The sequence below is a fragment of the Rhinopithecus roxellana genome, chromosome 1 (assembly GCF_007565055.1).
Source record: "Rhinopithecus roxellana isolate Shanxi Qingling chromosome 1, ASM756505v1, whole genome shotgun sequence".
NCBI classification, from domain to species: Eukaryota; Metazoa; Chordata; class Mammalia; order Primates; family Cercopithecidae; genus Rhinopithecus; species Rhinopithecus roxellana.
In genome coordinates, this window is record NC_044549.1 from 132,203,007 (window position 1) to 132,484,745 (window position 281,739).

The 281,739-nt window shown below is 38.4% G+C and overlaps 2 protein-coding genes and 2 pseudogenes across 6 annotated transcripts; 2 read left to right on the top strand and 2 right to left on the bottom strand.

The window, feature by feature from the left end:
- Positions 1 to 384: 384 nt before the first annotated feature.
- On the top strand, positions 385 to 45,155 carry DCUN1D1 (defective in cullin neddylation 1 domain containing 1). 3 transcript variants are annotated; one of them, XM_030931641.1, is made up of 7 exons: positions 385 to 592; positions 15,989 to 16,205; positions 18,336 to 18,504; positions 21,360 to 21,490; positions 36,023 to 36,105; positions 36,324 to 36,420; positions 38,455 to 45,155. In XM_030931641.1, the coding sequence occupies exons 1-7, from the start codon at positions 590 to 592 to the stop codon at positions 38,532 to 38,534; spliced, it is 780 nt and encodes a 259-aa protein (XP_030787501.1). In that variant the 5' UTR covers positions 385 to 589; the 3' UTR covers positions 38,535 to 45,155. The 3 variants fall into 3 exon arrangements, with proteins under 3 accessions (XP_030787501.1, XP_010364532.1, XP_010364533.1); XM_010366230.2 differs by lacking the exon at positions 385 to 592 and adding an exon at positions 914 to 1,003; XM_010366231.2 differs by lacking the exon at positions 385 to 592 and adding an exon at positions 10,099 to 10,413.
- On the top strand, positions 26,336 to 27,614 carry LOC104664653 (annotated as a pseudogene).
- Positions 45,156 to 62,869: 17,714 nt separating the features above from the next.
- ATP11B (ATPase phospholipid transporting 11B (putative)) lies at positions 62,870 to 197,667 on the bottom strand. Of its 3 annotated transcripts, none has more exons than XM_030931667.1 (30): positions 197,380 to 197,667; positions 172,002 to 172,118; positions 159,825 to 159,914; positions 157,884 to 157,964; positions 153,144 to 153,251; positions 152,816 to 152,944; positions 152,128 to 152,231; positions 147,115 to 147,162; positions 143,723 to 143,787; positions 140,729 to 140,810; positions 131,239 to 131,389; positions 129,925 to 130,122; positions 123,548 to 123,790; positions 122,862 to 123,037; positions 121,851 to 121,919; positions 120,150 to 120,223; positions 119,963 to 120,066; positions 116,751 to 116,932; positions 115,286 to 115,489; positions 109,676 to 109,829; positions 108,346 to 108,448; positions 105,165 to 105,310; positions 104,045 to 104,104; positions 102,347 to 102,474; positions 100,527 to 100,665; positions 89,860 to 89,925; positions 89,219 to 89,322; positions 87,855 to 88,020; positions 71,861 to 71,994; positions 62,870 to 64,049 (listed from the first exon to the last, which is right to left on the bottom strand). In XM_030931667.1, exons 1-30 carry the CDS (start codon positions 197,404 to 197,406, stop codon positions 63,998 to 64,000), a joined length of 3,504 nt encoding a protein of 1,167 aa, XP_030787527.1. In that variant the 5' UTR covers positions 197,407 to 197,667; the 3' UTR covers positions 62,870 to 63,997. The 3 variants fall into 3 exon arrangements, with proteins under 3 accessions (XP_030787527.1, XP_030787522.1, XP_030787534.1); XM_030931662.1 differs by lacking the exon at positions 62,870 to 64,049 and adding an exon at positions 64,205 to 67,794; XM_030931674.1 differs by lacking the exons at positions 62,870 to 64,049; positions 172,002 to 172,118; positions 197,380 to 197,667 and adding exons at positions 64,205 to 67,794; positions 144,655 to 144,734 and having other exon boundaries at positions 159,825 to 159,906.
- On the bottom strand, positions 79,181 to 81,415 carry LOC115897729 (annotated as a pseudogene).
- Positions 197,668 to 281,739: the final 84,072 nt, after the last annotated feature.

Consider the following 281,739-nt stretch of genomic DNA (forward strand, 5'->3'; position numbering starts at 1 on the left):
GATGTAAGTCTGATACTGAGATTGCGGGGAAAAAAAGAAAACACGGGGCGGGGGTAGGTGTTTCCACTCTCTTCTCTCTTTTTTTGGTACTGATGGGGAGGGGAGGTCTGGGATGGATGAAGCTCCTTAACCATCCGTTTCAGCCGCCCCCAGCTGCTCAACTTATCGGCCGCCGTTCGTCCCCGCTTCCAGCCCGCGTAGACCCGGCCGTGACCGTCCGGAAGGAACCGCGTAGGAAACGGAGGTGGGGTGTCCCCCGGCGCCCCCACTAGAGACCGCCCGGCGCGGCAGGAGGATGTCGGCGCGCGGAGGGCTTGCGTCGCCCGCCCCTCCCCCGCCGCGCCCCCCGCCCCCGCTCCCGCCCCGGGGGACCCCCGCGCCCGGGGGAAGCCCCGCGCGGGGCGCCCTCCGCCCGCCTCCATCCCTCCGCCTCCCCGAGGCCCGGGGCTGCCTCCTCGGGCCGCGCCGGGCCGCCCCGCACTGCGCATGAGCGGGAGCCCGGCAAGCCCGTGAGAGGAGCCGCCGCCGCCGCCGCCGTCCATTCGCTGCGGAGCCGGAGGAGGAGGGGAGAGGCCTGGAGGACACCAACATGGTGAGGCACTGCGGCCGCCCGCCCGCCCTGCCGGCTGGGGGCCGGCGCTGCCGCGCACCCCCGCCCCGGCCGCCCTCCGCCCCGCGGTGACCCTGCAGCCCCGAGCCTCGGCCCGCGGCCTCCGTCCCGCTCCTAGGCGGGGGCTCTCCTGCCTGCCTCTCCCTTCCTCCTTCGCCCCTTCCCGCCCGGGCGCCGCCGCTACGCGAGAGCCGAGGAGGCGGAGCGGAGCCGGGCCTAGTCGGGAGCCCCGGGGAGTTTGGGGCGCGGGGAGCGGCCCCGGTGCCCCTCGTCGGGGCCCGGCACGGGTGGGGGAGGCGTTGGGGCGGGGGGAGGGGATGGGGCAACGGCCCTGCCCCTGCCCCTCTGCCGGCTCCATTGTGTCTGGCCGGGGACTGGGGTCTGGGGTTCCGGGTGAGTAGCCTCCCCCCGCCCCGAAGCCGGGGCTTCCCTCTTCGCCCGGCCGGGGAGAAGGAAAGACTTTCCCGGCGCGCCTCTCCCTCCTCCGCTCCCGGCTCCAGTACCCCGCAAGTCTCCCAGGCAGTTTTGCTTGGGGCGGGGTATCAGCCCTTTTCCTTTCTCCATCACCTCTCGAGGCGTCCCATGCTTTTGGAGAAGGAGAGTTTCCTCGGCCAGTTGGTGGAGGTTATATTTACCTCTCTACTGAAAACATGGGAGACTGCTGAGCTTGGGGGAGGGGGTACGGAAGTGCAACCTGTTCTCATTTCATAAAATTAGGGAACACAGACTAGCGAGCGCCCTGTCGAGCACCTATTTTATTTGCTTGAGGGTGGGAGGAGTAATTGCTTTATTATAGTAGTTAAGGGCCATTTGTGATTTTTTTTTTTTTTTTTTAAACAGTTTGTCAAGTTACTCTCCTTTTTTGTTTGAAAAAAAAAAAAAAAAAAAAAGAAAGTCCTTGGCTTGCAGACCCTTGTGGTCGAGTTGTTTACTTTGGTAATTAAGTACCTGACTCTGCTGGACGCTCTTCGTGTTTCAGAAGCGCTGTTTGGCATTGTACAGTCTGAGCGTGAGTTGAATTCCGTGCAGGTTACTGTATGAATAGTAAAAATGATATTGTCCTTTTGCTCATGGGGAACATAAAGGCCTCTTTGAGGAGGGTGTGTGTGTGCGCGCCTGTGTTAAGGGAATGCCCCAGTGGCTTTGTTTTTAGTTGGTCTTATTTTTGCTGAACGACACTTCTAGTCCCATCCTCCAGCTTGGCAGTATTTTGTTGTCATGTATGGATATATGGTTTAGTCTGTCACATATTTAACATTTATGTTCAGTGGCAAGTTGTATAGGAATTTAGAGTTTGAATTTGTAAGAAAACTTTCCTGTAAAGTGCAGGTTAATGTATGGATTAGTATTACAGTGTTCAGAGATCCACCAGGCAGTCTAAACAGTTTCTAGTTTCTTAAGTATTTACATGGTCGTAGGCATTACTCCTGAAGTTTTCAGACTCTTAGCATTTAGATGAGTATAGTAAGCTCGAAGTAATGACATTAATTCCCTGGGAAGCACTCAGGCACAGCTGAAATGTGTGCTCTTCAGGATGGTTCCAGATCCGTATCATCCCCTAGAATCTGGAGTCATCACCTGTTCAGGAATTCAGGATTCAAGTGGTTCATACGAGAGTTCAGCTTGTAAGCTTCTATTCTTTTGGTTAATATTAAAATTAGCTACTTTTGAAACTTAGCTATAACCCATGTAATTCTACCATTGGTGACAAGATATTAAAAACATATCCTGTGGCTGAACTCAGTTTATGTCATGAGAATTGTGATATTCTCTGGTTTAGAAACTCACCATGGGGGCAGGGCACGGTGGCTCATGCCTGTAATCCCAGCACCCTGGGTCACCAAAGCAGGAGAATTGCTTGAGAGCCTAGGAGTTTGAGACCAGCCTGGGCAGCATAGTGAGACTCCATCCCAAGGGGAAAAAAAGTGAAATTACCCAAGCATACTGGTGCTAGCCTGTGCTTGCAGCTACTCCAGAGGATGAGGTGGGAGGATTACTTGAGCTGGGAGGTTGAGGCTGCTGTGAGCCCTGCCACTGCACCTCTCCAGCCTGGCTAACAGACCTTGTCTCTTAAAAAATATAATAAGAAAGGAAAGAGACTCACCGCTGGCCCTAATAGAAGTTAGGCAGTAAGAATTTTATAGTTAAGAAGTTGTTTCGTTATAAACTTATCTTACATATAATTGTTTCTTTATACAGTTTTGGGGCTGTGAGTTTTTTGGTGTCTGTAGCTGCAGCCCATTTCTAGAGTACATGTTATTGTCAGTTCTAGAGCAAACTTAAATGATGGGATATTTGAAATATTTTGTGTAAGTAAAAAAGTTGTTCTGTTAACTTATTCCTTCCCCCCTGAAAATGACTCCCAAACTAGATAATATTCTGTGACTTTGGAACTTTTTTTTTTTTGAGATGGAGTTTTTGCTCTCTTGCCCAGGCTGGAGTGCAATGGTGCAATCTTGGCTCACTGCAACCTGCGCCTCCTGGGTTCAAGCGATTCTCCAGCCTAAGCCTCCCAAGTAGCTGGGATTGCAGGCGTCCGCCAACATACCTGGTTGATTTTTGTATTTTTAGTAGAGACGAGGTTTCACTATGTTAACCAGGCTGGTCTCGAACTCTTGACTTCAGGTGAGCCACCTGCCTCGGCCTCCCAAAGTGCTAGGATTACAGGTGTGAGCCACCGTGCCCAGCCTGGAACATATTTTTAAAAAGTGTTCAAAACGTGTGGGTTGTTTTATTTATAAGATGGCAGGATTGGACTGGATGATTTCTAAAGTTTCATCCAGCATAGACATTTTGTGATTCTAGTGGTTTTCTAGACTCGTAGCATCATAGAATTTTTAGATCTGACATAGACTCAGAGATCATCTAATTTACTCCTCCCTGTTTTTACACAAGAAGAAATTGAAGATCAAGGAGGTTTTGAGGTTCAAGTTTGCAGGATTGTTGGTTGCAGAACTGAAACTTATTTTCTCCTGGTCTACCATTTCCCCCAGTATTTGTGGTACATATAAATCTGTTTACTCATGAAATCCAGAAAATTACATTTGAAATTAAATCATATCGATCACTTAGAGGAAACCACGTGTTATTAATGAATATGTTAAGTAACAAAATTCATATTAATGGGTGATCAGTGATGTTAATGCCTATGTTTTCAATGGCTTTAAAAATATATGAACTTTGAAATTTAAGATTATGTTGTCAACAAATAGTAGAATTTGTAAATTCAAATGGGTGTAGATCTATTCAAAGTTGTCTTTTCATAACTTGTTGCACATTCTTTGCATATCTACAAGTAAATTAAAGGAGAATATCAATTCTTTTCAATGATTGTTATACATCTGTGTGCCAGACACAGTGTTAGACACTGGAGGGATGTATGTATCACAGAAGAGACAAAAATTCTCACTCTGGTGAGGGTTACCTTTTAGTAGGGAGACATAAATAATAAACATGGTATATAGTTTTCTTCTTTACTATGTTAGAAGGTGTTAAGTGCTGTGGGAGAAAACGGTGTTAGGGAAGGGCATTGGGGGTTCTAGGGCATTGATGGAAGTAGGGTTGCTAAGTATCTGTATCACCAGTGAGACCATTTTTTTTTTTTTTTTTTGAGGCGGAGTCTCGCTCTGTCGCCCGGACTGGAGTGCAGTGGCCAGATCTCAGCTCACTGCAAGCTCCGCCTCCCGGGTTTACGCCATTCTCCTGCCTCAGCCTCCCGAGTAGCTGGGACTACAGGCGCCCGCCACCTCGCCCGGCTAGTTTTTGTATTTTTAGTAGAGACGGAGTTTCACCGCGTTAGCCAGGATGGTCTCGATCTCCTGACCTCGTGATCCGCCCATCTCGGCCTCCCAAAGTGCTGGGATTACAGGCTTGAGCCACCGCGCCCGGCCCCCAGTGAGACCATTTTGAACAGACTAGGGAATGAGGAAATAAACCATGCAGAAATATGGTAGAAGTCTTGAGGAACAGTGAGACCAGTGTGGCTGGAGCAGTATGTGTGTGTGTGTACGTGTGTACATGTGTATATACGGGGGATCATTGGAGCAGATAAGGCCTAGTTGATAAGGAGTGGGGATAGGCATGGGTCGGCACTGTAAGGATATTGGGCTTTTATCCTAGAGAGATGGAAAGCCATTGAAGGATTCTGAGTGGTATGATATACCTTGTTTTTTTTGTTCTGTAGTGTGCTGTGACAGTATTACAGATAATTATTTTTTAAAGCAGTTTTTTCAAAAGACCCTTACTTCAGTTTTCTTTACCATGCAGCTTCTATGTACAGAGTTTTGAATTCTGTTTAAGATGACTGTCTAATGTTCAATAAAAAATAATGGATTATCAAGTATACCTGGCCACACTAGGGTTAATAAAAACACAACAAAACCTCTTTGATAGATTGTCGAATATGTTCTAGTGGTTTGTATTTCATTCAGTGACTATATGCAGAAAACTGGGCCTTTGGGGACAAAGAAAGGAAATTAACGTTTGTTGAGAAGATACAGTCTGCTAGTCAGACAATTTACAGTTGTCATTAATCTCCCCTCCCACTTCTGAAATAGGCAATATTACTACCTTTTTTTTTTTTTTAAATTTATTTAGCATATCAGGAATGAAGGCTTAGCATTCTAAATGATTTGATGCTAGTATGTGGCAGAGCAGGGGTTAGAACCCTGGTCTCTGGCCCTGACCCTCACCTACTCCCATTTTTCTGTTTTTTTTTTTTTTTTTTTTTTTTTTTTTAAACCCAGCAAGCACTCTTTTAGTGTAGATGTGGAATCTTTGTTTAGTTTTACTCTGGTTTCTTCCTTGTCAATGCTGAATAATAGTGACCTAGTTGTTTCCATATACAATCAAATGATTTGATGTAAACATTAAGTAATTGAAAAATTATAACTTTGTTGGTGCGTGTAGTAAGAAAGTTGGAGGTACAATTAATTCTGTGTTAATTTTTGGCTGGGCACAGTGGCTCACGCCTGTATCCCAGCACTTTGGGTGGCCGAGGCCGGCAGATCACGAGGTCAGGAGATCGAGACCATCCTGGCTAACATGGTCAAACTCCATCTCTACTAAAAATACAAAAAATTAACTGGGTGTGGTGGTGGGCACCTGTAGTCCCAGCTACTTGGGAGGCTGAGGCAGGAGAATGGCGTGAACCCGGGAGATGGAGCTTGCAGTGAGCCGAGATCATGCCACTGCATTCCAGCCTGGGCAACAGAGCTAGACTGTTTCAAAAACAAAAACAAAACAAAACAAAAAAAATTCTGTGTTAATTAAAAGAAAAATTTTTTAAAAGAACAGGTCATTTGGGTCAAGTGGCTGCTTTGTGCTCTTATAGATTGGGTCAGGCATAAGGAAAATCTGGGAGAAAACTTTTGAATTTCAGTATTGAGTTCAAGTTATGGTAGTGTTTGCCATGAAATTTGATGAAAAGAAATAGTTCCAAATAGGATTCAGTTGCTTTGTGGACAGAAAAAAGCTCTTGACTAATTTATGTAGCCACTTTAGGTGTGCACCCACCCCCACAAGAAAAAGCAAAACAGAAGGAAAAAACAGTCACTGAAATAGTCTTTTATTATTTTATTGAATTTGTTTTATATAAGTAGTACCTAGTCACTGAGAGTGATTAGGCTGCCTGTCTGTATTATAAAATTTTAAGGGATTTAGTTTTTTTTTTTTTTTTTAAATCTATCGTACTTATGAATCACTCAACAAAGAGATAAGTTGATGAAGTACACAGCCCATTCCCTTATTAGAGTAGGGTATTTTCGTTTTAATAAACGTGTGGAGTGTTTATTCAGAGGATTCTAATACTTCCTGATTTAGGATTTGAGAAAATATCAAATACTAGAATTAGAAGATTTTATTTTTCAAAGATCATTTATTCTCACTAAGAAACAAATATAGTATGTTAGATCTTAACTATGGAATTTTATAAATCTCATTTAATTTTTCATTTTTTTGGTGTTTTTTTTTTCTTTTTGCCTCAGTAATCTTTTATTAAGTTGAGATTACTTTAGAAAACAATGTTAATGGAGAGGGGAAAGTAAATTTAAATTAGCTACTTGGATTTCTTGTTAGAAGTTCAAGCAGTAAGTTTGAGAGAATCAATCGAGATGATGACTAATGCAAGTATTTTAAGATGGTTATTTCTTATTTATCATCAGAAATTAGCAAAAATAACTTCTTTGTTTGTTTTTGAGACAGGTTCTCACTCTGTGTTGTGCAGGCTGGAGTGCAGTGGCACGATCTCGGCTCACTGCAACCTCTGCCTCCTGGGTTCAAGCGATTCTCCTGCCTCAGTCTCCCGAGTAGCTGGGATTACAGACATGTGCCACCATGCCTGGCTAATTTTTGTATTTTAGTAGAGACAGGGTTTCACCATGTTGGCCAGGCTGGTCTCAAACTCCTGACCTTAAGTGATCTGCCCCCCTTAGCCTCCCAAAAGAGTATACCTCTTGAAAGGCCAGGCGCGGCTGGCCTTTTGACTAGTAATTTTAACTAGTAATTCTGAGGGGTGGAGAAAAAATCTTTTAAATTTTCATTAGTTGCCTACTTTTTAAAAACCTGTGAAGAAAAGTATACAAAAGTCTACAATAATCTATTTGAATCTTACAGATATACTTCTGAATATTTTCTTTTGAGCTGGAATTTCGCTCTTGTCACCCAGGCTGGAGTGCAATGGTGCAATCTCAGCTCACTGCAACCTCTGCCTCCAGGGTTCAAGTGATTCTCCAACCTCAGCCTCCCGAGTAGCTGGGATTACAGGCACGTGCCACCATGCCCAGCTAATTTTTGTATCTTTAGTAGAGACGGGGTTTTACCATGTTGGTCAGGATGGTCTCAATCTCTTGACCTCATGATCCACCCGCCTCGGCCTCCCAAAATGCTGGGATTATAGGCGTGAGCCACCATGCCCGGTCACTTCTGAGTTTCTGAAAGGTAGATTGCCATAATGTATCATCATGCACAATAATTACATAGTATGTATATCATTCCTATGGACTTAGTAGTACAGTAGTACCCTCTTGTCTGTGATTTCACTTTGCTTGATTTCAGTTACCCGCAATCAACTGGTGATCTGAAAATATTAATGAAAAGTTCCAGAAATAAATAATTGATAAGTTTTAAATTGTGCGTTGTTCTCAGTAGCATGATGAAATCTCATTGTTGCAGTCGTTGGTCATCCCTTTCTTCGTCCATCTTATTCATGCTGTATTCACTGCCTGCTGTTAGTCACTTAGTAGCTCTCTTAGTTATCAGATCAAAAAAAAAAAAAGACAAAACCCAGAGTGCATATATAGGGTTCTATACTATCTGTGTTTTCAGGCATCCACTGAAGTCTTGGAACGTTTCTCCCTCCCCCACGTGGATAAGAGGGGACTAATGTAATACAGAGCCTCTTTTTTTTTTGAGATGGAGTTTTGCTCTTTTTGCCTAGACTGGAGTACAATAGTGTGATCTTGGCTCACCACAAACTCCGCCTCCTGGATTCAAGCAATTTTCCTGCCTCAGCCTCCCAAGTAGCTGGGATTACAGGCATGTGCCACCATGCCCGGCTAATTTTGTGTTCTTAGTAGAGATAGGGTTTCTACATGTTGGTCAGACTGGTCTCAAACTACCAACCTCAGGTGAACCACCCCCTACTTGGCCTCCCAAAGTGCTGGGATTACAGGCGTGAGCCACTGGGTGTTGCACTGTTGTTCAGGCTGGAGTTAGTGATGTGATCATGGCTCACTACAGCCTCAACTTTCTGTGCTCAAGTGACCCTCCTACCTCAACCTCCTGAGTAGCTGGAACTACAGTTGTGCACCACCAGATATTGCTATGTTGCCCAGGCTGGTCTTGAACTCTGGGCTCAAGCAGTCCTCCTGCCTGGACCTCCCAAAGTGCTGGGATTACAGGCGTGAGCTGCCTTGCCCAGCCTCAGCACCTCTTAAAAAGGAGTTAATTTCAAGAGTTATTCAAACTGCAGGAAATTTAAGGATGAATTTTTTTTTTTTTTTTTTTTTTTGAGGCGGAGTCTCGCTCTGCCGCCCAGGCTGGAGTGCTGTGGCCGGATCTCAGCTCACTGCAAGCTCCGCCTCCCGGGTTTACGCCATTCTCCTGCCTCAGCCTCCCGAGTAGCTGGGACTACAGGCGCCCGCCACCTCGCCCGGCTAACTTTTTTGTATTTTTTAGTAGAGACGGGGTTTCACCGTGTTAGCCAGGATGGTCTCGATCTCCTGACCTCGTGATCCGCCCGTCTCGGCCTCCCAAAGTGCTGGGATTACAGGCTTGAGCCACCGCGCCCGGCCTGGATGAATGAATAAGTAATTGTTATCCATAAGCAATTATTTGAAACTTCAGATTTGAGTACTATGAGGGTTTTGTTCGTTTTGTTTAGTATTTGAAATTGTACACATTTCCATATATTTTCTGGCCATAACCTATATAAGTATTTGTATTTTCTCTGAGTTTTAAGCCTTCTCTTTGGAAAAGGGAACCCTGACTTCGAGTGCCCTGTGATTTTTTTTGTTTTCAACCTCTGTACATTTAAAGCTATAGATTATAACCATCTGTTTTTAAAATAGACTGTGACAGAACTATAAACACATTTTTCTTTCTGTTGTATTGCTTGTCTTAAAAATAACTTATCCTCTTCCTTTTCTCCTTCTTACCCCCAACCAAAAAAAAAAAAAAAAACCCTAAATAGAAGCTCAATCCCCAAATTATCTTTTTAGTTAGGTTGTGAGAGAATGCTTAATGGGGAATTTTTAGTTGGAATGCAAATCGTTCACATTTGACTACTTTTCCGTTAAAATAGGTGAAGAAATATTGCTCACAGTTCTCCTCCCTCCAACAGTCAGTGGTTGCACTTTTGCCCTTTTGATTTTCTTTTCACTTGAAGGCAGTATATAGTAAATGGCAAGACTGCACGCCTTGAAACTGGGCAGCAGGGCTGCATTTCTGGCTCTGCTACTTTTTGAATAAGTAGGTAAATTATGCTGGAAGTTTGGTTCCTCACTGGTAAAATGGAATCATCTTCCAGGATTAATAAGCACCTAGCGCAGTGCCTGGCACACAGTAGAAGCTCAAATGTTAGCTGCTAGTTTTATTATAGTTATTGTTTACCATTTAAATTTTTTTTGTGGAGTATTTTTTTTTTTCTCTTTTTTTTAAGATAGGGTCACATGCCTTCTCTTGTCCAGGCTGGAGTGCAGTGGCGCCATCATAGCTCACTGCAGCCTCTATCTCCTGGGCTCAAGTGATCCTCCCACCACAGCCTCCCAAGTAGCTAGGACTCCAGGAATGCACCACCATGCCTGGCTATTTTTTTGTTGTTGCTAATTTTAATACAGACGAGGTCTTGCTATGCTGCCCAGGCTGGTCTTGAACTTTTGAGCTCAAGTGTTTCTCTTGCCTTGGCCTCCCAAAGTGCCGGGAGTACAAGCCGTGAGCCCACCACACCTGTTCATCTTTCTTCCTCTGTGAACTTATGTGGAGTCCTTACCATGTGCTAGTTACAGTTCTAAGAGTTTAACCTGAATTGATTCATATAACCTCAACACTCTGTTTACAGATGAAGAAGTTGAAGCACAGAAAGATTAATTTTCCCAAAGTGATACGGCAATTAAGTGGCACTGGTAGAGTTAAAATCCCGACAGTCTGGTTTGAAAGTCTGCACTCTTCTCTGGCGAATCATATTATATTGCCTCTCTGTACAGGTGGAAGGAAAGAGATGGAGCTACTCCTACCTAGATTCCTATGCTGACCTTCCTGGAGTAGAACTTTGGTTTCTAGGTGAAAGTCTGCTCTAGGAGTTGTAGGTAGGCTCATTGGTTGAATTGATTTTTTCCTGCACTTTTGACTTCGGACCTATAGTCTATTGGAAGGCCTTTTGTGAGTGAGTAGTTTTGGATATTGGTAACGTTTTCCTGTGTTGCTGAATACCATGTGTTATATATGGAAAGTATGATCTTCTAAAGTTAAAACTAGCTCTTTAAATTTCAGATGAAGTTAAATTGTCAATATGATAATTACATAATAGCATACAGAGCTTTTTTTTTTTTTTTTTTTTTTTGAGACGGAGTCTGGCTGTGTCGCCCAGGCTGGAGTGCAGTGGCCGGATCTCAGCTCACTGCAAGCTCCGCCTCCTGGGCTTACGCCATTCTCCTGCCTCAGCCTCCCGACTAGCTGGGACTACAGGCGCCCGCCACCTCGCCCAGCTAGTTTTTTGTATTTTTTAGTAGAGACGGGGTTTCACCATGTTAGCCAGGACGGTCTTGATCTCCTGACCTCGTGATCCGCCCGTCTCGGCCTCCCAAAGTGCTGGGATTACAGGCTTGAGCCACCGTGCCCGGCCGCATACAGAGCTTTTAGTGAGAATTATGGGTGATCATAAAAGTGTTTTGATTTTGAAAGCATTAACTTTGGTGAGATAGGTTCATCAAATCCTGAGTTAACAAAAATTGAGTTAGAAAATTAATTCCTCTAAGGAAAGATATAAAGGCCTAAGTGTCTGTTTCTGGAGTTCAGGCAGAAATATAAACTTAAGGATGAGAAGATAAAAATTCAAGACAATAGAAATAAAATGGATATTAATTTTTTCCTGTAAAAATATCACTTATTAAAATTATTTCTATTTTGAAATTGTTAGGACTTAGTTGACTAGAAAGTCATTTTCATGTTTATTGTTTTTCCTTGGGGAAATACTTTTAATAGGAAGACTTTTTAAACTTTATTAATACTTTTTCTTCAGATAAGCTGTTATTTTAAATGTGATTCTTAAATTTGTTTTCTTTTCTTTTCTTTTTTTTTGAGATAAGATTTCGTTCTGTCACCCAGGCTGTAGTGCAGTGGTGCTGTCTTAGCTCACTGCAGCCATGAACTCTTGGGCTCAAGTGATCCTCATCTTCGCACCTCAGCCTCCCATGTAGCTAGGACTACAGGTGTGCACTACAACAACCAGTTAATTAAAAAACTTTTTTTGTAACGATGGTCTCATTGTGTTACCCAGGCCAGACTAGTGTTGAACTCCTGGCCTCAAATAGTCCTACTGCCTCCGCCTCCCAAAGTGCTGGATTACAGACGTGAGTTACTGCACCTGGCTGATTCTCTAATTCTTGAATTTCTTAAGGAAAAACAAATGCAAATATGCTAAATTTAAGAATAAAACAATATGTGTTGATAACTTGGCATGTTATATTTTGGAAAGATGAGCAAATAAATTCATTTTACTCTTCAGATTATAACAGTATTTCTAATTTTGGTAATCTTTGATACCATTGTAATTAGCTTTCTGTTACAAGAGATAGCATTTCTCCTCCTTGCCAGAGTTAAAAAGCAAAATATATTTTGTTTTATGCATTTTACATCCTTTCCACTATTGTGTTTCTTTGAAAACTTCATAATATCTAGGTAGTTTTAACATTGGAATACTGAAGATTGTATTGCCTGATCTTATTTAATGATTAGTTTATTCCCTTTAAATAAGTATTTAAATAAATGGCATATATTACATTTGAGTGCTGAATCATTGTAGCTGTCACATGATTTTGCTCTTGGGAAGTTCCCCACTGTGTTTGTAGTAGAAACAGAGAAAAAATCCATCTGTTTTTTCTTCCACCTCAATTTTCTATCCACCCTCTCATCCCCTATAAAATAATTCTTCTCTGGTTAGTCACCTTTTTCTCTTCCTTATGTTGATAAAAATTTAAACCTTTGGTGCCATACTGTCAACATCAGAACACTGCCTGGTACGTCTGTGTGGCTTAGGAAAAGGGGATGGGAGTGTTACAGCTCCCCTGAATTGGTCTGGTATACTCCAGCTTTATTCTAGGATAGCCTTTGAGACTACAGAATTGAATTCCCTTAGTAGGGAATCGGGTGTTACAATGTATTCTAGGAGCAGAGAGCTGACAAAGAAATGGTAAGAGTGCCTTATGAGTAAAAGAAGTGGAGGGTACTTATCAGACTTTATAGGAATGGGATTGTCAATATCACTTGGCTTAGCTGGAGTCCATACTGTCAGTTCTTGGCCTAGTGTAACTAAGTAGCCTTTATGGTGTTGGAAATGGGTAGGTGCACCCTGTTTCTTCAGATATATTGATATTGCCCTGTATAGTGGAAATTTATACCAAACCAGTTAAAATAGTTTACATTTGGCCTGGCCGGTGGCTCATGCCTGTAATCCCAGCACTTTGGGAGGCTGAGATGGTTGGATCACCTGATGTCAGCAGTTCAAGACCAGCCTAGGCAACATGGCAAAACCCTGTCTCTACTAAAAATACAAAAATTAGCTGGGCGCGGCAGTGCGTGCCTGTAATCCTAGCTACTCAGGAGGCTGAGGCAGGAGAATCGCTTGAGCCTGGGAAGTGGAGGTTGCAGTGAGCCGAGATCATACCACTGCACTCCAGCCTGGCGACAGAGTGAGACACCGTCTCAGGAAAAAAAAAAGTTTACATTTATATATATGTGTGTGTGTGTTTGTGTGTGTATATATATAAAATTTATTACATAAACATTTTTCAGATAAGATATGACATGGAATTAATTCGTTTGTATTATTTTGTTTTTAGTTTGTGTGGGTAAGACAGTTTTTTATCTTTGTTTCCCTGGTCTTCTATTATCCTGCTTTTTGATAGGAATAGAATAGTAGAATGACTGGTTCTTTTTGGCTTGTAGAAATGACTTAAGCTATGATTTTTCCTTCCTCCCTTCAACAAAGGTGATTGACCCTGCAGGGAACAGAGCACTGGATTTAAAACTATATGATAAAACCCCAACTAAATCTGATTGTTTTGCCACCTCCAACTTTTAGGAGGATGGGGGAAAAGTTACGCCAATAAGTTGTATCAGGTTTAATTAAAAAGTAATTGCCAGGCCAGGCACAGTGGCTCACTCCTGTGGTCCCAGCACTTTGGGAGGCTGAGGCAGGTGGATTGCTTGAGCCCAGGCGTTTGAGACCAGCCTGGGCAACATAGCGAGACCCAGTCTCTAAAAAAAACAAAAAAACCTACGTATTTTCCGGGATATGGCCTGTGGTTGGCATACTTGCAGGTTAATCTCCAACACTTCCTGCACCGTTATACGGTGGTCACTGACGATCACAGTGATCCTTTGGTACTTTACCTTCTTTCTCAGAGGAGGATTAAAACATATGTTAGGGTACTCTATCACTCAAAGGAGAAAGGTGTACTAAGTTTTAAAATAATTTTCAGTAACAAAAGTTGGAATCAAAATGATTCCCTTGTTAACCTTCATTTAAGCAAAATTAAATTAGGACAGTTATCTTCCTTGGCATTTGATTTCATTGTGAGTTTGTTGTCATTGAACAGTAAATCTCAAGGAGGAGATAGTTTTCCAAAGGGAAGAATCCTAGACACTTGAGGGATGTGTTTTGCAATGGGATATGACTTATCTGATGTCCAGATGTTGATGTTGTAGAGTTATTAGTGAAGTAGCAGAAGAGTAGTGAATTTATAGTTTCTCAATTTTATTGGAGTACAGAGGTTGAGATTTTAATCTGTAATCTTAACAGTAACATATTTGCAAAGAGAGGAGTGTGACTGACAGATCAGATTCTAGAGCATAGACATTTTTCATTTTGCAAGAAATAGGGAGATAGGGTTAGTTTTCATATTTGATTTTGTATAGTGTTGTTTTTACTGTGATTGGTAGAAATATGTTGTAAAATCTCAAAAGCTTTATAAATATGTATAGCAAGCAGTGTGATTTATGGAAAGATTACTCAGATTCATGAGACCTCTTTGTTCTTGTCTCATTTCTACTAATAACAACCTGAGTGATATTTTTGAACAAATGCCTTAACCTTCTGGTTAGGGTTCTCTGATCTGTCTAATCTGGAAGTTGATGTTTACGATCTGTCTGTTTGGGCCAGATGAGAGAATCTGGGGCTCTCAAATGTGTTGCTTAAACCACAGAAAAAAAGTATATATACACATACATATATACACACACACATACATACATACATATATATACATACATACATATATATACACACACACACATATTTTTTTTTTTTGAGATGAAGTCTCGCTCTTGTCTTCTAGGCTGGAGTGTGATGGTGTCATCTCAGCTCACTGCAACCTCTGCCTCCTGGTTTCAAGCATTTCTCCTGCCTCAGCCTCCCGAATAGCTGGGATTATGGGCACCTGCCACCATGCCCAGCTAATTTTTGTATTTTTAGTAGAGACGGAGTTTCACCACGTTGGCCAGGCTGGTCTCGAACTCCTGACCTCAGGTGAACCGCCTGCCTGGGCCTCCCAAAGTGCTGGGATTACAGGCATGGGCCACTGCGCCCAGCCAACCACAGAATATTATGTCTATTCATGAGTATCCTACTCAAGTTTTCGCTCTTCATTTACAATAGTAGCTCAGGAAGAACCCAAGTATTTTGCTAGAAGATGGTATTGGAGCTTGGGAGGAAGAAGAGTAACAGTGATGGGGCTGCAGTTGCTTGGAGGCTGGCTTGGGTGAGAGGGAAGGGAGAACATGGTCTTTGATACTGGGAGAGAGTACCCTGCCTTCTTTTCCTGTGGGTTTAGGTCAGATGAGAAATGAATCCTTGTCAGTGTGCAGCAAGTGAGAAGAGGTGATTATCTCTTCATCTCTTCCCCTCTCTGAGAAGAGGTAGAAGGGCTGTTTGGAGAGACCAAGGGTCTCTGCTAGGCTCTGGGTAAGGGAATGACGTGATTCTTCCAGGGGAGAAAGAAAAAAAAATTATTTCGGTAGGAAGGATGCTTCTCCTGATTTGAGTGAAAATATGAGGAAATTTTGTTGATAATTTTCTTGGTTTCTGAATACAACTAGGAGAAATGTCAAATCCTTCTATTTTATTGCTTCCTCCTATTTGATAAAAACAGCAAGAAAACAAGGTAGGTGGTGTTGGGGAGGGAGGATCCCTGCCCCCTAGCCCCATATCCTTTATAGTGGATATTAGGACTGCAGTAAACACCTGTTAATCTCATGGTTCCCCAGGAACATTTGCTCACTGGTCAGATCATGTCACCTGCTTCCCCACCACTACTTGTGCATCCATCTCAGAGCACTGTGCTTGTCCAGGTTTGGAAAGTAGCACCGCTTCCCTTCTGCAGCCTTTCTGTACGCTCTCAGGGCCCACTGTAGGAGAAACGCTGGGTGGTTGAGCTTCCTTTGCTTCTGTCCTATTTCTCTTCCAAAACTGTACCATATTTTTTGTTTCATATTTTTTAAAAGTTAGTCTTTCTGATTAATAATAGATCAAAAATAAATAAAGTTAAACTGTTTTAATGTTTTATGAGGAAAAAGTATTACTAAGAACGTTTTGTCAGCCATATAGAAATATTTAGTCTTATGTGATTTTACATGGAGTTTCAGTTTATTTTCTGGTTTCAATAGAACAAGTTGAAATCATCGCAGAAGGATAAAGTTCGTCAGTTTATGATCTTCACACAATCTAGTGAAAAAACAGCAGTAAGTTGTCTATCTCAAAATGACTGGAAGTTAGATGTTGCAACAGATAATTTTTTCCAAAATCCTGAACTTTATATACGAGAGAGTGTAAAAGGATCATTGGACAGGAAGAAGTTAGAACAACTGTACAATAGATACAAAGGTGAGTGCTTGCTTGTGACTTTAAATAAATTTTGGACCAGATTTTCCAAGGTGATGGGCTTGTGAGAAATCAAATACTATATATAACATAAATTGGGTGGATGTGTCCAATAGAGGTCTGTAGATCTTAGGGTTATTTCTTTTTTTTTTTTTTTTTTTTTTTTTGAGACGGAGTCTCGCTGTGTTACCCAGGTTGGAGTGCAGTGGCGCGATCTTGGCTCACTGCAAGCTCCGCCTCCCAGGTTCACGCCATTCTCCTGCCTCAGCCTCCAAGTAGCTGGGACTACAGGCGCGCACCACCACGCCCGGCTAATTTTTTGTATTTTTAGTAGAGATGGGGTTTCACCGTGTTAGCCAGGATGGTCTCGATCTCCTGACCTCGTGATCCGCCCGCCTCGGCCTCCCAAAGTGCTGGGATTACAGGCTTGAGCCACCGCGCCCGGCCGATCTTAGGGTTATTTCAAGAACTCTGAGGAGAAATTATTTTCTTTGCACTAAAATTTCTTCTTGGCCTCTTTATTTTCCTGCCCTCCTTTTTTTTCCTCCCCCATCGTCCAAGTTGAGCATGGGGATGGGGAACTGTTTTTTCTCCCCTCATCTGTATAAAACTCAGCTGAACCAGTCTTTAAGAAAACCTGCATGCTAAATCTTTAAAGAATTGTAAAGTAATGCATAGTTTTTAAAAAGTTCAACTGCATAATAGATGAATAAGAAAAGGTTAATAGTTTGTCTTTTCCTTATTCATTCTCCTGAGTAACCAGTGGTGTGGATCCTTCCGTATCTTTTATGTTTATGCAGAAATACATTTACAGAATTTCAAAGTTTTTCTGAATATGGGATATTTTATGCATAACTTGTGCTCTAAAGTCAAATGATGTGTATGTTTTTTAATTGCTGGAGATATTGCCAGATTAAGAAAAGTGTTAGCAAGGCCGGGCGTGGTGGCTCACACCTGTAATCCCAGCACTTTGGGAGGCCGAGGCGGGCCGATCACAAGGTCAGGAGTTCGAGACCAGCCTGTCCAATATGGTAAAACCCCATCTCTACTAAAAATACAAAAATTAGCTGGGCGTGGTGGCATGTGCCTGTAGTCCCAGCTACTCGGGAGGCTGAGGCAGAAGAATCGCTTGAACCTGGGAGGCAGAGGTTACAGTGAGCTGAAATCATGCCACTGCACTCCAGCCTGGGGTGACAGAGTAAGACTCTGTCTCAAAAATAAAAAAAAAAAAAGTGCTAGCAAATCATATTGGATAGCAGTCTATGAGTGCCTCTTTCTCTTTGTTTTTGTTATTTAAAATTTTTGCCTCTTTGATAAGTATTGATTTTTTTCTTTAAACAACAGATATTCACATTGTTGAGATTAGGGTTGAATTGCATAGTTTAGTTTACAGTTTTTCTGATACTCTTAAGAAGTGGTTGTTGTGGGAAAGTGAACTTTGTTCTAAGAAAAGAAGAATTTCGGCCGGGCGCGGTGGCTCAAGCCTGTAATCCCAGCACTTTGGGAGGCCGAGACGGGCGGATCACAAGGTCAGGAGATCGAGACCATCCTGGCTAACCCGGTGAAACCCCGTCTCTACTAAAAAATACAAAAAACTAGCTGGGCGACGTAGCGGGCGCCTGTAGTCCCAGCTACTCGGGAGGCTGAGGCAGGAGAATGGCGTAAACCCGGGAGACGGAGCTTGCAGTGAGCTGAGATCCGGCCACTGCACTCCAGCCTGGGCGACAGAGCCAGACTCCGTCTCAAAAAAAGAAAAAAAAAAAAAAAGAAGAATTTCTGTTCAGAATGCCTACCTAGGCAAAATATGGATATATTGAGTTAGAATCCCATGTCCCTATATAAGAATGTCTGATTTTCTGAATGTGTATAAGTATGGGACATATTTCACATGAATAAATGAGACTTTAAAAAATCATGTCTCATCTGCATGTATCTCTTTTATACACTTTAAGAATGCTGTTAGAGAGGAGAATGGCTTTAAATAATGGGAAAGTGTATGTTAGAGTAATACTGTTTCATGCCTTCCATATATTGTGGTCATTTAAAAAATGACATATAAAGCATTATCTTTTTCAGTTTTAGTAATGTAGCATAATATGACACTACTTTAATATTGCATTATTATTTTTAAAGACCCTCAGGATGAGAATAAAATTGGAATAGATGGCATACAGCAGTTCTGTGATGACCTGGCACTCGATCCAGCCAGCATTAGTGTGTTGATTATTGCATGGAAGTTCAGAGCAGCAACACAGTGCGAGTTCTCCAAACAGGAGTTCATGGATGGCATGACAGAATTAGGGTGAGTATATAATTACAAAAGGAAATTAGATATGTTACTGTGGAACTGAATTATGTCATGAATTTTTTAGTGTAAATTTAAAGATTTGCTGGCCTACAAACATTGGTATAAACAGAAATGGGTTAACTTGCTAGTTTCCATGTTACACAGTTTTCTGGGTTTGTCAAGTTATTTGTGTAGTTAGTACAGCCTATTCTATTTGGATATATTCTTATCATTTGCTTCTAAGGCAGGTTCATTAGTATTAAAATTATGCATATTTACCACGGAAGAGTGAAATGACCAAGTTTTAAAGTTATTTCCTAATGTGAGACTGTGAACCCTGCATTTATAAAATCCTAGAATTTAAAAACTGGAAGATGCCTTAGAAGTTACTACTTGTTTCACTTACACTTTGACAGGTGATTAGCTGAATGTCTTTGGGTAAATTGATTGAAAAGTCATGGGTAGAGGTTTTACCTATGACCTCTAGTTGTCCATATTTAATGAGGTTGCAGACAGAAGTAATCAGTCTGTTGGTAGGTAACAAGTTGCCCTTTCTATTTTTAGAGGGCCACTATTAAATGATAATAGCTAACATTTATTAAACATTATTTTATTTCAGTTAACTGTGCTAAGTATTTCACCTACCTCTTCACAGCAACTTTTTGAGAATAGTGTTTCTGTCCCCATTTTAGAGATGAAGAAATTGAGGTACAGAGAAATTATAGAATTAGGTAGTATTAGAGTCATGATTTGAGCCTGATTGACATTGCAATCAGTCAGGGTCCAGTCAAGACACAAAAACCACACCAGGGGCCAGGTGCGGTGGCTCATTCCTGTAGTCTCAGCACTTTGGGAGGCCAAGGCAGGTGGATCACCTTAAGTCAGTAGTTGGAGACCAGCCTGACCAACATGGAGAAACCCTGTCTCTACTTAAAATACAAAATTAGCCAGGCATGGTGGCACATGCCTGTAATCCCAGCTACTTGGGAGGCTGAGGTAGGAGAATCGCTTGAACCCGGGAGGTGGAGGTTGTGGTGAGCCAAGATCATGCCACTGCACTCCAGCCTGGGCAGCAAGAGCGATACTCCATCTCAAAAAAACAAAAAAACAAAACAAAAACAAAAAACAAAAAAAGACCACACCTGTAATTTTAACAGGGAAAATTTAAAGACTTGCTTTACTCTATCAAATAGATAAAAGGATAAAAGGAAACTCCAAGGCATAACGGGTAGCAGGTGCAGCAAGCTGCTACCACCTCTGGGAAGTCAGGGAAGGGCACAGACAAGGAAGAAATTTAGAAGCTTAGGAGATCCCCACAAGGCTGAGATTCAGACCTGGGGGTTGAAGGGAGAGGGTGTGGCCACCTGTGATGCTGGTGAAAAAGCTGCCTAGAGGCCACTTGCTGCAGGCTGTGAGATTGCTACCACTGGTGGATATTGCTGGGACCTTCCCACACACTAAAACCCTTGCCCTCTGGAGAAAACAAACTGGGATCAGAAAAGTTCCTTCTTCCTCTTCCAGCCTTTCCTTGGCTCTTGGTAGAGCCTAACACTGAGCCAGCTGGCAAGAAAAATGAAGTCTCACAGTTTGTAGTCCAATATCGCAAAGTAGGGCAAAGAAGGGTAGGTTTAAAGCTGAGAGGCAGAAAATTAACTGGCCTGGACACTATGTCCTTCAGCCAAAGCCAGGCCCATCCTGAACTTGCTGGGATTTTCTATGCTAGGACAGGTTTCATCAGAACTTAAGGAAGCAATGTTTTTAAAAATTTGAAACTGAATTCGTATAATATGTAATGAACTTTCAAATCAAAATTTTAATTTACAAACTAATGATCTGGAAGGTGTTACAAAGAATGTAGAAGGAAAATAAAAGCAAAAAATGATTAGAAGGAAAAAAATGGATTTGTTTGTGGAATCTATAAGAAATAGGGTATTTCAGCCGGGCGCGGTGGCTCAAGCCTGTAATCCCAGCACTTTGGGAGGCCGAGACGGGCGGATCACGAGGTCAGGAGATCGAGACCATCCTGGCTAACACGGTGAAACCCCGTCTCTACTAAAAAATACAAAAAACTAGCCGGGCGAGGTGGCGGGCGCCTGTAGTCCCAGCTACCCGGAGGCTGAGGCAGGAGAATGGCATAAACCCGGGAGGTGGAGCTTGCAGTGAGCTGAGATCCGGCCACTGCACTCCAGCCCGGGGGACAGAGCAAGACTCCGTCTCAAAAAAAAAAAAAAAAAAAAAGAAATAGGGTATTTCTACCATAAGGCTGTACTAGGAAACTAAAGGCTTGATACTTAGAGCTTTTCAAACTCTTTGAAAGTTGAATGTTTTGCACATACAGAAAAAGCTTAATATTAATTTGAGGTAATTCAGTTGGAGGTGGTCGGGGGTTTACCTGTTTACTACTATACTTTGTATATGACAAGAAGCAAGTTTTCAAAAGGAATGTTTCCTCATAAGCAAGAGACCATACTTTTAGTTAATTTAGATAGTAAACACGATTAAGTACTGTGTCAGTAGTGTCTAATACAGTTTACAATGATTGTTATGCTGATTACTATACATTCTTATTTATCCACTGAAGCTGACTTCTACTAGTGAAAGTGTTGATAGCTTAATGAATTATGTAATTAAAACGAATAGCCCGTTTCTTTTAAAAGTAATTATTTAGAATGTTTAATCACTCTAGACCTCTTCCCGCAGCTAACCTCCATGCATGTTTGTATTTATGTAATATAAAAAGATTGAATTCCAATTATTTGATTTTTAAAAAAGTAGTTCTAGGAAATAAATGTAAGCCCTCATGGGAATAAATAAGTTATTAATTTATAGTGAAAAAGTTAATCTTTTATAAACTTAATTTTACAATGTAGATGTGACAGCATAGAAAAACTAAAGGCCCAGATACCCAAGATGGAACAAGAATTGAAAGAACCAGGACGATTTAAGGATTTTTACCAGTTTACTTTTAATTTTGCAAAGAATCCAGGACAAAAAGGATTAGGTAAGAATTTTTAAAAATTATATTTGGTGTTTTAGATATATTCAAATACATTGACAGTGTCATTTTTGTAATAGAAAGTTGTGTGTTTTGAGCATAAAGTCATGAAAATACCAATTATTGAAAAGTAATTAGAAACAGGAAACTTTTAATCAGAGAATACCATACACGTTGAATAATAAGTTTACCCTGGGTACTACATGTGAACCACTGATTTTTGTTTTATGAAAACTACAGTCAGTATAGAAGATAGTTGTTAAAATTCCACTGACATTTATTTATTTATGCATTCATTCATTTACTCATTTTTTTCATTCATGATCCTGAAGATATTTTAGGATCTTAGAACCTGTAGAAATAGCACTATAAGATTTGAGTCATAGAATGCCAGATAAATTTATTCTTTTTTGTTATGATTTATTTGAAAACTGTAAGGATGAAAAAGGAAATGCTTATCATTCATAATCTTATCCAGAAATAGTCACTGTAAAAGTTTAGATCAATCCATTTGTATTTGTACATTTGCTTTTGGGATAGCTAAGGGATATGAGAGTAAAAGATACAATTTGCAAATTACCTAAAAAGATTAGATAGTGCTAGTAGATAATTACAAAATAATAAAAGTGTATAAGAGTTTTAGAGGGAGAAATGAGTAAAAGCAGGAGTGGTTGGGAAATGCTTCCTGGACAAGGTGGGATATGAACTAAAAGGTTTGGTATTTGGCTGGACAAGGGAAGATAAAAGATGTTCCAGTGAGAAGATAGTTATGAATGAAGGTCTAAAATTTTAGCAATAAGCTTGGCTTTGCACAAGAGAGAAGTTGTTGGTTTGATTTTAGTGGGAATGCTTGTTTGGAGATTAAATTGGTGAGACACAAGAAAGCTAAATAACCACAGGCTTCTTTTGAAATCAGAAAGGGTTTTGTTTCTGTGTTTTTTGGAGACAGAAAGGTTTAAATTGGAATTTGTGGTAAATGGGGACCCAGTGAAGATTTTGGTGATGGTGATAACTTCCATTTAATGTGAGCTTTTAGTATGCCTGGCACTGTGCTAAGTACTGTACTTTACATATACTACTTGTCTTGTATGTAAGTCCATTTCATGTTGCTGTAACAGAATACCTGAGACTGGGTAACGTATAAAGAGGTTTGTTTAGCTCATGATTCTGCAGGCTAAGAGTGGGGCATGGCCCTGGCTTCTGCAGAGGACTTTTATGCTGCATCATCATACGGCAGACAAGGTCAAAGGGGAAGTGGACTCCTGTGAAGAGAGAGACCAAACAGGAGGAGAAGGCTCACTTTATAATAACACACTCCAGGAACTAATCTGTTCCCTCTGGCAAAAAAAGGAGAATAGCACCAAGCCATTCATGAGGGACCCACCCCCATGAGTCAAACATTGCCCACCAGACCCCACCTTACAGCACCACCACACTGGGGATAAAATTTCAGGATGAGTTTTGGTGGGAACAAACCAACCATATCCAAACCATAGCATTGCCTCATTTAATGTTACCAATTTTTTGAGTTATTCATCCTTTCAGTAATTTACCACCTGCTATGTGCCCTGCCAAATACATAGTAATAAAGTGCTAGCCGTTTATTATCCTTAATTTGAAGATGAGGAAATTTAGGCATAGAAAGGTTGAGTAACTTGCCCAGTGAAGGTAAGTGAGGTCTTTTTTTTTCGGTTTTTGAAGATACAGTAGTAGTTGGAGAGGCTAATAATTAGGGCCTTTTGCACTAATTCCTCTTTATTTTTTAAATTAGCAGGGGGAAAGTATTGAGAAACAGATTATATTAACAGAGATTAGACTGAGGAAGTGACGAAAAGGTAGAGAGGATGGGATAAATGTATAACCTTTGTAATGTAGTATGGCCCCACGAGTTACTAAACATGACTGAATTGATGAAAGATTCATAACATATTTGTAAAGCGAAATTCTCAGTGATAAAGCCTTCTTGCCAGCTTGATTGTTCAATATAAATTGAATTTTATTCTTAAAGGAAAAATCCTCAATTTGCGGGCAAAATAAGCCAGGATACCTACAATTAGTTTCTCTGTCTGGGGCCATCAGTTAACTGGGATGTTTTTTTTTTTTTTTTTTTTTTTTTTTTTTTTTTTTTTTTTTGTATTCTTTAGTAGAGACGGGGTTTCACCGTATTAGCCAGGGTGGTCTCGATCTCCTGACCTCGTGATCCGCCCATCTCGGCCTCCCAAAGTGCTGGGATTACAGGCTTGAGCCACCGCGCCCGGCCAACTGGGATGTTTTTTCTATTTTTCCCTTTCCTTTCCACAAATAATAATCTGTTAAAGTCTTTGAATTTACATGTATGTATAAAATCATTATTTTGTCATATTTAGAAATGTAGCACAATATTTTAATAAGATTAAATACAATTTGAATGTCAAATGTTGATTTAAAGGGACATAACCTATTTCTTAGTTATATCTCTACCCTTTACTGGAGCACAAAATAAATAGTGTTTTGGGTGAATATATACTTTTGATACTGAATCTTAGTTTTTATTATATGTGGTAAAAATTGAGCAAAATTAAAATTTTATAAGTAATGGATATATTAATATGATAAATTAGAATTTTAGATTACAGGAAAAATTATGTGAAAGCATTATATTTAAGAATTATGTATGTTTATTCTGTTACCTAATAAGTATTGTGCTTAAGAAAAAAATGTAATATTTAAAGGATGTAGAGTTTTTGTTTTGTAAGATGAGCATTCTGAAGATCGATGGCACAGGAATGTGAATGTACTTTACACCGAACTGCACACTTCAAGAAGGTTCAGATGATAAACTTTATGTTACATGTATTTAATTACAATGAAAATATTATTTAAGACCCTCCCAAACCATACAGTGTACAATACAAAGAATGAACTCTAATGTAGAATGTGAACTTTAGTCAATAATAATGTATTCATATTGATTCATCAGTTATAAAAAATATACCACACTAAAGCAAGATGTTAAAAATAGTAGGAACTGACTGGGGAAGAGGGTATATGGAAATCTCTACTTTCTGCTCAACTTTTCATAAACCTAAAACTAAAAAAGTCTATTAATTAAAAAAAAGAAAGAAACATGTAGTAAGAGACAAATCCTAGTTTTTTTTGGTTTGTTTTGCTTTGGTGTTAGGTATCAGGAAATGTAATGACTTGCTTATTTGCAGAGTGTAATTAAAAAGGAAACAGTTTTTTTTTAACAGCCTTTCTAAGGGTTCACAGTGCTCTTACATTACAAGAGTTGGCAGAGAGGAATTAGAAGATCATAGGAGACGAGGTAAGGCCCAAAACAAATTGGCAGAGAGTGAGTGACAACACTGTGGTTTGTTTATAAATAGCTGCGCTAATTAAAATGAGAACTGGTGTTTTCCATTTTTTTTTTTTTTTTTTTTTTTTTTTTTTTAATGCTGGGTCTTGCTCTGTTGCCCAGGCTAGAGTGCAGTGGCGCGATCATGGCTTACTGCAGGCTTGACTTCCTGGGCTCAAGTGATCCTCCTGCCTCAGCCTCCCAAGTAGCTGGAACTATATAGGCAAGCACCCACCATGCCAGGCTAATTTTTTAATTTCTTGTGGAACTGAAGACTTGCTGTATTGCCCAGGCTAGTTATTTTTTCACTTTTTATAACTTTATTTCTTGTGATACCAGGATACGGTGCTTCCTCTGTTGCCATCTGCTTTAGTAATCTGACTTAAACATTAAAAAAAAAATTTTTTTTAGATACAGGATCCTGGCTCTCCTGCCTAGGTTGGACTGTAGTGCCACGATCGTAGCTCACTTCAGTCTCAAACTCCTAGGCTCAAGTGATCCTCCTGCCTCTGCCTCCGGAGTAGCCAATACTACAGGTGTGTGCCACCACGCCTGGCTAATTTTTAAACTTTTTGTAGAGATAAGGACTCACAGTGTTGCCTAGGCTGGCCTCAACCTCCTGGCCTCAAGTGATTACCCTGCCTTGGCCTCCCAAAATCTTGGGATTACAGACATGAGCTGCCACACCCAGCCTGCTGTTTTCTGATAATTGCCTGAATCTTAAATTTGAAAGGGATTTCGTTAAGTCCTCTATAAAATTTAGCCCACCCAAAGTAGGATCCTTACCTGATGCTCATTCAGCTTCTCCTTTTGCACATGCAGGGACTGGACACACATGGTTTTAGGAAGTCGTCCATTCCTATCACAGAATATCCTTACTTGTTATTACACAGTTCTTCCTTATTAAGCTAACGTCTTTGTCTTTATTACTTCTACCGTTGCTCTTACTTGTGCCCCAGTGCAACACAGACAAAGGCTAAAATTAAAGATCCACTCTCAGTTACCTTTTGTTTTTTTTCCAGGCCAGCATTCCGGTTATTTTAACTATTCTTACAGGAGACGTTTGTTATTCCCACTACTATCACCCCAAACACATTTCCAATTTCTTTCAAAATAGAGCCCATAAAGTCCAACATCGTATTTCAAAAGGAGTCTAAGTAATATATAACACCGTGGATCTGTTATTTTTTGTGAGACTATTCATTATGTTAATTTAATCAAAGATTGTATATGTTCTTTAGCAGCCATATCATTTTTAGGGCCATACTGAACTTTTATTAGGCTAAAGTCTGTGAGTCACTTTCTTGTAGGTTGTGGTTCAGCTGGAATCTTACACCTCTACAATTGATTTAAATGATTTGAACATTATTCGTTAAACATTTAGTTTAATATTTAGGAATAATTTTATAGTGTTTTAAAGAGCATGATCATCTATATAATCCCATTTGGTTCTCATAACAACCCCTTTGAGCTAAGTAAAAGCATATTATCTTCTCCATCATATAGATGAGGAAACTCATAGCCAGAGAGACTGACTTGTTAATAAGGTCACCTAACTGGAGAGTGGTTGGACTGGCACTGAGACTAGATCTCAGAACTTAGGACTCCACATTCTGTGTTTTGTTGTTGGTATTATATTGTATTAGCTGTAGATATTTCTAAGTATATTAAGACATTGTGGCTTTTGCCTGCTCCCAGTAAGGGGCAATTGTGGTTTCGGTGATGAGCTCCCAGAAAAGCAACGTGCCTCATTCCAGGCCTCAGAAGCACCGCAATATATTTAGCTTCAAAAATGACAAGTTCAACTAGGCACGGTGGCTCATGCCTGTAATCCTAGCACTTTGGAGGCTGAGGCGGGTGGATCACTTGAGGTCAGGAGTTCGAGACCAGCCTTACCAACATGGTGAACCCCTATCTCTACTAAAAGTACAAAAATTAGCCAGGCATGGTGGTGCCTGCCTGTAATCCCAGCTACCCAGGGGGCTGAGGCAGGAGAATGGCTTGAACCTGGGAGTCAGAGGTTGCAGTGAGCTGAGATCGTGCCACTGCACTTCAGCCTGGGCGACACAGCAAGACTCTGCCTCAAAAAAAAAAAAAAAAAAAGTTTGATAAGAGTGTTCAGACCAAGAAAAATAATGCAAAACTTCATGATGCGGCCGGGCGCAGTGACTCACGTCTGTAATCCCAGCACTTTGGGAGGCCAAGGCGGGTGGATCTCCTGAAGTCAGGAGTTGAAGACCAGCCTGACCAACATGGTGAAACCCTGTCTCTACTAAAAATACAAAAATTAGCCGGGCATGGTGGTGGGTGCCTGTAATCCCAGCTACTTGGGAGGCTGAGGCAGGAGAATCACTTGAACCTGGGAGGTGGAGGTTGCAGTGAGCCAAGATCGCGCCACTGCACTCCAGCCTGGGTGAGAGAGTGAGACTCCGTCTCAAAATAAATAAATAAAGAAATAAAAACAAAAACCTCCTGATGGAGTATGTCAGCACTATAAAACTAAAGAAGTTCTTGAGTGGTGTGTAAAATATAGCAAATACAAACCATTATCAAACCTAAAAAACATGTTAAATGTTTATAGAAGACAGTGGAGGATTCTTATCTCATAACTTGTAGATCATGTGCCTGTGAACTTGAAGTTTGCGCAAAATGTGGAAAGAAGACATTGCTATTCTGTTCCATAAAGAACCAGGAAAAACAGAAAATATTGAAAATAGAATCTAAGTTCCAACCATAGAAGTGAAGAAAGTGATGATGATTTAGATTTTGATATTGGTTTAGAAAACACAGGAGGAGACTGTCAAGTGAATTAATATCACTGTATTAAAAGTCAGTTTAGGCCAGGCGCGGTGGCTGAAGCCTGTAATCCCAGCACTTTGGGAGGCCGAGACGGGCGGATCATGAGGTCAGGAGATCGAGACCATCCTGGCTACCATGGTGAAACCCCGTCTCTACTAAAAAATACAAAAAACTAGCCGGGCGAGGTGGCGGGCACCTGTAGTCCCAGCTACTCGGGAGGCTGAGGCAGGAGAATGGCATAAACCCGGGAGGCGGAGCTTGCAGTGAGCTGAGATCCGGCCACTGCACTCCAGCCTGGGTGACAGAGCAAGACTCCGTCTCGAAAAAAAAAAAAAAAAAAAAAAAAAAGTCAGTTTAAATTAGCGCACGCCTGTCATCCCACTACTCAGAAGGCTGAGGCAGGAGAATCGCTTGAACCCGGGAGGCAGAGGTTGCAGTGAGCCGAGAGCGCACCATTGCACTCCATTCGGGGCAACAGAGCAAGACTCAGTCTCAAAAAAAAAGAAAGGTAAATTTAAGAATGTGAAATTCTGACCAGCTTCTGACTATTTCACAAAAGATACTGTGAAATCCTAATGACGAAATCAGAAAAAGCTATAGAAAAATAGATTTTAGGCATGAACAATATAAATCGTGTATGATGTATTACCTGATACTAAACTAAACCAGATTCAGAATTGATGGTTGTATAAGAAAAGAACCACCTCATGTAAAAATAAGATGACATTATTATATTGCTAGCCTCAAAAATTGGTCCTCAGTAAGTGCCCTTTGGTAAATGATCTCAAGTAAATGACTCATAGCAAAAGCCTCATTACTTATGTTTGCATGTTACAGAGCAGAAGCAGCATTCTCAAATAATGTTTAACAAGTATATAGCGATTTTTATTTGTATTTTTTTTTTTTTTTTTTTTTTGAGACGGAGTCTTGCTCTGTCACCCAGGCTGGATGGAGTGCAGTGGCCGGATCTCAGCTCACTGCAAGCTCCGCCTCCCGGGTTCACGCCATTCTCCTGCCTCAGCCTCCCGAGTAGCTGGGACTACAGGCACCCGCCACCTCGCCCAGCTAGTTTTTTGTATTTTTAGTAGAGACAGGGTTTCACGGTGTTAGCCAGGATGGTCTCGATCTCCTGACCTCGTGATCCGCCCGTCTTGGCCTCCCAAAGTGCTGGGATTACAGGCTTGAGCCACCACGCCCGGCCTTATTTGTATTTTTATATACCTCATCACATTGCTTTTACCTTTTTCCTTGTGAAATGTGCATACAGAAAAAAATGCATAGAATTTATATAGATAATAAATATAAGGAACAGCTAATGCATTAAACAGCCAGGTGAAGGAACTACCAACATCAGAAGATCCCAGTGAGACTCTCTCAGCAAAAGCTCATCTTTCTTCCCAGAGTTGGAAATTATTCTGAATTTTGATAATTAGAGGGACTTAATTCCTTTGCTACCCATGTTTGTGTTCCTAAACAATTTAAATTAGCTTTGTCTAGTTTTTTAACTCTTGCCTCTTTTTGTTCTGAAAAATATCAATTGAAAATATCAGTCAAAAAAGGTAGCAAAATAGTTCAGTGAACTTTTGCATATTCTTCACCTGGATTCCCAATTGTTAACATTTTACCACGTTTTCTTTATATCTCAATGGATGGATGTACACACATATTTTATTTGCTGAACCATTTGAAATTGTTGAAGCACTGGTTTTGAACTTTGTGTGAACAGACTTATACTATATATGTTATATCTCTTTTTTCATTGTTATAAAATTTGTTGAAATTGATTAAAAAAAGACATTGTAAATAGGATTTTAAATCACCATTCCATCCTCTCTAGTGAGCTGGCAACATTTTGTTTCTTTTAGGGACTGTGATTGGGTCTAGTCTCAATTCATTTCCATGTTCATCCTGCATTCAGCTGATGATCTGCTGTGAAATCTCACATTATTATTGTTGATTCTCTTTGAAAGAATAACATGGGGAGTATCTCTGTTTGCATTTTACATTTTACTGTAAGGACTTAAGGATTTATTCTGCAAGGATCTCAATTTTAGGCAATAGCTTGTTATTAGGACTTGCTTATTTCTTTTTCTGTATATTTTCCTTCCATTTATTTTAACTGCTGTTGCTTCTTGTTACCTTATCACTGACTTTGTTGTCTTTTCCAATACTGCTTCAGAATGTAATATAATAATTCTAAATGATTTAAAATAATGGTAATAGTAAGAACTGATAGGTTATTTACCAGATACTGTTATAAATGCTTTGTATGTATTAACTCATTTAGCCTTAGAACAACCCAGTAATGATAGGTACTATTGTTATCTTCATTTTAAACTGAAAGAGAAGTCAGCCCGGTTGCCCAAGGTCACTTAACTGGTTGTAGACTAGGGCTTTGAGAGACGAAAACTCATACTCTAAACTACTATGTTGAACCACCTCTCTCTAGCTAAGCTGCTCTCTTCATCTCTTAGAAACTTCTTTCTAAGGGCTTCTTTTCCTATACCTGTGAAATTAACATTTTATCCTTGTTTAATCTTATGTATTTCAGCTCTTAGTTATAACTTACTAACCTTTTTGAGTTAAAGTCTTCCTTTTTTATTCAAAAACACTTGACTGCTTACACTGAGAGCGTGGAGTCAAAGCATTTTTAGTCTGTCTGGGGTAGTTTGCAATACCTTCAAAAAGGGTATAGTTTTTGAACCTTGAAGAATAATGCACGTTTTCAAGACCAAAGGAAAAAAGCCATTTCAGGTTGAGGGGTCAGCATGTTCACTTGCTCAGAGGTGAAAGAACATTCCACCTTTGAGGAACTGCAAGTGAGTTCATTTGACTAGAAGTGCAAATTTTATCTAAAGGTAATTGGAAATCATTGAAGAATTTTAACATGGAAGTAACACCAGATTCATGCCTGAAAGGTCCATCTCAAAGCACTGTGGTCCTTTGAAAGGAGTGAAAGCTGGACTAGAAGAGAGATTGGTTATGGAGCTATCCCAGTGATTTAGTTAGAAATGAGGAATATCCTAACATAGGCCTTCCCAGTGGGGATGGAGAAGAGATAGATTTAAAAGGTACTTTGGTTGGTTGTATATGATGAGGAAGGAAGGAGCCTTTCTCAGGGATTATCAACACTTTCAGGAGACATCTGGGGAACCTGTGGGGTTTTTGTCATAATGACCTAAGGTTTCTACTGGCCATGGGAAGGGGGTGCAGGGTGTTGGGGATGGGGTTGGTGCTAATGAGAAGTGTTTCATTGAGAAATACTGTAGTGGGTGGTGACATTGAGAGAGAGAAGGAAGAGCAGGTCTGTAGAGGTAAGACAGAGTTCCGTTTGAGCCCTGCTGAGTTGAAGTTGTTCGCGGATACCAAGTTGAAGATCTCTTCAGGCAGTTAGATATCTGAGTCTAGAATATAGAGATAGGTTTCAGATTTAGGAGCTGTTAGGGGTGGTTGAATGTATAACATGAAAAATGATACAGGTTTGAAAATCTGAGGGAGATTAGAAAAGTGGTTATTGTTGACACACATTGTTAAAAAACACCAACATTTAATGGATGAATGGAGGAAGAGGAGCCCCCAGAAAAGAAAATGAGAAGCCTAGATTGAATGGAGGAAAATCAGTAGAGTGCTTATCTTTGAAGCTGAAGGAAGTGACAGTTCTATCAGGAGGTATGCTCAGTTCTCTAAGATATGGCAGAGAGGACGTAAGAGTATTCATTTAGTAACCAGAGGGTCTGATGACCCTTCAGAGTTTTAATTTCATTGGGGTGGATGACAGGTTAGACATTGGTTAACAGGATTAGAACGTGTGGGAAATGGGGAAACAGGGCAATGAATGTAGACTATAAGAAATTCCCTTCTTTTGACCAGGCACAGTGGCTCACACCTGTAATCCCAGCACTTTGAGAGGCCGAGGTGGGTGGATCACCTGAGGTCAGAAGTTCGAGACCATCCTGACCAACATGGAGAAATCCTGTCTTTACTAAAAATAAAAAATTAACTGGGCATGGTGGTGCATGCCTGTAATCCCAGCTACTTGGGAGGCTGAGGCAGGAGTATCACTTAAATCCGGGAGGCAGAGGTTGCAGTGAGCAGAGATCATGCCACTGTACTCCAGCCTGGGCAACAAGAGTGAAACTCCATCTCAAAAAAAAACAAAAAAAAAACAAAAAAATTCCCTTCTTTTACAACCTGAACTTTCTTTGTTTTGTGTGTGTGTGTTTTTTGGAGACAGGGTCTCTCTGTCGCCCAGGCTGGAGTGCAGTGGCACAATCATGACCTACTGCATCCTCAACCTGCTGGGCTCCGTCGATCCTCCTGCCTCAGCCTCTCGAGTAGCTAGGACTGCAGGCATGTACCACCATGCTCGGCTGGTTTTTTTGATTTTTAGTAGAGACCAAGTCTCACTATGTTCAGGGTTACAACCTGAACTTTTACTTTTGTCAGATTCTTATTTTGGTATATCAGCTTGACATATCGGCATTTAGAGGTGCCACATGGTTAGTACTTATTTGAGTATTTCATCGTCATCCTTATTTTATACAAATTAGTTGAAAAGGAAAAAAATACACTAGCAGTACGCTTAGTTCTCATAAATTTAAAGCATTTAAAGTGAAGTGAATTAAGCACACTAATAACAGCAAATATTTAGTCTCAACTGAACATTTTTGGCACTTAAGCCAGACAATTTTACATTGAGTTGGTAAAGAACAGAATTAAACAACCTGGAAGGAATATTGGCTCTACAGATTTTACGGATTGCAAAGATTAACAGGGAAGTGCCATTAGAAATAGGTGTTACGTATTTTTTTTTTTCTTTTGAGATGTAGTTTTGTTCTTGTCACCCAGGCTAGAGTGCAATGGGGCCATCTCGGCTCACTGCAACCTTTGCCTCCTGGGTTCAAGTGATTCTCCTGTCTCAGCCTCCCGAGTAGCTGGGATTACAAGTGCCCACCATAATGCCGGCCAATTTTTTTGCATTTTTAGTAGAGACGGGGTTTCGCCATGTTGGCCAGGCTGGTCTCGAGCTCCTGACCTCAGATAATTCGCCCACCTCTGCCTCCCAAAGTGCTGGGATTACATCTGTGAGCCACTGCGCCCAGCCGGTATTACGCATGTTTTAGTTCTCTTAAAACATGGGTGTCAGAATTTGATTTTCAAACAAATTATGTATTATGTAGGAGATTCTGAGTGCTGTTTCAATATTACCTGTGAAGGGAAGGAGAAAAAGGGTATAGCCAGTAAATGTGATAAGAGATCCAAGAGAGCTACAGAGCAATACCCTGTCTCAACTAATAATAACAATAATAAATAAATAAACCTATTTTGGTTGACCAAAAAAAAAAGATCCAAGAAAGATTTTTAAAAGATAAGTGATAACTTGGCCAAGTGCGGTGGCTCACGCCTGTAATCCCAGCACTTTGGTAGACCGAGGTGGGCAGATCACAAGGTTGGGAGATCGAGACCATACTGGCCAACATAGTGAAACTCCATCTCTACTAAAAATACAAAAATTAGCAGGGCGTGGTAGTGCGTGCCTGTAATCCTAGCTACTCAGGAGGCTGAAGCAGAATCGCTTGAACCAGGGAGTTGGAGGTTGCAGTGAACCGAGATCGCACCACAGCACTCCAGCCTGGCGACACAGTGAGACTCCATTTCAAAAAAAAAAAAAAAGAAAAAGTGATAACTTGAGCATGTTTCTGTTTCTTGATGGAGTTCAAAATACCAGAGAACAAGGTAAAGTTGGAGATGTAGAGAAGAGGGGAAAGTGAATCAACAGACAAGATTCCTTGAAGAGGCAGGATGGTATTGGATTTAGAATAGAGGTGTAAGGGGCTTATCCTTGGATAGAAGAAAGGATAGTTTCTTCTGTTGAGTTTGAAGGAAGATGATGATGGATTTGAAGGTAAGTACGTTTGTATGTGAAACCGTAGGAAGTTTGTCCACTTAACAGTTTCTGAATGCCTACTGTGTATTTCAGTCTGTTAGTTGAGGAATATGTAGTCTCCATCATTGAAGAAAGTTAAGGGTCAATCTTGCAGGTTTCCAGCTACTGTGTGTGTATGTGGGGGTGGGGGGTAGATATTGTTTTTTATGTTGTGTTGTCTGTTTTTAAGAGACCTCACCTGTCACCCAGGCTGGAGTGCAGTGGCATGATCATAGCTTACTGCAGCCTTGATCTCCTGGGCTCAAAGGATTCTCCTGCTTCAGCTTCCTAGAGTAGCTGGGAATACAGGCATATACCACCACGAGCAGCTAATTTTTAAATTTTTTCTAGAGATGGGGTCTTGCTATGTTGCCCAGGCTGGTCTTAAACTCCTGACCTCAAAAGCAGTCTTCTCTCTTCAGCTTCCCAGAGTGATGAGATTATAGGCACGTGCCACTGCATGCAGCCTATAATTGATTTCTTACAAATCATCCATTTTTGACAGCGAATTAGCATAAGTTTTCTCTTTTTTGTTTGTTTTTGAGACGGAGTCTTGTTCTGTCACCCAGGCTGGAGTGCAGTGGTGTGATCTTGGCTCACTGCAACCTCCACCTCCCAGGTTCAAGAAATTCTTCTATCTCAGCCTCCCAAGTAGTTGGGATTACAGACGCCTGCTACCACACCCAGCTAATTTTTTTGTATTTTTAGTAGAGACAGGGTTTCACCATGTTGGCCAGGCCTGTTTTGAACTCCTGACCTCAAGTAATCTGCCTGCCTCAGCCTCCCAAAGTGTTAGGATTACAGGTGAGAGTCACTGTGCCTGGCCTGCTCTTTGTTCTTTTTTTTTCTTTTGAGACGGAGTTTTGCTTTTCTTGCCCAGACTGGAGTGGAGTGGTGTGATCTTGGCTCAGTGCAACCTCCACCTTACGGTTTCAAGCGATTCTATTGCCTCAGCCTCGCGAGTAGCTGGGATTACAGGCGCCCGCCACTATGCCCAGCTATTTTTGTATTTTTAGTAGAGATGGGGTTTCATGATGTTGGCCAGGCTGGTCTTCAACTCCTTACCTTGTGATCTGCCTGACTCGGCCTCCCAAAGTGCTGGGATTACAGGTGTGAGCCACTGTGCCCGGCTCTTTGTTGCTTTTAAAATTGGGGCAACACTTGCCCCAATTTTTGTCTGTCTTAATCTCTCATGATTTCTCAATTGTAAAGAATGATTTTGGCCAGGTGCGGTGGCTCACGCCTGTAATCCCAGCACTTTGGGAGGCCGAAGCGGGCGGATCACGAGATCAGGAGATTGAGACCATCCTGGCTAACACGGTGAAACCCTGTCTCTACTAAAAATACAAAAAATTAGCCAGGCGCGGTGTCAGGCGCCTGTAGTCCCAGCTACTCGGGAGGCTGAGGCGGGAGAATGGCGTGAACCCGGGAGGGGGAGCTTGCAGTGAGCTGAGATCGCGCCACTGCACTGCAGCCTGGGCGACAGAGCGACTCCGACTTAGAAAAAAAAAATGGTTTTAAGATGTCATCTATCAATAAAAGGACTTTTAAGTTACTTAGGATGTAATTTTTCTTGTGCTGAAGGAGTAAATTCAGTCATAAAAACCAGATACTTTCTTAACTACTGTGGTTCCTTGAAAGAGATCATAGTTCTCTGTCGTGTGATAAGTGTAGTTCTCTGTCGTGTGATCAGTGTAGTTAGTCCTTTGTCATGCGGCATTATTGCCTTCTCTACCCTTCTCTGCTCCATGCCCAATTAAAAAAAGTCATTTATATTGTCTTTGGCAAACTTTAAGAAATTCTTAGTTTCTTATTAATTTTAAGTTTTAGATCGGTATTTTTAATGGTCTCTTTGTGGTCAGGATCAGTCAGTAAACAATTTAGAGCATAAGGTTACTTAGGATTGAGGAGCAGTCCTTCACATTCCAGCCTGTAGGTGTACCTCAGGGATTCTCAACTGGGTTGCCCCTCAGGTGGTCTTTGGCAATATATGGAGACATTTTTGATTGTCACCAGTGGGGGATTGAGTGAAGCTGCTACTGGCAGCTAGTGAGTGGAGGTCAGAGAGATTGCTAAGTTTCCTACAGTACACAGGACAGCACCCCTACAGCAGATAATTATCTGGCCTAAAATGTTGGAAGTGCCCAGGTTGAGAAATCCTGGTGTACAGTAACTAATATTTGAACACTTTTGTGAGCTACTATGTTTAACTGCATTATCTAATTTAAAACACAGAATTCCCCTGTGAGATAAGTGGTATCACTTTTTGTCCTAAAGGCCCTGGTCATTTTTGAAGGAGGAGGATACAAACTTTGGACTCATTTGTATAGGAAATTTTTAATACAAAACTATTCAGGATACAAGTTTTTTATTTTTAGACTTTCTTTGGTCTTACCTATTTTTTTTTTTTTTGTTTGTGATTTTTGCAGGGACAAATATTTATAGCATTTAAATACATAATTCTTTTTTAATATTTCAGATCTAGAAATGGCCATTGCCTACTGGAACTTAGTGCTTAATGGAAGATTTAAATTCTTAGACTTATGGAATAAATTTTTGTTGGTAAGTTCACATTTTGTGCATTTCTCTCTATTTTCTCTAAAATTCTGCTATGTTTAAAGATAAATTAACATAATGTATTGAATATAGAATGCGAAATTTGATTACCAGAATTTTGTTAACACAGTTGTTTTGCATTCTTGTATTTAAAATTTTCCAAACTGTTTTTGTCCAGCTCATTTTAGTGATACAAATGTATTTTGTTTTTGTTTTTTAAATAGGAACATCATAAACGATCAATACCAAAAGACACTTGGAATCTTCTTTTAGACTTCAGTACAATGATTGCAGATGACATGTCTAATTATGATGAAGAAGGTAATGAAATTTTTTTCCACACCAATTTTTTTTGACCTTTTTATCATACACCCCTGAACTTCTTCAGTACTTTTGTTTTTCTCGGAGTTGAAATTCCCTCCTCTGAGCTTTTGTTATGATTTTGTTTTTGACATAGAGTCTCACTCTGTTGTCCAGGGTGGGTGCACTGGTGCAAGCATGGCTTATTGCAAGTCTTCAAACTCCTGGGCTTAGCAGTCCTCCTGCCTCAGCCTCCCAAGTAGCTAGGACTACAGGCATGTGCTGCAATGCCTGACTAATTTCTTAATGTTTTATAGAAGTAGGGGTCTTACTGTCTTGTACTCCTGGCCTCAAGCAGTCCTCCTGCCTTGTCCTCCCAAAGTGTTGGGATTATAGGCATGAGCCACTGTGCCCAGCTCCAAGCTTTTTTTAATGCTCTTCTGAATGTATGAAATACCTTCATACATTTACCAATCTATATTCTTCTGTCCTTCGATTCCAACTCAGCATTCATGTCTTCCAGAAAAGCATGAGTAATTTTTATCCGTTTTAGGTTTTCAGTTTACTTTAGGAACCTTTTTACTTGATGTACTTTTGTACCTATTTGTATCTCTTTTTTATCTGTTAGTCTTCTGTGTAAGCTTGATTGTAAACTCCTTAAGTTCAGTGACTTTTTTTTTTTTTTTTGAGATGGAGTCTCGCTCTGTTGCCCAGGCTGGAGTGCAGTGGCGCAGTGTCGGCTCACTGCAACCTGTGGCTTCTGGGTTCAAGCGATTCTCCTGCCTCAGCTTCCCAAGTAGCTGGGATTACAGGTGCCTGCCGCTACGCCCAGCTAATTTTTTGTATTTTTAGTAGAGACAGGGTTTCACCATGTTGGCCAGGCTGGTGTCAAACTCCTGACCTTGTTGTCCACCCACCGCGGTCTTCCAAAGTGCTGGGATTACAGGCATGAGCCACTGTGCCCGGCCTATTTTTTTTTTGAAACTTACTTCAACTGCCTAATACAGTACTGTTGGCATTCAGTAAACAGTCACTGAATACTTTTCTGCTATTTCTTCATAAATGTATAAAGATGGTGCTACCATCCACTACTAGGATGTGGACTTGTATTTTTCTATATGTGGCAGTGATTTACATTGATTTCTTCATACATATTTCCCTAGTCCACTTGAGAACTGGCAGGATGCAGGATGGAGATATTTTTTGAAAAACCCCCTGTGATCTTGGTGTCTTTAAAAGTGTCCTGAAATCATTAAGGCTAATCAGGGATGATGTTATTTCTTTTCTTCATTTTCATTGTCGTTTATAATCTTCCCTCCAAAGTGAGAAATGTGTAATCATGCGTATACCTAATAATTGTGTCTTCTGTTAGGTTTTACACAAAAATGGAGAGCTTTCTGAGTTGGAGATGGGCATGTGAATGTGTGGAGGCATGCATATATTGAATTTTACGCCTTTTAGTAATGTATTAACATGAAATAGGATGGAATTTGACACTTCCTGTTAATTTCCTTTATGAGATGGCCACAGAATGCTTGAAAACTTGTTTCTCCTCCTATGCCTTCAGCACTGGCAGCATGCTATCATATCATAGCCCCTCCTTAGGCTGCCAGTTTTTTTTTTTTTTTTTTTAGAGGATGTCTCGCTTTGTTGCCCAGGCTGGAGTGCAGTGGCGCGATCTTGGCTCACTGCAAGCTCCGCCTCCCGGGTTCACGCCATTCTCCTGCCTCAGGCTGCCCGTTTTGACCAAATTACTTCCATTGCCTGACTGCAGTGGCCTTCAGAAAACTGTATTATTGATTAGTTACCAGACAAGTTATTTTTATCACTCAAGGAACAACCAAATGTTGGGAGTAATCACAAGGAATACAAGGAATATTTGGGGTAAAAACTCCAAAAAGTTTGAGTTTTGAAAGACTTAATCAGTGGGAATAGATAAGAATGATATACTTTAACACTTACGAGGAAGTCTTAAAAAAAGGATTCTGCTGAAATATTAGTCTTATTTCTTCTTTTTTTCCCTTCTCTTTCTTTCATATTTTTTCTTTTTTCCAGGAGCATGGCCTGTTCTTATTGATGACTTTGTGGAATTTGCACGCCCTCAAATTGCTGGGACAAAAAGTACAACAGTGTAGCACTAAAGGAACCTTCTAGAATGTACATAGTCTGTACAATAAATACAACAGAAAATTGCACAGTCAATTTCTGCTGGCTGGACTGAACTGAAGATCAATCCTCACAATTCAGACTGAGGGTTGAGACAAAACTTTAAGGATACATCTTGGACCATACCGTATTTCATTCTTCTAATGGTGGTTTGGGCTTGTCTTCTAGTCTGGGCCGCTCTAAACATTTATAATTCCAACATTGTGGATTTCATCTTATATCTGTGGACCATCCTAGTTTATTCTCCCATAAGTCTTAGAAGCTTTATGGTGATTATTTTGAGGTTTTCATTCTCGCATAAAGCACAATGCTGTCTTCATCAGAAAACAGTTGGCATAAGAATTAAACATATGAACATCACAAAACAATTTATAAAAACTTCTTAAATATACGCTTTGGGCTAGTTGCAAAGACTATGCTAATAGCACTTCCAATGAGAGTGATATATTTAAGTGTACTGGATCTGGAATGGTGTTTTGGTTTGGGGGGAATTTTTTTTTTCCTGGCAAATCACATGTGTTGTTGATGTGAGTATCTGATGAAAAAACAATGTCAGAATAACCAACATGAAAATTTTTTAGGATAACTTGGTGCCTACCTGAAAAATGTATTGTGTTTTAGACTCTTGATTTCAAAAGGTTCCACAGAACTTGTCTGCGCTTACCTTACCCATGTTTATATATAGCTGTCCTACAGGGAGCTTTTATTTAGAAAATGTCTGCATAATGTTAGATTCTTCTCCTGTCTACATTATGCACTACATAATTGGACTTCATTATGCTTTTGAAATGCTTATCTGCCTGTCACATAAGTTAAACTATTTAATTTGTTTTGAATGTTTTGGATTGCTACACAATACAATATTCTAAATTTAGGCATGAGGGTTTTTTTGTTTTGTTTTTACTTTTTTTTTGTCATCGCACTATGGAACACAAATGAAATTCTCTTAATTTATAAGAATATAGTTGCAGTTAAATTTTGAAAATGGTTGTAATGAGCCATGAAGTTCAATCTTTATAATATAGGTACTGCTCTTTCAGACAAATAGTCCATTTTCGATGACTTATTATTTTGTTGAAATTGCTTTAACTGCTAATCACTGTGGTTGCCAAATACTTACTTCAGGAGCGAAGATTTTCAAACAAGCATTCACGATGCAAAATACCAATCTGGCTTCTAGTCTCTCTACTGTTTTTGTTTCACTCAGATTAGCTCAGTTTTCTCATCAAAGCAGAATGCTATCTTGTATGTATTTTTTTCATTACAAGACCCATGAGCTGCTTTTATGCTGAAAATGGTCATTTCCCTGTTCCCTTACTGACATGTGAAGAAGGGTTTCTTGCTTTGTTAAACATTTCCGTAAGGTAGGCTAGAAATGTAAACTTCAAATGTCAGATGATTATGGTCTTTTGATAGGAATACATTCTGCTTGGGATATACATCCAGGCACTCTCTAAGGTTCTAGGGTTGATATTAACCAAGGAATGTACTTCAGAATAGCAGTACATTTTATGCAAATATGGAAATTATTTTAAGAAACAATGACATATCAAAACTGCTTTTTATTTACATGATTTGGAAATAGACTAGAAAGCTTTCCCTATAAACATATTAATATTCTAATCATAACTTTAATTCAAGAGTGCAGTTTTACCAAAAGAAAAATTTGAAATCTCTATTCAGGCTACTGTAATTGGTTATTAAAGGAAAAAGGAAAAAGAAGAATCCTGCTGCTTTCAGTATTTCCTGATTTCATTTTTTGTAAATATAAAGAACTTCAATTATGAAAAATTTTTAAAAGATATATATATATCTATATATATCTATATATATGTACCGTTTTGTTTCCTGTCTTGAAGATTTTGAGTTATGGTTATTGGTTTCACATTGATTAATTCACATATGCTGTGTTTTGAATGAGATCCCATTAGCTTTTTTTTTTTTCCCCAATATAAAGTGTTTTCTTTAAAAGTCTGATATTGGTTTGTGGCCTAGTGCCTTGGATTTTACATATTTTTCTTTTTAAATGCAAAACCTTTTCAACAAAATAGTGTTTGTCATCAGGTTGGTACTAAACATTTATAATTACTGTGTAATTATAAACAAAAATACATAAAGCTTTGAATATAATTATGTAGCATAAAAGTTAAGGTTGTTCACTATGATGGCATCTTAGAATTAAAACTTTTACTAGGGCTGAAAAGAGAAGACTGATTTAATGTGTTGTGATTATTCTGAAGATAAATGTCTGGTTACAGGGAATATTTTGTACTAAAAAATGATGACACATATGGCTGTGTGTGTTTGAGTCTGTGTCTGCGAGAGAACCAGAGAGAGAGAGAGAGAGAGAGATTGACAGAGGAAGGGAGAGAGACACACACACCCCTTGAATTGCTTTAACTCCTAAGCGTTTCAGTCCTCATTTCGGTAAACTCCCCATGCTGATTCTTTGTTTTAAACTGAACCGTAGGTACAGTTTCCTTTTTTGCCAAATGTCAAAACAGGTACACATTTTAAAATGTAATGCTTTTTAAATAGAAAAATGTATAAAATTAGAAGTGCCCACATATAAAAAATACTTGAGATGAAGATTATCTTTAGTGAATATCATCTGCATATCTCTGTAAGTTCGATTGTGTTTCTTACAGACCCTGTCATATTACCAACAGAGGCAATAAAAGCTTCAGTGAAATTGCCATGACTAAATCTTTTCACATATTTCAGTGTATTTTTTTTATAGATTTAAAATATCCCTGAAAACTTTTCCAGGAAGAATAATTATTCATGGAAAGAGCATTGTAATGGCATGTTTTGGGGAGAAAAGACATGTCAAGTCTTGTTTACTACATTTAAAATGTTTACAACTATACTGGGCTGCTTTATTAACAATACTGTACTTGTGTAATATGGCATTATAAGTACATGTCCTTCCTTAGACTTTTAAAAGTTTTAGTGAGAGAAAGTAAATTTACTCAACAAAATAACATGAGAAATCTTTTACATAATATCTTTACTGGGGAATTCTTATTTAAGCAAGGTACACTATTTTTTCCTCAGACTTGAATGAAGTGTCTATTTTTTATTTGATGATAAGTGAGTAGTAGTAGCTAACTTAATGTACACTTTGCTTAGGTTTTTAAACATGTTACTATTAAGACTACGTATTGTAAACCTTCTGTAATTTTCACATAATGAATGACAGGAGAAAGTTAAACCTAATCGAAGGAGTTTTGGAATAAAAAGAAAGTGGTGCTGGGGAAATTTACCATGGTTCACAAAGTATGCCTTTGTAAAACTGAATCAACTTTTAGCAAGAATTAATTTATGTAGTTCTAAATGTTAAATTGTGTATATTTAACAGAAAATACTTATCTGGCACCTCAGTAGTTTTCTTTAAATGTTACCTTTTAACAATATGATTTATATTGAATACTTAGATGTTTTCATAAGATTTTATCAAATTTGATAATGTAATGATAAAATGTTTTTTAAATGTGAACTATTTAACATATAAATGAGGACACAAAACCTGAATTGTGATTTCTACATAATGTGATAATTAGGGTTCAAATTATGGCTCATCATTTAATTGATTATAAATGAGTATATTTCTGAACTCTTTATTGCCTCCATTTTTACAATCATAGCAATAATTTCTATTTTTATTTCATAGAACTGTGGTGAAGTTATTTATCATGACACCTTTATCTTTGATTTCTGAGGGAAAGGGGTGTGTATTTTGTAGTTAAGATAAATGAGAAAATTTCTAATAGTACAAATGCCCTTTTCCAGGTTTATCTTTGCTAATTTGTTGCCATTTTTCTTAAATATTTGCTTTATTTGTACCTGATTTCTGGAGGCAAAATAGTGCTATTTTTTCAAACTCATAATACAGTTACATAAATGATTTTATCAGAGCATTCTTGCTATCTCATTTTCTTTCCTACCTGTTAGTAAGTAGCATTTCTTGCTCACCAACTCATTTATTTGACAACTTTCCAGTAGGTTCAATGTTTCCTATTAATGTGTTTTTTTTATTTTCCTTTGGTTAATTTTTAAAAATCTGTCACAAATAAGGAAGTTATGATGAAAGATGCACAGCCTTTGTAGTTGGTGGAATTCTTAATAAGTAATGTCTTTATGGAGTTTCAAAGGGAAATTATTTAAAGGGAATCATGTTATAGTTGTCCATTTTTTAAATTGAGATTTGAAGTGTTTTTAAGTATAGCCCCAGTTTCTGTTTACTTACAAGTGCTTCATGATTGTTTTCAGTTTAAGTTTTTGCCATTGTGCTGTGCAGAAATCATAATGTAGTTTGTAATACTTTCGAGCATTGGTCTTGAAGCTGTAACTTGGGGTTGCTGTCCTTCATGAGGTAGGGCCACAGCAGGCAGGCCCCTTCCCACTTCCTTTGTGGTGTTCTACTTTTATCCGTTGTAGGCTGTTAGTGTTTCATATTTGATTTGGTTTGGGGAAAAATAGTTTAAAAAAATTTTTTTTTTAATGATTGGCTTTAGAGGGACTGTTACTTCTTTGGCATTTCTGTCAGAGGAGTGGAAAGAAATGGAGTCTGACTGAAAATCATGCCAGCTTAGTCACTGAAGGCAGCACTGCTTTGAAAAGAAGAATTTTGAACCCACGTCGTAAAAGCAAAACCTGATTGGAAACAGTGAAGTATTTGAAACTTAGGGGCAGCATGTAAGTGGCTTAATGAGGAACATATTCCTTTTATATTGAAAAAGTATATATGCAAATGCATGTTCATATGAATATTATAATTTTATTTCAGGTTACGAAATATTCTGAGAAAACCTTATATCTGATGGAAAACTTGGGCAATATCCAATACCAAGCAAGAGATTTTTACAAAAAAAAATACCATAGGGCACAAGGTTGGGGGAAGACAAATTAATGAAATGGCTAAGGGACAATGCTAATTCAATCGTTAGCAGTGATTTTTCACATGACTTATAACTAAAAGCAATATTTAATCAGTAAGATTTAGAGATGGGTGTACTTGGAATCCTTTGAAAGTAGTGTGTTTAGTTTTCAAGCAAATGCTAATATTCTTAATCCTAATAGTATATTAGACTTTGTTGTGTTGAATATATCAAATGAATGAGCTATGAGCCAGAGCTTTAAAATAGTGATTTCTAAGACTTTGTTACAATGGTACTTAAAAAATTGCTTTGTATAACTTACGCACTGTAAAATTCACCAATTGTAGATGTACAATTAATTGGTTTTAGTAAACTTAGGAATTGTACAATCCAGTTTTAGAACATTTCCATCAGCCCCCAAAATTTACTCATGCTGCTCTGCAGTTAAGTCACTCCTACCTCCAGCCCCAGGCAGCCACACTGATCTGCTTTCTGTACAGATTTACCCTTTCTGGAAATTTCACAGAGTTAGAATCAGGCAGTTAGTCTTTTATATCTGGCATCTTTCACTTAGCATGTTTTTGAGGTTCATCCATGTTGTAGCTTATACTTGCGTGTAGTTCCTTTAGTTGCTGATTTAGTGTTCACTGTTTGGATATACAACATTTTGTTTATCCATTCACCAGTTGATAGACATTTGACTGGCCTACAATTAGTTTTTTTTTAAATTGTGAATAACAATGCTTTGAAGATTCATAAATATGTCTTTGTGTGGACATGTTTTCATCTCAGATTCCTAGTTTTGGAATTGTCAGGTTGTGTGGTAAATTTATATTTAACGTTTTAAAAAACAGCTAAACTTTTTCCAAACTGACTGTACTTTTAGAACTATTCCTGCCACGGTGCATGCGGGCTGCAGTGTCTCCACATCCTTGCCAGTACTTGTTGTTGTCTTTCTGATGACAGCCATTCTGGTGGGTATATATTTTACGTGTGTAAGTTACACCTAGGCATCCCAACTCATGTATCGATTGGATGTGCAATTTGAGTGAGTTTCAAGTGGCCTGAGGGATTGCTGTAAAATTAGTTACTGTAGACACGTACTCTCTTGAAGGTAGTATTTTCTGTAGTCAGTGAGGGTAGTAATAATACTTCCGATGGGGGTTCCAGTCCCTCAGTGATGTCTGGTGAGAAGAAATGTGTCAGCGAAGAGTGTGCTGATGACTGGTGCTTTCGCTCTGTTATTGTTTGTACCATGGTTGATACAGCTGCTCGACTAGCCTGTGACTGGTGGTGGTAATTAAATTTTGTACACATTACTGTGTGCAGATAGTTACTGTCTTAATATTAAGTTTCCCAGATATTTTACTTTTGAGATAACAGAATTAATGACTCTCTGAATTTATAAAAATGTAGTTGATACCATTTAGTTGCTGCCAGCCGCCTGTGTTCTTATACATAGGAGACATTGGAGTGAGTGCTTTTTTAAAATTTTAATGGGGTATGTAAGATACATGTAAAAGGACACCTGTGTAATGAACTCATTTTAACATGATCAGTTCATTCTTGATTTATCTAAATGCCATTCATCTTTGAACCCCTATTTATTTTGAAGCAAATCCCAGATAGCGAATCATTTCATTTGTAAATATTTCAATATGTATGTCTAAAAGATAAGGACTGTTAAATAAAACCACAATTCTGTTATTAGACTTAACTGTTAATAGTTTGTTAGTGTTAATAACCAGCAGTGTTCAAGTTGTGCCTTTTTTTTTCTTCCGATTCAAGTCAGGATTCGAATATTTCTACATTGCATAGATCTCAAATGTCCTACCCAATGGATCCCCACACTCTCCACTCTTTGGCTTCAAATTCATTTATTTGAAAAAACAATGATTGCTTTAGCACTTTAAATTTCTATGCAATTTTCAAATTTAAGGTGAAATTTTGATGTACTTAATAAAAAATATATTCTTTTTTTTTTTTTTTTGAGACAGAGTCTCGCTCTGTCACCCAGCCTGGAGTGCAGTGGCGGGATCTCAGCTCACTGCAAGCTCCGCCTCCTGGGTTTACGCCATTCTCCTGCCTCAGCCTCCCGAGTAGCTGGGACTACAGGGGCCTGCCACCTCGCCCGGCTAGTTTTTTGTATTTTTTTAGTAGAGACCGGGTTTCACCATGTTAGCCAGGATGGTCTCGATCTCCTGACCTCGTGATCCGCCCGTCTCGGCCTCCCAAAGTGCTGGGATTACAGGCTTGAGCCACCGCGCCTGGTCTATAAAAAATATATTCTAACTTGAATATATTTTTAAAGTTAATGTAGTATATAAGAAGTTGTTATATCAACAGATTTTCCTTTAACTTAAAAATACACTGTGACTTGTATCCAGAACTCCTGCAACTTAATGAAAAAACAACCCAATTTATAATTGAGCCAAGGATTTGAATGGACATTTATCCAAAGAAGATATACAAACGGCCACTAAGGTTGTGAAAAGATGCTTAATATCAGTAGCCATTAGGGAAATGTAAATCAAAACCACAATGAGATAACACTTCATGCCCACTAGGATTGCTTTAATCAGAAACATAAACAGTAACAAGTGTTGCTGAGGATGTGGAGCCACTGGAACATCTGTAAGTTGCTGACAGGACTGCAAACTGGTGCAGCTGCTTTGAGAAACAGTTTGGCCATTCCTCATTTAATAGTTAAACACAGAGGATATGACCAGCAAATCTCCTAGATATATACTCAAGAGGATTGGAAACATGTTCATATAAAAATTTGTGTGTATTTACAGCATTATTCGTAATTATTAAAAATTGTAAACAACCCAAATGTCCATTAACTCATGACTGGATAAGTGCAATCTTAATAGTCATTCAGTGGAATAATACTTGGCAGTAAAAGGAATGAGGGAAGTACTGATACATGCTGCAACGTGCATGAATTTCGAAAACATTATGCTCAGTTAAAGAAGCCAGTCACAAAAGTACACACATTGTACTAATCCATTTGTATGACATGTCCAGAATAGGCAAATCTATAGAGAAAAAGATTAGCGGTTGCCAGGGGCTAGGGTTGGAGGTGAAGAATACAAAGTGAGAACTAATAGATACAAATTTCTTTTTGGAATGATGAAAATGTTCTAGAATTAGATAGTGGTGATGATTGCACTACTTTGTGAATATACTAAAAATTTTAGGCTTTAAGACAGTCTTACGGCATATGAATTTACATATCCATAGTGATTTTAAAAAATATAAGCATGCATATCTAAAGACAGTACAATGGAACTTCATAATACATTCTTTGAAAGCATCAGGATAATACATAGTTCCCCATTTTATCTGACTTTGGAGAGAGAACTGATTACACATAGGATTGTTGCATTTCTATTTCATACACATGTAGCTGTACATTTTCCCTCTTCAAAATTTCCTGCTTTAAAAACAGGAAACCCTGCACCTTCTAATAATTTTTGATGAGTGGAACTTGGTAAAAACCTGAAATAGAAAATCCAGCTAATAACACTGAAGATAAAAGTATACTACTACTTCTGTCGTATCTGGAAGGAGTGTGTAGGGAATATATTTTCAGTGGTTTTTGAAAGTAGTTTAAAGCCTAGCAGACCGTAACTTTGCAATGTTTTCTTACTAGCAGGAGTGTGTGAAGGGGCTGCTCTGCATAGCATTCATGTCTGAGAGATTGACTGCCCAGCCCACGCTCAGCTGGATACAGGCAGTTTTTGGGCCTCCTTGTGCCTCTACTAAGCCGCAAGGGAGAATAGGTTGGTAGTTTCTGTGGACTATCCTTATCGGGGGGAAATAATGACATGAAGTATTGATACCCTACCTAGTTGACAGAAGAATTTGGGAAGTCTGAATTCAGGTAGAATAGAATTGTTTCCTTTGGTTTTTCACTTTGAACACTCCCTAGCCTACTTTCTTCCCTTAACTTTTAATAGTGCTATGACTTTATTCAAGGGAGGATGTGTTCTTTAGACCAACCCTATCATAGCTGGAATAAATCTATATAACTCTCTTCCCCTGGATTTAAGTAGCTGGATCAGGTTTCCTAGCTGTAGCCAGTTCCTTGTTCATTAACTTGCTTGAGCTGATGAGCTGTGGGTTTTTCTAGAGGGAAGTAACCCTTGATATTTATATCTGTAAAAAAAAAATAATAATAAATTTGAGATGTTGTTAAATGATCTAATTGGCTTTTATTTGCAATTTATGAATTGGGCATCATCTTATCTAAAAATCTGCACTGGGCATGGAAGAACAGTCAGTTTTTATAAGGTATCGAGCAGGAACAAGGAAACAGCATAATACAAAATGCAGTTGGTTAACATTAGGTTACTTCAGGTTACTTTCCTTGTAAGGGTAAAATAGAGGAGACTTTCTCATCATGCAGGCTAAAACTGGCCTGTTTAGAGATTTGGCTGTTCTCTCTTTCTCCTGATTTATCAGAAGCTCAGATAAACAACTTAGTGTTGGTTTGGTGGCCTGGAACTTTCGCACGAGTGACTTAGTTTTGGTTTGGTCTGTTGATAGTGCAGGAGCTTAGTCCAAATCCATGGCCTCCTGTAGGTTTCATTTAACGGTTATAGAACTTGAAGTGTGTTCCATTGTATAAGTGAAAGTTAATGTTGACATTCATTTCAGGAAAGATTTTATATTTATCTCTAGACGGAGAGTGACTGAGGAAGTGGTTACTTTAAAATGTTTCCTAAAAGCTAATTTATGCATCATTGCCATCTCCTCTCAGAGAGTCTGTTTGGTTTGTACATTTACTTCAGAGTGAGAGATCCCAGTAAATTTGTGTAACTGCTTTGGAGAATGTCTTCCTCTTTAACCAGGCCTAGGAAGAGTCTGTCCACTGGTCTAAAGACACCGGTGCCAGGATGTGCCTTTGAAGGCAAGTTCCCAAAGTTGCTTGGGAAGGAATTGAAGTTCTAAATCCAAATAATCAGTTTAGCTATTAAAGCTCCGATATGCAGGATCTTCTCTGATGACTGTTTAATCTTTTCTGGTAGAGGCTTATCTCTTCAGAGATCGCAACCTATTTCCCATTGCCAATTGCATGTTTAAGTAGTAATTGGTTCAGCATGATATCCCCATTTTGATGAGCACTTTGATTGTGTTCAGTTTGAAGAAGTCATCTGTAAAATGACAATCCACCAAAAAGATGGGTCCCTTTTGAAACTGTTAGCCTGTGACTAGAACAGGCTGGCTTCTGTGCCTATTAGCTGTGGTTAGCAGGATCCCGTGTTTCTGTTACCTGCCAGCCTTCCTCCTGATGGGGAGGTAGGACATATCAGTGCTTTATGGATAACTTTATTCAAAGTATTTTGAGATAGCAGAGGACCTGGTCTGTTTGCTTCAATTGCTGTGTTAGTAAAAAACACCAATCTTGATATTGAGAGATCCTTGAGGATATTAATTCAAGTGTTATCTTAGAATATGTCTTCTTTTTATTGGATTATAAAAAATTGAAAAATATATTCTGGATTAAATCTTAGATATTTATTTTGTATTTACATTTTCCTGGTTGGTGGCTTCTCTTTTCATTTTATTCATGGTGTTTTTTTTGAGACAGGCTCTTGCTTGTCTCTCAGGCAGGAGTGCAGTGGTGAAGTCATGGCTCACTGCAGCCTCGACCTCCTAGGCTTAAGTGATTTTCCTGTCTCAGCCTCCTAGTAGGTGGGACTACAGGCTTATGCCACCACACATAGACAATTCGTAAGTTCATAGAGATGGGGTCTCACTGTGTTGGCCATACTGGTTTCGAATTGCTAGGCTGTAGCCATCCTCTTGCCTTCATCCCCCAAAGTGCTGGGAGTCCAAGTGCGAGCCACTGAGCCTGTCCTGATTTTCTCTTTGAGTTTATATTTATGGGTCTTCAATTTAGGTTTCTTGTTTGATTCGAGTGAATTTATACGTGTGATATGTGAAGTAAGGGTCTAGGTTCTTCCTTTTTTATTTTTTTACAAGAAGATACCCAATTTTTCCAATACCTTCCATTAAAAAGACTCTCCTTTCCCCACTTAATTATCTTGGTACCTTTGTCAGAATCAATTGCCCGTGTGTGTAGGTTTATTTCTGGGCTCCCTTCTTTTCCATGGATTTCTAGGTCAAGTCTTAAACCTGTGGCAACTGCCTTGGCTACTGGAGCTTTCTGTTTTCACATCAGTGCTTTCAGTTCTCCAACTTTGTGGTTTTATGAAATTTTTGATCACTTTAGGTCCTTGATATTTGCATTTGATTATCATTATTATTATTATTTTTTTTTTTGAGACAGTCTTACTCTGTCACCCAGGCTGGAGTGCAATAGTGTGATCTTGGCTCCCTGCAACCTCTGCTTCCTGGATTCAAGTGATTCTCCCACCTCAGCCTCCTGAGTAGCTAGGACTACAGATACCCACCACCACACCCAGCTAGTTTTTGTGCTTTTAGTAGAAATGGGTTTTTTTCATGTTGGTCAGGCTGGTCTTGAACTGCTGGCCTCAAGTGATCTGTCTGCCTCAGCCTCCCAAAGTGTTGGGATTACAGGTGTGAGTCACCACACCAGACCTCTACATACAAACTCTAGTATCACTTTTTCCTAGAAAACAACAAAAACCCAAAAACTTTTTTAAAAAGTCCTGCTGGGAATTTGATGGAGATTGTAACCACTGTTGAATGGTTCTCATCCAAGAGCAAATTTGCCCCAAAGGGACATTTGGCAATGTCTGGAGACATTTTTTATTACAACTAGAGTAAGGTGGTGCTACTGGCATCTAGTGGGGCCGAGGATATTGCTAAACATTTTTTTTTTTTTTTTTTGAGATGGAGTTTCGCTCTGTCGCCCAGGCTGGAGCGCAGTGGCGTGATCTTGGCTCACCGCAAGCTCCGCCTCCCGGGTTCACGCCATTCTCCTGCCTCAGCCTCCCGAGTAGCTGGGACTACAGGCGCCCGCCACCACTGCCGGCTAATTTTTTTGTATTTTTAGTAGAGACGGGGTTTCACCGTGTTAGCCAGGATGGTCTCGATCTCCCGATCTTGTGATCTGCCCGTCTCGGCCTCCCAAAGTGCTGGGATTACAGGCTTGAGCCACCGCGCCCGGCCATGCTAAACATTTTATAATGCATAGGATGGCTCCATATAACAAAGAGTTTTCCTAAGTGCCAATAATGCCAAGGTTTAGAAACCTTACATTAAATCTGTAGATTAATTTGAGGGGAATTGCCATTTTAAGAATATTGAGTCCTCCAATCCAGAAACATAGGATGTCATTTATTTAAATGTTTAATTTTCCTAAGCAGTTTTATGATTTTCTGTTTGCAGGTATTGTACTTTGGTTTAATTTATTTTTTTAAGTGTTTTTTTCTTTTTCTTTTTTTTGAGATTGAGTCTCGCTCTGTCACCCAGGCTGGAGTACAGTGGCGTGATCTCAGCTCACTGCAACCTCCAGCTCCCCTGGTTCAAGCGATTCTCCTGCCTCAGCCTCCTGAGTAGCTGGGATTACAGGGATGCGCCACCATGCCCAGCTAAGTTTTGTATTTTTAGTAGAGATGGGGTTTCACCATGTTGGCCAGGATGGTCTTGATCTTCTGATACCATGATCTGCCTGCCTCGGCCTCCCAGAGTGCTGAAATTATGAGTGTGAGCCACCGCACCTGGCCTTAAGTATTCTTTTTGATGCTGTTGCAAATTTGTTTTTTTAGTTTTATGTTTTGTTTCGTTTCTAGTATACATAACTAAAGTAGATTTTCATATATTGATCTTGGATCCTGGGACTGTGCTAAACACTTTTATTAGTTCTAATATTTGTTTGATTTCTTAAGATTTACTATGTACAAGATTATATCATCTGTAAATAGACAGTTTAATTCTTCATTTGTAAACAACGTGCCTTTAGTTATTTTTTATTGTCTTATTGCATTGGCTAGTACAATGTTGAATAGAAGTGGTGAAGATGTCACTTTTGCCTTTTTTCCATTGTTAGGAGGAAAACATTAAGTTTTTCCATTATTAAGTATAGTATTAGTTGTACATTCTCTTTTAAGCCTTTGTTGAGGATTTTTATCATGAATGGGTGTTGAATTTTTGTCACATGCTATTTTTTTATCACATGCTATTTGTGTATTGAGATCATCATGTGGTTTTTTGTTCTTTATTAATATGTTATATCACTTTGATTTTTGGATGTTAAACCAACCCTGCATTCCTGGGGCAAACAGCACTTGATCATGATATATAATCCTTTTTATATGCTGCTGAATTGGGTTTGCTAATATTTTTCATTGAGGTATAATTCACATAACATAAAATTCACCCCTTTATAGTGTACAATTCAGTGGTTCTTAGTATTTTTACAAGATTGTGCAATGCTCAGTACTATCTAATTCCAGAATTTTTTTTTTTTTTTTTTTGAGGCGGAGTCTCGCTCTGTCGCCCGGGCTGGAGTGCAGTGGCCTGATCTCGGCTCACTGCAAGCTCCGCCTCCTGGGTTCACGCCATTCTCCTGCCTCAGCCTCCCGAGTAGCTGGGACTACAGGCGCCCGCCACCTCGCCCGGCTAGTTTTTTGTGTTTTTTAGTAGAGACGGGGTTTCACCGTGTTAGCCAGGATGGTCTCGATCTCCTGACCTCGTGATCCGCCCGTCTCGGCCTCCCAAAGTGCTGGGATTACAGGCTTGAGCCACCGCGCCCGGCCAAGATTGTGCAATGCTCAGTACTATCTAATTCCAGAATATTTTTATCACCCCACAAAGAAACTCTGTACCCGTTAGCTGTCACTCCTCATTATCCCCTCCCTCTAGTCCCTGACAGACACTAAAATACTTTCTGTCTCTATAGATTTGCCTATCTTGGATATTTCACATAAATGCAATCATTCAATATGTGGCCTCTTGTAACTGGCTTCTTTCACTTAGCATGATATTTTCAAGGTTTATGGGTATTGTAGGATATATCAGTATTTATTCCTTTTTGTGACTGAATAATGTTATTGTATGGATATATGTTTTGTTTATATATTCATCAGTTGATGGACACTTGGGTTTCCTTTTTGTTTTTTGAGACAGAGTTTCTCTCTGTTACTCAGGCTGGAGTGCAGTGGCACCATCTCTGCTTACTGCAACCTCCACCTCCTGGGTTCAAGTGATTCCCCTGCCTCAGCCCCCCGAGTAGCTGGGATTATGGGTGCCCACCACCATGCCAGGCTGATTTTTGTATTTTTAGTAGAGACAGTGTTTTACCACGTTGGCTAGTCTGGTCTCAAACTCCTGACCTCAGATGATCCACCCGACTCGGCCTCCCAAAGTGCTGGGATTACAGGAACTACTGCGCCTGGCCAGGTTTGCATTTTTTTTTTTTACTGTAATATTGAGTAATGGTGCTGTGCACATTCATGTACAAGTAAGTATTTGCTTGTACATTTTCACTTCTTTTAGGTATATGCCTAGGATTGGAAGTGCTGAGTCATATCGTAATTCTGTGTTTAACTTTTAAATGAGGAACGGCCAAACTATTTTCCAAAGCAGTTGTACCAGTTTACATTCCTACCTGTAGAGTACGAGGGTTCTAATTTCTCCACATCCTCAGCAACACTTGTTATTGCCTCTCTTTTTGATTAAAGCAATCTTAGTGGGTATGAAGTAATACCTTATTGTGATTTTGATAAGCATTTCCCAAATGTTGAGCAGCTTTTCTTTTTCTTTCCTTTTTTTTTTTTTTGAGTCTTGCTCTGTCACCCAGGCCGGAGTACAGTGGTGCGCTCTCAGCTCACTGCAACCTCTGCCTCCCAGGTTCAAGTGATTCTTCTGCCTCAGCCTCCCAAGTAGCTGGGACTACAGGCGCCTCCCACCACACCCAGCTAATTTTTTGTATTTTTAGTAGAGACGGGGTTTCACCCTGTTAGCCAGGATGGTCTCTGTCTCCTGACCTCATGATCCACCCACCTCGGCCTCCCAAAGTGCTGGGATTACAGGCATGAGCCACTGCGCCCGGCTGAGCATCTTTTCATGTCCTTATTGGCCATTTGTATATCTTCTCTGGAGAAATGTCCTATTCAAATCTTATGTCCATTAAATATATTTTTTTTTCTTTTTTGAGACGAAGGTTTGCTCTTGTTGCCCAGGCTGGAGTGCAATGGTATGATCTTGGCTCACTGCAACCTCCGCCTTCTGGGTTCAAGCGATTCTCGTGCCTCAGCCTCCCAAGTAGCTGGGATTACAGGCATGCACCACCATGCCCCGCTAATTTTTTGTGTTTTTAGTAGAGAGGGGGTTTCTCCATGTTGGTCAGGTTGATCTCGAACTCCCGACCTCAGGTTATCCGTCCACCTTGGCCTCCCGAAGTGCTGGGATTACAGGTGTGAGCCACCTCGCCCAGCCTAAATATTTTTTTGACTGTGGTAAAAAGCATAACATTTACCAACTTAACCATTTTTAAGTGTACAGTCAGTAGTGTTGAGTATACTCACATTGTTATACAACAGATATCCAGAATTATTTCATCCTCCAAAACTGAAACTCTATTCCCATTAAACAATTCCTTATTTTTCCCTGCCCCTGACTCCAGGTAACCACAAATCTGCATTATTTTTCTATAAATTTGACTACTTTAGATGCCTCACATAAGTAGAATCATATAGTACTTGTCTTTTTGTGACTGGCTGACTTCACTTAGCGTAATGTCCTCAAAATTCATTCATGTCGATGCATGTGATAGGATTTCGTTCACTTTTATGATTGAATAATATTCCATTATAGGTATGTACCACATTGTGTGTATTCATTTATCCTTTGATGGACATTGAGTTGCTTTCATCTCTTGCCTATTATGAATAGTGCTTCTATGAACATGAGTGTGCAAATATCACTTTGATACCCTGTTTTTAACTCTTCTGGCATATATCCAGAAGTGGGATTGCTGGATCATACGGTATTTCTGTGTTTCATTTGTTAAGGAACTGCCATACTGTTTTTCATAGTGGCTTCACCATTTTAGTCCTGCCAATAGTGCACAAGGGTTTCAATTTCTCCACATCCTGTCGAACACTTGTTGTTTTCTGTTTTTGTTTGCTTGTTTTGACGGTAGCCATCCTAATGGGTATGAGGTGATATCTCATTGTAACTTTGATTTTCATTTCTCTGATTATTAGTGATGTTGAGCATTTTTCATATACTTGTTGGCCATTTGCATATCATTTTTGGAGAAATGTCAAGTCCTTTGCCCCTTAAAAAAATTTAGGTTATTTGATATTTTTATTGTTGTTGAGTTGTAGGCATTCTTTACATATTCTGGATATTAACCCCTTGTATATGATTTATAAATACATTTTCCTATTCCATAGATTGCCTTTCAATCTGTTGATTGTGTTCATTGATGCACAAAAGTTTTTGAGTTTGATATAGACCCATTGTCTATCTTTGCTTTTGTTGCCTGTGCTTATGGTGTCATATCCAATAAATTACTGCCAAGTCCAATGTCATAAAGCTTTCCTCTTATGTTTTGTTTTGTTTTCTTTCCTTTTTTTTTTTTTTTTTTTTGAGAAGAGTCTTGCTCTGTTGCCCAGGCTGGAATGCAGTGGTGTGATCTCAGCTCACTGCAACCTCCACCTTCCAGGTTCAGGCGATTCTCCTGCCTCAGCCTCCCGAGCAGCTGGGATTATAGGCTACAGGTGTGTGCCACCACTCCCAGCTAATTTTTGTATTTTTAGTAGAGACAGGGTTTCATCACATTGACCAGGCTGGTCTCGAACTCCTGGCCTCAAATGATCTGACTGCCTCATCTCTTATGTTTTCTTACAGGAGTTTTATAGTTTTTAGTCTTATTTTTAGGTCTTTGATCCATTTTGAGTTAATTTTTGTATATGGTATAAAGTAAGGAACTAACTTTATCTTTTCTTCTGGATTTTCATTTTTCCTGACACTGATTTGTTGAAAAACCTGTCCTTTCCCTACTCAGTGGTTTTGGCACCCTTGTCAAAGACCATTTGAACAGATACATGAGAGCTTATTTCTGGTCTTTTTCTAGTCCATTGGTCTATATGTTTATCTTCATGTCAGTACCACACTGTTTTGATTAATATAACTTTGTTGTAGTATGTTTTGAAGTCAGAAATTGTGAATCTTCCACGTTTTTTTTTGTTTGTTTGTTTTTTTTTTGTTTTTTTTTTGTTTTTTTTTTGAGACGGAGTCTTGCTCTGCCGCCCAGGCTGGAGTGCAGTGGCCAGCTCTCAGCTCACTGCAAGCTCCGCCTCCCGGGTTCCCGCCATTCTCCTGTCTCAGCCTCCCGAGTAGCTGGGACTACAGGCGCCCGCCTCGTCGCCCGGCTAGTTTTTTGTATTTTTTAGTAGAGACGGGGTTTCACCGTATTAGCCAGGATGGTCTCGATCTCCTGACCTCATGATCCGCCCGTCTTGGCCTCCCAAAGCGCTGGGATTACAGGCTTGAGCCACCGCGCCCGGCCTGTTTTGTTTTTTTGAGACAGAGTCTCACTCTGTTGCCCAGGCCACAGTGTAGTGGTGCGATCTCAGCTCACTGCAACCTCTGCCTCCTGGGTTCAGGTGATTCTCCTGCCTCAGCCTCCTGAGTAGCTGGGATTACAGGTGTGTGCCATCACTCCTGGCTAATTTTTTTTGTATTTTTAGTAGAGACAGGGTTTCACCATGTTCCAGGCTGGTCTAGTACTCCTGACCTCAGGTGATCCACCAACCTCGGCCTCCCAAAGTGCTGGGATTACAGGTGTGAGCCACTGTGCCCAACCTGTTCTCTCTTTTTTTAAAAAATTATTTTGGCTATACAGGATCCCTTGATACTCCATATGAATTTTAGGATGGATTTTTCTATTCTTATAATAAATGCTATTGGCATATTCATAGAGATTGCATTGAGTCTATAGATTGCTTGGGATAGTATTGACATCTTAACAATACAAAGTCTTCCAGTCTTGAACACAGAATATCTTTTCATGCATTTGTCATCTTAAATTCCTTTTAGCAATGTCTTTTCCTTGGTTAGGTTTATTCCTAGGGTTTTTGTTGTTGTTTATTGAGGCTATTGTAAATTGCTTTCTTAATTTTCTTTTTGGATTGTTCATTGTTAATGTATACAAATGCAAACAATTTTGGTGTGTGAATTTTGTATCTTGTAACTTTGTTGAACTTAACAGTTCAAACTGTGTGTGTGTGTGGATTATTTAGGGTTTCCTAACATAAGATCATGTCATCTGCAAGTAGAGATAATTTTATTTCTTCCTTTCCAATTTGAATGACTTTATCTGGTTTTCTTGCCTAATTCCTCTGATTAGGACTTCAGTACTGTGTCGAATAGAAGTGGTGAAAACTGGTATCCTTGTCTTGTTTCTGATCTTAGAGGAAAAGCTTTCTGTCTTTGACCAATGTGTATGATGTGATGGGTTTGTCATATAGCACCTTTATTATCTTGATGTACTTTCCCTCTATTCTTAGCTTGTTGAGTGTTTTAATCATGAAAGGGTGTTGAATCGTGTCAAATGTTTTTTTCTGCATCAGTTGAGGTGATCATGTGCCCAGGTGATCAGGTAGGGCCTCACCGAGACATCTGAATAAGTACCTAAAAAAATGAGGTAGTAAGCCATGCATGTATCTGGGAAGGCTTTCTAGGCAGAGAAAATAGAAACTGTAAGGGCTCTGAGTTGGCAACAAGCCTGGCGTGTTTAAGGAATATCAAGGAGGCTGTCAGGCTGGGGAAGGGGGAGGGGGTAAGGAGAACAAGATATGAGGTCAGAGATAATAGGTAGCAAATTGTCATTCTGTTAATGTGGTATATTTTGATGATTGAGTTTTCTGTATTGAACCATTCTTTCATTCCAGGAATAACTTGGTCGTGATGTATAATTTGCTACTATTTTGTTGAGAATGTTTGCACCAATATTCATCAGGGATATTGGCCTGTATTTTTCTTGTCTTATAGTCTCTTTGGCTTTGTTTGGTATTAGAGTAATGCTGTCTTCACAGAATGAGTTTGGAAGTGTTGCTTTTTCTTCAATGTTTTTGAGAGTTTGAAGATGACTGGTGTTAATTTTTAAATGTTTGGTAGAATTCTCCAGGGAAGTCATCTTGTTCCTGGGCTTTTCTTTGTTGGGAGGTTTTATGCCCATTTAAAAAAATTTTTTTTTTTTTTTTTTTTTTTTTTTGAGACAGTCTCACGCCCATCACCCAGGCAGGAGTGCAGTGGCGTGATACGGCTCATTGCAGCCTTGACCTCCTACACTCAAGCAGTCCTCTTGCCTCATTTTTTCGTAGAGACAGAGTCTCACTATGTTGCCAAGGCTGATCTCAAACTCCTCGGCTCAAGTGATCCTCCCACCTCAGTCTCCCAAATTGCTGGGATGACAGGTGTGAGCCACCATGCCCAGCCTAATTTGGTTATCTTGTATTGTTGACTTGTAAGAGTTCTTTATATATTCTAGATATTAGACCTTTATCAGGTATGTGACTTACAAATATTTTCTACTAGTCTGTGGATTGTCTTTTTACTTTCTTAATAGTGTCTTATGGCACAAAAGTTTAATTTTTTTTTTTTTTTTTGAGACGGAATCTTGCTCTGTCACCCAGGCTGGAGTGCAGTGGCCTGATCTCAGCTCACTGCAAGCTCCGCCTCCCGGGTTCACGCCATTCTCCTGCCTCAGCCTCCCGAGTAGCTGGGACTACAGGCGCCCGCCACCTTGCCCGGCTAGTTTTTTGTATTTTTAGTAGAGACGGGGTTTCACCGGGTTAGCCAGGATGATCTTGATCTCCTGACCTCGTGATCCGCCCGTCTCGGCCTCCCAAAGTGCTGGGATTACAGGCTTGAGCCACCGCGCCCGGCCAATTTTTTTCTTTTTTTTTTTTTTTTTGAGACAGAGTATTGCTCTGTTGCCCAGGCTGGAGTACAGTGGCGTGATCTCAGCCCACTGCAACCTCTGCCTCCCGGGTTCAAGTGATTCTTCTGCCTCAGCCTCCCGAGTAGCTGGGACTACAGGCACGTATCACCACACCCGGCTAATGTTTTTCTTTGTATTTTTAGTAGAGACGGAGTTTCACCGTGTTAGCCAGGATGATCTCAATCTCCTGACCTCATGATCCGCCCACCTTGGCTTCCCGAAGTGCTGGGATTACAGGTGTGAGCCACCATGCCCAGCCACGTTTAATTTTTATTAAGTTCAATTTTATCTTTTTTTTTCTCTTATTACTTGCACTTCAGGTATCACACCATTGCCTAATCCAATGTCAGAAGATTTTTACTTATGTGTCCAAGAGTTTTATAGTTTCAGATTATCATTTGGTATTTGATTTGTTTAGGTTAATTTCTGTATAACGCCTGAGGTGGGAATCCAAATTAATTCTTTTACCTGTGGATATCCAGTTGTCCCTGCACCATTTGTTGACAAGACAGTTCTCTCCCCATTGAATGTCTTGGCACCCTTGCTAGAAATCAGTTGCCTATAAATGTATGGATTTATTTTTGGATTCTCAATTTTAATGTCTATGTCCTTCCTTATGTCAGAACCACACAGTCTTGATTACTATAACTTTGTAGTAAAATTTTAGAATCAAGAAGTGTGTCTTCCAACGTTGTTCTTTTTCAAGATTGTTTTGGTTTCTCTCTGAGTCTCTTGCACTTCCATATAAGTAATAAGATCTGCATGTCAATTTTTGCAAAAGAAGCCAGCTGGTTTTTGATAGGGTTTGTGTTGAAATTGTAGATCAGTTTTGGAACCACTCATACATTTTGCCTCACTATGTCATGTGTCCATATAATGTTCTTGATTTCTAGTGCCATCACCTTCATTTGAATTCCTTGATGTTTGCAGTGGCTTTTTATCTCTATGGATTTTGTCTGCTTCTCTTCCAACCACTTGTTCTCACTCTTGTCAGGATGATTTAGCTAAAAGGCTTAAGATCCTCTGGTAACTCCCCATGGCTTTCAGAAATGATTCACTAACTTATTCAAATAAATGTCTCTTAAGTCCTTAATGTGCCAGGCATTATTCTGGGAATACAGCAGTGAACGAAACAATAATAGTTACCCTCATGGAGCTTACATTCTAGTGTTGGGGATGTAATAAACAAAATCAGTCAAGTATACAGTGTGATATGTAGTGCTGCAGAGGGAAAATGAAGCAGGGAAGGGGTAAGGAGATGATGCAGTTTTAAAGAGGGTGATCAGGTAGGGCCTCACCGAGACATCTGAATAAGTACCTAAAAAAATGAGGTAGTAAGCCATGCATATATCTGGGAAGGCTTTGTAGGCAGAGAAAATAGAAACTGTAAGGGCTCTGAGTTGGCAACAAGCCTGGCGTGTTTAAGGAATATCAAGGAGGCTGTCAGGCTGGGGAAGGGGAGGGGGTAAGGAGAACAAGACGCGAGGTCAGAGATAACAGGTAGCAAATTGTATATGGCCTTGTAGGCTATTATTAGTGCTGTGGCTTTTACAGTGAGGTGGGAAGTCATTGGAGGGGTAGCAAGTCCTGACTAGTTTTAATAAAATTACTTTAGCTGATGTGTTGACAAAAATCCTGTTGTGTCGGGGGGTAGAGTGGAGGTAAGATCAAAGTCGGGGATCAGTTGTGGTAGGCAGCCTCTAAAATGCCCCCAGTGGTCCCTGCCTTCTGGGATTCACACTCTTGTGTAATCTCTTCCCCTTGAGTATGGTCTGGACTTAGTGACTTGCTTCTAATGAGTAGAATATGGCAAAGTGATGAGACATCACTTCTGAGATTAGGTTATAAATAGCTTCCATCTTGCATGCCCTCTCTTGCTCACTTGGTTGGAAGCCAGCTGCCATTTTGTAAGCTGCCTTTTTGAGAGGTCCGTGAGGGAAGGAACTGAGAGTAGTCTCTGGCCAACAGCCAGTAAGAAACTGAAAGTCCTTAGTACAGCAACCCATAAAGAACTAAATCATACAATCACATTAATGAGCTTGGCTGCAGGTGATAGGTGATACTGCGGCTCTGACAGTTTGACTGCCGCCTTGTGAAAGACCTTGAGGGTTGGGTACCCAGATAATCTGCACCCATATCCTGGATCCATAGAAACACGAATAAGTCTATTGTTTTGTGATGCAAAATTTTGGGGAATTTTTTTATGCAGCAATACAGAACTAATACGTCAGTTAAAGAGTTAATGCAATTATCCTGAGATGATGGTGACTTAGACCAGGGTGATAACCAGGTTGACAAAAACTCTAAATATTAATGTATTTGAACTCTGGATATATTTTAAAGGTAGGTCTAACTATTTTCTGAGGAAGTAAATATAAATGGGGGAGGGGGGTTGCGGTGGTGGTGGTCATAGTGTAGTAAGAAACATCACAACCAAGTGGGATTTATTTTAAGGATGCAAAGTTGGTTTAACATTCGAAAATCAACCAAGGTAGGCTGGGTGTGGTGGCTCATGCCTGTAATCCCAGCACTCTGGGAGGCTGAGGTGGGAGGATTCCTTAAGCTCAGGAGTTGTAGATCAGCCTGGGCAACATAGTGATACTCTTGTCTCTACAAAAAAATTTAAAAATCGGCTGGGTGTGGTGATGTGTTCCTGTAATCCTAGCTACTTGGGAGGCTGAAGTGGGAGGACTGCTTGAGGCCAGGAGTTCCAGGCTGCAGTGGAACCGCAAGTGTGCCACTGCACTCCAGCCTAGGCAACAGGGGGTGACTCTGTCTCTTAAACAAAAAACCATAATCAGCCAAGGTAATTCACTGTATTATCAAACTAAAAAAATTAAAACACATCATCTCAGTAAATGGAAAAAAAGCATTTTTCAAAATTCAACACCTATTCATGGTTTTAACCATGCCTATATAACACTGTACCAGTGTTATAGCACACTGTACTAGCTAGTGTACAGGGCAGCAACAAGTTATTATAGGCATAAAGATTGGAAAGAAAAAATTAAACCTTTTAGTTCTCAGATGACGTGACTGTATATGGGAAAACCCAAAGGATTCTATACAAAAGAATCATTTGAATGTGAATATAAAGTGAATATGGCAAGGTTGTTGTAGGTTAACAAAGTTTAATTTGTCCAGGATCATATCCTTATTTTTTTAACTTTTTTTTTTTTTTTTTTGTGAGACAGAGTCTCGCTCTGTCACCCAGGTTGGAGTGCAGTGGTGTGATCTTGGCTCACTGCAATCTTTGTCTCCTGGGTTCAAGTGATTCTCCTGCCTCAGCCTCCCGAGTAGCTGGGATTATAGGCATGCACCAACATGCTCAGCTAATTTTGTGTTTTTAGTAGAGACGGGGTTTCACCATGTTGGCCAGGGTGGTTTTGATCTCTTGACCTTGTGATCTGCCCGCCTCACCCTCCCAAAGCACTGGGATTACAGGTGTGAGCCACCACACCCTGCCCCTTATTTCATATTTTATTTCTGTGTTCTAGTAAGGCTAATAGGAAAATAAATTTGAAAATGATTCCCCTTAACGTAGCATAAAAAATCATAAAAAATTAGGACTTTAACAAGAGTAATTGCCAGATATCTACACTAAAGACTACCAGACATCGCTGAGAGAAATGAAAGAAGACCTAAATAAATGGATATATCATGTTCATGGATTGGAGGACTCAAGATGTCTGTTCTTTCCAAACTGATGTATAGATTCAGAAAAATACAAATGAAAACCACATCAGATTTTTTTTTTTTTTGAAAAGTCAATTCATTTTAAACAGAGGCACCATACCAATTCAATGGAGAAGGAGAATATTGTAAAGAAATGGGGTTAAACCAGATAACCTTGTCAGGGGTGGGGGAAGTTGCAGGGAAGGACAATCCTCATTCCTTGCCGCCTTGCATCATACTCAAATGAATTTGAGATATCTTTGACCTAAACATAAAAGAAGTTAAGACTAATGCTTTCAGAAGAAAACATGGGAAAATTTCTTCACGACCTTGGGGCTGACAGAGTTTTTAGAAGTCATGAAAAGCACCTAACTATAAAAGGGAAAAAAATCGTATTTCATCAAAATACAACGCTTCTGCTCCCCAGAGTGACAACTAAGAAAATAAATAGGCAAGCCACAAACTGGGGGGAAAATGCTAGCAATACATACATAAGACAAAGGACTTATATTCTTACCTTAAAGATTCCTACCATTCAGTAACAAGAAAAGTAGCCTAATGAAAAAATGGCCAGACTTGAACAGACATTTTGAAAAAATCATAAATCACCAGTGAGCATATGAAGAGGATTAAACATCATCATGCAAATAACCACACTGAGATACTTTATTAGAATGGCTAAAATTAAAAAGACACCACCAAATGTTGGCAACTGGAACTCATAGTTGCTGGTGGGAGTGTAAAATAGTACATATAGCCACTGGAAAATTTTTTGATAGTTTCTTATAAACCTACCCTATGACCCTGCAATTCTACTCCTAGTTATTTCACAAAAGAAGTGAAAACGTAAGTCCACAAAGAATGTTCATAATAACTTTATTTAACAATAGCCCCAAACTGTAAAAAAACACATGTCCATAAAGAGGAGAAAGGACAACTTGTGGTACATTCATGCAATGAAACACTACTGAGTAGCAGAAAGAAAACCATGCGTCCTGGCACAACATAGATGAGTCTCTCAGACACGCTGAGCAACAACGCCAGACACAAAAGTGACACACTGTGTATTGTCATTTACATAAAATTCAAGATTAGGCAAAACTATGACAACAGGAATCAGAAAATGGTTGCTGGGACAGGACCAAGAGGGGAATAAATTCACTGCAAAAGGCACAAGGGAACCTTGAGGAATGACTGAAGGATTTTTAACCTGGTTTGGGGTAAGGGTTACATGGGTGTAGAGATTTATCAAAAGTGAGTAACTATAATCCTAAAATATATACATTTTACTGTGTACAAATTATATCTGAACACAAACCATTTTACCTTAAATTAGTATTTAAAAATTGGTCACAGGGCTAGGGCTGTTCATAGGTGTGGTGACTTATCTCCATTTACAATAGGCTTTCCTTTGAGTCAGTTAGCTCTTCAATATAAAACTTGAATTTTTGAATTCACTAATTTTCCAGTGAAATGCTTCTTTTTTGTCCTAAATTTCTTGTTCATTATTCATCATGTTCTACTTGTATATTAGAAGTTAAAGACAGTAGTCGTCCTAAAAATAGTCCAAACACTCCTTTTTAAATATAAAAACAGATGCCTAAACTGATTGATTTGTCTAGGATCATATTCTTATTACATCTCAAAAATACATTACATTACATAAATCATGCATTGTCATCCTTTGCAAATACTAACAGCTGGGCAAAGACAACAGCTTAACTTTTTAAGCAGATGTAGATTAGACAATTGTCTGTTCTAACTGGCAACCGAGGAAGCAGTGAAAATAACTGGGTGTCAGGAAACGGGAATATTTTATAGGGAAGTATACATTCTATCATCAGTTATATTTTTTTAAAAAGCACATATTTTCTATGAACCAGGGCATTTCCAAATTCACAAGTGCTCTTTGCTGGCTTTTCAGGAATGATGCAATTTCTAGTCTAGTTGAGGTATGCTGGTCTTTACAGCTGGCGCATTCTTATCAGAGTCTTTTCCAGGAGTTGTACTGATGATCTATAAAAGCTGGGTAAGAACTACATTTTAAAAAACTGCAGTCAGTGAAAGGCATAAATGATATCCCTGTCCTCTAATGAAGGGTAAATACAGTAAAATTTAACTTGAAACAAGTTTGGCAGTGAAGGTTGTGATAAAGAGAGAGGCTTTATAAAATGCTTAAATAAAAGAACACTTTTAATTATATAGGAAAATTTTTATTTGATAAATATAACTTCATAAACTTTAAAAAATTACTGAGAGCTGTACAATAATATACTACATTTACTGACGATGCAGAGAATTTTTAAAGGATTACATTAGACAGCCACAGTGTCTCAGGTCCAAAATTTTAAACTAAAAGTATTGCTACAATATTTCCAGATACTCATTCTTCATAAAAATCTAACAATTACCATTATTACAAATGTATCATTAGTTATGATCTATTTTTTGTAGGAACAACATTCAAGTTATTTCACATAAAACAGCACTTTATTAATGTTTTATTTATATGAAAATAGGTAACTCCTAGAAATAGAATGTAAGTGGGAACCAAAATCAATAAAACATGTTTTACAGAACTCTTTGGTGTGCTATTTTTATTAATACCTGCCCAATATCATACCCCAAACCGATCTTTACAGGAAAAACACCAACATGGAAGATTCTCCCTTTTCCTACAGCCTTCACGAGATTTTCAGAGTAGGATATTTTAAAAACTTTTGGCTCTTAACTGTCAATTTTCTAGTGGCCTTGACTCCTGCTTCTCAGGAGTCTCCAGCTCTCAGGTAAGTTCAATCTCACAATCTTCTGCGGCAGAAACGGCCTCAGTCCTGGCACTAACCGTAGGGCAGAATGCAAGTGTTCCCTAAGGCTGATTTGCCTCTGTGTAGTCTCCTGTTCAGGACACTGCCAGGGCGGGGCTCAGCTCTGGAAGCCTTTGTATATCATGAGCTTTAGACCCAAGAAAGGATGGTTAGAAAATTCAGACCATAGATTCTCCCCTTTTCTCAACTCAACAGCAGGTCTTTGTAGCTGTAGTTCTCCCTGGCCCCGTACTTTGCTCTGTCCAGGGTGAGCCTATGCCTGCTAAAGCTGAGGCAGGGTGCTGAGTCACTTAAAGCCTTAGCTGAAGGGCAATTTTGGAAACTGACTTGGTGCTTGCCACTATCTTCAGGCTTACAGCCCTCAGACAAGGCAAAGGGAGGCAAATCGATTTGAGACCACTGATTAACTAGCAATAACATATTCAGCATTTTGCTCTGCTTCTGGCAGATAAGGGTTATTTATCAACATCATACTTTCCAAAGAATTTTAAAGAAATATGCAAAGGGGACACTTTCCTTGTGATTACTGGTTACGTAGTAAGAGTTTTACAAGATGAATATAGCACTAGAAAACTACTGAAAGCTTGTAGACTGCATTGTTACTTTCTTAAATAGAAAACTCTTCTTAAAATCAAGATAATTTTGCTTTAAAAACAGAGTGGATTTGGAGTAACAGTTTAGGATGAGCACACTAGTGGATGCCATTTACTTTTTTTTTAAAAAAATAAAGTTCTCTTAACTAACTTCAAATGGTGAGTACAGAAAATTACATCAATCACACTTTAAGCACCATTCTAGGCGAGCTGACCTCCTGTCTTGCTGCAGTTGGTCATAGGCTACTTTATGACTTTGGAGTCTTTGTCTAGTGTCAGTACTCAGTTTATTTGATGGCAAATAAACACTGTCATGTAAATGTAATGCAGGCCTATTGAATGTCATTTTGTTATATGTATGTTTTATAAAAGACTTTATAAGCAAATTTCCATATCCTCCACTAAAGTACTCTACTGAGTATATCTGCAGTATTCCTTTTCTGGAACATGAATTAGTGAATGCAGACACTGTACGGTGTATTATTCTTTTAAAGTATTTCCAGAATAACAGATCTTCCTAAATCCAGCTATGGAATATCTTAAGTTAAAGAAGGACTGTTTTTGAAAATTAATATTTAGCTTAATAACTTAATATCCTAACATCACTGGAACAGACAAATGTTACATTAGCAAGAAAATAGTTTACAAGCAAACAAAGATAAAGTCTTAATTTTTGTCTCAACCATTCTTTCCCCTGCCAGCCCAATTCTAGAAGCCTTATATTCATGAAATGGGAAGGAAGCTTAGGGCTGCACAATAAATCTCCATAAAAGAATGACATTTTCATGGGAAAACTTGGTAAAACTGCATTTAACCATTTTCTTAATATGTATACAATCATTATTTGCTTAGAGCTTGGTAGTAATTCTTAAACTAATAATCACTTCTAAATCTTAAGACAACATTTCAACAAAACAAAAACAAATGACAATACAGAACTACTTGATAAATTCAGGATGGAAGTTAGGTTTTGAAGTGCAATGAGTTAATTACAGTAACATCTACCCGATTAATCATTCTTAGCATTGTAATTTATTGCTAACGTTACCTGATACAAGTTTAGCATTTTAGACTTTAACAATTTACATTCCATAGCCACACCTGAAAATATGCCTTGCACTGGGACACTGGCAGAACCCACTGTATTGTGGTAGTGTGCTATAACTTAGATAACATAACCTGAAAATAAGATTATTAACTGAAACCCTTTATTCTAAAATCTAGCTTACAAGGGGAAGAGCAATTCTAAGCTGGCCGCAGAAAGAGGCTCTTCTCTTTTTATTGATTTAATTACCCATACTATCTGATTTGTATAATTAAACATATTTGCAATATTTAAATACTGTCCAAACTTTTTATTGATATAGTTAAACTTTACAACGATGCCATGAAATACTATACACAGAGCCTTCGGGTAAAGAGAAAAAAAGCAAATTTAAATGTGTTAACCAGATTAAAGCATGCAAAAGATCCAATGATAAAGACATTAAATTAATAATATGTTAATGGTATCTAATTTACCCACTATAGGGTCTTCATACTCTGTCACAAAAATATTAGTAAACATCAATTTGAAGTTCGGTGAACAGACCTGATTCCTGATTTGTATATCTGATACACCCTTGCATTTATATGGCTAACTTTACAGGCTATGTTACAGTACAGTTAGAGGAATTGGTATCCATACTGCAGTAAATAATGGTTGGAAATGATTCTCCTAATTTGCTCTGTGAACTCAGAATGCACTAATGAATTAACAACACAGGTCACTGAGGGACCAAAATTCCTCAGTATTCACATTAACTTTTCCCATGAAAAGTTTCAATATAACTCTAATAAAAAAATAGAGTTCTCAAGGCAAACTTTCAGCATAATTTACAGAGGCAGATTTAAATAGAAGAGTCAATAATCAGGCTAATACTAAAAAATACACATTACTAAGATTTATCTCTTTTTTCTACATTTATATTAAAATATAATGGCCTCAGCAACAGACTGAAATGCCATTAGGAGTCCCATAAGCACAAGGGACAGGCCAGACAAAGAGATGAAAAATGTCTCTTTATTCTCCAATTTTAACATGTTCAGATTCAAATTAAGGGTGTTAGGAGGGGCTTGTATTAATGCTTTCTGTTTGTCTGCCATTGTAACTCAGAGTGGGTGTGAACTGTTACAAAGATTTCGGAAATTAATTTCAGAGCTAGTGTGGCCATTAACAGGGTGATCACACTGAATTTTAGGAAAGGAGGTGAAATGGCTCCCACAAAGCACTACAGCCCCTTTAACAAGTAGATGAGTCCATTGTGGAGAGAGTCAAGATGCTCCTGTCGTTGGTATAGAAAGGATCCGATGCACTCCATGATCTAAAGTAACAATAAGAGAAAAGTTTGGCTCACCAGGACCTATGTTTTAATTGAGAAAAAAATTTACTCTAAAACTTAGGACCCAAATGCAATCACTGATTGATTCATTTAAATGCTAAAGAGAGGTTCTTCATACTAGTATTGAATGCCCAAACTTTCTATTTATATTATATAAAAACTTGGGAAAAATAATGCTCTAGTCATTATATAAAAATATTAGCCAAAATTCAAACATTCATTAGCATTAAAACAGTTTCTATATGTAGTAAAGCATGAGATGCTTTTTAAAGTCTTAACAATTCAATAAGAAGTATGTTATTAAGAGTTATGCACATTCAGTTTTACTGAAAAGTTCAGTTTACAAAAACAAACCCAAATCCCACTTACCAAAGGCTTTGGAATGAAACAGTAGTATGTTCCTATTATTGATCATTTCATTTCAGCTATAAATCCTATTCTAAAGACTTCAGCACAATTAGCTTGAATGTAGTGAATGATGTATTCAAAAGGCATCAAAGACACCTGGAGGTCACTAGTGTTTTCACTTAACTAAGAACAAACAATCCTCTACTGGTCTGGAAAAGTTAACTGGTGTCTGAATGATAAGGCCCTAAAGCAATTCATTACATAATACTTTATGTGCAGCTGTAAACTTAAATTAGCTTGAATTAATTTAAGCTAAAATAACTCAAGACCAAAAGTAGCCTGCCATGCTTAAAATAGACTAACCTAGTTCAAGGACAATGTTAGGACTGCCAAGTGAAAGGTTGCTTTTCTTACTAGACTAAACACATTTAACAATAAATACATTTTATGTAACTTTTTCCAGGGTTCCCACCTTCCCTAAACAGAGATGTTACAGGAAGAGACGAGCATTAAAAATGGCTCCAATTCACCTTTGTCAAATATTTTCTTTTTCCCAGAGATGCTAAGTTTGTATGTAGCTCAACTTTAATTCGACTAGTTTCTAGAAAAGCTGGAACAGTATCTACCTTAGGTTAGGGAAGGACTAGTTCACTACTGTCTGCCTAGCATCTAGAACTGTGTCTGACATATATTAGGCACCCAGTGTTTGCAGAATAAATGAATAAAACGAGAAGATGAAAATTTCTTTAACCAGTAAGTATTTACAGGGGAAAAGTATGCTTTTAACTATAACTTTTAACTATAACATCTATCAATATCCCAGTTATCTGGAGTCAGATGTTCAATTCCAAACTGCCATACTTTATATTAGTTTTTCTTCTTTCCACATTGCTTACACCCAAGAATCTTATTAGATAACATCTCCTTCATTTTTAATTTTTTTTCAAAGCACACATTGTGCATTCATATGTTAAATATAATTTTTGACAGAACATTAAACACTTGAACTACGTATTACTTACTTTCTATTTAGAAGATAGTTTTGATTAGGATAAAGTAACTTAACTGTTAGTAATATACGAACAGAAAATCTTTTATTGCTAAAATCCAGCTCTTTAGGGTGCAACATGGCATATCCTTTATATAGCACCATGATGCTCCCTTTGAAACTAAGCTTGCAATATGGGATACTTCACTGACAACACCAATTAATAAAATGTAAGTCGATTTTTGTGCCTGGATGGTAAAAATGTAATCACCAAAGAAATCTGTCATATAAAAAACACTGGTGGTATTTCTCAAGCGATGCCCATTACTCTTGAGTTTAATATGTTAATGGAACACACAGCCAAGGGCTTCCACATCTCGTAATGGCAGTCTCAGCCTTGCCTACCTCTTAGACATGAAATAGAAATGTAGAATAGATGCTGCTCTAAAGTCGCAATGGAAATGCCCAACACATTTCACAAATACAATTATATGTAAAAAACAAAACCAGAACTCTACGTATCAAAATGACTTTGAAAGTTTAAATATAATGTTAATGCATCTACGGCAATTTTCACATAGCCCTTGAAAAGCACCAGGTAGCTTGGTGTTATTATATGACTTATCCCCTAGAAAAGAATGAACAGGTCTGAAAAGACTTTCTAGATTATTCACATGAGAAAAAAGCTAAGAAAATAATAGTAACCAATAATATAACCTGTGATGTTGGAGAAAACTGGAAGGGCATTTATAGTCTGTCAAATATTATATTAATTACTAAGTTAAACATTTTATTAGGAGAATAAAAAATTCAGACAAAAAGAATGTGGCACAATTTTAAGTGAAAAGAAGTATAGATGATAATAGCTACATGTCAAAGTAAATTCAGTAACTCCTGGGGCAGGTTCCAAAGAGGTAATGCCACATCAAAATGGCTACGTAAAGAATAAAGGGGGTATATTACCTACATAATTGATATCAAGAAAATTTTTATAATTTCTATATAGTAGAAAAAATTTGGGGCTCATTTAAAATTAATTCTAGTTTAAAAAAATCATTAACAAAACCATATATTGTCATTAAAGAGAAATTTTCATTGAAACAGAAGTTGAAAAAATTCTGTAGAGGTTCTATTGTATCTTAGTCTAACTCCTATCTTCATTCTGTGCAATGAAGCTGTGTTATTAGGTAAAATAATATTATAAATCAAGCTCTTTTAGAACTTCCTTTGGGAAACTTGCTGGCCTAGGTACATGACAGAGCCACATTTTATAATACAATTATGTGAATCATAACAAAGTCCCAGAGTTTAAGTGCTCATCCTTCTACATGAAATGAAATTACTACAAAATGATATCACAGCATTATGGAAATATTTCAGATCACATGTTATAATCAAGTCAGAATAAATGGGGATTGAAACCACAGACATATGTTAACATAAGAATGCTATTTATAAATTCAATCGTAACATAAAGGCATGGCTAAGCTAAAGCTAAAGTGAGGAACTAATAAGTTCACCAGTAAAAGTTACCTGAATTTTATAATAGATGAATGATATCATACTCATTTTTTTAAAAAACAAATAATAAAAATCAAAGCTAACCAAATAATAAAAATCCCTTTTCCAGTAGATAGGAGTAGTGCCTTCTTCACTCTTTATAACCTGTTCCTGGGGTAATTTCCAACCTTTTCCAAGCCCTGGCACATGTAGAAAGTGCTAATATTCATGTAGCACATTTGGGACAATGGGAAACAACGTCTCTCCCTGCCCATTTGTACCCTCCATGCATACCGTGTACTGCTGCACTGATTTTGAGAATATGGTATCATTCACCTAAAGAACACCAAGGGTGGAAAAAGCGCTTTCTACCCCCTAACATCCTCTAAATAGTGATATAACTCTTGGAGACATGTATGAATAAATAAATTAATTGCACGTTTCAATGAATTTTAAATGGTATTTACCAAAAGGTGGTATTTTTTGTTGTTGTTGTTATGGTGCACAACAGCAGGCATGGTGATAAATCTCATTCAAGAAATAGATTTAGAAGGGGACAAAAATGCTAAGATTCTTTTACTCCAAATTTAAAGAGCCTGTTCTAACTCATACACTTTTAATTAGACAATAACTACCAAGCAAAATAAACTTAAAAATCACGACTCATTTCAAAACTTCATTACAGACATAAGAAGATGTAGGGGAGCAGAAATACAGCCTTTTGTGTTTATAAATACCTCAAAGCCTCAAATAATCAACTGGAAAATATACATACAGAGTAAGAAAATGAAAGCCTTTGACTTCACTGTTATGTTGAGATTATTTTGTAAAGACAAAAAGCAAAAAAAATTTAAAAAATAATAAAAAGGAAATAGTATATGTATAATTTAAAAAAGAAAGTTATACAAACCATGAAAGAGTACCATATACACACTCCTACTCAGCACATTTTAGAAAGACTATGAGACAAAATGTTTTGTTCATTAGATGAAGTCTCTTCAAAGGTGCTTTCTCTTCCTTTGTGAGTGAAAAAGCCCTTACCCCAAAGCCACAAAGTGAAATCTACCACCAAGGAATGCTAATAAATAGCAGACTTCCTGCTTCAGTTGGTAAAACCAGCTGCTGATTTATTAGGTATCTAGAGCTGCAGATTCATCCTGTTCCAGATAGGATACTCATTTGCAGCAAAGGCTACTTAGAGATATTTCACACCTGCTGATGTGGGTCGGACTACATCTTCCTATAACTCGTTCCAGCATTCTTCCAACAGATGTGCATGCTGCTTCTCCTTCCGGGAAACAGCACATGGAGTCCAAGAACTTGATACCTGCATTTGTTTCAGTAAGCTGCAGAGGCGAAGCAGAAAACATTAGTTATTTAAAGATCTGGACTTCTAAAAAGCATTAGAAAATTACAACAAGCACTTTCAAATCAAAGGTAATATATATAAACTAACATGTTTTTCTATAATATGGGAAACATATGAAAGGCTTTGATTTACTAGAGTATAACCATCCAAAATTATTTTAAAACCTTGTATTAGAGGTCTAGTATTAGAGGTCTAGTAAAATAATTACATAAATTAAGAAGCTGGATATTATTTAAATCTACTTTTAATGTTTTATTTTAATCATTTATTACGGTCAAAATGATTTCCATCAACCACTCAGGAATGTAATGAATTCCAATTCTGCATGGAGTTTTTCTTTAGGTAAAATGCTCCTGCAATTTCAATGAAAAATGTCTAACAACCGAGATAAGTGGAGTATGAACTATCTTGAAGACTGGGAAATAACAATCAGGCAGGGCCTCGCCCCAATCTTCAATAACAACAACAATGGCAGCAAACACTTTACGTATGCTTTACTATGTGCCAGGTTCTAAGCACTCTACAGATAGCCACTCCATACTTATCTTTGAAAAAAGCATCATTTATCATAAATTGCTAAAAACTTTTAAGTGGCAATCATCCCATCATCAGCTCATCCTGCTTTTTAACAGTTAGCTGACAGCACATAGATTACAATTTATTAAACAAGTGAATAAGTAGTACTATCAAGATTTGAAACTGAATTACTTTCTGAAAATATGCAAGATTTATGTTGATTCAGGCATAAATAGCCCAGCAATATAATTTTATTCCACACTACTAACAATTTTAACTGAGCAAAAATGAGGGGGAAAGATGGTATGACCACGTAAATCGATGAATCCCAACCCTGGTATTGTTTGTCAAGGATGCTCCAAAATTTTTCAAGGGCTGTTGTTTTTTAAAAAAAAACACCTTATTTCAATTCACTGTCTTTTACATATATAACATCCTGCATAACACATCTTTTGAGGATAGAGGAGAATAAATACAGGGTTGCACTTCCACAAAGGTTGGGAGTCACCACGTGCTGGGTGCAGGCATTGGCAACAGAGGATGTTTGTGGAGATGCTCACAATGAACAGAAGAGACAGACATGGTGGAACAGAAACCTGGCATTCTGAACGTAAGCAACTGCTGACGTCCTGCAAGATGCATGCTCAGAAGATTCGACACCACCCAGTGTGAAACAACGTGGTTCTTATCTGGCAACTGCCTGATGACAGTGCCCTAGGATCAGCTAAGCACTGAGAAAGAGCTAAACTTTGTTCATTACAATACTCTTGGTTTAGAATTGTGTAGGGCACTGTTTCTTAAACTGTTTTGTGAGCTATTTACATACATTTCATGAAAAAAAAAAAAAAGGCTGTGTTCAATTAAATTTGGGAAACACTAATTTAACAAAGTTCTAAACAGACTTTTAAAGTAGAGGACTGTCAAGTCAGGATACATGGTCATCTCCATGGGGGAAGCCTGAGATATTGTAATTCTCCCACTCATTTTCTTAGTGGGAGAAACCATACACTTCCACCCTCCCAACCAGGAAACACTAAGCAACACCAGGAGGATCATTCATATTCAGAGGAATAGTTTAGGAAATGCTGGTTTAGGTAACAGGATTTCATGAGTTTTCCAATGTCCTCTTTGGGTCACCGGACTCCAGTTTCCCCAATCTCAAATTTACCCCTTGTAGCAACCCAGACTCCAGGGCTCCTACATGCTCAAAGGATAAAGCCCCACACCCCATGAATCCTTGAAGGCCTTTTCCAGCCTGACCCCAGGCTGCCTTTCCTGCTCTGCTTCCCAATGCTCTGGTGCAGTATCCACTCCAGCCAACCAGGCAGTGTTCCTTGCCCGTGGGCATGTGTCGGGGCCTGCCATCAATCAGGGTCAGAATGCTGACCCCTACACCAGGGTTCAGCTTAAACCCCACCGTCTCCATCTAACTTCCCTCACCTCTCCAACTATGAGTCATCTCTTTTTCTGATTCTATTTCACTGCTTATTTGTATCACTTAATTGGCACAAGCACTTAAACTTCTATTCATTGAGCAAGGTACTGCGCCAGTTTCCACAGGGGATAGTAACCCTGTTCTCAATCAGGTGAGCTAAAAGTAAGGAAGAAGGTGGGAGAGAGGACAAGTCAGGAAGACATACCAACAGCAGTTACATTAGTGGAGTGCTCACCACGTATGCCCCAGTGACTATGTAAGTAAGATGCTTCTCACGGATTGTCTCACTGAAAACTTCAATAGCCCTTAGGAATAGGCATCATGATCACCCCCAGTTTAAAGAGGAGGAAACAGTTAAGAATTTGTTCAAGGTCACCCACTTAATCTGGGGTTTGAGTCTTTGTTTCTTTGCTTTCAGAGCCCAAACCCCTTTACCATGTCACTATTCTGCCTTATGATTGTAAGAGGCAGACTACTCAGAAAATAGGAGGGAAAGCTCAAACCCAGTTGCTGTTAGTGGTACTGGTGGGAGGGCATGAAGATTTGATGAAAAAGGTGGCATTTAAAATACATCTTAAAGGACTCGGGGGGCATTTCAATACAGCAGGAGATGGCGGAGAAGAGATATTCTAGGCTGAGGGAGGAGAAAGAGTGGCTATGTGTGGGCAGCAGTGTGGTATGTATTCAGCACAAGCTTAGCCTAAGTGTAAGGGAGTGGTACTGTCCCCTTGCGAAAAGACCAGTTGTGACTCAAAGTGTGGTCCATGGATCAATGCTAATCCATAAACACTATTACTGGTCCATGAAGAAATAAGCATTTCTAATCTGTGAGAATAAGAGCTTAGAAATTTTTACAGCAGTTGGACAAAGTATGTTTATAACTATTAAATTCAGTAATTTAAAAATTGGGGCTTATTTTATATATCTTTTAGATTTCATTTTCCTGTAATTCATTTTTTATTGTATTTGTAAAAGCATTGGCTCAAGATAAACTGGAAATTAAAACAAGAAAATAACAAACTCGTCCTTTACTACATTTACTTGGGGAGAACTAAACCAGAAACTCAAAAGAGCAAGGATCTTGTCTGACACTTTTTAGTTTAACAACATGTGCTGTGCTCAAAGCTGGTGCTCAACCAAACTGAGGAGAAATTCATCGAGATGACACCCAGAAGGTAGCCAGCACTTGAGTATCCATATATACGCAAGACACGGCCTTGGTCTGGATCTGACCTTACGTAATCATCTTGCTTTGCATTCATCACCTTTCACTTTATTTTTATTATTTTTAGAGACAGGGTCTTGCTCTGTCATCCAGGCTGGAGTGCAGTAGCACAACCGATCATAGCTCACTGCAGTCTCAACCTCCTGGGCTCAAGCAATCCTTCCACCTCAGCCTCCTGGGTGGCTACTACAGGTGTGCGTCATCATGTCAGGCTAATTTTTAATTTTAGTAGAGACAGGGTCTTACTATACTGCCCAGGCTGGTCTCAAACTCCTGGCCTCCAGTGGTCCTCCCACTTCAGCCCCTCAAAGTGCTGGCATTACAGGTGTGAGCTACTGAGCCTGGCCATCCTTCGCTTTAAAACTGAAGGACAGTTATTAAAATATAGACATCCCAACAGAGAAGGTAAACATCTTGAAATGTCAAAAATTTTAAGAAATGACTTCTTCGGATCACTTTTTGAACTTGTATATGTGTATATATAGTTTGTATGTATATGTTTCCTTTTTTCTCTAAAAAAAAAAGAACTCAGCTGCCTGTTTTTTTGTTTTTTTTTTTGTTTTTTTTGAGACCGAGTCTCACTCTGTTGCCCAGGCTGGAGTGCAGTGGTGCAATCTCGGTTCACTGCAACCTCCGCCTCCTGGGTTCAAGCAATTCTCATGCCTCAGCCTCCTGAGTAGCTGGGACTACAGGCGCCCGCCACCACGCCCAGCTAATTTTTTGTATTTTAGTAGAGATGAGGTTTCACCATGTTGTCCAGGCTGGTCTCAATCTTCTGAGCTCAGACAATCCACCCACCTCAGCCTCCCAAAGTGCTAGGATTACAAGCATGAGCCACTGTGGCCAGCCTCAGCTGCTGTTAAAATGCTGAATGTTGGCTGTGTTTCTGTAAAGCTATCTATAGAAAATGCTATACTGTTCTCCAGCAAACCTCTAAGCTCTACTACTTTCCCATATATATATCTTTGATCTCAATATTCAGGAACTGACAGCTCAGCCAGAGTACCTGTACAGCCATAGTTGCCAGTATAAGTGGGCAAGGGAGAATGGAGTTGACCATTTAGAGCTCATTTCATTCGAAGTAAGGAGAGGAAATCATTACATTTTTTGGGAGACCACTTATAAATAATAAAAAAGAAAAAAAAGCATAGTAATGGGAGTGAGACCCTACCTGGTGGTATCAAGAGGTAACTTTTCATTTACTAGAAGTTGTGACTGGTAAGCCTCACTTTCCACCACACTTGCTCCCAGGAATGACCACATAATTTAGTGCTAGAAAGGCTGTCAAGCAAAACAACTATGCCTATTCAACATGACTATGCACAGATAATAAAAATGCTCATCTTCACAGAAATTGCCCTTTGAAATAAATTCTGGTTCACTGCTTTTATTTCCATTATTTTCATGTCAATGACAATAAACAGATATTTCTTATTGCTTATACAAAATATTTTCCTGAAACCTTACAACCTTCCTTAAATCTTATAAATTTTAGAAAAATATCTTACATTTCTAACATTTTTTAGTCACACCTATGACATTCTATCAAATCAAATAAAGGTTTTTGTTTTTTGAAGTTTAGATAATAACTGTCAAACAATTAACTATGCTAGATCTTTTGCCCTGAAAGGTGTTTTATATACTATATAATCAAAGTGAGCACCTTGCATGGCCTTAAAGGAGTTATTTGGAAAGAAGCTTTCAACTCTAATTATAAAAACAAAATGAAAAAAGAGGAGGTTTGTGTTTAAGGAAATGTTTTTCTTTTTAATGTAAAATCAAGTCATCAAATATTACATTTTCAAATCTGATTAAGAATCATAAAATCTCTAAAACAAGTAATAAGCTTCATCTCATAATTCAGAATTGTGATGGAGATAGCCATGAAGTGATGAAATCTGGGTAACTGGTATATCTTACTCAAGGCCTGTTTCTCCAAAACATTCTTCAAGCTCATATTCACTCTTCTAAACTCCCTTTCCTCTCTCCTTCCCTCTAAGTAAAATAAACAACTTAGAAAGATGGTTATAAAATACTTCCATACTGTCTTTTAGGAATTTCTTGAGAAGGAGATTTCTGTATGTATTACCTAAATTTAAGTATGAAAATAAGAATATGGGCCAGGCACAGTGGCTCACATCTGTAATCCCAGAACTATGGGAGGCAAGGAAGGTGAATCACTTGAGGCCAGGAGTTCGAGACCAGCCTGGCCAACAAGGCGAAACCCTGTCTCTACTAAATATACAAAAATTAGCTGCATGTGTAGTCCCAGCTAGTCTGTCAGCTGAGGCAGGAGAACTGCTTGAACTCAGGAGGTTGAGGTTGCAGTGAGCTGAGATGATGCCTCTGCACTCCAGCCTGGGCAACAGAGTGAGACTCTATCTCAAAAAAGAAAAGAAAAATATGATGAGAATTATACGATTTGGTAAATTTATTTTGATAATCTGGCTTATTCCTAGTTTGAAAGAGGACTAAGGGCCTTCTGTTTTAATGATATACTCACTCTACTGGTTACATAAATAACAACATATGACCAGGAATTTGTAGTTTAGGTGAGGAAGAAATTAATACCTGTGAAAAATGATAAAATCCCCAAACTTAATGTAGAGGGTAAATTAACATCACAGGGTGTAAGAGATAATTCACTTATCATTCCTTTGCAAAAGTCACCGTAATAAGGCTTCCGTTATTTAATGGGAACATTCTAAGAACCCAATTCTCAACTGTATTGTACATTTAATGGACATATTAAAGCAAAGCAGTATCAGATCCACATCGTATGAAATATCCACTAGAACTCGAATGTGTGGGGAACTTTTATCACAGAGGACACAATCTTATAGTTTTGGTATTATCAGGTCTGAAGTAGATAATCTGCTTTGTAGACTGTCCAGGGCATAACATAAATCCTAGGCAGCAGAAAGCTCTTCACATGAACTTTCTTTGGAGCTCAATCAGAGCATATTAAAAAAAACTAAACATCTTTCTACAGCAAGGCACAATGCAAGAGAAATATACTGTAAATATCATATGAAGGATACCAAAACAAATAAAAATCCGAATTCTTCTGAATATCTTTTCAACTGATATTTAATAACAGAGTTGATTAATTTTTCATGTAGGGCAATCCATTAATCTAATTTAAAAACTGTATCTTATAGAATAGTTCAGATTCTTTAAATTATTCTACCTGTTCCAAGGTCTGATTTATAGTGTTGTTAAAAGATTTACAATTTTCAAGTGGCTTTGTTACAAAATTTCATCACTGCTTATCCCAACAGCACTTTCTTGACTAGTAATGACAATAAATAAAATAGCAATTAGTCCAAATAATACAATTATTAGTGGCAGGAAATTTTATCCTCCATAATTACTACCAATCAAAATATTCTGCATATCCCAATTAGGTCTAGAAATGTTGTCAGGGTTATTCCTCAAGAGAAGAGAAAATCAAGCTCTCATCAGTTATTTCTTTTTTTTTTTTGAGATGGAATCTCATTCTGTCGCCCAGGCTGGAGTGCAGTGGCGCAATCTCAGCTCACTGCAAGCTCCGCCTCCCAGGTTCATGCCATTCTCCTGCCTCAGCCTCCCAAGTAGCTGGGACTACAGGCGTCCACCACAACATCCAGCTAATGATTTGTGTTTTTAGTAGAGATGGGGTTTCACGTGTCCGCCAGGATGGTCTCAATCTCCTGACCTCATGATCCACCTACCTCAGCCCCCAAAGTGCTGGGATTACAGGCATGAGCCACCACGCCCGGCCTTTTTAAAACAATTTTTATTAAAAAGATACAACTATGAAAATTTATGAGCCAGGTGTGGTGGTTCACACCTATATCCCAGCACTTTGGGAGGCTGAGGCAGGTAGATCGCATGAGCCCAGGGGTTTGAGACCAGTGTGGGCAACATGGCGAGACCCAATACAAAAAACTAGCTGGGCATGGTGGGATGCACCTGTAGTCCCAGCTACAGGAGAAAGGTCTGGGGTGGGAGGACCACTTGAGCCCAGGAGGTTGAGGCTGCAGTGAGCCATGATCGTGCCACTGCACTCTAGCCTAGGCGATGAAATGAGACCCTGTTTCAAAAGATTTATGAAAAGAATGGAAAGTTTGTTGAATATCAGTCAGCAGAAAATTTCTCAGTACTAAGTCTAAGCACCCTACTCTTTGATCATTCAACTTAAAAGGTGACTTAGATAAGTAATTCAGTATCTAACTACATTAAGACGGGTAAATGATACACAACTACAACTTTAAGGGGGAAAATGATTTCAGAGAAAGCAGAAATAGCAAGACATTTTCAAAAGGAGAAGTGAAAAGGAGTATTTTCTTGAATGTAAGACAATAGGTTGTGAGAATATCTTCACAGCTTAGAATGTGAGGTGAAGTCTGATTTATCTTTGGAACTCTAAAGAGAGATTGGCAAAATTTTCAGGGATGGACATATGAAAAATGAGATCACAAAAAAGGAAAACAATGAAACCAAAACAACATATGAGGAACAGTGAAGGAATTAGTAACGAAATGGAAATGTCAGGTCAGGTGTCCCATGACATGCCCCCCAAACATGAGAACTTAGCGGATGAGTCCCCGGGAAGTTCCAGCGCAGTACTACCTAGTGCACGCAACAACTGTCCTGCTGGCTGCAAGCCTCAGCTAGCAGGTGCCTACTGTCCTCCCCTCTGTGCTGGCTTTCAGCAAATTCATATGCTGAGCTGACTGAACCCTTATCTTCTTCCATCTGGAAGGACAGAAAAGCAACAAGTCTCGTATTACAGAATGATACTCTTCACCATATAGAGGTTTAAAATCAAAGCAACGAATTGGCGTCCACAATCTGAGGCACAAAAGAAATGTTCAAAGAACAGCACATTTACTGTCACAAAAGAGGGCTAACGGGAACTTTTTAAAAAAAATGTATATTTTAATAAGTATAAAGTGTATAAACAATTACGTAAGCTTGTGGAGAAGCTGACCAAGATACATAAATTAGGAAATACAAGTGTCCATCTAAATTTTCTATATTTCATTTTTTTCATAGTATTTATTAAAGGTGTTTAATATACAGTTTCTCATCTGTCATTTTGGAAGTCCTTCTGATGACAAACAGCAGCCACCATGGTTATTCAGGACCTCCACATTGGATAAATTCAATTTCTTCTTGAGACACAAGTTTCCTTCTGTATTTCTAAGCTCATGTTTTTATTATTTCTGCAGTATCTGGTGGACCCTGATACATCAGCAAATCTGGTGATTTACTTCCCTTAGAATGTTGTGAAATTACAGAAGAGTGAGATGGTAGCCCTGCTGATCTCAAAGCTTCCAATACATTGGGTTTAGGATTGTCTCGTCTGTCAGGAAACCTTATTAATGGAGTGTGTGGTTTGACTACCTGAACGACCCTACTGGCAGACGCCATCTTGCTGCCCATCATGACCCCCAAGAAGGGGCAGTTTCCCTAATGGGAACTTCTTAAGGGGAACATAAGCACACAAAATAAAGCCATGATTTTCCAGTGCACAAAGCTCTAACTAAATATATATTATAACTAAGTTAAAACCAAATTTCTTTCAATAAAATTCAGTTTCTTCTATTAAATTCATTTGCCACCAAGATTTAGGGTTCTTATTGCAAAGGTATGTCCAATTTCTCATCTTTCCTGCTTCCCTTCTCAGAAGACTTCTCTACTCTAACTGGACTTCATGGCCTTAGAAATGTTGAGCATGTGTGCAAAGCGCTTCACCTGATCTATTTGTTAACAAAATAAATTTAATCCTCAATTTGAAACAGATTTTTAATGAGGGTCAATAATTTACACACATTTCAGTTCTTTTTCTGTATTTGTATTAGAGACCTTCTAAGGAAGTTTAAAGTGTGTCTACAGCCATCCTTATTTTAAACTTATTAAATTACAATAAAATGTCCTTAATGAATAAAAAACAATTTTGCCTTATCTCTATGTATTTTCCCAGGATTAAGACTGACCAATACTTATTTCTATGAAAGATGCAATGCTGAATTTCTGATATAAACAAAAGATTATCAGAATTTTTTGGTTTCAAGCGTATAGTAAGTTTATGTGAAGGTATCTTAATAGCTTTGCCTATAATACAGGGGAAGAGTGGAAGGGAAAACACTCAAAATGAGTTTTGTTTATTCAAAAGAAAATTGTTAATAGTTTTGTATTTTTTTTTTTTTAAAGAAGTAGTCCCACTCTGTTGTCCAGGCTGGAGTGAACTGGCATGATCTTGGCTCACTGCAACCTCCATCTCCTGGCTTCAAGCGATTCTCTTGTCTCAGCCTCTCGAGTAGCTGGGATTACAGTTGTCTGCCACCACGCCCAGCTAATTTTTGTATTTTTAGTAGAGATGGGGTTTCACCATGTTGACCAGGATGGCCTCGAACTCTTGACCTTAAGGGATCCACCCACCTTGGCCTCCCAAAGTGCTGGGATTACAGGCGTGAGCCACCGCCTGGCCTTAATTGTCCTTAAGAAGTACTAACTTGATTAAAGATGAAAAAGCTCTTAAAGATATCTGATATCCATACAGTTTTCCTCTCTGTCACAGGAGTAAACAGTTACGCTACTATGGATCACACCCATGGAATACTGCTCAATGCAGTTTAAAAAACCGAGGCATTCAAAATTCAGAGGCTGCATCAGCAGAAAGATGTATATGGGCACTTACTCTCCATGCAGCTATGAACAAATGCCCACCTAGTGGTCACTCACTGCTCAATCTGAGTAACTGTTTCTCTGCCTGGCTTTTAGTTGAGCACAGTATTTCTTCTTTTTGTTCTTCTATGATGCTGACGGTAAATAAGCAGACCACAGTATGTAAAATGATCATGTGACAGGTGAAGAACCTGGAGGCCCAGAGGTTAAGTGACTTGGTTAGGACCCACTGGGAGTAGCACCAGCTGCAGCAGCAGCATTCAGGCCTGCCGCTCTCTGAACAGCATTCTTTCCCACTTGTTACACCACCTGATTGGAGAGTGGCTTGCAGAAAGACCATCTCATCCATATCCTGTTCTCATTGTGACCTTTCACAGATCAATGTTCAGCTTACTGTTTTATCAGAGTATTACAGAATCAGTGATTTCCTTGATTTATGATTTCCTTTCTCCATTATTCTTAAATCTAGCTTTGCTAAAAAAATGTGGTTTGATTTAAGCCAGTATGATATGTGAAAATATGATTTCACAAAAATATGATTATTCACAATATAAAAGTTATCTTTATATGACAAAAAACAGTTGGCCAGAGTGTGCTTTTAAATAATGAGCTTTCCTGCTTTAGAGTTAAATAATTAGATGCTAAAAAATGTGATAGAAAGCCACTGTTTTTAAAGTCACCTACTGATAAAATTGTGATACACATATTTGGCTGAGCCAAAAGTGAAGGTAAATTTTTGTTTTAATTTATTTCTCATTTTAAATATAAAATTTAGTTGACTACCACTTAAACACCCATTTGTATACTCATCTGTAATTATTACACCATTATAATTTGAAATAGAATATTTTTTAAAGTTGAAGTTAATAATAACCTGAAAGGTTTAATAAATCTTTAAATGGCTCAATATTATGAACTTATAGAGTTTTATAAAAGGTTATTTAAGTGGTGCTGTGTAAAAGCCATTCATTTGATCAGAAAAACACAGAAAGATTAGACACCTTGAGAATAAAAAAGAATTTAAAATTCAAATGAACATAGAGAAAGATTAGAAACCTTGAGAATAAAAAAGAATTTTAAAAAATACGTGATTAAAAATCTGTAAGAAACCAATAGAGCAAGAAATGGAAAAGTGCCAATTTCTAAAAAGAAAAATAAGTTATATTACTTTTCCCCTTCAAACCATACTTAATACATAGTTTTAGTATCTTAATATAAAAAGTCCTAGAATTTAAGCTTTCATCCCTTTCTATCAAAAGACATCTCTATACTATTATTTTTTGTACAAACTGACAGAATGCATCTGTCTGTGGAGATAAAGATAAGACATACACACACATTGTTCAATTTATAGATGCACTAAATAGTAGCCAGGATATGAAATGCTTCAGCAGCCATTACAGTATACAAACATAAATATGCACATGTATTTACAATACAAATTAAGGCAAGATTAAAAAATGGGCAACTCTCACTTCCAAATATGTAGCTTTAATTACTCAACATGCAGGAGCATTTATAAATATGAATAACATGACAAGCAGAAGCATTAGAGTTGTACTAGAAAAGATAGTTAAGGTGTACAAATATATTAACAAGGTATAGATCTCTGTTCTGTGATCACGCTGAATTTTTACCTGAATTTTCTTCTCAAAGAAGAAATGGATTTTTTTTTTTTTAGGTTTTAACGTATATGTTAATAAAGGTCAAATTAGCCAGAGACAGGGCCATGCTAACAAAAATGCCCCACTCTTTATTCATGCCTCTGCCCATCTTTTGATATTGTTTAATTGACCTTTAGCATGCAGAAGAGTTAATGAGGTTCTACTCCTCCTACTCTACCTAAGTTTGCTCAGCTGATTCCTTGCCCTCGACAATGGCTGCAGTGCGATGAACTCGTCACTTAAAGCAACTGTGTTGGAGTACATCTATAAGTGGACAGAAAAGGGATGGACACACAACAAGTCAGTGAGCTGTATTCATCACCTAAGAGAGACACAGGACACGCTTTATAAATACATCTGTTCCTACAGGAGGAATAAATATCATACGTGATACACATACATGACTAACATTTGTAGGGCTGTTGGCTGTGCCATCAAAAGAATTTATTATTCACTCTTAACACCACATTGTTATTTTGGAGAAAAACAAGGCTCAGAAAACATGCTGACAGCTCTTCCTTTGATACGATTTTTCTTGCTACTTTTGGTAAACAATGAAGTAGCTGACAGTTTTCTAGCCATTTCTCCATCATTTGAAATCAGGAATGATATAAAGCTAAAATAATGATTACTGACCATAACAAAGGAATAATGTTACATATAGGATTTCAATGACCATATACTGTTTCAGAAAAAAAAAAAAAAAGGAAAGGAAAAAATACACCAACCCCAGCAGGCTAGAAGATCCCTGAGTAGAAGCAGAGATTTCCTTCTTGGATTAGACCACCTAGAACATCCAGTTAAGTCATTTAGAAGTAAATTTAGTGAGCCAAGAAGGAAGACTATACTAGCTTTTACACATAGATAAAATGATTGCTCCACTTTACATTCCATTTTTAATCAAATAGACTAAATCAATTTTAGCTTTATAGTGAAAGAACCAGAATATATATAAGCACTTTTAATTTTTAACTTGTCTAACGGCCTACCTTAAGGTAGTCCAAATATTTCCTATGTATTCCTTTAAAAAGAGGCTACTGGAAAGGTAACAAGAACTAGTATTATCACCTTTTATATTATTAAAAAACCTCTATGAACACGTGTAAGTTTGCAAATGCTCTGCCTAAAGTAGAATTTCTAAGGATACATATAAATAAATCTGATTACAGGTTGAGGATCTCCAATCTGAAAATCTAAAATCTGAAACTTTCTGAGTGCAGACATGATGCTCAAAGAAAATGCTAATTGAAGCATTTCAGATTTTGTATTAAGGATGCTGAATCAATAAGTATAATGCAAGTACTCTTTAAACAATCTGAAATCTGAAACAAGCATTTTGGATAAAGGATACTGAACCTATATTTACTCTTATAAAGAATTAAGTATATTTTTTTTGTGAGACGGAGTCTCACTTTGTCGCCTAAGGTGGAGTGCAGTGGCGCAATCTTGGCTCACTGCAACCTCTGCCTCCCAGATTCAAGCGATTCTTGTGTCTTAGCCTCCTGAGTAGCTGGGACTACAGGAGTGTGCTACCATGCCTGGCTAATTTATGTTTTTAAATTTTTATTTATTATTTTTTGAGACGGAGTCTCACTCTGTTGCCCAGGCTGGAGTGCAGTGGCGCCATCTCAGCTCACTGCAACCTCCACCTCCCAGGTTCAAACGATTCTCCTCCCAAGTAGCTGGGACTACAGGCACCTGCCGCCACATCCGGCTAATTTTTATGTATTTTTAGTAGAGACTGTGTTTCACCATGTTGGCCAGGATGGTCTCCATCTCCTGACCTCGTGATCCACCTGCCTTGGCCTCCCAAAGTGCTGGGATTACAAGCATGAGCCACCGTGCCCGGCCTATTGTTTTAATTTTTAGTAGAGACCTAGGCTTTCGCCATGTTGGCCAGGCTGGTCTCAAATTCCTGAGCTCAAGCCATCCACCTGCCTAGGCCTCCCAAAGTGCTGGAATTACAGGTGTGAGCCACTGCACCCAGCCTCAAGAATTAAGTCTTTAAAACAATGCCATCCATATATTTTGGTGAAATATAACTATATTTAGGTCAAAACAGGGAGACAAATTATTCTCCATAAAGATCTAGAGTAAGTATAATGAACAAAGCCTTAAAAATAGTACTCTATTATTGTAAATTTTTTTTCCAGAGGATTAGGAATAGTAAGCTAGGCAAACCTTCTGATATATGTTTATTTTATTTTATTTTATTTATTTATTTATTTTTTGAGACGGAGTCTCGCTCTGTCGCCCAGGCTGGAGTGCTGTGGCCGGATCTCAGCTCACTGCAAGCTCCGCCTCCCGGGTTCACGCCATTCTCCTGTCTCAGCCTCCCGGGTAGCTGGGACTACAGGCGCCGCCACGTCGCCCGGCTAGTTTTTTGTAGTTTTTAGTAGAGACGGGGTTTCACCGTGTTAGCCAGGATGGTCTCGATCTCCTGACCTCGTGATCCGCCCGTCTCGGCCTCCCAAAGTGCTGGGATTACAGGCTTGAGCCACCGCGCCCGGCCGATATATGTTTAAGTAATATGTTGCAGAGTAGAAAAGTCTGTCCACACTGATATAAATATATATGCATGGACAGATAGAGGAATCAGATTATGCAAATTTTTTAGCCCCATTTGGAGATCAGTATAACAGAGTAACATTCTCATCTTCATTTTACTTATAATGATAACTGTTTTACTGAGGATCAACTATATACAGGCTCAGTGTGAGGCACTTCATACTCATTATCTCTAACAACCGTGTAAAGTAGTAATTATTTATCTGATTTTATAGAGAAGGAAACTGAGGCTTATGAAGTGCTTGATCAAGGACATACATATGAACTGTTGAAACAGTATCTGAATTCAAGTTTGTCAGGCTTCACAAGCCTATGCTGTCTCAATGGTGTGAATGTGTATACTGGCTAGGATTTGGTTATTGAAGCAAACAAATGCTAAAGAAATGTTGTGGACATGACCAACTGAAATTAAAACTAATGCACTGGTCAGGAAGCCTAACTTACATCACTAAATGTTTAGGAAGTAGTTTTTCTATTTGTAGGATGAATATACAACTAAATTTCCAAAATTCATCTGGCATGTTACAAGCGTGTTTAAAAAATCTCAACCTGGGAAGAACTAAATGATTAATAAACTCAGGGCATAAAAGTTGGCTAGAATATATTTTTGAGAGTATTTATCCAATACTACAATATAGTTAAAAGGACAAATTGAGAGATTTCTAGCTCAGGTACTACTCAAATATATAAAAGAGGCACATTCAACTAAATAGCTACAATTTTTGAGCATCTAATATGTATTTGGAAATTTTTTCATTTAATCTTCACTAGAAACGTAATAAAAAAGATATTTCTATCATAATTTTACCAATGAAGAAACTGAGATTTAAAGTCACAGAGATACCAAATGGAAGACCTGGGATTTGAACTGAGATCTATCAGGCCCCCAAGATTCTTAAGCACTACGTAACATACTGCTAATATTTGCTATAGTTTAATATTTATTAATACATGTTTAGTGAGATAATATGTTTTTAAAAATTCTATTCTGTACAAATTATTGAGGTTAAAGACCTCATTTCATACTTTTTTGATGAAAATAATATGATCAGAAAAAATATTACTCAGCCAGGTGCAGTAGCTCACGCCTGTAATCCCAGCGCTTTGGGAGGCCGAGGCAGGAGGATCATGAGGTCAGGAGATCGAGACCAGTCTAGCCAAAATGGTGAAACCCCGTCTCTACTAAAAATACAAAAAATAGCCGTGTGTAGAGGCAAGTGCCTGTAATCCCAGCTACTCATGAGGCTGAGGCAGGAGAAGTGCTTGAACCCAGAAGGCGGAGGTTGCAGTGATCCAAGATCGTGCCACTACACTCCAGGCTGGGTGAGAGCAAGACTCCGTTTCGGAAAAAAAAAAAAAGAAAAATTCCTCAAATTATTATGTGTCTAAAGACATGGCTATAGATCTTCATTATATATATATGATAGAATGTTGTGATATTACATAGTAATAAATAATAAAATAAATAAAAATATTTACTATTATCTGGATATAACTTGATAGTTTCATATCTAAAAACATCAAGTTTTATTAACACAATGTAATTAAAAAATAATTTATCAGTAGTCATAAAATTAATAGAAATAGTAAGAAATAACTTTAAAAATATCACATTGAACAATGTTTATGTTACAAAATACTTGAAACAGGAATGGCTAATTTCCTATTTTCTGACATAAGCAAATTATGACAGCTATTCATCATTAAAGATCCCTAACTAAAAAGATAATGAATTTATTATAAAAAGTGGTTACCTGTGCCTTTTCAGTACTTGTAGGGTAGAGGTGTCGGTCAAATACCTTCTTTACGATATCAAGAAATAGACATGTAACAACCATGAGGATTATGGCAAACCAAGCAGAACCACTTGACAGGAGCTGAATAAACACAAAGTACATATTCTGGGAGCCCAAAAATGGCCTGCAAAGAAAGACAATGGGCTTAATAAAAGTGGAAACTGAAAGACTTAAATCAGGACATCATATAAAGACACTACAGTTGAACATAACAAGTACTCCAAGAAAATGTTCAAAACTGAAATTGGTATAATTTAATTAACTGAACAACTAACAAAACAAGATAAGCTTTAATTGTTAAAAATAAAACAACTATAGTTTTTATTAGGAAAATGGCAAGCAGTTGACCAGATAACCCTATCTTAGTGGTAGCGTATCAGAAGAATAATGTACTAATACAGACTTAAGGGACCAAGCAAAGCAAGAAAAAGTGTGTAACAAAATATTTGAGAAGACTGATTATCCAAATCTTAGAATGAAAGCTTTATTCAGAAGCTCTTCTTCAAAACGTATTTTAAAATTAATGTACTCACGAATACTAGTTTTACATAGTAGTAGGTGTTATAAAGATATTCTTTTTGGGTTTTTGCATATACTACCTCAAAAGAATATGGTGAAATATAGAAACATTCATAATATCCTTTTATGATCCTAAATAGAAGCTAATATTTAGCTAATCCAAATTTTTTTGGCCTACCTTCAGAAGTTTTTTTGTCTGATAGATGAATCAAAGACATAGCAGGCAAATGTAATATAAATTCTCCAAAAGAGAGCCTTCAGTTATCCATCACTTACCAAAGAATCTTAGGAGAAACATTAATTTTTAATCTCTCAGAGTAGCCAGTTGAGTATCTGATTCTATCAATGAAGATGATGCATACTACTTACTTTTGTGAGAAAAGTTAATGATTAATATTTAATGGCTCTGTGTGACTTACTTTATTGTATATATTAATACATAATACATTAATACATAATATAACTAGTGTAAAGAAAATTAATTGTGAAATAAGACAACTGGGGTTTAAATCGTGGCTTTGCTACTTTTTTGTCTTTGTGACCCTGAGGCTCAGTTTCTACACAGAAAAAAACAGGGATAATGATTGTGATGAATCAATATAATATCTTACATAGAAAATCTAGAAAAATTGTAGATATTCAATAAATGTTAGTTTTTTCCTCTCCATATCAGTAAGATCAACTGAAAGAACTTACCAGGAGTCTCAAATCTGTTATGAGCAGATATGTTCATAATGTAACCTATCACAATAAAGGTTTATTATGTCGAAGCAATCCATTTAAAATACAACATATTCACTCACCAGAGAATCCCTCCATAAAACAAGGAAAACACAAAATAAAATATAATAGATCCCCAGGTAACGAGATGGTTGATCCAAGTCCAAAAATGGGTTTCCAGAGCCATCTAAAAAAAAAGTTTTTATATCCTTAGAAATATAAACAAATAAAGCTTTACCTTAACCTTTCAGATAAAACTCAAGAATAAACATAAATATCTAAAAGTCCCTCAGAAGATAGATATAATCCCTCAAAATCCCTCAGAGATAAATATGAATGAAAAGGTCCTAGTATAAAATGAAATAATTTCAAGTTTATAATATTTTTCTTCTTTGAGGAAGCAGCATTCAAATTTCACGTGATTACTCTATTTTCAACTCCATGGCCTAAAACAAATTACATTGTCTGGCACTATACACAGGAAGCAAAATTTTAGTGATTTTTAAAAATGTGATCATAAAAATCAGCTGAGGCTTCCTAAAATAAACTTTAAAAATAACTTTTGACAAAAATTTAAGTGAATTATTAAAATAGTAATCAGTGAAATTAATCGTTTTTGAAAATGGAAAAAGGAAAAGTATCTATGGCTAAAGAAATGAAGAAAATTAACTAATTATGTAAACAGTTGCAAAATGTGTCCACATTTCTAATTTCAGTACCATACCTTTACTGTGACTGTAATAACCATGACAGTGAAGACCAAAGTGCCAAATGTCCAGTTTCCAAACATCTAAACAGAAAGAATATACTATTACATTATGTGTTAACATAACGTTAAATAAAATGTCAGGTAAAAAGTCGTCTAATTCTCTACTAAAAATCCCTTGAAATTTTTAAGTCACGTACATTTGAAACTGGTGACTATAAAGTTAAGAGTATGAGAAGAAACAGCATAAAGCATTATTTACATGTGTTATTATTACACACAATGATCTTTTAGATACCATTATCAGACTGGAAACCCAAAGACAGGTTTAGAATGGTGTGGCCCAGACTATTTTTAGTTAGAATAATGTAGTCATTAGGCTCTGCTTTATTGCTGTTGCACAGTAAAAATGGTAACAAAATCCTTTTCAATCACAAGTATTTTCACAAACCTTTCCAACCAGATGTCACAGCAGAGCACCTGCCACAGTATTTTTGGATACAGTACAGTACAGCAAGAGGAAAGAAATTTACACTTAAAACCTGTATCTGAAAGGAAGGATAATGGATCATGGAATTACTCCTCAAAGGATTCCATGTAAAAATTCTATTATTGCCAGTCAGAAAATATTCCCCCGGGCTTTAAGCCAAAACTTATTAAGGTATTAAACACACAGAACACCAAAAGAGTTTCAGGATTTTATCTCTACAAATAAGAATACAACCACAAGTTTAATAATTTAGTTTACAAAGTAATCGTTGTTAGTCCAAACTGCACCGTTTTGTAAGCTCCCTGCTATTTTGCAGACCTTGGTCAAAGTCAACATTTCACAGGGGTTCGGTACCTGAGAAACAGCCTGCCTACCACCACGTGACCACCATAGAAAGATCGCTATCACCCCAGGTGCGGTGGCTCACGTCTGTAATCCCAGCACTTTGGGAGGCTGAGGCGGGTGGATCGCCTGAGGTCAAGAGTTTGAGACCAGCCTGGCCGACACAGTGAAACCCCATCTCTACTAAAAATACAAAAAATTAGCTGGGCACAGTGGCAGGCGCCTGTAATCCCACTACCCTGGAGGATGAGGCAGGAGAATCGCTTGAACCCGGGAGGTGGAGGTTGCAGTGAGCTGAGATTTTGCCGTTGCACTCCAGCCTGGGCAATGAGAGCGACTCCAACTTAAAAAAAAAAAAAGAAGAAAGATCCTTATCATATCTTGCTGGATAAAGGAACACCACGAAGACATCCCACCAGAAAAAGGGCCAGAACCGCCTCATCATGGGAACATCTTGTCAATATCCTGCCAGACAGTGGGCCATACTGCCCAGACCCCTCCCGCCTATACCTGTAAGTACCCCCAGTCTGTAAGCAGCTGATGGGCTCTGGCATTAGGCTGGTCCCCCACTTCTGTAGGTTTTATGCTGGACAAAAAGCTTGCATTTGCTCTTGAGCTGCCCTCTTTCTGTGTCTTTCTTTAACTCTCACCTTCCCTTCAAAACCTAACAATCATTATCTTAACACTGGTGCAAAAAAATTATTAAAAAGGATGTGTTTTTATTACAGATTTCTAACAATTATCATTTACTTAACAAATTACTTAACCTCTCTATATCTCACTTTCTTCATTTGTAAAATAAGGATAAATCTCAGTTTTCTGTAAGTTTTCAATTGGGGTATACAAAAAGAACGCAGTACCTGGTATACAAAAGGCAATCGGAAAATAATAATTATGATTATCAACAATGAAACATCAATTAATATTCCTTTGAGAGCATTTGAGGAATGTATTTGCCAAGACGAGAATCAAAAGTCATATTGAACCTGTGTTTATCTGTCTGCTTTTATCATCTCTAGAAATGACCCAGAAATACTGATGATCAGTGGGTCTCAACTTAGCTCTCTGAGGAGGAGTGTCATTCTCCTCTTTCACGGGTATGGACACAGATACTTTTTTTTTTTTTTTGAGTCAGAGTCTTGATCTGTCGCCCTGGCTGGAGTGCAGTGACATGATCTTGGCTCACTGCAACCTCCACCTCCTGGGCTCAAGCAATCCTCCTACCTCAGCCTCCCAAGTGGCTGGGACTAGAGGTGCACACTATCACACTTAGCTAGTTTTTTTTTGTATTTTTTATAGAGACAGGCTTTCACTATGTTGCCCAGGCTGATCTTGGACTCCTGGGCTCAAGAGATCCACCTGCTTCGGCCTCCCAACATGCTAGGACTATAGGTATCAGCCACTGTGCCCAGCTGGGAGAGATACTTTGATGCAACCAGGGAACCTGGGACTGGAAGTGGTAAGGACATGTCTATCCTTCAGTATCTGGTTTTACTGGTCCTAGACTGGGGCATGTTACATGGTATTTTCCTTAGAGGAGAATTTAGGGCTTCCTCTTGCATAGGCCCCATTCAAGGCCCTAGAAGAACCTATACAAAAGCATTCCCATAGCTTTTTGTGGGTAAAATTATACAAAGTAATGTATTTCAACTGTAATCAACTGGTTACGACTGCTGTCTCTTTCCATTCTGATTTGCCCTTGAGCTGGTAGGTGATAATGTGAGTGGCAAAGGGCATTTTGTAGATTTGGCTAAAGATGAGCTTAGAGGCTGGACGCGGTGGCTCACACCTGGAATCCCAGCACTTGGAGGCGGAGGAGGGAGGATCACCTGAGGTTACGAGTTTGTGACCAGCCTTACCAACATGGAGAAACCCTGTCTCTACTAAAAATACAAAATTAGCAAGGCATGGTGGCCCATGCCTGCAATCCCAGCTACTGGGGAGGCTGAGGCAGGAGAATCACTTGAACCTGGGAGGCACAAGTTGCGGTGAGCTGAGATAGTGCCATTGCACTCCAGCCTGGGCAATAGAGCAAAACTCCATCTCAAAAAAAAAAAAAAAAAAGATGAGCTTACATTTGGTTTGGGATAAATGAGATATATTTGTCACTCAGTCATCTGCATATATACTTAAGTTCATAGTTGTATGTTTTTTAAAATTTTTTTCCTAAAGAGGGCCTGTGAAAATGTTTAGATTCTACTAAACCTGGATCTGTCCCTGTTCAGAAGAGACAGATGCTCAAAATACTTTCTTTCCCACTCTGCTTGGTTTCTAGATCACTTCTTAGATGAGAAGAATGAGTGTACCCAGTGCACTGATGAAGATCTGATGGCCTGGAACTATGTCCTAGGCCACTGCTCCATTTAGAGTGGTGGGTCTCAAGTGTGGGTGATTTTGCCTCTGTAGGGACATTTGGATGACACCGTAAGAAGCAAGATAACGTTTTCTGTTCTCTTCTAAGGTACAGCTATATCTAATACTTAATAAAGTGCCTGGAATACTGTTAGTGCTTAAATTTTTGTCTCATGAATAGATGAATATATAGGGGAATTCTATAAAGAACTAGACAAAGATCTTTTTTACCATATAACCTTTTATTAAAAAATCTGTATCTACCTCTAGGAATTAAGTTATATGCATTCTTGAGTGACCTGACTGGTAACCACAGTAAATCATTTGAATTGAAATAAAGGATACAGCATTCTCTGTGGAATACAGATACAAAATAGTATGTATTTCTTGTCTTAACAGAGCTCTTACCATTTGATCAGGTTTCAACAGTTGATGATAATGTATAGTATGAAAAAAAATTAAGGATAGGAAATAAGGAGAGAAATCATTAAAGATTCAAGAGAAAATAGTAGTAAATACTACACAAAGGTTTATTTTTCTTTCAAAATTACAACCTGAAGTTTCATCTCCTCAGTCTACCTTGTATTGCTAATTATTTACCCCAGCGAATCTGGTTTAAATGCTTAATGGTCTAGAAGATAATGAAGGGGTGAAGAATTACATTCTCTTCCTTAATCCTTTGTTTTCCATTTAATTTTTAATGTGATATAGTATATGATTTTTTTTTGGAATGGTGCTGATGGTCTGACAATCAAAATCTCTACTGGAGAAGTCAAATTGGATTTTTAAAAAAATCAGAGATGGGATCTTGCTATGTTGCCCAGGCTGGGATCAAGTGATCCTTCTACCTCAGCTTCCCAAAGTGCTGGGATTACAGGCATGAGCTACTGTGCCCAGCCCAAAGTGGAATTTACATACTTTGATAGCTTTCTACTTTTTCTCCCAATCCTATATTTTTTGAATTTTAATTCTTTAAATTTCTCAAACTGGGTACACTTCCATAAAGAGAAGAAAAATCATTAATAATAGATGCTTTCCTTTGAACTCCTGTACACTTTAGTAAAAGAGACAAAACAAAAGAAACCTCTTATTTGGGCAGGATTTCATTTTAAAGAACAATTCGTAGTTGAGAAGAAATGGAATAGATTTAGTGTTTGGGTCCCTAAGTTAAAATTCTTTTTGTCTTTACTGTCTTTTTCTCCTGAAGCCAGGGAAACAATGACATGAAATACTACGATGGGAACTCAGCTACCTCTGAACTATTCTGGTATTTTCTTTCCTATATCAACCTAGTTTTCCGCTCTCACCATATGACAATTCCCTCCTTCTTGTTTCTTAATTGTAATATTCTTACTCATTTAATATACTCTTAAGGCAGCCATGAGGCTTTTTCCATTGCATTCTGTAGAAGTCTCTTCTAACTGGTGGTGAACTCTCTTAACCTGAATTGTTTCTCTCACCTTTCCCCATCACTTTCTTATCTATAATATCTTAATTAGTATCTTTTTTATAATTCTAAATAGCTTCTTTCCTGAGGAAGTTTCCTTACTAAGATCACAGAAAGACAACTTAAGCTACTTCCAAAAATATTTTGTACAACAGCAACATTGTTAGAGTAAGTAAGTTATATACTAAGATGACTTATTCTGTAGGGGTCAACAAAAGAAAAGATACATTCTTCAAAAAAAAAAAAAAAAAAGAAACAGTCCTTAGTTACCCCTCTCATTTACAGTATATTTAATAAACATGTTTCATTGGTATTGACCTCCAAATTATTTAGCTTTATTTTTTTTAATAGCATGTGAGGTTTTCTGGTAAAAACCTAAGAGTTCTAAAACAGCTGTAACAATTACTTAGGTTTTTTAAAAAATGATTTCATAGGTAGTCAAAGTTCATAGAAACAGATAAATAGAATGGTGGTTGCCAGGGGTTGGTTGGGGGAGAAAAAAAATTGAGAAGTTATTAGAGTTTAAGTTTTGCAAGATGAAACAGTTCTGGAGAGCTGCTGCACAACACTGTGAATATTCTTAACACTACTGAACTGTACATTTAAAAATGGTGAAGATGGTAAAAAGAACTATCAAATTGTACATTTTAAATATGTGTAGTTTATTATATGTCAATTATACCTTAATAAAGCTGTTTTAAAAATGATTTAAGTTTTTCTAAATGGTATATTTTGGAGGGACTTAAAATTTTTAAAGTTACATCAAAATCTCTTGTAAGTATTTTATAACATAATTTTACCTTTTTCAAAATTGTAAGAAATGACGATTGTACATTTCTTTAACGGTAAATTTACTTAAAAACTTAAGGTAGCAGGACAGTAAAAATCTACCACTATCAAACATAAACCTATGGTATTCTATGAAGCCCTGTTTAAAAACAATTACAAAAAAGTTGACCCAGATTACAGACAGAATTTAAAGTCTTAGACTCACAAAAACAAAGAAAAATAGATGGGACTTAATTAACCTAAAAAGCTTCTGCACTGCTAAAGAAATAATCAGCAGAGTAAACAGACAAGCACAGAGTGGGAGAAAATCTTCGCAATCTATACTTCTGACAAAGGACTAATATCCAGAATCTACAGGCAACTCAAAAGGATCAGCAAGAAAAAGACAATCTCATCAAAAAGGGGCCTAAGGACATGAATGGACAATTCTCAAAAGAAGATATACAAATGACCAAGGAACATGAGAAAATGCTCAACATCACTATCTGGGAAATCCAAATCAAAACCACAATGTGATACCACCTTACTCCTGCAAGAATGGTCATAATAAAAAAATAGAAAAATAATAGATGTTGGTGTGGACATGGTGAAAAGGGAACACTTTTACACTGTTGGTGGGAATATAAATTAGTATAACCACTATGGAAAAAAGTGTGGAGATTCCTTAAAGAACTGAAAGTAGAACTACCATTTCATCCAGCAATCCCACGCCCTCTATCTACCCAGAGGAAAAGAAGTCATTATACAAAAAAGATACTTGCATACCCATGTTTATAGCAGCACAATTTGCAACTGCAAAAATAGGGAACCAGCCCAACTGGCCATTGGTTAAGGAGTGGATAAAGAAAATATGGTATACGTATATACCATGGAATACTACTCAGCCATAAAAGGAATGAAATCACGGCATTCGCAGGAATCTGGATGGAACTGGAGACCATTATTCTTTTTTTTTTTTTTGAGACGGAGTCTCGCTGTGTCGCCCAGGCTGGAGTGCAGTGGCGCGATCTCGGCTCACTGCAAGCTCCGCCTCCCGGGTTCCCGCCATTCTCCCGCCTCAGCCTCCGAGTAGCTGGGACTACAGGCGCCCGCCACCGCGCCCGGCTAGTTTTTTGTATTTTTAGTAGAGACGGGGTTTCACCGTGTTAGCCAGGAGGGTCTCGATCTCCTGACCTCGTGATCCACCCGCCTCGGCCTCCCAAAGTGCTGGGATTACAGGCTTGAGCCACCGCGCCCGGCCCTGGAGACCATTATTCTAAGTGAAGTAACTCAGGAATAGAAAACCAAACATCTTGTGTTCTCACTCGTAAGTGGAAGCTAAGCTATGGGGACGCAAAGGCATATGAATGAGACAATGAACTTTCGGGGCTCGGGGAAAAGGGTGGGAGGGGGTAAGGAATAAAATACTACACACTGGGTACAATGTACACTGCTTGGGTGATGGGTGCACCAAAATCTCAGAAATCACCACTAAAGAACTTAATCATGTAAATAAATAAATAAATAAATAAAAAACTAAACAAACAAGAAAAGTCTTAAGCTTATTTTTAACTTTAAAAAATAAAATGAAAAGATTACTCAATATATTCAATGAATTACTAATCTATGACTTCTTGACAAATGTCCATGGTAAGATGATACTACTGTATTGTTAAGACAAGTCCCACTTTTTAACTAATACTTATATTTAAATACTGTGACTACTTTAAGCTTAGATAAGGGCTAGGCAATTTTATGTGAGAATTTTTTTTTTTCTTTTGAGACGGAGTTTTGCTCTTTTTGCCCAGGATGGAGTGCAGTGGCCTGATCTCGGCTCACAGCAACCTCCGCCTCCCAGGTTCAAGTGATTCTTCTGCCTCAGCCTCCCTAGTAGCTGGGATTACAGGCATGTGTCACCACTTCCGGCTAATTTTGTATTTTTAGGAGAGACGGGGTTTCTCCATGTTGGTCAGGCTGGTCTTGAACTCCCGACCTCAGGTGATCTGCCCGCCTTGGCCTCCCAAAGTACTGAGATTACAGGCATGAGCTGCCACGCCCAGCCGTGAGATTTTAACTCTTCTACTATTTAGGAAGAAAAACAAAGCTAAAAATTAGTCACTAGTTCAGCCTTCTTATTAACATATTTTTGTTCTCTGACAACTCATTAAGGAGTGATAGTAAAGGAGTATCTTTTTTATAGTGCTCTGAAGGTAAAGAGCCTTCTTAGAGAAAATTGATCAAGACTTATACTTCACTAAGGGAAAGAAGGGCCTGTTAAAAAGATGTGAGATAAATACATGAAGAATGACTAGTTCTTTCCTAAGCTAAACTGAAATTAAGAACTAGTGAATACTTCAAAAGTATTTGTTGAAAATTAATTAATATAAAATTGCTATAACCTAATACAAAAAAAAAAAAATGGGATAAAGTCTTAAGTTTCTCTGAATCATTCTGCCCTTAAACCCAAACTATTGCAACTCTTCCTCCTGCTCTTCTCCCAGGATCACTTGTTTGCAATGACTTCATCTTTGCCTCTAGTCACTCCTCTCAGCACTTCCCTCTAGTAACTTTGTCTGCTCTAGGCCCTCAATTGTTTACTGATACCTCATGCTATAACAATATTTAGAAAACAGGAAGCATCCAACATACTCAGTGCTGAGCAATGAGACGCGGTCTAGATAGATGTCTAAAAGGATTTTTAGCACAGGGACACATAAGAGGGAGCTGGACCAAAAGGAAAGGGGTCTGTGGGCTCAACTGTGAAGAACAGGTGGTGGTGAGAGAGTCTTTGGGAAAAGGAAGCATGAGCATTCTAGAGAGGGCACATAAGCAATGTCTTAGAATTAGAGAGTAGCATGGTGCATTCTGAGAGACAGCAAGGTGATTTTCACAGTTAAGAGAGAGTTTCTGGGAGAATTAGACCAGGTGGTATTGAGTAGGACAGGATCTTTCAATATAATGATTTGATAGTAAAAATAACAACGAACACTGCTAAGATGTAGTGAATACTTCTATATGCTAGCCACTATGCTTAATGCTCTACAAATAATATGTCATTTAATCCTCACAGCAAATCTATAAGGTGAGGACTATGTGCCTTTTTACAGGTGAGAAAACTGAGTCTGAGAGAGGTTAACTCATCCCAAATCACTCAAACGATAGCTACAGATGCCAGGATATGAATCCAATTCTGACTCTAATGTGTGCTTCTTTATTACTATACCTAGTATTGGGGGTAGGGAGTGGCAGATTAATTTCAATAGACAGTAAAGAGAAAAAAGCTTTCATACTCATGGCCAATAACAATTTATCCTTCACTAAGGTTTTATCTTTTGCATAAAGAATGTTCAAGATTTTATTTTAAAAAGTTACTAAAAATTAGAAACAAATTCTCAAATTAAGGGAATACTTAAATTATGACAATGTAATACAGTATTATGTAATCATGAAAAATGTTCTTGAAGCATTTTTAATAACATACGAAATCACTTAGGCTACAATGTTAAGAAGGGATACAAATTATGAGGTTAATGAAAATAGCATAAAGGAAGAATTGAAACAAATATGTAAAAATAATAAACGCAATAAGATCTGGGTAGAGGGCCACCAGGTGATTTATTTTCTTTATACTTTTTCCTACAAACTTCAAACTTATCACAATGGGCACCTATTACTTTTAAAAATTAAAAAAAGTAGTGACTAGCAATACAAGATATCTTTAATGTCCTTTTCATCCAATGATGAAGATCCAAATTTCCTTCTTCTTAACTCTCCTCCCGTCTTAATTTTCTCTGGTTTTCACCCCACTATTTAAGGTGGAAGTGTGCATACTCATTCATATGTCTATATATTTGATGGCAATTGCACTGATGGTAAGACTGTGCAGAAGGGCACCAGGTTAACAGTTGTTTCTCAAAAGAATTGAGAATCATGACTAAGCATGTAGGTTTTAAAGTCACATAGATCTGAGTCTGAATTCTATTACTGTAATTTGCTTACTGTGTGAACTTAGGCAAGTTTCTTAACCTCTCTGAGGTTAATTTTCTAACATGTAAAATTAACAGTGATATTTTTCTCATACAGAGTTAGAGCAAATGCACATAATGTACCAGGCATAGAGAAAAAAACTCAACAAAAAGTAGTTATTATTTGGGAAGTGCTGTAAGCTTTATGCTACAAGATTCATATTTTCATCCCCATCAGTCTAAATATGTCCTCAAAAGTGAACTGGCAATTATATTTATGTCCCTATTCTACAATATAAAGGGATTTTGCACAGTTAAGGCCTCTACATTTGAAACCCATTTCCTTTACTACACCGGTGTATTTTGTTATTAGTTTACTTGGTCATTTTCTGTATCCTTTTCAAGATTCTAAGCTCCATGACCAAGTTACTTACCAGAGCCTAGTATAGTACTTGGGAATAGCTGGTCTTCAATAAAGATCTGTTGAGCAGGTAAAACTTTATAGTGTTCCAATTTCAAATTCTGTATGTCTGTATCTCCAAACATATTTTGCAACACTTAAGTGGTGGGAATGGAAAAGGGAAACTAAAAGTGACAATCATTTCCAGTCCACCAGAGTCCCTACAACTGCTGTCATTTCTTTTCTTCCTAATCCATTTAGCTAAGCCTTGGAAGAGAGGTCTAGCTCTCCCAAGAGTCTCTCAACATGAGCACTCCAATGAGAACACAGTGTAACAGTGTACTGTCGAAAATGCACTCTTCCCTAATTGCATACTTCAGAAAAGTGGCCAAATTAAATACTAAGTTATGACATCTATTGAGAATTGTGAGTGTGCAATGAAAAGTATGGTAGCATTTCCTAGGCAAACAACAATGCAATTAAAAGCAAACACTAAGTCCTCATTTCTCATCTGAAAAATGGGAGTAATACCACCTCCCTAATAAGATTATTGGGAGGGCTAATGGAGATGGAGCATATAAAGTACTTAGCACAAAAGTAAGTACCAAATAAATGGCAGCTATCAATAAAACACAATACTAAGGTGAACAGCATGCAGGGGCAATAACATATCCCCTGTGTGAGCTAATTTTTGAATAGTAAAATTGTCTAGTAACTTGAGTTTCATTTTGAGATTACACTGTATTGCCTGTCAATTTTCATTTGTATGAAACTTTATTATTTAACCCCCAAAATTTAAGTATTTTTATATTTGCATTTTAATACTTGAAGTTCTATAATTTAAATTTTACTTTATGACAAAAGTTATAAAAAACCCATGAAATATTAACAAACATTCTTTAAAAAAACTATATACTTTACCTGGCCATTTCCAAGCAGAGATGTATCTTTCCCTATTAGCAAATAGGAGCCGAAAAAGAAAATAAAGGCATGACTGAAACCCAGGATGGTCCAATAAAGAAATGTTTTAATACTTAAGAGGCGGTTTTTACTAATGTCTCTGTTAAAAAGAAGAAGAGAAAAAGAAACACATTAGGGATCATTTATTATTTGCCTACTAAACAATTATTATAATTTGATAATTAAAAAACAAGGTATTTTAAATTTAAAATTGTTTGAAAATATTAGCACAAAGAGTAAGTAAATACAAATTTACAAACCACTACTTATAATATCATACATCTGTTTAATAGCTTCTAGTTCACATAATATATTCAAATACATCTCTTCATTTGATAAAGAGATATGAAGACTTGGCACAATGGCTCACGCCTGTAATCCCAGGACTTTGGGAGGTCAAGGCAGGCAGACCACGAGGTTTAAGAGATCAAGACCATCCTGGCCAACATGGTGAAATCCCATCTCTACAAAAAATACAAAAATTAGTTGGGAGTGGTGGCACGCACCTGTAGTCTCAGCTACTTGGGAGGCTGAGGCAGGAGACTCGCTTCAACTCGGGAGGCAGAGGTTGCAGTGAGCCCAGATCACGCCACTGCACTCAGCCTAGCGACAGAGCGAGACTCCGTCTCAAAAGGAAAAAAAAAAAAAGAAGTATGATAGGCTGGGCATGGTGGCTCATGCCTGTAATCCCAACACTTCGGGAGGCCAAGGCAGGAGGGTCACCTGAGACTAGGAGTTTGAGACCAGCCTGGGCAACACAGCAAAACCTTGTCTCTACTAAAATAAATAAATAAAAATTTTAAAAAATTAGCCAGGCATGGTGATGTGTGCCTGTAATCCCAGTTACTCCAGAGGTTAAGACGGGAGGATTGCTTGAGCCTGGGAGACTGAGGCTGCAGTGAGCTACGATCTTGCTACTGCACTCCAGCCTGGATGACAAAGCAAGATCCTGTCTCAAAAAAGAAAAAAAGAATTATGATATAGGCATAATACTTCACTTTAATTTTGAAAAGTTGATTTATCTGTTATTATATTCTTCGGTTAACATTCAGTCACTCTGCCATAATGGTCTCTTTTTAGAGAGGTTATCTGAGTTAGGTTCAGCACTGATGCTCCTAACTTCCCTTCTAATAATAGCTATTATGGGAAGAACAATCTATGCCAATCTTAGGTCAAGCCCTGTCCTAGATAACCTGAGGAATCAAAGTCAATTAATCCAAATCTAGATAATGAGATGCCTCTATAAGTGGTACTTCAATAGCTACCTCTGTAATAGCTTATGGCGAATACCATAGCTGGTACTGAGGAACAGGTCCCAGTCACATCTCTGTGATTACTTGGTTCTGGGGAAGCAGGAATAAAGCAGAGAATCTGGGGTGGGAATTAATATCCTCACCTCTGGATTTTGCACTAATTATTACATAAATTTTGCTAAGAGTAGAAAAAACACTAACTTTTAGGAATTCTAGAGATTATCAATTATGAATAACTTCTTTTGTGCACATGAAATAGAATATTACTGGTTGCGACAGTAAGTGCAAATTACACAACTGCCCGGTGCATTCCCAGGACGAAAGTGCTCATTCTTAAAAAACACTGGAAAAATTAATTCAAATTTTGTCTTTGAAAGAACCTTTTTTCTCTGATATTCAACAACTGTAAATCATACGACAACTGAAGAACTTTCCTTAGGAAAGCATTAATCACCAAGACATAAATAAATCTGCTTATTTTTTACTTAAAAAAACTGAGAAGGCCATTTAATACCAGAAAATACCTACCGATAGAGAGTGGGCTTATTTTGTAACACATGAGGGTCTACATGCTGTTCCAAAAGACTATATATCAGAATAGGTAGGGAAGTAAAACAAATATTGTATAAAGTCAGGTACACGCCATCATACAACGTCTAGAAAGAGAAATTGGTAGGAATGTTGAGATTCTGAATTACGCATTACTATTATGTATATATCACAACTATGCATATTAAAAACAAAATTAAAGTTTTAAAAATTTATACTAAAATCCATTTTAGTAACTCCAATTAAATAATTCTAATTTGTTTTTAATATTGACATAAATATATAATGTTCCCAGGTTGATACTCTTTGTCAGAACTGGAATATTTTGCTATGTCAGGTGCTTCTGGAATTACAGTGAGTTAGATCAACATTTCAAGATTCGCCACAATTTGATCACTGTGAAGTAATTTTATATAATTCTTCTCCATGTATTCCAGGCATCTTACTACTTGTTCCACATGCAACACATATAGTTTACCTTTCATGGCTTTGTCTCCCTTTCTACATCCTACCCTTCCTTTAAGGCACTGAACAAGACTATCTTCTTCCATGAAACTCTGCACGATGGCTTAAGTCCTTAATATCCTGCTCCTCTAAACAGTCACAGGTACCACTGTTGGTACTAATCACTTAGCACTTTGCTTATGCTTTACATATTGTTTTTATTGTTATTAACACTGCCTCCCAAATTACACTATAAACTCTCCAGAAAACCTAATCAAAATAGGTCAGTTTTCCTTGTCATATTGTCTTACCACATTCTTTAGTTCATTCAGGTAAACAAACTTTTACTGGTAATCAATGCCCAAACAAATATTTGGAATTTAGAGTTACAGGTTGTAAACAGAATAAAACAGCAATTAAGAAAGGAAAAACTCATGAAAAACCTAAGATAATAAAGCTCTTGTTTTTTTCAATAAATTAGAACTAATGTCTTGATCAATTTGAGATGTATAGTATGGTATGTGAAAAGGGTGCCTGCCACATTAGTCAGAAGCAGTAGGTCAAAGTCATGGTTCAGTCAATAAGTTAGCAAGGCAAGTTACTTAATTTCTGTGGATTTCATTTTTCTTTTCTAGAAATTAAAACAAAGTAGATCAGGACTGGTAAATATGGGACATGCATGCAAACAAAGACCTACCCTGTGCCCATTACAACTACTGCTAACAAATTACATTTTCCCTCTGAGCCTGCAGCTTTAGAAACCTTTTCAATATACTCTAGGTGCCCCATCAATTATTTAAAGGGAGCTTCTGAGGTAAAACCTGTATGTCATCCCTGGACTAAATCACTATTGCTCCTTCCAAATCTAAGACATTTCGAACCAAAAACAAAAATGAGGTGAACCTCGCAAGTTTTCTGGCCTGGCTTGATTTCGATTTTACAGGAATATCACAAATAAGTTATCAAAATTCTCTCATAAGCTGTTAAGGGTTATTATCTATTTTTAAAAGCATCCAGAATTATATTTTGGTATTAACACTTACCTCAAACTGAAAACCAGAATAAATAAATATTATGAATATTATGCTGGTTAAATATACTAAACAGTTTTGTCTGGTTCCCTGCAGGACTAAGAAAAATGAAAAAAGTCTCTTCAAACATCTATCAAAGTCTGAACATAAATACCTTACTCTAAAAGGACAAAACACAAAACACAAGTTTCTATTTACTTACTTGCTGAGAAAACAAACAGTAGAACTGATACAAAAACTGGGGTGTGATAAAGCACACATTCTGAAAAACAAGATTAAATGGAAAATAATTAAAATATTTAGGTCTACAAGACAAAATAAAAAATAAAAACAATGGCTTTAAAGTATCCAAAAACAATCTCAGTTGGTACGGTAAAAGTAAAGGATAAGGACTTGTCTATATATAACACGAATGCAGGATTCCCATTTTATCAAAAAATGTCTAAAACCATTCTAAGCAACAGTGCAGATATCAGAATGAAAAAACCCTTGACTCCTCTCATTGCCAAGCAATACTATAATTTTGAATTTACAACCTTCAAACTATTACTCAATACTTTTCATAATAGTACAATAAGTAAGATTTACTTAAACTTTAGGGCTATGATATCTTTACAACACAAAAATGTTTAAAACACACAATAAATCAAACTACCAAAACTTCTTCCCATCTCAATATACTCATATTACAAGTAAAAGCTAGAAAAATAAGTTAGAAAAAAACTGCCATCATCATCTTATAGCAATATGCAATCTACATGTGATCTATCACTGGATTGTAGCTATCAATTATAGAAATATATGCAACCTAGTACACTCTGGTGTTATTAAATATATCGGTAACAGGGGCTCTTAATGTGGGTTCTACAGACTCCCACCTTATACAAAAGGACCCAAAGATAGGACAGTATTTCAACATAATTTGTTTCTTTGTAACCCTATGTATTTTACTTTATGCACATAAAAGCTCTATATTGAGGAGCTCACACATTTCACTAGACTACTAAAGGGTCATTCATGGCATAAAAAAGGCTAAAAACCTCTACTTGAGACCATTATATTGGTGTTAAAACTTATTGCTGGTTCAGGACAAAATAACTTTAAAGATATCAAATGTACTGTGTTCCAATTTGCACGGAACCCGTGGGACACAGGCAACCACTGATATGCTTTCTGTCAGTATAGAATAGATTCATGATAAAATACTGTTATTTGTACTTATTGAAACCATTTTAAAGAAAAATGTATACAGTTATAACATTCCTTAAATTGAAACTTCATATTACTGTATCAATAATTGGTTCTAAATACATGAAACTCACCTTATAAAAAAAATACTGTACAAGGGTAGCTATTCTAATATAATAAAAATGACCATGAACAAAAAGCAATTTGGAGAGGAATTTAAATCTGGCTATTGCATAGTCACTGTTTCTTGCAGCCTGTCTTCCTTCTTTACCCATGATTCCTATAATAAAAGGGACAAAAGATGTGTTCACTGATAACTGGTAAGTGTAATTTTCATGATAAATCTGCAAATATCTTATTTATATTAGGTGAACATGCACTTAGGAACTTTAAATCCTAATATACAACAGATGTCCAAAAGGTTGTTCTACTTGAATATGTAATTAACATAAAGCTACGATATTTATCAGACACATAACACCAATTTCCAAAGAATTAGAATATAAAAAGATAAAATACAATATAAAAAGTAATAGTGAAAGTTAAGGATTTAGCAGGAACATCAATATTACACTAATTAGCACAAGTACTGGGTAAGAGACTTCTGATGGACAGAATGCTGTAAAATACTTAACTTCACTATTTTCAATGAATATAAAAAATATTCAAATTGAGTCATTTGAGATTAGCAAAATAAGCATGCTTAACACTTTCATGAATAAGTCAAAGTGTGCTTTTTAAAAGGAAAATGTGAACTTAAAATAAATTTTTAAAAATGTACAATATCATTTGAAATCAGTGCATCATTTTATCTGACAAAGATGAATACTTTTTTAATGGTTACAATATTCCTTAAGGTTTCAAAAGAGAAGAAGAGTCATTGCCAAGTTTGTATTTTTCAATCTAGAAGCAACTTTTAAAAATTATTTTTCAAAACTAAAACTTTTGTCACAAAAGGATGAAAGTGTTCCAAAATGTATAAGCAATGAAAAAAAAAAACTGTATTCATAATCCCTAGAGAAAACCCCTGTTTTTAGTCTGCATTCTTTTAGAAATTTTCTTTCTGCTTATTTCATGTCTGTGTGTGTATGTATTTTATACATACAAAAACATCTATAAAAATGTGGCTCAGGCTGGGCACAGTGGCTCAGGCTGGCGGGGGTGGCTCAAGTCTGTAGGATCCCAGCCCTTTGGGAGGCCAAGGCAGGTGGATCACCTGAGGTCAGGAGTTCAAGACAAGCCTGGCCAAAATGGTGAAACCCCATCCCTACTAAAAATACAAAAATTAGTTGGGCATGGTGGCGGGCACCTGTAATCCCAGCTATTTAGGAGGCTGAGGCCGGAGAATCGCTTGAATACAGGAGATGGAGGTTGCCGTGAGCCGAGATCGGGCTATTGCACTCCAGCCTGGGAAATAAGAGCAAAGCTCTATACCAAATAAAAAAAAGGATTGTTTTACAACTTGCTTTTGTTGCTTAACAGACTACAGACACTGCTTAAAATGTATACTTGTAATGTGTATCTTTATCAACACGCTCAATTTTTTTTCCTACAAGAAATTCCTGCATGCATAATTGCAATGTCAATAGGCATACATTTAAAATTTTGTTTTGAATAATAATGCAGGGCATACCAATTTATGCTCCCACGAACATTGTATAAGACCATTTGTTAATCTATACCTTTACCAACTCCAGGTTTATCAAGGTTTATAATGGATGCCAATCTGATAGGAAATTTTAACTTCCATTCCTTGGAATGTTAGAGAAACTAAACATTTTTTTTCATACATTTAGTATTCTTTTTAGATTTCTCCTTTTGTGACAATTGATTGCTCACATGCTTCCGCATTATTTCTACTGGAATGTTTTTCTTATTCTCATTAATTTGTTAATACTCTGCAGACCAGGATTATTAAAACTTTGTCACCTATTTTCCAAATATTCTTTACTAGTTTGTCCTTTGTTTTTAAAATTTGTTTTGGGAGCTTTTACCTCTGCATGATCTTTTCCCTATAGTTAACTATAGTTCCTTGCTTTGGTGCTGTCCTCAAAAGATTCTTCCACACCTCAAATAACAGAATTATTCATTAAATTTTCTTCTATTACTTTTTAGGGTCTTTGTAAGTTATTTAAATCCTAATCCATCTTGAATTTGTTTTGTCATAAGTAATAGAAAGAGACTCAACTTTTCTTTTTTTTCCAATCACTAATCAGTTTTATCCATTTATTTTTTTACTAAATAATTTGTTTTCCTACTTATATGAAATATCTCCTTTGTTATATTCTAAACTTCCAGATGCTTGAATGTATTCTAGTCACTGGTCTGCCTGTTACCATTACAGAATCAAACTGTTATAAATACTGCAGTTTTTTTATGGCTTTAAATGTATGGTATAGGAAGTTATCATCAAATTACTACGAAGATTTATGGAAAATAACGGTATGCAAACTAGAAGGAAAATTAAGTTTTCAAAATGAAGAGTTAATTATCTGAAAGAGGAAGGAGTTGATTTGAGAGGCACACAGAAAATATCAGACCTGATAACTACCCATTCAGCACATTATAGAGACTATTCCAGAACAAGAATTAGCTTAACTCTCAAATTTTATCCTTCCATAAAAAATACCGTGCCCATACTTTTCATTTTGCTCTGTATTTCTACAATAAGATTATATGGCTAAAAAGGAAAGGATTAATAAATTAACTATAATGAAATGATACTAGCAGTCTGAATCTAATAAAAGTTTTAGGCAAAAATAGAAAAGAATAAGGATAAAGATTATTAAAATGAGAAAACTACTTGAAATTTTATATTTTTATTGCAGTTTGGTACAATTTCCTGTCTTTATAATTATCTTTAAAAAGGACTGTAGGATCTTTAGAATCATAAATAAACGGAGTTAACAGTAAGATTCTAAAACACGAACTGTAAGTGCAACTATGTAAATCACAAATTTAGAATTTAAAAAGGATAAAATAACATGTGAAGTACTTTAAAAGGTACAAAATGGCATGTAAAAATAAAGCTACTTTTATTATGAAAAAGAATTGGCAAAGATAAAATTCACTAATGTGGTATTTATTTCCTTTAAAATCTGAAACTAAAATGGAATGAAAATATACTAACCAGTGGGCTTAATTATAGTAAGTTTCTGATGGGGCACACTGTGCTATATTATTACCATGTTGCATTTAGTTTTCATTCACAAATTTGATACCGCACTTTAATCTACAAAAAGAAAATTCAAAACCACCAAGTAACACTACCAACTTTAAAAGTTCAGGAAAAACTTTTCAGGAAAAATCAATCACCTATGCCAACATGGGCTTCTTGTATCATGCTTACGTCATTAGCACCATCACCAACAGCCAGTGTTATAGGTTTCTCAGGTGATATTTTTATTAGTCTTATTACCTGAAAGACATAATGAATTAGTTATTTATGACACAATTTCAATTTTCTTGCATTTATATAATCATTTATCTGAAATGACTCTAGTAAGAACACTAATGAAATAAATATTTAATTTTATATTAGACAATAATATGCATTGAGGTTCATTTTTTTGAGGGTGTCTCCATTAAGCTTTTAGAAATGTCTTTCAGAAATGTTATAACAAAAACAGAATTATCTTTGGATTTTATGATGAGAAACAAGAATCTTTTAAATATAGCTTAAATACTTAGAAGGCTTAATAATAGTGTAAAAAAAGACTGCACTTAATTGAACTGTTAGGCAAATTTTTTTAAGAAATTATTTATTCATTTGATATGAAAGAAGATAATTGTTTCCTCTTGTAATAAAATTTTAAGAATTTAAAAAATCAATCAAGATTAAATTCAATGAACTCAAAAGAAATGTTTCTTTGGAATTCTTAAATGTACTTTTATAAAGAACCTGGGTATTTGCTCTGTTTGGTCTCCAGTTTTAGTCTCCACAGACTGGGGTACATGAATTGTCATAATATCGGCACTGTAACAAAATTCCATGAAGCCCAAAAAATTGGATGTCTAATTTATTAGACCTATATGGGAAATAATCAGTATTCAGATGTGCATTGCAAAGGATATTTGTGAAAAATAGTCTAAGACCTCAAATTCCAAATTTAGAATTAAAAAAAATGTTTATATAGGCTTTCACTTGAATCACATAGGTAGCTAAAATTTAAATATTTCCTATACATAAGCTTTATATTACAAGTTAATTGGCTTTTCAACTTTTTACACTAAAGCTCTATTTATCACTTTACGGCCAAAAGTAACAGAGAATTATCACTTCACGAGAATGCAAGAATAAACGGAGATCAACAGAACCATCTAAAGGTGCAAGTAATTGATGTCTCCTAGGCTCCTTCACTTGCTAAGTAGCTAACTTGGGAAACATTAGTTATCACAGTTTAATTTCTGCAAGATCACAAACTGCTACTCATCACAGGTTTTCTCGGTCACTATGAATAGTTGAAACTCACTCTGAGAATTCCAGAAGTCTGATGTGCATGGTTAAAATTTACAATATGTGATTGACTCTTGGCAAAATTTATATATTGCACACCACCAAATGGAACTATGTAAGGCATTAACTTTAAATAATATGTTTATATCTAAACAGCTTTAAGGGACTTTTTATAACACATATACATACTTTTGCTTTCTGCAGTGGAGCCATACGACAGCATAATACAGCTGAACAATTTCTGCAAACTTCCATAAATAATTTTTCATGCTCCCTGAGTGCAAGAGATAGGCTGGTCCCATCCACTACCAGCCCATGCTGAATCACATGATCCTCTGTAATTCTAAAAGAGAAAATAATTATATTCTCTGTAAGGTACTTTGAAACCGTATTATTTACACTCATATAGAACAACACATTCTTACTGAAAGATGGATCTTTTACCCACAGCCTTTACTGTTACAAGACTGTTATGTCAGGAAACAAACTGTTTTATTACCTTAAGTTTAAAATTAAGCAGAATTGAGTCACTAATGAGTAAAACAGATAATATTCAATTTTTCTTTTTTTTTGAAACGGGGTCTTGCTCTGTCACCCAGGCTGGAGTATAGCAGCTCACTGCAGCCCTGACCTCCTGGGCTTAAGCGATTCTCTCACTTCAGCTTCCTATCTGGGACTATAGGCACGAGCCACCATGACTGGCTAATTTTTGTTATTTTAGTAGAGATGCGGTTTCACCATGTTGCCCAGGCTGGTCTCAAACTCCTGACCTCAAGCGATCCGCCTGTCTCAGCCTCTCAAAGTGCTGGGATTACAGGTGTGAGCCACTGTGCCCCGCCTAATATTCAATTTTACAACGAACTGATATAGATACAGTAATTATATTTTCTAAAATGTGAATTGTAATACATAATCTGAGGATATTCTCCCAAATTGTATGAAAAGTCTTACAAAAATCAAACCATTATTTTAACATTCAGCAAATCCTAATTAAAATAAAAAAAAACTATATGAAATCAAGGATGTTCAGGAAAACCCATGAGCAAGATTCACCACACGCGTAACAAGCAAAGAAAAGAATGAAGGAAGAGTACTGTCTCGCAATAGGAAACCGATGATGGATTGTAATGCCAGATATTACTGTGGTAGAAGATGGATAACACCTCACATGTGGGCATATGCTACTCCAAGTACAGTCTCACTGCTGGAAGGCGGGCAAACTATTTGTTGCCAGGAAGAGATACGGAGCCTACACCAGAATGTAAATCAACAAAATCACTAAGCACACTATTTTATTAAACTGCTTCCCCCTGCAATTCTTTGGTAATAACACTTTCTTGATGAAGGAAGTATACCTAGATTTACATTTTGATGTAAGCTCCTTTATGTTGTTGAAAGCCAGTACTCAGTGCAGCACTGTGCTATATACACCACAGAAAAGCACCGAAAGTTCACAGAATAGCAGACTCTGCTGAGAACTATCCCTCTAATTAAAAATAAGAAGTGGGAAGACTATTAAATGAGCACAAGGTATAAAAGCTAAATATACATTGATAGATTTTAGTCTTATAATAAGAAACTTTCATAAGTTAAAGCAAAGTCTTTCATAGTATGCCTAATTACTGTTGTGTTGTACTATAGCTATAAGTGGTAAGCAATTCACTTTATACCATAAAGTTTTATAAAATGTATTTTTCTCATTATTACTAATTCTCCAATATCTGAAATCAACACCTATATAGACTACTTTTCTTCCCTATTGGCCAAACTTTATTTGGCAACTTGTGCTAACTCCAATGTCTTCAGCCTGTTCAAAGCACTACCTGAGCAACAGGCCTCAGAAATGCTAGCAGTCAAGAGTGGGACAGAGATTATTTTCCTAGGAAAAGTTTCCAAGGCACATGCAATTAGGTTTTCCTCTGGACAGGCTTCATGAATCACATTATGATCTTACAATCCATGGAATAATATTTAAGAAATATGGAAAAGCACCTCCATCTCTGGCACATAGGTAGCATTTACTCATCTCTATAGCCCTCATGCATCACTACTCTTCATACCCTGTCCCACCTATACGACTCCCTGGCCATACTTTCTAATTATTTCCTTGAATATGCCCTCCTCTCTCTCAGCTCTGAGAATCTGCATGCACTGCCCCCTTTGCTGCCTTTCTTTTTCTGACACAGCAACTCAGTCACCCAGGCTGGAGCGCAGTGGTGTGATCACAACTCACTACAGCCTTAACCTCCCTGATTCAATCCATCCTCCCACCTCAGCCTCCCAAGAAGCTGGGACTACAGGTATGTGTCACCACACACGTCTAATTTTTGTACTGTTTGTAGAGATGGGGTTTCACTATGTTGCCCAGGCTGGTCTTGAACTTCTAGACTCAAGTGATCTGCCTGGCTTGGCCTCCCAAAGTGCTGGGATTATTGGCCACTGTGCCTGTAAATCAGGATTATGAGCCACTGTGTCCAGCCTCCCCTTTGCTTCTTTGTGTCACTCTCTGTCCAGTGAACATCTGGCCCCACAGGAGGCAACACAGTCATTGGTTGTTCAGAGCTCTCCCTGGTACCCCTGGTCTAGGCTAGGCTTCTCTCTTCTGTCCTCCCAGAGCTTCTGTTCTTGCCTCAGATACAGTTCTGTAGGGATAGGACTATGACAGTGTATTTACTTTTCTGTTTTCTCTACACACTGTAAGTATCCAGGGCGTAAACAACACACCTTATGTCTCTGTTCCAAATACCTAGACAGGTGACAATATATCTTTGTGAAGGAATGGATATATATACTAAAGTTTTCAAAGGTACGAAATTCTTTGTGTGACAGAAGATTATCAAGATTTTTAGAATAGATACTTCCTGAAAGTCTGAATGAATGGGTCTATTGACTTTTATGGTTATCTCATAAAATGTATTCCATCAAAAGGTATCTCTAAAATATAACATAAACTTCACATAGCAAGCGCTATGGTTTGAATGTCATATCCCTTCCAAAATTAACGGGGAGAGTTAACCCCCATTGTTATGAAGCGGGGCCTTTTGGGAAGCGATTAAGTCATAGTGGCTTTCCCTTCATGAAGGGATTAATGCCCTGATAAAAGAGGTTTCAGAGATTTGCCCTCTCTTGCCTTTCATCCCTTCCACCATGTGGGGACACAGCAATCCTCCCTTCAGAAGGATGCAGCAATAAGGTGCTATTTTGGAACAGGGAGCAGCCCTCACTATACAACTTGCTGGTGCCTTGATCTTCAACTTCCCAGCCTCCAGAATTGTGAGAAATAAATTTCTGTTCTTTATAAATTACCTAGTCTCAGGTATTTTGTTACAGCAGCACAAACAGACTAAGATGGCAAGCCTAAAATTCATTTTAAGAGTATAGTCTTCGTTTTATAAGACAGCTTTTGTACAAAAAAGAAAACAAATACTAATGATTAGCATATTTGTTAAAACCACCTAAACACAGAAGACTTAAATAGCCTAAATTACAAATAATAATCTTCTGATGACTGTATTATGTTACTAACCACTGCATAAGCTTTACAATTTTCAGCATTTTTTAAGTAGACATTTATTATTTTTACAATTAGAAAAATTTTTTAAAAATTATTTTTATTTTTTAGGCGAGAGCACAGTTCACTGTAGCCTTGAACTTCTAGACTCAAGTGATCCTCTTGCCTCAGCTTCCAGAGTAACTGGGACTACACGCCACCACACCTGGATAATTTTTAAATTTTTTGTGGGGACAGGGTCTTGTTATATTGACCAGGCTGATCTCAAACTCCTGGGCTCAAGCGATCCACCTCAGCCTCCCAGGGTATTGGGATTACAGGCATGAGCCACTGTGCCCAGCCAGAAAAAAATATTTAAAAAGGCATATATAAAGTAAATGATTCTAAGCAATTAATTTCTGTGTTTTAGGGAGTTCATGATATTGCAGTATTTAAATGTTTCAACAGCCACAATGTTGCTGACACTGTCCCCAAATTGTAGTATAATTAGCTAAATCAATTGTCTTTTTGCACTCAAAGATCCAGTGTGACCCTATTTAAGACATATTTTAAAAAGGCCCTACACAGGCCAGGGGCGGCCTGTATATAATATAACCTATAATCCTAGCACTTTGGGAGGCCGAGGCAGGCAGATCACCTGAGGTCAGGTGTTTGAGACCAGCCTGACCAACATGGAGAAACTCCGTCTCTACTAAAAATACAAAATTAGCCAGGCATGGTGATGCATGCCTGTAATCCCAGCTACTCAGGAGGCTGAGTCAGGAGAATCACTTGAACCCTGAAGGCGAAGGTTGTGGTGAACCCAGTGCACCACTGCACTCCAGCTTGGGCAACAAGAGTGAAACTCTGTCTCAGAAAACAAACGAACAAACAAACAACAACAACAAAATAACTCTGTATGGTCTTTTAAAAATGTCTCTTAAATAGGTTTTAAAAAGATGAAATCCAGACTTTGGTATCACATAAATGCCTGCATAAAAAATATAAATATAAAACACTGAATGTATATTAACAACTACGGTATTGTCTCTGTGTTTATTTTTCTGGATTAGTATCACAAGACAGCAAACAACAGAAACCTGCAGGAGACCTAACACACTTACATGCAAACAGCCCTGAGACTCAAATGAAGCCCTCCCTAGTTTACTGTGAAAAATCAGACTGTGTTAAATGGGGCATCACTTGCCCCCATATGCGGCAAAACTTTGATATGCCCATAAAGCATGGATTTACAAAAAAGATAGAATTTAGAGTATAAATTCTTATGAAATAATCTTGAACAGTAAAATGCAGCTTAATTTCCCAGTTTGGTCATGCAAACTAGATCAGGGGTTGGCAAATGTTTCCCGTTATGGGCCAGAGAGTAAATATTTCAATTTTAGGTTTTGTGGGCCAAGAGGCAAAATTGAGGATATAGGTAGTTATCGAATGAGAGGAAAAAATCTCAACAAAATTTTCACTAAGAATGTAGCAATCATTGAGTATAATTTTTTAAATAAGAGAGGTTTACTAATGAGAAGAATGAAAATATTTCTTTTGGGCAAGGGATAATATTTTGTTTAACTGGGGTTCAAAGTTAACATTGCAAATGTTCATCTGTTAATGCCCATCTGTAACGAGATTTTTACATTTCAATATGATAGAACTGTATGTAATGAGATTTATAATTCATCTTTGAAAATGTCTTTTCAAACAGGTAGCACAGCTAACATATCAATGCATAATAAACAATGCTTTGCCATCTAATTCAAAAATAAAATAATCCCCTATCCACGGTGATTTTAAAAAAAAGTGTAATGTTAAAAGTCCACTTTTCTTTTCTTGTTTTGACATGATAGCCTATACTGACAATAAAAAATGGTAAAATGTCGCGATATGGTGCTATGCATGGCACTACAAACACTATCACATTATATGTATCTCACTGTGATTTGCAGCGTATCAAACAGCAGTGTGAAGTTGAAGAGAAGTATTTTGTAAAGTCTCTGCTGCAACTACTCAATTCTGGTGCTGTAATGTAAAAGTACTCGTTGATAATATGTAAACAAATGAAAGTGATTGTGTTCCAATCAAACTTTATAGACACTGGAATTTGAATTTCATATACTTTTCACTTCATGAAATATTATTATTCTTTGGATTTCTATTTATCTATCACAAAATGTAAAAACTACTTTTAGCTAACAGGCTGTAAAAAACAGGCAGAGACAGTGGGCTATATCATCGGGCCCAGGAAACCACAGTTTGCTAACCCCTGAAAGGTACGATACAGGTACCTACATTCTTACCTTCTGGCAAGCTGCCTCAATTGTTCAGCACATTCGCTGTCTGATTTCTGGTTTATAAGTTCAAGGATGTTCATGGTTCTATGAAAATGGCCACATGATAAACTCACACTAACAGCTGTTTCATGTTTATCTCCAGTAAGTACCCATACTTTGATACCAGCCATTCTCAATGCTTCAATAGTTTCTCGAACTTTATCTTGTAGTCTGAAAAGAAACAAATTAGTAGTAGAGAATACTTTTATGACTGTATTTTAAGCTAAACTACACAGTATATTTAAGGATAATTCTAAACTCCTTGACCTATGCATGTTACTACATCACATAGCAATATACCTGGAATTTCCTCTCATTAAGAAACATGAATAAACAGATTGGTGATTGGTTAACACAAAATCAACCAATTCAAATCTACAATTTCATATATTAAGAATGTATCTTCAAAGTTGCTATTTATAGGATGAAACTATGTGCTCTTCATAAACTCCTGTTTTATTAGGAAGTCTTACATTTCAAAAAAGAAGATTTTTCTCTTTTTATTTTGATTTAAAAAAAACTCAAACCACTCATATAGTTCAAAAATCAGACTGTAGAAAATAAAGGTCTAGCTAACTTTAGGTGAGTCTCAGAAACCTTGTAAGGACAACCAAAAAGTAAATGAAAACCTAGATTTTAAAAATATGCAAACACCCTTAGGTCTAGGTGGTGGAGGCAAACATAACAACAGACTTAATCTGCAGAATTTAATCTCAGAATTCAGCTAAATTTAAGAAACTGTGAAACAGACATTGAGATAGGTGCTGGGAACAAAGACAAAGAATAAATGGACTTCAAGGATTTCACAGGTTAACAGAGGAGAAGTCTTTAAACAAATAATTAAAATATAGTGCCACAAAGACAACAACAGAACTACCTACAATGAGACTTCACAAAGAAGAGAATTTTTAATCCTCTTAGGTGTCAGGAAAGGTCTTACTGGAGTGGAACTAATATCTAAGCTATACTTTATGAATAGGTAGTCACAGAGGGATGGTGAAGGGAAGAATCACCCAGGCAGAAGGCCAACATAGGCACAAAACAGAATAGTTTTAGCTACAGATGGCATGCAGAGACAGTTTGGTATTGCTGAAACATAAAGCAGAAGGAGACAGTGGTAGAAGGGAAGGTTGGAGAATTAAGCAGGTGCTTCAAGTGTTTGCATGACACGCTGAGGAGTATTCTAAAGATTCAAGCCTATAAGAAAAAACTATAGAGAGCTGGTTCTTTCATCTATTTCAGATATCTGGCTAGAACAAAAATTGTACATACTGACTGGGAAAAATTAAGGCTTTAGTTCTCTATTTTGATCTTAAATATATTAATTTATCATAGGATGTTAGTAAAGAGAATTTATGCCACATATTAGAACACTTGGTTACAAAAATTCTTATGAGAGAAAAATAATATTGTTTACTTATCTGATACTTACCTGTCTTCTACTGCTGTGGCTCCAAGTAATATCAGGTCTTTCTCTATGAACTGGAAAACATCTGCTAATTTCTCTTCCCGCTGCTGCAAGGCAGTCCTGGCTTCAAATATGCGTTTATCTACTTCCTCATACTCTTTTGATGTAAATTTTCTATATGCTATACACAGAGTTCTTAGCCCTTTCTGAAACAAACAAAAATTAAAGACAAAAATTGAACACAAACAACTAACAGAAAATCAAGAAGTCACTATCAAAATACACTGAGGACCAAGTACCAAAAGTCAATCACAAATCATTTAAAAAGTACCATCACCTAGTGACAGGAAATAAATAGTGTCACAAAGCCCTACTGATCTGAGTTATGGGACACATATACATCTTTCAACTTCTGATGTTTTCTTAAAAAGTTGCTGAAAATAGACGGGGCGCAGTGGCTCACGCCTGTAATCCCAGCACTTTGGGAGGCCAAGGTGGGCGGATCATGAGGTCAGGAGATCGAGACCATCCTGGCTAACATGGTGAAACCCCGTCTCCACTAAAAATACAAAAAATTAGCCGGGCATGGTGGTGGGCACCTGTAGTCCCAGCTACTCAGGAGGCTGAGGCAGGAGAATGGCGTGAACCTGGGAGGTGAGCCGAGAGAGCACCACTGCACTCCAGCTTGGGCGAAAGAGTGAGACTCTGTCTCAAAAAAATAAAAAATAAAAAATAAAAAGTTGCTGAAAATAATTAAGGTCACTGAATTGTAGAATATTACAGCCTAGAATAGATCATAAAGACTATCCTATTAGTGGTTTTTAAACTGTGTTACATGGAAAGCCAGAAAGTTCTTAATACCTTTAAGGCTGTTGAGAGAGAGACAGCTGCAGGTTCTACCTTCCTGTTTTAATTTACAATTCCATTTTTACCTACTTCATAAAATTTCTAAAGCAAAGGAGACCATAATTTCCTAAAGGTTCACAGTATGACAAAATTTGCCTTTCAAATAAACAAGTCAATAAAATGGCCATTACAAAAAATAATTTTTAGATTTATCAAATAAATGATTTTAAGGAATATATCTTTACCAGTGAATTGGAATCAAAATTGATTATCTGGTTCTACCAGGCTCAAAGTTTTCTTATAGTATTCATCTCTGAAAACTGATATCTAAATCTAAAGACTTATAAAAGTTCCTTTTCTTGTAACATGCATTTTCCTCAAGAAAACCAATAATAAATATTCTTTTTTATTTTTAGACAGGGTCTTGCTCTGCTGCTTAGGCTGGGGTGCAGTGGTGTGATCTTGGCTTACTATAGCCTTGAACTCCTGGGCTCAAGTGATCCTGCTGCCTCAGCCTCCTGAGTAGCTAGGTCTATAGACACGTGCCACCATGCCTGGCTATGTTTTATTTTTTTTGTAGAGACAGGGTCTCGCTACATTGCCCAGGCTGGTCTCAAACTCCTGGCCACAAGTGATACTGCCTCAGCATCTCAAAGTGCTGGGATTACAGGTATGAGCCACTGCACTGAGCCCCATAATAAATATTCTAACAACTTGGAAAGCATAGACTTAAAAATACTATATGACACTATTTAGCAGATTTCCCTTTTTTTTTTTTTTTGAGACGGAGTCTTGCTCTGCTGCCCAGGCTGGAGTGCAGTGGTGCGATCTTGGCTCACTGCAACTTCTGCCTCCTGTGTTCAAGCGATTCTCCTGCCTCAGTCTCCCGAGTAGCTGGGACTACAGGTGGGGTTTCACCCTGTTAGCCAGGATGGTCTCAATCTCCTGACCTCGTGATCTGCCAGCCTTGGCCTCCCAAAGTGCTGGGATTAAAGGCGTGAGCCACTGCGCCCAGCCCTATTTAGCAGATTTCTAAATATTGCCATTCCTTGACTTATAAATGACCCATACCTACAAATGTGCTTCTTTTAGTTGATAAAGAACCATCTGTTATTAATACATGAATTAATCCATTCTATAACAAATACTGAGCACGAACTATGTGCCATCATTATTTTAAATATTAAAATGGTGATAAGGTAGAACCATGTCTTTGTTCTCACAGATGTTACAATGTGGTGGATAAACTGGAACATAAACAATTAGGGAACAAATAATGGGGAAAAAATCATAAACTGTTAAAGAAGGCAGATGAGCAGAGGTGAGTGTGGAGTATACATTTACAGAAATGCAAAAATGAGAGACCATGAAGTTCTAAGACTGAGAGAGAACTGCATAATAATTTTGTTATTTACATGAATGATGGCTCTTTGTTTTAATAAGATTCCCCTGTATTTTTAAATTTTATAAATAAGAGAGATATAATTCACATACCATAAAATTCACCTCTCAAATAGTACAAATCAGTGTTTTATCGCATATTCAGAGTTGTGCAATTATCACCACTATCTAAATCCACAATATCTCACTGCTCCCACGAAGACTCTCCTTTTTCTCCTTCCTCCAGCCCCTGGCAATCAGTAATCAGCTTTCTCTGTGAATTTGCCTATTCTGGATATTTCATATAAATGTATTATTAATATATAGCCTTTTTTGACTGCCTCTTTCACTCAGCATAATCTTTTCAAGATTCATCCATGTTGTAGCATATATCGGTACTTCATTCCTCTTAACAGCCAACTGATATTCCATTATATGGATATACCACATTTTGCCTATCCACTCATTAGTTGGACATTTGGGTTTTCCATTTTTGTGGGTATTGGAAATAATGCTGCTTATGAACATTCGTGTATAAGTTTTTTTGTGGACATGTTTTCAGCTGTCTTGGGTGTACACCCAGGAGTAGAACTTCTGTGTCACACAGTAACTCGATGTTTACCTTTTGAGGAACTTAGCCAAATTATTTTTCAATGTGGCTGTACCATTTATAATCCTACCAGCAATATGTGTATAAGGGTTCCAGTTTCTCCACATCATTAGGATTCCCCTATGTTTGTTTAATAAACACTCTTTTAAAATAGCGTAGTTTGAGTAGACTTTGCAACCAGAAATGCCGTGACTATAGAATAGGTTTGAAGAGAAGATATATTTTAGCTTGCGTTAAAAGCGTTAAAAGTCAGTTTTCATAAAAGGAATGTGGAGCCAACACACAGTGTAACACAACTGCAGAATTTCTACAATTTTTGATAAATTATAAGAAATAAAGTCTGAAATTTTTCATAAATATATCTTGTAGAATTTTTTAAATCATAGAAATTTGCACTCACCAAAGCAAATTCATCTACATGAATTCTGGTTTTTTCTATTTCTCCGCCTATACATTTAGGGAGAATTGATGACTCAGCTCCTTTAGCAAATAATAACTTCTCACCTACAGACAAAAAAAAAAAAAAAAGAGTTATCAAACTCTTAATATTACATAAATAAAAATTCATGAAAGTTTAGATTGGTTACCTGAAGGTGCCTGAACAATTACACTCATTCTCCTACGATCTGAATCAAATTCCAGAATATGAAGCAGTTTGTACCTAAAGAAAAAAAAGTAAGAAAGACAAAAACTTTACTTTTTTAAAATAATATGAAGTGACTATATGGAAATAATCCATATATAAGATAAAATGGCTAATTTAGAACAAGAATTAATCACATTTTCATGATAGTTTACATGACATTAATAACAAAACAGGGAAGAAATAGAAGAGACTGACACTGAGTAATTACCAAATGCCATGTATTTTACATACCTTATGTCGTTTAACCACCAAGAGAAGCCAAGAAAGTAGGTCTTATCTCATTTTTATAGATGAGGACTATTAACCTCAGAAAGATTAAGTAATTTGTCTAAAGTCACGTAAGCTTGTGAGTGGCAGAGCAAAGACTGGAATCCACATCTGCCCAGCTCCATGTTTTTCTGACTGAAAAAGGTAACTGATTCTCAGTGTTTTCTGTCCTAATACACCTGACAAACACAACACACATTAATATCAAAGGCTCATTACAGCAGTGACTGTGAACCTGGGTGTGTGTGTGCAGGGGTCCATTCCCTCGTGCCTCTCTAGGGAGCTGTAGAAGAATTTGTGTGGCTACCTGAAGTGTGGCTTAAAGTCTTCCAGATGAATCTTACACAGTGATTTACATATGAAATCTTCACACAACTCAAAGAAAAACAATGAGTTGAATATGGTTTATAAGTTGATGAAATAAGCTAGACAGACTCTCACATAAAAGTAGCCAAAGAATTGGCCCCATTTAGTATGGAAAAGCATAGTTTGGAAAAGCACAGCTGGAATTGACATATGATCAGAACTGCTAAAACCATGAAAGGAGTAAGTATATTAAGCATGAACTAATTTATCAAAGAATGGAAAAACTAGATACAGACAGCTGTTCCTTCATGTTTGAAAGATAAAAATCACAGGAAATATAAGGAAAGTTTTCTTTATTCACTGAGTAGAAACCTACAAAACTCATTACCCAGGAGCATCTAAAAATAAACATACAAGTAAATTCAAGAATAATTAAGCTAAAATATAGATGAAATATTCAAATATAACAAAGACTATTGTTATAACTATGATGAGATACAATATAACGTTAACATCATTCTAGAGCAGAGTTCAGTAACTTTTTCTGTAAAAGGCCAGAGAGTAAATATTTCAGGCTTTGCAGCCATATATGGTCTCTGTTGCATATTTTACCTCTTTTTAAAACAATCCTTTAAAAATGTAATGTGGGCCAGGTGCGGTAGATCACGCCTGTAATCGCAGCACTTTGGGTGGCCAAGGTAGGCGGATCTCTTGAGGCTAGGAGTTCCAGACCAGACTGGTCAACATTTCCACTAAAAATACAAAAATTAGCCAGGCATAGTGGTGCATGCCTGTAATCCCAGCTACTTGGGAGGCTGAGACACAAGCATCACTTGAACCTGGGAGGTGGAGGCTGCAGTGAGCCAAGATCGTGCCACTGCACTCCAGCCTGGGTGACAGAGCAAGATTCTGTCTCAAAAACAAACAAACAAACAAAGTAATGTGATTTGTGGGCTGTAGAAAAACAGAAAATAGGCCAGATGTGCCCTGTGAGCTACAGTTTACTGATCCCTATTCTATACTATATACACTTAACACAGAGAACATTCTAATATATGAAAAAAATTACCGTTCCAGTTTTCCAAGTGTTTTAACTTCCATAGTTTCTTCAGAATTGCCGATAAACACAATACCAATCCTAGACATTATAAGGATAAAAAAGTGAGACTTAAGAAATAATATTGCATATTTCACAATGTCACTATAGCTTAACTTGAACAAAAACATTTAAAATCAAAGTTTAAAATGCATTTAAAAATATTTCCTTTTAATATCACTACTTTGGTGCCAGGAGTGGTGGCTCATGCCTATCATCCCAGTACTTTGGGAGGCCAAAGCGGGTTGACCACCTGAGTTTAGGAGTTCAAGACCAGTCTGGCTAACATGGTGAAACCCAATCTCTACTAAAAATACAAAAATTAGCCAGGTGTGGTGCCCTGTGCTTGTCCCAGCTACTCAGGAGTCTGAGTCAGGAGAATGGCTTGAACCCCAGAGGCTGCACTGAGCTGAGATCACGCCACTGCACTCCAGCCTGGGTGACAGAGTGAGATTCCATCTCAAAAAAAAAAAAAAAAAAAAATATATATATATATATATATACACACACACACACACACATTTATATATATTATATATATACATTTATATATATTAACATTTATATATTATATATTCACATTTATATGTATTATATATATTCTTATATTCTTTTATATATATAAAAGAATATATATACACATACACACACACATATATACTTTTAAGGACTAGAAGGATTAGAAGGATCAGAGTAGATGTAGTACAACATATACACAAGCATTTTTCATAAATTCTATTACACAGATTTGTATAGTAATCAGAGTTTCAAAGAGATCTTAAAAAAAGAATGCAAGCTTGATAATAAAATGACTTCAAATTGTTATTTAAAATTTAAATTGTACTTCTATTTTTATGTATTTATATGAATTCTGACAACTTAAAATGATGAATTTATGTTTGAAAATTTTAAATTATGATTCTGATATTGTTGCATTTATTTAAACGGTGTTTTTCCGAAGATCTAGAAATCAGACTAAATTACCTTGCAGCAGCTTCTACTAGTGCCTTTTCATCTGGTGAAGATGCATAGTACTCTAACTGCGAGGGTGCCAGGTTGGATTGCCAGGGACCATCACCAATACAGTCAGTCTGAACATTGCTAATCTGAACAGTGTGACAGAGACTGACTGCTTTAAAGAAGAGATCATGTTCTTTAATCTGTAAAAATGTAATTCATATTCATGATAAAAATATCATTTCCACATACCATTTAGGAAACCAGAGGCAAAATTCTAAGATCTAGAACAAGAGTGCTACAACCTTGATTGCCTGAATAATAGTTGGTTGTTTCTGCCTTCAAAAAGTAAAATGTCACATTTGCTTAGGACCCTTCGACATGTGAGCATCTTTTTAGGAGGTACAACCAAATTGCAAGTAGGGGAGAACACTTTTTTATAGAAGAAGTGAGGTCTCAAAAAGTATTTAAATAAGTTTAAGCTCTATTTTTCAAAGAAAGTCTTCTTCACTTCAAGGCAGTAAGGGCTTTTCTTAACTATATTCCATTTAAATACTCAAAGAGCTAAGGCAGACAAGTTAAACTGTCTGATATGAATTTCAAATATATATTCCTTGCTCTACTGACACAAACTTTTTTTCCTGCAACTCATCAACTACTGCAGAGAATTATTTCATATGAAACCCTTATTTATTAATTTAAAAATTACTTACCAGTTCAGTTTCATTTTCAGGACTGGATCTGAAAGAGGAACTAGTTGTAAGATGGGATAAGTTGTTAAGATGGGATAAACTACTAAGATAAGATAAGTTTCCTTCTGAAGAGTCTGGGGTTGGTCCTTCGGGTACAAGTCTACCATTGATTTCTTGGTATTTCATGCCATTAATTGAACATTCCCGAAACTGCATCTCATTTTCTGTCAGTGTACCAGTTTTATCTGTAAACATGTACTCTACCTATAGAGACAGAAAACAAAAGAAAATAAACCTTTGTGCTCACGGTCCTATGTTAAGCAAGAAAAAAATCTCTGTCCTCGCTCTCCTGAAGTCAAGTTTATCTATTAATATTGATATACAGATGCTGAGATTCTTATAATCCAAGCACAATTAAAAAAATAAAGATGCCAAGGAAAGAAAACAGGGTAACACAAAATAGTTTAAAGCTACATAGATTTTGAAGTTTGTGGTATGTTTACGTACATGTTTATCTGTAGAATTGACAAGAATTTGGTATTAATGCTTCTTTTCTGTTTCTTGGCTAAGGTATTTTAAGTAGTAGGACTCAAGAATTATCTCTAAAGCAGGGCAGAAAGGATGCTTAATAACATAGAATGTGAAAGGGTATCTGGGTGAGGAGAAATAGTGCAGAGCTGGGAATAGCAATACACAATGATAGCGACAGCAATATAAGAAGTTAGAGGTGTGAATTGTCTGAAACAGAGAGAAGTTGAAACTGAGGAAAGAAAAATTTAGTGAAAAAAATGAATGTGTAAAAGAAAAAAATATTTTTAAAAGCAAGTAAGACAAATTATTTCATTACTTTTGGAGGCTAATTCCAGAAAAATTACTTTAAAAGAAGGTATGTCCATGATAAAAGAAGGATGTAATAGTCAAGTCTTGATCCAACTAGGATCATCATGAAAATTTGATTATTGCAATAATGACTTGAGAAAGAAGTCCTTTAAAAAGGGATGTAGAAATCACAAGAAAAGAAACAAGCTACAGACCAACATCCCTTATAAAGAGATGCAAATCAAATCCAGAAACATATAAAAGGATTATATACTACAAATATGTGGGATTTATCCCAGAATTGCAAGATTGATTCAACATTTTAAAAAATTAACGTAATCCATCATATTAATAAAATGGTACCTGGCCTTCATTTTATTAATAAAACAACCACCAAAATAGGTGCAGAAAAAAGCATTTGATAAAAATCCAATACCCTTCATGATAAAGGCATTCAACAAACTGGAATAAAAAGGAACTTCCTCAGCCTGATAAAGCGTATCTATAAAAAACTCACAGCTAACATCATACTTTATGCAGAGAGACTGAATGCTGTCTTCCTAAGATCAGGAATAAGACTGCTTTTGTCACTTTTACTCAACATTGTACTTAAGGTTTTAGCCATGACAATTAGGCAAGAAAAGGGAAATAAAAGTTAACATGATTGGAAAACTATCTCCATTTGCACATGATATGATCTTGTATACAGAAAATTCTAAAAAATCCACTAAAAAAACTAGAATACATAAGTTCAGCAAAATTTCAGGATAAAAAGATCGATATCCAAAAAGAAAGGTAGGGTTAAATTTGGCAGAAAATTACTTTAGGTAAGTTAAATAACTTACCGAAAGTCAAAAAGCAAATAAATGGTGAAACTGGAAATAAGAGCTAGAATACCTTATCTTTACTATTCTATATTAAATGTTGCCCAGTATCTATATCAATGTTGAGTTGGAAGTTAAAGGTAGATATAAAGACCCCATGCAAGTTAATTAAAAAACACCCACAAGTATAGATCAGAAAGAATGAGGGACGAGTTATAAAGAAAATATATAAGATACATTAGCAGTCAAACAGAAATAATACTCCACAGGATACTAGATACTAGAATACAGACTGACCTATCAGTCATGGAAGATTCTTTAGAAAAAAGATTAGATGGTAGGGATGGATAAAATAAATTAATTTTGATTTAAAAAAAATATATAAAATCACGAAGTTTAATCTTTTAACTTTGGTGATAAATAGGTCACCACTATAAACCTTCCTAAGCGTTGTTTTTTTGGATAATATGGAAATGAAAGAGTATAGAAGAGTATGAAATAAAGTAGATTTCATTGGTATAAAGACAAAATAGGAATAGAGGCAATACACATACATGAAATACTTGTAGTTTCAAAAGCAAAAAGAGAGGCTGAGAAAATCAGTAATTAAAGAAATAATCACCAGAAGTTTCTTAAAGACAAAGCAGTCCGGGCGCGGTGGCTCACGCCTGTAATCCCAGCACTTTGGGAGGCTGAGGCAGGTGGGTCACCTGAGGTCAGGAGTCTGAGACCAGCCTGGCCAAATGGCAAAACCCTGTCTCTACTAAAAACAGAAAAATTAGCCAGGCATGGTGGCAAGCACCTATAATCCCAGCTACTTGGGAGGCTAAGGCGAGAGAATCGCTTGAACCTGGAAGGTGGTAGTTGCAGTGAGCCGAGATTCTGGGTGACAGAGTGAGACTCAGTCTCAAAAACAAAAACAAGAACAAACAAACAAACAAAAAGACAAAGCAGACATGAGTACGCCTACACAATGTGGAGTTCCAGAAAAACAAAAATTCTATCATGAAGGAAAAAGGAGGGGAAGAGAGTTGAGAAAGAAAGGTCAAAGGTAGATCGGAAAAAATTTATTCAGAAAAGTAAAAATAGGCCTTTAGGCCTTAAATATATAATACACAATTAAAGAAATGTGACATTAATTGATATTTAACATAAATTATTAAGGCCTATAAATGCATCAACTTGTGGTTAAATATGATAGGTTGAGCACATTTAATTATCTCTGGTTCTCTTAAAACTTCACCATGAGGATAAAAAAATAGAAAAAGAACAAAAAAATGGTAAAAAAGTCAACATGAGAGGGAAGATGGACACAAGTTTGGAAGATGGAAAAGGAGATGAATGAGTGGTAACTGATTTACCAGAATTTAGAATCTGAAACTCAAGCGATGAGGAAACCCATTCTCAGAAACTCTCAGGAAGTAGACCTACCAGCTAACCCTGAATGTGGGAGTACAGGATGAGGCTGAAAATACAGGCTATCAGGAGTAGTTTAATTCTGAAATCTCTTTAAAAGTTGCAAACTTCAAAATGCCCCTCATCCATTGGAGTAACGGCTGGAAGGCTAGTAGGCTGAACCAGACAGAATCCGGTCTCCGCAGACAGCTGAACACAGAAGTAAGGCAGCACACTAAAAACAGATTTCCAATGGCCAATTCTAGCAGTCATAAGCAGCAGAAATATTACCTGCTGGGCCTGTCAGCCCATTACCTTAAGGTGTGGCCCACTGAATCAATAGCTTCTGATAAAGCATATTAGTGGTCTTTTTTTTTTTTTTTTTTTTTAATAGACAAGGTTTCACTCTTGTTGCCCAGGCTAGAGTGCAATGGCACAATCTCGGCTCACTGCAACCTCCATCTCCTGGGCTCAAGTGATTCTCCTACCTTAGCCTCCTAGGTAGCTGGAACCATAGGCACACACCACTGCACCCAGCTAATTTTTGTATTCCAGCTGATTTTTTATTTTTTGTAGAGATGGGGTTTTGCCATGTTGTCCAAGCTGGTCTTGAACTCCTGGGCTCACGTGATCCCTCCCCTTGGCCTCCCAAAGTGCTGGGATCCCAGCCTTTCGTTTCTGTTTGTTTGTTTGTTTGTTTGTTTATTTATTTATTTATTTTCGAGACAGAGTCTCATTCTGTTGCCCAGGCTGGAGTGCAGTGGTGTGATCACGGCTCACTGCAGCCTCGACTTCCTGGGCTCAAGTCATCCTCTCACCTCAGCCTCCCGGACAGAGCACTTTTAAACTTGAAATGATAGCCAAAGATTAGCATCCATTTGAGGATCACTCCTTACATAAAAGGTAGAATCTGAAACAAATTATAATCAGTTCTGCTGTAACACTGTCTTGAAAACACAAATTTATCCCGATGCAACTGATACAATGAGGGACAATTTGAGTGTAATCAAAACTTTGCTCAAATTTTGCCCAAACTTCAGTTACTAGCTATCTCAGTTCACCATGTGTTATGAGTCACACTCATCCACGTCTGGTATTACAACCTTCCCTCTGATTTCAGATAACCTTCCTTCTAACACTTCACAGTAACACATAAGCTGCAACCCTTCTGATGCCTATCTTCCACAGGCAAACTTCAGGTCTTTTCCAGATAAGTGCCATATTTATTGCAGTATTTGCATATTCATGAACAATTTGGCAAGTGCTGCTTTTATTAGGTTCCTATCTTTTAAAAAATGTATTATTAGGCCAGGTGCAGTGGCTCACGCCTGTAATCCCAGCACTTTGGGAGGCCGAGGTGGGAGGATCACCTGAGGCTGGGAGTTCGAGACCAGCCTGACCAATATGGAGAAACCATGTCTCTACTAAAAACACAAAATTAGCCGGGTGTGGTGGTGCATGCCAGTAATCCTAGCTACTCGGGAGGCTGAGGCAGGAGAATCGCTTGAACCTGGGAGGTGGAGGTAGCGGTGAGCCGAGATTGTGCCATTGCACTCCAGCCTGGGCCACAAGAGTGAAACTCCATCTCAAAAAAAATATATATATGTATTATTAATGTTTTTGTGTTCTACCCTTAATCCCATTCTCTCATAAACCCTGTGGCTTTAACTAATCAATTTTGCATTATGCAGTGAATTTTAGGAATGCATATATCACATTATAGCAGAACTCACTGTTCTGGAAAATGCACTATAAGCAAAGATAATACAGGGGGCAGAAGAAGACTTCAATTGACTGTCATTAATATCCTAGGGGAGGTAAAAGAATAGATTATGCTCAAGGAATGGGATAAGAGGCAATTTAAAAAAACTATCCAGAGAATACCAAAATATTAGAAATTAAAACTACTGTAGCAGAAATAAATCAAAAGATACTGAAAAGATAAACCAGAGGCATTCTACCAGAAAGTAGAATTATAAAAACAAATAAAAACTGAAAACTGAAAAGAATTAAAGGGTCAATATAAGTGGTATGACATGCAAATAGTTAAGTTTCAAAACAAGGGAAACATAGAAAGACACGTTATCAAAAAAAAAAAAAAAAAAAAAAAAAACAAGAAAATTTCCTAGAATTGAAGGACATGTGTTTCCAGGCTGAAAAGACTCACAGAGTTAACTGCCAATGAAACAAAACATAAAAAAGGAAACACCAACACCAAGGTACACCATCATGAATTTCACAACTATTGCATAAGGAGATCCTAAAGCTTCCAGAGATAAAACAACAGATCATACATAAATAATTGGGAATCAGAATGGAATTGGATTTCTCTAACAGCAATACTAGAGGCTAGAAAACAATAAATAATCCCTTAAAATTTCTGAAAATTTCAATCTGGAATGCAATACTAGCTAAATTATTAATCAAGCATGAAAAGAGAATAAAGATATTTTCAGATATGTCAAGTTTAAAAACATTTTCCTCTCATACATCCTTTCTCAGGAAGTTGTTAGAAGATATACAGCACCAAAAGAGAATAAGCCACAAGTAGGAAGACATGGGATCCAAGAAAGAGGAGATCCAAAACAGGAGAGAGGTAAAGGAATTTCCAGGGTGATGGTAAAGGGAAGTCCAGAGTGACAGTTGAGAAGGAAGCCCAGAAAGAATAAAAGAATAATCCAATTGAAGCAGAAAGGTGGAAGCCTCCAAAAACAGTCACCAAAAAAAAAAAAAAAAAAAAAAGAAAAGAAAAAAAAAAGGAAGGTGGGGAGGAAGAAAGGAACTCCTAGATTACCTGATATGTTTGAATATGTAGACAGATGCTGCACATATTATCAGAGACTTGTTTGTGGTATATGGAAATTAAGGAAATGAAAAAACAGAGCAATTAACTCTTGGGGAAACAAAATATATAACAAGGGAAATGTAATTATGGTATTATAGAACACACCTATAGAACTGGGAATTAGTGAACAACATTAAAACAATCATAATAATGTTAATAAAAATATTTACTAAATCCCAAATTGTGATATGATAATATTAGGGGGGTATGGAGAAGCAAAGTGGATACGTGTCTGGGTATGTGTGTGTGAATAGTAGTATAAGAGCTATGTCTTTATATTCCATAGTAGATAATGTCTAAAACTCAAGAATAAGAAAGAATATCAAATAGAAATATAGTGATAAATAACAAAAGAAACAACTTAGGGTTTAAAAATTGGGAACAGCTGGGAGTGGAGCAAAGGAGTGCTGTTTTAGGTATAAGCGTCATAATATCTTGTTACATTAATCTTTGCACATGTATTGCTTTGATAAAAATAACAAATTCGAGAAACAAAATATTAGGATCATTTTCACCTGTCCAAGCTCTTCGTTCAGATCGGAAGTATTGACTTGAGCTTTCTGATCTGATTCTTCATGATACAGATCAAGATCCCAGCCAATAAAAAATGATCCAAGAAATTTCTGCATTTCAACTGTCACATATAATGAAATTGGAATGATGAAATTGTAGAGAACCAAAAAAGCAAGGAAGTCTGAAATAAATCTCAGAATCTAGAAAAAAGGAAATAACTGATAAGAAAAAATACACTAGAATTTCTTCAGTATTACTGATGAAAATTACCAGAAAGTTTCATGTCTACACAGACTATCAACTATATTCTGAGGTAGAATAGTCTCATGAATTGAAATCCATTTGTTGAATTGTCTAACATTACATTTCTTCTGGTTATTGTATTGCTCATTAGAATCTTGATGAAGTAAATGATGAAAAGGTTAAATTCAAATAAGTTAATTTGTTACTTTCAGAAGCTAACAAAAAGCCTGGTATGACTGAAACTACCTTTGGCAAAACTATAATATCTGGAGTGTACTTATCCCATTCTACTATTACCCTTCAAAATCAGATAACTACTAAAAGTTGAGTGTAACTTTACAAAGTTATAAAATAATTGTGAGGCTAAAAGTGCTAGAAATTAAAACTCTTAAGTACAGATTACATAGGAATAGCCTATTTTAATGGCTTTAGTGGTTCCATATTTCAACATGCATTTGTGAAAGGAAATGTACCAAACTGTGAATGATATTAAAAATATGACCCATGATTATTTGCTTTGTAGTCTCGAGATCCAAATTTGTCTTCCAATACATAGATTTTAATCTAAAGTGAAATTTGGAGAACAATTATTTACCAAAATTATAGGTTAAATTCTCTTGGCAGTCTGTTTAATCAATTTAAAACGTATGACATAATTTGTATATTAGTTCATATTAAGACTAATAATAAGCATCCTTGAATTATTAAGACAAAATGAAAAATACACCTATTTACTCTTAGATTCATTTATAAGACATAGTAAATGGAAGAGAAAACTGAGTTTGTAGTATTATTAATGTGAAACGCAAAGATAGACGGATTTAAAATTTTGTGACCTCCTTGAACTATTCAAGTCATGCCACAGGGAATACAACTTTTTATGCCGTAAACTACAAAAAGCTATCAGTACAAACACGCTGGCTTCTCTGCATCTGCAATGCCATTTTTGTCACCCTTCAGTACCAATGGTTTTAGGATTACAGTGGTCTCTCCTATCAGAAGTCGCTACCAAAGCACTAATTGTGCCAAATAATAGTTTCCTTTATGACACAGTCAATAACACCATAAAATACCTTACTGCTATTTCTTTGATGTTCTGTTTTTTGGTTATACCAAGGTTCATCCCATTTTTCTTCAGTTTGCCATGTATACTTCAAGATAGTGCTGATGACAGCTTCAGATATAAGAATTACTAGATAAATTATCAAAAATGTATTCATTGACCTAAAGGAAGAAAAAGAGAATATAAAACATACAAATCATTTATTACTATATTCATCTGCTTGAAAATTAGTACTTATATTAGAGAGGATATTAAAACACAGAAGGTACTACTGTAGCTATTTTAAAATACAGTTTTTGTTTTCAAGAAATAACCATTAAATAGAATTTATTTATTAGCAATAAAAGACCCAACACACACAGGTTACAAGCCTATTTAATATAGCCATGTTACCATTCAAAATGCTTATAGTAAGTGACGGTTTTAAGTCAGTTATTTTTGCCATAAGTAATTATTCTAAGTTTTTTTTTTTTTTTTTTTTTTACATTTTCAGCACCCATCTTAAGTGTAATAGCTAAAAATAACATTTGCATAGCATTAAAATTTTATAAAATGTTTGTCACATCTACTACCTTACCTAATCTATATGAAAACCCTTAAAGGGGAAATTATTACACACTTTTTAACTGACAAAGACCAAAGCCCAAAAATAATTCTGTAAATTTCCCAAAATCACACAAGTCAGGAATTGACTTCAGAATCCCTCTTCTCTTTACTAGGTGAGCTTAATGCCACATGTCTTTGATTTTAAGTTTAAAAACATATATTATTAATACAATTAAAGGAACTCATCATTGTAAATGCAAATGTATACAAAACAAGCGATGTTATAATGAACTCTCACATCCAACAAATATTGAGGGAAAATGCAAATCACAAGCTTTGTAAAAACCCTTAAAAGATTGAAAAATGCCTGAATTCTGATTTTTCTCTTTAGGCCTTCCATAATTTAACCTAATCTTACCTATGGAATAAGTTGATTCCACCATGTTCCAATGTAAACTCTATATATTCTGCAGTGACAGTAAATAAGGAACGTAAGAAAGGAACTGGCTTTTGTTTGGTTATTACGTGTTAGGCATAGTATTCAGCACTTCACCTACAGTACTGCTAGCACTTTTATACATGAGAACACTCGGATCAAGAGAAGAAAAAAACTGGTCCAAAGCCCCACAGAGCTAGTAAGGAAGGGATATGTCATTCAAATCTACATCTGTCTGACTCTAAATTTTGACCTCTTTTCACTAAACTAGTCATGTCTCCTTGTGGCAACAAAATGCCTGATTTATTTCCATCTTTCTTTGCTCATGTCTACCCTCATCAGACATATTCTCCTTTTTCCTGATATTATTAACCTATTTTTCAAAATTTAACTCAAAATCCATCTCCTTCCTAAAGTCTGTCCTAATTACATTGGTTTACATTCAGCTTTCCCTTATTTAAATTTAAAACTAGTACCACAGCACCTATTACCTAATTCTTTTTTTACTGTGTATTAGTTTTAACTTTCAACTTGATTGAAATCCCCAAAAAGAGATTGAATTATATCTCAGAAAATCTACTACAGCAACACATACGCAAAAAAGCTGAATAAAGATTTCTAGGACGTTGGGCTGTTTCCAGTTTTTTGCTGTAACAAAGTGGCTATGAACATTTCTGCTTGAGTTTTTGTGACAGCATAAAATTCATTTATCTGAGTTAAATGCCCAAGAGTGCAACAGCTGGGTCATATGGTAAACATGTTTAGTTTTGTAAGAAACTCCCAAACTATCTTCCAGAGTGGGTTTACTATTTTTAATTCCCACCAACAACATATAAGAGATTCAGTCTCTCCACCTCCTATCCATTTGGTATTATCACTATTTTTATTTTAACTATTCTAACGGGTGTGGTGATATCCCAATGTGGTTCTAATTTGCTTTTCTCAAACAGGTAATGATGCTGAATATCTTTTCATGTGCTTGTCATCTGCAGCTTTTCTCTGGTGAAATATGTATTATGCATTTGGTGAAATATGAAATATGTCTTTTGCTCATTTTCTAATTGGATCACTGAATTACTGTTGAGTTTGAGAGCTCTTTATGTTTCCAAACGTAAAGCCTCTGAAAGATCTGTGGTTTGCAAATATTTTTCCCCAGTCTGTAGCTTGTCTTTTCATCCTTTTAAGAGGGTTTTTCATAGCACCAAAGTGTTTAACTTTGATTAACTACAACTTATTAATTTTTTGATTTAGGAATTACACTTTCAGTCTCATGCCTTCTAGCTCTTTGTCTAACACTAGGTCCTGAAGATTCTGTTTTCTTCTAAAAGTTTTATAGCTTAATGTCTTACATTAAATCTATGCTTCAGTTGAATTAATTTTTACACACAGTGGGGGTTTGGGTTTGTTTTGCTATGGATATCCAATTGTTCTAGCAACATTTGTTGAAAAAGATTATCCTTCCTCTATTGTATTGCTTTTGTGTTGCTGCCAAAAATCAACTGGGCCTATTTGTGTTGGTCTGTTCTGGGGTTCTCTATTGTGTAACACTGATCTATGTACCTATTCTTTCACCAACACCAAATTGTCTTGATTACTGTAGCTTATATAGTAAGACTTAACATCATTAGCAACTCTTCCCACTTTATTTTTCATTTTCAAAACTGTTCCTTTGCTTTTCTATCTAAATTTCTGAATAAATTTTCTACTTCTACAAAAAAACTTGCTGAGATTTTTATAGAGATTGCATTATACCTATTAATCGATGTGGGAAAACTGGCATCTTTACTGAGTCTTTCAACCCATGAACATGATATATTGTTCCATTTATTTAGATCTTTGATTTCTTTCCTCAGTGTTTTGTGATTTTCAGCATAAAGATTTGTATGTATCTTGTTAGATGTGTACCTAGGTTGTTCTTTCTTTGGGGAGCAACTGTAAATGGCATTGTGGTTTAAATGTTAATTTCCCTTTGCCACTGATGTTTCTGTTCTAATGTAAGTATTTAGTGCTAGAAATGTCTATACTGCTTCAGCTGTATCCCACAAATTTTGATATACTGTATTTTCACTGATATCCAGTATTTTTTAAAATTTTCTTTAAGATTTCCTCTTTGACCCTTGGATTATTTAGAAGAGTTCCAGTTGTTCCAAATCTTTACCAGTACTTGGAACAGTTAGTCTTTTCAATTTTTACCATTCTAGTAAGTTATGTATTTGCATCTCCTTGTAGTTTTGATTTGCATTTCTCTCATGAGCAATGATGCTGTATACTTCTTCATGTGTTTATTGGCCATTTAAGTGTCTACCTTCCACCTTTTGCCCATTTTTTTTAACTGGCTTGTTTCTCTTTTCATTGTTGATTTATAGGCAGGTTTTTGTGTGTGTGTGTGTGTGTGTGTGTGTACACAAATGACATATGTACCATTATATACTCAGGATACAAGTCTTTGGTCAGATATGTTTTCAAATATTGTCTCCCAGTTCATAATGTGCAGGTTCATTTCTTTAAATGTTTAGCCTGATGAGCAGAAGTTTTTAATTTTGAGAAAGTCTAATTTATCAATTTTTTAATTATTATATTTGTATCCTAAGAAATCTTTAACTACTCTAAGTCAGAAAGATACCTTTCTAAGTTTTCTTCTAAAAGTGTTTTTGTGGCACATATACACCATGGAATACTATGCAGCCATAAAAAAGGATGAGTTTGCGTCCTTTGTAGGGACATGGATGCAGCTGGAAACCATCATTCTTAGCAAACTATCACAAGAAGATAAAACCAAACACCGCATGTTCTCACTCATAGGTGGGAATTGAACAATGAGATCACTTGGACTCGGGAAGGGGAACATCACACACTGGGGCCTATCATGGGGAGGGGGGAGGGGGGAGGGATTGCAGTGGGGAGTTATACATGATATAAATGATGAATTGATGGGTACTGACGAGTTGATGGGTGCAGCACACCAACATGGCATAAGTATACATATGTAACAAACCTGCATGTTATGCACATGTACCCTAGAACTTAAAGTATAATTAAAAAAAAATAAAATAAAAAAAGTGTTTTTTGTTTTGTTTTGTTGTTTTAGACGGAGTTTTGCTCTTGTTGCCCAGGCTGGAGTGCAATGGCGTGATCTCGGCTCACCACAACCTCCGCCTCCAGGGTTCAAGTGATTCTCCTGCCTCAGCCTACCAAGTATCTAGGATTACAAGCATTCGCCACCATGCCCAGCTAATTTTTGCATTTTTAGCAGAGACAGGGTTTCTCCATGTTGGTCAGGATGGTCTTGAACTCCCGACCTCAGGTGATCTGCCTGTCTCGGCCTCCCGAATTGCTGGGATTACTGGCGTGAGCCACCATGCCTGGCTCTTCTAAAAGTTTTATAATTTTAGCTTTTATATTTAGGCCTATGAGTCATTTTCAAAACTTTTTGGAGTACAGCATAAGGTAGAAGCTAAGTTTCATGTTTTTCTCATTTGAATATCCAACTGCTGCATCATTTGTAGAAAATACTAATTTTTTTATTGAATTGACTTGTTGCTTGGTTGAAAATCAACAAACCCACACATGAATGGTCTACTTCTCAACTCTGTATTTTATTCTATGTTAATACCACACTGTAATTACTGTAGCTTTATATTAAGTATTAAATCAGGTAAGGTAAATCTTTTAGCTTTCTTAAAAGACTGTTTTTGCTGTGCATCTGAATATGCATTTTGGCTATTGCATTTCAATATACACTTTAGTATTACCTTGTCAATTACTACAAAAAGACTGCTGTGATTTTGAGACTAAGAGAATCTATATAGTAATTGATAGCTTAACAATACTGAGCTTGAAAATCTATTAATGTGATTTCTCCATTTATTTAATAAGGTCTTAATTTCTCTTGCCACATTTTGTAATTTTCATTATAGAAATCTTGCACAAGTTAAAAAAAAAAACTTATTCCTAAATATATTATGCTTTTTGATACTACTGTAAATATAACTTTTTTAAAATTTCATTTTCTGTTTCTTACTATTTATATAGATATAAAAATGATTTATCAGCCGGGCACATGGGCTCACACCTGTAAACCCAGCACTTTGGGAGGCCTAGGCAGGCAGATCACGAGGTCAAGAGATCAAGACTATCCTGGCCAACATGGTGAAACCCTATCTCTACTAAAAAATACAAAAATTAGCTGGGTGTTGTGGCACATACCTGTAGTCCCAGCTACTCGGGAGGCTGAGGCAAGGGAATTGCTTGAACCCAGGAGGCAGAGGTTGCAGTGAGCCGAGATCATACCACTGCACTCCAGCCTAGTGACAGACTGAGACTCTGTCTCAAAAAAAAAAAAAAAAAAAAAAAAATTTCTCTTTATTTACCTTGTATTCTGAGACCAACTTGCTTATTACAGTTTTCTTGTTGAATACTTATGCCTGTTTATATGAAAAATCATGTGTTTTCCAGTAGGACAACTTTACTTCTTGCTTTCTAGTACTTACGGTGTTCAATTCCTTTAACTTGTTGCACTGAATAAGGCTTCCAGAATAATGTTAAAAAGTAGTGAGATTGGATACTCTAGGTACAAGTCCTTTACAAGATATGTGCTTTGCAGACATTTTCTCTGATCTATGGCTTGTTTTTTTAAATTTTTTATTTTAGTTTCTGGCATCTTCATAACATAAACAGTGCCTTTTTAAGGATCTATGGAGCTATCCCCTCTTTCATCCCTGACATTGGTAAATTTTTACTTTTCTTCTCTTATACCACTTCTCTTCTGCTTAATCAGTTAATCTCAGCAGGAATTTATCAACTTTATAGCTAGAAACTTCCCTCTAAGCTGCTGGGCTTTTCCTTGAGTCTGCAAATGTAGATGTGTTGGGTTTAAATTACCATCCTATTTGAAGAAATTTAAATTTCCTTTGTGATTTCTCCTTTGACCCATGAGTCAGTTAACAGAGTTGTTTTTTAATTTCAAAATATTTGCAGATTTTGTTATTGATTTTTAATCCAATTCCCTCATTGTCAAAGAACACACTTTGTATGATTTCAATCTTTTGGGATTTGTTTTATGGCACATCATATGATCTCTCTAGATGAACTTTCCATGTATAATTATGGAACTATTCTGGTTTTCAGTTTTCATAGGCTTACAATATACACAGTATATCTTCTGATGTCAACCTATTTATATCTTTGTATGTAAACTATGTTTCTTCTAGGCAGCATGTAGTTGGGTCTGGCTCTTTTATCCAATCTGACAATCTCTGACTTCATTAGACTGTTTGATGCATTTACATTTCATGTAATTTTTGGTCAAATTTAGGACCACCATTTTGCTATTTGTTTTCTATTTGTGTCATCTGGTTTTCTGTTTCGCTGTTCTTCCCTTCTTGCTGTTTACGGTGTTTATCAAACATTTTAATATTCAGTTGCTCTAACTTACTAGCTATAAATCCTTGCCTTATTGTCTTTAATGGAAGCTCCAGAGATGAGAATATGCATCTTCACCTTATTGTAATTTATTTATAGATGCTACTGTATTACTTCATGTAAAAGGTAGGACCTTTGTAACAGTTCATTTACAGCCCCTCATCATCTTTTGTGCTCTGTTTATATAAGAGAAAAAGAAAGCTTAAAATTAATCATTTGAGTTCATCTGGCACCATAAGAAGTTAAAGAGGAACAATGAGACCCAAACTGAGAAGAAACACAGGAAATTAATTAAGATGTGAGCTGAAGCCAATGGAAAAAGAGAAAAAAAAATACACAAAATTAAAGCCAAAAGTTGGTTCTTTGAAAAACATGAATAAAGTGTCTTTTTTTATTTTTTGAGATGGAGTCTCGCTCTGTCACCCAGGCTGGAGTTCAGTGGTGCGATCTCGACTCACTGTAACCTCAGCCTCCTGGGTTCAAGCAATTCTCCTGCCTCAGCCTCCCAAGCAGCTGGGACTACAGGCGCACACCACCACACCCAGCTAATTTTGCATATTTAGTAGAGACAGGGTTTTGCCATGTTGGCCAGGTTGGTCTTGAACTCCTGACCTCAGGTGATCCGCCCACCTCGGCCTCCCAAGGTACTGGGATTACAGGTGTGTGCCATGAATGAAGTGTCTTTCTGTGCTTGCTTGCATCACTTAACGTAATGATCTTCAGTTACATCCATGTTGCTGCTAATGACACGATTTCATTCTTCTTATGGCCAAACAGTATTCCATTGTGTAGGTATGTATACATTTTTTTATCCATCCATCTGCTGATGAACTGTTAGATTGAATCCTTATCTTTGTTATTATGAATAGTGCTGCAACAAACATGCAAGTGCAGATATTCCTTTGGTATACTGATTTCTTTTCCTTTGGATAAAACCCAGTAGTGGGATTGTTGGACCATATGGTAATTATGTTTTTAGTTTTCAGAGACATCTCCAGACTGTTTTCCATAGTGGCTAGCCTAACTTACATGCTCACCAACACATATAAGAGTTTCCTTTTCTCCATATCCTTGCCAGCATCTGCTATTTATTTTTTTATTTTTATCTTTTTAATAATAGCCATTCTGGCTGGCAAGATGACATCTCATCATGGTTTTGATACACTTTTGTTTTGTTTTGTTTTTGAGATGGAGTCTCGTGCTCTGTTGCCCAGGCTGGAGTACATGGCATTATCTCAGCTCACTGCAACCTCTGCCTCCTGGGTTCAAGCAATTCTCCTGCCTCAGCCTCCTGAGTAGCTGGGACTACAGGCACCCGCCACCATACCCGGCTGATTTTTGTATTTTTAGTAGAGACGGAGTTTCACCATGTTGGCCAGGCTGGTCTTGAACTCCTGACCTCAAGTGATCCTCCTGTCTTGGTTTCCCAAAGTGCTGGGATTACAGGTATGAGCCACCACACTCAGACTTGAGTTGATTATTTCTTTGGTGAAAGACAGGGATCCAGTTTCATTCTTCTGCATGTAGCTATCCAATTTTCCTGGCACCACTTACTGAAGAGGATGTCCTTTCCCCAGTGTCCTCTGTTGTTTCTGGTAAGAACCGGTTATCACTCATATTGTTATTCACTTACATGTGAGGCATTTCTCTTTGGCTCCTTGAAACATTTTCTTTTTTTCTGGATTCTGGTATTTTGACCATCATGTGCTTTGGGGTGGTTTTCTTTGCATTTTTCCTGCTTAGAGTTTACTGATCTTTGTAGTGTAGGCTGAAACTTTTCCCCCAAATTTTAGAAATTTTCAGTCATTATTGTTTCAAATATTTTTATTGTCCTTTTTTCTCTTTATTTGGGAATCAATTACACATATGCCAAACAGCTTAATATTATCCCACATGGCTCTGAAGCTTTGTTCATTTTTCCTAATCATTTTTCCTCTCCATTTTTCGACTAAATAATTTGTGTTTTCTTCAAGTTCACTGGTCTGACTGATTCAGTCTGGTGTTGAGCCCACCTAATGATGTTTCCATTTCAGTAATTATGTTTTTCAAGTCAAGAGTTTTCATTTATCTGCTGAGTTTTCCCACATGTTCATTCAAATTTTCCTTTAGGCCCTTGAATATATTTATAATAAATTTATAGTATCTGCTTTAAAGTTCTTGTCTGCTAAATGCAAGATCTGGATCATTTTGGAGACAGTTTCTATTGAGTGCTTTTTCTCTTATGGATGAATTACATTTTCTTCACCTTCTGCTTATTTTTTATTGCAGACTGGACTTTACAAATAATACATTGTAGACAGTCTGTATTCTTTTATGTTCCTCAGAAGAGTGCTAATTTTTATTCCAGTAGGCAGTTAATTTCACCTGGTTCAACAAACTGTATCTCCAATGCAATGAGCAGCAGTAAAATTCTCGGTTGAGTTCTTTGTTTCCCTTGCACACGCATAGGTCTAGCAGTCAGCCAAGGACTTGGGCAGAATTTATGTGCAGTTTTTAGAGTTAATTCCCTTCTGTAGCTTACCTCTCATTGCTTACAGAAGGGAATTAATGCTAATCCCCTTACATTATTTTCCCCTAACTTTCCAGCTGCTCTTCCAGCTATTAACCTTGTCCTCTGATACTTCTATCCAGTAAAGTTCAGACTTTTTGATGTTCCAAGCAGCACATAAACTGGGGAGTGTCCTCAGACAAAAAGCTACACTCTAAAATTTTCCCCCTTGCTGCTATCATCTTTCAGGATTATACTCCCTGCCCATTTCTATTTGATTCGGGTTTGTCTCCAATGTTTTCAAATAGTTGTTTATTAAAAAAAATTTTTTTTTCAGTTTTAGAACCGTAATCTGCAGAAGCGTTAGTCTGATTAAGTGATTCCACCATTTGTTCAATAGTATTTATTTTAAGTCATACTATAGAGCATCAACTATATGCTCAATACTGTGCAAAATGTTACTTGTATGTAAAAATATAAGAAACGCTCACTGTCCCCAAGGTTATCATCCTGTTTACTTTATATATTTTTATATAAATATTTTATACCAAATGAATAAAAAATGTATAGTTATAATTACATATAAATAAATGAAAACAGTTTTCTTACTTCTCTACTGCAGATCGTTTCTGTGATTTGCTCTTATAATTTAATGCCATCTTAGTTTCCATTCCAGTGTATATAGCAACACCTGTAAAATAAAACAAAATTGTCTCTTAAAATAATCCTCTAGCATGTTTCACAAGAAATAAATATATTTATCAGCATGAAAGCTTTCAGTGTACTGCCTGACAGTTGTTATAATTTCGCTTTCCTGTAAGTGTTTTCAGAGTTTTAAAAGGCTTTCTGAGACCAATTTTGGGAAGCCCCAGTCAAGTGGCTAAATGGGGGAGGGCCTGGATCCTGTTCCTGAGTTATAAAAGACATCTGAATGAAAAATGTATTACTTGAATTGGAATTGATAGAGGAAAAGAATCTGGAAAGATAAAAGTGTCAGGGAAGGCCATTACAAATGGAGCAGTATTAACAAAGACAGATATGGAAAACCTCACTTTCTGTTAGGTTGGGACAATGGACTGTGGCCACAGTGTGAAAAGCCCTGAATGCTGGAATTGGGGGTCTAGATATTATTCCATAAGCATCGGCAAGATAATATGGAGGTCTGTCAGAGTAAATCAAGTAAGCACACGGAAAGTGCTATTTAAAAAATGTGTGCCTACTGAATGACTTTGAGATGAGCAAAGATGATGGTAGTAATGGGACTAAAACTGGACAACAAATGGAATTAGGTGAGACCAGCTTATAAAAAAACTTTGCAGCTAGACCTTGGTTTGAATTCTAGCTCTGCCACTTATTACTTCTACATCCTCGGGTAAGTAATTTCTGTGAGTCTCAATCTTCCCATCTTTAAATGGGAAAAAATACCTCATAGAGTTGTGAGGTCTGTACGACAAATTAACAAAATGCCTAACAACTGAGAGATGATCAACAAATGTTCATTCCCACCCCTAAATAGTACAATTTGAAAAGCAATATAGAACCTTTCATGCGCTCTTCCTAAATACTTGTCCTGGAAGTTTTATCTTGACTTATTCCTTAAAGGCAGGGTATTACAACTCAAATAGAGATTATAGAAATGTGGTAAAATAGCCAGAATGATCCAATAGGGAGAGGTGGTACTGAGACAAAACAACAGAAGACAGACCCATCTAAAGGCATTCAAATCCACATTTTCTTTTAAGAGTGTACAAAATTTGGACCCCATTCATTATGGTTTACTTTAAAGTAAACAGGAGTGACGAAGTTACTACTAGAAAGATGTGTTGGCCAGGTGCGGTGGCTCATGCCTGTAATCCCACCACCTTGGGAGGCCACGATGGGAGGATCACTTGAGGTCAGGAGTTCGAGACCAACCTGGCCAACATGGTCTACTAAAAATACAAAAATCAGCCAGGCATGGTGGCACGCGCCTGTAATCTCAGCTACTTGAGAGGCTGAGGCAGGAGGATTGCTTGAACCCGGGAGGCAGAGGTTGCAATGAGCCGAGACCGTGTAACTATACTCCAGCCTGGGCAACACAGTAAGACCTTGTCTCAAAAAAAAAAAAAAAAAAAAAAGTGTTAAAGTACAGTGTTACATTAGAGGATCTAAAAGCCCTGAAGGTTTACTCTAGTTTCCGCTATTAGAACATTCTTATGGATTTCTTTTTAATTGTGGAAAAATATACATATTTACCAGTTTAAAGTGTATAATTCAGTGGCACTTAGTACATTTATAATTTTGAGAATATTTTCATCACCCTCAAAGAAAACCCTGTACCCATTAAGCAAACATTCCCCATTCTCCTCTACTCCCCAGACCTTGGAAACCACTAATCTGTTTTCAGTCTCTATGAATTTGCCTATTCTGGGTATTTCAAATAAATGGAATCATACAACATGTGGCCTTTTGTATCTGGCTTCTTTCACTTAACATAATATTTTCAAGGTTCATCCCTTTTGTAGCATGCATTAATACTTCATTCCTTTTTATAGCTGAATAATATTCCATTATATGGATATACTCTATTTTGCTTATTCATTCATTATCTAATGAACATTGGGCTGTTTCCAACCTTTGGCTATCATCATTAGTGCTGCTATAAACATTCTTGTACAAGTTTTTGTTTGAACACTCATTTTCAGTTACTTTGGGTATACATGTAGTGTGGGATCACTGAGTCATATAATTCTACGTTTAACTTATTGAAGAACTGCCAAAACTATTTTTCAAGGCAGCTGCAATGTTTTACATTCCCATCAGCAATGTACAAGGGTTCCAATTTCTCCACATCCTCACCAACACTTGCTATTTTCTGCTTGGTCTTTTTTTCTCGATATATGGACTTCTTTATCAGAGAGTCTAACACTGAGAGGTAAGATACAGTACAGGTAATAGAAAAAGAGCAAATGAGAAAGATTTCACAAGCTGCAGACAGTCAGTGGCTAACACAGTAGGCCAAGATACTAAGGGCCATTCCTGAAATGTGAGGAGTTAGCTAACAGCTAAAGGTTATCATCAACTTCACAATTTGCTTATAGTTGACTCAGAGTGTACTATATTAATTTAGATCTCCAAGGCAAGAGCAGTAGTTATTCATCCTTTTGATCCAGTCAGTGTATGTTCGAATAGTACCTAGTATATATTCAGATATCAGTAAGAAATTTGAATGAATATATGAATGAATAAATCTGCAGTTATTAATCCAATCTAATAATCATAATGAAATTACAGAAGTGGTTTACTGTACCATGATGCCAGATTATATTGGTTCTCACTCACCATTACTAGAAGTGTTATATAAATTATCCGCCCTCAGTTTCACAAGTATCCATAAAGATAACATAAGAGCATGGTTCTAGTCTACTATTAAAAAATAGGGATCATCAACAGAACAAAAGTATAATATACAACTACTTTAATACAAACTTTATAAGAAAATTGTCATAAATGATAATTAATAAATTATCTAACCAAAAGACCACAAACGTTGTACTTTTAGAAGTACTTCATATAAAGCATTAACACAAATCAATCATTTAAAATGTTTAAATATGTACCAACCAAAAATTTCTTTTGTGTTTTTTAATCTGGCTCCACGAAGCAGGAGACTCTCTGGACCCAGAGGTCTAGGAAAAAAAGAAAATAACCATAAAGCACTGAATATATTAAAAACTCAATTCGATTCTAAAATTGTGTCTTCAGCAGAAGGTACTTGAGCTATAGCTATAATACTGATTTCATAAAAAACCGAAATCCCAGCTACTATAAAGCTTCCTAGGGGCCAGGCGCGGTGGCTCACGCCTGTAATCCTAGCACTTTGGGAGGCTGAGGTGGGCGGACTGCCTGAGCTCAGGAGTTCGAGACCAGCCTGGGCAACATGGAGAAACCCTGTCTCTACTAGAATACAAAAGAAATAAGCCAGGCGTAGCGGCGTGCGCCTGTAGTCCCAGTTACTCAGGAGGCTAAGGCAGGGGAATTTTTTGAACCCTGGAGGCAGAGGTTGCAGTGAGCCGAGATTGCGCCACTGCACTCCAGCCTGGGCGACAGAGCGAGACTCCATCTCTACAAAAAAAAAAAAAAAAAAAAAAAAAAGAAAGAAAAGAAAAAAAGCTGCCTAGGCCAATCTGATGTTAGTTACTGTAACAACCCGCTTTAAGATTAGTGGCTCAGAAAAATGATTATGCATGTAAATACAGTCACAAAGCCACTAGTTTCAAAATTTTTAAACATAAAATTCAGCAAAATCAAAGAGTAAGCAGTGATTTAAAAATGTGTGGCAGAAGATGAAATTTTAAAATTTTAAAGCAAAGTTAATAAACAGCTTTGAAAGGGAAAATAATTAGAACACAATGTAAACATAAATTGTAGTATGATTTGCATATAAATGCATGAGTTCTGCACAATTAAAATTATACTGAATTATAAAACACAATGTACAAAGTATGTTAGTACTTTTTCTAGGCAAGATTGCACAGTATAACTTGACTACTTGCATTGCATACTTCTTGAAGCCCAGGTCTTCTTGCTGTTTGAATTTCTCTCCATAAAGGAGATATAATACGACAAGGAATAACTAGAAAGGAAATTGATCTTCTTAGTGATAGCAAAATAAGAATCTTCTATGGATAAGTTAAAAAGCCATTATTTTTTGCTATTCCTTATACTTTTCTGAAATATCCATACACAGCCATACAAACCAAACAGAATCTGAACCATTTATGAAGATACCTGCAAACCCAAACACTGTAAAAAACTGCAATGAAGCAAGGAGAACCAATACAGTCATATTTGGAGTATACGTCCATGGATAGTCCAAAATCAATGTGACAACTATTTTAGGAGCTACAAAATAGTTCTTTTTCACTCAGTGGTGCCTCTAACAATAAACAGAAATACTTTTAGCTCACATTGGCATGTAAAATTGGGATATAATGACAACTTCAGATTAAAATATAACTCATCAGTTTCGTCAGGTTGTTTTAGTAGAGAACATGGTTCATTTTGTTTAACCATTCTAGGGGCTGAAGTAATGTAACTGTTATTTTCCTTCACATATTAATGCAATTCAGACTATGTATCCAAACATTTCTCACTATTTCCCTAAAAAAATCAAAATAAACCTAGTCATAGTTATTCAGCAGGGATCCTACACATACAAAGGTCTTGCTGCAGAGTTTACTGAACATGCTCCTATGTTAATGCTTATTAAAAATGTGAATCAATGTGAATGTATGGTATTTTTGCTGACTTGTCTTGAGGATTTCATTTAAAAATGCTCATCTCTTTCTGTTAGTGACTTATCTCATGCAGCCAGTATAAACTGAACATGTCCCCAGAAAAGCGGTAGAATGTCAAATACGATTAGAAACTCAAGAGCTGATTCCAAGACTGATTCCAAATTAGGTTTACCCTCATGAGTAACAATGTAATCATATCTCATCAGCATATCTTTGAACTGACACAAAGCTTTTCATTTAGGAGCCAGAAATTAACCCAAATATTGAGGGGAAACAACCAACCAAGAAAAAAAAAAATCAGAAAAGTAAGCAAGCGGTTCTGGATTGACCAGCAAACACTCCAGCTTGCACTGAATGATTCTGAAGTGAAGAAGAGCATAGCATTTATACTTGTTAAACATTATATAAAACATTTTTCATATTCTAGACTTACTAAGCATCGTGGGTTTAAATGCATAAGGAGTGAATAAAGCAGCTATGTTTCCTTTTAATATTACTACCTAGTATTATTAGAAAAAGAAATACAAAAACACAAATAATTTTACTAAACTATTTTGATATCATTTCATGGGATTTGTTTCATCCTCACTTGCTCCTGCCACAAACTACTAGCAGATGAAATGCGAAGTGCTTTTAAATTAACCCTTTCCTGGAAAAGTTTGGGTATTAATGGAGAAAAGGAGAAGTAACAGATGAGGGTAAATGAATGAATAAATGGGTTACAAGTTGAGGGTAATCTCACATTACATTAACACCTTGAAGGAGGCTCAGAGCAAGAGATTACATTGTCTCTTAGGTCAATAATACCAGATGCCTGAAAGAGTGAAGCTGTATATTTGCTGAGACCATTGTTGCTTTTGGAATCTGAAAAGATTGATAAGAAGCCTGCAAACCTGAGTGACCTTACTCTGGGAGATACTTATCCACTATGATGGACTGGACTAATTATTAACAACTGAATGGGATTCTAGTAATGTGGCAGTGTCTTCTGAATTGTATTACTCTTTTGATGTAAGGGATTTGTGTTTGAAAACTAGGGGATGGCCTGTGACATTATGATATATACATCAGTTTTCATCCATGGTCCCTGGCTCATAACTCCCATAGCCCTTGTTATAGTCTTTTTTTATAATGTTGGGTGTGCTCGGCCTCAGGGGCAGGCTTTTGACCTTCTCCTGCCCCCGTTTCACCCCAAGATAGGACTCTACTCTTCCCCCACCTTTCTAATTGTAAGTCTAAAGGCCCTCCCCAGAGAGGGTCCTACCTGCCCTATACTCTGGGGTAAAGAAAGCTGATGTCATGAAGCTTCCATAAAAAACCAAGAGAAGTGGGTTGGGAGGGCTTCCAGAGGTTTCTGAAGAGTTGCACACCCAGGAAGAGCAGGGAAGCTCCACAACCCTTCCCCAGTACCTGGCCCTGAGCAACTCTTCATCTGTATGCTTTGTTTACATTTAGTGGTTTATTATAAAGGATATGGTAAACCAATCAGAAGAACAAGTAAGCAGTTCTGGGTTGACCACTTAACACTCTAGCTTGCACTGAATGATTCTGAAGTGATATAATAAACCACTAAATGTAAACAAAACAAAACAAAAAACAACAAAATTAACCCTTTCCCATGATGGGCTGCTTATTTACATAATCTCCCTTTGGAACTTCTAGACCCTCCCCCAAACAGTTCCCACTTAAAGGTAATTAGATAACAAAAACTCTTACCTTACAATTTCTTCCATTTGTTGGGTTATGATCATTCGTCCCATGAATCTATCAAAAAATTCACCATATTGCAAAATTATATAATATCACTTACGACATCAATGGCTGGTTTTTTGCATTTTTTTTTTTTTTTTTGAGACGGGGTCTTGCTCTGTCGCCCAGGCTGGAGTGCAGTGGCGCGATCTCAGCTCACTGCAAGCTCTGCCTCGCAGCTTCACGCCATTCTCCTGCCTCAGTCTCCTGAGTAGCTGGGACTATAGGCGTCCACCACCACGCCCGGCTAACTTTTTGTATTTTTAGTAGAAACGGGGTTTCACCGTGTTAGCCAGGATGGTCTCAATCTCCTGACCTCGTGATCTGCCCACCTCGGTCTCCCAAAGTGCTGGGATTACAGGCATAAGCCACTGCGCCCGGCCTGAACCATTCTTATATATGAAACAAAAATCAACCATTTGTATATATGAATGGTCCAATATTCTTGCTATAAATTATTTTAAAATACTTATCAGTCCTTAAGCTTTAAAAAATTTAGAATTCTTGCTATCTCTACTCCAGCTATGATGAGGTAATGAATAAAAAATGTTTTCAAAATGGCAAGAATCTGGAGCACTTTGGATTTTGAGTTTGTGGATTAGGGATATTCAACCTGTAATTCAATCATAGGGTATACAAGAATGTTTACTCTATCAACCGTCAACAAATAAACAGCAAGGCCTGCAAGATGACAGATACTGTTCTAGGTGCTTGAGATCCATCAGTGAACAAAATACACAAAGATGCCTGCTCTAGAGTTTACATTCTAGTGGGAGAGATGGTAAGCAAGGAATATAATAAAAAAGTAAATTACATAGTATACTAGAAAATATTATGTATTATGAAAACAGAAAAGCAGAACAGAGTAAGAAGGATCAGGGTGCAGTACTAAGTAGTTAAGGTAGGCCTCACTGAGGAGGTGATTTAAGCAAAGACTTGAAGGTGTTACTGAAGCGTTAGACAAGGGCTAGGTCTAGTGACTAGGTGGGAGTAGACATGGTACGTTCAAGGAAAAGTAAGGCGGTCAGTGTACGTGGAGGATGAGCTAGAGGGTGAAGGACAGCAAACAGGGCAGAGAAGAAAGGTTGGGGATGGGGGATGATCTTAGAGATGGTTATGGAGATATGGGCTTTGACTCTAAGTGACACAGTGAGCCAGTACAAGGTTTGAGCAGAAGAGTCACATGATCTGACTTATATTAAAAAAGGAACACTATGACTGCTTTTGTGAGAACTGACTATAAAAGAGCAGTAATCCAGGCAGGAGATGGTACTGGCTCAGACAAAACTAGGAAAAGATGGTCAGATTTTGGATGTATTTTGAAGGTAAGCCTTCAGAATGTTCTGATGGGTTGGGGTGAGATGTGAGTAAGGAGGTGAAGAAAGGTGAAGGGAGAGGAGATGTGAGAAGTTATGGCTGATTCCAAGGTTTCTGGCCTGAGCTATTGGAAGGATAGACTGTATCAACTGAGATGAGAAAGACCGCTGGTAGAAAAGGTTCATTTCAGGAAGATTAGCAGTTTAGTTTTCAGCTTGATTATTAATTTGAGATTTCTACTAAATATCCAGGTGGAACTGTGAAACAGGCAGCTGAAGTTTGGGAAAGAAGTCTGGGATAGAGAAATAAATCCAACAGTCAGCAGCATGTAGCTAGTCTTTAAAGCCAGGAGGTTGGGTGAGATCACCAAGGGAGTGAGGGTAGATAGTGAAAGGTATAGGTAGGGAAGGAAACAGTGCAAGTCCTGGGGCACTCTAACAGAAAGAAGTCTGGGACAAGAGGAAAAACTAGCAAAGGAGACTAAGACAGAGGGAATAGTGAGGTAGGAGGTAAACCAAGAGAGGGGAGTGTCCTGGAAGACAAGTTAGCAAATTGTATCAAAGAGGAGAAAGCAATGAACTATATTCAACCACTAGATTTTGAACTGGTGAATTTTATTTGTAATAAGGTACCATACAGTATTTGTAATAGCAAAACAATGAAAAGAGTCAAGTATGGAAAGGTTGGGGAATGGTTAGGTTCTATCTAGTACATGCACTTGGACTATTCATAGCCATTTAAAATGATCATTAATTCAGCTTCCTGCAATATTTTAAAAAAGGTCAAGAATACCATTCAGTACAATGGAAAATACTTTTTAAAATCACAAAACCAATCCACATTATTAAAGGAAATATTCAGCTGGGTGGGGTGGCTCACAACTGTAATCCCAGCACTTTGGGAGACCGAAGTGGGCGGATCATTTGAGGTCAGGAGTTTGATAACAGCCTGGCCAACATGGTGAAACCCTATCTCTACTAAAAATACAAAAAAATTAACAGGGTGTGTGGCACACGCCTATAATCCAGCTACTTGGGAGGCTAAGGCAGGAGAATTGCTTGAGCCCGGGAGACGGGGGTTGCAGTGAGCTGAGACCGCGCCACTGTACTTCAGCCTGGGCAACAGAGCGAGACTCTGTTTCAAATATAAATAAAATAAAGAAGCATTTAAAAATATGGAAAAGAAAAAGATGATTAAAAATCAGCAGAAATCCTACCACGAGAATATTACTAAATTTTCATCTACAGTTCCTCCAGGTTTTTCTTTCTGCAGCTATCAATTATTCTATCTTGTCACCCAATTACCTATTTAGTATATATACACACATATTTATTTATTTTTAAACATTTAGGTTCAGGAGTACATGTGCAGGTTTGTTACATAGGTAAACTTGTGTCACAGAGGTTTGTTGTATAGATTATTTTGTCACTCAGGTACTAAGCCTAGTACCCAACAGTTATTTTTTCTGCTCTTCTCCCTCCTCACATCCTCCATCCTCCAGTAGGCCCCAGTATGTGTTGTTCCCTTGTGTCCATGTGTTCTCATCAGTTAGCCCCCACTTATAAGTGAGGACATACAGTATTTGGTTTTCTGTTCCTGTGTTAGTTTGCTAAGGATAATGGCCTCCAGCTCTATCCATGTTCCTGCAAAAGACGTGATCTCTTTCTTTTTTGTGCCTACATAATATTCTATGGTGTATATTTACCGCATTTTCCTTATCCAATCTGCCATTGACAGGCATTTAGGTTGATTCCATGTCTTTGCTACTGCACACACATTATTTTTACATAACTGGGATCATATGAGAGGCCCAACTTTGTATCTTATTTCATTTAACATTATATTTCAGTATGTACCTATATCATTCAATTCTTGAAAAAGATTTTAAATATCTATATATACACCTATCTAAGCATTTTCCTACTTGGACATTTAAAATGTTTGCAGTATTTCACATGTAATATATATGAATATATATATATATATATATATATATATATATATAACATACAGCACATATATGTGTTACAAGTACATAATAAAATGAAAGATATAATTTTATATAAATACTGTCTCTAACTCCTATGAGTTCCTCAAGGAGGGAAACTATTCCTATTCATCTTATTCACCTATCACAATGAGCACACAGATTTAGCTAAACAGTAATTTGTTAAATGAATGAATGAATAAAAATGGCAATCAAAGATTTTAAGTAGTGATATAATTACGAGTTTTCTTTCTATTATAAAAGCCTGTTGCAATGATTACATTTTACTTATATTTAAAACAAAACATATACTTCCAATAAGAGAAACTGTTTATTTAAAAAAATTTTTTCAAACTTTCTCCCCATATTCCAAGATAATGTAAAAACCATACACCAAAGCATTAGTTACACTTAATCTCATATTGATCTTATGCTTGCTTAGTTCTTAGTTGTCCATTTTCTGTTTTTTAATAATTTTTTTATAATTTGCCATTGCCTCAGACCAGGATATAGCAGCAATATAGAAATCTTAAAATTCTTCATCTTTCACAGTTAAATATGTCTTACAGTCAGTCTATCAAGTGCTTTTAAAGCATATGATTCCAAAGTTTTTAGTTAATTGGCAAATTCTACACTGCATTTGACTTTGATGAAAGTATACAATTTTTATAACATCACATAGAGAAAATCTCCATTATAAAGATGGATCCAAAAAAAAGATACCTAAGAAGTTTGGAAAAGCCAACAGCTAAAGACTTTTGAAACATTTCAACCAACAGGGGGTGATATATAATATGACAAGAAGCTGAGGGTGATTTTTACGAAGTGATTGCAATTTATAGTCTGCCACCATTTATTGAGTAAAAATGAACTTAGTTTATCATTTAATTTTTTAATAATGAAAAGTTGTTTCCATTCCACAGCCCACATATAACTGGCAGGATTACTGAAGATGATCACTGAAGGTATACAACTGAAGATGATCACTGAAGGTATACAACTGAAGATGATCGCTGAAGGTATACAACACTGTATTTAGCAAACCGTAATGTTAAAAGAAGTTAGCTCCTCTGTTCCTTTCTCTCCTTTCAGAAACAAGATCTTTAAAAATCTAACAAACTGGAAAAATATATTTTTTATTTTGTGTTCATTGTGATAGATAGTAAGATGAATAGCTTCTGTCTTTGAGAAACTCATAGCTGTTAAATATAATATTTATAGAAAATTATTTTTTACTTTATTATGTGCTACATATAAGTAAAATATTGAAAACTTTATAAGGTTCTAATTTAAAAGTAGCATCCTCTATAGTAGTAAAAACAAAGACATAGTCCCTGGCTTCATGGAGCTTACCAAAAAAATCATTATTTTCTTCTAAGAAAATAATATTATGTCTACTGTTATAGCTACAAAGTGAGCATGACAGTTCATAGCAAAATAGAAGGTAATGTGAAGAAACTTGTGAATAAAAACTCTGGCTTTGAACTATTATCCTTTGCTTAGAATTCTAGCAATTTCTGCTCTTAGTTTTTTTCACCATTAATTGCATCCCCCACCAACCCACCCCACAAATATTGTCTCCAATTAGCTAAAGATTTTATTTTATGTTTATGGTTATTTAAAAATGAGGTCTGTAAGTAGGACTTAAAACAAGTATACTGAATATCACACCATACCTGTATAAGTCTGCTTCTGGTTGCTGGCATTCTATTACAGCTACTAGAGTGTCCAAATTGGCAACTGTTTGTAATAATGCTGTTTCTGGAACTGCCAGATGTGTCTGAAAAAAATGAATAAAATTGTAGAGTTTTCAGATCCAAATGGGACCTTCGATATCAGTTATTTCAAATCTCTTTTGTAGGTAAAGTAATGGCAGAGAGATCACTCAGCTAGACAACAGAAGAGAAAGAAACATGTAAAATAAACAAGAGGCAAAGGTAGCTATCATTCTCTGTCTACAGAGGCCATCTGCACATAAGGAAATTAAGTCTGTGTGCATAGTCACTATTACTCTATCATAAGTAATTTAATAGGAAAAATTGTGAATTTTCACCTTTGATTACACTCTGAAAACAGAAAATATAAATTTGTCTCTTATCTTTTAAAAGTACCACAAATAGTAAAAGATCGTATTTTTCCTAAAAACACTTTGTTTTTAACTTGGATTAAACCCATGTGAGGCTGCCCTTGAAATAAAGATGTATCATCAATTCTTTCTTAAAACCTTTTAATTTTTGAAATAGTAATTTTAAAAACTTTCCCTTAATCTAGTCAAACTTTACTACTTTACCCAAAGAAAAGTATAATTATAATTCCAAGACATTTTGTTCACCAAGAGCAATACTCAAACATATGCAAGCAAACCTTCAGGTTAGTTTCTCCATCCAAACTAGCAGTTGTAACGTGACAGGAACCATCAAGTCGATCTGAGGACAGAAGCACCAAGTCTGCAGGAAAAATTTCATCTTTGGCTATTCGAACAATATCACCCACCTATAAAGAATTTTGGGGAAGAGTGAATTTATAAATTTTAAAAGGCAAGGACTTACTTTTATTGGGCTCTAAATAAGCAGCCTACCACAGTATTTTAGCATAGGAAAGTAGGCTTTTAACTAAAATGTAATATCAAGATTAGAATTATATCCTGTGATATCAAGGTAAAACTGATTTTCATTATTTACCAGATGCATACCCGAATGTTTTTGGATCTAGTTTTTACAAGGCCACCACTTCGAACAACATAAACAGGAGCTCCATTTACTTCATTATCTGAGCTATGGCGTAACCAATCTTCATATCCCTGTAAATATCCAAAGGGTAAAAAATAATTTTTCAGTATAATTTGAAGATACTTTTATCAAATAAGAAAAAATCTTCCCTAAAACACTACATTCCAGAATCATATTAGGCTATTTGGCTGCATACGCTCACAGGTATTTGACATTTGTTCCTACTGGAAACACTTGGTTCTTTTTTGTTATATACATTTTCCTGGCTTTCAAAGGACCTCTAGTTATTTCTTCCTTTTTTTTTTTTGAGACGGAGTCTCCCTCTGTCGCCCAGGCTGGAGTGTGCAGTGGTGCGATCTCAGCTCACTGCAAGCTCTGCGTCCCAGGTTCATGCTATTCTCCTACCTCAGCCTCCCGAGTAGCTGGGACTACAAGCACCGGCCACCATGCCCGGCTAACTTTTTGTATTTTTAGGAGAGACGGGGTTTCACTGTGTTAGCCAGGATGGTCTCGATCTCCTGACCTCGTGATCCGCCTGCCTCGGCCTCCCAAAGTACTGGGATTACAGGCGTGAGCCACCACCCCTGGCCTATTTCTTCTAAATGTCCTTATGGAGGCTCCTTCTATGTCACCTTTATGGATCCTTTTCTCACATTTCTCTTTTGCACTAAGAGATTTCTTCTATCCCTGTGTCTTCAAATAGTATAAGTACGCTGGTAATTCCGAAATGTGTATCTCCAGCCATGTATCTCTTTTGAACTCCAAACTTGAATATCTAATTGCTTTATTAATATATCTCAATTTTATTGTCTCATACATGTCTTAAACATATTCAGAACCAAACAGATGATGTCCTGAAAAGGTGTTGCATGTCCAATGTTTCCCATCTTGACAAATGACATCACCATCTACCAAGCTGTTCTTGCCAGAAATCTGGGGAGTCATTCTTGACTCCTACCCTTTTCCTAACATCTACTCAATCACTAAATTCTATTGTTTCTATGTATAAATGATATTTTAATCATAAAGCATAAATTCACAGAGCATTAGAGACAATAAGTAGAAAAAAATGAGCAGATTTTTGGAACCGAGATTGTGTTCTTTTACTTTCTTAAACAGTAGACTGACAGAATTATAATTAGTACAGTTGACCCTTGAATAACACAGGTTTGAACTGCACAGGTCCACTCATACATGGATTGTTTTCACTAAAAGTTACACGACTGTGCCTAAATCATCTTCCTCCCTATCCACTTCCTCTACCTCTTGTGCCTCTGCCACCCCGAGACAGCAAGACCCACCTCTCCTCTTCCTCCTCAGTCAACTCAATGTGAAGACAAGGATGAAGACCTCAAAGACAATCCATTTCCACTTCATGAATAGTAAATATATTGTCTTTCTTATGATCCCCTTAATAACATGTTCTTTTCTCTAGTTGACTTTAAGAATACAGTATATAATACATATAACATACAAAATATGTGTAAACTACTGTTATGATATTGGTAAGGCTTCCGACGAACAACAGACTACCAGTAGTTCAGTTTTGGGAGAGTCAAAAGTTATACACGAATCTTCAATTGCACAAGGGGTTCCCCTAACCCCTGCACTGTTCAAGGGTCAACTGTGCTTAACAAAAATACATTAGCCCGTATGGATCATCATTAGGAAGGAAACAGACAGACACAGGCATTTCACAAAGAATATTTTGATTAAATATTAAGGAATGGAGGAATGGTGATGTTTTTCAAATGGAAAAGACTTCTTGTGCCATTTTACGAAAATTCAAGAACTCAGAGATACAGTACAAGTATAGATAATGGAACGATATCTAAGAGAGAGTAATAAGTGAATAAAAAGATAAGGTACAGAACATGTTTTGTTCTACGTTACCATTTGTGAAAAGATATGCTTGCCTATGTGAACACTTTGCATAGATAGTCTGGACTAACTTACAAATAATTGCTCCCTGGGTAGGAGAACTAGGAGACTGGGGGTTAGGCGTCTAAGATTTACTATATGCTATTTTGTGCTGTTTCCCTTAAAAAAAAAAATGTGCATCTATTATTTTTAAAATATTAAGAAATTATAAAATAAAAAGCAAAATATGAAAGACTATTTTGAAGGTATACTGTTTTCAGGTGGAAACCTTGTGGGAAAGTACTCTTAAGACACCTAAATTATGTTGGCCTTATTTAAGCTGTAGTGTGTCATTTTAGAGAAATTTAATTGAGAGTCAAAATATTTTTTCTGAAACTGTCAAAAGCACACTTTCCTTTACAGTCAGATGACATTAATAGCAGAGCAATAATTCAAACATTATCTTTTTTTAATACAAGCTCATAAATTCTAATCCATCCTACACATTACTGCCAGATTAATCTTCCCAAAGCATTGTCTTGATTCACTATCCTGCTCAAAATCCCTTCAGTGATTCTCAATGCTTACAGCAAAGCATCTTCTGGCTTCCTTAATTTAGAACCAAACTATACTTCTATTATCTTGTAGTACTTTCCTAAATAGGATCAAACAATAGTTCGACTTACAATTCCCCAAAATAGGTCTTGCCTCTTCTTGCACTTGGGCCTTTGCCCAGGTCGTTCATTTCTACTTCATCTTCTTCATCAACTGTCATTTTACCCATATTCCTAAACCCATCTTAATAATATTTCCTCCATGAGAATTCATATTTTCATCTATTTATCAGCAATTTGCATTTATTTTCTTGGAGATGATCTATGCCTTTTCACTTATTTATGTTGAAGAGAAAGGTATGTGCTCTTGGTAAAATATCTTTTAAAATTAAGATCAGCAGGGCATGGTGACTCACGCCTATAATTACATCACTTTGGGAAGCTGAAGCGAGAGAACTGCTTGAGCCCAAAAGTTGGAAACCAGACCGAGCAACATGCTGAAACCCTGTCTCTACAAAAAAATACAAAAATTAGCTGATTGAGGTGGAAGGATCAACTGAGCCTGGGAGGTCAAGGCTGCAATGAGCTGTGATTACACTACTGTTCTCCAGCCTGGACAACAGAATGAGACTCTGTTTCCAAAAAAAAAAAGATAAAATTAAGGACATAGGCCCTTTGTTATACATAACACACGTTTCAGTTTCCTTTTAATATTATTCAGACTTTTTTTTAAACACTCACATTTTATTTTTCCTATATGATTTCTTTCCTTGCTTACAACAGTAGATTAACTGATCAATTCCCAAATTGAAAATGAGATAACATTTCATCTGTATTTACTTCTACTACTTCTGTAGTTACATATATTCAGCTTAATAATCCAAATGAATTTTATTTTGCTATATGGTATGAAGTATGAATCCAACTATTTTTTCTAAATATTCAAATGATTATCACATCACAATTTATTGTCCGATATTTTACCCAGATTTGAAGTATGACCCTTACCATGAATAAATTCTTAAATTTATGTAAAAATAATATTTCCTCCACAAAATCATCTCTGATCATCCAGATGAAAATGAAGTGTTCCCCTCCTCCTCTGAATAGCTAGCTACAGCTCCCTGGATTTTACTACTACTCTATGGAACCATAATTATTTTTATATTGGGTCTTACCTTCCTATTTCATAGGTTTTAGAATCACGGAGGGCAAAGACTTATTTCCTAGAGCACTATATCTTGCATTACACAACAGGAGAGAAGACTTAATATGTAAATACAGTTGGGAGAACCTAAAAGCAAGCAAACAACTGACAACCTCATTCATATTATAGTGTAAGTAACTGATAATGGAGCCTTTTCCTATTTTGATAGATGTACAAAGGGAAAAGGCAGACTAAAAGGGGAGAAGACAAGAAAGAAAGGTTGGAACGTGGTAACTTTCACTTTTACAATTTTTCCAAAATGTGTTCTACTGATCTACAGTAATAAATAGATACATAAATCTGAACAATGTATGGAAGTATTCTGTGTGTTTATTAAATGAAAAGTTAGGAATAGTTGTTGCAAAAGAGAAAACTCTGAGTCTCAAAATTTTGTTTTAAGTTAAGGAGAAAATCTTTGTGGATCAAATTTTCTCTTTGAAAACTGTATGACTAGCAAAGCATCTTCTGGCTTACAGCAAAAGCATCTTCTGGATTCCTTTTTTTTTTTTTTTTTTTGAGACAGAGTCTTTCTCTGTCAACCAGGTGGGAGTGCAGTGACATAATCATGGCTCACTGCAGCCTCCACCTCCTGGGCTCAAGCGTTCTTCCCACCTCAGCCCACCGAGTAGCTGGGTCCACAGGTTATGTGCCACCACACCCTAATTTTTGAACTATATAATTTTACTCACAAATGTTCACACCAGAAGTATATACCCTGCTCTCTATAAACATATCTTTTTTGAATTGTATTTCCTTTAAATATCACCAAACTCTACCAAGATAATAATTAGGAAATCTATTTCATATATAAACTGGTTTCTACATATATAATACTTGTTTTTGGATGCTTTCTAGCTCTGTCAAGGGAACAACATATTTTAATGATGTTAATCATCCCATGAGTCACCAGGTACCTGAAATATAACAGAGTGGCTAATTCAGTTTAATTTTACTACATACCAGACAAATTTGCTGCTTTCTCACAGAAATTATTTTCACAACAATAAATGTTCTTTGGAGTGGAAATATTTAGCAATTTCTAAATGACTTAGAGGAAAATAAGAAGAGAAAGTATCTCATACCTGCTTTATGGCGGTTACTGTTATCACAAAGAATAATGGAAGTCCACTGGTAATTGGACTGGTAGGTGTATCAATCATAAGCTAGATTTATAAAAAAGAATAGAGAATATTATATTTTTATATTGTGCACATCATACTATTAACATGTAAAATTTCACATTACACAGCGAGTATACTTTAGTTCACAATATTACAACTTCACTTTGTTGGCTATTATGTGGGGTTGGAAAATTATTTAAATCTATTGCCTTTCCACATACATGGCTAGATTGGACTCAGTAACTTAAACACAAAGAGTCCTTAAGTTCTTCAATATTCGCCAAGGAGTGCAACTACAGCTACTCAGATCTCATTTCACATTTCTTTGTACATCCTGATAAATGCTGAAAAGTCTGTCAGCAATTTTTACCCTTGGATTCAGAATGATATCAACACTAGGGAAAGAAAACTAGGAATGGGACTATGGAAAGAATTTTTTTCTATAAGTGATTTTGTTACATCCAACAGAGCCAGAGGGGGATAACTAGGAAAATGATGTTCCTTTACTCCGGATAGGCCAATTAAATTTGTTCTATTCCATGGACAAGCTGAATTCATCTTAGCTAATGATTTCACAAACGTATGGATGTTACGTGGATATGGTTAGTATACATTTCTTGCTTTTCCAAGAAAACGAAGCTAACAGTCTATGGGCAGAAAATCAGAAGTTCCTTCTCTGTTCATGAAGGAGAGCAATTTTTTTTTTAAAGCAAATGTTTCCTAAAGCATTAAAATGAATATTTGACAAGTTTCAATTTTTCATTTGAAATCCCAGGTTCTACTGAGAGAAGAGTTCAGAGTTTTATACATTCAATGCTACACTGGAATTGCAAAGTTTTATCAGAAAAGAATAACTTCTTTTTTTTTTTTTTTTTGAGACGGAGTGTCGCTCTGTGGCCCAGGCTGGAGTGCAGTGGCCGGATCTCGGCTCACTACAAGCTCCGCCTCCTGGGTTTACGCCATTCTCCTGCCTCAGCCTCCTGAGTAGCTGGGACTACAGGCACCTGCCACCTCGCCCGGCTAGTTTTTTGTATTTTTTAGTAGAGACAGGGTTTCACCATGTTAGCCAGGATAGTCTCGATCTCCTGACCTCGTGATCTGCCCGTCTCGGCCTCCCAAAGTACGGGGATTACAGGTTTGAGCCACTGTGCCCGGCCCAAGAATAACTTCCTTAAGGGAAAATGGCAATCACTATTTTAAAATCTTGATTTATACTCATGTTTCATGGGCTGTTCTCTTGATTTTATATATATATATGTGTGTGTGTATATATATATATATATAATTTTTTAAGCACAGGGTGAAAATTCAGAAACTGTCTAACAGCCTATAATAGATACAGATTTAAGCAAAGAAAACTGTCTCCTGGAAAAAAAATCTATACTCACAGGGATACTTAAAACTTACAATTCTTTTAAATAACTTACATTTAAGTTAAATTTAAATTAAAAAATTAAAAGCCAAAGAAAAGTTTACTTTGTACAAAGATGATTCCATAGGCAGAAATGTACCAAAAACATGCACTATATATTAAAAGCCTAAATATTTATGTTCTGAGGCAGAATATCTGAAAGACATTAGGTTACATTCTTAGCTAAGATTATGGTTAATCTAAGTACTACAGTATGGTTAATATAAGTACAGTACAGTAAGATTATGGTTAATCTAAGTAGTACAGTACATTATTGATGAAACAATATACAATTGATCTTAAAGTTTATAGGCTATTTCTTTCAGAAATTTAGATATGACAGATCATTGTAGTCACTGAACACAATGCAGAAGCACTGCAGAAAAAATGGTCACATGGTCAAATGATTAACAAAACATAATTTTTCTTTGTTCTAAGACATATTTTTAGGAACTATGTTTACCAACTTAATATTGAGTAATAAAGCTTACCTGAACCAAAAATATAATAAGAAAATAAAAGTTTGCCACTCTTCTGAACTGTTCAAATAAATTTTTTGGAACAAAATTCCACACAGTATACTAAAAAGAAAGAGATCAATAAATCAATATTTAAAAATAATATCAAGTATATAGACATAATATTAATAAGTAAAGTAAAATCAGATTTACTAACCCCTTAGACAAAATTCTGCAAGTCTATATGCTACAGAAACGATCTGGCTTTTAGAGTTCAGGACTTTTATTCTACTTCCCTTTTTTCTTCCTTTTACTATTTATTGGCAATTTTATTATAATTTTGAAAAATGAAATAAGCTGAAACCCAACAATTTCGCTATTAAATTCTGGTTTTTTTAGAAGTTAGAGAAAGCAGATCTAAAACAACATTTTAACAACTTATTCTGGATTCTGGTATACAAAACTAAACCTAATGCTAAAGATAAATATGAATTGATAGAAATGATACTAGATACAATTTGTATTTTATTTAGTTTAGCATCAGAAACAGAGGAAGCAGTTTGTTTAATATGAAACATGACAAAATAACCTAGAATGTTAAAGAAATAAAAATGCTTTAGATAAGTGATCACTGTGATAACCACCAAGAAAATTTCATGAAGGATATGAAAATCTGTCACAATATCAATTTTAAAAGGTAAGATAGTAGAGTACAATGGTTAAAAACATAGATGTTTGGGGGTTAAACTGTGGTGGCCCCAATCTTAACTTTAATACTCACTAAATGACCCTGGACTTAATCTCTCTGTGTCCCACTTTGCTACTCTATAAAACGAGGATGATATTAATCATATCTTATAGGGTTCCTATAAACATTAAATGAGCTAACATACTGACGAAACACTTAGGACAGAACCTGGCTCACACTAATTGCTATCAAAGTGCTTATTATTACTCAGCCCAAAAACCTATAATGCTGTATTACAAGGGCAGAATAATATGCTGCAAATTTTATTTGTATTATAACTCACAACATAACTTCATATATGAAACAGGGAAATGATTTATAGAATTTTTACTTTATGTACATTCTCCCAGAAGAATATAAGATCCTGAGGCCAGGGATATCATTTTATTTACTGTTCCACCTCTAGCACATATACTACTCCTTGGCACATAGGTGGAGATCAAATATTTTGCAGAATAGATTAATGAATAAATAAATATGGTTGACAATGGGTTTTTTCTCAGATAATATCCTGATCTCAGGCAATAAAGCCTCAATGGTTATTGACCAATTCAAGATTTCCAAAGAGGTACTTTACCTTACCCAATTTTCTCTGGTGTCATGTCAGATGGCTCTAATTTTTGGATTTTCATTGTCAAAAGTTCACTTCTTAATTAGCTGTTTGAGACCTAAAACACTGTTTCCCACATGAACAACCTTATAAATAGAGTTAGGTTCCCAGAAAAGCCCACAAAAGCCTATCTGACCCAGGGATATGGAAAGACTAGTCCAATACCCAATAAACTTTCTTTGGTGAAATTATATTTTCAGTTTGAATCTGGAATATGTGAAACATATTTTCTCTGAGCAGTGGCAGCACCAGGGGTTCCAGAATCTGAGGATGGGCAGTATGTTTAGGGCTCTAGAGAGAAGAGAGGTAGATACTTCCTGGAGCCAAAGGAAGTCAATGTTTAATGTATACACATGAGATGGTAATTGTGTCAAGTCACTGCCAGGTGATCATAATTGGAATTAAAAATCAGTTGTCAGAATATCTCCTTATAACTTCTTCAGTCACCAAATCGAATGTATAATACTTCACAAGGAAGGTTTGAAATCTCCTAAGTTTACAGCAATCTATTTGAAACATAACAGCAACAACATATTTTGTATTCCAGAATCCTGAGGAGAACAGCTATATAAATTAGCAGTAAAGTAATTGGTTTCAGGGTGTTTTCTTTGGCTAGCTCAATAATACAAGGAACAACTCAGAACAAACACAAATTTCTTATGAAGACTAGCACATAAATGGTAGAAATTGTTTCTAGTTTTTCCAAAATACAAACATATTAATAGATTGTGAATGAGTCTAAATTCTGTGCTTGTCCTATTGTATAGAGAGGGGGAACTCTAGTAGCATAATATCAAACATTATGAAAATACTGCTAAGAAAATAATTTATTATGCTTTAAAGTTCTCTTTGTTATGTAATAATGGTTAAGATAAATGAATTAGAAGTGTAACTTCTCTATAGTCATATATGACTTTACAATTGACCTTATTTTCCTCCTAAGAAAACTAAAACATGGCTATAAAATTAAACATTTTGCAAGAAGGTTATTTTATTTTATTTTTTTGAGACAGTCTCACTCTGTCTGCCCAGGCTGGAGTGCAGTGGTGCAATTTTGGCTCACTCCAACCTCCGCCTCCTGAGTTTAAGCGATTCTCATGTCTCAGACTCCTGAGTAGCTGGGACTACTGGCGTGTGCCACCATACCTGGCTAATTTTTTTGTATTTTTAGTAGAGACGGGGTTTCACCTTGTTGGCCAGGCTGTTCTCAAACTTCTGGCCTCAAGTGATCCACCCACCTTGGCCTCCCAAAGTACTAGGATTACAGGCGTGTGCCAGTGCGCATGGCCAAAGAAAGTTTAAATTTAAGACAATGTAGTTACTATGGCCAATTAAAGACATACCATGCAACCACAACATGCAAAACACTTATAGAAATAAGATGTTTAATATTAAGTAGAGGAGACTAAGAACAAAATATTAATAGCTGTATTCAAAGGTAAAGTATATGAAAAAAATAATGAAGATGGTCGTATTTGACATGTGCTTTAAAAGAAGAACATTCAACAGGCTGAAAATCCAGGGCAAATAAGGGAGAACATTTCAGGAAGCTAGGACAGCACGAGCAAAGGGACAGGAGAAAAGCTCATCATGGCTTTGTGAGACAAAACAATGCAGTCTGGAAGGAGACCAAGAGAATAATGGGGGAGTGAAAAGGTAGTAAAATGAGAGTAATGAGAAGCAGGCTTCATTCATGCTCAGGAAAAAAAGTGACAGTATCTGTGTAAATATTTACATTCTTGAAATTATGGTCAAAGACATGAATTCTACCTTTCTACAAGAACACAAAATCTACAATGCCCACAAATACATAAAATTTACATTTTAAAAATTGTGGCTAACAACATGAAATCAAAGCAAAGGTACAATGATAGGAAAGTTCAACATGAGTCTGTGGAATAACAGGTAATCTGTTTTGCAAGGAGTTTAAGAAAGCAATAGTGGCATAATAAAAGAAGTAATAGGTAGTAACGAGAGAGACAGTCCTCATTTATGGTAAAAATTTAAAAAGGCAATATTTCTTTAAACATCCATTTTTAAAAATATGGTCAAAAACATTAAACCAAATACTTCTGTGTACAAAGACAGTCATATAAAGATACTTATTTAATCCCAAAAGCTTTCCAGGAGGACACTCAGTTTCCACTATCGGCAGAGAAGTGGTCCTGTGAACTCCCAGCAGACAAGAATTATAAAGATCACATTTTAAAAACTGTCAAATCCTGGAAAGTGTCCAAAATATAGATGGAAACAGTAAGAGAGTTTAATTTCAAAAAATTGCAAATGGAAGAAGTATAAATTGTGAATTTTTGGCTTCTTAGCTTGGAGACAGTATCCAACTACCACACACAGCAATGGCTGCAAAACAGCTTGGGAAAAACTACAGCCTCATCAACAAAATGTGACAGAGATTAGAGTTCAGGGCTGGAAAAGAAGCTGGAAATGTAAGGGGGAAAATACTGATTGTGAGAGAACCACACAAAGAAAATGGCTTACATTCAAAACATAAACCATCCAAATTCAGGCCGACAGCTAAACTATGCACTAGAAAGGAATGAACTACCGATACTAATACTTGCAACAACAAAAATGAACCTCAAAAGCATTATGTTAGGAAAAAACAGTCAGGCACAAAAGACTGTGTATTAGATGAAATTCTAGAAAAGACAAAACTATAGTTACAGAAAGCAGATCAGTGGTTGCTAGTGTTAGGGGTGAAGAGGAGGGGGACTGGCTGCAAAAGCCATGAAAGAATTTTCTGGAGCAATGGATATATTTTACATCTTGATTAAGGCAGTGGTCAGATTAGTCAAAACTCACCAATCTGTGTCACTAATCTAATGCTCATCCATTATCCTGGATTCTGACATTTCCTCTCTCTACTTTCTGCTTTAGAATCATCATCCAAAATGAGAGATGGCACTAAGGGTATGTTACACACATAAAGAATGTGAAGGCAGAAACACAGGGCAGGGCAAAGAACTGCTGACCTAAGACAACATCCTTGGGAAAGACGAGGTTAGGATTAGAGGAAAGATGTTAGTTGCTTTCGAAGAGAGGGAAGGAGCAATGCAAAGATGCTTCGTAAGGTGCCCTTTCAGGCAATAGTTATGATATAAGGAAAACTTTACCCTCAGTCTCTTTGACTCATAACCTCTATAACTGTACCATCCAATAAGGTAGCCATTAGTCACATGTAACCATTGACATTTAAATAAAAATTAAATTAAACTTCAGTTTCTGAGTTGCACTAGCCATATTTCAAGGCCTTGATAACCTTGTATAGTTATTGGCCATCATATTGGACAATTGCATCATGAGAGAAAAGTCTACTGCAAAGTACTATTCTACAATCTTTAGCTTCAGAATAACCTAAGACATCTTAAAAACGCCACAGGGAAAAATGAAACAAGGAAGAATATACAAGAGTGAAGCTGTACTTTGGCACCACAAAACATGTACAAATGCGTGATAAAATTGGAGGAAGCTGGCTTTAAAGCAACACAGAACTGAGTTTAAATTCCAATCTATGGCTGGGTGCGGTGGCTCACACCTGCAATCCCAGCACTTTGGGAGGCTGAAGCGGGTGGATCATGAGGTCAAGAGTTCAAGACCAGCCTGGCCAAGGCGGTGAAATCCCGTCTCTACTAATAATACAAAAATTAGCCAGATGTGGTGGCAGGCAACTGTAATCCCAGCTACTCGGGAGGCTGAGGCAGAGAATGGCTTGAACCTGGGAGGTGGAGGTTGCAATGAGCCAAGATTGCGCCACTGCACTGCAGCCTGGGTGACACAGTGAGACTCTGTCTCCAAAAAAAGAAAAAAAAAAATGGGGGTGGGCACGCGCCCAAGAGGGTCGAATAGGAACAGCTCCAGCCTCCAACTTCCAGCGTGAGCAACACAGAAGATGGGTGATTTCTGCATTTTCAACTGAGGTACTGGGTTCATCTCACTGCAGCGTGTCGGACAGCTTGTGCTGGTCCGCGGGTGCAGCCCAACCAGCGAGAGCTGAAGCAGGGCGAGGTATTGCCTCACCTGGGAAGCGCAAGGGGGAAGGGAATTCCTTTTCCTAGCCAAAGGAAACTGAGATACACAACACCTGGAAAATCGGGTAACTCCCACCCTAATACTGCACTTTACCAAGGGTCTTAGCAAACGGCACATCAGGAGATTATATCCCACACCTGGCCTGGAGGGTCCCACACCCATGGAGCCTCCCTCACTGCTAGCACAGCAGTCTGAGATCTAACTGCAAGGCGGCAGTGAGGCTGGGGGAGGGGCGCCCACCATTGCTGAGGCTTAAGTAGGTAAACAAAGCCACCGGGAAGCTCGAATTGGCTGAAGCGCACCACAGCTCAAGGAGGCCTGCCTGCCTGTGTACACTCCACCTCTGGGGACAGGGCATAGCTAAACAAAAAGCAGCAGAAACCTCGGCAGAGGTAAATGTCCCTATCTGACAGTTTTGAAGAGAGCAGTGGATCTCCCAGCACGGAGGTTGAGATCTGAGATAAATGTCCCTGTCTGACAGTTTTGAAGAGAGCAGTGGATCTCCCAGCACGGAGGTTGAGATCTGAGATTAATGTCCCTGTCTGACAGTTTTGAAGAGAGCAGTGGATCTCCCAGCACGGAGGTTGAGATCTGAGAACGGACAGACTGCCTGCTCAAGTGGGTCCCTGACCCCTGAGGAGGCTAACTGGGAGACATCCCCCACTAGGTGTAGACTGACACCTCACACCTCACACGGCTGGGTACACCCCTGAGACGAAGCTTCCAGAGCAAGAATCAGACAGCAACACTCGCTGTTCAGCAATATTCTACCTTCTGCAGCCTCCACTGCTGATACCCAGGCAAACAGGGTCTGGAGTGGACCTCAAGCAAACTCCAACAGACCTGCAGCTGAGGGTCCTGACTGTTAGAAAGAAAACTAACAAGCAGAAAGAACACCCACACCAAAACGCCATCAGTACGTCACCATCATCAAAGACCAAAGGCAGATAAAACCACAAAGATGGGGGGAAAGCAGTGCAGAAAAGCCGGAAATTCAAACTACCAAAGCACATCTCCCCCTCCAAAGGAACGCAGCTCATCGCCAGCAACGGAACAAAGCTGGATAGAGAATCACTTTGACGAGCTGAGAGAATAAGGCTTCAGTTGATCAGACTTCTCAGAGCTAAAGGAGGAACTACATAACCAGCGTGAAGAAACTAAAAACCTTGAAAAAAGATTTGACGAATGGCTAACTAGAATAACCAATGTAGAGAAGTCCTTAAAAGAACTGATAGAGATGAAAACCATAACACGAGAACTATGTGACAAATGCACAAGTTTCAGTAACCGACTCGATCAACTGGAAGAAAGAGTATCAGTGATTGAAGATCAAATGAATGAAATGAAGCGAGAAGAGAAGTGTAGAGAAAAAAGAGTAAAAAGAAATGAACAAAGCCTCCAAGAAATATGGGATTATGTGAAAAGAGAAAATCTACATCTGATTGGTGTGCCTGAAAGTGACGGGGAAAATGGAACCAAGTTGGAAAACACTCTGCAGGATATCATCCAGGAGAACTTCCCCAACCTAGTAAGGCAGGCCAACATTCAAATTCAGGAAATACAGAGAACGCCACAAAGATACTCCTCGAGAAGAGCAACTCCAAGACACATAATTGTCAGATTCACCAAATTTGAAATGAAGGAAAAAATGTTAAGGGCAGCCGGAGAGAAAGGTCGGGTTACCCACAAAGGGAAGCCCATCAGACTAACAGCAGATCTCTTGGCAGAAACTCTACAGGCCAGAAGAGCGTGGGGACCAATATTCAACATTCTTAAAGAAAAGAATTTTCAACCCAGAATTTCATATCCAGCCAAACTAAGTTTCATCAGTGAAGGAGAAATAAAATCCTTTACAGACAAGCAAATGCTTAGAGATTTTGTCACCACCAGGACTGCCCTACAAGAGATCCTGAAGGAAGCCCTAAACATGGAAAGGAACAACAGGTACCAGACATTGCAAAAACATGCCAAAATGTGAAGTCCATCGATGCAAGGAAGAAACTGCATCAACTAACGAGCAAAATAACCAGTTAATATCATAATGACAGGATCAAGTTCACACATAACAATATTAACCTTAAATGTAAATGGATTAAATGGTCCAATTAAAAGACACAGACTGGCAAAATGGATAAAGAGTCAAGACCCATCAGTCTGCTGTATTCAGGAGACCCATCTCACATGCAGAGACACACATAGGCTCAAAATAAAGGGATGGAGGAAGATCTACCAAGCAAATGGAGAACAAAAAATAAGCAGGGGTTGCAATCCTAGTCTCTGATAAAACAGACTTTAAACCATCAAAGATCAAAAGAGACAAAGAAGGCCATTACATAATGGTAAAGGGATCAATTCAACAGAAGAGCTAACTATCCTAAATATATATGCACCCAATACAGAAGCACCCAGATTCATAAAGCATGTCCTTAGAGACTTACAGAGACTTAGACTCCCATACAATAATAATGGAAGACTTCAACACCCCACTGTCAACATTAGACAGATCAACGAGACAGAAAGTTAACAAGGATATCCAGGAATTGAACTCATCTCTGCACCAAGCAGACCTAATGGACATCTACAGAACTCTCCACCCCAAATCAACAGAATATACATTCTTCTCAGCACCACATCACACTTATTCCAAAATTGACCACATAGTTGGAAGTAAAGCACTCCTCAGCAAATGTAAAAGAACAGAAATAACAAACTGTCTCTCAGACCACAGTGCAATCAAATTAGAACTCAGGACTAAGAAACTTAATCAAAACCGCTCATCTACATGGAAACTGAACAACCTGCTTCTGAATGACTACTGGGTGCATAATGAAATGAAGGCAGAAATAAAGATGTTCTTTGAAACCAATGAGAACAGAGATACGACACACCAGAATCTCTAGGACACATTTAAAGCAGTGTGTAGAGGGAAATTTATAGCACTAAATGCCCACAAGAGAAAGCAGGAAAGATCTAAATTTGACACCCTAACATCATAATTAAAAGAACTAGAGAAGCAAGAACAAACACATTCAAAAGCTAGCAGAAGGCAAGAAATAACTAAGATCAGAGCAGAACTGAAGGAGATAGAGACACAAAAAACCTTCCAAAAAAATCAATGAATCCAGGAGCTGGTTTTTTGAAAAGATCAACAAAATTGATACACTGCTAGCAAGATTAACAAAGAAGAAAAGAGAGAAGAATCAAATAGATGCAATAAAAAATGATAAAGGGGATATCACCACTGACCCCACAGAAATACAAACTACCATCAGAGAATACTATAAACACCTCTATGGAAATAAACTAGAAAACCTAGAAGAAATGGCTAATTTCCTGGACACTTACACTCTCCCAAGACTAAACCAGGAAGAAGTTGAATCCCTGAATAGACCAATAGCAGGCTTTGAAATTGAGGCAATAATTAATAGTCTACCAACCAAAAAAAGTCCAGGACCAGAAGGATTCACAGCTGAATTCTACCAGAGGTACAAAGAGGAGTTGGTACCATTCCTTCTGAAACTACTCCAATCAACAGAAAAAGAGGGAATCCTCCCTAACTCATTTTACGAGGGCAACATCATTCTGATACCAAAGCCTGGCAGAGATACAACAAAAAAAGAGAATTTTAGACCAATATCCCCGATGAACATCAATGCAAAAATCCTCAATAAAATACTGGCAAACTGAATCCAGCAGCACATCAAAAAGCTTATCCACCATGATCAAGTGGACTTCATCCCTGGGATGCAAGGCTGGTTCAACATACGCAAATCAATAAACGTAATCCAGCATATAAACAGAACCAAAGACAAAAACCACATGATTATCTCAATAGATGCAGAAAAGGCCTCTGACAAAATTCAACACTCCTTCATGCTAAAAACTCTCAATAAATTTGGTATTGATGGAACGTATCTCAAAATAATAAGAGCTATTTATGACAAACCCACAGCCAATATCATATTGAATGGGCAAAAACTGGAAGCATTTCCTTTGAAAACTGGCACAAGACAGGGATGCCCTCTCTCACCACTCCTATTCAACACAGTGTTGGAAGTTCTGACTAGGGCAATCAGGCAAGAGAAAGAAAGGGTATTCAGTTAGGAAAAGAAGAAGTCAAATTGTCCCTGTTTGCAGATGACATGATTGTATATTTAGAAAACCCCTTTGTCTCAGCCCAAAATCTCCTTAAGCTGATAAGCAACTTCAGCAAAGTCGCAGGATACAAAATCAATGTGCAAAAATCACAAGCATTCTTATACACCAGTAACAGACAAACAGAGAGCCAAATCATCAATGAACTCCCATTCACAATTGCTATAAAGATAATAAAATACCTAAGAATCTAACTTATAAGGGATGTAAAGGACCTCTTCAAGGAGAACTACAAACCGCTGCTCAGTGAAATCAAAGAGGACACAAACAAATGGAAGAACATACCATGCTCATGGGTAGGAAGAATCAATATTGTGAAAATGGCCATATTGCCCAAGGTAATTTATAGATTCAATGCTATCCCCATTAAGCTACCAATGACTTTCTTCACAGAAGTGGAAAAAACTGCTTTAAAGTTCATATGGAACCAAAAAAGATCCCGCATTGCCAAGACAATCCTAAGCCGAAAGAACAAAGCTGGAGGCATCATGCTACCTGACTTCAAACTATACTACAAGCCTACAGTAACCAAAACAGCATGGTACTGATACCAAAACAGAGTTATAGACCAATGGAACAGACCAGAGCCCTCAGAAATAATACCACACATCTACAGCCATCTGATCTTTGACGAACCTGACAAAAACAAGAAATGGGGAAAGGATTCCCTATTTAATAAATGTTGCTGGGAAAATTGGCTAGACATAAGTAGAAAGCTGAAACTGGATCCTTTCCTTACTCCTTATACGAAAATTAATTCAAGACGGATTAGAGACTTAAATGTTAGACCTAAAACCATAAAAACGCTAAAAGAAAACCTAGGTAATACCATTCAGGACACAGGCATGGGCAAGGACTTCATGTCTAAAACACCAAAAGCAACGGCAACAAAAGCCAGAATTGACAAATGTCATGTAAAGAGCTTCTGCACAGCAAAAGAAACTACCATCAGAGTGAACAGGCAACCTACAGAAGGGGAGAACATTTTTGCAATCTACTCATCTGACAAAGGGCTAATATCCAGAACCTATAAAGAACTCAATCAAATTTACAAGAAAAAAACAAACAACCCCATCAAAAAGTGGGCAAAGGATATGAACAGACACTTCTCAAAAAGAAGACATTCATACAGCCAACAGACACATGAAAAAATGCTCATCATCACTCGCCATCAGAGAAATGCAAATCAAAACCACAATTTTAGAATGGCAATCATTAAAAAATCAGGAAACAACAGGTGCTGGAGAGGATGTAGAGAAATAGGAACACTTTGACACTGTTGGTGGGACTGTAAACTAGTTCAACCATTGTGGAAAACAGTGTGGCGATTCCTCAAGGATCCAGAACTGGAAATACCATTTGACCCAGCCATCCCATTACTGGGGATATACCCAAAGGATTATAAGTCATGCTGCTATAAAGACACATGCACATGTATGTTTATTGTGGCACTATTCACAATAGCAAAGGCTTGGAATCAACCCAAAAGTCCATCAGTGACAGACTGGATTAAGAAAATGTGGCACATATACACCATGGAATACTATGCAGCCATAAAAAAAGGATGAGTTCGTGTCCTTTGTAGGGACATGGATGCAGCTGGAAACCATCATTCTCAGCAAACTATCACAAGAACAGAAAACCAAATACCGCATGTTCTCACTCACAGGTGGGAACTGAACAATGAGATCACTTGGACACAGGAAGGGGAACATCACACACCGGGTCCTATTGTGGGGAGGGGGTAGTGGTGAGAAATAGCATTAGGAGATATACCTAATGTAAATGACAAGCTAATGGGTGTAGCACACCAACATGGCACATGTATACATATTTAACAAACCTGCACGTTGTGCACATGTAGCCTAGAACTTAAAGTATAATAATAAAACAAAAAACAAAACAAAAAATACCCAATCTAGCCATTTACTAGTAAGCAACCTTGGGAAAATTATTGAATTTCCTGGCACTTCAACTAAGGAAACTGATTTAAAACAAGTATAACACTGCTTTGTAAAATAGATTTCATAAAAGCTATCTCATATCTCAAGCTTTTTATTTCATAAAAGCTACAACATATTATGTTGTAAGGATTAAATGATATGAGAAGTACTTAATATAGTTTCTGGTACACAGCATAAATATTAGTTCCTTAGTTTACTAGCAACTAAAGATAATTTTTTGGCATGTGGGCTACTGGTATAAGCAATTAGCAACTCCTTTTATTCTACAGTTAACCATTTTGGTTAAGATAAATCGACCACCATTTTCTTGAATTTGTAAGGATATAAATAAATATATATACACATATATAATCCCTTTTAAAAATAAAATGATCTATATCCACAGTTTCAATAATTTTTTTTTGAGACATGGTCTCACTCTGTTGCCCAGGTTGGAGTGCAGTGGTGGGATCATGGCTCACTGCAGCCTCGACCTCCCAGGCTGAAGCCAGCCTCCAGAGCAGCTAGCAGTACAGGTGTGCCACCACACCTGGCTAATTTTTTGTAGAGACGAGATCTCATTATGCTGCCCAGACTGGTCTCAAACTCCTGGGCATAAGCGATCCTCTCACTGTGGCCTCCCAAAGTGCTGGGATTATGGGCATGAGTCACTGCACATGGCCTAATAATAAAAACTTAATTCTTACCTTAGATGAAATGATCCGGTTATCTATAAATTTCTGAGGTGTGTAAAGGCCATTCTGAGGAAACCTGTTGGCTACGTAGATGGTTCTTGTGTCACTCTGATGTGGTGGGTCAAAACCCTAAGAACAGCCAAGCAAGAGAAAAAGAAATACTAGTCAACCAGGTTAGTTATGATACTTTACTGTTAGCTTTATTTAACTGGCCAGATTATATACATTACTATTGCCCTTAAAATGCATATAGACTCAATCTGTTTAACTAGAAGAGCTACGCCACCTATTTCTTTTCTTTCACAGGTAAACAGGTACATTATCTCCAGATAGAAACTTAACTAGGTAATGCCGTTAGTAATGAAAAACAGTTCATTCTCTGTCAGAAATACTCCTATATTGAAAAAAAAAAAAATCTTATGGGACACCCATAGAAGTATTTGAGGACAAATTTTCTATCACTACTGCATTCCTTCCCTTTCATTTCTGTGGATGGATTTCTACTCAGTGATGTGGAAGTCCTGTGTAGCTACAGCCCAGTAAACACCTACCACATCTGATGGCAAAGGTTTATATTTATTTCACTTTTCCCATCACCAGACTGACTTGGTTGCAAAGAGCTTTGTTCCCAGATGACTTATAGTACATTAGGTAGGATCTTGCCCAGACTCATTCCACACAATTACTTATTGGTGCCATTATAGTATCAACTGACTTACTGAAATATAGATATGAATACGCTGTAATTCCTGGCCTTCAGGAACTCATATCCTGACCTCAAATTTAGAAGACAATCTGTCAAGGCACATTAGTAATCATCTCCAGTAGAAAAGATTCCACGGGTGACAAGAATACTGAAACTTTATCCTCAGAGGACTGTACTATCTTCCACAGTTGCAAGTGGATCTTCAAGACAACTTTAACATTCGACATACTGTCTAGGGGTTTGAAAAATTAGAGAAACAAACAAACAAACAAAAAACCAGACTCTTTTGGCAGATCCTGGGAACCCACTGATAGGCTGAAAGCAATATACAAATGAAAGCCTTTCTTTCTTTGGTTCTAACAGGCAAATGATTCAAAATTCCTTAGGTTTCTTTCTTTTTTTTTTTTTAAATAGTGGTCATGGGCTATAAAACTTGGTATTCATAAGCTACGATAATCCATTTTTAGATATTAGTAAAGGCTCTAATTTAGTAACCTACTAAGAAAGTACTCTGGCTGCCATTCAATGCTTACCATCCCTGTAACATTTCCATTAAGCACAGACATACACAGACAGTGGGAGATCCCATGTAACCTAGAGGGATATTTTGCTTAGTTCATTGGAATATTAAGTGCTATGTACAGTATTCAATTGTTATTATTCTTGGTTTTAAACTTTTATTCTGTGATCTCAGAAACAGCTAGTACAGGACTGTACAAATGCATTTGTATGCATCATAACAAACATGTTTATTTGTTCAGACTATTTAAAGTCCTAAGATTTTTCTACCCTGCTTTTGCAACACTTTGCAATAGTGATGAACACACTTTGTAGATGTGAAAATGGCATTATGTGTCTGATTTCAAAATCGGTCTCTTCAAGGAAAAAATAATGGTGGCATAAATATTTATTTTCCTCATAAGGTGTCTTTAAAATTTTTCACAATTTGGCAAACAAATGAATAAGTGAACAAATGAATGAACAAATAGTTTGAAGGCTACTCCTTTAGTCTAGGACTGTATTTCTCAAAAGAGGTTCACAGGAGGTTTACCTATAAACAGGTATCTGGAGCATTAGACTGCAGGAGGCATATTTATTCAGCATCTGCTTCGTAAACATGTTAACATCTCCCCCCAAACACTAGCTCCTGCCTCTTCATATGCTTTCTGCCATCTTTCTCTCCAGCATCACTCTGCTTTCAGCTCAACTCAACAGATTCAGATGGACACCTGTTTAAGAGCCTATTAAAACAGATAAAATGTTACTAACATGTTATTACTTCTCTTTAACACTAATTTAAACACTGATTTATAGCTTCTGGGATTTTTTTAAAAAAAGAAAGTAAATTTCAGGGCCTCAAACAATACATAAATCTTTAAGATGTCAAGAAAACTGAGACTGAGAATCACTTAAAGAAAATTTTAATTTTTTGCTAAATTCTCACCAAGACTGGAATTTATGTACATCTAAAGTTAAGAAACAAAAAACAAAGGACCCAAGGTAACAGCAAGATAACTACAGCAATACCTCAGTTATGACTAGAATTTCTATTAACATATAAATGCACATAATTTACATGAAGCAAATGCTCATCATTTCCCATTTATCTCTACTGGACGGATAAGAACCAATGACCACATACTAAAATTTTGGAACTCCTGAGGGTTCTATAATTATTTCAAAGGGATATATTAAAATGTTCCCCCTGGCTGGGCACGGTGGCTCACGCCTGTAATCCCAGCACTTTGGGGCGCCAAGACGGGCAGATCACGAGATCAGGAGAGTGAGACCTTCCTGGCCAACATGGTGAAACCCCATCTCTACTAAAAATTTAAAAATTAGCTGGGTGTGGTGGTGGGCGCCTGTAGTCCCAGCTATTTGGGAGGCTGAGGCAGGTGAATCGCTTGAACCCAGGAGGTGGAGGTTGCAGTGAGCTGCTATTGTGCCATGGCGCTCCAGCCTGGCAACAGAGCAAGACTCCGTCTCAAATATATATATATATATATATATATATTATACATTAAACCGAATTTTAAAAATCCTATAGAGCATTTCTATATTCCAATTAAAAATAAGATGACAAATCTAAAAGGAGAATAACAAACTTTTCCATATTTCCAATGATGATATAATATCTACTTATGCATTCGGAGGTTTTTCATTAATTCACATAATCTCATCCAATCATATTATAGTCAATGGCATGCATTTGTGGGGATGTACATGTGTTATTTTCTTTCATACGCAAAACAGTTAAACTTAATATATGCGTCTATTGTATAAATATGGTCAAATGTCCCTTACGGAAATTAAACCTATAACTTCAGTTTATTAATATTTAATATCAACTTTGCTGCAACAAATTAAACTAGCCACAACCTAAATAAAAATAAAAGAACAAAACTATCCAAAAATGAAGAAAGTGATTAAGAGCAGGATCGATAAATGGGCTTCAGGTCTCTGAATCCCTGAAATTGTGTGTAAATTTGCATATATGTGCATTTTTCTGACAAGCGTGTACATAGGTTTCATGAGCTGTACATGATGAAAAGAAGCTTAAAAGTACTTAAAATCGCGCTTTGTAATTAGTTCTCTAGCTTGAAATTCTACATTTAAAACTACCTCAAGAGAATCTTTATGTTTCAGTAATACCTTTCTCTTCTTTAACAGGAATCAAAACAAGCTATTAACAAAATTATTTGTGTAACTACATATTTAGTATGAAGTTCAAGCATATTTTCAAACTATTTCTAGCAAGCATTATCAGCAATTCTATGACACTGGAGAGGAAATATAATTTGAACTCCCTAATCACTAGGTCAAGGCTACATGCCAAGGTTCAGAAACCTTTGGCACATAATACATTTTCTCTTGTTATCCCAGGTTACTCATTCACACCCTCAACCCCTTGATGCTTGCCTGCTCCTTTCTTCTCTGATTTTATCTTGTCCCGGGCAAAGGAACTGAGATAGATTAATGTTATTCCAACTACCCTGGTTTAATGTTAATGTCTACTAAAAAGTAGAGTTTAGGTATTGTAGGCACACAAATTTAAACTATTTGAAAGCTATTACAGTCTTAAAAATTATGAAATTCAAAATCCTTTTTTTTTCTTACTGGATTTGTGAGCATAGGTTAAAGCCATAGGTACTAAAAAAAAAAAAAAAAAACATTGTGGGGGAATATTTAAAAGGGGAAAAGTCTCATGATGGCGGATGGGGAAGAACTGTTAATACACAAGACGGGATTGATTTGAACGAGACTCCTCTTGTAACCAAACTGAATGAGACCTGGAGAAATCAAACCAGCAAACAGCTATATCAATTTTAGGAGGAGGTCTCTGGCATAAAACAATACTTAGGAATGAATCTCAACATTTTCAATTGTAGGCCAAGTATATTAGCCTCTTCATTATCTTAAAATCCCAAAGATTTTGTAAGCATTACAAATAAAAGAGCTAAGAAGAGACTAAAACTACAGTTATGAATAATTTAGTTAGTCATACTTCTTTAACATAACTAAGAAAACATTATCCTTAGAGTTCACAGCGCTTTCTAGCATTCCTACATATGATCTATTTGCTCTATGACAGAAAGAAAAAGCATCAAAACAAACAAAAGACCTCAAAACAACAAGAACAAAAAGCAGCTTCAGCGTCAAAACTGTAATACCGTTAGGTTATTAAAACAAACGAACAGAATTTTATTTAGATCACATGTATGACAGAAAGTGATTTTTGTTGGCTATATGTTTCAAAGTATACAGGCACACGAAAATGCCTAGGGAAAAAAAAATACCAATGCTTCTGGGGAGGAATTATTTAACGTCTTTTACTGAAACCCACAAAGTTAATTGTGAATTACTGTTTCCTAGACATAAACTTTCAATAAAACATACCTATTCAGTAACATATACCTATATAAAGGTACCATTAGGGCAAGATAATGTGACACAGTTAACAGACCAGAGTAAGATGACAGAGAAAAGCTTAAAACACCCACAATGTAAACAGTTGTAATTTATCTTAGCTTTTTGCTTTGTATTACATAACTTTCACTTCAGGATTTAAGTTAGTTTGCCATCTATCAGACCAGTCTGGTCTTTCAAGAGCTCCAGCTTAGTGCAGGGGTGAGTTGGGACTGGATTTTTCAAGTTATAGGATATAAAATCTAGTGTAATCTTAACGAAAGATAACTCAAAAACTCTCAAATCATTTGCCAAAGTTTTACTAAAGGTTGCTCATCTCTTTGTTATAACATTACTTCCCAAACTTGATTTCCTATTCCAATGTTGGCTCCAGCAAAAGCCTACTCATCCTTCATTTTTCAGCTTAAGAGTTTCCTTCTCAATGGAGCTCTGGCTGATGTCCCTCACTCCCCAGAGACAAAAGAAGGCATGTGTTATGTACCACTCTCACCAAATCTTTTATACAGTCCCAGTATAGATTTCATTACACTCAATTGTAATTACTTAGCTCTCTAACTATTTCCCCCTCCAGATGGTAAGATTCTTTTGAGATCAAGCCTTGCTCTGTCACCCAGGCTGTAGTGCCAGTGGTGTATTCACGGCTCACTGCAGCCTCGACTTCCCAGGCTCAAGCGATCCTCTCATTTCAGCTTTCCGAGTAGCTGGGACTACAGATACACATCACCATGCCCAGCTAACTTTTTAAATTTTTTGTAAATATGGGTCTCACTGTGTTGCCCCGACTGGTCCCAACCTCCTGGGATCAAGCAATCCTCCTTCCTCAACCTCCCAAAGTGCTGGGATTACGGGTGTGAGCCACTGTGCTCAGATTGTGTCAGATGTCTGACGCAAATTAATTCTTTAAAGAATATTTACTCAATGGATTAAATTCTCTAGTTTTCACATTCTAAGTTTGGCTTTAAAATATCACTAAAGGCCGGGCACGGTGGCTCACGCCTGTAATCTCAGCACTTTGGGAGGCTGAGGTGGAAAAATCACCTGAGGTCAGGAGTTCGAGACCAGCCTGTCCAACATGGTAAAACCCCATCTTTACTAAAAACACAAAAAATTAGCCAGGTGTGGTGGTGCATGCCTGTAATCCCAGCTACTTGCAAGGCTGAGGCAGGAGAATCGCTTAAACCTGGGAGGCGGAGGCAGCAAGTGAGCCAAGATTGCACCACTGCACTCCAGCCTGGGTGACAAGAACAAAATTCATCTCAAAATAAATAAATGAATAAATACATAAATATAAAATATCACTAAAATGTCAGCCAGGCATGGTGGCTCACACATGTAATCCCACAATTTGGGAGGCCAAGGCAGGTGGATCACTTAAGCCAGGAGTTCAAGAACAGCCTGGGCAACATGGGAATACTCTGTCTTTACAAATAAATAGAAAAATTAGCCGGGCGTGGTAGCATGTGTCTATTGTCCCAGCTACTCAAGAGACTGAGGCAGGAGGGTCACTTGGGCCCAGGAGGTCAAGGTTGCAATGAGCCATAATCATGCCACTGCACTCCAGCCTGGGCAGCAGAGTAAGACCCTGCTTCAAAAAATAAAAAATAAAAATAATAAACAAATGTCTACCAAACTGAATTTAACTTTTATGTTATTTAATTTGGAAATGGAAAAAACGTAAAAGTGATACTGTAGAGTGAAATATACCATTACTAGTATAAGAAGGGCCAGCAGGAAACTGTTTATTCTGGTGTTCCTAGAAATGTCTTATTCTTCTCAAAGCTATTTATTACAGTTTTACAGTTGGTGGGGATCCATTCCTGAATGTCAAAGAAATCAACTTCCATTAGGGGAATATAAATCAAAACCACAAGGATATAACACTTCACATCCATTAAGATAGTTATTACAAAGACAAATCAAAACAAAAAAATCAAAAAACCCCACAAAACAGAAAAAAACTATTGGCAAAAATATGGAGAAACTGGGACCCCTGTGCATTGCTGGGGGGAATGTAAAATGGTGAAGCTACCGTGGAAAATGGTATGGCAATTTTTCAAAAAATTAAAAACAGAATTTACATAAGATCCAGCAATTCTACTTCTGGGTATATACTTCAGAGAAGTGAAAGAAGGAGCTTGAAGAATATTTCTACACCCGTGTCCGTAGCAGCATTATTCACAAAAGTCAAAAGGTGGAAGCAACCCAAGCGTTCATCTACTGATGAACGAATAAACAAAATGCGGTATTATACAGGCAATGAAATATGATACGGCATTCAAAAGGAAGAAAATGTTGGCACATGCTGCAATATGGATCAACCTTAAGGACATTATGCTAAGTGAAATAAGCCAGTCACAAAATGACAAATATTGTATGATTCCTCTTATATAAGGAATAAGAGTAGTTAAATTCATAAGACAGAAGCAGAAAGTGGTTATCATGGGTTGAGTAAGGAAGAGAATAGCAAGTTTATGAGTACAGAGTTTCAGGTTGGGAAGATAAAAAAGTTCAAGAGATGGATGGTGGTAATGATTATACAACAATGTGAATACACTGAATGCCACAGAACTGTACACTTAAAAATGGTTAAAATGGTAAATTTTATATTACGTATATTTCACATAATTTTTAAAAATCAACTTCATCCATCTGGGACTTCACTATGGATTTTCTGCATCAGGCAAGTCCTATTTGGCCATAATTCAACCATGATAGTAAATATCCCTTATATGCTGGACTGGTAGTTTCCATGCATGGAAACACAGGGGGTTATTTATGATAAAAATAAATGTGTAAGGTTGTTTTAGTTTAGATCAAATGTAAAGATCACAGGTTTCAGTAAGGGAGAATCTAAGGTTTCTATAACCAAGAACACTAAATTTGAGTTATTTAATTTGCCTATCCAGGTAACCATTGTCTGGATAAGGAGTGAAACTAGTAAATTTTATAGCTGCAGTACCCAGATTGGAGATAAATGGGTAAAAATACATTTTCACTCATATCTAAAACACTTCTGAGCTTCCTCCTTCTCCCCCAACAATCACAAACAAAAATGGCCATGAAAATGCTTTCTAAATCCTCCTTTGTATATCAGCAATAGCTGGCTACAACTCTGCAAAGAGGCTGGAGACGCAGTCAATGAATAAACGTATCTTTTTCACAATATCTTCAAAGTTTACGATTTAAAAAACATACCAGTCACAAACGTACACAAAATTCTAAACAACATTAAAAAATACACTGAAGTAAAAAAAAAGATGTCCTGAGTGAATCCTATTTGGTTATTTAGACAAGAATTAACACAAAAAAAAGTTTAAAAAAGTAGAAAAAAGGTGGATGGAAGATATGCAATTTTGCTATTAATTTTACATGCTGGAAACCTGTTTTCAGTAATGCCTAGACCAAGAAACCATTACTAAATAAATAACAGCAGCAGCAACAACAAAAACCAACTACCTCGTACCAGTCTCACTACAATCTAGTTGTCCTACTTTTCATCTTCTCATAATTATAAACATTTTTAATGTTTCTCAAAATACATAATGCTCTTACATATAATGAAAGTATATGCTGTTCCTGTTATCAGATACTTACAATATAAAGAATTTAAATTGGACAAACCAAAATAATATCACTGAAGTAATGTTCCCAAATAATCATATACACTTAGTGTTCTACAGTCGATCCACCTATCATTTTCTGATTGGTTGCTTAAGTATGTTTCCCTATTCTCATATAGCAAACTGTATGTACTAGTTCTATTATAGTTAAAAGGTGTATGCCTCAAAGTCAAAACTCCTTTTTGGGGGATGAGCCAAAGGAAGGAAGGTAGACTTCTAGGGAACTTTTGAGAAATAAAGTTGGTATTGATTTTCACAATGATTGGGGGGTGCTAGTGGCATTTAGTTACTGGGTGGATGAGGCAAAAGTATTAGACATTCTGCAGTAGATTGCACAGTCTTGCCAATGAAGAACTGTCCTATGAGCATCACAATTTCCAGATGCCATGTTTGCAAAAATCCCTTTGAAACAATCCAAACCTTCTATTTAAACATAAACAAAATAATTTTATATGGATTTATGAATTTCCCAGGAATGCAATTACCAGGTAAATTGAAGAAAGATTATACTTTTTGTCAGAACTTTTATGAAGTGGTGTTTACTGTTTCAGAAAATCACATCACCAGCGAAAATGTTATGAGTCACCATAACAATATATTTTTAGCAGTATATTTTAGAGCCACAGCATTCACAATGACTTCAGCATCTGAATATTCATTATGTCTAGTGTAGTCACGATTGTTTACATACTGAAATAGATTTTATTTAATATAAATGTATTCATTTATTTTTCCATATGACAATTAGGGTGGTGATGTGGATTTAAAAAAAAATTACTTGTATAAGCAAGTTATTTAAATTTTATTTCAGGATTAAAAAAGGAAGAAATATTTATAAAATATTTGATAGGAACAAGGGAAATATGTCTGACAGTGTTGAGAATCAACTATGTACTTGGATGCTAAAATGTAAGTTATACCACAAGTATTCACTATCTCTTAAGTTAGAAGGTGCTGCTTATCTCACATGAGCAGTACAGACAGTATTCACACCAGGAAACTACTGTACAACAAATATTTCCAACTGCAGATTTAAAAATATAGGTAAAAATATTCTCAACAGTAACAGCACAAAAAACATACTGAGGTCAAAGAATAAAGATGCTACGTGAATCCTATTTATTTAGATAAGAATAGAAACAAAGGTAGAAAAAAGTAGGGTGGGAGGAAGATACACAATTGTCTAATTTTATACGTCAGAAATGTGTTACCAAGAACCTGGGAAATATGCTTCAAAAGAAAGTAAAGCATACCTACACAGGGAAAAAACTAAAAAAAGACTCAGTAAATCCTAAACTAATGCTATGAAAATTAAACTTTAAGTAGAGAAATGATTATTTAGCATCACTGGATCACACTAACATAATTCTGAAAAATGTATTTATTTATTTATTTATTTTGAGGTGGAGTCTTGTTCCATCGCTCAGGCTGGAGTGTAGTGGCGCCATCTTGGCTCACTGCAACCTCCGTCTCCTGGGTTCAAGCAATTCTCCTGTCTCAGCCTCCTGAGTAGCTGGGATTACAGGCACCCACCACGATGCCCAGCTATCTCCTGTATTTTTAATAGAGACGGGGTTTCACCACGTTGGCCAGGCTGGTCTTGAACTCCTGATCTCAAGTGATCCACCTGCCTCGGCTTCCCAAAGTGCATGAGCCACCGTGACCCGCTGAAAATGTATTTTTGGAAAACAAAAGAATTTTAGCTTATTTTCAGTTATTTCCAAAAGCAGCTCATTTACCCTGTATAATAACTATGAAAATTCTACCACTGATCTGCAATTCTTGCCTTCTAATATCTTCCTGTATTCAATTTTTTAAAAATGTACTTTAGAAACCAATCAAAGAATATTTACTGAATACTTACTATGTGCTTTGTAGCGTGCTAAGGACTAACGATGATGAAAGAAACACATGACTTAGTCCCTGCCCATATGGAATCAATGAAATCTTAGTGATTTATGCCTTAAGCTATTTCATCTCAAATACTTAAGATCAAATCAGAATTGTTTTCTGTTTCAAATGTGAGACAACTAGCATGGATATCTAACAATCTGGCAAGCAACTGGATATACTTGTTTAGAGCTTAGAAAAGAGGGCTGGACTTGATATTGGAACCCAGCAAGCAAAATGGTGACAGTTCAAGTAAAGGATGTGTACAGAATTGCCTGTTAGTGTACAGAGCGGGCAGGGCGTGGTGGCTCATGCCTATAATTCCAGCACTTTGGGAAGCCAAGGCAGGCAGATCACTTGAGGCCAGGAGTTCAAGAACGGCCTGGCCAACATGGCATAACCCTGTCTCTACTAAAAATACAAAAATTAGCCAGGCGTGGTGGCGTGCCTGTAGTCCCAGTTACTTGGGAGGCTGAGGCAGGAGAATCGCTTGAACCCAGGAGGCAGAGGTTGCAGTAAGCAGAGATGGCACCATTGCACTCCCGCCTGGGCGACAGAGCAAAACTCCATCTCAATAAAATAAAATAAAATAAAATAATTAAAATAGATAAAATAGAATATAAATAAAAAGTAATTAGGAAACTTAGAGTCTTTAATTGTTAATGGTTATCACACTGACTTCTAACAACCAAAGTCATTGGTTCTCAGAGTTTTGGATTTCTATTTTTTTAATCTCCTATAGGAGGGAACAGTTCTGGATTTTACAGATTGGTAAAACTTTTTAAATTAGGAAACTGGCATGGGGTCCCAACTTTTTATTTTTCCAACCAAGAATATTAAGAAAAAAGAAAGCAAAGGAAACAATCTAAGACTTTAAAAAGTCTGAGAAACTAAACCAGAAAAGGGAAATTAGGAAAAAACTAATAAAATTCCAATAAAGTATGGCGTAAAATAATAACACATCAATACTGGTGTAACAAACACAGCATAGTAATATAAGATGTTAACAATAAGAGAAACTGGTGGGAGAAGAGGGCACAGGAATCCTCTCTACTATATTTGCAACTTTTTTGTTAACCAAAAACCATTTTAAAATAAAGTTTATATTTAAAATGTTAAAAAATTACTCAAAAACAAGCACATCTATAAATTTATGCAAACACACAGATTACACTGACCTCATTTTTCTCTTTTTGCCATAGACCACTGAGAGCTTTATCTCAATCTACATGAAACATCATCATTACGGAACCCATGGCCTGGGAGACTAACAACTAAAAAAAACTGTTAAAAGCATTCTTTAGAAATTTTGACTTTCCCTTTCTCATATTAAATTCCTAAGATACTTCAGCTTTTCCCTCTTTTAAAAAAAATACTACAAATATATGCTGGAAAAAAAAAGTTGATCAACATTGGCAGGTTAGCACTGCATCAATTCCTTTTAACTTCGCATAAAGATTTGGATCCACAAAGTATGAGGGTCTCCTACATATCCAAGTTAGAAACCAATTCCTTTACAACACTTTGGAAGTTGAACAGGAAAACACAAGAGTAGAGAACTACTTTACAGTCTCTCCACAGTAAACAATCAGGCTCATTCTCACTGTTTCTGAACTTATTGTACATTGAAGAGCATAGTGTAGAGCTAGGATAAGCAAGAATATCTACATTCCTCTTATAGTTCAGGAGGTGAAAAAGTGAAGAAACCATTTTCGAAGTAACATGATTAAGACTTGAACTTACTATATTGTGCTCAAGCTTTACCTGCCAATTACACTCATTTCAGAAGACTCTTCCAAGCAAAATCTTACAATACCAATGTGTAACACTTAAAAAGAAAAATGTGTTTGCTACTCTGCTAGGCTCTGTACCAAATTTAAGTTAAAATGTTTGATCATTCTGAAGTATCACGCCACTTAGTATTTCATCTTATAATTCAATTTATAAATACCATGAGCAAGGTAATACGCTTGGAACTATGGAAATACCAAAATGAGAAAACCACGCCCCTCCCCTGAATAGAATTCATTTTTTTAAAAAGCCCTTTTAATAAGCACAAAAAGTAAAATACCATGTAGAATGAGTACAATTTTGACTAAGATAGTATTAAATTATACATGACTCACTTATTTTCCTACAGAATATTATAAAATATAATCTTAATAGATTTAAAAGTATGGCATAATTTCCTTATGGATATGATAAAAGCTATTATTAAAAATGGGCAACCACCTTATCTTTTTGCTGCATTTCTAATTTCTATTTCAAGGTCACAAATTTCTCAAACATCAAAATAATTTTTGAGCTCCCAAGGAATTAAAAACTTTCAAAAACTCTAAAAAATAATTTGCCACGCTGTTTAAAATCAATGTACACATTGCCACTTACACTATACAACATTTGTAAGAGGAGACATACATTAAGATATAAGCCAGGCCTAACTACTAAAATATATTTCACATTGAGAATGGCCATGTCTGGACTACAGAAACTCTTGATTACTCTTTTTCTTTTTCCTCTACAAACTTGTCACCACCATCTCCAGAATACCACTGCTAGATATTCCTTCCCCTAATGCATTCTGTAGTCTTATCTCACTTTCAGGCAGATTTAAGAGGTAATGGTGGAAGCTACTGCTATTTCATTATTCCCACTACAGCTAATTCTATTCCAAACTACTAAACTCCCTGGAAAAACTCTCCAGGTTCGAGTCCTGGCTGTGACATTAATTGGCTATTGGCTTTGGGAAGGTCTACATTTTGAACTGCTCCCTTTACTTCACAAAAGCAAAGACAGATAGTCTTTTTATTTTTCTTTTTAATTAATACTTAGCCAAGCTTAACATAAGATAATCATTTCTGTCATCAGGGGTTGAGCCTCTGGGACTCTCAGTGTGGAAATAAGCAGTCTGAAGTTCAACTCCTATAGGATAAGAATAGCCGGGTAAGAATCAGCAGTATCCCCCTTTGCACCAGGGTTCTAGAGTCAGGTTCAATTAACAGTATTGTGCTTGGGTCCAGGCTTGCTTCCACCTTTGAAAGAAGGCTGGAAAAAGCTGGGTACCTTTAAAATAAGTATGTTTAAGATCTCCAAAGGAATAATGGAATATTTTTAATGAAAAATTATGAAACAAGTCAGGCACATATGCAGAAAAAGCAGACAGAAATGAACAAGGTCCAATAATAGATGCTGAAAATGAGAAATTGTCATTTAAGTAAAAATTCAGAAGCGAGGATAAACTCTTCAGTAAAAACAAGAGAACTGGTGGACTTGAAGCTAGAAATACAAAATTTCCGCTGAAAACAGCAGATAGAAAATGAGACGAGAATAAGAAAAGAGCCATAGAGGACAAATTAAGAGGCTTCAACATATGTCAAGCAAGAGTTCCAGAATGAGAAAACTAAAGGCTGAGAAATAATATTTTAAAGAAAAAATGGCTAAAAATTTTTCTGAACTGTATAGTCTTCAGATTGAAAGCACACACAAATGCAGAGCAGGAAAAATAATATGAAAAAACATGATGGATATATCATAGTAAAATTACAAAATATCAAGGACAAAGAGATAATCTTAAAAATAATGTGAAAGATATTACCAACAAAGCAATGACAATTAGATTAAAAGCATATTTCATACCAGCAATTATAAATGTCAGAAAGTAAGCAGTATCTCCAATATATAGAGCTAAAGTAACTATTAATCTAGAATTCTGTATCTAGCTAAATTCGCATTCCATAGTGACTATGAAATAAAAACACTACCACTCATGAACCCTTGCTTAAAAACAACTGAAGAAGTTATTTCAGCAAGAATAAAATTAAATCCAGAAGAAATAGGTGGTATGCCAGAAACAATAATGAGTAAAAGATATCACTAAATCCTTGTGCTAAATCAAAATTACCATATTAATTAAAAATTAATGTTAAAAAACGTTGAGTTTAAAAAGAAGGACTACAACCCACATTATGGGAGAAAATATTTGCAAATCACATATCTCATAAAGGTCTTATATCTGGAATAGATAAAGAAGTCTTACAACTCAAGAATTTTTAAAAAAACACAAGAAATAACCCAATTAAAAATAAGCGGCCAGGCGCAGTGGCTCACACCTATAATCCCATCACTTTAGGAGGCCGAGGCAGGCGTATCACCTGAGGTTAGGAGTTCAAGGCCAGTGTGACCAACATGGAGAAACCCCATCCCTACTAAAAATACAAACAAACAAAAAAAAAATTGGCTGGGCTGGTGGCACGCACCTGTAATCCCAGCTACTCGGGAGGCTGAGGCAGGAGAATCACTTGCATCTGGGAGGCGGAGGTTGCCATGAGCCGAGATCGCACCATTGCATTCCAGCCTGGGCAACAAGAGTGAAACTCCGTCTCAAAAGAAAAAAAGAGAAAAAAAAAGCAAAATATCTGAATAGGCATTTCTCCAAAAATACTACACAAATGGCCAACAGGTATATATAAAAAAAACTGGACAGCATTAGTCATTAGGGAAGCACAAACCAAAATCACAGTAAGATACTATTCATAACCACTAGGATGACTATAATCAAAAAGACAGACAAAAGTAAGTGTTGGCAAGGATATGAAGACATTGGAACCCTCATACATTGCTAGTGGGAATGTAAAATGGTCCAGATAGTTTGAAAAGCACTTTGGCAATTCCTCACAAAGTTAAAAACAGAGTTACTATACGACCTAATAAAAGTCTACTCTTTAGGTATAAGCCCAGATGAAAATACACATCTACATAACAACTTACAGATGAATGGTGATAATACCCAAAAGGCAGAAACAACCCAAACGTCCATGAATTGATGGATGAATAAAAAAATGCAGTATATCCATAAAATTGAGTATTATTTGGCAATAAAAAGAAATGAAGTAGTGATACATGCTACAACATAGAAGAATCTTGAAAACATTATGCTAGGTGAAAGAACACTGTTACAAAATACCACATATTGTTATGATGATATTTATATAAAATGTTTAGAGTAGGCAAATCTAGAAACAGAAAGTGGTTGATTTAGGCTGGGGGCTTGGAGTTTGGGAACATGGGGAATGAGAGTTAATGAGTATGGAGTTTTTTTTGGGAAGAAAAAATGTTCTAAAATTAGAGTGTGGTGATGGTTACACTAACCTATGAATACACTATAAAAAAATTGAATCATATACTTTAAATGGGTAAACTGTATGGTATGTGAGTTGTAGCTCAATAAAGCTGGTAAAAGAGAAAAAAATAGAACTAAACTACTATGCAATTGTAATGCGGAAGATGAGAAAGAACACTGGAGTTAAAAAATCTAAATTCTTATGTTATTTGTAGATGTATAGAGATGCTCAATGACTATAGGCATAACTAGAAAAATAAATAAAAATGAAAATACAATCCACAGCTTATCATCATCAAAGGGAAAAATATGAAGAAACTTAACTTCAATGCAAAGCTAATCAAAATCTAGAATGATTTTCCATGGAGTTAGACAAACACTGTAAGTGGCATATGGAAGAATAAAAGTCAATATAATTCTAAGAAGAAAAAAAAAAAAAAAAGAAGATGGGGGGGGTCTGCCTGCCAAATACCAAGACTTATCATTAAAATACTATAATTAAGACAGAGCATTATTTGTGTACCAACAAATGAATGAAACGGAATAGAGAATCTAGAATGAGACCAAGGTATATGAAAGAGAATGCTGGTATATAACAGAGTATGTGAAAGAGAATGCTGGTATGTGTCGTAAATGTGTCATTTATGACAGAGAAGGCAAACAACACAGACTTGTGGAGGAAGGATGCCTCATTCAATAAACAGCATTGACACAACTTTCTATATGGGAGAAAACAAATTCCCTACACAAAAATTGATTCCAGGTATCTTTAAAGATTTAAATGTTGAAAAACTAAATTTTAAAACAATTTGAAGATAATGCTAGAGAAACAGCTTTATGATCCTAGTATAAGAAAGGAATTGTCAAATATGTCATAAAAAGCAGAAATCATATGCCTAATAAATTTACCTACAAATAAATTTAAAATTTCTGTATAAAAAAGATACCATAAACAAAATTAAATACAAGGGACAGACTAGAAGATATTTACAACATATATAACAAAAAATTAGCATCCAGGCTATAACAAGAACAAGGAAAGGCCAAACTACCCAATGGAAAATTGGCAATCTATTCATACGAATGAAACTGAGGATACCTGCATCTCACTAGCAATCAAGAAAATGCAAATTAGAACAAAATGAGACACTGTTTCACACCCATCAGACTGGTACATTTTTTCAAGTCTGACAGAACAAAGTGTTGAGCAAGATGTAGGGAAAGGAGAACTCTGTTTTAGAAAATACTTTGGCAATATTTAGTAACAGTCATAATGTACATAACCCATGACCCAGCAATTCCACTTCTAGTATTTCACTTCAAAATAAATAAATTAACAAACAAACAATAATAGTCATTGTAACACTTTTTGTAACAGGAAAAAATTGGCAACAATCCCAATACACATTAGAAAAGAAGAACCCCCCCCAGAAGATTGGCTGGGGCAGGGATTACTTCATTTTGGTAGCTCCAAAACTTAGCAACAAACATGCTATCACAGAAAATTAATTCACTTACAGAAAATGAGTGAATTCATGGCATGAGAAAGAAATGGTGTCACCTAAAAGAGGATGCAGAGTTGAGAAATAGCTTTTGTTAAATGGAGAACAAAACCAAAGCAGACAAAATCCCTTCTTTCCTGAGATAAACGAGACAAGTAAGTTTTGGAGTAGGTTAAACAGTGTTAACTTCTGAGAAATCAAGCAAGGAAAGGCAACGGGGAAGTACTGGGGAGGGTCAGAACATTATACTGAATGGCTGGAAAAAGGTTCACTCGTGAATAAGGCAATATTTGAATAAAGACTTGAAAGGAGCAAAGGAGCCAGCAGATGTCTGTAGGAAGAACATTGCCAGGTAGAGGTAGTAACAGTCAGGACAAACATTCTAAAACTGAAGTATGCCTGGGACTTCTGATGCAATAAGGCTAGTGTGAACAAAGAGTGAGAGAAGAGTGAAGGAGGATGAGAAATGAATTGGAAGAAGTGTAGGGGTTGGGATACAGATCAAGCAGAGACTTTGGCTTTTACTCTGAACCAAGCAGAGACTTTGGCTTTTACTCTGAACAAAAGAGGAAGCAACTGGAAAATCTTAGGCAGAGGAATCATATGATCTAACCTGTTCAATAAGATCACTCTGGTAGGTATATTGAAAACAGACTGCAAAGACAGAAAGGGAGAAACAATGAGATGAACTAGCAAGCTTTTGCAATGATTTAGGTAAGAGAAAGCTAGTCGAGGGTGGTGGCAGAGAAAAGAGAGAAACGGTTCTGGATATATCATTTTTAGCAACAACGAAAAGGGAGATATGATTTGCTCCCCAAACACTTAAATGCATTCATGTTATAAGTAAAACACTTTTTAAAATGCATTTTTAAAAAAATGGACAAAAATTTTGTATATTTATGGTGCACAACATTATGTTTTAAAGCAAAGCATTTTTGGATTCATGTATTTCTTTGATTTCTTCTCCCCACAGATGTATCCACAGAAAAAGAGCAGCCGACTTTTGAAGAACTACATCTTCTGCTTAGAATTTGACAGAGTCTTGACAAATTTATTAGCAATATATATTATGCATATACCTTTTGTTATTAATATAACTGAATTAAATCAAGTTAAGGAGAGAGTTTTACATGAACTTATATTAATAATCACCGATGTAACTGACATAAAATTTCTACACTTGTAAAAATAAGAATTTGAGAACGGAAGGAAAGGAAGAAGCAATTTTGGAGATAAATACAAAAATATTTATGGGTAAAATTATATAATGTCTAGGATTTGCTTCAAAATAACTAAAGGGAGTGAGGATAGTGGGTGGGGGGAATAGATAAGACAAGGTTGGTCATGTGCCGATAATTATAAAAGTTGGGTAAAGGATAAATTATACCATTTGCCCAACTTTATAACATAAAGGGGCTCATTATACCATTTTCTCTACTTTTGTATGTGATTGAAATTTTCTGTAATGTAATGCTTAAAGAAAGAATTAAAAATAACCTGCACCAGCTCTACCGGCTTCACACAGTAAGAATAAGCTACATATACACAACCTCTGTTTCTGTTTCTAACTTTTCCAAAATGTAGGGGAATGAATGAATGGTTGATAACTATGCATATCATCCTATTCATCCTCCTTTCCTGAGGGGCACTCCACTTCCAATTAAAATGTGGAGACAGACACAGCTTAACTAATTAATATCCTTAATTTGATATTTCATCTAAATTTTGGATAATCTAATAGTTTTAAAGAGAAACAAGTATGATTATCTGCATAAGCTATAACTTAACGTTAAGGAGGACAGACTACATCCTAAAAATTCCAAAGGAAGGCCTGGTGGGATGGCTCACACCTGTAATCCCAGCACTCTGGGAGGCCAAAGTGGGTGGATCACCTGAGGTCCGGGGTTCGAGACTGGCCTGGCCAATGTGGCAAAACCCTATCTCTACTAAAAATACAAAACATCAGTTGGATGTGGTGGGACGTGCCTATAATCCCAGCTACTCAGGAGGCTGAGGCAGGAGAATCGCCTGAATCTCGGGGGGGCGGAGGTTGCAGTGAGCCAAGATTGCACCACTGCACTCCAGCCTGGGCAGCAAAGCGAGACTGTCTCAAAAAAAAAAAAAAAAAAAAAAAAAAAAAAAAAAAAAAAAAAAAAATTCAAAAGAATTTGCCAATACCATGTATAGGATAAGAAAATAAGAAAATAAAAAACTGTACAATTTTAAGTGAGCCAGTCAGCAAAAAAATTTTAGTGTTCTAGTTTTCTCCTAAGCACACCCAAGAGTCAAACAGTTCCCTCAGAGCCATTCCCAAGTGCTGAGAAGTAACAGAAATTCAATGCATGTCATTCCCAATACAGGTGAATGTTTACTAAATGCATTATAACTACATATGCAAAAGAATTAAATACAAACATTGTCTGGGCACAGTGGCTCACACCTGTAACCTCAGCACTTTGGGAGGCTGAGACAGGAGGACTGCTTGAGGCCAGGAGTTTGAGACCAGCTTGGGCAACATAGTGAGACCCCATCTCTACAAATTCTTTTTTTTTTTTTAATTAGCTGGGTGTGGCGGCAAATGCCTGAAGTCCTGGCTACTCAGGAGGCTGAGGAGGATCACTTGAGCCCAGGAGTTTGGGGTTGCAGTGAGCTGTGATCACGCCACTGCACTCCAGCCTGGGAGACAAAGTGAGGCCTTATTTCAAAAAAAAATTACATATATATTTTCTAACTTGTTAAAAATAAGTCTCCTAGTATTTCCCATATAAATATCCAATTAAGAATGTTTTTGTTTCTTTCTTTTTTTATTTTTTAGAGACACAGTCTCACTCTGTCATCCAGGCTGGAATGCACTGGCACAATAATAGCTCAGTGCCCCCTTGAACTCCTGTGTTCAAGCGATACTCCTGCCTCAGTCTCCCAAGTAGCTGGGACTAAAGGCAGGCACCACCATGCCCAGCTAATTTTTAATTTTTGTAGACACAGGGTCTCACTATGTTGCCCAGTCTGGCCTTAAACTCCTGGCCCAAAACAATCCTCCGGGTGTGTCTCCCAAAGTGTTGAAGTTACAGGTTTGAGCCACCACACCTGGCCTAGAATGTTTTTCTTATACTAAATTTTATAACAGAGAAACTCCAGGAAGAAAAGCAAAATGAAGACTACCTGAGAATGAAATCTTTCAACTATGTTTATAAACTCAAATCTTGAGTTTCATTTTGATATTTTAAAAAAATACATGTTCACTTCCTTTTGAGAATAAAAAAATTAAAATTAAACAATAAAAAAATGCCCATTTCTAGCAAAAACTAAGCTAATCATGAATATTCTCTTGCTTAGAATGATCAGCACTCAGATAACTGCAGGAACAAAATGAAGAATAAACAGCATGGCTAAATCTAGAACCCTACAGCAGTTAACAGAAAACTCACAGAAAAAACGCCTGGGTAAAATCAGAAAGTCCTTAGAATCAAAAACTTTCTTGAATCTGCCTATGCCAGGCATTATATATTGTTACCATAATCTAAAACAATGCTGTCAAACAGAAATATGACCTAAGCCACATATGTTAATTTTCTTAGTTTCCACATTTAAAAAAAGGTAAAAATAAACAAGTAACATTTAATATTTAACCCAATATATGTGTATTTATATAACCCAATATAATTCCAACATGTAATCAATTAGAAAATGAATGAGATATTTTACATCCTTTTTCCAAACTAAGTCTTCAAGATCCATTGTGTATTTCATTCACACACATCTCAATTCAGAGTAGACACATTTCAAGTGCCTACATTTTGACAGCCATATGTGGATACCACGTTGAATAGCACGGGTCTAGAAAACATTTAATGACAATAATGGTAATCATAAGGCTCTTTAGAGGATCTGGAGCAAGGTCCCTACTTCAGTGTTGCTGGGAATACCTGAGATTCCTCTAAAGCTCTATCCTCTTCCTAACCAAATGCAAAAGTGGGTATCTAAGAATATATGTCTGAAAATTGAGATAAAGCAGCACATATTCACAGATCTAGGTTCTTAAACATTAATTATTCAGGTTAAGACTTAACCACAAAAAAAATACCACCATAGGCCAGTGCTTCCTTTTTCAATTCCTTCATTCATTCCTTGGAAAAGAGGCAAAGAAAGCAGGTATTTTCAAATTGATGCTGAATTAGATTTGATACTCACTCATTCATTTATTCAACCAACGTTTACCTACAATGGGCCAATTGCTGTCTTGAGTGTAAGGAATATAAACACAAGTAAGATATGGTTCTTATCCTAGTCTAGTCTAGTAAGTGAGATATCTAGACTTCCATAATGCGTTCTGTAAAAACAGGAGCTCACTATTCTTTTCAGACAGGGTTTCACTCTGTCACCCAGGCTAGAGTGCAGTGGCACGATCATGGCTCACTGCAGCCTCAAACTCCTTGGCTCAAGTATCTTCCCACCTTAACCTTCCAAGCAGCTGAGACTACAGGTCAGTACCACAATGTCCAGCTAATTTTTTTTTCTTTCCTAGAGATGGGATCTCACTATGCTTACCAGGATACAGAAATTCACTTTTAATGTTATATAGCAGCACTAATAGAAACAGAACATGAGTCACAGATGCAAGTCACGTAGGTAACTTTAAAATTTCTAACCACTTAAAAAAAAGTAAAAAGAAACACATAAAATTCTAAAAATTTATTTTACTTTACCTATATATTCAAAGAATTATAATATTTCAACATGTGACTAATAAAAAAATGAGAGTTCTTTTTTTTTTGAGACAGAGTCACTCTCTGTCACCCAGGCTGGAGTCTAGTGGAATGATCTTGGCTTACTGCAACCTTTGCCTCCCAGGTTCAAGCGATTCTCCTGCTTCAGCCTCCTGAGTACCTGCGATTACAGGTGCCCACCACCATGCCAGGCAAATTTTTGGATTTTTAGTAGAGACAGGGTTTCATCATGTTGGCCGGGCTGGTCTTGAACTCCTGACTTCAGGTGATCCGCCTGTCTCGGCCTCCCAAAGTGCTGAGATTACAGGCATGACCCACCATGCCCAGCCAGGTTTCACATTTTTTAATACTGTTTTTGAAATCCAATGTGTATTTTATATGTAAGAATAACTCTACTCAAACCAGCCACATTTCAAATATATCAGCCAGCATAGTTTTATAGAATAGATCTGTTTTTCAGAAAATTAAAAATAATTTGGCAGTTACAGGTACAGGAAAAAGCAGAGAGAGGCTTGAACATGTTCACAAGAGAAAAGAGAAAGAGAAAGAAAAGAAACATACTAACGATAACTGATGGAGTACGGACAGCAGTATGAAAGTAAAGGATCAAGAGCTTAAGTGGAATTGTTATCTTGGAAAAGAGAGTTGCATCTTCCTTGTGATTGTGGGAAAGAAGGGAAGAATTAAGTACCAATATAAGCAAGTTTGGTGAGTGTGAGAAAGAACAGTGTTGAGTGAGTTCAGATTAAGACCTCCTCATTTTTCTCAGTTAATCAGAAGACAATTTTAGCAGCCTCCTACCACCATCACCAATACAATCTAAAGGGTTTACATTTATGGAACAATTTAAGAAACAGTTATCCTAGTAATATTGTTTTTGTGTAATTACTTATTTTCTAACTTTTTTCTGGGCTAGTCAATCTTAAATTTTGTCACTTTTGTCTCCAAACACAGAAACAACACTACAGATTCACTCTTTCTTTCCTCATCTATTATTTGTTCAGCAACATGTACCCAACGTCTACTGATGTAGAGTAAGTGTGACCCTGACCAACATTTGTACCCCCAGTATTCAGCATATTTTAATACCAGCACACAGCAAGTGCTTTATTACATTCAAATGTGTACTGACACAGACTTTCATTTAAAAGCCTAAATTGGTGCTGTCCACTACAATTTTCTGTGATAATGAAAATATTAATGGTCCAATATGGTAGCCAATGGCAGCCAATAGACATATGAATTCTAATTTTAATTTTAATAGTCACATGTGGTTCAAATTTTAATTTTAATGGCCACTTGTGGCTAATGGCTACCGTACAGGTCAAAATATTAGAATACAGTGAGTAGCTAATGGCATTTCCATAATTACAATCAAGGTATTGTCATCTCTAATGAGTTAACACATCAAATATGCTATTGAAAATGAGTGCACTTTGAATAATACTAACTGTACCACAAAGACACCATAAGAGAATTTTCTTAGTGTAAAATAACTTTAACATTGTGTGCCAAAAAACAAAAACAAAAAAGAAAAGCATATTCCAATCTTTTCATTTTCAGTCTACTTTCCCAATAGAAAAGATCAAGCTTCTGTCAACCCTCTGGTTTTTTCCATCTTCTCAAGTAGTGAAAATACTTTGTCATCATAAGGAGTCACACTTTTTTTTAATTAAAAAGAAATTACTAGAGCACAGGTGTTGTTTCTGTAATAAAAGGACAACTTTTTTTGAGACAACATTAGTTGAAAATCGAGATTCATATAATGAATTAAATATGCTTATAACTCCAACCTGTCCTTAGGATTTGCTTGTCAATTTTCCCAAATTTGTCCTATTTATCTGAATTTTAAAATAAACCCATTGCTGAAAGTCATGGTGATTCAATCCATTAAGCCAATGGAAGTATAATCTAAACTAGCTTTCAGCTGGGTTGAATAATTCCTGGTGCAATAACTAGAATAGCTGTTTATGACTGGGATAGTAAAATATACTTTCCTTACTCTGTATCAAGTGTCCTTGATGTTTACTTTACGTGACCATACAAACTTAACCAGAAACACAAAGTCCTACGCTGGCCCAGGTATGATTACATATGTAGAGGATCTGATAACTTAAAGCCAGTGAGGTGAGCAACTAAATGTCAGAGATAGCATTTTTTATGCACAGCAACTTGTTCAACTCGTTAACCATCCCTGGAAGACGGCTGCCTTGTAAAATAACCACACACAACTTCCGGCCCTTCCTTTTAGCTGTGTTCATTTGAAGCCATTTTAAAAAACATTATCAGCTTTTCTATCTTGAAGACGAGCGTGGTTATACAACCAGGATTTTGTTCTGGCTAAAAAATATCTAACAGTGCGAAAGGACGTCTCAATATATTTTTAAAAAACTTAAGAGAACCACTTTAAAATGATCTTCCTACCACACAAAAACACCAGCAGGTAAATCAGCCCTCTATACACGAAGCTTTGGCAAATCAAAAGCATAAGATCAAACCTGCAATAATTAACTTCCTGAGTAAAATTACTGTGCTACCGCTTACGGCAACAAATCCAAAGTATTATAACAAGATGGTATTATAATGACATCATTAGCTTGGTTTCCTAATAAAGCATATATCTGGGATATCTGAATTTACAATGCTAAAAATAGAGAGCCAACATTTGTAGGAGGGAGTGGTAGGCAGTTCTTATTTATAAATCTTTTTTTTTTTTGAGAATGATGCCCACTGCAAAACGAAGTAACAGAAGGCTGGCTCTGAAACCCCACACTTATTGGTCTTAACGTTAAAATGCTTTTCTAGAGCAGAAGGGAAAAAGAGGTATCAATGCTTTCGTCCCACAAAAATAGTTTGTTTCACTAAATTGTACCATTGCCTTTAGAATTAGCAAATGAAAACACTAACTTGTAGAAGCATTAAGTTAATGCGATTTAGAAATTAAATAGTAACCGGCCTCATCACACAGATAAGGTTAGGCTTCTCAGCCAGGGGCAATTTCTGTCCTAATTGTCACAGCTGCCTTAGTGCTGTACTTTCTGCGCTGTAGCTGCCACGAGGCAGAAAAGATTTTTCTCTTTGAATTAATTCTGGGAAAGGTGGCACTTCTTATAGGCCTCAAATCACCCTTTTCTAAGATGTTTTGTTGTTGGTGTCCAGATGTTCCAGTAACACTGGAGAGTTAACTGTTCCTTCCAAACCTGTCTCGCTCAAACTGCCTTGAGGAGAACGGGAAAAAAGTAAGGTTCACATTCGAAAAGTTTCACTCGGGGTGGGGTGAGGACGAGGTAGGAAGGAAACGACAGTACGTATCGTTTCCGAAGCTAGACCAGGAGCTGGAAGTCTTTCCCCTTTCCAGGTCCTGGGGAGAAACGTCTCTCGCTGAGGGGGTTAGACTACCTACGACAGCCTCCTCCTCGGGAATCAACACAGCTCTGAATCGTGACACGCTTCCAGATGTCCGTGACGTGTGGGGGCAGAAGACAGGTTCTTCGCTTCCCCTTCACCCAAACACGTCCCAAATCGTTCGAGGCAGGAAGCGCACGCCTTTCTCATCTCCCCAAGACCTACTCTCGCTCAGCTCCCTCGCCCTGTTTCCTCAGAGGGCACCGCCACTCCGCTCGGGACTCCCTCCTCTGGTCACAGCCGCCCCGGAGCGGCAAGGGGGAGGAAGTAACGGAGAAGCGCCAGCCTCGGGGGCCCGGGCTTGGAGGCGAGACGAGCGCGGGGGCCGCACGGGGCTTCTCCGGCTCTGGGCCCCGCGCCCGTCCCCGCTGCGGCCTAGCCGGGCGCCCGCGCCCTGGCCTCCCGGCTCGGCGCCGCCGGCCTTTCCCCGCCACCCCGGGCCGAGAGGCCGCGCAGGGGCGGACGAACGGAGGTGGAGGGACGGGAGCACCTACCAGCTGCTGCCGGATCCAGCGCCACATTCCCCCGTCGTCGCTGTCCCGGTCCCGCGGGGCGCGGGGGCCGCGGGGCTGCAGGTGGAGGCGGACAAGACAGAGGCGGGAGCGGGCGAGCCCCTCGGGCCGAAGTTCCGCTTACCGCCGCCGCCGCCACTGCCTCACTCCCCGCGCCGCGTCCCCATCCCGCGGCGTCGGCCCCGAGTCCTATAGGCGCGGTCCCGGCGCCGCCCCCGCCCGGCGCAGCTGAGCCTGCCGCCGCGCCGCAGCCACCTTCATTACTGACCGTTGTCACCCAAAGCACCCCCGCAACCCCACCCCCGCCACGCCCGGCCCAGCCCCCCGACTCCACCCGGGACCGCCCCCGGTACCCCGGCCCGCCCCCGGACGTGACGAAAGGGGATGGGCGGACTGAAGGGGGCCTGGCGTGCCCCGCCGTGGTTTCGAGCTGGGGGTGGGGGTCTGTGTTGTGGGTCCCGGAAGAAGCGAGCGTGGAAAGGTGCCGGGTTCTCGGACGCTCTTTCTGTCCACCGCCACCCTCCTCCCCGTTCTGAGAGTGGGATTAAGTCGTGTCTGTGGGTCTGGCCGTCCCTGGAGTCTGCCGCTTGGGGCTGATTCCTCGGTCTCTACCTCCTGTTGCAGGTCTGTTTCGGGCTGTCTGGCTTCTTGGTCCACCAGTCTCCCGACGAGCATACGCACAGTCCTGAGCGTATGTGACTGAAAGTTAATCCCCAGAAGGCCCAGTTTGGGTTCCATCAAGTTGTCAGAGCTTTTGTCTCAACACAAGTCAGGCCTCTTCTTTAGCAAACGGCTGAGACGGGGCTAGGGAAATCTTGATCACACCCATTAAGTGATTGGAAAGCATTGCAACTCCCCTGAGCCTGGTACAGCCTGGGCCCGTGTTTCTAGGAGAATGGATGAGATATTCTGTCTTGTCGTGTGCTAAATTGTACAGGTTCAGGGGAAGATAATTTGTATAAAAAGGTAGTTCTTTACTGTTAACTGCCAAATTTCTGCAATCAAAAACACCCGTAGAAGTAACTTGACCTGGGTTAAAAAAGTGTGTGGATGACAAGCTCATAAGGAATATACAAGCAACTGGAACAAGGCTTTAACTTAAAGGTTTGGCGTTGTTTAAAAGCAGCCTCGTATACATATTGTGTTATGTATATGTATTGAATGCTGTATTTTTGCTGAATTAAAGCACACTTCACCGACAGACGTTTGTGGTTAAAAAAAAAATTAAGAACAAATCTAAATGAGATTAGCATGACTAGGCAGGTCGTTGCATATGTATCCTCAATCTTCTAGTTTCAGTAGACCTTTCTTATTATATAATGCTTATCCAGCACCACAAATAGAATCTTTCTTTGGGGATATTTATGATCTATAAAACCAACATGGAATTTTATATTATAAATCATCCAGCTTCAAAAAAAAGCTAGATTCTTGAAAAGTCATCTTTTATTCTTATGACTAAACCCTACTTTATGACCCTAAAAGGAAGTTTGATATATATTTAGTGACAAAACCTTACTACCATTCATGGAGCACTGTGTCCATTCATGGAGCACCCAGGTCCTGTATCAAGTTCTTTCCTTGTATGCTGTAATTTAACTCCAATCAATCCCTTGAAGTAGGTATTATTCCCATTTTGTATAGATGCAGAAATGGAGGCTCACACTAATTGGGCAAAGCTAGGATTCAGATTCTGGATTGTCAGACAACAGTGCTCATGCTCTTAAGCTATGTCTAGAAATAAAAATATGGTCATGCCTAATTTATTCATCTGCAAATGGTTTGATTACAAATGAGGCCTGGAAATTTTTATTTATATGCCTCTAAAATTTCAAGATAACATAAGAAATAGCAATCTGGAGAACACTTTGTGTATCATTATTTAATTGTGCCCCAAATTTCAAAAGGAAGAAATTGGGGGAATGAAGGGGTTGATCCCTAGTGCTCTGGTGGAATATGGTAAGAAGTAATCTCGAGGTAACTATGTAAAGATCAAATTGAAGCTCAAACTGTCAGGAACAGAATGAACAGCCCAAGTAGTATTTTAAGCCTTTTTTTTTTTTTTTTTTTTTTTTTTTTTTTTTTTTTTTTTTTTGTCTGAGACGGAGTCTCACTCTGTTGGCAGACTGGAGTGGAGTGGCCTGATCTCGGCTCACTGCAACCTTTGCCTCCCAGATTCAAGCGATTCTCCTACCTCAGCCTCCCGAGTAGCCGAGTAGCTGGGACTACAGGCGCATGCCAACACAACCAGCTAATTTTTATATTTTTAGTAGAGACGGAGTTTCAGTATGTTGGCCAGGATGGTCTTAATCTCTTGACCTCGTGATCCACCCGCCATGGCCTCCCAAAGTGCTGGGATTACAGGCATGAGCCACCACACCTGGCCATTTTAAGCATTTTTTAAAGAGCAATACTATACACCTCATGTTAATACAAGGAACATAAGATAGGAGAGCGTTTTTCTACTGTAGAGGTCAAGGGAAAGCTTTCCCCCTTGGCCCTCTGAAGATTTGCCAAAAAATCAACTTGCAAAAGGCAGATTAATTAGAGAAAAGGCATATAAATTTATTTGATGTGCACATAGTATGCACATGCGGAGAATCATAAAGTGATTGCCCACCCCCTAATGTGGTTGGCAAGCTTATATACCATCCTGGCAAAACAGGTTATGGGAGTGGGGAGAAGAGGAATTCTGTTGAGGAAGTTACTAGGGAAGATGAATGGATCAGGGAACAGGGATTAATTAACTTGTATGTTATTTTGTCAAAGGGTCTATTAGGTGTGGTTACATTCTTGGTCTTACAGGAAGGGGAAGGAAAAACAATTATTCCTTTTGATGGGTCTAGATCTTGGGCAGATAAAGGAACTTCAGCTTCATCATGTGCTTTGGGAGAGGTGGTGGGGGCAAAGAGGGGAGGCCAGAGAGATTTTACGGCTTCTTCAGTTCAGCATGTCGAAACACTACATTTGGGATATTGATTTCTGAGTCCCAACAATACTGTAATTATAACCCCTTGGTGGTGAAATCAATTTATTTTAAAAAATAAAATAGAAAACATCAGAATACATGGCACAGAGTAAGTACTTACACGTATTGTTTTGTGAATTTTTCATATACATGTACATCGGGTCACAATATAAAAGCAATTTCTTCCTATTGGTTATGGTTAGAAAGCTTTGAAAAACACTGAGATGAGTAAATACAGAACTTAAGGACTTAAGAAGGCAGGCATCAGCTATAAAGGAAAGGGGGGGAAAAAACATGCTTGGAGCCAGTGGTAATTTATTCAATCCACACTTATTTCTTAACATGTATGAAGCATCAAAAATGTATGCGTAACAACTGCCTAAAACTAGGAGGAGACACAAAGGCAACTTTTAAGGTGAGCCTCTTTTCTCTGGATAGTTTAAAATCTAGGTGGAAAAAGAAGTTGCAGAGGGGAATCAGTTAAATAACAATCCAAGTCAGTATGGGATTAAGTCCTAAAGAACTATACTGACAGTAGACGCTAATTTCAGAAAATTGATGTGAGCAATAGCAGTCGGGGAAGGCTGCAGAAGAAAGGAGCTGAATTTAAGCTGATCTTGAAGGGGGAGGATGAAGGTAGGAGGGAAAAACTTTCCAACAGGAAGAACTGCAGGAGCAACTACAGAGTCAAGAAGGCTCAAGTTGTTTCAGGTATAACTAACTTGGAGTAATAAGAAGTGAGACTGGGTAAGTAAGGGGAGGCATAGTGTGGGGTGAGTTTCTGTCTAGTCATAAGAGTTTACAGGAAATGGGCAATCTGGAATTTTGTGATCAGGTTAATGGCAGGATGAAATCAGAGTATTAGTCCATAGACACTACATGTGATAGGTTGGAGAGAGAAGACAGGTTAGATAGGAAGTTACTGTGAGAGTGAAACATTAAGTTGAAAAGTGCTGGACTGGCAAAGAACCAGAAGTAACAAACTGTTATAGGAAGCTGTGCTGTGATGCAGGGAAACTGGAAAGTTAATCTGTTCCAAGTGAAGTAACAGAACCTCCGAGACAGTTTACCGGCATCTCGTAACAACCACTGAATAAATGGTAAATATGGTTCTTATTGTTGAGTAAACTTGTTAACATAATTCTGTGCTAGTTATACTGTGAGACATATTCATTCCCAAGAGAAAAACATCTCCTAGTTCAGTACAATATTCTCAGCTACAACACAGACAAAACAAAGAGGGCTGTTTTTCCTGATGAGAACATCTTGGACCGTCAATAGGAAGCACAGACTATGATCGACATTTGTGGCTCATTCATTCTGGTACCCACAGCGTCTAAGGAATACTCAATAAATGTAAAATGAACTAAGAAAGCCAATGACTGAGTAGATATGGAGAAAAACATCAAAGTGATATAGAGCCAAGCACACCGAATAACTTTAGTAGATCCCAAACTATGCAGTAAGACCAGTGGTCACCATCCTTTAGATCCAGGGCACCTCCTGTTGTGTGCCTCTCAGAACTCTTCAAGGGTCAGTCTGCTTGAAGGACACAGCCTTGCCAATCTGTTGCCCTAAATATTTCTATAGTGATGGAGATATCAGATGGGCACCAGAATCTGCTCTATCTCATTTTTTAAAAGGACAACTTTTGGCCAGGTGCGGTGGCTCACGCCTGTAATCCCAGCACTTTGGGAGGCCAAGGCGGGCGGATCACGAGGTCAGGAGATCAATACCATCCTGGCCAACGTGGTGAAACCCCATCTCTACTAAAAATATTTTAAAAATTAGCCAGGCATGGTGGCGGGCGCCTGTAGTCCCAGGTACTTGGGAGGCTGGGGCAGGAGAATGGTGTGAACCCGGGAGGCGGAGCTTGCAGTGAGCTGAGATCAGGCCACTGCACTCCAGCCTGGGCAACAGAGTGAGACTCCGTCTCAAAAAAAAAAAAAAAAAAAAAAAAAGGGACAACTTTTTACAACTTTTCACTTCCTCAAAATTATCAATCTAGTACTAGGTTACAAATTATTCCATTTAAAAAGCAGTTTCCTTCTGATTGTCATTTCAGGATTCCCAGACCAGACTGTGTATATATTTTTAAGCCACCTTCAGTGTTTTTTGAATAGAAGAAACAAAGGACAATATAAGACATAATTATTCATGATTATGCCACAAAGATTAATTTTAAAATGAGGTAATGAGCTTCAAATAATCTAATCTGAAGATTATTCAATTTCCTTACCTCCACCATAATTACACGTATATTTTCACTATTTTACAATGACTCTATGTGTAATTTGTATGAGTAAGAGATTGACAGGAAAGAAACAAAATGATGAGTAAAGGCTGAAGCCAGGTAAGGCAGGGTGTGAAAAGAGGGGAAAAATGTGAGAAGGAAATATGCTGAATCCAAGAGAAAGCACCGTTCTTTCAGGTTGCAAGAAGTAGCACGGGTTGGAAGTGGAGAACTGGGAAATACTGATTCAAAGAGACTGCTATATGGGAGACAGGAAGAAAGTGGCTAGTGGTTCAAGAGATTAGCATTCCCACAGTATCCAGTATCTCTGCAAGTAGTTTGCACACTGGTCATCATGTAATTGTTTGCTGTAACCTCTTTAATGTCTGTCTTCCCCATGAGACTGTTCTGAAGGGCAAGGACTCAGTTTGTGGAATTCATCAAGAGCTCAAGTGTTCGTTTGTGTGACCAGCTGTTCTATAAAGAATAAGCAAATTTTATGGCTAGGTGCGGTGGCTCAGCACTTTGGGAGGCTGAGGTGGGCAGATCACTTGAAGTCAGGAGTTCAAGACCAGCCTGGCCAACGTGGTGAAACCCTGTCTCTACTAAAAATACAAAAATTAGCCAGGCATGGTGGCGGGTGCCTGTAATCCCAGCTACTCAGGAGGCTGAGGCAGGAGAATTGCTTGAGCCAAGATCTTACCACTGCACTCCAGCCAGAGTGACAGAGGGAGACTCCATCTCAAAAACAACAACAACAACAAAACACCTAGCTTTTAAGTGATCAGTGAAGAAATCAGGGAATTTTCTAGACATCAATGATAAAATGGACTTTTATGAGTGAAAAAAGGGATAAAAGAAGATGACTTACTAATTGAAAAGACCGAATAAGTAAGGGGTGTTTTCCTACACAATACTGATTCAATCAGAGACTTCGCAGACTATTTAATGTTGCTATTCTGGTGAGGTAAATTGGTTTCCTGTAGATAATTCCTAGTGAAATACAACATAAATGTGTCATTACAATCAATTGCTGACAGTTTTATATGGCCCATTCATAAAATCATACTAAGCACTTTCCTATTCTGGTATTCAGATACTAGCCTCTAGACCTGTCTCTCCACCATCACCTTTTCTGCCACCATTCAGTTATTCAACAAATGTTTGCTAAGCATGTAGCAACCACTAGCCATTGTCCTAGGTGCCTGGGTGAAGAGTCCTATAGGCCTTGCCTTCAAGGAGTTCATAGTTTAAGACTTGGGACACTGCTTCAGAATTAGGTTATTAACAACAACACAATTTTATGTCTACCATCTTGAGTATAATAAAAATATTGTAGGTGAGAGTATTCAGACAGGTACTGACCATACCTGTGTTGGAAATTACAGATACATGGAGTAAAAGATAAAGTTTAGAAATTGTTGGTTTTGTCAGCTCCCATTTAAGACTTTCTTGTTCACTGACCAGGTCCTTAATAATTCCACAGAGACATGATAACTTCTTTGGATGGATCAATACTTCTTGCCAGTCAGCATATACACACCCAGTGACCTTGCATGAAGAAACATCCTGTCTGCAGAAGATTGTGTCTCATCTACACAAAGCAGGAGTGGTGTTGTCAGTGTGTGTGCACGCATTTATGTATCTGTATGCTTGTGCAGAGAGGGGAAGATGGGGGAGGGGATGTGGGTTTGTTACTTAGTTTGCTTGATTTTTATCCACAGTTATTAAGAGGTAAAATATTGTAGCTCAACCCCTAGAAGTGATCGTTAGCTTTACAGAGAGGAAAATCTCTGTCCCATGACCATGGCTTGCACTTCCAGCCCGAAAAGGCAAAAAGAGGGAGCACGTAACTCAGTGGAATCAATAGCATGACCAGAAAGTCAATTCAGTCATATGATGGTGGATCAGTATCATCACTGTAAAGGAGAGGAGATCACTGTTACTGTTAGGTGCACCACTCTGAGTTTCCCCCATCAGTGTGGAAAAAGGAGGGAAAAAAACCCTCAATCATAATAGGAAAGGTAAACAGTTTTTCGAACTGACAAACGTATGTACATGTCTTCTTCTGTATTATTTTATATATGTTGTATTTATGTATGTACCAGTACAAAGAGATGTAAATATCACTTAACCTTGAGTAATATAATAATATGTGTGAATTCTAATTAATAGGTTTTAATTCCATTAAGCATTAATAATTAACGGTAACTTCATTGAGTGTGAGAATTCCACAAGTTTGCGTTAGAATTCTGAATGACATTTTGTTTTTGCTTTACTGGGTTTTGATATGTCAGACAAGAGAATTCAACTTTTCTCCTGTGTGAATGAATTCAATAGTCTGTTGTGAGAGATGCCAGTTTTCAGGTTGCATCCACCATTTTTATTTTTAGCTCCATCTGTTGTCTTTTATCAGTCGCTATTAAAACTCTGATAAAATACTTGGTTTGTAGCATTGATATTGTCCCCACCAGCTTCCCTAAAATGAGCGCTCCAATTCTAGTCCCCAAACATGTTCTTATGCTCCCCAGCATTGCGTGGGTATGCTAGTCTACTATCAGAAAGAGCCTATTTTTATTTGAGGCCAGTTCATGGACATGTCAGAGTCCCAGAGTCCTAATAGTTTTCAGTGGGGCTTTTTCTAGAACATATGGATGGAATTTGTCTCCAGTTGACATCCAGAAGTCTCGTCTTCCTGGATTTCCTTCCTCCTCTTGCCCCCTCTGCCCTTTCCCACTACCCCAGTTCCTAGCATCTCCCTGACCCTTGGGTTAGAGCCCAGGGAGAAGCACCACTGAATCCAACCTGGGAAAATGACAGGAAGTACGTGCATTCTTAAAAGTGGGGCACTTGCTGTTATTAATCATCTATTTTAACATAACTTGAATGCAGTAGTATTAATTTGTATATTAATATTTTATTTAATAATAATAATTGAGGCTGTGCTCTATATTAGAGGTAAGCATATACAGTACAGCCTGCTCTTTAGTTCCTTTTTCCTCACCTTACTCAATTTTCTGTTGATTAAATGTTAGACTAAGAATAAAAGTATACTTGTTAGATTTGGCTACTTATTGTAAGCTGCAATTTTGGCTAGGCATAGCGTGGCTCATACCTGTAATCCCAGCACACTGGAAGGCCGAGATGGGAGGATGGCTTGAGACCAGGAGTTTGGGACCAGCCTGGGCAACATAGCAAGACCCCATCTCTACAAAAACTAAAAAATAAAAAAACGAAAAGAAAGCTGCAGTTTAAATGTGACTCTAATCACACTTTTAAACAGTGTACATTTTTGTAACTAATACAGAAGTTTGATTCATAACAAATTTAGTTATTAATAAATGAGGCCTCAATATGGTATTCAAAGAAAATACTTGTGGAATGAAAGACATCTTTTGTGACTATACAGTGAGGGAAGTCTCAAAGTCTGTTACTTCTTTACAGTTCTCTCTCCAACAAAATATTATCTCTGTGGATGACAGATCTTCAATATCTTGCTCTTACCTATCTTTATTATCTTTATCCCAATTGGTTTCAGTTTCCCTCCTCTGCAAGCAATTGTCTTTATTTCATCATTCAGATAGACTGAGCCTTTCGAAAGCTGATGGATCAACAGGAGCCAGAAAATTATATATGCACGCTGTATGTTTAATGCTGGTGTGCAATCTGATTACTGTAAGCACAATGTTTTTTAAAAAATCTGTTCAAACAGAGTTTATACGAATAGCCACCTTTGTTCTCTCAGGCTTACCCGAGTGGAAAAAATCCTTTTGAGGCTATAAAAGAACTTGTGGTACAATACTGATTAATCAGTAATGCAAATTAGCTTTGAGTTTACCATTCAAATGTGGAAAAATATCTTTGAATAAAAAAGTGAGACGCTCACTTCTGGCTCTGTGCTTCTTTCAGTGGTAGATTCTCTCAGACATACCTCCCTCATAATGATGATGAGGATTATTACCTTATGAATTTAAAAGAATAATCTGTTGACTGTTACTATTATGCCTGAAATAAAACTCCTAAGAAGAAAATATTAATTTCAGTTGAAGGTAAGTTCAATAGGGTTTCACTTCATCTCAACCACATTTTCCAAACCACTAGACCACTAAATGTTCACTGGAGATTTTAAGGTCATGGTAAAATTAGATGGCAGTTTGGTAATAATTGATTTGAGGGCCAAGAAACAATAGAGTCTGAAAACCCACAAACCCCCAATCTATTAAATTATCCTGTTTTGAATGTTTACTTTAAAAAAAGAGTAAGCAGATGATTTTAAAACACTCACTTCATTTTGGATTGTATACCCTTCTGAGGAAGGATTAAATTGTACAGTATAACAAAGCTTTCTGAAGACTCATGATTTGAGCTGATTTATTTTAATAAGGAAAAATTATTACCTGCTTGTTAATTTGGTCAAACAATATTATTTATCTATTTTTAAAAAATTAGCTGGGTGTGGTGTTGCACACCTGTAATCCCAGCTACTCAGGAGGTGGAAGTGGGAGGATCGTTTGAGCCTGGGAGGTTGAGGCTTCAGTGAGCTGAGATTGTGCCACTGCACTCTAATCTGGGGGTTAGAGCGAGAACCTGTCTCAAAAAAAAAAAAAAAAAAAAAAAAAAAAAAGTTATTTATCTCTAAAGTCCCAGAGACGTGAAAATATATCATTAAATTTTAAATTATCAGTAACAATCAAGATTCAAGTTGCTTCAAGAATGCTACAATTGACTTTATTTTATTGTCAGTTCCTTTATATTTTGCCTTTTCTGGATTTGTAGCCAATAAGTCATTAATCCAATTATGTTTATTAATTTAATTTTCGTTTTCACTATATGACAAACTAGATGTATTCCCAGATTATTGTTTTGTAGGAATTACTCTTTGTTTTTCTTAAAACTATTCACTGGCTTTTTATATGATTTTCCGTGCTCTTATTTAATCTCACAGCATGAGTTTGGTAATTATTTAGTAGCTATATGCCCACATTTTCTTGGCCCTGATTGGCCTTTTAATCACTGTATACAATTTAATCTACATACCAGGCATTAAATAACAACAATAGAATCAATAATAATGCGTACTATTTGTTGAGGACTCACTAGGAGCCAAACCCTGAACTAAATACGTAACACATTATCTTATTTAATCCTCTCTAGTCCCAACAAGGGCATTATTTTATTGCTATTATGACACTGTTACTATTATATAGCTACCATTTGTTAAACTTGTTGGTGTGAACTAATTGCTTTACATATATCATTTAATCCTCACAACAACTATATTTTATTTATAGTTACATCAGGTTACTATATGGTTAAAATGTTTGTTATAGTACTGAAATACTTCCATAGTGGTCAGTGAAGAGCTGTTGCCCTGAGTTCCCCAAGTATCCTCCACACCACACCCTATTTCTCCAGTTGCCCAACTCTTCTCCTGGGGACCCCTATACTTTGTCCTCAAATCCAGAAACTAAAGGGTTAACACTGGGCACAGCAGGTGCTCCCAACATCAGGGGTGATACCAGAGTCCATTCTGATTGGTTGGTGCCCAAGATGTACCAGTCGTTAAATATTTTGCCTATTAACAGCAATTTAGGTATTATAGTTCCCATTTTGCAGGTGAGGAAAATCATGTAAGTACACAAAAATTAAGCAGCTTGCCTAAGATCACCCACTTAGGAACTGTCAGAACCAGAACACAAACCTAGGTCTCTTTCAGGTTAAAATGTTTGATCTTAACTAGTATAGTGTGCTAAAAAAACGGAGAATACCAGCTGACCATTGATGGAAGCTTCCCAGGCCCAATGTGAATAGCTTTGGAACTCTGTACTCTGTATCTGGCTACTTGTAAAATGGATTTAATGTTTTTCATTCTTAAAGCTGTGAAAACACTGTTCTCTTAACTGGTTCCCAGACATAATAATGAGCATGCAAGAACTGGATTGATGATGGGTATTGCTTTGCATTATTTTGCTCTCATCCTATATTCACTAATTTAGCCCATGTTGTGTTATTTTACAACAATCTCTCTGTAAGTAAAAATTACCTTATTAATTTTATGACTGTCCCCACATAAACAGCCTTGGTATTCAGGCTAATCGTTAAGCACACCAAGAATGATAAGTTATAAAAGTAACATTTTAATATACTTTTAAACTATGCTTACTTTTATATAATTTAATGTCTAAAATCCAAAGACCAAAGGCTGAAAATCTTTGTTATTACATTTTGCTTCTCTACTTCTGTGTCTCATCTACCGTGTCTTTCTCTCCATTCCTGATAAAAAGCTAACTTCCAATTTAATGTACATCATGTCCAAGCCATTTATACAATTCCGTCCCTAATATTTGAGAAAATTCTAATGCTATTATTACAGTTCTGTGTATCTTTTAAACTCAGTAACTTAGACGGACACATGAACCAACAATTCTGCCAACTACAAATAAAAGCACACTTTTATTTAACAAAATGCAGCAAATTCCCAGAACTGAGTATGCCACATCCATTCACCAAAGCAGGAAAATTTGACTAGGAGAAAAAGCAGAAATACTGTGGTCATGGTGAAAGGGTGGTATTTGGAGATAGAAGAGGCGGATCTCTTGAAGATATGTCTGGCATCAAGCTGCGGAGTCAAGAAGTTTTCTTTTTCTTTTTGTTTGTTTGTATGGTTGTTTGTTTCTGACAGGGTCTCACTCTGTCCAGGGTCTACTCACTCCAGGCTGGAGTGTAGTAGCACAAGCATAGCTCACTGTAGCCTCAACCTCTTGGACTCAAGGGATCCTCCCGCCTCAGCCTCCTATGTAGCTGGGACTATAGGCATGTGCTACCATGCCTGACTAATATTTAAATATTTTAGAGAAACAAGTCTCACTCCTGGCCTCAAGTGATCCTTCTGTCTCAGCCTCCTAGTGTTGAGATTACAAGCAGGATCCACTGTGCCAGGCCAAAGTTAAGTTTCTTAATGGAGGCCTCAGCATTATAGCTAAAGGCAGCCTGGCTCTTTGGGACAGCATGTACCTATCAGTTGCTCTGCTATTGCAAAATATATATTTAATCTTGTCCCCTATATATATATTTAGACGAGTCTTGCTCTGTTACCCAGGCTGGAGTGCAGTGGCACAATCTCTGCTTACTGCAACCTTCTCCTCCCGGGTTCAAGCAATTCTCCTGCCTCAGCCTCCCAAGTAGCTGGGATTACAGGTGCCCACCATCATACCCAACTAAGTTTTATATTTTTAGGAGAGATGGGGTTTCACCATGTTGGCCAGGTTGGTCTCGAACTCCTGACCTCAGGTGATCCACCTGCCCCGGCCTCCCAAAGTGCTGGGATTATAAGTGTGAGCCACGGCACCTGGCCTGTAGTATCCTTTATAATAAACCAGTATATGTAAGTATGTATTTCCCTGAGTTCTGTGAGCCACTCTAGCAAATTAATTAAGCCTCAGGAGGGGGCCATGGGAACACTGATTTATAGCAGTTCAGTCAGAAGCACAGGCCACAACCTGTGCTTAAAACTAGCATCTGAGGCCGGGCGCGGTGGCTCAAGCCTGTAATCCCAGCACTTTGGGAGGCCGAGACGGGCGGATCACGAGGTCAGGAGATCGAGACCATCCTGGCTAACACTGTGAAACCCCGTCTCCACTAAAAAATAGAAAAAACTAGCCGGGCGAGGTGGCGGGCGCCTGTAGTCCCAGCTACTCGGGAGGCTGAGGCAGGAGAATGGCGTGAACCCGGGAGGCAGAGCTTGCAGTGAGCTGAGATCTGGCCACTGCACTCCAGCCTGGGCGACAGAGTGAGACTCCGTCTCAAAAAAAAAAAAAAAAAAAAAAACTAGCATCTGAAATGGAGGAGGTTCCCGTGAGACTGAGCCCTCAACCTGAGGGATCTGATGCTATCTCCAGGTAAATAGTGTCAGAATTGAATTGAATTGGAAAAGCTACACACATATGGGCGTAACAGAAGTGTTCTGTGTTGTGAGAGTATAAATTAGTAGGAGAAAATGAGAGGTTTTTTTTCACATGTTCTTACACTTGCATTCAAGTTTGCAGTAGGATTTTGGCTCTATCTGAGGCTCCTGTGACCAGCAGAGGAGTCAATCTCCAGCATCACCAAGCAACCTCACCCCAAAGCAGCAGCAGGGATGAAATACCCACCTGCTCTCTCTCCTGGGCCCTGAGCAACACCTGGGGCCCTAAGGTTGTGGCTGCACAGCTCTCTGGTGATGTTTAATCCTGGGACTTTTAGTAGCATTTGGAAAGGAATGCAGTGTGCCCCAGCATCATCTTTGCACAAGTTCAAGGTGGCTGCAGGAAGGATCTGAGCTCAGAAATTTGTAGGAACACAACCAAAGCTGGAGTTTTTCCTCACCATTCTACCCAAAGAGATCAGGATTGATGGGGAGTAGCCAAGGTGGAAGGTATTTGATTGCCGAGGACTAGTGCAAGCATGGTGTGGGAATTGCTTGAGGACCTAATGGAAGACAGAAGGGACTTGGAAGGGGAGGGCTGAATCTCTGGCACTACCCTGGAGAGGCCTGAGCCAGTGATGATTGTGGTATCCTCATTTCCTTGCATTGTTTTTTTCCTGCAAACCTCAGGAGTGTCTGGAAAAAAAAAGTCACGTGGAGGGGCTTTAAGATGGCTCACCAGCCACCTGCCTATGGCTACCCCCAATTAGAGCAACTTCACCCTCTCTAGTAGGAGGGCCACAGTGGAGCCACTGCAGCCCCCACCTGAGCATTTCACAGATGACCAGAAGGTCACCCACTTCTACCTACCATAGCTAGTGCCTGCATGCACAACTGGTGGAGGGACCTGAGGACAGGTCCAACTAGACTGCCTCTGCCACCCTCCCAGTACCCAAGCATGCCATCCAGGGATCTAGGGATTGCCTAGCCCAGTTAACCACCATTTACAGCTGAGTAGTCCTCCCAGGGTCTGAAGTGGGACCCACCCAATCTGCTGCTACTACCACAGCTGGCACCCACCCTGTGAACCTGGGGATTGGTCCACCTAGCCCATCACAGCCACAACCAACACCAATGCAGACTGCTTGAGTCCCAGAGGGTTGTCCCACGACCGCTACTGCCGTCACTCATGTCACACCTGCTGCCCCATGGCCTGAGAACCCACCGACCCACCCATCCCATCGCCACTATGCCTGGCATCCAAGCAAGTCACCTGGAGACCCAAGAACTGGCATGCCTGGGCCCACTAATACTGGTACCAATTTGCAATGCCCTAGGGCCCCAGGACAGGCACCACTGCATCACTGGGGCCCAGAGAATGGCCCAGCTGGTGTCCCAGTCCCCAGCAAAATGTTACCAGAGCCTCCACTGACAATAAACACAAATTCAAATAAATACAATTCTGAAAGATCTTCTCCATGGCATATTGCAGTCAAACTGTCAAATGTCAAAGGCAAAGAGAATTCTAAAACAGCAAGAGAAAAACATCTACTCACTTATGAAGGAACTCCCTTCAGATCAACAGATTTCTCCACTTGATCTCAGCCAAAAGACCGAGAAACAATAACAGATTTCTCTATAAGCAGAAACCTTACAGGCCAGGAGAGAATGGGATGATATAGTTAAAGTGCTGAAAGAAAACAACTGTCGGTTGGGCATGGTGGCTCATGGCTGTAATCCCAGTACTTTGAGAGGCTGAGGTGGGTGGATCACTTGAGGTCAGGAGTTCAAGACCAGCCTGACCAACATGACAAAACCCCATCTCTACTAAAAATACAAAATTACCTGGGTGTGGTGGCAGTCACCTGTAATCCCAGCTACTTGGGAGGCTGAGGCAGGAGAATCACTTGAACCTAAGAGGCAGAGGTTGCAATGAGTCAAGATGTTGCCACCACACTCCAGCCTGGGTGGCAGAGCGGGACTCCATCTCAACAACAACAACAAAAAGTAAAACAACTGTCAACCAAGAATACTACATTCAGAAAACTTTTCCTTCACAAATGGAGAAATAAAATCTCTCCCATGTAAGCAAAAGTTGAGAGAATTTTTTACCATTAGATCAGTTCTTCAAGAAATGCTTAAGGGAGTCCTACACCCAAAAGTGAAAGAACAATATCTACCATCATGAAAACATAAAAACCATGGGTAGAGAAGACACACAAACAAGGAGGAGAAAAATGCTCAAATGTTACCACTGCAGAAAACCACCAAACCACAGTGATAAACAACAAGAGAGAAAGAAAGTAATAAAGGGCGCAAAACAACTAGAAATCAATTAATAAAACCACAGGAATAAGCCTCACATAACCCTTACATATCATTAATAACCTTGACTGCAAACAAATTAAACTTTCCACCTAAAAGATACAGACTGACTGAATGGATTTAAATAACAGCAACACAGGACCCAACCATATGCTGCATACAAGAAACTCATCTCACCTGTAAAGACACATATAGACTGAAAGTAAAGGAATGGAAAAAGATATTCCATGCAAACAGAAACCAAAAGTGAGCAGGAGTGGCTATACTTATATCTGATAAAATAGATTTTAATTCCAAAACAGCAAAAAGAGACAAAGAAGATAATTATGTAATGGTAAAGACATCAATTCAGCAAGAAGATATAACAATTCTAAACATATATGCACCCAACACTGGAGAACCCAGATATATAAAGCAAATATTATTAGATCTAAATGGAGAGATACACAATATACAATACAATACAATAATAGTTGGGGGCCTCAATACCCCACTGTCATCATTAGACAGATCATCTAGAGAGAAAATTAACAAAGAAAGATCCGAACTGCACATTAGACCAAATGGACCTAATAGATATTTAGAGATCATTTCATACAACAGCTTCAGAGTTCATATCCTCTGATTAGCACATAGAACATTCTCCAGGATAGGCTATATGTTAGGACACAAAACAAGTCTCAACAAATTTTTAAAATTCAGATCTTTTATAGTATCTTCTCAAATTACAATGGGATAAAACTAGAAATCAATAAAAAAGGAACTGTGGAAACTGTATAAATACATGTAAATTAAATAATATGCTCCAGAGTGACCACTGGGTCAAGGAAGAAATTAAGGAAGAAACAAGATCAAATTTAAAAATGAATTAAAATTGAAACACAACATACCAAAACCTATGAGAGATGGCAAAAGCAGTGCTAAGAGGTAAGTTTTTAACAATAAACACCTAAATCAAAAAAGGAGAAAGGTTTCAAACAACTTAAAGATGCATCTCAAGGGACTAGACAGGCAAAAACAAACCAAACCCAAAATTAGTAGAAGGAAAGAAATAACAAAGAACAGAACAGAAATAAACAAAACAGAGACAAAAAACATTCTAAGGATCAATGAAATGAAAAGTTGATTTGTTGAAAAGATAAACAAAATTAATAAATCACTTGCTAGACTAAGAAAAAAGAGAGATCCAAAGAAATAAAATCAGATATGAAAAAGGAGACATAAGTGATACTACAAAAATGCAAAAGATAATCAGAACTATTATGAGCAACTATATATGAATACATTGGAAAACCCAGAGGAAATGGTTAAATTCTTGGTCACATATAACCTACCAAGATTGAATCAGAAAGCAATAGAAAACCCAAACAGACAAATAATGAGTGATGAGATTGAATCAATAATTAAAAGCCTCTCCACAAAGAAGAGTCCAGGACCAGATGGCTTCACTGCCAAATTCTACCAAACTTTCCAAGAAGAACACCGATTCTCCTCAAACAATTAAAAACAAACAAACAAACAAACAAAAAATCATGATAAAGTGGGATTTATACCAGGGATGCAAGGGTGGTTCAACATTTGCAAATCAATAAACATGATATATCACATCAACAGAATAAAGGACAAAAAACATATGATTATCTCAATAGATGCAGAAAAGGCATTTGATAAAATTCAACATCCCTTCATAATAAAGACTCTCACAAACATGACGTAGAAGGAACATACTTTAACATAATAAAGGCTGCATGTGACGAACCCACAGCTAACACCAAATTGAATGAGGAAAAGCTGAAAACCTTTCCTTTAAGAACTGGAAAAAGTTAAAGATGTCCACTTTCACCACTCCTAATAGGAGTACTGGAAGTCCTAGCCAGAGCAATCAGGCAAGAGAAAGAAATAAAAGGCATCAAAATAGGAAAAGAAGAAGTCAAATTGTCTCTCTTCACTAATAATGTGATCTTTTTTCTAGAAAAGCCTAAAGATTCCACCAAAAACTCTTAAATCTGATAAGCAAATTTAGCAAATTGTAGATAGAAAATCAAAATACAAAAAACAGTACCATTTATATACACCAATAATAAGCCAGCTGAGAAAGAAGACAATCCCATTTACAATTGGTACAAAAAAATCACCTAGGAATAAATTTAACCAAGGAGATGAAAGCCTCTACAAAGAAAACTACAAAACACTGATTTAGAAATTGAAGAGGAAACAAACAAATGGAAAGACATTCCATGCTCATGGATCCGGAGACTTAACATTGTTTAAATGACCATACTACCACAAGCAATCTGGAGATTCAATGCAATCACTAACAAAATGCCAATGTCATTTTTCACAGAAATAGAAAAAATAATCCTAAAATATGCAAGGAACCAAAAAAGAGCACAAACAGCTAAAACAATGCTGAGCAAAAAGAACAAAGCAGAGACATCATACTACCTGAGTCCAAAATATATTACAAGCTTATAGCAACCAAAATGGCAGAGCATTGGTATAAAAACCAAGAGATGGACCAGTAAAATAGAATGGAGAACCCAGAAATAAATCCAGATATTTACAGCCAACTGATCTTTCCCTAGAACATACACTGGGGAAAAGACACCCTCTTCAATAAATGGTGCAGGGAAAATTGGACTGCCGTGTGCAGGAGAATGAAACTGGGCCCCTATCTCTCACCATATACAAACATCAACTCAAGATGGGTTAAAGACTTAAACGTAAGACTCAAAACCATAAAACTACTAGAAGAAGACATGGGAAAAACACTTCAGGACAATGGTGTAAGGCCAAGCTTGTCCAATCCACGGTTCATAGGTCACATGCAGCCCAGGACAGCTTTGAATGCGGCCTAACACAAATTCAGAAGCTTTCTTAAAAGATTATGAGCTTTTTTGTGATTTTTTTTTTTTTTTTTTTTAGCTTATCAGTTATTGTTAGTGTTAGTGTATTTTATGTGTGGCCCAAGACAATTCTTCTTTAATGTGGCCCAGGGAAACCAAAAGTTTGTACACCTCTGGCCTAGGCAAGGATTTTATTATTAAGATCTCAGGCCGGGCGCGGTGGCTCAAGCCTGTAATCCCAGCACTTTGGGAGGCTGAGACGGGCGGATCACGAGGTCAGGAGATCGAGACCATCCTGGCTAACATGGTGAAACCCCGTCTCTACTAAAAAATACAAAAAACTAACCGGGCGAGGTGGCGAGCTACTTGGGAGGCTGAGGTCCCAGCTACTTGGGAGGCTGAGGCAGGAGAATGGCATAAACTCGGGAGGTGGAGCTTGCAGTGAGCTGAGATCCAGCCACTGCACTCCAGCCTGGGTGACAGAGCGAGACTCCGTCTCAATAAAAAAAAAACAACAAAAAACAAAAAGATCTCAAAAGCTCAGGCAGCAAAAACAAAAACAGACAAATGGGACTATATGAAACTAAAAAGCTTCTGCACAGCAATGGAAACAATCAGCAGAGTGAAGAGAGCCCATTGCATGGGAGAAAATACTTGCAAACTATTCATCAAATAAGGGACTAATACCCAGAATATACAAGGAACTCAAACAACTAAACAGTAAAAAATAAATAATTTCATTAAAAAGTAGACAAATGAAACCCCGTCTCTACTAAAAATACAAAAATTAGCAGGGCGTGGTGGGACACTCCTGTAGTCCCAGCTACTCGGGAGGCTGAGGTAGGAGAACTGCTTGAATCCAGAAGGTGGAGGTTGCAGTGAGCCAAGGTCACGCCGCTGCACTCCAGCCTGGTGACAGAGTGAGACTCTGTCTCAAAAAAAAAAAAAAAAAAAAAAAAAAAAAAAAAACAAAAAGTGAGCAAATTAGTGCAGGATCAGAAAACCAAATACTGCATGTTCTCACTTAAAAGAGGGAGCTAAACATTGAATACAAATGGACATAAAGTTGGGAGCGATAGACGCTGGGGACTACTAGATGGGAGAGAGAAGGAGGGGATGAGGGTTGAAAAATCACCTGTAGGGTACCATGCTCATTACCTGGGTGATGGGATTATGTATACCCCAAACCTCAGCATCACACAATATACCCATGTAGCAAATACACACATGTACCTCCTGAACCTAAAAGTTGAAAATTTTAAAAAACTGGGTAAAGAGCATAAACATTTTTTTTCGAAAGAAGATATACAGATGGCCAACAGGCATATGAAAAAGTGCTCAACATATTTTTTATAATAGCAGGAAAATGCAAATCAAAACCACAATGAGATGCCTTCTTACCCCAGTTAGAATGGTTATTATTAAAAAGACAAAAAATAACAGATGCTGGCAAGGATATGGAGACAAGGAAACTCTTATACACGGTTGGTGGGCATGTAAGTTAAGATAGCCACTATGGAAAATAGTCTGGAGATGTCTCAAAAAACTAAAAATATGATTACTATATGATCCAACAATCCTACTACTGGGTTTTATCCAAAGGAAAAGAAATCAATTTATCAAAGGAATATCTGCACTTGCATGTTTATTGCAGCACTATTCATAATAGCAAAGATAAGGATTCAATCTAACAGTTCATCAGCGGATGAATGGAGAAAAAATGTATACATATACAGTGGAATACTATTTGGCCATAAAAATAATGAAATCATGTAATTAGCAGCAACATGGATGTAACTGAAGGTCATTATATTAAGTGAAACAAGCAGGCATGTAAAGACACATATCACACGTTCTCATTTATATGTGGAAGCTAGAAAAGTTGATCTCATGGAGGCAGAGAGTAGAGTAATAGATATCAGAGGTTTGGAAGAATGGTGTGGGTGGGAGTGGGGATGAACAGAGTTGGTAAATGGATACAAATATCTAGTTAGGTAGAAGGTATAAGTTATTTTTTTTTTCCTTCTCTGGTCCTTGATTCAAAAGTTATTATTATTATTTTTTCCAAGGCATAAGTCCTAATGTTTCATAGCAGAGTAGAATGACCATAGTTAGCAACAACGTATTGTATATTTCAAAGTAGCTAGAAGAGAGGATTTGAAATGTTCTTAACACATAAAAATAATAAATGCTCTAGGTTGTGGATACCTCAAATACCCTGACTTGATCATTACTTATTTATGTGTGTAACGAAATATCACATGTACCCCCATAAATATGTAAAATATTATGTATCATTTTTTAAAGTCAACCAAATAATGAGAAATTCTATTTTCTTTAGGGCCACATTCTGAGACTAAATGATCCAGTCATGTATTAACAGTCAGGAAGATAGAAGATACTATCAGGATGGCAAGTTACCTCCGTCCCTCTTGTGAGAGACCATCATATTTGTGCAAGTGCAGCCATCATTTTAACACATATTTACGAACACCTTCTATATGCTAGGAGCTGTATTAGCTATGACATAGTTCAGTGGAGATGGAGTAAGTGAGGTCTACACAACCTGAAGGAAACAATGAACTTCCGAATGTCATCCCTGTACATCCCCATCACGTTTATAATACATTCTGCAGCTGAAGTGTGACCTGGAGCACACACTGTTCACTAGTAAGGGTGTGAAAATTTTAGAATAGAAAAGGTTTGCTTGGCATTCATCAATACAGAAGGGATTACCTGGGAAAGACTTGGAGAAATGACTGTTTATTATAGAGTCTGTTCCAACATCACAGGATTAGCAAACTTGTTTCATCAATATTTTGAAGTTGATCAGATGTAGAATGTTCAGTTTAGCAAACCTCCCAACAGAATGACATATGAAAACAGAAATATGTTTTCTTTTCTTTTCTTTCTTTTTTTTGAGACAAGCTCTACTTTTTTGTCCAGGCTGGAGTGCAGTGGCACGATCTCAGCTCACTGCAGCCTCGACCTCCTGGGCTCAAGTGATCCTCCCACCTCAGCCTTCCTAGTAGCTGGGACTACAGACATGCATCACCACACCTGGCTAATTCTTGCATTTTTTGTGGAGATGGGGCTTTGCCATGTTGTCCAGGCTGGTCTCCAACTCCTGGGCTCAAGTGATCTGACCACCTTGGCCTCTCAAAGTGCTGGGATTACAGATGTGAGCCACTGCACCTGACCTTCCATGTACTATTTTTCCCCTATGTATTATTTATAAGAGCAATTGTTGAATGTTTAGCTATTAATTATTTTGATTTGATTTTCAATTGTATATTAGTTTCAAAAATAGAAGAAATAGGGATAATGAAAATACAGTGTGTCAATAACAGGCTAGGTTTAATATTAGAGTTTCCTAATGCCTAAGCCTTTGATAAATTCACTAGCTTCATAAGTTAATTCTCTATTATTATTACTGTTTTAATTAGCATGCTTGTTTAATTGGGCACTAAAGTGCCAATTAAAAGAAGAAAAGCCCACTATATCCTAGGGAAATAATTGATTAAGCTTCCTAGAAATAAAATCCACAGGAAATAGAAAATGTTCCGTAAAATAACTGTCACCTGAGCTTTCTCTCACTGTGATTGTGTCTCTGTGGGTCAAGAAAATTGCTGAAGTCAACAAATTGTTCAAAATAGATGAGCAAAATTCTGTCAGTTTTAAACAAGCTAAAGGCAATTTGGTTCCTTGCCAGTGAGAACTCTGACTCCAATGCAAGGTCTAGACTGGGGTCAGGTCTGGCTGGCTGTTCTATGAATATCTTCCCCAGAACCCCCTTCTTCTCTTGCATGCCCCTCTGGATTCTGCCACAGCCCTGGTTAGCCTTGGAAAATCACCCCCCACCCCGGAGGAGGATACATTGACCTATATCTGGATTGGCTACAGGATAGGCTGTCAAATCCACTGGGTTTTCTGATGGAAAAACAAAATGAGAGGGAATGTCATCATGTATTCCAACCCCTAGGGAAGCTTCCTCCTCAAAATATTACCCACATTCCCATTCTCAAGAAATCCAATGAAATAATTAATGTTTGCTAAATAAATTGATTTTTAGAACTGCTTTTTTGTTAAAAAAAAAAAGTTTAATTTATATTCACTCCATTTATCCCCCTAAATAGGAGTATGTAGAGGCTAACAGTTGTGTTATTCGCAATTCCAAATGCTATGGTCTGAATGTTTGTCTTGCTCCAAAATGTATTTGTTGAAACATAGCATCCAATGTGATAGTATTAAGAGGTGGGGCCTTTGCGGAGGTGATTAAGTCATGTCCAAATGAATCGGATTGTGGTTAAAGTATATTCAGTTCAACTTTACAAAAAAGGAAATTAAAATGAAAAATATTTATATACCTTCCTACTAAGCCAATTCATGAAAACTGAGAATTCACCAGATTCTGAAATGTCCTGCTCCCATTATAGTTGTCTTGTTAAACAAAAATAGCTCTTCTACCCAAGGGGAGATATAATTAGTAAATAAATACATGGAAAAATGTTCATTCTTGATGGTAATCAAAGGAATGCAAGCGAAACAACTTTGAAATAGCATTTTATAAAAGAGGCCTGAGGAAGCTTGTTTGCCCCTTCCACCACATGAGGATGCTCCAAGAAGACACCATCTATGAAGGAGAGAGTGAATGCTCACCAGATAGGGAATCTGCTAGCACCTCGATCTTAGACTTCCCAGCCTCTAGAAATGTATGAAACATTTCTGTTGTTTATAAGCAATCCAGTTTAATATATCTTGCTATAGCAGCCCAAACAGACTGAGACACCAGGTTCGGGGATATAATTGAATGTAAGGAGATTCAGGGACAATCTTGGGTTAATTTTTAGTTTGTAATGCTAAATACATATGTTAAAGTTGTGCTTTTAAAAATATCAAATGTAATTATTGGGTACATCCTTTTTCACAAGAATTTAAACTATGTACACTCATGGAATTTTCTGAATAACCTTCTGTTGTGGCTAAAGTATATTCAGTTCAACTTTACAAAAAAGTAAATTAAAATGAGAAATGTTTATATACTTTCCTACTAAGCCAATTCATGAAAACTAAGAATTCACCAGATTCTGAAATGTCCTGCTCCCATTATATAGTTACCTTGTTCAGACATGCTTTTTCATAGTTTAAGAAAAGTATCTCTTCTACCCAAGAGGAAATATATTTGGTAAATAAATACATGGAAAAATGTTCATCCTTGACAGTAATGAAAAGAATGGAAGCAAAAACAACTTTGAAATATCTTTTCATATCTATGAAGAAACAAAAATGTAGAACTTTTTATTGTAACAATTGTCAATGTTAAAGCGAAATCCTGTATTTTTTTTTTCTTTTTTTTTTGAGACAGAGTCCTACTCTGTCTCCCAGGCTGGAGTGCATTGGCACCCTCTAGGTTCGCTACAACCTATGCCTCCCAGAATGAAGTGATCCTCCCACCTCACCCTCCCAGAATAGTTGGGACTACAGGCACACGCCCCCATGTGGGGCGAATGTTTATATTTTTTGTAGAGATGGGGTTTTGCTATGTTGCCAGGCTGGTCTTGAATACCTGGGCTCAAGCAATCCACCTGCCTCAGCCTCCCAAAGCACTGGAATGACAGGTGTGAGCCACTGGAGCTGGCCATGTACTCATTCTTGATGGCACTGTAAATTAATACAATCCTTTTGAACAGAAATATGGCAATAAGGAACAATAGCCATAGATACAGTAAAATCCTTTGTTCTAGTAATTCTACTTTGAAATAATTAAAAAGAAATGAAAACATAGATACATGAATACTCCCATCCATTACATTTTTATCCATAATAATAAGACTTTGGTGTAAACTAAATAATTAATATTAGGCTACAGATTAAAATTTTGATTGATCATCTACCACACTCCTTGACCAACCTTAATTGAGAATAAGTACCTATTGCATAGGCCCGGCACGGTGGCTTATGCCTGTAATCCCAACACTTTGGGAGGCTGAGGGGAGTGGATCACCTGAGGTCAGGAGTTCGAGACCAACCTGGCCAAAATGGTGAAACCCTGTATCTACCAAAAAAAAATAAATACAAAAATTAGCTGGGCATGGTGGTGGGTGCATGTAATCTCAGCTACTCAGGAGGTTGAGGCAGGAAAATCGCTTGAACCTGGGAGGCGGAGGTTGCAGTGAGCCAAGATTGCGCCATTGCACTCCAGCCTGGGCGACAAGAGTGAAATTGTGTCTCCATCCTCCACCAAAAAAAAAAAAAAAAAAAAAAAAGAAAAAGAAAAAAAGAAAATGAGTACCTACTTCACAATACAAATGTGCATTATAGAGATTATAGGCGCAATCCAGCAGCTGACAGTGACTGATTGATTCTACAATGTAATATCAAATTTATAAAATTTAATTATCAAACTTTAAATAAGGGTGTGGTTTCAAAGCCATTGATCCTAATATGACCTGTGCCTCAAAGTAACCTAATGGTTGATGAGAGAAAGTTTATGTTTTATAGCATTATAGCCAACAAATAAAGAAGGAATAGCAGAATCAGGATATCACTAGGTAGACATTACTCAATAATGGCTGCTAGCATCCCAGGAAGACAACCAGACACTATGTAGCTTCTGATGGAAGAAACTAAAACCTGTGAGGTAATCTTGTCCTTCACCAAAAACAAAATCTAAAAATTATCAAGTTTAAGATTTTAATTTATAGAAAATACTCAGGCTACAAGAACATGTTTAATGTCTCTGTAGATATTGTCAGCAAATTCAGACAGTGGAGACTTGTGTAAGACTATGACCTTTTTTCTTCAACAATAAAATTACAAGAAAAAAAGAGAAAAATTTAGGGAGAAGTTTATAGATTAAACGAACAAACAATCTTCAAGGTATATATCAACCAATAACAGGCAGACCTTATTTGTGTCTAGATATGGACAAACTGTTTTTTTAAAAAATGATTGTATAGCTACAATAAGGAAAATGTGAGCACTTGATATTTAGTAATATTAAATAATTTTCCTTTATTCCTAGGGGAGTGGAGGTGCTGTAGCTATTTAAAAAGGGAAGTCCTTTTTAGAGATGCATATCAAAATATATACAGAAGAAATGATGATCTTAGGTTTGCTTCAAAATAATCTGGAGTTTCTTTTAATAGAACTCACATCGATTTTGTTATGTGACTAAAGCCTGTAGAATGCTGTTCGTATGCTCCAGATCTTTCCGTCTGTAAATTTATTTATTCCTTTGAAGGTCCTTATCTTTCTTCACCAGAGCCTATTTAGAGCTTACTTCTGCGTCATGGATTTTGTCTAGCGTCCTCCACCCTTCAGTAGCATATGAACTATTTTTTACATTGGTTTGTTTTTAAAACACACATACACACAAGGACAAATTTTGCTATTAAAATATACCCCTGACCCTGGTATTCTTATCATGAAAATAGAGTCATAGAATCCGAGAGCAGTTAAACTTATCAAATGCACATAATGCATTAAGCATAGAGTGTGATTGAGAGAGGCTAAAAAAATCTGCCTTGAAGAATAGACCATTTAGTTAGAGGACAAAATCACACAGAAACAACTGCAACAACAATGAACATTTATTGACTTCTTACTGTGTATGTGCTCAGTACTTAGCTAAGTGCTTTATGTGCAGTTAATCCTCAGAACTCCATGAATAGGTACTATGTACTATTATTACTCCTAAAATACAAAAGAGGAAACTGAAGTGTACAAACTTTAGATAACTCACTCAGTGTCACACAGATAGTAGATTGGCATAGTAGATCCTAGACCCCAGGTCTCTCTGAAGCAAAAGCTCATGTTAGGTATAATTGCACAAAACTAGCAGTATCCTCTTCAATTGAGACTTACTCTGAACCTTCATTCTGCAGAGCAATACACAGCAAATCTTGCCTATTCAAACATTGACTCATGAATGTTGCGATAGCTAATTTTATGTGTCAACTAGTCAAACATCCAAAAACACCCTCAAAAACCACCCAGAATAATGAGATTAACATTTCAATTGTTAGAGTAAAATAGGTTGCCCTCCATAATGTGGGTGGGTCTTGTCCAATCAGTTCAAGGCCAGACTAGAACGTATAAACCACCTAAAGACCCTAGTAAGAGGGAATTCTCCAGAAGACAACCTTTAGACTTCATTTGCATCATTGGGTCTTCTCTCGCCGCTCTGCCTGCTGGCTCACAGATTTGCCTGCGGATTTGGACTTGCCAGTGTCCATAATCATATGAGCCAATTCCTTATAATAAATCCCTTTCTAGAGAGATAGAAGGATACTCCTATTGGTTTTATTTTTCTGGAGAACTCTGACTAATACAAGTGTATTTCAAGACACCCAAACAGAAAGAAGGTAATATAAATTACCACTAAATTTTGCAATACTGACATAAAATAATTTTATAGGAAAGAGGTCTTTTCTTCCTATGAACCAATTCCTGAAGTAATGTGCTTCCAAAAATCATGAGCGGATGGTCGTACCTGCTGTGTTTGATTTTGTCTTGGACAAAAGGCTAAAGGAAATAGGCTTAAGTTTTGTCATCATCATTTTTTCCAATATAATTCCATTGGTAGAAATGCAGACCTTCTACTATTTCATGAAATAAAATTATTTATTAATTTAGTACACATTGGCAGACCCTATACTAGGCACAGCAAATAGTCTCTGACCCCAAACAGCTTAGTTGGGAGCCAGACAAGCTAAAACTGTGACACCATAATACGATAACCTGCTGTATTGGAGGCATGTCCCAAGTGCAATGGGTACAAAGAAGTGGCGTCTAAATCTGTAGGAGAGTCAGGAAGACATCCAGAAATAATAGTTTTAATATAAAAACATATTTTGGTAGGGTATCACAGACAGGTTTTTTTCTTTCAGACTTTCACCTAAGGCAGGCTCCAGGTTGCATCAACACAAAAGAAATCCCTATTTTACTTTTTTTCTTTTTTCTTGCTGCTTGGCCTTCTCTACCTAGTTGTAAAATTGGTAAGGATTCTACTTTAATATCCATGAGGAACTCATGTTTTCCTAGGCAATTTCATTTTTTTTTCTCTTTCTGGCCTTTACAGAGTCTTTGAAGGGTGGGTTTCTGAGCAAAACTATGCTGAATAAAAATATGCGCATCCAAAATGGAGTCACAACCCTTTTTCTCCTACCTTAGATTAATAATGTCCGTTTCTGACCCTAGTAGCAGATCTCTGATAAAGAGTGATTCATTTCTCCATTTGTTTGTCACACTTTAATGCAATTAAGGATTTTGAAATTGCTCAAAATAATTAACTATAAGCTCTTCTATCTTTTTCCTTCTCTGAATTGGTTTTACTTGGGAGCCAAGCCTGAGAAGTCATATTTAAGAGCTTGATCTTTCCGGAAGAGAAAAGTGGTTATATGGAAGGAAGGAAGGAAAGAACGAAGAAAGGAAGGAAGGAAGGAAGGAAGGAAGGAAGGAAGGAAGGAAAAGAAGCCACTGTTACATTACAAGCAGCTCCTTTATGCCTACTTGCTCAATCATAAAGAAGTTTAATCACTTCAAGGCATGCTGGAACTAGACTGCTCTCAAATTGGACTCCTTGCCAATTCGTGTCTCCTGGAAACTTTCTTGATCCAATTGGAATCTCTAAACTAGAATATTAACACGTTGTTTACATCTATGGATAGGACAGTAGAAAATAAGCTGGGTGAGGTGGCGTGCTCCTGTAGTCCCAGCTACTTGGGAGGCTGAGGCAGGAGAATCTCTTGAGGCCAGGAGTTCAAGGCAGCAGTGAACAATGATAACACCTGTGAATAACCATTGCACTGCAGCCTGGGCAATGTATTTTAATTTCTTAGAGACTCTATCTCTAAAAAATTTTTTTAGCCGGGCGTGGTGGCACGCTCCTGTAATCCCAGCTACTTGGGAGGCTGAGGCAGGAGAATTGCTTGAACCCAGGAGGCAAAGGTTGCAGTAAGCCAAGATCGTGCCACTGCACTGCAGCCTGGGTGACAGAGTGAGACCCCATCTCCAAAAAAAAAAAAAAAAAAAGATTTTTTTTAAAGAGAGAGAGTAGAAAATAATGATCAGATTTTAGGCATAATTCTATTATTTAAAACTGATCTAATCATACATATATAACATATATAAGAAGTTTAAATCAAGAGAGGTTAGGGTAGGTACATTTCATTTTCATAAAAAGATTTCTGCCCCCTTCTCTCCTTTCTTCTCTCATAGAATGGCATTCTAAGAAAGGAGGAGAGATTTTGAGCTGAGACAGATTTGTGACTTACTGGCTAATGATATTCTGACTAGGGTGTACCTGTGGTGGTTTGGAAAGCGTAACAGCTTGACAATACCTTGCTGAGGTTGGAAGGTGATGGCATACAACAAAGATCATTTGTTTTATGCAGGGGTCAGTGGCCAAATGGAATCCAATTTGAAGGAACAGAGCAGGCAGGTCCAGCTCTGGAAACGGGGCCAGCAGTAGCCAGGAGACAGTGTGGTCCCCAGTCAGCTTGCTGGGGTTCAGAGCTGAGCTGCAATCCCACAGAGATTCAGGAAGGGGGTACAACCAGGCACCAAGGGCCAGCTATGAACCCGGTCATTGTTAGTGAAATTTCAATCTAAAATTTTAGATAAAAATAGTGGCTCCTTGGTGCTTATGTGGGCATCCAGGGCTTGCTTTTCATCCTGGGGAGCTCAGGGGAGCAGATGAGCATCATCCCCATGGGAGAATCATGTAGGAATGAAGCTGAAGCTGGGGAGGGGTAAAAGTTTCAGCCAATTGTGATGGATTTCACAGTTGGAGTCATTCTAGTCGGATTAGCCTGAGAACTAAGAACCAGTGACTCAGAAAGGAGTCCAGTGATGGGAGTTGATGGTACACAGGAGGGATTGCTGTTAATACTTTCCAAAGTCCTATGTAACATTTCTCTCTCTCTCTCTCTCTCTCTCTCTGTGTGTGTGTGCATGCGTGTGTGTGTGTGTGTGTGTGTGTGATGGAGTCTCGCTCTATTGATAAGATAATAGAAAATAAACTGGTGACGTGGCATGCTTCTGCAGTACCAGCTACAGCTACTTGGGGGGCTAAGGCAGGAGGATATCTTGAGGCCAAGAGTTCAAGACTGCAGTGCACAGTGGTCACGCCTATGAATAACCACTGCCCTTCAGTCTGGGCGACATAGTAAGACTCCATCTCTAAAAAAGTTTTGTTTTTTTTTTTGAGACGGAGTCTCGCTCTGTCGCCCGGGCTGGAGTGCAGTGGCGTGATCTCTGCTCACTGCAAGCTCCACCTCCCAGGTTCACGCCTTTCTCCTGCCTCAGCCTCCCGAGTAGCTGGGACTACAGGCACACACCACCACGTCTGGCTAATTTTTTGTATTTTTAGTAGAGACGGGGTTTCACCATGTTAGCCGGGATGGTCAGGATCTCCTGACCTCGTGATCCGCCCGCCTTGGCCTCCCAAAGTGCTGGGATTATAGGCGTGAGCCACCGTGCCTGGCAAAAGATTTTTTTAAAGAGAGAGAAAGAGAGTAGAAAATAATGTCGCCCAGGCTGGAGTGCAATGGCACAATCTCGGCTCACTGCAACCTCCACCTCCTGGGGTTTGAGGGATTCTCCTGCCTCAGCCTCCAGAGTAGCTGGGACTGCAGGCACCAGCCACCATGCTTAGCTAATTTTTGTGTTTTTAGAAAGAGATGGGGTTTCACCATGTTTGCCAGGTTGGTCTTGAACTTCAGACCTCAAGTGATCCTCCTGCCTCGGCCTTTCAAAGTGTTGGGATTACAGGTGTGAGTCACTGTACCCGGCCAATGTAACATTTCTACTTGAATTTCATTGTCCAGAATGTAGGCACATGGCCACAACTAGCTTCAAGAAAGGCTGGAAAATATATTATTTTATTCCAAGTGACAGTTTGCCCAGAAAAAAATAGGGATTTTGTTAAGGAGGAAGAGGAGAATTGATATAGGTAGGCAATAAACCCTTCCTTCCTTCCTTCCTTCCTTCCTTCCTTCCTTCCTTCCTTCCTTCCTTCCTTCCTTCCTTCCTTCCTTCCTTCCTTCCTTCCTTCCTTCCTTCCAGATAGAGTCTCACTCTGTCACCCTGGCCAGAGTGCAGTGGCACGATCTCGGCTCACTGCCACCTCTGCCTCCCGGGTTCAAGCAATTCTCTGCCTCAGCCTCCTGAATAGCTGGGATTGCAGGTGCCCGCCACCATGCCTGGCTAATTTTTGTATTTTTAGTAAAGACAGGGTTTCCCCATCTTGGCCAGGGTGGTCTTGAACTCCTGACCTCATGATCCACCTGCTCTGGCCTCCCGAGTGTTGGGATTACAGGCGTGAGCCACCACGCCTGGCCAACACTCTCTATTACAAACTTTATATGCTTTGTAAAAGCATTGCCTTTGCCTTTTTAAATCCTAACTGCCACTTACTAGTAGTATGATCAGGAACAAGTTAATTAACTTATCTGAATCTCAGTCCTAGTATCTGTAAAATTGGCATATCATTACCTAGCTCACAAGTTTGTGAAGACTAAATAAAATTAATGTATGTAGACTAAATACATGTTGGTTTCCCTTGTCATGAAGTTGGTCCTGCTTTTCTCTGGACCACGTTCCTTTACCATTGTCCTGGTGTTATTTTGATTCTTTGATCATGATTACTATAAGGAATTATCACAGCTTGGTCTTACTCATGCAGGCAACGAGGAGAAATTATTCAATTCAACTAATCCCAGGTTCTGTATCCTCAAGGAATGGAGTTGGTAGTATAATGAAACAGATTACATGAATTCTTTCTCTTTAACAATTATGGGTTTCATGACAACTTTTGAAGAAATGTATTAACTTGGGCCCAAATTGGTATATTTCTAAATATGGAGCCATAAAAACAGTTACATATGTCATCCTGAGGTTGTAGTTTATTAAAAGCAATTATGTTTTTTGTGTCTGCCCTAAATGAAGTTCACAGTTTATGGAACCTACACACTGCAATTGCCTTATGGCAGCATTTTTCTCTTGCCATGTGACATTTACCTGTTAGACCTCATTATCATCATGGACTCATAACTTTAGCTGCAGCTCTCGTTTGCTAGTGTAATGTTGAATGTAGATTAGATATGAACTCTTTGCCAAGCTCAGTAGTGGAGAAAGTCCCTTTAGAATTGCAGGACTTTTGTTCTCTTTTTGACCTCTTTGCATTTTCTTCCTTATCTTGGTAACCATAGAAACAGCTTGGAGAGGTGTAGTCGCATCAGATCCATTTTTTTCATTGCATGGAAGGCGCCAGTTGCATCAGAGCTTTGTCAATGATTATTTGACACAAAAGGTGAAGGGTTGAACTTAGAACGGCAACTAGCCTGGCTTTTAAAGGCATTTGGGAACAAGGCGGTTTATTACCCCTGCGGTCTGTTTCTGTACTCACACATCACTGAGCCCCTTCACTTCTCCCTCCGCAGGCCCCTGGTGCCCGCCCTTACATGATACAGTCTCTCGTACTTAGACTCCTTTGCCCTTGTCTACTTCCGTTGATGTGGCTACCTCAGTGTCCTCTCTCAAGGTGTGCAGTGAATGTGAACTTTGGATTATAGCAATCTCTTATGAGCAAGGGCACCTGGTTCTCAATTTCCTGCTATATATAAAGGAAATAAAACCTACTTCTCAGAGTTATTTTAAGAATAAAATGAGGAAAAAAAAGGTGTGTTTGGCCGGGTGCAGTGGCTCACGTCTGTAATTCCAGAACTTTGGGAGGCCGGGGTGGGAGGATCATGAGGTCAAGAGATTGAGACCATCCTGGCCAACATGGTGAAACCCCATCTCTACTAAAAATACAAAAATTAGCCGGGTGTGGTGGCGCATGCCTGTAGTCCCAGCTACTTGGGAGACTGAGGCAGGAGAATCGCTTGAACCTGAGGTTGCAGTGAGCCGAGATTGTGTCATTGCACTCCAGCCTGGCGACAGAGCGAGACTCTGTCTCAAAAAAAAAAAAAAAAAAAGTGTTTATGTATATATTTCTAGTCATACAGTAGGCATTCTATAAATGTTGGTTTATTTCCCTTCACGTTAATCTTTCTCCTCTGACATTTCCATGTTCTTTTTACCTGTGAAACTGTACTGCTTAGAGTGGTGTCTGAACCAATGACATTAGAAATGACAAATCTTAGGCTTTACCCCAGGCCTACTGAATCAGAATCTGCATTTTAACAATATCCTAGATGTTTCATATACATGTTAAAGCTTGAGAAGTACTGCTCTACAGTAGACGTCCTCACTTTTTTACCACCTTTCCAAAGGGGAAAGAATAACGGCTACCACTGATTCCACGCCTTGTCTGTTCCAGATGCTAGCTTCTTAACTGCACTTTTCTGATCCTCACTCTGAGCTTGGCACTAATGTCTCCTCTTTACTTGTGAAGAAATGCAGACAAACAGAGTTACCTCCTTAGCCCAAGATTATGCATGGCAGACACACACAAAAAGGATTTTTAATAAGCTGTAACTTTAATTTTGTTTTCAGTATGACACGCTTAACTGGTTTGAAGACACTATATCCAGAAATATACCAATCTAGACTCAAATTAGTAAATTTCTCCCAAAAGTTGTCATGGTGCTGGGCACGGTGGCTCATGCCTTTAATCTCAGCACTCAGGGAGGCTGAGGAGGGCAGATCACTTGAGGTCGGGCGTTCAAGACCAGCCCTGCCAACATGGTGAAACACCGTCTCTACTAAAAATACAAAAATTAGTTGGGCATGGGGGCACACGCCTGTAGTCCCAGCTACTTGGGAGGCTGAGGCAGAAGAATCACTTGAACCTGGGAGGTGGAGGTTGCAGTGATCTGAGATCACACCATTGCACTCTAGTCTGGGCAACAGAGTGAGACTCCAGCTCCAAAAAAACAAAGCAAAACAAACAAACAAAACGTTATGGAAAGGTCCAGGTAAGACTCTAACTCAGGCCTTTTTTACCCTGAACACTTTGTGCTACTGCCAAACCACCTGGGCCTACTGGCTTTTGTTGCTGGAGAAGACTGAAACAGAAAAAAGAAGAAAAAAATTAAAACCAAAAAACCCTACAAAAGATGGAGACGTAAAAATATTAAAGGTAACCCTGGGTTTCAGTGAAATCAATAAGAACCACTTCCTTGATGAATCATTCCATCTGTCCTCAATTCTTTTCCAGGTTCCTTGCCCTTTATTTGATATTGACATACAATGGGCACCTAATAATTGGTAATAAAATATTCCACATACACCAAACTGAACGGTTGTTTAGTTTCAGCCTGTTTAGTGAAATGATGTATTAGCTGATTGTGGCATCTAATCTAGTGTGTGATTGTGTTACTTTGTTTATTAATTTTTTTCAGTTGTATTTTTTTCTCTCAATAAGATTGTAAGATTGCGCTGGGCACAGTGGCTCACGCCTGTAATCGTTACACTTTGGGAAGCTGAGGCAAGGATTCAAGATCAGCCTGGCCAATATGGTGAAACCCCATTTCTACTAAAGAAATACAAACAAGCAAACAAACAAAAATTAGCCGGGCGTGGGACAGGCACCTGTAATCCCAGCTACTTGGGAGGCTGAAGCAGGAGAATCGCTTGAACCCGGGAGGTGGAGGTTGCAGTGAGTCGAGATCATGCCACTGCCCTCCAGCCTAGGTGACAGAGCAAGACTCCATTAAAAAAAAAAAAAAAAAAAAAAAAAAAAAAAAAAGAGGCTGGGCGAGGTGGCTCACGCCTGTAATCCTAGCACTTTGGGAGGCGGAGGCGGGCGGATTGCCTGAGCTCAGGAGTTCGAGACCAGCCTGGGTAACAGAGTGAAACACCATCTCTCCTAAAATACAAAAGAAATTAGCTGGGCGTGGTGGCGCATGCCTGTAGTCCCAGCTACTCAGGAGGCTGAGGCAGGAGAATTGCTTGAACCCTGGAGGTGGGGAGGTTGCAGTGAGCCGAGATCACACCACTGCACTCCAGCCTGGGTGACAGAACAAGACAAAAAAAAAAAAAAAAAAAGAAAAAAGATTGTAAGATTGTTAAGGCAAGGCAGCCCCTTCCTTTCTGCCTTTTCTCCTGCCTTCTTCTTCTCCCTTTCTCCCATCTCCCCTTCCTTTCCTTCTTTCTTTCATCCGTATAATTTTGTAATGCCAAGGGGAAAAAAAAACTTACTAGTATTTGTATTTCTGGAATGAGAAATGTAATTTAACTTCAGATTATTTAATAATTTTAGTTTGTTTGCAATTAACAGATTACATTTTGTTAATGCTTCTGGTTTGGGCAAGGAATCTGTTCTGATTGATTTTGCTTTAGATCAAGAGAGAGTATCTCATACTTTGTCTATTGCACTAATCTTGATGTCTTAAATTTCTTGTTATGTTAAGAATAAACACCCTAACTACGGGTTTTGAAATTACAAAGGCATGAAAACATTACGTTTGGGAACCCCACTAAATTAGTGAGTTGAAAGTATTTGATGGAGTCTTTTAAAATTAGCCGAAATATTTTTTTCCAATGTGAATTTTAATAATTATACTAAGGATTCTATATGGATCAAAAGAAATAAAATCTAATTGACTTATGTAGAATATACCTTCCTTTCCTCTATAATGTTATTAAGCAATAAGAGGTATGCTGGAATTATGAATTAGTTTTTGATCTTATGGCGAGTTCTTTCTTAGAGGCAAATATTCTACCTTTATAGTATTCTTAAATCTCTTGAAGTTCTCATGATATATACTGTAACTATAAATGCATTCCGTATTTGAACTATCAGAATTAACAAACTGGACTGATTTACCTATTTTCCACACTTTTAAGCTTAATCCACCAAACAATATACCTAACTAGTCAGAAATGGGATGATAACGGCTCCCAACGAGGAATGACTTTTTAAAAACTTCTCCGCTCCATTTATTCATTGGAATTTATTAAGACATCATTCTGTAAAAGGGGTCAAATATCTGATTTTATCTCCACTGGACATGAAAACTGTACCTGTGAAAGTCAGGTAGTGTCCATTGTTACAGATCCCTGTCTGTTGTGGGAGTGAATTCCAGTTCATGAGCTCAGCTGTGTAGAAAATATCACATTTCCTTATTTTCCTCAAATCAACAGAAATCTGACTCTGAGCCCCCATCCTGCATTCACTGCATGACAGTGAATGGGACAGCATTCACTGTCATGACTGACTCTTCCCATGGGACCATGCTAAGATTCTGGGGGAACACTGATCGTTCTGTTTAGTGAGAGATGGCTCACGCTGGTTTCTGCTGATGTACCTGTGTCTCACCAGCAAGGTTTAAGCGCTTAGCTGCTTCTGGACCATGCCTGGGGTAGGAGAATCTTTGGGGATCCTGGGAGCCCCTGTGTCTGGGGGTCTGTTCTCCTTAGGAGGATGACAAGCCTTCCCCTTGGATATCTTTCCTCCTCATTTGGGTGTGGCTATCAAGTTATCCATAGGCTCCTGATACTTTTTAGAACCCACCAATGTCTGTCACCTGCCAAGTCTCCAGAATCTGTGCTTCTCTCTCCCTTTCTTAAAATGACGAGTTCAAGGGTGCAGCACACCAACATGGCACATGTATACATATGTAATAAACCTGCACGTTGTGCACATGTACCCTAGAACTTAAAGTATAATAAAAAAAAAATAGGGTTTTCCCTCTCTACTTCTACTGCAAGACACACAGCGTTATGTCTTCTATGGACTTTGGTTTCACAGAGACCAGAAGAGCCTCTGACTTCATATGTCTATGTTTTGGGCTCTGTAAAAATTTCTTAGGTAAAAAGTTACAAAGGACTTTCCTTCTTGCTTGAGACTGGAGGAGAATTGCAGGAGAATTGAATAAATCAGAATTTAGGGCCAGGGTGGTGGCTGACACCTGTAATACCAGCACTTTGGGAGGCCAAGGTGGGTAGATTGCTTGAGTCCAGGAGTTTGAGACCAGCCTGGCTAACATGGCGAAAACCGATCTTTACAAAAAATACAAAAATTAGCTGAGTGTGATGGCGCATGCCTGTGGTCCCAGCTACTCGGGGGGCTGAGGTGGGAAGATCACTTGAGCCTGGGAGGTCGAGGCTGCAGTGAGCCGAGATCATGCCGCTGCACTCCAGCCTGGGTGACAGAGTCTTAAAAAGTATCCAGACACAGATCTATGATAATTGCTCAGAGAAGTTTCTTAACTTGGGGTTTTATAAGGACAATAAAAGCATTTATGTTGATTAAATCTACTTGAGCATGAAAACTCTTTGCTGTAAACTATGTTAAACATAAATACACAATTCTCATATAAATTTCCAGTGCCTTCTGGAACGAGAAGAACCTGTAGCCCAGGTTTAGGTTTGATCTGCATTCCTTTCCCCACCAGGTTCTGTTGATCCCTTTCTGTGTGAGGTTCACACTGACCTTGTCTAGTAAGGATGTCAGTTTGTTATAACAGGGCCCATTTACATTGGGTTCTTAAGCCTTTGCTAATGTATGCATTACAGTTTTCTTTAAATTCTTTGCAGAGACTTTATCCCTGCATTAGCCAGGGTGGATTGTTCTATTTCTACCTTTTATCTTCTACCTGGGTAGAATTGTTATCTTCTACCAGTAGAAGATTGTTCTATCTTCTACCAGGCTGAAGAATTCCAGGCATCAGCTGTACCTGGGAACATGGGGGAGGGTGGCTGATGTGTAGACCTTCCTCTTGCTCATATCTGTGCACTGTTGGTCCTCTATTTTCTTGGTGGTATTTCCTCTCTTACTGCAGCTCATGGGGGCATTTAAAACTTCTTACATTAGGTAGAGACATTTTTATTTGGTGTATGAACAGAAAACAGATTCCAAAGCATTTCCTTTGTAATATAATTATACATTCTTCCTGTTAGACATTCCAGTGTATCATTTTGCTGTGATACAGATTACAACTGCGCTCACAGGAAACTCTTTCCTTAATTAGAAAAAATATACATTTTATTACATATTTTATGCCAATGCTATTTGGCTTTTATTATATGTTTTGGAAAAAAACATCCCAATGTCCCCCTTTTGCTAATTTAAATTATTTGTTAAAGTAACATGTGAGCCTAGTTTATGAAGTCAAACACTGTTTTTTTGTTATAAACCATTTATGGTTGTTTGATGTTATAAACTGCTGGCTCCCCAGTCCCACTCCCAAGAGACCATGATTTTCAACTCTTTTAACAATTTATCCTGGCACTTGCTTCCACATTTGTAAATAATATCCTGTTATTTCTTAAATTTTTAATTGACAGTGTTCCATGGGAGATGAAGATTTAGCTTGTTCCCCTATTGAACACCCCCCCCAACCCTCTTCTCCTGCTATAGTTAATATAATTGTGTCATAATCCTGGTTAAATGAAAATTCAGGCTACATTATGATGATCATGTGAGTGTGACAGGTGGTGGAATTGGAAGTTTTGATCTAGGCACTGACATACAATTGATATGAGATTCCAGTGTCAGCATTAGACCAATAAGAAATTTCCAAAAAAAATGTATAGATATATACTGATTTCATGATTCAGATAATCCCTTACCCTTAAGGAAGACAGAGAAGTATAAAGAGTGAAGATTGGAAAAGGATTTTGTGAAATAAATTTCTTTGGTGAAGCTGTGCTGATTCCCAACTATTAAAGACGGGAGGACGGCTGGGCATGGTGGCTCATGCCTGTAATTTCAGCACTGTGGGAGATGGGGAGGATGGATCGATTGAGCTCAGGAGTTCAAGACCAGCCTGGCCAACATGGTGAAACCCTATCTGTACTAAAAATTAAAAAAAAAAAAAAAAAAGAAAATTAGCCAGCCATAGTGGCGCAAGTCTGTGGTCCCAGCTACTTGGGAGGCTGAGGTGGGAGGATTGCTTGAGCCCAGGAGATGGAGGTTGCAGTGAGCTGAAATCATGCCACTGCACTCCAGCCTGGGTGATAGAGTGAGACCCTGTCTCAAAAATAAATAAATAAACAAACAAACAAATAAATAAATAAATAAATAAATATGGGAGGGGAATGTGGGGCACCTCCCCCTTCACCTCAAGTCTGATGAGAGATACGTTTATAGGACCATTTGGAGAGCTTGACATGTGTCCTTGAGCCACCAGGCACAAAGACTCATGTATGACTCACACCTGTGGCAGACTGGTTTCTCTGATTGTGGGAGTGAGGAAACATTGTCTCTAAATTATGAATGTCCTGGCTACTCAGAGTTTGTTCTGGTAAAGAATGTTTCTAGATGTACACTGTGCAAGAGAGAGTGAAATGTTTTGGGAATTCTCTTAGATTCTGCCTAACTGAGCCCTTTAGAGAGGCAATGGGAACTAAGGAGATAGAGACTAGAGATGAGCCACCAGATTCTTGAGGCTGTGGAAAGAGCAAAGTGACCAACCAGAGTAGAAACGTATCGCTTAAGTCAAGGGAGCTATGCAGAGGCTGGGCGCGGTGGCTCATGCCTGTAATCCTAGCACTTTGGGAGGCTAAGGCGGACAGATCACCTGAAGCCAGGGGTTCGAGACCAACCTGGCCAACATAGTGAAACCCCGGCTCTACTAAAAATACAAAAAAAAAAAAAAAAAAAAATTAGCCAGGCTTGATGGCGGGTGCCTGTAATCCCAGCTACTTGGGAGGCTGAGGCAGGAGAATCACTTGACCCGGGAAGGTAGAGGTTGCAGTGAGCCAAGGCCATACCACTGCACTCTAGCCTGGGCGACACAGCAAGACTCTGTCTCAAAAAATAAATAAATAAATAAAATAAAAACAAAACGAAACAAAACAAAAACCAGAAGGCTATGTAGAAAAGCTTCACTTGCTGGGGAATCACCAAGGAACCAATGAAAGCACCTCTGGAAAAAAAGAAAAAAAAAAAACACCCTTAAAGAAGTGGTCCAGGAGGCTCAAAGAGTGTGAAGTGAGACCAACTTACAATAGTAACATCTAAGTGAGAACATACCTGCCCTTCTTTCATGCCCTCCACCCCAACCTCAGGGCAGTTAAAACAGCAGTTAGGGAATGAGGATGGAATTGACTAGGAAAAATAAAAGAAGCAAGCCACACTTTTTACCCAAAGGTTGTCAACCCACCTGCAAATGGTCCTGGTTGGGGAAGGCCAGGCAGGAGTTTCCCTTTTAAAAGGAGATTGACTGGCCGGGCGCGGTGGCTCAAGCCTGTAATCCCAGCACTTTGGGAGGCCGAGACGGGTGGATCACGAGGTCAGGAGATCGAGACCATCCTGGCTAACACGGTGAAACCCCGTCTCTACTAAAAAAATACAAAAAAACTAGCCGGGCGAGGTGGCGGGCGCCTGTAGTCCCAGCTACTCGGGAGGCTGAGGCAGGAGAATGGCGTAAACCCGGGAGGCGGAGCTTGCAGTGAGCTGAGATCCGGCCACTGCACTCCAGCCCGGGCTACAGAGCCAGACTCCGTCTCAAAAAATAAAATAAAATAAAAAGAGATTGATGAAGTGATGTGTTAATTAATATAAACCTTTAATTCTAAATTCTGAATAAAGACTGTGTGTTCTTTTTTTCCCCCTAATTCCACCTCCTATAATGTTCTCTTTCTTGATTTAATACCTCATTTCAATAGTACATGTGTTCCAGTAGCTTTGTGTAAAAGAATTCATGGAGATTAAGTTTTTGAGTAACATATGAAATGACTATTTAATCTCACACTTGATTGATAGCTTGACTGGATATAGAAACATAGGTTGGAAATCATCTGTCTTTGGAAGTTTGAAGGCTTTGCTGTATTGTCTTTTCTAATGTTATGATGAGAAGTCAAGTGTCAGTCTAACCCTTGATTTTCTGTGTGTGACGTGTTTTTTCTTCATGGAAGTTTTCAGCATCTTTCTGTACCCTCAGAGACTGTGGAATTTCACAATCACTTGCTTTGTTGTCCATGGTTTTTCATTCATTTTGCGGAGGACCAAGTGGATTATTTCAATCTAGAAAGTCATGGTCTTCTGAAATATTTTTTAAAAATTTCATAATATTCTTCTTTTCCTCCTCACCCCTTTTTAGTGTTCTCTCTTTCTGGAACTCTTTCTGGTTAGATATGCTAGATTTGTCTTCTAGGTTTCTAATCTTATCTGTCCTGTTCTCTACCTCTTTGCCACTTATTCTAGTAAGGGAGATTTCCTCAACTTTATCTTTAAACATCTATTGTATTTTTAACTCCTGCTGTCGTATTTTTAAAGTAAACTTTTGTATTAGTTATTTATTGCTGTGTAACAAACCACCCCAAAGTATAGCAACTTAAGCCTTCAAATATGTATTGTGTCAGTTTCTGTGGCCCAGGAATTCAGGAAGAGCTTAATTGAGTGGCTTGGCTCAGGGACTCCTGTGAAGTTGCAGTCAAGACATTGGCCAGAGCTGCAGTCATCTTAAGGCTCGACTGGGGCTGCAGGATGGACATCTGAAATGGTAATATGCATGGCTATTAGCAGAAGGCCTCACTTCTTTGTTGTGTGGACTTCTTTATAAAGGTACTTGAGCAGCCTCATAACATGGCAGCTAGCTTCTCACAATTAAGTGACCTGAGAAAGAACAAGGGAGAAACACAATGTCTTTCATATCGCAGTCTCAGAAGTCAAATAGCATTGCTTCTGTTGTATTCTGTTGGTCAAGAAGACCAACCCTGATACAGTGTGGGAGGAGATAACATAGGCTTTGAATTCTAGGAGGTAGGAATCAATCACTGGGGACCATCTTGGAAGTTGGCTGCTGTATATTTCCTGTTCTCCAATAATTATTTTTTTAATGTGAACCTGTTTTTGTTTCATGGATTCAGTGTTTTATCTTTTTTCTCTAAAGATACTAATCATAGCCTTTTTGAAATTTATTTATACCCTGCAGTATCGTCTGTCGCAGGAAACTGTGTTACATATATATGCATCTCCAAATAGAAAATGGTATTTTTGGTTTTGTATGTTTTAGATTTGTATTTCAAGTACATTAAGGAGTAATCATGTACAGATTGATTTAAAAGCATTTTAACCAGATGATTTTAAGGTAAAAAATATTTTAAAAGGAGAGTAATATGTTATTTTTCCAGAGTGAACTGATAAAAATAGTTTTACGCAAATTGTATGCCCCTGAGATGTGTGTGATACAGGGTTTTATAAGTGATACCGTGTTTTAAAAGCATTAGGATATGCTGACAAAACTTTCAGTAAATTTTTTTTGCAAAGTGAAGAGTTGTCTGATAGTTTATCTCTTTGTGACATAATGAGATGGTTAATAATATGGGCTAAGAGATCAGACTGCATGGTTTTGAGTCATCTTTACGACTTCTATGTGATAATAACCTCTCAGAATCTCCATAAGATTAGAATAATAATAATATCTACTTCACAGCTGTCATGGGGATAGAATGAGAAAATACATGTAAAGCACATAGAACTATTCCTCACACATATTTAATACTCAGTAAATGTTAGCTATTATTAACACTTTTTATATAAAACAAGGCACCACTGGGAATCATCATGGTATACAATCCATCCCACCAATTATTTACAAACAACTGTTATACATTCTTTTGTGAAAAAATTATTGTGTAAGATATATTTGACAGATTTACTTCTTATAATAACAATGACGTTTCAGAAAATCCACAATGTGTTATCAAATGTGATTGTCTTCAAGAGCTATTGAACATGATCTCAATCATTAGAGTGGAAAAAGTTCACTTTGAGATTGCATGGAATACCCCATGAAATTCTCTGATATATACCCACCCCTTAAACAATACCCACACCTTCACATATATAGCAGAAGGTACTGTTTGTCTCATTGTTTGCATGTTAAAAAACAAACAAGAGAAATCCATGTCTTTGAAAATATAATGTTGGCTTTTTATGCCAACATATGTATTTTTACTTGGGGAACATCATTTAGTACAGAGGCATTCAAATTTTACAGTTGCTCATTTGTGGCTCTGTATTTTAACTTAGCATCTCAGTCAACCTTTCTGAAGAGTAATGTGTTTTCTTCTTTCTTAAATATTAGTCCTAGCTGGGCGCATTGTCTCAAGTCTGTAATCCTAGCACTTTGGGAGTCTGAGGCAGGAGGATAACTTGAGCCCAGGAGTTCAAGACCAGCCTGAGCATCATCCTGGGGGCCTGTACAAAAAATCAAAATATTAGCTGGGCGTGGTGACACTTGCCTGTGGTCGCAGCTACTTGGGAGGCTGAGGTGGGAGGATTACTTGAGCCTTGGAGGTTGAGACTGCAGTGAGCTGTGTTCCCTCCACCGTATTCCAACCTGAGTGATAGAGTAAGACCCTGTATGTAAAAAAAAAAAAAAAAAAAAAAAAAAGGTCCTAATAACAGTGGTATCTAACATTGACTGGCCAATTACTTCATGCCTGTGCTTTCCTTTTATTAGCTTGAAGCAACCCTATGAAATGGATACTCCTTATGTCCATTTTTGAGGTAAAGCATTTGGAGGTGAAGTTTGAGTAACTTGCCCAAGGTCAATAGCTAGTGAGCTACAGAGTCAGGATTTGAACCAGACAGTGTGGCTCTTAAGCCAACTCACTTAACCACTATACCATACTATACACCAAGGTATTTGTTAGTGAGTTAACTGTATGATGTTCCATAAAATGCCTTATTACGGTTTGCATTTGCCATTAGGTTGGGTTTAAATCAAGTGAAAATCAGAAATCTGATTATGTTATAATAGACTTTTATCATATTTTAATAAAATATTTTACTGAAATATATATTTCTTTCTTTTTCTTTTTTGAGATGGAGTCTTGCTCTGTTGCCCAGGCTGGAATGCAGTAGCACTACCTCAGCTCACTGCAACCTCCGCCTCTCAGGTTCAAGTGATTCTCCTGCCTCAGCCTCCCAAGTAGCTGGGACTACAGGCATGTGCCACCATGCCCTGCTAATTTTTGTATTTTTAGTAGAGACGGGGTTTCACTATGTTGGCCAGGCTGGTCTTGAACTCCTGACCTCATGATTCACCTGCCTTGGCCTCCCAAAATGCTAGGATCACAGGCATGAGCCACTGCACCTGGCCTATTTAAATACATATTATCCAGTTAACATATATTTTGTTTTTTAAGCTCTGTTTTTTGTTTTTTTCTAAAAACAGTTATATAATGAAGCTTGCTTTGTCAAGGACTATGTTGACTGATAATAAAAGTATCATTTTATATTTGTCAAGTGTTTTATATTTAGAATGTCTATAAGTGTTGAATTCCTTATTACAGGAGGGGAAATTCTTCATTTTACAAAAAAGTCCAGCATATTCTAAGAATTTCATTTTCACATTTATTTAACTAACAAACTCCATAATGCTTTTTACTTTTTAACTTTTATTTTAGGTTCGGGGGTACATGTGCAGGTTTGTTATATGGGTAAACTGGTTTCATAGGGGCTTGTTGTATAGATTATTTTGTCACCCAGCTACTAAGCCAAGTACCCAATAGTTATTTTTTCTGCTTCTCTGCATCCTCCTACCTTCCACCTTCAAGTGGGTCTCAGTGTCTGTTGTTCCCTTCTTTTTTTTTCTTCTTTTTTTGAGAAGGAGTCTCACTATGTTACCCAGGCTGAAGTGCAGTGCCACAATCTCAGCTCACTGCAACCTCCATCTCCTGGGTTCGAGCAATTTTCCTGCCTCAGCCTCCCGAATAGCTGGGATTATAGGCACCTGCCACCATACCCGGCTAATTTTTATATTTTCAGTAGAGATGGGGTTTCACCATGTTGGCCAGGCTGACCTCAGGTGATCCACCCACCTTGGCATCCCAAAGTGCTGGGATTACAGGTGTGAGCCACCACGCCCAATCTGTTGTTCCCTTCTTTAAGTTCATGAGTTCTCATCATTCAGCTTCCACTTTTAAGTGAGAACTTACAGTATTTCGTTTTCTGTTCCTGTTTAGTTTGCTAAGGATAATGGCCTCCAACTTCATCCATGTTCCTGCAAAAGATATGATTTCATCCTTTTTTATGGCTGCATAGTATTCCATGGTATATATGTACAAAATTTTCACACATATCCAGTTTGTCATTGAGGGGCATTTAGATTGGTTCCACATCACTGCAATACTCATAAAGCATCAGGTTCCATCAACAGAGTAAAAGGAACCTGATGCTTTACAAACATCGTCCACTGTCCTCTGACAACAGAAAGGCAAAAAAAAAAAAAAGAAAAAAAAAAGAAAAAAAAGTAACTTAGTTACTGGCCTCAGGAATGTTGGGCTGATAAGGGAAAGTTCACTTTCTTGCTAATTCCAAGGAGCTTTTAAAAATAAATGGTGTGGAAATTACCTATTGTTTATTCAGGGATAACCCTATCCTTTTAATAATTGATCAGCATTTCATTTGTTGTAAAACTCTTTGTCCTGTGAAGCTAGAGGCCCATGAAAAGTCTCCATGGTGTTCAATTTCATATCTCAAGCCATCCAGGTAGATTTGAGATGGGACTTGGTATTAGACTAGAGTAAAAATTTTCCTCGATCTACAAGCTTATCTAGTGTTTGAATTCTCCTTATAATTATCCTTGTCAAAAACCTGGCCAGGCATGGGGCTCATGCCTGTAATCCTAGCACTTTGGGAGACTAAGGCAGGCAGAACACTTGATGTCAGGAGTTTGAGACTAGCCTGGCCAACATGGTGAAACTCCATCTCTACTAAAAATACAAAAATGAGCCAGGCTTGTTGGCGGGTGCTTGTAATCCCAGCTACTCAGCAAGCTGAGGCAGGAGAATTGCTCGAACCCGGGAGGTAGAGGTTGCAGTGTGCAGAGATTATGCCATTACACTCCAGCCTGGGTGACAGAGCCAGAGCCAGACTCTGTCTCAAAAACAAAAACAAACAAAAAGCACATACATAAAAAAACAAAAAGTCTGTCCTGCCCCTTCTAGAACAGCCCCACAGATACCTAAGAGCTCATCACTTCTAAACGTATCTCCTAACGTACTTCCTCTGCTCTTCCTTTTGTCTCTTCTCTCTCCATTTCTTTCCTTTTACCAGCTCCTTATGACTTATACCAACTTAAAAAAAATCTTTTCCACAGGGTCATAGAAACAAATCCAGTCTCTGCTACAACTCATGCAGATAAATAGTTACTATCATCTTTATCTACATCTCTCCATCTAAGATAAAAGAATCACTCCAGTTAAAAGTCATAGTTTTCAAGCATTCTGTATAAACCAATATTAGCAAACATTTATTGAGTGCCTGCTATGTGCCAGACACTAGCTATATACAACTTCTAACCCTTACAGCTGTTCCAGGTGAGTTAATGATAGCTAATACTTACAAAGCCTTTATAAGCAACTCATCTAGGATATGGTAAACACAAGTAAAGGGCTTATGCTAGAGGCTGACACATGGTGACATTCAATAAATGTTAACTGTTATTATCTCTTATACTTTGGGAAGAATTTGGAGAATGTTCGACTCAACTACAGTGTTCTACATAGCACTAACCTGGGGAAATTTTTTGGCTCCTGATGGGCTATTTCTCCTACATTTGTATGAACCACACAGTTTGGTCCTTAAAGCTATTCAAAAGAATGATCGAGGATGAAGGATGGAGACCTGCATTTTTCAAAAGCTTCGGGTTATTCTGGGCCAGGCCTTTGCACAGTTCTTTGAGGTCCGTTTCTTCCACGGAAGAAGCACTATCAGGTACAAGAAGAATGGGACCTGAAAGTTGAGTTTCAGCTCTAATGTGAGACTGCCAAAGAGACAGCTCTAGTTTGAATTTCACAAATTAAAATTCATCTTGAAAAATTGCAACTTTTCTCAGGTCGGTTAAAGGGAAGAGGAAAGAGTTGATGCCCTCGGTTGATCAGGCGTGGGTCTGCTGGTGGCTGCCGGTACTCTAGCCTGAGAACTGATAGGTATAGGTATTGATTGTTTGAGGAACATCATTTAGTAAACAGGCATTAGAATTCTATAATTCATCATTTAAGAGGCTGTGTTTTAACTCAGCATCACTCTTTTGCTCCTACAAGCATTCCCTTGGACTTTTGTGCCAGTTCCCTTAGGCTCGCACTTCTTTAAACCCAGAAGGACTTGTCAAACTAGTCTAGGTGATCGGACAAACCTCAGCAGCTGGATACCTGTACCTGCTGATCTGGCATGTTCTCCTTTAGGAAGGGGGGTGTGACCGGGCGTGGTGGCTCACGCCTATAATCCCAGCACTTTGGGAGGCCGAGGAGGGTGGATCACAAGGTCAGGAGTTCGAGACTAGCCTGGCAAATATGGTGAAACCCCATCTCTACTAAAAATACAAAAATTAGCTGGGCATGGTGGCACATGCCTGTAGTCCCAGTTACTTGGGAGGCTGAGGCAGGAGGCGGAGTTGAACCCAGGAGGCGGAGGTTGCAGTGAGCCAAGATTGCGCCACTGCACTCCAGCCTGGGTGACAGAAGGAGACTCTGTCTCAAAAAAAAAAAAAGGAAGGGAAGTGCTCTGGAATAAAGAGTTCCCAGTCAGATTTAGGGGGGAATATGGGAAGAAACCTGGTAGGAGAAAACCTGGGATTTGATTCCTGGGTGCTCCACACAATCTCGGATGGTGTTGGGAACTGTTCTTGCTCTGAATATGATCATGTCAGTTCCACAGCTCTTTCTGTTTCTCTTGTTGGCTCCCTTCTAAAATTTAAATTTGACATAAAGTTAAGGTGCCTTTGAAAGCACACAAAGTCACACTAGTGACCCTAGTCTCCTGTGTCACAAAATGTCAGAGCCAGAAGCAAGTTTGGCTTTCCATGAAGCTAAGGAAACTTTAGCACTAGAGCTCTATCTTGCATGGGCACCTTCCCAGGTCCTGGGAGGGGGCCCTAGCAATGTGTTTATATTGTTATATTGCTAAAAGATAAAGGATACCTTTTTTTAAAGGTAAAATCATGACTTTCATAGAGATAAAATAAGCATGTATCAAAAATTTTATTTAACTCATTGATTAATAAAGGAACAAATAAGAGATTACAACTAGTTTGAAGGAAAATTTAAACTACATATACATCATATATCTAATGTGTGTGTGTATATACACACATATTTTATATGTACACACATTATATATATATATATGCACACACACATATATACACATATTTATATATACACATACATTTTATATACATACACACTGTTTTTTTTTTGGGATGGAGTCTCACTCTGTCGCTAGAGTACAATGGCACCATCTTGGCTCACTGCAACATCTGCCTCCCAGGTTCAAGCAATTCTCCCGCCTCAGCCTCCTGAGTAGCTGGGATTACAGGCATGCACCACCATGCCCGAATAATTTTTGTATTTTTAGCAGAGATGGGGTTTCACTATGTTGGCCAGGCTGGTCTCGGACTCCTGACCTTGTGATCTGCCAGCCTAAGCCTCCCAAAGTGCTGGGATTACAGATGTGAGCCACCGCGCCTGGCCTATACACACACACTATATATATACACACACACACACACACACATACACACACACACATTTTATATATATGTATACCCACATTTTATATATATATATATATATATATATATATACACACACACATACACACACAAGCATTTTATATATGTAGATATGCAACTAGGATTGTGCAGATGCACTTACAAAAGTAGTAAGTGTCCACAGAGCAGTAATCGATAGTACTCCACAAGGTAACATGCATTTGCATTTCTATGGACAGCAATAATTTATGAAAAGACACAGGCCCGTATAGAATCAGAAAACCAAGTAGGCTGTGCCAATAAGGCACTCATCACCTTTTTTTTTTCTGGTCCATTTCAACGTCATTCACATTTTTTCCTGGCAGTATGGTCACACGTTTTTAAAAATTTCAATAGTCACATATTCAGCCATAATAGATTTATTTGGTATAACTTTCCACTCCAACTTCCCCTCTATAACACTTTCCCCCAGGGCCTTGGAGGGGCTGTGAACAGTTTTGGGATCCAGCTAAGGGACAGTTAAGCTAGAAATATAGTTAGTGAAGATTTTATAAGATATATTTGTATGTTCACTGTCTCCCGCATGGGTAAAGTTATCGCTAGTCATTCCAGTATAGAAATGGAATGGCTTCGAACCTCTTGCTGACTCACTTGTCATTCTTTACCCAAAAGAGCAGGACCAGAATTCTCATCATGATATGTGTACATCCCATAGCACCCAGGACCAGAGGCAGTGGGTTGTGGAGAAGTAGCGAGGTTTAAAATATTAAGAGCCAGAAACTAGTCTGCTGAAAAATTTTCAAAACCTTAAAGATCATAGATTTTTAAAAACTTGATAGTAGCACTTTCCCCAAATTTGACAGCATTCTAAATATTTATCTGACATTACCAAATATGAATTATGAAGCGGACATATGTTTTGAAATATATCAATAATAAAAAAGCAGAAAAGCTCACCCAGGCTAGAGGAAATATGGAATTACCTTTCTGTGTTCTTTACAGAAAATATTACAAAGCAATTATCAAATGAAGAGCTGATTAAAGGATACACAGCCAAAAATGTAGCAAACAAGTATTATAGTGGGGTGCCAGGCAGTTCATTAATAAAAATATTGTTGCTTTTTGGATCTTGTAATGTTTGTGACATGGCAGCTTTTCAAAATCAATAATTAGTTGTGATTTAATTTCTCATTCTATATAAGTATTCATTTTCATATTAACTTTTTCTATCTTTATCAATCTTTTGGTTAAGTGTTTACAGTCTGATAACAGACACTGTCTCCTATCTGACCAGCTGGTAGTCAATCAATATTAATTGAGTCAATAAAAGCATAAAATATTGCAATCTGGGAGGGTAAAGTAGACCAGAAAGAGGGTGGCCTAATCTTGGTTTTGGAGGATGGGTAGAATTTGAAGACATGGTAGGGCTAGTGACATTAACAAAGGTGTAGAGATAGGAAAGACTGTGGAGATAGCAGGGGATAACAAATAGTTAATATTGGCTAAAGTGAAAGGTTTGCATTGAATAAGGCAAGAGAAAACAGGAAAGGAAGTTTTAGGCCACATTGAAGTATAAGGATCTTGAATGTCAGTCAGACTAAGGGAATTTAACGTCACCATGTAGTCATGGGAGAATCAACTGGACATTGGTGGTTTTTGTTTACCCAGAACCATGCTTCCTTTTGGTACTAGTACCTTTATATTCTATGGGAGACATGCTTTTTCTACTCTTAATCCATGCAGTTTGGGTGGGTTGACATTACCCTCCTGATTCAAGGGTTGGGCCTATGACCCTGCTGTTTCTTTTGTTTTCTTTCTTTTCTTTTTTTTTTGAGACAGAGCCTCACTCTGTTGCCCAGTATGGAGTGCAGTGGTCTGATCTTGGCTCACTGCAGCCTCCGCCACCTGGGTTCAAGTGATTCTCCTGCCTCAGCCTCCTGAGTAGCTGGGATTACAGGCAGGTGTCACCATGCCCAGCTAATTTTTTGTATGTTTAGTATGTTTCACTGTGTTAGCCAGGATGGTCTCGATCTCCTGACCTCATGATTCATCTGCTTCACACTCCCAGAGTTCTGGGATTACAGGCGTGAGCCACCGCACCCAGCCGACCCTGCTCTTTGAAATGGAAGTCAGTGTCAGTACTTCTGCTGGACGACTGGGAAAGAGTATTCTTTCTTCTGCTAATGATTACACTTTCACTGTATAGGTCTACAGGTGGTAGCTGCTCTTTCCTCACACTCAGGAAGAACGTGTCTGAGAGTGAAGCCAACCAACAGCCCAAGGGTGTGAGGGGAGAGATTTCTAATGACATTGCTTGAGTATCTAGATTTAACCATGTTTGAAGATTTTTGCTTTTTCATTTAAGTGTTTGCCAAATTTTCTTCATACATTTTCGTTTGAACTGACATTTTTATTTATGACTGAAAACTTCTGACTAATGTAGGCATTAAATGTTTGTGATCAGTGTTTTATGAAGATGAAGCTAGTAGTAGATGGGTTACAGAAAGCAAGGTGGTGGCATTGGAAATGGTAAGGGAAAAAAAGAGAAGGACAGAGAAAGAATTAAGAGGGCTTGGTAATTAGAATAGGAGGAGGGAGCAAAAATGACTGGCTTTGGAGACTGACTGAATGATAATGACATTGATAACATTTGTCAATATTAAAATTAAAATATTGGCCAGGTGCAGTGGCTCATGTCTGTAATCCCAGGACTTTGGGAGGCCGAGGAAGGCAGATCACCAGGTCAGGAGTTTGAGACCAGCTTGACCAACATGGTGAAACCCTGTCTCTACTAAAAATACAAAAATTAGCTGGGTGTGGTGGAGTGGGCCTGTAATCCCAGCTATTCGGGAGGCTGAGGCAAGAGAATCGCTTGAACCCGGGAGGCAGAGGTTGCAGTGAGCCGAGATTGTGCCACAGCACTCCAGCCTGGGTGGCAGAGTGAAACTCCATCTCAAAAAAAACATAATAATAAAATAAAATAAAATAAAAATATTAAAATTTAAAAATAAAAATTTAAAAATTTAAAAATTATAAAATTAAAATAATTAAACAATTAAAATTTAAATTAAAAAATTAAAATTTAAATTAAAAAATTAAAAATGGATAACAATTGTCAATATTAAAATTAAAATATTAACATTTAAAAAATTAAAAGGGCACATAGTTGGCTGTATACCTTAGCTTTGTAACTTTCAGTGAAAATGGGCAACTGTCTGTGTTGTCATAACAAAAAGTAGGCAATGCAATCTCATCATGACATGATATAATAATGTCAGAAAGGGTACCATGTTCCCCCAACTCCCCCACGGGTAAATACATTTATTCATATGCTTTGAGTTTGAAGTGATAGGAAAAGCAAGGGGAAATATTTAGGAAGTTGCTAAAATGTAGAACTACACTTCAGGAGAAAACTCAGGATCCGAGATAATAAATACATGTGCTGCCAAGATGGAACAATGTGGTGATGTGAGAGCGGTGAGTCTGTAACAGTAGAATAAGCAAGGAGCTGATGGACAGGAACATCAGGGAGAACAGGGCTAGGAATGAGTCAGGCCTTTTTTCCAGCCAGACATCCAGTCTCCGCCGGCTGCTGTTCAGGAAGCAAAGTCTGAAATAGTGACATGCCACTTAGGTAGGCACAGCTGCTTAAAAGTGCCCTGTAAGGCTTGAATTGAGCAGTTGGAAGACCTGAGTCTGGGTGAGATATCTGGGGGAGTGGTTGTAGAGAAGAAAGGGATGAAGAGTGAAGAAAACAGATGGGAGGATTGATTAGAAAATTCTCTTGGAATTCAAAGAAAGAGAATCCTTCAAAAAGGGGATCATCAACTTCGGAGAACTGCAGATAGACAAGATGAACCTCACTAGACAATGTAGATTCACTGGAACTTGAGGTTGAAAATGATTAAAGTGAATGGATGATATAAAAGTGGAAGCAGTGGGTGGAGAACAGAAGTCTGGCAGAGAAGGGAAGGAGAGGAGCAGGATAATGTACTAATGGAACAACTTCACCGAGGTTTTTTGTTTCTAGGGCAGAGGAGGCTTTCTGTTTTTTTTGTTGTTGTTTTTGTTTTATTTTGTTTTTGAGATGGAGTCTCACTCTGTCACCAGGCTGGAGGGCAGTGGCAGAATCTCAGCTCTTTGCAACCTCTGCTTCTCAGGTTCAAGCGATTCTCCTGCCTCAACTTCCTAAGTAGCTGGGGCTACAGGCATGTGCCACCATGCCCAGCTAATTTTTGTATTTTTATTAGAGACGGGGTTTCACCATATTGGCAAGGATGGTCTCGATCTCTTGACCCCATGATCCGCCTGCCTTGGCCTCCCAAAGTGCTGGGATTACAGGCATGAGCCACCGTGCCCAGCTGGGGAGGCTTTTTCTGAAGGGGAGACAGAGAGAAGAAGCAGTGAACCAGAAGATACTAACTAAGTGAAATTACTAGAAAGAGAGAGAGAATCAATGGAATAAGAAAGTAGATATGACCGACAGTAGTAGAGAGAACAGATAGAGAGGGGAGCAGTACATTCCCTGTCTGAGACTGGTGAAGAGGTTGAAAGAAAGGGTGTAAAGAGAGATGCTTGGAAGCCAAAGGGAGAGGAGATGAGGCATCTCTAATGTGTTTCCAGCACAGATAAGACAGTAACATGAGATGTCTGCTGCATTCAACAGTCTGTGGATAAAGTTGCAGTGGGGATGTCCAAATTGCTTTACTCCCCATGAGATCTCACAGATTATGTTACTGTAAACTGATGTTTGAGCTAGGAAAAAAATTTAAAAGGACACACAGTCTCTGCTGTATACCTTAGGTTTTAACTTTCAATGAAAATGGGGCAATTGTTGGTGTTTTTATGACAGGAAGTAGATAATGCAATCTCATCATGACTTAATACATCCAACACAACTTGTCATCACTTATATAGAGTAAAAATACAGATTTAATTGAAGGTGACATAAATTTCATAACTGTGTGCTGTGAAGGATGTACACCTTTTTCTGGGAGAATCCCAGAGAAGTCAATTATCAAGTTTGGCAGCTGTGGTTTACTTTGGTGAGTAATAAATTCATCACGACAAGAAGAAAAACTTGCTATGATTTAATCAGAGGAAAAGCCAGGAAGTAGTCCACCCCTGGTTCTTACTATCAGGTCAAACTATTGAAATGTGGAGGAACTGGTGAAACCTGCTGGAAAGGAGCGAGTCATTACGCCTTGTTTGATGAAGGTTGCTGCATTCTCTCTCTCGCTCTCTTTCTCTCTCTCTCTGACAAAACTGAATTATTCTTCAAGGTAATACCTTTTTCCTCAGAAATGTAGCTTGTGTTAATGGTGTGCTGTGATGGCTCCTGCCCAGTTCTTCCCTTTTTGATCCAGTCATTTGGTATGTAGACCTCTTTAACATAGTCCCTTCCTGGCACCTTCTGTGCTCTTGGGCACACCCCTCCTTGGGTCTACATAAGGAAATAAAAAGCACAGGTGGTAGAAGGACTGGGCGGGCAGGTGAGTAAAGCAGGGCAGAACTCTCTTATTAAAACTTTCTTACTTAAAGATAGTTACTTTAAAGAAGTGTGAGGCTAAGGGAACTCGCCAAAAAGTCCAAGTTGGTACTTGTAGGAGTGAAAGAGTGTGGGAAAACAATTATTTCTTGCAAAATAAATTGCTGAAACCACCTCAGTATCATGAACTAGTGATGACGGAATTGAGTTAGATGATCTGACTATGACAGATGAGAGTACCCAGAGTCCAAGTGTTGTAATAAGTGCACAACTTGTGGGTCTCTGCTGGGATGGGTCAACACACTCAATGGGTATTTGGAAATGTGTGGGGTGTCTAGCATCTAGAAGAGTGCCTTTCATGTATTAGGTATTCGCCAAATATTTGTTAATGGATGAATAAATTTGCTTTTTTTTTTTAATAACCGTTCTGTGAGATAGGCAGAGAAAATATACTCAATCCTATTTTACAGAGATTCTGAACTTACCAAAGTCACATAAACGGTAAAACTAGAGCAGAACCTAAGTGTTTTAAGTCCCCTCCACCGCATATTCTGCTCTGTGTGTGTGTGTGTGTGTGTTTTCTTTCTTTCTTTTTTTTTTTTTTTTGAGATGGAGTTTCGCTCTTGTTGCCCAGGCTGGAGTGCAATGGTGTGATCTCAGCGCACTGCAACCTCCGCCTCCCGGGTTCAAGCCATTCTCCTGCCTTAGCCTCCCTAGTAGCTGGAATTACAGGTGCCCACCACCACGCCCAGCTAATTTTTTGTATTTTTAGTAGAGATGGGGCTTCACTTTGTTGGCCGGGCTGGTCTGGAACTCCTGACCTCAGGCGACCCACCTGCCTCAGCCTCCCTAAGTGCTGGGATTACAGGCATGAGCCACTGCACCTGGCTCTGCATTCTGTTTAATAGTTCATAAGCAGTTCATCTTAGCCATCTTAGAGGATGGAAGAAGAAGGAAGTAGAGTCCTTGGAAAGGTTACAAATCACACCCTATGCACATTCTCATTCACAAAATTGTACCACAGATAGAAAAGAGGGAAGGTTGGCCGGGCGTGGTGGCTCAAGCCTGTAATCCCAGCACTTTGGGAGGCCGAGACGGGTGGATCACAAGGTCAGGAAATCGAGACCATCCTGGCTAACATGGTGAAACTCCGTCTCTACTAAAAAATACAAAAAAAACTAGCCGGGCGAGGTGGCGGGTGCCTGTAGTCCCAGCTACTTGGGAGGCTGAGGCGAGAGAATGGCGTGAACCCGGGAGGCAGCAGAGCTTGCAGTGAGCTGAGATCCGGCCACTGCACTCCAACCCAGGTGACACAGCGAGACTCCGTCTCAAAGAAAAAAAAAAAAAAAAAAGAAGAGAGGGAAGGTTTATAGCTACCATGGTTGATCTCTCCCATCTCTACATTGAATCCATGTGTAGCATAGCTGGAGGAGGCAGTTACTTCAAAGAAGTGTGATGGTCCATGGTGGGCTTTGGAGGGAGACAAACCTGGAGCCTACTCCTAATTCTTTTTTGTTTCTCTGGAGATGGAGTTTTACGCTCGTTGCCCAGGCTGGAGTACAATGGCGTGATCTCGGCTCACTGCAACCTCTGCCTCCCAGGTTCAAGTGCTTCTCTGCCTCCCAGGTTGCTGGGATTACAGGTGTATACCACCATGCCCAGCTAATTTCGTATTTTTAGTAGAGGCGGGTTTTCTCCATGTTGGTCAGGCTGGTCTTGAACTCCCAACCTCAGGTGATCCGCCCACCTTGGCCTCCCAAAGTATTGGGATTACAGGTGTGAGCCTCTGCACCTAGCCTTCTAATTCTATTACTTACTTGCTATGTGTCTTTAGATAAATTAGTTATCTTTTCTGAGACTCAATTCCCTTTCTTATAAAATGGGAATAACGCCGCTGACATTTTAAAGTTCTTTAAGGGGTTAAATCAGACAGTGTCTAATGTTTGGTGTAGAATAAGTGTTGGATCAAGGGTGTCGGGTTGGAATGTTATGAGGACAGGACTGAATGCGCCTAAGAGAAGTTAAATTTTCCAGCATGGCTTCCCTTCACCTACAGATATGACAGTAAAGTTAATTCCTAGCATTTAGAACTGATAGGCCCTTGATACTCATCCAGTCTAGCTGCTTAGTTTAGACTTTGAGGACACTCAAGACTAGAGAAGGTGGTGACTTGTCTGGGTTCACTTGGTGAGTGGTGTAGGAATTAGAGACAGAAATAGAACCTAAATAGAATGACTCTTGTTTGTGACTCTTTCTGCTCATAGTTGACATCACGAGGCATGGTAATCTAAGATTTTCACTTACTCTTTTCCTCAGTCGGTGTATACAGCAGAAGCCAGAAGGGTCCCGTTGGGGGCAGACAGGATTATACAGATAGGGGCAGAGCCTACGGGCTCCTGGTGTCCTCCTCAAAGCCCACTTACTGGTTGTGTGACTTGGGCCAGTCACTTCCTCTCACTGAGTCTTAGTTCTACCATATATAAAATAGGGATAATAATACTACCTACCTCTCAAGGTTATCATAAGGATTAAATAAAATAACTCACAAAAAATTGCCTGCAGCATAGCAAACACTCAATAATAGACTTATTTCTAAACTTTTCTTTTTTCTGTTTTTGAGACAGAGTCTCACTCTGTCACCCAGGCTGGAGTGTAGTGGTGCAATCTCTTGGCTCACTGAAACCTCTGCCTCCCGGGTTCAAGCAATTCTCCTGCCTCAGCCTCCTGAGTAGGTGGGATTACAGGTGCCCATTGCCACATCTGGCTAATTTTTGTATTTTTAGAAGAGACAGAGTTTCGTCATGCTGGCCTGGCTGGTCTCAAACTCCTGACCTCAGGTGATCTGCCCACCTCGGCCTCTCAAAGTGCTGGGATTACAGGCATGAGCCACTGTACCTGGCCTTATTTCTAAACTTTTATTAAAAGTGACTTTAAAACTTTTTTAGGCCGGGCGCGGTGGCTCAAGCCTGTAATCCCAGCACTTTGGGAGGCCGAGACGGGCGGATCACGAGGTCAGGAGATCGAGACCATCCTGGCTAACACCGTGAAACCCCGTCTCTACTAAAAATACAAAAACTAGCCGGGCGAGGTGGCGGGCGCCTGTAGTCCCAGCTACTCGGGAGGCTGAGGCAGGAGAATGGCGTGAACCCGGGAGGCAGAGCTTGCAGTGAGCTGAGATCCGGCCACTGCACTCCAGTCCGGGCGACAGAGCGAGACTCCGCCTCAAAAAAAAAAAAAAAAAAAAAAAAAACTTTTTTAGGGGAAGATATAATTTTGTTTATGTAATACAGTATAATATATAATGTTCTATTAACCTTTGGAAAATATAAAATACATAGCTCTAATGAAATATGTTGATTACCATTAAATATTGGTACCTATGATAGAAATAAAACATCATGAATAGACTGGTTAATTAAGCCTTCTGCCAGACATGTGGTGCTGCAAAAGGAAAAATAATGGAACTGTACTAGTACAGTTTGTACTAGTATTTCTAATGGAAATACTAGTACTAAAAAGTGAGTTACAATACAAAATATATTAGAATAAATTTCTGCATAGTCTGTAAGAAGTAAATATATCAATTAAAATGGGCACAAAGCAGGCAGCAACATAAATTTGCATGCCTTTCTATAAAGGTAGTGACAGCACATGTAGCCAAACAAATAGTTCAGTAAAAGCTAGCATTAAGTATGGGAGCAAATTACTACATTTGAAGCAATGCCAATATCGTAGTCATGCAGGCAGTTATATCAAATATTTTGCAGAATGTTAGGATACAGAAAGCAACAAGGAAATAGACCGAATTCCAACAGAAACCAGCACTGTAATTCATACCATATTCCCATAATAATGAACAGACACATGTAAAAAGGCACCATAGAGGTTTCACTCTTTATTCTCAGAACCTAGGAAGACTTTTTCTTTAACACCAGCCAAACATCAAGCCCATACCCTTTGTAATGCTGAATCTTCATCACTGGCTGTCACTGCCCTAGAAATGGAGCCGACATTCCTTAAAAACAAGAAACCCACATTTTTTAACAGACTGATATCACCACTATCTTTTCCTCTACAATAGAGTGCTTACTATCAACTCACTGCTTTTCTTACTGTTTTCTCCAAGTCTTTGTACTTTTCTTGGTTGTTTCAAGATCTGAATATTACTTGGCAGCTCTCTTATGGTCCTTTCTCTCAAAGTCTTAAGATACTAAACTGATTTTAATGTTAGAGAAATGCTTGTATTGCCTTTGAACCATGACTTATGCAAAAGAGAGATAACTATAAAGAGAAATAGAAATTATTACAGGACTAATATAAATCTACATAGATCAGCTTTGTGCCCTATGACACAATTAATTCTAAGATAATTCTTCAAGAGTGTTTTATGTTGCAGCAGCCTGCCGTTAGGAGGGTATCATAAGTACTATTGCCTGTCATTCACTATACTCCTTGCCTCGTGGTACTGGACTTTTTTATTGGTAGTATTTAATTTGACACGGGATAATTTTGGGGTACCTCTTTCAGTGGGAAAAATACAAAGTTATGTTAACTTATATGATAGTTTAAATCATGTATGTATATATACACTTTAAACCCCAGGGAGATATTATTATTATTATTATTATTTTTTAATGGTAGCCTATTAACCTGAGCATGATAATAGCTAATTTCAGTGCTTTTAAAAACCTGGTTCATGGAACACTTGCATGAGAATTTCTTGGGGTGTTTGTTAAAAATCCAGATTCATAGTCTCCATCCCGTGTTCCCCTCCAAAATATACTGAATTAGAATCTCATTTTTAACACAGTCCCCATTGATCCTAGGCCCACTAAAGTTTGACAACCAGGGCATTTCAGCTTGGAGTTGTTCTTCCCTCTGCCATGTCTCACTGAGCATGTAAAAGCCGCCTGAAGGGAACGGTCCTCTTTGGTATTTGCCCAGATGGCCTATCCAGTTTTGGCTTTGCTGGAATCCCCAGGTTCTTTAAGCTCTTGGGTTTGAACTTTGACTTGTGATGTTTGCCATGGAACCTTCTCCTTGTTTGATCACCTTCCTGAACAGTCTTCTCTTGACAGTTACCTTTTTCCTGACCCGTTTTCTCATGCCCCAAACCGCACACACTCCACTGGCTGCTTTGCCCCGTATACTCCCTTCATTCGGATACACCTCACCTGTGGCTCAGGAGAGAGAACTCCCTGTTAGGGGGGTCCTGCTTAGGCAACCTCTCTCCTCAGCTCAGACAAGCCGTGGAAAGGGGTACTTAAAAAGATATGACATGTAGCCTCCTCACTCAGGGAGTAGAGCTGTAGGCATCCCAAAGAGGAACTTGTGACCAAAAAACATAAATTAGACTTCAGTGGGATGGAGAGTAGATGCTCGTTTGTGACCAAATAACTTTCTACAACATAGAAATGAAGAAATTTCAAGCTCCTCTCCACCTCAAATTCAGGGCACGTTTTTCATGATGAAAGTTTACACGAAAATCTGAGTTTTTGTGGTATGTCCTTCAGTTCTGGCCCATTTTTAAACAAATTAACTATGCTAATCAGATCATTTAGGAAGGAGCTAGACAAGTGTGCCCGACATTTAGGGACCAGAGTGCCACTTGGCATGAAAGGATCTAGGAGGATTCTGATTGGCAATGTGGAAGATGCCATGAAGTCACCTGAGTGTTTTGGCTACTGAAACAGTAATCTTCTATTATAGGTACTTACAACTGTTGCTAGGTAGGGTTTTCTTAAATGCTGATGGATGGATCTTGGTATATAGCAGCGGGTTTGCCTCTCAACAGTAACTGAATATGACAGTGGTTTTCCGGGCTAATGACTGTTAACACAGCAATGAGTGCAAGTGGACCCATTCAAATGTGGAAAGAAAAATATTAAAACTTCTAACTGCTAAAATATCATATGATGAATATGATGAATGTTCACTTTTGTTTTTTCTAGTTTTTGTATAGCTTCTAAAAAATAAACAGACGTTTATTGAGAGTATGTGATCAACAGTTTTTTTTTTTGTTTTTTTTTGTTTTTGTTTTTTTTTTTTGAGATGGAGTCTCACTCTGTCGCCCAGGCTGGAGGGCAGTGGCGCGATCTCGGCTCACTGCAAGCTCCACCGCCTCCCGGGTTCAGGCCATTCTCCTGCCTCAGCCTCCCTAGAAGCTGGGACTACAGGCGCCCGCCATCACGCCCAGCTAATTTTTTTTCGTATTTTTAGTAGAGACGGGGTTTCACCGTGTTTGCCAGGATGGTCTCAATCTCCTGACCTCGTGATCCACCCGCCTCTGCCTTCCCAAAGTGCTGGGATTACAGGCGTGAGCCACTGTGCCCGGCCAACAGCTTTTTACTAAGATACACATTTAAAAAAATATTGGAGACCACTGGTCCTTAAGGCAATCAGTTGGCATACAGAGCAGAATAGATTAGATTCTAGTTTGCTAAGCAATTTCTCAATTGTGTGCTATTTACTTGTCATTTAGCCATTGAGTTCTTGGCTAGGAGTACAAGCCTATAGGTAAGGAAGGATCCGCTGCTGGTAATTCAGGAACTCCAAGCAAAACCACGGAGTCACGGCCATGGTTGGCTGCTTTCTCCCCTCCCTTTCCCTTAGGTGGAGGGATGCAGTGAAAACACGGTGGCTTAGGAGGCAGACACACTTCAGTATGACTCCAAACTCTGCCTTTTATTAACTTTATGATTTTGAGAAAATAACAACCCATAACTGAGCAGAGCCTCAGCTCCCTCATATGCATGATGTGTTTTTGTAAGAACAAAATGAAATAACATAAGTAAAGCCCCTAGGATAGTGCTTGGTGCATAGAAGGCACTGAACAAAGGTGGCTCTCTCTGCTCCCCTCATTTCTCACTTGTACATCCCCTCACACATACTGAGAGCATCCCTGAGTCTGTAAGAGATGGCCAAGTGAAATATTTGAGAATGACATGGCTTGGGAACTACATGGCCATAAGCCTTGCCAAATTAAAAGCAAAAACACTGCAATTAATCATGAAAGGGAACCATGCCAGATGGTGCTGTCTAAATGGGACCTCTTTATCTACACAGAGGGCCTTATACGCCCAGTCTTCACCCAAGGGAGAGGACAGTACAGTATGTAGTCCCAATCTCTGGTGCAGGCCTTGGGTGGCCTCTGGGTGGGTACTCCAGAGGAAAGAATCCCCCCACACCCTCCTAGTGCCTTTCCCTGTTGGAGTACTGCCACGTGCCTGAACATTCTGGCATTTGCAAATAGAACTCCAGCTGGGCAGACAAGGCAGGGGTGACAGAGCTTTGTGAAGACTATGCTATGACTGGGTGACTTGTGAAGTTTCCTTTCTGATTTGCTTTTGCCAGGATAGAAGTATTTTCCTATGCAGCTGATTTTAACCCAGGATGAAGTAGGATAAGTGAGTGACAGGTTGGCAGGATCATTTTGTGTTCAATGTACTTGATGAGGTTTTTAAAAAGTCACTGGATTTCCCCTTCTCCCTAAAGCATACTTTGTACATTTCCCTTTTCTCCCCTAAAGCATACTTTGCTGCTTTTGCTCTGTCCCCCATGCCTTGCCTGCCCCACTGGGGCTCTATTGCAAATGCCAGAGCATGCAGGCAGATGGCGAGCTCCAACAGAGAAAGTTCACCGCAACCTCCGCCTCCAGGGTTCAAGCGATTCTCCTGCCCCAGCCTCCCGAGTAGCTGGGACTACAGGAGTGAGCCACCACGCCTGGCTGATTTTTTTTGTATTTTTTGTAGAAATGGGGTTTCACCATGTTGCTCAGGCTGGTCTTGAACTCCTGAGCTCAAGCAATCCTCCTGCCTTGGCTTCCCAAAGTATTGGGATTATAGGTGTGAGCCACTGTACCCGGTCAGTGGTCATTTTTCAACATGAAATTTGGAAGGGTCAAGTATCCAAACCAAAGTATAGAGCAAAAAAGATTTTATTTACATACTCTTATTGGATCCCCACAATGACTCTATGGCATATATACTATTAAGCCATTTTATAGATGGGAAAATTGAGGCTCAGAGACTTTAAGTAATGAATGGCCTAACATCATTCAGCTAATAAGTAGAGGGATATCGGGATTGCAGCCCAGCTCTGTCTCATTTTAGAGAGCCTGTCCTGTTAATGATTATGCACTTTTACTCATCACTATGTACATTTTACTGTTGAGAAACAAGTCACAAAGAGGTTGGCATTTGCCTGATGGCATAGCAAGGAGGGGTTGCAGATAGAAGCTAATATTACTGATTATTTTCTAGGGTCCTTTACCAAGATATGAAGAGTGAGGAGAAGGTGGGTAACAGACGTTTACCTTCCCTTTTCTCAGACTGTTTACTTTCTTTTCTTTTCTTTTCTTTTTTTTTTTTGAGATGGAGTCTTGCTTTGTCGCCAGGCTAGAATGCAGTGGCGCGATCTCGGCTCACTACAATCTCCGCCTTCCAGGTTCAAGCGATTCCCCTGCCTCAGCAGAGCAGCTGGGACTACAGGTGTGCACCACCATGCCCGGCTAATTTTTTGTATTTTGGTAGAGATGGGGTTTCACCATGTTGGCCAGGATGGTCTCTGTCTCCTGACCTCGTGATCTATCCTCCTCGCCTGCCAAAGTGGTCGGAATTACAGGCGTGAGCCACCGCGCCTGGCCTACTTTCAGAAAAAAGAGTCACACTGAGTCTTTTAGATGTGCCTGATTGGGTTGATGTAAGGCTGATGGTTTCCTATCTTTCTTTTTCTGTCTCCAAGTTTCAGTTTTTGTGTTTGGGTCACAAACCGAAATCAAGAGTGACTCCTTTCTCTGAGTTGCTTCTAACTTGTGAGCAAAGAGATAGAAACTTTAGGATACAAAAAAATCAAAGTGTTGATGGCCACTTTTGCATCCATTTAAACCAATGCTAAACAGCAGTATGATACTTTGCTCTTTCTAGCCCTCTGCTTATGGGGCCTTTTCCTCTTCCTCACCCTTCTGAACGTCTGAGAAGTTGCACTTCTCAATTTTTGGGTTTGGGGTTGGGAGGGGATTTTACTTACAAGACTGGGCAGCAACTAAAATACTGCTTCTGAGAAGGGAGTTTGTTCCCCTTCCTCACCTCCCTTTGGGAAGATGGGATTGGTGATGTTGAGATTCAATACTAAGTCCACTCCCTTAATGCACAGGTCTCACAGTTTTTATTTGTTTATTTATTTTGAGACAGAGTCTCACTCTGCCGTCCAGGTTGGAGTGCAGTGGTGCGATCTTGGCTTACTGCAACCTCTGCCTCCCCGGTTCAAGCAATTCTCCTGCCTCAACCTCCTGAGTAGCTGGGATTACAGGCATGTGCCACCACGCCCGGGTAATTATTGCATTTTTAGTAAAGATGGGGTTTCATCATGTTGGCCAGGCTGGTCTTGAACTCCTGACCTTGGGTGATCTGCCCACCTCAGCCTCCCAAAGTGCTGGGATATAGGCATGAGCCACTGCGCCCGGCCTCAGTTTTTAAATGAACAACATGAAAGCATTAACTTTGGACACAGGCAACTCCTCTCCACTCCTAGTCCCCCAACCAATGGACACTTTGAGTGACAGCCATATTGGGGGTGGCTGTCCACCCCAAATCTAATGATCCATGTATGGATTTCTGACTAATTTTCTGCTTTTTGACCTTCACAGCATCTCTCACCTTCTGTGGCTCCCCATTGTAAGCTTGTTGTCTGTTATACAGGGCAAGGTGGTTTGCTTTTACTTGGGATCCCTTCCTACAGACAATGTGGTAGCTCTTTCCTGAGAAATGAGCTAGACAATCTGCTTTTTGTTTTATAAAAATGTGTTACATCTACTGTTGTCTCTTCTCCTATTCTCTTTGTCCCTATGGATTTATACGTTTTTCCTCACGTAGTGACATTTTAGAAAAGAAATAGATGTATGTGTTAAATTATTAGCTTAACCAGAAATCAGCCTTTTCATTTAGTGGTTCAATTTGTTTTTAATTATGTCTCTTTGAGACAATGCATGATGGAATTTTTAAAAATCATTTTGTAAGGAAGACAGAACTTTACCACTATCCTCTTAAAGTTCCTAGGTGGGCCTGAGAAATAAATTGACATAAAATAGATTAACAGGAGAAAAGCATACAATTTAATATGTTTTGCATGACACTGGAGCCTTCATGAGGAAATGAAGATGCAAAGAAGTGGGAAAACCCAAATGCCTTTATGTTAGGTTGAACAAAGATAGCCAGTTATGCAGGTAACTAAATTATGTGGGAAGGTTAAAGGAAGATAAGAATTGTTTTAACAAGGTCTGCTTGTACAGAATTCTCTTGGCTATGACTCCACCATCAAACAAGTAGATACGAGGAGAGCATCTTTCACAAGGGAGTTTTTCTTTCTCTTTTTTTTTTTGAGACAAAGTCTGGCTCTACTGCCCAGACTGGAGTGTGGTGGTGCGATCTCTGCTCACTGCAACCTCTGCTTCCCAAGTAACTGGGATAACAGGCGCCTGCCACCACTCCTGGCTCACTTTTGCATTTTTGGTATAGATGGGGTTTCACCATGTTGGCCAGACTGGTCTCAAACTCCTGACCTCAGGTGATCCACCTGTCTCAGCCTCCCAGAGTGCTGGGATTACAGGCGTAAGCCACCACACCCGGCCTGCACAAGGGACTTTTTCAGGAAGAAAAGGAGGGACATTAGAATACTCTTCTGAATTTGCTGTGTTCTAAGTGCCTTTAGCTCAGATTTATTCTTATGCCAAAGCGGCATGTTTTGGGGAAGCTAATCCGCCATCCACCCATCCATCCATCCATTTATTTATTTATTTACTTATTTTTGACACAGGGTCTTGCTTTGTTGCCCAGGCTGGAGTGCACTGGCACAGTCACAGCTTACTGCAGCCTCAAACACCTGGGCACAAGTGATACTCCCACCTTGGCCTCTCAAAACACTGGGATTACAGTTAGGAGCCACGCACCTGGCCCCAAGATCTGGCTCTTTAGTTTTAGTTTTCCGAATATTTCTATTCCGTAGCTGCAGATTTGATTGGATTATCTATATGCCCTTCGTGAAATTTCAACCTCCCAAATTCCCTATTTTGTTAGAAAATTTTGTCAATATTTTCCACTTGACTAATTTCACCTATGAGACATTTTACAAACAATACAAACAAAACCAATAAAATTATAATATGTATCTAGATTATATTATTGTTAATCTAGATTATATCTAGATTGTAATATTATAACATGCATCTTTATTGCTTTACAGGTGTTTTTATGTATACCATTTAATTTTCTTCTGCCAACAACCTGTGAAGGAGGCAGTGAAGATATTCTCCAAACTGACAGAGGATTAGTTGGAACCTGGGAGGGGTTTTATGACTCTCCTAAAACCCATATCTCCTGGAGCCACAGCCAGGCTCAAGGTGTTGCAGGAGGCAGAAATAAATTATTTAGGTAGACAGTTAGGGTAAAGCGAGTCCCCAGCAGAAAACTTTCCTTTTAACAAAAAGCAGCTCAAAGGTAGCTCCCATTCTAACTTCATGCAGTTCAAAGAAGTCACTTCTCTTCTAACAGCAAGCAGCCTGAAAGAGCAGACAGTAAAACTCAGGTAAGGCAGCTCGGACACATAGAAGGGGCGGGGCGGCTGCGGGGATGTCTCCTGGGTAATCACCAAACTTCACACCTATACAGTGGGCCCCAGTAAAACAGTGGCCGTAATAAGCACATTCCTTTCCCTTTAGGTGCACTAAGATAGGGAAATTAAAAGCAGACTTGAGGGGTATACCTGCAGCTGCAAGAAGATGTATGGGAACAGACACAGAAACTCTCCCTTCCAGATAGATAGGCAAGACAAGGAAACACAGACTAAAAGTCAGCCTATGTGGCCCAGAAATGGGATGAGAACTGATAAAAAAAACTCTGCTCTATACAGATAGCACATCTGGTCCCAACTGAACCGTCGGGCCCTGGGAGGATCAGACATCCCCTCCTCATGAGCCCCCTCCACACTAGCCCATTTATAAAAACCCTGACATTTTTACTACAACGTGGCAACCTGCTCAGGACTCCTCTCTGTAACAGAGAGCCGTTCTTTCCTTTTGCCTATGAAACTCCTGCTCCAAACTCATTCTGTTTGTGTGTGTGTCTGTGACCTCAATCTCCTTGGCCGTGAGACCAAGAACTTTGGTATTTACCCCAGACAACGAGGGCACTTCATTTTGGGGGCCCGTCTGGGATTTGAAGGTGCATTCATCGGAAGAGTGAGTAAAGGAGCGGACTCTGTAAGGGAGCGGATTCTGTCCTTTCACTTTCGAGGCTTCTCATCCTCAGTTTTTAATTCTCTCAAAGAACGATTGAAAACACTGGTCATCTGATGGCCGATTAAGGAGCCACGAGAGCCTGCCGCTGGTCTTAAAGACTCAAGTGAGGCTTGCGGGGGAGGACCTAGTCAATCCCCCAGTGCCCTCAGGTTGCCGGGAATATTGGCTCTGTCCAAACTGTTTTTTTTTTTTTTTCTTTTTTCACGGAGACACTGGCTGTGGTACTGGAATAGGTCTTGGAGCAACTGAGAATTTCTGGCCAGGGCCACACCCTGCTGTTATTCAGAAGGTTCCTGAACTGATCTCAGGCTCCGTCCGCCCGACTGGGTGTCAGCTACAGGATCTCCAAGCTTTCCTATTGCAAATCTTGTTTTTCTCCTTTCCTTTCCGGGGGTCACCATACCTCCCATCCCATCTCTGTATGCAATGCTGCGGGAGTTTTTATAGTCCAGGGAAATAAGTCAATTAGGCAGGCTTAGCAACCAGCTTAGCAACCAGGAATGCAGGTCAAGGGATTGCTGTTTTTGTGACTCTTTACAGACAAGGGGATTTCATGATCCAGATCTCAAAGACTCTTTAACTTCTAATGATAGCACTTCCTGGGTTTGGGTGGGAGGTTGCTTCCCCCCCAGTAAACGCCCCTCTGTCCACCTAGGCTGTTTCTTTTCCCATATGAGGAGCCAGCACTGCCCAGCTGGACTGGATAGACCCTGTAGGAGGTGAATTAACTTTCTCCCGCTACGAGGTATGCTGTGGGGACAGCTTGCCACAGGTCAAACTTCTCTCTGTCCTTTGTTTAAAGAGCATATGGAGGCAAAGTTACTGCCTGGTATTCCACTAGCATCACCTAGTAGAATGGGAATCCTCTCCAGGGGGAAACTTGCCTGCCCTTTGCCAAAAGCCTCTAGCTTTCCAGTTCTTCTCCCTTTTATGCCCCTGTAATAGAGACCAAACCTGATGCCCCCTCTGTGAGCGAGAGAACTCTGCTTTCAGCAGTGAGGAGGAATATATCCTCCAAACACGAATTTTAGTCTCAATACTCTCCCTTATGTTCTCTTAAGACACCTATTTTACCTACAACTAGAATGGCATCTAAATAGAAAGGGGATTTATTTTTATTTTTTTGAGATGAATCTCTCTCTTGTCCCCTATTCTGGAGTGCAATGGTGCAATCTCAGCTCGCTGCAACCTCCGCCTCATGGGTTCAAGCAATTCTCCTGCCACAGCCTCCCAAGTCCCTGGGATTACAGGTGCGTACCACAACGCCCAGCTAATTTTTTTGTGTTTTAAGTAGAGACGAGGTTTCACCATGTTGGCCAGGCTGGTCTTGAACTCCTGGCCTCAGGTGATCCACCCGCCTCGGCCTCCCAAAGGAGCCTTGATTTTAATCTTATCCAACAATTAGATCTTTTCTGTAGTTGGGAGAGCAAATGGCCCAAGGTCCCCTATGTATAGGCTTTCTTTGCCCTGAGGGACAATCTAGACCTTTGCGAGTGTTGCCGGATCGACTCAGCCCTCTTGGTAATCATATCAGGCAGGTGTCTAAATTAGAAAAGCAAGTTTTGGAGGAGCCACTGGAGGCGGCTTCTAAGTGTCCCAGTCCTTCTAGTTTTCCTTATTCGGCCCCCCTCCAACTGCACCATCAGCTCCTCCAGCTCCACCATCTGCGAAGCTCGCCACTGCCCCAGCTTCACTCCTACCCCTACAAAAAATGCCAGATGGAAGGGGCATCACTAGGGTGCCTGTTCCCTTCTCATTACAGAACCCTAGGCAAATAAAGGGAGACTTGGGCTGGTTTTCTGATGACCCTGATAGGTATATCAAGGCCTTCCAAAATGTAACTCAAGTGCCTGATCTCACATGCAGGGATGTTATGCTGCTTCTAAGCCAAACCCGCACTGCAGCTGAAAAGCAGGCAGCTCCAGATATTAGAAGGAAGCTACAGAAACAGGCCATAGGACCAGGTAGTACCTTGGAAGACCTCCTGAAGGTGGACACTTTGGTCTTTTACGATAGGGACCAAGAGGAGGCCCAGGAGAAAAAGAGAAAGCACAAGAGAAAGACTAAGGCTCTAGTGGCTGCTTTGCAGCCTTGCAGAATTCAGGATCCCCAAGGAGCACCCACTAATCACTATCAGTGTGGCAAGCCCACGCACTTTAAGAAGAATTGCCTAGGCAACAAGAAAAAGCCACCTCAGTGCTGTCCAGCCTGTGGTGGAGATCACTGGAGATCAGACTGCCCCTGGGGACAGAAGTCACCTGGTCCAGAACCAGTCTCACACAGGATCCAGCAGGACTGATGGATTCTGGAGCTCAAACCCCTGGCTCCAGCGATTCAGACTGCCATCATGCTCAGGAGCCCCGGGTGATTCTGGAAATTGAAGGGAGGAGGGTAGGCCCCCTCCTGGATACTGAAGCTAGTCTCTCTGTTCTCCTCTCTAATCCAGGCCTCCCCTCTTCCCATAGCACAACCGTGATGGGTATCTCAGCAAAGACTCTAATCCGACATTTCTCTCAAACCCTTAGCTGTAGTTGTGGGTAGTTATTATCTACACATACCTTCTTGATTATGCCTGACAGTCCCACTCCTTCATTAGATAGAGACATTTAGCCCACAGGGGGGCCAGCATCCTCACGGCCCCAGAATAAACTCTTTGTCTTCTCTTAGTGGAAGCCAATATTAATCTAAAAGTGTGGGCAACTCAAGGAAGAATGGGTCAAGCTAAAACTGTTAGGCCAGTTCAAATGCACCTTAAAAATCCCACTTCTTTTCCTAACCTGAGACAATATCCCCTAAGGCCAGAAGCCAGGAAAGGGCTAGAAGCTATTATTAATAACCTGAAAATGCAGGGCCTCCTTAGACCCTGTAACAGTCCTCGCAACACCCTGATACTAGGAGTGCAAAAGCCCAATGGGGAATGGAGACTAGTTCAGGACCTTCGTCTCATGAATGAGGCCATAGTCCCAATTCATCCAGTGGTCCCTAATCCCTGCACCTTGCTGACCCAGATACCGCAGGGAACTAAATGGTTTACAGTCCTGAATTTAAAGGATGCCTTTTTCTGCATACTGTTACATCCTGTCTCTCAATATTGTTTGCCTTTGAGGATTCCCCACCGGCCAGACCGCCCAGTTAACATGGATGGTGCTGCCTCAGGGATTTCAAAACAGCCCTCACTTGTTTGGACAAGCACTGTCAAAGGACCTCTCTAAGTTCTTCCATCCTCAGGTCAGGGTCTTGCAATGTGTAAATGACACTTCCCTCTGTGCCCCAATCAAGTGCTCAGGAAGGCATTAAGACTCTCCTCAATTTCTTAGCTGAAAGAAGTATAGGGTCGGCCGGGCACGGTGGCTCACGCTTGTAATCTCAGCACTTTGGGAGGCCTAGGTGGGTGGGTCACTTGAGGACAGGAGTTTGAGACCAGCCTGGTCAACATGGTGAAACCCATCTCTACTAAAAATACAAAAAAAAAAAAAAAAAAAAAAAGTTAGCTGGCCATGGTGGTGGGCACCTGTAATCCCAGCTCCTCGGGAGGCTGAGGCAGGAGAATCGCTTGAACCCAGAAGGCGAAGTTTGCAGTGAGCTGAGATCACACCATTGCAATTCAGCCTGGACACCAATAGCGAAACTCTGTCTCAAAAAAAAGGAAGAATAGGGTCTCAAAATCTAAAGCTCAGCTCTCTCAAGAATTCAGTAAAGTACCTACTTCTGGTTTTATCAAAAGGGACCAGAGCACCTGGTGAGGAAAGGATTAAGCCCATTTCCTTTAACAGTTAAGAAAATTCTTAGGCATTATTGGATTTTGTAGACTGTAAGTACCTGGGCACAGGAAAGTAGCTCATGCTTTATACCACCTCATAAAAGAAACTCAAACAGTTGCAACTCAACCCCCTTTGGGAACCTAAAAACACAAAAGCCTTAAACTAGATAAAGCAAGCGTTACTTAAAGCAACAGTTCTGGCTGGGTGAGGTGGCTCACACCTGTAATCTCAGCACTTTGGGAGACTGAGGAGGGTGGATCACGAGGTCAAGAGATTGAGATCAGCCTGGCCAACATGGTGAAACCCCATCTTTACTAAAAATAAAAATTAGCTGAGCGTGGTGGCACGCGCCTGTAGTCCCAGCTACTAGGGAGGCTGAGGCAGGAGAATCACTTGAACCCGGAAGGCAGAGGTTGCAGTGAGCCGAGATCGCGCCACTGCACTCCAGCCTGGCGACACAGCGAGACTCCGTCTCAAAAAAAAAAAAAAAAAAGGACCAGTTCTTAGTCTTACCATAGGGAAGGTATTTAATCTTTACGTATCGAAAAGGAAGGAAATAGCCCTGAAAGTTTTAACTAGGGCTTGAGGTCCAGCTCAACAGCCAGTGGGTTACTTAAGTGAGGATCTTAACTTGGTAGCTTAAGAATAGTCAGCCTGCCTTCAAACTGTTACAGTGGTGGCTTTGCTGGTACCAGAAGCCGCTGGGTTAACCATGGGAAATAACTTAACTATTTAACTCCATACCATGTAACAGGAATGTTGTCCACTAAGGAAAGTCTCTGACTAACAGACAATTGCCTCCTCAAATGTCAAGCTTTCCTGCTAAAGGGATCTGCAGTCCAGTTAAAAACCTGAGCTTGCCTGAGCCTAGTCACTTTCTCCCAGAGAAAACTGGAGAACCTGAACATAATTGTGAACAGGTAGTGGTGCAAACTGGAAAAACAAATGGTAAGAATTACTGTTTATCTCCTCTGCAAAGTGTTAATTAGTGAAAAAGGATTTTCTTAAAGAGCACTCAGCTTAATTAAAAATGGATATCCAAGTTATGAGTACATTCAAAAGGCCTTTATGTTTCTCTCTTCATAAATCTAGTTTTCCTGGAAAAGGTTTTTTTTCTCACTCGATTGAATTACTTTTCTCCACTCTGTCTTGCCACTCTTGTTGCATGCATGAAAGGCCCTACAATGACTTCTGGTGGCCTGGGATGCCTTGGGAAATCAGAAAAGGTGCCACGATCCCATTTTGGGAAAAATCTCTGTTTTCCTTATGGAATCCCTGGAATTAGAGGTGAATAAGTACCTCTCCAAATCTGTCCTTGTCTTCTGGCTATGCTTGTTTATTAGGCCCTGGAAATTGTACTCCTAGCCCTGTTCTTATAGGGCCTCACCCAGAGGCCAATAATCCAATTGGGAAATTGGCAGATGTAAATTTTATAACTACTAGATCTTCTTCTGTTTGTCTGTGTGGTTATGTATGTGTTATGCGTGCAATGTCTATTAAAAAGAGTTCTAATTAATTGGCCTAAGAAAAATAAGCACTTAAATCAAATGTTTTTAAAGGAAAAGGAAAAGCTGTGGTACCTTTCAGTTCATGTGACTTTAATCTTTAAAAATAAAAACGGTCTTAGGAATTATTGGTAAAATACAAATGTCTTCAAGGTGTAAAAATGTGGTCTAAATTATACAGGCCAGATACTAGGTATGCTAAATGATTTGAGGTTGTAAACTGTTTCTTTTTTTTTTTTTTGAGAGGGAGTCTGGCTGGGTCGCCCAGGCTGGAGTGCAGTGGCGTGATCTCCACTCACTGCAAGCTCCGCCTCCCAGGTTCAGGCCATTCTCCTGCCTCAGCCTCCCCGGCAACTGGAACTACAGGCGCCCGCCACCACGCCCTGCTAATTTTTTTCTGTATTTTTAGTAGAGAAGGGGTTTCACCGTGTTAGCCAGAATGGTCTCAATCTCCTGACCTCATGATCCGCCCGCCTCGGCCTCCCAGAGTGCTAGGATTACAGGCGTGAGCCACCGCGCCCAGTCATAAACTGCTTCCTTAGCCTTTAAGAGCTGTAAACTTGCCTGCTTCACAATTGGTAAGGCCAAGAACATGTGGAAGTCGCCACGTCCCTAATTGTGCTGGAAGGACTCAAACTTCATCTGCATCCAGTGCATAATTTAAAAAACATAGCAGGTTTTACATTAAAGTTAAAAAGTGCTAAGCATTACCATTATGACATGTAATTAAAACTGCTGAACATGGATTTGCAGGCAAGGTATATAAAAACAGTAAAAATGTTTTTAGCTAAGAATTATAAGAAGGCATGAAAATATACATTTTGCTTAGGAATAAAGAATTGCCTTAAAATTAAACAACATAAAGTGAATGGTTTAAGCAAATTGTGAGGAGATTGTAAAAATTAGTCCTGCAAAGGAAACTGTGTGTGACCATATTAACTAAATTCCAAAGGGTATTATATGTTTTGTTTCTGTAAATTAAACACTAAAACAAAAGCACAACAAGGTTTTCTTACAATGCTAATCTACTCTTTACCAAAACTTGTCAAGGATTGTAACAGGTCTGTGAAAATCTCACTTCATGGCCAAACTTGTTAAAATTAAATACGATTGTCTATAAGGTTTCATTAAAAATTAGGGTTAACGGCCGGGCGCGGTGGCTCAAGCCTGTAATCCCAGCACTTTGGGAGGCCGAGACGGGCGGATCACGAGGTCAGGAGATCAAGACCATCCTGGCTAACATGGTGAAACCCCGTCTCTACTAAAAAAAAAAAAAAATACAAAAAACTAGCAGGGCGACCTGGCGGGCGCCTGTAGTCCCAGCTACTCGGGAGGCTGAGGCAGGAGAATGGCGTGAACCCGGGAGGCGGAGCTTGCAGTGAGCTGAGATCCGGCCACTGCACTCCAGCCTGGGCGACAGAGCGAGACTCCGTCTCAAAAAAAAAAATAAATAAAATAAAAATAAAAATAAAAATTAGGGTTAACATTAATAGCAAACTAATGCAAGGGTAAAATTTAACTTTCTGTCTTGAACAGGGTTTTCATGTAATAGAAAAGGCTGATGAATGTTTTTTGCTTTTTCAAATTTTTGACTCATTTTGGCAAAACAAAACAAAAAAAAACAAACAAAAAACCTTATGGTAATCTGAAATTCTATTTGATGATATCGAGTGTTTTGAATTTTGAATATATTTAACAGGCTTCCCAAAATCAAACTTTAGTTTCAAGGTTGTCTTTCCTAAACTTTGGCTTTGGCGTATTGCAGAGGGCCCCTGGAGCATCCGGAAGAGAGGTAAACAGGATTATTTAACATGTTTAGGTACATGGAATTGCCAAAATGATGTCTAGTCGGTTATATTTTAGGGAATAATATTAACATATTTTCCACAACTGTATGGGATGTCTAGGGTTCTAGTGTCTGGATATGTGCAATTAATCACAATTAAGATTGTTATGCTGGGTTGCTGTAAATCACAAAAATACCCAAATTTCTTGTCAATTGTGTTTCTGACAGTATCCAAACTGGACATTGTGTCATTTACAGATAATTGTTGTTTTGTTTTAATTATCTTCAAAAGATGTTTTATAATCAAGCCATGGGACTTGAACAAGTGCTCTCAAATGTGGGTCTTTCAAACAATAACAACAACAAAAATACAGAACTCATGAAAAGCTAAAATGTTTATAAATATCAAGCAAAACAAAAGTTAATAGAATGGACTGAACTAATAGAAAACAAAAGCATGTTTTTGACTTTTGCTTGGAACACTGCTAATCCTTATTTTATTTTTCAGAGTCAAGGAAACTTGTCTTGAGCTAGCTACAGCCTTTAACAACTAAGTAAAGTATACTCCTGTAAATAGGACTTGAAGCGTGTTTGTTTCTCTCTGCCTAGTTCCTCTAGAATTTGAAAACTAGTTATAAGTATTCTTAAATTACAACAATATAGTTGTTTGCGTCAATGCAACAAGAATCCATTTTATTTTGCAACAGGACAAAATTGGAAAAACTGGTTGTTTTACCAAGGCTTTGACTGGAAGGGTGTGTTTCCTTTAAGGAGTCAGGCTTGACTTGCAAAGCCAATAAAAAGGCCCTTGGGAAACTGGCCTCATACCTTGGCTACAGCTTCTCAGTATAGGGCTCCTAGCCTGCGGTGAGTAAAGAATGTCACTTTCTGTCCTTGCGATAGTTTGTTCTGAATGATCTCACTCATAGATGGGAATTGAACAATGAGAACACTTGGACACAGGGTGGGAAGCATCACACACTGGGGCCTGTCATGGGGTGGGGCGAGGGGGGAGGGATAGCATTAGGAGATATACTTAATGTAAATGACGAGTTAATGGGTGCAGCACACCAACATGGCACATGTATACATATGTAACAAACCTGCATGTTGGGCACGTGTGTGTTAAGTTCTAGGTTAAGTACCCTAGAACTTAAAGTATAATATTAATAATAATAATAATAATAATAATAATAGTAAAAAGAATGTCATTTTCTAACAGGCCTAGAAACTCCATGCTCCTGGAACCTCAAGAAGAAAGAAGTTACCCAATTCACATGTGTTTAAAAGTTTGAACCCATGCCTGGACTTAGCTTTAAAAGGTTCTGAGGTTCCTCATGGAAAAAGTTTCCATCAAAGCCGATCTAAAAGATGGTTATTCTTGCTGAACTTTATGCAAATAATCAGACCAAGTTTAAAGCTAAAGTCTATTTTGCAGACAGCTCAGTCCTACCATAAGTTGTTTTTAACAAAAATGAGGACTAGAGAGAGACAAATTACGTTTTAAAACTTATCATACATCTGTCATTGACTTGTAATCTCAGTTGTTTTTAAGTTCTTGCCTACATTTTTCTTTTTTTTTTTGAGACGAAGTCTCGCTCCCACGCCCAGGCTGGAGTGCAGTGGTGTGATCTCGGCTCACTGCAAGCTCCGCCTCCCGGGTTCACGCCATTCTCCTGCCTCAGCCTCCCGAGTAGCTGGGACTACAGGTGCCCGCCACCTCGCCCGGCTAATTTTTTGTATTTTTAGTAGAGACGGGGTTTCACTGTATTAGCCAGGATGGTCTTGATCTCCTGACGTCGTAATCCGCCTGCCTTGACCTCCCAAAGTGCTGGCATTACAGGCAGTTCTTGCCTACATTTTAAACTAACCGTGTTTATTCCTGTCAATTTCTGGTTGCAGCTCAAAGGAAACAAAAAGGCATGGGTAATGTAAAAATCTGGAAACATGTTCTAGTTCTGGACAATTATCCTACAAATACTCACAGGTAACATATAATCCCAAGGTTTCCTTTTCTTGGGGAAAGCGAGACCAGGGAAGCTAAACAAAGCCAAGCCCCATACACCCACTTATAATAGCACAATCCATCTAAATGGCTCACAGGTATCAAACAAACTCAGTTGTCATGGTTGTGGCCTACAGTGTCCCCATTAATAATGGCAGTCTTAATATTCACAGTTGAACCGTATATTCCAAACCCCCTTGTAAACTTTATCTCTTCTCACCTAGAAACCACCAAGCTTCAAATGATGCTGCAAATAAAGCTGAAAATGAAACCTCTCTTCTACTGGGAACCCTGAAATCAGCCCAAGGAGGAGCCCTAGCTGCTGTTCCCCACACAGTGCCCCTCTCCAGTAGGAAGCAGTCAGAAGTCGGCACCCAATTCCCCCTAACAGCAGTTAGGGATTCCATTTCAGAGGGGGAGAATATGTTATAGGAGGCAGAGAGAAATTATTTAGGTAGACAGTTAGGGTAAAGTGAGTCCCTGACAGAAAACTTTCCTTTTAACAAAAAGCAGCTCAGAGATAGCTCCCTTTCTAACCTCATGCAGTTCAAATAAGTCATTTCTCTTCTAACAACCAGCAGCCTGAAAGAGCAAACAGCAAAACACAGATAAGACAGTTCAGACACAGAAGGAGCTGGGGAAAGTCTCCTGGGTAATCACCAAACTTCACACCTATACAGTGCGTCCCAGTAAAACAGTGGCCGTAATAAGCACATTCCTTTCCCTTTAGGTGCACTAAGATAGGGAAGTTAAAAGCAGACTTGAGGGATATGCCTGCAGCTTCAAGAAGATGTATGGGAACAGACACAGAAACTCTCCCTTCCAGATAGATAGGCAAGACAAGGAAACAGACTATAAGTCAGCCTATGTGGCCCAGAAATGGGATGAGAGCCGATAAAAAAAAAAAAAACTCTGCTCTACACAGATAGCACATCTGGTCCCAACTGAACCATCGGGCCCTGGGAGGATAAGACATCCCCTCCTCATGAGCCCCCTCCACACTAGCCCATTTATAAAAACCCTGACATTTTTACTACAACGTGGCAACCTGCTCAGGACTCCTCTCTGTAACAGAGAGCCGTTCTTTCCTTTTGCCTATGAAACTCCTGCTCCAAACTCACTCTGTTTGTGTGTGTGTCTGTGACCTCAATCTCCTTGGCCGTGAGACCAAGAATCTTGGTATTTACCCCAGACAATGAGGGTGCCTCAAAGTCATCCAGTTCCTAGTAGGGTGCTCTTTTCACTTCTAAATCCTCTGACATTTGTTCTTCACAATAATCAATCAATTTTTCACACACATTGCTCCCTACTTCCACCACCTCAGCCCAGACGCTTGAAACCTCAAGCCCAATTTTCTGAGTCTCCATTCCGCCTGCTTCCCCTCAGTCTCCTCTGTCCACACACTGATCTACTGTGCTTTTGTCTTCATCCTACTTTCCTGAAGGTGCCTCCTTGCTGCTTACTGCTCAAACTTTTCAACTGATTTTCAAGGCTCTCCAAAATCTCTACTAATAGGTAACATTTATTGGGTGCTTTCTGTATGTCAATATGTCAAGTGCCACACTATTAATTCTTTATTTATTTATTTATTTTTTTGAGAGGGAGTTTTGCTCTTGTTACCCAGGCTGGAGTGAATGGCACAATCTCGGCTCACCGCGACCTCCACCTCCCGGGTTCAGGCGATTCTCTTGCCTCAGCCTCCTGAGTAGCTGGGATTACAGTCATGTGGTGGTTTCTGTATTTTTAGTAGAGATGGGGTTTCTCCATGTTGGTCAGGCTGGTCTTGGACTCCTGACCTCAGATGATCTGCCTGCCTCGGCCTCTCAAAGTGCTGGAATTACAGGCATGAGCCACTGCGCCTGGCCTCACACTATTAATTCTTTTAATTTACTTACCCATCTTATGAGATAGTTACTACTTTATTACCATTGTAATTCCTGTTTTACAGAGGAGGATAGTAGATGCACTAAGATAAAGTTATTTGCAAAGCTAACCACACATCTCATAAGTGGCAGAGCTAGGGTTTTTGAACCCATGTTGTCTGCCTTTGGAGATTCTAAGGTGATAAACTCTCACTTTGGTATGACTTCCAGCTGTGAAAGCCCCTTCTACAAAACCGCTCACTGCCACTCCATCCTAAAATCTACATGGATTCTCAGACTGACCACAACTAGTTCATTTTTTCTCTTATTCCTTCCTCACAACTTAGACAATCAATGATCTTGTAGTTGCCAAAGACTAGGACTTTTTAAAAAACAGTCTTTTTCTCATCACTTGATCTAAAGAGATACTTCTGGTCAGTTGGATCTTGTGGCTAACTCACTGGAGAAATTGCAGTTGAAGTTGAAGGGCTATTCTTAACCTTCACATTTATCTTGCCCTCTTGATACCCACAGCACTAGGCATGGTATGTTCTTTGGAACACATGCCCAGTGAGTCCCAAAGTCACAGGGTTAATTTGTTTATTTTATTAGCATAAGCTTGCTTATTGGCCCGTTTTTAAATGTGATATATTATGTACAATTCGATGTACTATGGACAGGACTGCTTAAATTAATCTGAACTAAATGTATAAAAATGTTAATGGCTAAACACTTTTTCTTTCTGAAAACAATTTAAAAAAATTTTAATTGTGGTAAAAAACATACAATTTAGCATTGAAACCGTTTTAAAATGTGTAGTTCAGTAGTGTTAAGTATATTCATATTGCTGTGCCACAGATCTCCAATGATTAAGCACTTTTAAAACAATACAGTTCTAGGGGGGATATTACTATTGTTTTTGTTAGGAAAGAATAAAATGTCTCAAATATTGTGAATTTAGACAACTGGAAAATATTGGTAGAGAACTTGGGAGGCTGACATTGGGAAACAGAAAATGTGGGAAGCTAGGAATGGGCAATTTGGGAGGTGGAAATTTTGGGGAGAGATTATGGTTATCTCTGAGTCATAGTATTGATGATTTTTGGTTAGTATGTTAAATTTGATGGCTTTCCTATACAGTACATGGGTTACTTTTTGTTTACCAGAAAACACAGTTTCCTGGCAGGTATCAAACAATAGACCCCTGTAATAGTTCAACAGTAGGCTATTTTTAGGCACATTTTTGTAAGAGAACTTTTCTGTTCTTATCCAAGATGAAACACTTTCAGAAGTTTGGGCACAAAAGTTCTAGGAAGCTGCTGACAACTGAGGCTTCTCAGGGTTATTCAGTTAGTCCAGAAGATCTTGCTAGTATTCCTAGGTTTTCTGACTAGCTGGAGCACCTAGTCCAATGCATTGAGCCACAAATTAAAACATCCTTTGGTGCCACCTTATGCTAAATGGGAGAAACTGCACCTGTTTAAACTGATTTCACGATTAGGCTCAGTAGCTATAATCTCCAGGAATTAGAGAGATAAAGGACCTATCTCCCTCCCTCCCTCCCTCCTTCCCTCCCTCCCTCCTTCCCTCCCTCCCTCCTTCCCTCCTTCCCTCCCTCCTTTTCTCCTTTCCTCCCTTCCTCCCTTCCTTCCTTTTCTCTCTCTCTCAATAATTTCAACTTTTATTTTAGATTCAGGGGGTACAGGTACAGGTTTGTTACATGGGTATATTGTGTGATGCTGAGGTTTGGGGTATGGATGTTTGCATCACCAGGTAATGAGCACAGTATATAATGAGGTAGTTTTTCAGCCTATACTCCCCTCTCTCCCTCCTCCCTCTTGTAGTACCCAGTGGCTGTGGTTGCCATCTTTATGTTCACGTGTACTCAATGTTTAGTTACCACTTATTAGTGAGAACATGAGGTATATGTATATTTTTTGTTTCTGTGTTAATTCACTGAGGATAATGGCCTTTAGCTACATTCACATTGCTACAAAGAACAGAATTTGTTCATTTTTATGGCTGCATAGTGTGCCATGGAGCATGTGTACCACATTTTCTTTATCTAGTCCACCATTAACGGGCACCTAGATTGAATCTGTCTTTGCTATTGTGAATAGCGCTGCAAGGAACATACAAGGGCACGTGTCTTTTTATGTAGAACAATTTATTTTCCTTTAGATATATACCCAGTAGTGGGATTTGGGATTGCTGGGTGGAATGCTAGGTCTGTTTTAAATTATTTGAGAAACCTCCAAACTGCTTTCTACCGTGGCTGAACTAATTTACATTCTCGCCAACAGTGTATAAGTATTCCCTTTTCTCTGCAGTCTTTCCAGCATCTGTTATTTTTTTACTTTTTCATAATAACCCTTCTGGCCGGTGTGAGACGGTATCTTATTGTTGCTTCGATTTGCTTCTCTGATGATTAGTGATGCGGAGCATTTTTTTCACGTTTGTTGGCTGCTCGCATATCTTTTGAGAAGTATCTGTTCATGTCCTTTGCCCATTTTTTAATGGGGTTATTTTTTGCTTGTTGATTTAAGTTCCTTATAGATTGCGGATGTTATACCTTTGTCAGACACATAATTTGTGAAGATTTTCTCTCCTTCTGTAGGTTGTCTGTTTTCTCTGTTGATAGTTTCTTTTGCTGTGCAGAAGCTCTTTAGTTTCATTAGGCCCCACCTGTCAATTTTTGTTTTTGTTGCAATTGCTTTTGAGGATTTAGCCGTAAATCAATGCTGATGTCAAGAAGGGTAGTTCCTAGGTTTTATTCTAGGATTTTTATAGTCTGAGGTCTTACATTTAAATCTTTAATGCATCTTGAGTTAATTTTTGTATATGGTGAAAGGGATCTAGTTTCATTGTTCTGCATATGGCTGGCTAGCTATTCTAGTGCCATTATTGAATAGGGAGCTCTTTCCCCATTGCTTATTTTTGTTGACTTTTTTTTTTTTTTTTTTTTTTTTTTAGATGAAGTCTCACTCTGTGGCCAGGCTGGAGTGCTGTGGTGCAATCTCGGCTCACTGCAAGCTCCGCCTCCGGGTCCAAGTGATTCGCCTGCCTCAGCCTCCCGAGTAGCTGGGACTACAAGCGCATGCCACCACGCTTGGCTAATGTTTTGTATTTTAGTGGAGATGGAGTTTCACCATGTTGGCCAGGATGGTCTCGATCTCCTGACTTCGTGATCCGCCCGCCTCAGCCTCCCAAAGTGCTGGGGTTACAGGCATGAGCCACTGCGCCCAGCCTTTATTTTTGTTGACTTTTTGAAGTTCAGCTGACTGTAGGATAGTGGCTTTATTTCTGGGTTCTCTACTCTGTTCCATTGGTCCATATGCCTGTTTTTGTTCCAATACCATGTTACTTTGGAGGACCCTATTTTTCTTTTTCCTTTTTTTGAGACAGAGTCTTGCTCTGTCACCCAGGCTGGAGTGCAGTGGCGCGATCTGGGCTCACTGCAAGCTCCGCCTCCCGGGTTCACGCCATTCTCTTGCCTCAGCCTCCCCAGTAGCTGGGACTACAGGCGCCCGCGACCATGCCCGGCTAATTTTTTGTATTTTTCAGTAGAGACGGAGTTTCACCATGTTATCCAGGATGGTCTCGATCTCCTGACCTCGTGATCTGCCCGCCTCGGCCTCCCAAAGTGCTGGGATTACAGGCGTGAGCCACCACGCCCGGCGGAGGACCGTATTTTTCTAACTATAGATGTTAGTTTCTTTCATCTTAAAAAGTGTACCATTATATGATGTGATACTTGTTTGATACTAGGATTCATGATTCAGTTAAATTTTTGTTTGGACAAATACCTGTGTGAAATTAATAAACATTTGTATCATGTCCTAAGACTTGTTTGGGATGATACACATAAAAGGACTTTGTATATGACATCATTGCCAGGGGAGGAAAAAGGAGAAAGTCATGGCTAAATCAAAGGAGGAAAAGTGCTTCCCAACAATGGCAGGATCAGTCATTAACAGCAATGACAGTCAACACTTACATGTGCTTACTGTGCACCAGGCCCTGATCTAAGCACTTCTAATGCATTAGCTCAGCGGTCCCCAACCTTTTTGGCACCAGGGACCAGTTTCGTGGAAGGCAAATTTTCACAGAAACTGTGTGTTGGGGAGATGGTTTCAGGACCAGACTGTTTCACTTCAGATCAGCAGGCATTGGTTAGATTCTCATAAGGAGTGTACAACCTAGATCCCTCGCATGCACAGTTCACAGTGATCAGGGGTTCACGCTCCTATGAGAATCTAATGCTACTGCTGAGCTGACAGGAGGCGGAGCTCAGGCAATAATGCTCGCTTGCCACTCACCGGGGTTGGAGACCCCTGCATTAGCTCACTTTATCCTCTTCACAACTCTATCAGGTAGGTACAATCACTGTCTCTATTTTAAAGACCAGGAAATGGAGGCACAGAGAGATTTAGTAACTTGTTCAAGGTCACACTATTATGTAAGTAGCCAAGCCAAGGTTTGAACTTTGAGCCTATGCACTTTGGCTGCAGAGTCCATAGTCATTAGGCAGTACTGCCTCCAGTATTGAGATAGTAGAAGTAATAGTTTTCATTTATTGAGCAATTACTGTGAAGTGGAAGTGCCTCACAGTGCTTCATCTTATTTAATCATCGTGTTAACCTTGTAAGGGAGGTACTGATAATCTCATTTTAGAGATCAGGAACCTAGGCTTAGGGAAGTTAAGTAACTTGTCCAAAGTCACACAGCTGTTAACTGAGTCTAGATCTGTCTGATATCAGAATCCAGGTTCTTCACCACACAATTAGTTTCTTAGATCTTATCTAATCACATGTGACAAGAAGAAAAAAAAGTTACTCCAAGTAAAATGGTGTTTTGAATAGGTGAGTTACGCCTTCACATTTACTCAGTTTACAAAATGAATCCTGGTTATGTTTTAATGGGATTTGTTCTATAATGCAATACACATTTCTTGCCCTTCCAGGAAAACAACTTAACATTTTCTTGATCTTGATCTGGACCTCTGGATGTTTTTTTTTGGATTTTTTTTTCTTTTCTTTTTTTTTTTTTTAGGCAGGGTCTTGCTCTATTGCCCAGGCTGGAGTGCAGTGGTGCAATCATGACTCGCTGCAGCCTCGACCTCCCATGCTCAAGCATTGATCTTGATCTTTAAGGGAACTCATTGTATACTTCAGCTATCATACAATGCTGCAATGCCTTAACTGAAAATTGTAGTGCTGTTTGCCCAGAGACAAAATTGCTATATTTTTTCAGATGCTGCATCTGTATGTTCAGATTTTTGCTCTGGTCTCTAGAGGGCAGACTGTTATTCCTGATTGTTTCCTATGGTAGCCCGTCTCTCACCTCTAACATCAAGATGTTGTGTACAACTCAGGGAAAAGAGAACTAAGATAAAAGAGAACTGAGAAAAATGTGAATAGCCTGAGATAAAAGAGATACTTTAAAATGTAAAACTTGTTAAATATATTTGAATTCTTTGGATAAGTTTTTGTTTGCTGCCTTTATTGTATCTGCATTCTGGATAGTTGAAATGTCTAGACAGCTGGATTCTGGGGAGATGAAGTGTTGCCATACATGGGAATAAAACGGCTACGTTGACTTCATGGCCCATCTTAGTATATGTGATATTTAGCATCTGTTCACACACAATTGAGAAATGGGAAACCATTTTCTTTAAAAAATTTATTAAATACTAAAATAGAGGCAGGGTCTTGCCATGTTGTCCAGGCTGGTCTCAAACTCCTGGGCTCAAACCATTTTCTTTCTCTTTCTTTCTTTCCTTCTTTCTTTCTTTCTTTCTTTCTTTCTTTCTTTCTTTCTTTCTTTCTTTCTTTCTTTCTTTCTTTCTTTCTTTCTTTCTTTCTTTCTTTCTTTCTTTCTTTCTTTCTTTCTCCTTCCTTCCTTCCTTCCTTCCTTCCTTCTTTCTGTCTTCCTTCCTCCCTCCCTCCCTCCCTCCCTCTCTCTCTCTCTCTCTCTCTCTCTCTCTTTCTTTCTTTCTTTCTTTTTTTTGATGGAGTCTCACTCTGTTGCCCAGGCTGGAGTGCAATGGTGAGATCTCGGCTCACTGCAACCTCCGCCTCCCAGATTCAAGTGATTCTCCTGCCTCAGCCTCCCAAGTAGCTGGGATTACAGGCACCCACCACTACACCCGGCTAATTTTTGTATTTTTAGTAGAGATGGAGTTTCACTGTGATGGAGTTCCAGGCTGGTCTGGAACTCCTGACCTCAGATGATCCACCTGCCTTGGCCTTCCAAATTGCTGGGATTACAGGTGTGAGCCACCGTGCCCGGCCCACCATTTTCTCTAGAGTTTTTTAATGTGAGCATGGCCTTTCTGTTTATGCCATAATTGGTTTCTCCCACTTTATTTTTCAAGGGCGGTCAAAAACCGCTTTATGAAGTTTTGCACCAGTCTATGAATGTGTTTGGTTTCTGTAGTAGTAAGGTTGATGATGTGTTCAGCTACTCCTCTGGGGTTACCTATCTGCTCTCTGTAACTTTTATCCCTGGTGCCAGGGCCTGATCATTTTCTATTCTGAGAACATGTCAGGTGACACATGTGATCTCAATTGAAGCTTTGGGTGGCAGAGGGCAACAACGTGCCCACTGGGGATGAAGGAGGGAGAAATCAGAACGGGTGATATAGGTTGAAATCAGGGCCTTGGTTGTTTCAGGAGAGTGGCTGGTTCCTAGAACCACCTGGGGCTGGGCAGCAGCACGTTGCTCAAGTCTTTTGCTGTAGGTGTGGCTGTGTCAAAGAAGGAGTCAGAGTCGTGGGAGGCCAGACATGCGATAGTAGGGCTTGAGTCCCATATGCCCATGGCAGCTAATATCCCAGCCTGGAATACGAACAGGAGTCCCCACTGTCTTCCTCCACATCCTGTCTTCCTCCAAATCCTTCCTCCAAATCCTCCACTGTCTTCCCCCAAATCCTGCAGCTTCCTCCAAATCCTGCAGTCACCACTTAAGGTATATTAATTAGGATTTTTTTCCCTTTATGCTTATGTGACTGTAGCTAATTCAGAAGGGAAAAGAAATGTTTTGGAGTGTGTTAGATTAGAATCAGGGAAAAGATCTATAGGCTATTTTCCACAAAGCTACCAGAGCAACTTGATACAAACACAAGTCTTTCAAAACTTTCCACACCAAGGACTTTTCATTAAACCTAGAATAAATCCCTACCAGTCCCTATGCAATCTGGCTTTGGCCACCCTGATCTCATCTCTGCTACCCTTTCTCTCAGTCTGCTCCAGGCGCTCTGACCCTCCTCCTGAAGTTCTAAGCACCAAGCACCCTCCTGCCTCAGGGCCTTGGGATTTGTTTCACCTGCCTAAGAAGCTCTTTGCTGGACGTTGTGTATGTAGTTCACTCTCTCAATCTATTTAGACAAGTTTACTTGTTTAACATCTCTTTCTTCACCAGAATGTCAACTCCTTGAGACCTGGACTTTACTGCAGACTCTCTAGAGCATAGAACAGGGTCAGGCACATAGTAGGCTCTCAGTAAGTACTGGTTAGAGGAGTAACCAAGTTATAGGTAGCTCCAGGAATGTCAGGGGCAGGAACTGAGAGGGTAATTTTTCTTAGGCATTGCAACTAAAGAGCTGAATGAAATGTATTAAACTTTTTTCTAAAATATATCAAAGAGTAAACAACACAGTGAACAATGATTGGACTGAGATCTAGCAGAGGGTGGGAGGTCAGGGTGTGAATATACCACTGGATCACTTTTGCTGTTGATTCAGAAAAGGCAGCTGTGAGGCAGACCTGAGGTCTCCCTGAGCTAGGGGTGCTAGATTTGAATCCAGGGCATGCAAAGTGCACATGTCCTGATAAATAACGCCCCACTCCTACCCTTTGGACTGGGAACATAGCTATAAAATTATACTGGCAGTAAAGCAGATGGTGTGTGGTTTACACCTTTCTGATCATATGGGTGGCCCGGAAAATCCCAAGCAATGTGATGC

What these genes read in the sequence shown, in the direction of transcription:
- DCUN1D1 (XM_030931641.1), top strand. An exon ending in TATGGAATAAATTTTTGTTG is followed by an intron (nt 36,106 to 36,323) that starts GTAAGTTCACAT and finishes TTTTTTAAATAG; the next exon opens with GAACATCATAAACGATCAAT. An exon ending in GTCTAATTATGATGAAGAAG is followed by an intron (nt 36,421 to 38,454) that starts GTAATGAAATTT and finishes TCTTTTTTCCAG; the next exon opens with GAGCATGGCCTGTTCTTATT.
- ATP11B (XM_030931662.1), bottom strand. Translation starts at nt 197,406, where the DNA reads ATGTGGCGCTGGATCCGGCAGCAGCTG. An exon ending in ACCGGATCATTTCATCTAAG is followed by an intron (nt 159,915 to 172,001) that starts GTAAGAATTAAG and finishes CTTTCTTTTTAG; the next exon opens with TATACTGTGTGGAATTTTGT. An exon ending in CTCTGCTTGGAAATGGCCAG is followed by an intron (nt 89,926 to 100,526) that starts GTAAAGTATATA and finishes CTTTCTGTTTAG; the next exon opens with ATGTTTGGAAACTGGACATT.